This window comes from Dicentrarchus labrax, unplaced genomic scaffold, assembly GCF_905237075.1.
Source record: "Dicentrarchus labrax unplaced genomic scaffold, dlabrax2021, whole genome shotgun sequence".
In the NCBI taxonomy this organism is placed as follows: Eukaryota; Metazoa; Chordata; class Actinopteri; family Moronidae; genus Dicentrarchus; species Dicentrarchus labrax.
Genome location: NW_026136701.1, coordinates 7,062,582 through 7,342,996, shown reverse-complemented (window position 1 = coordinate 7,342,996; position 280,415 = coordinate 7,062,582). Strand labels below are relative to the sequence as shown.

Here is a 280,415-nt window from a genome sequence, read left to right as displayed (position 1 = left end):
CACTCAGACAAGCATGTCATCCTCACAAAATCACACCCCACCGAGAGCCACTATCTATTGTATGTGCCATTCAAACATATGTGTTTCATAATTAGCTGTATAGATAGTGTCCTCTCATTAGGTAAAGATTGATTAGCCTGTTTGTGATATATAAAAGGTTGGGTCACAATCACCAGAGCCTGAGCTGCTAGTTAGTGCTGTCAGTAATAATCAGGCCTTGGTTGCTGGAGTATTACAATGGTGTTGTTCTGACCTCTAGTGGCAGTGGGATAAAACTACAGTAGAACACAGAAGAACTGGATGTCTCCTCTGATTCAAAATAAATTCTCATGTCTAAAAGCGTAAGCAGCAAGGTTATTATAGTGCACTAAAACTAAACTAAAAACTAAACCTAGGTGTAAAAAAAAATTTTAGTTTTTATCTCAAAGGAAAATAAAAACTAGACTTGGAAAAGAAACGAAAGCTGAGATTTTAAAAATATATAGGAAATATCTTAGTTTGTCAGTTTAGTCACATTTGTCAATACAACAAGCATTAGGAGTGTTTATTGAGACTGGGATGTCTACACGCTGTGAGTCGATGTGTTTGTCTTGTAATACAAATACCCCCAATATTATAATAAAACACTGACAATACTAAAACTAATAAAAAACTAAACTGAAACTAAACATTTTAAACAATAAAAACTAAACTGAAACAATCACATCCAAAACTAACTGGGTCTTAACGGAATTGAAAACAAAATATAAATAAAAACTGATAAAAAACTCAAAACTATAATAACTCTTATCAGCAGTAAATTGGAGAACAGTCCACAGTCTTTGTTGTTGCTTTGGTGTCTTAACAGCAGGACGAATGTGATGAGTACTGTTGTATATGAACCTGCTGGTTAATGCTACAATTAGTCCGATATTTTCTGTTAATATCATGTATGTTTTGGAGGTCATGTTTTTTTAATTAGAAAAACTTGCTATTGCAATTTGATTAGACTCAGAGAGACAGTTATATAGAGATGCACAGCAAACTTGAGATGCAGTGAAGAACACAAGAACATTATGTTGAAAGATGTGGTAAAAAACAGGAAGGTTGTGTGCAATCACCCAGTAGTGACTTCACAATATACCCTCCTCATATGTGACACTTCACCCCACATCCACACATTAAACAAAAGGTATAGCACCATGTAAACATAAACATGTTGCACGTATTGATATTAATTCACATGAGCACACTGTGATATATTGGCAAAATTACACATTACATTACAATAGAATGAGGAGATACTGGCATTGACATGATGCCATGAGGCATGTTGTTAACATAATGAAGTATTGGCACTGAATGTTGCCTTTATGATATAATGACATACTGATTCATTGATAGAGTAAAGAGGCGTATTGACTGACTGATGAAATGGCTTGTTGACTAAACAATGAGTGTAGTGTCTGTTAGGGGAATAGTCCTTCAAGGAAATTGTTTTAAGAAGACCTGAAAGAAGGTCTGTAGTCTTTGTATTCATTATTTAGTGGCGACTGTGCAATGCTCCTCCAACACTGAGGTGATATGACGGGAAAGTTTAAGATGCTTGTCAACAGTTTTTCATTAGTGTCATGCTCAGACCTTTGGTAAAGTTTTTGGAGTAGAGTGGTAACTTGTACTTGTTAAACAGCTTCTTGGATCCTCAGTTCTTCAGTGACACTGATACGCAGCATTTTTTCAACCTTCATATAACCTCTGCCCCCTCCAGTAAGCCTTGGTTCTTCCTAAAGAAAGAGTCTGCATGCCTGACCTAAATTTCTCTGCCTATTCAGCACACAGGGTTGAATATCACAACCTGACGCTGACCAGGCAGACACACTCAGACACAGACTGTGCACCTCGCTGTTGTTGGGACATTGTAGCTCGTTTTCCACGTGGACCCCTGGCAGTCGTAGATAAAATGTTGACCTTCTTCTGCAGGAATGTGTTTTATTACAATCCAAGACAAATGGTGTTAAGGGTCAGTGGTCTCCACATCCGCCCTCACACTCCTGCTGCACTCATGCCTATTGTGGAGATGACTGAAGAAGAAGATGCTAGGACCGTGATACATGCGTGACACACTTACAGATGATCTATTTTTATTAGCTGTCATATGTAATGCAAGGTACATTCCTATTTCTGTGCTAATGCTATTTATATATGACCAAGGATTATTGGTGACACCTCCTGTAGGAACCTGTCAGTAATTATCTGTCATTTAATTTGATTTGTCTCCTTCCTTTATCGTTTTTTATTGTTTATTCTTCAACTTAATTAATTCTTTATTGCGTATTGTTGATCATAATAACACTTTTGTCAATAAACAATAGGAGTAGCTCAGTTAAGTGGAAACAGTGTGGAGCAACTTCTTGCATCCTAAATCACATTTTGACTGGATGTCCCAAAGCACTGGGACGAGGCCGATACAGGTGGAGGCACGACAAGGTCCTTACAGAAATTGCCAAATGGATGAATCTGAAGAGGGTCAAAGCCAACAAACACCACCCAAAGATGTCCATTTCCAAAGGGAAGAAGATAAAGAAAATCCTAGGGCAAGAAAAAATGCGAAGAACCCATCTTACATTTTGCATCAACCTTCTGAACAGGAGATGCAAGTGAACCTTAGGAAGAATCAGTCTATTTAATGTTACTTATGTTACCTTGTCACATATGTTTAATCAGAAACTGCACAAGGTCTATGTGACTTTAAACTGTACATTTTATTTTTAAACCTTTATATTCGTAATATATCGTATGTCTTTATATATTGTATGTCTATTACATCTGGAGTAAATGTGACAAAAGTAATTTCCCCCCGGGATTAATAAAGTATTTCTGATTCTGATTCTGATTCTGATTAATTCACTGAAGTACAGTATAAGTTAGAGCTCTTGTTTTTCCCACTCTGTGTGTTTGCCAGTTCTCTAGAATTCCACTAAAAGTTTGGAGAAACACATAAAGGTTAGTAAAGCCTTTAGCCGACAGTGGGAAATTTATATTATAAATTATCCAGATAATTAAAGTACAGGGGATAACTTATTGGTCCATAATAATAATCATTTATTTTGAATCCTTATGTCAAAGCAATTGACAGGCTTTATGCTCTATGAAAGCCAATGTATGTTTGTAAAGTGTTTTAAAGTACTTCACTAGAAAAAAATTAATGAACATTTGAACATTGAACTGTATGATCCATCTTTGCTCACTACATCTTAGCCTTCACCATCAGGTGTGTAAAAACTACAGGTTATGAACTTACTTTTAAAATACGGAAAATGTAAATTTATCTTATCGGTATCAGACATGAGAAGTAGGTAATTATTAGTTATCTTATCAGCTAATAAAATAAATCCCTATTGTGCATCCCTAATAAAGATGAGTCTACAAACATACTCTGTAGGCATACAGTATACTGTAAGTTGTATGAGTATGTCACTGCAAGTGATCTGGACTTTGTGCTCCTATAGGTCAATGTGACATCTGATTCCTGTGAGAAGACAGAAACTTTCTTTACCCACTCTCAACATCTGGAGCTCACATCCTCTTAGGCAGGAAAGTACAGGAAATGAATTTACAAATAGTTTCAGTTTTATACATAATAGTGTTAATACATATTTATTCATGTATTTGTTTAAGCGGTGGGACAACTTCACTGTGTTTATTTTCATGAGTTTCACTTTCGACCTTTTAATTACAGGTTACTGCTTTCAAATAATCCTTAGTAATGCGATCTGTCAAACCAGAGAAAGCTCTAAAATTGTGGGACAGATTTGGACTTTTTGCCTCACATTGTAATTAAATTGTTTTTGTTGTGGAGAATTGTAATTAAAGTGAGCAACAATGTCGCCTATTTTATGCTCTCCTAGCTCCTCTCTGCTGTCTGGCACGGTTGCTAAGCAACAGGCGGTGGGCGGGGAGAGTGGGGACCGGCCAGTGGAGGCAGCGGTGGGCGGAGCTTCGTGTAAAACCGGCGGCAGGAGGGGCACGCGGGGCTGGACTCTTCTGAAACGCCGGCAGGGATTGAAACGCAGCTGCTCGCTCAAAGTATTAGCTGCAGACTGTAATATCGGTCCCCCCCTCGCTTCTGCTGGGAGGTTTTCCACTGTGAGTCGCTACACGGCTGGAGAAAATGTCTAACGTCAACTGGAAGCCCTTTGTCTTCGGCGGGCTGGCGTCTGTGACAGCGGAATGCGGTGAGTGATGAGAGGAGCGGCGGGGAGGCCGAGCTCCGTGGATTACTGCTAAACCTCCGCTTACAGTCTTATAAAGGTAGTGTCTCATGGTTTGTGTTGTAGGAACCTTCCCAATCGACCTGGCCAAGACGCGTCTTCAAGTTCAAGGCCAAGTGGGCGACATCAAATACAGAGAGATCCGCTACAGAGGCATGCTCCATGCTATAGTGAGGATATGCAGAGAGGAGGGGCTCCGGGCACTATATTCAGGGTCAGTGCGTGTGCGTGTGTGTGTGTGTGTGTGTGTGTGTGTGTGTGTGTGTGTGTGTGTGTGTGTGTGTGTGTGTGTGTGTGCGTTTGTGTGACATAAGTATTTGCTTGTAACCAGACTTCTCTGCACAACTTCTATATGTTCACGTATCACTTCCTCTTTTTGGTACACTTCCTGTTTTTTGTAACAGCTTTACCTACCGTGTTGCACCCCCATCTATCCAGAGAAGGGGGTCTGTCTTTGATGGGCATGTCTCACAGTTTTATTGGGTCCACTGAGATACTGTGTTAATAGGTGATGAAAATAAACCTGACTTTTACAGGATAGCTCCTGCCATGCTGCGCCAGGCCTCCTATGGGACCATAAAAATTGGCACATACCAGAGCTTGAAGCGACTGCTGGTTGACAGACCAGAGGGTGAGTCCCAGTTTCTTTTTCTCTCTCTCACACGCACTTAACGCACACATTTCGGCAGGCAGTGACCCGCCCCCATCGACATGGGCACATTCCTCTTGAAGGGGAAGTGCAGATGTTCGTGTGACCTAAATATGTCTCCTCATTTTATCAAGCTAAGAGTTCATTGTAACTGTCTGTGCTTCTGTAAAGCATTGTAATGATATACTGTAACAGACGGCCTGACGCATGGTATCAAATGCTGCTTGTTCACAGTTACAGTCTGCTTCCCACTCTCCTCTTTCAGATGAGACCTTGCTGACTAATGTGATGTGTGGTGTTCTCTCTGGAGTCATCTCCTCCTCCATCGCCAATCCCACTGATGTACTGAAGGTAGCTGTTTGCACACATGAAGATTGTGTTGATTCTCCTTGTTGTTGTCCTAATGAAGTCACGGCTGGTTATTCTCTAAAGCAGCAGATCAGGTTTGACAGTTTCTTTGGAAGTGCCCCAAGGCGTGCAGAAATCCTCCACTGAAAAACAGAGCAGTTTTCTTTCACTTTTTACACGTGCAGCTGGAATTCCTCATGCAGACTTGAGTAGGATTGTTTTTACTGTAGGTAGTTGTTTTGAAAAAATTGAGGGATTAATGTGGCCTTTCTAGATCAGATCTCTAACTGCAGCTCCTTGGTTGTAGTTCTGGTCTTTTGATCACATGCCGAGTGGAGTGAAGGTGCTATTAAGACCCCACTGGATTATTTATAGACAGAAGCCTCTAAGGCTTAACATAGTGTTCTGTAACCGATATGGGTGTCTGAATATGATGTGTGTGTCCACGTGCTTATCTGCACTCGTAAGGTTTTGCCTGGCTCCTTCTCGCTTGCCCTGTTTGGCATAATGACCTCCTGTCCACAGTGTGTGTTTGTTAAGAGTTTAACAGACCAGTGGATGTGGCTGCAGGTTTGGAACATTGCGTTTTCATCACGGTGTGTTCTGGCTGTGCTCGCCAAGTCATCATGAAGCCAGACACCCAACTAAAGCTGATCTGTAAACAGCAGCCATTATAAATGAAAACAAGTCAAGCAAGGGTTGGAGAATTCCTGGAAATGTGGATTGACAAAATGCTTGAGGACATTGTGCTGGCCAAAGTTCCCTACTAACTTTTTTTGACTTTGCATTCCGATGGGAGGCTGATGAATACACCCCCGGACTTGGCTTGGTGGACCTAGAGCATTCCACGCTTGTTGTGCCTGCTTTCATTGTCTCAAGTTCAAGTTTATGAACATTACCTCTGTCTGCCCTTCCAGATCCGCATGCAGGCTCAGGGAAGTGTGATCCAGGGCAGTATGATGGGCAACTTCATCAACATCTACCAAGAGGAGGGAACAAGAGGACTGTGGAAGGTACAGAAAGCTTTAAAAATGCCTTTGTATTGATAAATGACCTCAGTATGCGAAGGTTTCGGGTAGCACAGACACTGCTCTGTAATAGTCAGTGTTGTAACATTCTGTCTCTTTCTGTATCAGGGCGTCTCTCTGACAGCTCAGCGGGCAGCCATCGTGGTCGGGGTTGAGCTACCGGTGTATGATATGACCAAGAAGCATCTGATCCTATCAGGGTACATGGGGGACACCGTGTACACGCACTTCTTGTAAGTTTGCCAAGTCACCTGGAGAATCTCCTGCTGTCTCCTGCTTGTCTGGGCAAGACAGATTTAAATGTCTTAAGGTGGAACTAAGAAATTATACATGGCACATTTGTGGCAGCAGCACGCACACACACACACACACACACACACCACGGCAATGACCGTTTAGTATCAGAGATTAAATCAAGATCTACAGATTATCATTTCAACGAGTGTCTTGTCTCCCAGGTCCAGCTTTGTGTGTGGCCTGGCGGGGGCTTTGGCCTCCAACCCTGTGGACGTAGTCCGGACACGCATGATGAACCAGAGAGGAGGAGCTCTCTACCAGGGAACACTGGACTGTATCCTGCAGGTCAGTCACAGTTCTGGGATGGAGACAGTTAGTGACACTTCCTGATTAAGTTTGTAGTGGACTAAATTCCACCGGTTTTGCAAATAAAGATCAGTTTACCCGTCACGGCTGCTACTATTCAGCCCATGAAAATAGTTATCTTCTGTGAGGGAGCTTTTAAAGTCTGAGACAATAACTCATGAGAACTAATGAGATGTGTGGAAGGCAGGGTGGGACTAACAAAAATATATTATTGTATTCTGGGAAATGTAGGATCCAGTGTTTTGAAGCTTGACCCACACTATGGACTAAGAGTCAGGATATCTCACCGTCTGCTGCTTCAAATTCAACTGTGTCTTTTTTTGTGTGGTCTCTCGTAACTCCCAAAACTTCATGGAAGAGTAGTAATATTTGCTGGAGTACCTTTATGTACATACTGTGTGTGTGTGTGTGTGTGTGATTTTTGCCTCCTGCGATGATGAATATTTAATATAATGTTGTAATGTTGAATATTTAGATCAAACCTTAATGTCAGTGATTTCCCAATCCCAGTTAGAATCGCCTAGAGAGGACTTTAGAACAATCATCAGAGGATAATAAGATAAAATGGGTTTTTAACATGTTTGTTTTCATTTCAGACGTGGCGCTCTGAGGGCTTCATGGCCCTCTACAAAGGTTTCTTTCCCAACTGGCTCCGCCTGGGACCATGGAACATCATTGTATCCTTTAACCATCTCATTAGTGCACTAGTCTGTTTACATATATCCTCTGTGATGCAATATCTTGTGAGCTGGAGAAATCAGCGGTGAAAAGTTATAAATTCTGTTATGCATTCAGTGACGCATTGAAATCCAAGCCATGCTCCAGTGGAGGACCGCTTAGTTTAATGCTAGCTAAGTCTCTTATGTAACTTTGTGCAACTACTGCCTTAGTACCCCGCTGCCCCTGGTTAGAGAGGATGTATGGGGGGGCCTCAATGGGGGGGTAAGGGCAAGAGTGGAAGGGTGGGGAATGAACTTTATGAAAACCTTTCTGCAAACAGTTACAGGGAGAACAGAAGTGCTGGCAGGTCGTCATCAACTCCAACCAGGCCTGAAAAATGTAATGAGATTATTGACTTGTTACAACAGAGTAGACTGAGGTAAAAAGGGAGGCTTTGAGCTGAAGTACAGAAAGAGCCAAAACTCCTCAGTCAGCCTCCCATTCTGCTCTACAAAAACATCCACTCCTCTTGTCTGTGTTCCTTTACTCTGTTATCCAGTTCTTCCTCACATATGAACAGCTGAAGAAGATCAATGTGTGACTGACTGAATGAGACGGTAAAGAAGAGACGAGTATGAGCGCACGCTCCGACGAGCTGAGAGGACCAAAATCAGGAATGGCTAGATGGGGATGGATCCTTGATGGGAACCACTGTACTGGCGAAGAGTGTTGATGTAGACCCGTGTAAGAGGCGCGGCATGAGAATTTGCCTGATTCCTGTTTGGGCTACATGTCACCTAAAGTCTGTGGCAAGTGTGGAAGACACTCATACCTGATGTTTTACCTCATCCAAATGCTTTGTTAAACTTCACCGCTCATTTACATTTGATAATGTCCCCTGAGATTCATGTCCCCTAATTTATTTAATGGGAAATGGGAAAGAAACTTAAAAACAGCCTCAGACTCGTGTTTATGAAGCTGCTTTAAAAATGCGTTTAATGTCACGAGGAAAAGACACAAGGCTTTTCAGTCTTCTACACTTAAAAGTGGTCTCCAAATCGAGTGCCTTACTTTGTGATACTGGCTGTCTGCTCCTGAGATGCAGGACTGAGAATGTCGGATAGCAGCTGACGATCGCAGTGATCATTCCCTTTTGAAAAAGTTTGTGTGCCTGAGTCAACAAACTTGGACTAAGATCTGGTGTTTCTTTTTTCTATATTTCTAAATTGGGAGTTGGGTGTGTGAAATTATTTATTCTAAGAGTCTCCTCGGAGTATTTACAGAGTCAAGAGCCAAGAATACATCACGGTGTACTGTAATAAATAACAGTCATATAAACAGAAGACCCAGAGACTTGTGGTCCCTCATGCCAGCAAGCAAGTGCAGACAGCTGGGGGTCGACTCTGCGCTCCCTGGGTTTTTGTGTTATCATATTTGTTACTGTAAAGCCTTATTCCAGACAGACGTTATGTAAGCCTACATATTATATCACACACCGTTTTAGGTTCAGACCTCTGGGGCAGATTAGGGTATTCAAGGTCCTGATTTGATGTTAATTGCTTGAAGGCATTAAAACCACTGCACACAATGCACAGTTAAGTCCAGCTATATTTCCATGTACTGTATTTGCATGCTGTATGCTTATCTGTGAGCTTTCATTACAAAGAATGAATAGGCTGGCTGTTTGTGTGTGTGCGTGTATGAAAACTGCCATCGTAAGTGTAATTTTTTTCATACTTATGAGGTTGAGGTAAATGCTGCTGTAGCTCTGTATATTTTAAATAAAAAAGACAAACTCACCATGTCAGTGAGTTGCTTCATTCTTGCCACAGGGTGGTGCTGTGGAGCTATGCACTTGCCCACCACCGCTCGACCCAGTTGAAACCAATAGCTGTTTGAGTCTTCTTAAATTCCCAACATTCAACTTTGAGGCCACTAATGTAGCACAGTTGTGTTGTTTCTGAGGGGATTGCCCGGTTTCTTTCAAACACACATGTTCATGCAGCATCCCACAAACAATGACTTATGAATTATTCAGAGGAATCTAAGATGTAATTGCTCTTTTATTTCTGTGGGTAAATTCCCAGTTTTCCCTCATCAGAGCTGTTTTGAGGAGATGATGGGAGCTCAAGGGAGTGCAAGGGGAAACTTTGCAGTCTCTCTGTGTACGTGTGTGTGCCTTGTTCTTTTATTTAGGGAGCATCACCATGGGACTTATTACTTGTGTGAGAACTGCTTCATCTAAGCCACCACGAGTTTCACAGTCACATTATTGTTGGTGTGACAGGCATGGCTGCGTTGAATAACTCAATTCTAAGCAAGGCCACAGAGTGAAGGAGGAGATGAGGGTCTGTATGCTGGTGTAAACACATCACAGTACACTGTACAGTATATACATTATAATGGTACTTTGCTTTACGAGACCAGCTGACATCTATGTCGAATCAAGGCACAAAAGCTACCCACGCTGTCCATGAGGCAAGCTGAATGAGAGAAAAAGAGTAATGTGTGGCTCATGCCAGGATTTGGCATCTATAAGTTGGCATTATAGGCTGCTGCCTGGCATCACGTCTCTGGCACAGTCCTCTACAAGCTGGACAAGTATGGCCACAGGGGATTCCGGCAGTCAAAGACATGCTGCATTATGGGTATTATTTGCTGCCTGGCCCATGGGTGCAAGGGGCTGGCTCTATTGTGTTCCAGGGATCAGAGTGAGCTTATGTGTCAGAGGGATAAGGCTCTGCTCCACTCCAAACACCCTGCCCCTGTTTCTCTCCTTCTTTTTTGTTCTTTCAGCCGTTTCTCAGATCAAAACGCTACTCGCTGCAACACACGGGTGAATAAATGGATGGATAAATGGACTAGCGGATGGAAATGTAGACAAGGAGACAAATGTATCGTAGTCCGTCGATCCATTTGGAACGAGGACTGTGCTGCTCCTGGGCTGCACAGTGCTGACAGAGAAAAAAAAAATCACAGGCCTATTGCCATTTCTTTCTGCTCAATATTGCAGTTGAGATATGGGCTGAAATACAACAGAACAGTTTTTCTTTCTCAGCTTTAGAAAGATGCTCAGAAAATGCCTGGGTGCTTAGTTTGAGTAAAATGAATGAATTTCCCTTCTGAAAATACATTGTTTACAGGCCACAGATTCTGCATAACGTCAAAATACCGTGCTTAGGAAACTGTCTGAAACATCTTTCTCACAGAGAAAAAAGTGCAGCCTTCTGCAATTTGAAATTGTGCCTGTAATGAATATTGTGATAAATTGTGCAGCTCTGGTCTGTGAACAACAAGCTGACAAAGTGAGGATTTCAAACAAGGGGAGACGATAGGTCCTGCAAAAATGTTAAATGATGCTTTAGGGGAACAAGACAGGGCTTGTTGAACCACTGGCCATGGCAGAGTACCGACTATAAAGGCATAAGAATAGGAATGCTGAATATCACATAGCTCTGTATGCTGATGATATTATTTTGCTTTGCTCCAATCTGAAGCGGACTCTACCCACTATATTTGACCTTACAGACTATTTCGGGATGTTTGCAGGTTACAAAATAAACTACTCCAAATTGACAGAATGGTACCAAGCATTATAACACACCTTGACAGATAAGGTTACACACCTTATTAATAGTTGGACAAATCTACCCATCTCCATGATTGGTCGCATACATGTTCTGAAGATGGCAATTTTACCAAAGTTTTTATATCTTTTTCAATCTATTCCTTTGGCTCCTCCACCTTCATTTTTTCACTTACTTAAAAAGCTTTTTACAAACTTTATATGGAACAACAAACGCCCCAGATTAAGGCTCTCATTATTATACTTACCATATGAAAGGGGAGGTTTACAGGTACCTAATCTTGAGTGGTATTACCAGGCTGCTCAAATTAGGGCAGGGATGTTTTATTTTCAGAAGAATCTTCCCCCTGCGTGGGTCTCCATAGAGTCACACTTAATTGACATACCTCTAAATCTGTACATAAATTCTGCAAACAAAACTAAACTAATTAAAAAGACCAAAACCCCCTTTCTAATAAACACTTAAAGGGTTTAGCATAACTCGCTGGCATACCTGGGAGAAAATACAACCTTATATCTGTTTACTCTGATTTATGGCAATGATGACTTCCAACCTGGTAGAGCAGACCCAGGGTTTAAAGCCTGGGCTTCCCAGGGAATAGCCAAATTAGCTGACCTTTACAATGAAAACTTGGTTTTTAATTAATTTGAGGAACTTAAAACTAGGTATGAGATTCCTGCAAAACATTTCTTTAAATATTTGCAACTTAGAAGCTTTATCTTGTCCAGACAAAGTAATAGTTTGAATAGCTTGAATAGCTTTAAAGGTGCGGGTAGATTTCATTAACCTTGGACAGAATCAGGCTAGCTGTTGTAGCTGTTTCCAGTCTTTATGCTACGCTAAGCTAAGCTAAGCTAACACGCTGCTGGCAGTGGCTTTATTTGGCACATGAGAGTGGTCAGTCAGTATTCTCATATAACTCAACATGCAATCAAAAAATTGTCAAACTATTTCTGTCCCTACTGAGAAACCGCAGAGACGCTATAGTCAAGTTTCAATCCAAATATTAAGAGAATTAGTGCACATTTCCTTCCACCACTGTTATGTGAATAATTAGGAGTTGCATCGAGATAAACAGCTGATCACTGCAGAGGAAGAGGGTACAGCAAATTGACATAATTAAAGTTAAACCTGAAACAAAGATGTGAAAAACATGATATAAATAGGCCTTTATGTATATTGAGTCACATGTTTCATTTACGCCATGATTAATTTATAATATAATAATTAATAATAGTATAAACAATTTAAATTTCATTTCCACTGAGGTTTTTGTTTTGTGCAAATTCAAAATGAAAACAGGTGGATGGAAACAGTGTTCTACAGTGTAGCATCTTTACACTGAATTGTGTCAGCTGCCTGTCTATCATCATTAATAAGAGACAATTTGCGAAAGGTGCCTCCAGTTCTTGTCTGTTACACCCGTAAACATGCTCAAGTGCCTGAGTCGATAATTCATCTAGACTAAAACCCGGGCCCGCTAAATCACAGTGCAGTCGACCTACATTTACACACCACTGGAAGGGGACTGGGACCCCAGGGAGACAGGATCACAAGGATGAGCCGCTGGTAATGCTGCTCCATTGTTCCATTAAGACGGGAACAGGCCAACAGAGTGAATGTTAAAAGAGATAAAGGGAGGGGAGATTTGTTCCACATGCTGGCTTCTTTGACTGTGACTCCAAGAGTCAGGGAAGGCTAAGTTGTGTCACTTATGAAGGTGCTTTAAAGTTCCTGTGACATCTGTATAAAGTTTGACCTGTTAGTGCCTTTTGGTTCTTTTAAAGGTCCAGTGTGAATTTAGGAGGATCTATTGGCAGAAACAGAATATAATATTCATAGGTATGTTTTCATTAGTGTTTAATCAGCTGAAAATAAGAATCGTTGAGTCTTATGCACCTTAGCATGAGCTGTTTTTGTCTACAGAGGCTACAAGTCGCCTTCTACAGTAGCCCCGAATGGACAAATCAAACACTGAATGTAAATAGGTCCTTTTGCCTTTTTCGTGTGTTTTGTGGCTACCGTAGTTTCTCCCTCATGGTTGAAAAAGGGGAATATTGTGATACACTGGTCCTTTATAGAAATAGTCTGAAATTTGGGGAATAACACTTATTCACTTATTTAAATAAAATAAGCTTATTAATTGCCCAGAGTTAGATGAGCAAATTAATACCACTTCCATTTGTCTGTTAAATGTAAGTGTAAAACCAATAAGCTAAGCTACGTTAAGCTAACTGTCTCCTTGCTGTAGCTTCATAAAAACATGAGAGTAGTATTGATTTTCTCATCTAATTCTCTGCAAGGAAGTGAAAAAGAAACACAATGTTGATATGTGTCTGCAGGGATTTATAGTGTGTATTTTATATTGTTTTTTTTATCTCTGTTACAATATTTTCTGTATTTTCAAAGCTCTCCCTAAAGATTGTTGTAGGATTCTATAGCAGATTCTCCCATCTTGTTCTCCGGTTACCTTCCTCATTTCTGGAGACTGCATCCAAAAACTGGTCCAGAAAAAAAATAAAGAATTGACTGCAGATGAGCAGGGAATACAGCCATCATAACATCACCTCATCCGTGTTAGATGTGTTCAGTCTTGTGTAATTCCAGAGGATAAACACTAGGCTGAGCTGATGCGCTTTCTTCCAGCTAAGACATGAAAACAGAGGAGTAAACACACCATCTGCCTGTCCCCCATCCGCCAGACTCTGTCTCTCTCTCCATAACCCGCTCAGTCACGGCTCCCTCATTAATATCCCAGCTTCTGATAAGGAATAAATATTCAAATATTCAGCGGTATCAGTTTCCTTGGACGCCTGATTTAAAATTCCCTGCCCTCAGGCACAGCAGGCACAGCATGCACAATCCATACAAACACACACAAACACACAACACACAAAAAAACACACACACACACACACAAATAGGGGCCTCTGATGTGTGTGTTGGTGGCGTTAGTGGGATTGTTCACCCCTCCCACATACACACTAAAGCTGCTGTTCTCCACTTTTGTTTATCCACCCATTTTTTTTTTGGGAGGGAGATGGATGGAGGATGAAGTGGGAGGAGGTGGGAAAAGAGAGGTGAAAGACTGAGGCTGGGAGCGGGGATAAAAATGAACTGATGGAATGAGATGTTAGGTAGAGTCAACGGGGAGATATGGAGAAAACTTTACTGGAACTCAGCAGACGCGGAAGCCGAGGATGAGTGCCCGAAGAAAGAGAATAGGAGATGACAAGAAGAGAGGGGATCGGTAGGAGAGAGGAGGGGATGCAACACATGTCCTGATTCTCTGCTGCACACCAATTAGCATCCATATGAAGCCTCTAAGACAGTGGTTGTCAACCGCTGTGCCAAGGACTCAAGACACAAATGGGCTGCAAAAGGGTTACTGGCCCTGACACTATTTGACTGGAGAACAGTCTGAGAACTAGGTAAAATGGAAAGAATGTTGTTTTTTTTGTGATGACAGCAAATATTAGCCAGTCTTGGTCGATATTATGCAAGATTTTACTCACGAAGGTCAGTTTAAGGGGAGGACAATTGCTCACCTTTTAAAATCCTTTGAAAAAGCTAGTAACTAGCCCTTGAGTCGGTTGCTGTTAAATGAATATATATGAATCTATTTTAGGCACTTTTATGTGAATTTTTCTTTTTTTCATTCATCATAACATGAAATGAGGGAATATCTTTTGCAAGAATGATGTTCATCCCTCTGAATCTAGGTGGCCTCACACCTCACGACACGTTATGTTGTCCTCTCACTGACAAATTACCAGTTGAACGTTTACTGATCCAAGTTTGCTGATTGCAAAGAGCCAAAGTCTTCATCTATGTGCTCCTATAGGTTCTGCACTGTACTTTTACTACATTTAAGAATTTCTCACTAAATCTCTAAGCTCATCTGTGAGTTTGACAAAAAAAAAGTCACAATACTGCGAGGACTCACCGCCTCTGTGTGTCGCAGCCACCTGCCTGCCGCCAGTCGAGTTAGTGAGCCTCTCTCTTAAATAATGTAGGAGTTGAGAACACATTCACTCAAGAAACATTTTATGCTAAAATTAGGAGTATGTTTGTGCCACTTTCACAATTTTCTTGCCGTCAAGGAGAAATTTTCACACTGAGTGGCTTCATAGGTTCGACCATGAGTTCAGCTCACCGTGGCAAATTAGCCAAGTAGGCCAGGCACTGTAGGGGCTCACAGATCAATAATAATACACACACACACACACACACACACACACACACACACACAGTGTACACACTGATGGGGAAAGAGAGATAGACACAGCAACTCTTCTCCTATCTCAACCAAATAAGAGTCACATGTCTTCTGAAGGCATGAGGCTTCATATCACACAATAATCTGCTGAGGGAACAATCGTACCACTGTTGCTGCAGACTGTCAGAGGTGAGAAGCCTATCACGTCCCTCTCTCCCCCTCCCCCCCTCTCTTTCTCTCTCTTAAAAGACACACACTCTGCTCCACAGGTGCAGTCTGACACAATCATTGGCAGTGTGGCAGGAAACTCACATTTCAAAGCACATGTCAAAGTGTGATCAACCTACTTATTCCACACGGACTTTGTGCGTTATGTAGACATCTCTGAGTAAGCTGAAAAACAAATAATGTGACAGTAGAAGAAGATCAGATTTGTGTTGATTAGTAGGAAGCATTAAGAATTGATCTTTTGTAAAATGGCGATCTACAAAGACAAAAGACCACAAGCATCCCCCCCTTAAGACAAAAAAAAGCTCCACTCATTCAGGCACACAGAAACACATGCACAGACTCTGACAGCAATTGGATTTATTGAAACTATTTTCCAGCAAGGTCGCAACACCAGTTAACATCAACCAATTATGCCCTTACCGAGCTTAGCCGTTTGACCTCTGCTCATACAGAGGGGCCAGTGTATCTTTTAAAGAGGTTGAGAGCTTGCTCTTTCACGGTGGGGATGCTCTCACAAAGACACGCTATGTGTGATATGCTAATATTTAGGTGGGCTGCTGAATCCAAATGAAAGCTTATCTCTGCCATTAAGTTAACAGTGAACTCCCCCACTCGTATGTTTGTGATTTTGTGTGTGTGTGTGTGTGTGTGTGTATGTTCGACAGCTTTCCTTCAAATACAACATTTCAAATAGTTTTACCCTCTTGCCCTAAATCTTAAATTGCTTGACTTGGTCTGTTGTTGGTGCCTTCTGTACAAAATAATTACTGTACGTTAGCCACTATCAGTCAGTCCGCTTGGGGGGCAGAAACAAGCTTCAACACAACATTGACATATCACATGTATCACATTCACCAAGCAAACTTTTGCCCATTTAACATCAGGCAGACGAGGAGCAACATCAGCATTAATCTGGAGACTGGACACCTGATGATTGCAAGTCCAATATTCTCTATTTCTTTTTAGCTCTGTTTTGGCAACGATTAACTCATGAGAAAAATATCTGTCTTTTTAGCTGCTAAATGTTAACGTTCACCAGTTAATCACTTACCGTGTCTGTCAGCTGTTTGATACTGGGTTGCGAGCATACACTGGGTTTAAATGAGCTTTTTTCCTGAAAACAACATTGATGAGAGCGGTGAGACTCAATCAAAACAGTTGCTGGCCAAGAAAAACAAAACAATAAGCTGAAAGATGCTAAAAAGGTCCAGAGCTGAGGGGAGCTGTGGTGATGATTCTCTGTGAGTTCGCCACTAAGAGTGACCCCTTTCACATTAAACATACCGGTTGTCATCTGACCCATTATTTATACAAACACAAACATGTGTAGATCGGTGAACCACTGTTAATGAATACTCTTTCCCTGCGCTGCTGTGTCCCTCTATTTTTCACTAGTCCTGCACATGTGTATATACTTACCTTTTTAGTTGTTGTTTTTTTACATCCTGGTGTTAATTTACAGTACAATACATTACAATACACTCTCACACACACCCAAGCACACACAGAGACACTCCCATGGTGGATTTTTGTCCTCATGGAGAGAAGCTGTAATGGGAGGCATGCATCACCATTCCAGTGTTAACCTACTTACAATCTTTCACTCTCTCATCCATCACTCTCTCCTTGCAGTCGGTTAAGATCAGAATGACACTGAACTTTGAGACTTATGTCTCTTGTGTAAAAAAAAAAAGCAGATAGTCAGGAACAGAAAAAGAACTGGCCAGCTAAGCATGAGCAACATTGACGGTAACAATCAATCAATAGATATAAATTGCTTGAGATGTGCTTACTGTATTAAAATAAGAGTCTACAGCCATGCCAGCAGCTCTGCAAGGCCCAGCAGTGCTTCAAGATACATGCTAACACTCTTACAGTGCAAGTATAATATTGAACATGTTCACCATCTTGTGTTTCGATTTTCTAATTAGCACTAAACACAAAGTAGTGCTTAGGTTGATGGGAATGTAATTGGTTTTAGCAGATATCTGATCACAAACCAAAGCGTCGAACAAGGGAAATTCTTTTCATGGTACGAGTACCTTGAAATTAGTATGTTAGATTAGACTCCAAAATGGTGGGTGTGATGCTGAATAAATGCTGCAAACCTGTTTGTCTTGGATTGACTGACCAGACTCTTGTCATAATGGTAAAAGGTCTAAATTCATTTACATCTCATCTGAAACGTATTACACTTGAAGTCATTTCACTGAAGAGTCAACCAGTCCAGTACACCAGATTCCCAACTGTATGCCTAATGGTTCCTCTGTTGGTAATTTACACTGAACATACAAAATAATAATAATAATAATAATAGTACACACAGGGACACACACAAACATGACTAGATCCACAATAGAAAAAAAGCAATTTTCTTGTACTAATATCTCCACTTAAAATGTATTACCCCAAGGGAGGAGATGCAGGAAAAGAGAACCACGCTGGTCAAAGAGGGATTTTTAAAACAACTGAAATGCAGCTGGTTTTGCACAAATCAATATCATAAGGATGTTCCTGATACTTTATGCATCCAGCTTATTAAACTCCCCCAAAAGGAATGCAGAAAGTGTACAAACATTTGGTTGGTATTTCTTCAGTCCCACAAGATTACCATCTGTGGGTTTGTCTCAGTCTCACTATCTCTGCCCTTCACCTAGAGCTTGAAGTAGAAATCAGGACAGTACCAACAGATATGTGTGCGCATGGGTCTAAATTTCCCTTTGTTCAGATTTGTGACCAAATACCTGCAAAACCAATGACATTCCCATCAGCCTCAGCTGTACTAATTAGCAAATGTTACCATGCCAATATGCTAGACTAAAATGGTGAACACATTATACCTGTTTAACATCAGCATGTTAGCACTGCGGACACTAGAATTTAATACCGCTTCTAGCATGACTGTAGACCCTTAGTCTTGTTTATTAGCTAAAGTTAAAAACACAAATATGGTTATCGACTGTATTTCTGGAACATCTCTGAGCATAAGCAAATTTTTTATTGAATTTATGCTTTGGGTGGGTTTCAGTTGTGGTTGAAAGTGAATAAAGGCAACAATTCTTTAGCCACATTACCAGCTTAGCTCTTGGATGGTAATGTCAGTTGGTCGATCCAGACTGTACAGAGGTTGATAGTTCCCTGAGGATGAGTCCTAATGACTTTGACAATCCCACAGTGAAGTTGACATTTGTGGTTTTGAGTGAAATGTCTCAACAATTGATGGACTGCCATAAAAATTAGTACAGACTGTTCCTGACTGTTCCCCTTATGAATTGTAATAACATTGATGATCCCCTCAACGTTTCCAGTAGCGCCATTACTGGGTCAAGCTTTTAATTTGATAATTTTCGTTTACAGACTTCTTTCTCATTGTCCAGATTGCCCGTGTTTCCTCCTTGATTGATCAACATCCGGTTGTAAATTCAGAAAGTTTACTTAGCAATGCAGTCTACCGATATCGCTGCAGGCCTCACCTAATTTTACCGTCCTGCTCTTGTCCACTAAAATGATATCTGGCTTGCCATCTTCTGACTGTAGACTGTGTGACAGAGAGAGACAGAGACAGAGACAGAGAGAGAGAGAGAGAGAGAGAGAGAACCTCCTTTGTGGCATATTACATGCACTAAGCTGCTCCATCACTGCTTACACCATGTGAAGACTATCATGCGTTAAGTTACACTGCTAGAGGGATGAATAGTGTAATAATTATTTTTTAACCGGTTTAATTACTGTGAGGGTTTTACTAAAGGACAACAGACAGCGAGGGAGATGGAGGGAGAAATTAAATTAGGAAAAGTCACATTCCCTCATAGTGGATCCTTTATAACTCTCTTCCTCACACAGTCTCAAGTCCACATAGACATATTGACACTGAGGCAAAATTGCTGTTCCGCTGCTTTCTCCCACCGGATGAGACTACATTATTGTCTTTTCCAAAGATAAGCACGGCTTCGGCGGTGATCCTGACCCCGTTCAAGGTGAAAGTGTGTCTTTAATCGATTCACACGCTGGTGGCGCTGGTGTGAGTGTGTGTGTGTGTGTGTGTGTGTGTGTGTGTGTGTGTGTGTGTGTGTGTGTGTGAGGCCACATGCCAAATAAACAGCAGCTTTCCAGGGAGGAGTACGGAGAACAACAGAGACGGTAAAGATTTATCCCTCCTTTGCAGAAGGGAGGGAGTGAAGAAGAAATAATATACGCATGAGGGAGGCAGGCGGTGTGATATCTTTATGGTGAGAGTCCAAAGGATTGTCTAAGCAATGCATTGAGTGCAGGAGTTCAAGTGTGGAGGAGATATCTAACAGGAAAGGAGAACCGTTGTGGAAAAAGGTTTTAATCACTGCAGACAGGTTCTGTTCAGACGGTCACATGGACATTTAACATCTGTTAAAGCACATACAGTCTAAGCATGCACAGCACACATCATGTGAGAGCTGATAACATGTTATCATAGCTTTCTATCGTAGTTCACATTTTGCCTTCATTCTGAGTCTGTGTGTTTGTGCCTGTGTTTTTCCTGCCTCTGTGCTACCTATGCATGTGTGTGAACTCACAGCAACTGTGGATGCCAACCAGCAGCATCCTTTCATGTGCAATGTGTGGAATATTTCAGCTTGGTGCCCTAACATCTGCTGGAAAGAATACACAAGTATCCAAGCAACAGCACAATAATTCAGACACAGCACGTCACGCTAGAGAAACTTCTGTCAGTCTTTTCTTTTCTCTGCGTGGTGTTTGTGGAAAATCATCAGGTTTTCTCCCAATTAGCTGTGTGTGTTCTGTTACTCATGCATATTTGCTCTTTTAAAAGATTGGGGATGACCCCTAGATAGTAGAGACACACATAAGAGGGTATTGTATTGATGTCAAGAAGGGCTTAGTGTTAATGGACCATTATCACTGGAGGACAAGCAGGAAAGAGAGAAAAGAAGATGGCCTGAGGTGGAATAAACACACACACACACACACACACACACACACACACACACACACACACACACACACACACACACACACACACACACACACACACACACACACACAAGCACATGCAGCACTGCATCCTGGGTGCAGGGGTAGCCCGAGGGCTGCGGTTTAGTCATCTCATCTGTGCCTAATGTTTAGGGGGCACAACCTCTCTTTTTTGTCTCTCAACAGGAGGGAAAATCAAACCCTGAAGATGGTTAGAGGGGGTAAACGACACAGAGCCAGTAGAAAAGACAGAGGAAGAAAGAATGGGGAGAGAGAGAGAGAGTGCAAAGATAAAAGGGGAATGAGAGAAGTAGAAAGAGAGACAGGACACATTTTACAACAGGCTCCTACCTGTGTCACAAGGCTACTCTGTAACAGCACTGAGCCTTGTAATGCTAGCCTTTCAAGTTAAATCACTAGTCATTCAGATTTTTTATAAGCCCTCAACATTTTTTAGATTTCCTCTCTTTTATTTTATTTTATCATATGCACAAATAAAGAATTAAACGGGCCCTGTAGACTTACCTGAAACACATTTTGAACAGTGAATTTCAGTTTCCCAGAACCACCACCCTCTGTAGCTGTATTGTTAAAGCTACAACAACATAAATTTAGATATATTATGATATGCACTAATCTTGGCTGAACTAGTTTCAAGTATTCCGCACCTTTCAAATGCAAACTGCCCTCATGTTAATTCGCCTTGGCAATGTTAAGGCTTCATTATCTGATGTTTTTATGACTCTTGTCATGTTTTTAATAATTATTTGTCAATTGTGGCTGACCTTAATTGTTTTTTTATACTGATTATCTGATTATAAATGTTTCTTGTTCTCAGGTCTCTCTTGGAAAAGAGCTCTCAATCTCTTTTTTAAATGATATTTCTCTTTAAATATAAAAAAAAAAATCTGTGGGAAAAAATCCTTACTGGTATGTTAATGTAAATGTTAATGTTAATGTACGCACTGTTGACTGTTGACACAAAATGAATGCAAATGATGGCTCAGTATTGAAGTAAGAACTCAGCTTAAAGAGTAAATTAATAGTAAATCACACAGAAAACTCTGTGGGTTCTAATTCAACATATAGTCAGTGTACACATGTGCTCTGACCTTGACGCAGATGGTAAATGGACTGTACTTGTACCACTCAAAGTGCTTTTACACTACATGTCACATTCATCCATCTAAACACATTCAAACAGTGATGGCAAAGGTCTTTGAAACTAACTCATTCATTCACATTCACACACCGATGCACAGCACTGGGAGCAATTTGGGGTTCAGTATCTTGCTCAAGGACACTTCGACATGCAGCCGGAGGAGCTGGGGATCAAACTGCCAATCCTCTGATTAGTGGACGACCCGATCTGCCTCCTGAGCCACAGCAGTAAACACCTTGAGGACATTTACTTACAAAATTGTCTTTTAAATGATCAAAAGACAGAGGGATAGGCCATTCCATGAAGACTTTCATGTACCTTTTTTTCTTTTTGCCAGATTGGCTGAACAGCCTTTTGTATTGAACAGATGAGGGCAACATCAGGTGAAGTCAATAAGTGATGCAATGAAAGAGTGAAACGTAAAACAAACTGCGATGCTCATAGAAAGTACAGAATTCTTAGTGACATTTAAGTCTTTCCTAAAATCATTTACATATTTTAGGTTAAGTTGCTGTATTTGTACCTATAGATTTGGTATTTTGTGAAAAAATCATGTTTTTGGTGAACAGAACATGAGCGTCTCATTATGATTAAGACAGGTAGCACAAGGAAGCTATGCCAGCCAGACTTAAGTTTCACTTTCATTTTCCAGTAGAGCTATCACATCAGCACACAGCTGAAGAGAGAGCAAAAGAAAACATTTGAAAGCCGACACATAAGTGAATTATGATCACAAGAAATAGAAATTAACAAAGTGTTAAACCACGAGCCAACAGAGTTCCTCCACTCAAGTCAAACTCACAGGATCTTGCAAAGCAGCTCATTAAAAAATATGGAAGAAATGAAGGTGAACTGTTCACTTTCTGGGACTGGGAACACAAAATTCATAATTATGAACTATGACCTAGTTCATTTTAATCAGTGGGAACAGAACTTTGAGCTAGCTCTGGAGAAGTGTGAACTTGTACAACCCTGTCAATATTTAAATACAATTTGTTAGAAGGATCCAGTGGAAATTAAAGGACAAAGGCACTTGAAGACCATACAGAGAGAACAAAGGATTAATGGAGTGAAGAAAGGACCCAACCAGGAGATGCTCCTTTTATAGATCTAATAAAGTGGCAGCTAATTACCCTCTATTAACTTACCACCCAGTTCACAAGGCCACGGGGCAAAGGCCAATAAGCCTGTTGGGACTCTTGGGAAGATGTATGTAGAACAACACAACGGTCGGCATAATTCAGCTGTAAAGTCAGTATGTCCTGCTTCTAACAGAGTGAGCTCTGAGGGTATATTGTGTGTTGGGTAAGGTGCCCTCTTGTTGACACTGAGGGCAATGAATCCCCGCTTGTTCAAAACAAGTCAGCCTTTTGTCCTTGTGGGATCCGGTATATCTGAAGGTGATTTTCTGCTTTTAAAAAAATTGCATTGAGAGATGGAGGAGATCTACACATTAACCAGCGCAGGTGAAATGCTCTCGTAAAAAAAACATAGACATGAGAGGAAAGAACGGGCCTTTCTTTGCTTTAAATATGAAACCTGTTTATGGGGACATCAGTCACTGTTAGACAAGAGCAGTAAAAGTCTGTTACTAATCAGGCAGATAGTAAAATATGACTGAGTGACAGCTATGTTGGTTTTTTTCATTGATGTCTGGGCTCCTTTCAAAGTAAAACTGAACTAGTGGAGTCACATAGACCAAATTAGCAGGTTCCTGAATGTAGCGTTACCTGCTAAAAAGACACAACCGGGGGCGGGGTGGCCCTAAAACAAACATCAAATGCTGTCAAACACATTCATTTAGATGAATTCAAAAAAAATGTTTTAAAACCAAAATTTCAATGATCTGTTTTGGCCACATTTTAGACTGAGTGTTAAGTTAGTGTGCTTAAGTTCAATAAAAAAAGACAAAACGTCTGAATAATTTAGAAATATATAATAATAAATAATATGGAGTTCATTGATTTCTAATGCCACGTTTAAATATTTCTATTTGATCCACAATAAACTAATATTTTTGAGTCAAAATACCTTGATTTGGTGGGTTTTCCAAGCAAATGTGGATATATGTATGTAAGTCTCCAGGCAACCGTCTTGCCACATTTCCCTAAATCTGTCCCTGGAACATAAATAAGACAAAAAAAAAAAGGGGGGGGGTCGCATATAAGTGTTTCTGGACTCAGTTTGAAGCGCTCTTTGGATGAGGAAATATATGGACACAAAAATCTGATCTCTTTTAAACAATTAAAATGTCGTTATTGTCACGGCAAGGCCAACTTTGGTGTTATCGGAAAACATATTTATGTTCTTTTGGTGGAGGCTAACACTACCAGTTAGTCTGCCAGAGACCAAACTAATATCAACCCTCCATCAAATTTCCGAAGTAACAGAGCTTTACTGGGATTAGTAGCTGTAATGTAATTACTGTATTTCAAATATTAATTGTTAGTGAAAAAAGTAACCCCGTCACTGTATTGTGTTACAAAGTAATGGATTACTGCCAAACACTGGTCCTGAGAATGTAAAATGCTCAAATTTATATATTAAATTTAAAAAAGTTCTTTCTCTCTGTGTAGGTTTCACTATTAGCATTAAAAATAGTGATTAATTGTTTTGGTTTTTTTTGCCATTTTACTCTCTTATCACTACAAGTCTTGTAAATACTACTTGTTTTTCTTTAATTTAGCATTTGTTGTGTTTTTTTCATCCATATTAGTGATTCCCAAGAGAGAACATTTCTTTCGTCATTACAATTTCTGAGTCATGTAGGGTCTCAGTGTTTGATGCTTGTTGCCTCGGGGGCTTGAACCTGAGCCAGAGTACTGTCTGCCTACTCACAAGGCTCGCCTACTGCTCCTCACATCTTAGGCATGATATTGTGATAGCTTCGCCATCACATGACACGTAGAACATTTCACAGTTTCAAACATGAACATAGCTGCAAGCAGCAGCTAATGGGAAAGTCAGCACACATGTTGAAATGGCATGGTGTTGCTGAAAGATGAACGGCCCACGAGGGATAGCTTCTGATAACTGTAGGATCTAGATATTCTATGAAGCTTAAAACCTCGAGGAATAACTGACAATGTGATTAATAAGTGATAGAGTGGAAATGATTTGCACTCTGTTCACAGTACTTCTAAATACACATCCAAAAGGCCAAGTTTAGAAAAATAACATAACTCACATATAGTGCTTACATGGAACAAGAAATTCTCAAATGAGCCTCAGATGTTTCCAGTTACAGATTATCACTCAGCTCTCCGAAACATATTACTATTTTAGTATCCAACCTAAACCCTTATCCAAACAAAGGTTGAATATTAACCTTGGATATTGTAGTTTTACAAAAGAAAATCTTAGCAAAAGCTCCACTTAGTAGAATTTTTCTGGAGCCTTCAGCCACTTGTCTTGGCCTTTATCAGTGTATGGAGTTTACCCAGCAGTCACAGGGGTGGTACAGTTGTTTTCAGTAGGTTGTGATGTTTGCGGTTTACAGGGTAACATCTACTGACAATACATTTAAAATAATTCAAAATCCACACCCACCCATCTTTATGGTTTACAATTCAGCTGTATGAGAGTAAAAACTTTGTACACGGAGATTAGTTAGTAGATTAGTATCTTTCCCTGTAATTGGACTATACCCCCCTTCAGCCCTCTAATTATTTTCTTACAGTCTCTAAGTTTATCACATTAGCTGAAGTAGCAATAAGGACAAGACACAAAACTGAGAAACAGAAACAAACTTGTAACATGAAAATATGTAGGACAAGGACAACACACTCTTGCATGCACTGGGTCCAGTAGTGTGACAACTCACATCATTTTTTAACATCTGGAAGTAAAGCAGACAAGCAGTTTTAGTGAGTAGAACACTACCTTAACAAAGAAAAGCATCTCTTTCTTTTGAACTCTCTGGCTGAAATGCACAGGCAACGGACAAACAGTAGAAAAACACACAGAGGCTACCTAATAGAATTTCCTAAGGCTCCACAGAGATGGTAATCTATCAAAAGAGAAACACATCTGGTGCTGATGGCTGTCTGGCCAGAATGTAACTCTTCTCAGAAAATCTAAACCTCACAGGGAGGATCAACTCCAGGTCAATACAGGTGTGGTCTACACAGTACAAGAGACATACATCACAGGCCATTAATGTACAGCAGTCTAAATATAAAGCAAAGCAGAGACTCACCAAGAGACTGTTAGGTCTTATTGCCTTTCACATTGTATCTATATGTGACTGGAAAAATTGCTTTATAGTACAGAGTGGAGAAAGTAAAAGGGTGGGACTGAGAAAAAAAATCCTTTCCAACTTGTGTATCCTTCTAAGTAAAGAGAGGAAACAAATGCACGTGGAGTGACAGCACGGTGAAAAGGGGGATAGAAAACAAGGAAAACACCCCCTCTGTGACAGGAATTAAACTTTTTTAAATTATGTATTGTACCAAGGTAATGAAAAACATTAAAATGGTAAAATACAAAACAAAATTCTAAATGTTTGGATTTTTATCCCTTAAGGAAATCTTAGATGGCATGTCATACATTTTTAATACATTTTTAATTTAACAATCTGTGATTCACCATAGAACTAGCGGCAGATGTAGGGTAGATATCTTTGTGTGTTTTTAGCCACTACCGCGGTTGTTGGTCAGTCTGTCCAGAAACTGAAATCTTAGAAAAAATTGGTTTGATTGTCAAGAAATTGGGTCAAACATTCATGTCCCTCTAACAATGAATAGTCATCACTTTGGTGATCCCTTAGAGGTCCAGTGTGTAACATTTAGAAGGATCTATTGACAGAAATAAAATATTCAGCTATGTTTTTTCTTTGAGTATAATCACCTGGAAATAAGTAATAATCGTTGTGTTTTCGTTACCTTGAAATGAGCCATTTTTATCTACAGATGGAGCACGTCCACTTCTACAGAGCCTGCCATGTTTCTACAGTAGCCCAAAAGGGACAAACCAAATACTGGCTCTAGATAGGGCATTCCATGTTTTGCAGTAGTTTCTCCTTCACCCGTGGAAGGCGAGTGGTATTCAGTTGGTTGCAATCTGAAATTTCACTGCTAGATGCCACTAAATCCTACACACTGTTCCCTTAACTCTTCATATAGGCTAGTGCCATCATCAGGTCAAACCAATACTTTAGATTTTAACTAAAATACCTGCAAAACTAATGACATCCAACCTCAGCAACCTCAGCTGTATTTTATGTTAGCAGCTAATATTCTAAACTAAGATAGTGAGGATGGTAAACATTAAACCTGCTAAACATCAGTATGTTAGCACTGTCATTGTGACTATATTAGCATGCTGATATTAGCATTTCGCTTTAGCACGGCTGCGCTGAAGTCAGGGCCGCTGGCTGTAACTCTTTTTAAATGATTCAAGATGCACTGATCTTTGCAGCTACAGCCTACATCTTGCTCAGCCTTTTTTCAAAACTAATTACTTCACTTTGATAACTAACTTGTTAAGTTATGTTGTGTTAAAATACCAGCAAATACTTGATGATGAATGTAACAGGGACTAATCTTTCTAAATGAGGTTTCTCATTTCAATGAGTAGGAGCTTCGTGAACATGGTGCTATTATCTACAATTTGACTGCATACTGGCAGCATGATAAGGTCCATGTGATAATGTGATAGCCTTGCTCTGGTTGCAGACTGAATAAAAAGGCTCAATATTAAATACTATTGTCTTACAAAAGAGAACAATAAGGTCAAACTAAAACACTTTAGTAGGTCAAATAAAATAGCAATGATCAATCCCTGTAAGAATATTTAGGGTTAATGCCACTAGGAGATAAAATATACAATAAAAACAAAGTAAGGCACTATAAACTGACCACTGAGTACCAAAAACTAAGTATAATTCCTTATGAACAGATTTTACCCGGTTTCCTGAAATGAGGGCACTTCGATGAACACTGAATAACTTGTGAACATCCTGCCTGCCTTCCTCCACCCCCTCCTCTGCATAAGAAGAGGAGGGATTGGAGGGCAGGGATCATCTCAGCAGACTCTTGAGACTGTATACTGAGACTCAGCAGCTAGTACTGGAGAGGAGTGGACTACCAGAGGAGCTGACTGGAGCCTCTGGATCACAGATCTGGAGCTTTTTCACTTTGACACCAGAGACAGATTGCTGCTGTTGGAGATGACTGGACTTTCACCTCAGGAACAGCAACCATCCGCTTTGGGAACTTTTCTCTGTCCTGAGAGCTTTAGAGTTACTGGGGAAGTTTGATCCAAGAGGAACAAATATTGGAGTCTTTCTACCTCATTTAGGAGTTAGGTAAGTAAGAGCTTCAACAGCAGTGACTGGGGAATATTAATTGATTGATTTAGGGACTGTATGAAAATTGTTGGGAAGGTGAGTGGGGCAGAAATTTTATGTTTTTCTTTGAAAAATAAAATAAAAATAAGCACACTGTCAAAATAATATACCAGCGTAAATAAACTTGTTTAATCTCGTACCTCAATTTACTTCAATTATTATCTTAATAGAACTTCTAATGTGCATCACAATGTATACAATGATAAAATCTGATTCAGAGACAGAACTGTAGGGTTTCAGTGCATATGGCTGTGCATAATGAACCATACATTTTTATTGTAACTATTTATGTAACTTTTAACTCTTGCAAGGGACAACTGAATTAATAAATAATCCTCTTCTGCTCTCCTAAAAAAAGTCAGAATACTCTATCTAATTACAATACCTTCCCCTGTTTCTGACCCCCTCCTCCCCTCCCTCTTCTCTTTTGTTCAGTACCTAAACTAAAAAATGACTAGAATGTTTCTGCAGGGTGTGTCTGCAATTTTTAGTAAGTTAATTTGGAGATGACAGCTAAAGTCAAATAATAAATCTTGGAGCCTAATATTCCTACAAGACAGTGAGGTTGTTGGTATAATAATATTCTTGTAGACGGATAACAGGACCTGAATACAGTACTTTCTTTGTGTTCTAGCCCCTCAAAGAGGATCAGTTGGATAAAGGCCATAATTACAACCAAACTTCAGGATGAAGACTCATCTCCTCTGCTTGGAGTTACTCCTGTTGGCGGGTCACATCCTTGTGGTCAGTGGGCAGCTGGAGCCAAAGGAACAAGGGCCCCAGGACCCTGTTACTGTTACCCAAAGACTTGGGCTTGTAGAGAGAGATGTGCAAGGTCCAGTGAGGCCCAACATCACCATGCCCCGCCGTCGGCTACCTCCCATGTGCACCGGACCCACGGAAATCAGAGACACCTTCAAGTACATCAATACAGTGGTGTCCTGCCTGGTGTTTGTTGTGGGTATTATTGGTAATTCCACTCTGCTGAGAATCATCTATAAGAATAAGTGCATGCGGAACGGGCCCAACATCCTGATCGGCAGCCTGGCGCTCGGAGACCTGCTACACATCATCATCGGCATTCCCATTAATGTTTACAAGGTGAGGCAAGTTGCACAATATGGCTGACTAACAAGTCTATACCATATAGGCCTATAACAGTTTTATAATGACACTCAATAGTATTTTTTATTTCTAGTCAATTCAAAACTCCCTTAGCTTTTCAATGAATTTTTGTTGCACTGTTGTTATATCCCCTTAAACCCTCTTTCAATAACTTTTTAGGATCATATGCAAATATTTTGCTGCATATTGGACTTTAAATCCTTCAAACACGCACCCTTTCCTAACACACACACACCACATAAGCGCACACATACACACTCTTAAAAGGGGGCTTCCAAGTAGTTTTTACATGTTATTACTTTACTGGATTCTGAGCCCCTCTATATCCCTTTCTGTCTCTGGCATGTTATTATCTGTTTGGCTCATTTTGTGTGTGTGTGTGTGTGTGAGAGAGAGAGAGAGAGACAGAGACAGAGAAAGAGACAGAGAAAGAGACAGAGAGAGAGAGAGAGAGAGAGAGAGAGACAGACAGACAGACAGACAGACAGACAGAGAGAGAGACAGAGAGAGAGAGAGAGAGAGAGAGAGAGAGAGAGGGCAAAAACATCTGTATATTTGGGTAAAGGGGCAAGTATGTTAAAACAACTGGACATGGTTGCATACCAGAGCAGAGACAGGAGAGACAGGGTGGTATGGGGAGATACAGGGCCACATATGATTCCAATTGATCTACACTCACATTCCAGTCGCTCTTCCAAAGCACACATGAAAAGTCCCATATTGTACAAGTTTAGCAAAGTTTTGTTGTTCTCCAAGAGCTACCGTAGGCTACCTCTCTGGGTTACGTGCCTTGAGGTCAGAAAGAAGCCTTGTCGGTTTCAAAAAAAGACCAAAAACATTGAAACTCACAAAGAGAAAAAAAAAGCTCTGAATGTTTACAGAAACCGATAAGTTCAGGTTCATGCATATCTGGTCAACACTGAATGCCTGAGGCTGGGGAAATCAATGTGGGGCCAGACAATTTGCTACACTCCCTCTCATGGTTTCCCTCAGTCACCAACTCTTTCTCTCTCCAGCTCCTGGCGGAGGACTGGCCTTTTGGGGTTGCTCTGTGCAAGTTGGTGCCGTTTGTCCAAAAGGCCTCAGTGGGGATCACAGTGCTGAGTCTGTGCGCTTTGAGTATTGACAGGTAAACCCAGCCACAACTAATGGATAACCCAAACTCACCTTTCCTCTCACAATAGTGCCTATCTTCATTTCCTGACACTACAGCCAGTCAAGGATTACAGAAACATTGTCAGAGCAATGACTTTTGACCTGACTTTTGACCTCCTTGCTTCTTGCTGCATTGGTAATCAATACATTGACACATATGCCTGTCAACCACACTGTAAACTTGGGATAAGAGTTTACAACTCATATTATTAAAATGTTGTTATTTTCTTATTCATAGTCTTCAGAAGTTTTTATAACTGTATGGTGTTTCTTTTTTTTTAAGCCTTTAAGTTTAAAAAGCTAGAATAAACATTTAATCAGTTGGGATGAGACCAATATAGATCCTGTTAAGGTTTTAGACAGTTTGTCAGACAGCACATCTGTTAAACTGGTGCTAAAAGATGAGATTATTAAAATAACAGTGAGCATTTTGGAAAATACAATCACTTTTTTTGCTGAAACTGGGATTGAAGAAGATTGATACCACTCTCACAACTGTACTGTAAATAAGAAGCAACAGCCAGGAGACGGGAAGCAGGGCTAAAATCTGCCTACCAACACTTCTAAAGATTATTAATTCACACACATTATATATTTTTGGTTTATTCAGTCCAATTGAAAAGCAAACAGCACATAGTTTTGGTGAGGTTAAGGGGGGCTGGTTAGCCAGCTAGTTGCTTTTTCACTGTACAAACATGACATAGGCTAACCCTCAGCAATAAAGTATAATTATGTATTTCCCAGAACCTCAAACTATTCCTTTAACTAATATTCATTTGCTGGTTAACTGCACATGTTGGGTCTTCCAGGTATCGTGCCGTGGCCTCGTGGAGCCGTATCAAAGGGATCGGAGTTCCAAAGTGGATGGCTATTGAGATAACGCTGATCTGGATATTATCCATCATCCTGGCTGTGCCAGAGGCAATAGCCTTTGACATGATCACCATGGACTACAAAGGAGAACACTTGAGGATCTGTTTGCTGCACCCCATGCAGAAAACCAGCTTTATGAGGGTAAGTTGTGACACGCGGCCCTTTAGAGGCACATAATTCAGGTTGTGTTGACACAGCTGTGGACGCTGCACATATAATACACACACACAAATAAATACACAGAGATGCAGATGCTGGCACACATGCTGACTTGTGTATGAATCTATGTGCATACTTATCATAAAAGCACTCAGAGTCTTACTGTGAGATCAGGGTGAGAGAGAGTTTACAGATAACGAAGCATTGACAAACAGAAACACAGTATATCACAGCAGTTATCCTTAAAATCCTGTGGCGTCTGCATGCTTGTATATATAGTGTGTTCAGGTGTCTTCCATCAACCTTAAAATAACAAAAATGAGCAGTTTTAATTCCACAGAGGTTGTTTGAGATCCAACAAGTATGAATTTGAGACACTCCCTTGAGTCCCTCACTCTGGTCCAGGCCAGACCGGGGATATGCTCCATTAAATTTACTTCTGACATGTTTCACCTTTAACTTGAAACTCTCTTGTGCAGATGTTGCATCATCCAGTGTTGTTCTCCTATTTTACCCTGTGTAGTTTTATAAATCAGCAAAGGACTGGTGGCTGTTCAGTGTATATTTCTGCCTGCCGTTGGCCTGCACTGCTATTTTCTACACCCTGATGACCTGTGAGATGCTGAGAAAGAAGAACGGCGTCCAGATCGCTCTCAGTGACCACCTCAAACAGGTCTGCTAATGGCTTTCATCAAAAACAAAACTGACCCTTCGCACACTCAAAGCTTGTCCTGTTAAAGCTATAAAAAAAAAAAAAAATACAGTTATGACTTCTTACCCACAAGCTTTAATCCAGCCTAACTTGACACTTCAACTTAATTTGTTTTGATTTACTAAAAACATACTTTCTAGAAAAACAAAAACCAGCTATATAAATTTCATCACAGTCCTTTCTGGGCCAAAACTGTCGGTGCGGACAGTGATTTATGTGTGTTTGTGTGTGTTCAGCGAAGGGAGGTTGCTAAGACAGTGTTCTGTCTGGTTCTGGTCTTCGCTCTGTGCTGGCTGCCTCTCCACCTCAGCCGTATCCTGAAGCTCACCATCTACGATGAGAAAGATCCAAACCGTTGTGAACTGCTCAGGTATGGACAAAAAAACACGTCCCACGGTGCACAAAATAAAATAGAGAGTAGACTAGATAATTTAGTAGAAAAATGAATCACCCTCCAGGTAGGGAGAGGTACAAGACTAATGTGTCTCTGTAACCCTTTTAGTTTCTTTTTGGTGTTGGACTACATTGGTATCAACATGGCATCCGTCAACTCCTGCATCAACCCAATCGCCCTCTACATGGTCAGCAAGCGCTTCAAGAACTGCTTCAGGGTAAGTTTGGAAAATATTCTTTCTTGTCAAGAGTTCAACGAGAGGACTCTCATTTCCATACGGTTAATATGAAGCTGGTTAGCTTAGCTTAGCATAAAGACAGAACATGGAGGGAAACAGCTAGCCTGGCTCTGTCTGAAGGTGACAAAATCTGCCTACCAGCACCAGTAAAGTTAATTAACACATTATATCACATTTATATGTATGTATAATCGAGATAAAAGACTAAAAACTAAAACTTCTTGTGCTAAGCTAAGCTAATAGGCTGCTGGCTCCAGCTTCATATTCACAGCACAGACATGAGAGTGGTATCAATCTTTATATCGGACTCTTGACATGCAAGTGAGCAAGCGTATATTTTGAAATACCTTCAACGCAATGAAAAAAAAGAAAGGAAACAGAAAAAAACAGGAACAACTCTCTTCTTTCTTTTACCAAGTTGTGAATGCTGTACGCACACTAACATAACCACCTCTCTTCATTCCCTAGTCCTGCCTGTGCTGCTGGTGCCTACCTGCAGAGATGCTGATGGATGAAAAGCAGTTGTGCATGAAGCTGAAAGTCACCGAACGAGCCTCAGACCAGAGCAACTCCCGCCTGACCAACAAGTCCACTACAGCCTGAGGAGGGGCCTAGAAGTCAGAAAGGAGGAGAAATTAGGACGAAAAAACTAAATATTGAAGTATTGATGACTGAATGAGGATGAGTGCTCATTCTTGCCTCATCTACAACATCACATAAAGTCTCTTAACAGACGTGCTTTTGGAATTCAGCCCTCACTGAGACGAAACACATGCCACCATGGACCACTGTACACTCCCCACCCCCCTCCCCATCCAAGAAGAAATAAGCATCAGTGCGCTTCAAAAGCTGTGTTCTTGGATAACAAGTGTGAGATGTGTGAAGCATACAAACTGGTGTGAATGACACCAAATATCGAGAACTGAGCAGGGGCGAAGTTCAGTGTTATGTAAAAAATTGGGGTCAAGGGTTGATTAGCAAAGACAGCTCATCAGGCTCGCAGCCTGGATAGTGAATGTTACTTTGACACTGAATCTTGCAATAAGTCCTGCATTATATGGACTACATTCGAGTGTGACGCTGTGTTACGTGTTGCTACCACATACTGCAGCAGCTTGGAAGAGTTTAAACAGTCAATCTAATGCTCTTGTTTGAGATTTGTTTATTTTGTTACATATTTCCTTTAATATGTATGTGTGTCTTGAGCATTTTGCATACTTTATCACTTGTTACATTAGCGCCTTTAAATGTATAGTCTGTGTGCAATTTTCCCATTAGTTACTAAACTACTGATGTTGTGTGATTTCAGCTGTTTGACCATTCAGCTACTGTATTATACTGTTCAATATTGGGCCTGTTCTTGAGGCTTTAGTTTCGTGACTGTACTTGCTCCACATTATCTTAATCCAACTCCTTACCTTAGCTGGTATGACAAGAGGTAGGCGTTTCTTTTTGCAATAAATAAAATTATAAATATAATAAATAAACTAGTTGTAGTTGTGTACTTTCTTTGAAGAAAAGCATCAGTTTCCTAGCCATTATCTGTTCAGACACACGGCCCTAATCATTTTTGACTGTGACTGTTAAAGCCTTGCCTGCTATTGCGGCCTGACTCTGTGTGCGTGTGCGTGAGTGTTTGTGTATGTGTGGGTTTGATTTAAGTGTGACGGCAGGCGGCATCATGTGATGATGAATGCTAACACAGAACATCACTGTGATCTCTTTATTTTTCTCCCCACTTCTTCACTCCAAACACACACAGAGAGCTCTGACCTGGGAATGTTCCTTCAGGCTAAACCAGTGTCACGCATGTCACATTAGTTGTCAAAGAAGCTCTCTGTCCTGTGATCTTTCACCACCCCTCCTCAACTCTTCACTTTATGCACTCTCCTTGCCTTCACTCTTTCTTCTTTTTTTTCCGCCTGTTTTTCCTTGTTTTGCACCTCATCCCTGTCCTCTACCCATGTTTCCCTTTCCTTTCTCTCTGCATTCCTGTTTCCACTCCTCTCCATAACCCCTCTCCCTCTCTTCTTCCAGTATGGTTTCAAGCAATTCAGTGTGGTTTGACATTAAATCAAACCCACCGGTGCTGAAAGTAGCCCTAAGTGAAAGAAATCACATTCAGTACATTCCTCCCTTGATAATCGCTTTTTCTACTCACAACAAAGGTTACACTGATGTACTTGCTTGTGGATACTGGCATTGGTCCACTACTGATGTGATTGATTGTCCTCTAAAGCCACTTTTACATTTAACAAAAAACCCACCAACATCCACCAGCATCTGGCTTTTGTCTTCAGGTGGTAAAGGGTACAATCGGCATTCATTCCCACTGACTATCAACAGAGATGGAAAAATGACACCCAGGTGGACGCACAGATTTTCGCCCCTTTCCTGGCACAATGCTATGAAGTGTGTTGAAGTTGTATATCATTTATTGTTTAAAGTCTATCGGAACAACGTGCAATGGCAATTTCGTTCTTTGTATTGAGCAAAATGCAACAGTGGCAAGACAGCAAGGTGATAGAATCGTGAGCGAGGTGATTCGAGGGGAAGAGGAAAAAAGAGACAGGTTTTTGGTTCTCCAACGCTGAGTAGATAGCTTTGGCTATGCAAGACTACCACTGAGAGACAACAACATATGGAAATTGCAGAGTGAAAGACGCATTGCTCGTAACCCAAGGCAAGTAACAAATGCTGCTTTTTAATGTTTACTGACCCTGTTTTCCAGCGCATTTGTGATGTTAAATTTTTACATATCAGGAAAAAAAGACAAAATCATCTACTGGAAAGGAGTCAATCAGCTATTTTTAGCAGGTATATCCATGTTTTAAAAAAAAAACTGCTACAAAAAAAAACTAGAATTACCGCCTTGTGGTTGTATGTCAAGTCAACCAGTCTAGTTGCAGATTACATGCAGTCTGTCCAGTGTCATATAATAGGTGAAGACTTTGAAGGAATTGAATACAAGGAATTAAGTGTATTTTTCTGGATAAATTGAGGTTTTCACTATATTGATATATGTATAATTCCAGTAAATAATTTTTCTGTGAAAAACATGCTGTCTTCTCTTAAAGACTATTTAGTATAGAGGACTTATAGAGCGCTTTGTCACATGGTACTACGACAACAATCACCTGAAGCTCAACAAAACCAATGAGCTTGTGGTGGACTACAAATTAATGTCTGTTCAGTGAGAGAAACAAAAGACAGAGTCCGATTCCTTGCATGGGTTCACATGCTTGATCAATTAAGTTGACAGTAGACAATTCTTCAATCATGGATGTTGCTGCGAAGAAGCTACAAGTTCTAAAATGTGGATGCTTCATAAACATCTTCAACCCGGCAGCACAGAAGATCTATACAGTCTCCAGACTTTCAAGGTGGGCACCCAAGAATAGTGTCACCAATTCAGTATCTGACCAACTGTGAAATATGGTCAAATATGGTTCAAATATGGAGTTTTTCCAGGACACTATGAAGTCACAGTGAAGTTGACCATTGAGCTTCTCGGATATAAAATGTTACCACTTCATCATTTTATCCTATTAGACATTTGTGTGAAATTTTGTCATAATTGGCATTCTTGAGTTAATCTGAACATCAATATTTTTAACTGTTTTTGCGATAAGCTAACCATCTCCTAGCTGTAGCTTCATGTTAGGGTACATACAAGAGTGGTATCAATCTTCTCATCCACCACTTGGCAAGAAAGAAATGAAGCATATTTCCCATTATGTCCAACTATTGCTATAAAAGGAATAGTTCTGCATTTTAAAAGTTTATCTCTATTTACTCTCACTGCTCAGCTGTAATGTTCTATCTAGACTTCAATACAGTTAATGGAGGACAACTTAGAGCAGGAAAGCTCTCTATAGCCACAACTGCAGTTTATTGCGGGAGTTAATGTCACTTTTATAGCTATTATGTGCCAGAAAACAGAGATGAAAATCTGCACCAGACTGATGCCAAAAGGTTAATGAGAGAAAATGCCTAATTCAGCAATAAAAACAACTGTAAACCTTTAATAGACTAATCACCTTAGCTTGGCTGAGAGCTTCTTTAAACTCAAACTTTTGGACTTTTCCTTTATTAAATGCATTGAATTCTGGGTGGAACACTGAGGCTGTACAGTCTTCTCAGTACATAGAGATATATACACTGTGTCTCCAAACACACACATAAAGTACAGTATGTACGTACAGTAATTTGGATATGCACAAACAGACCCACACATATACAGTTCGCACAGTTTGTCTTCTCCACCACAGCTTTAGAAGCCAGCATTAAGTGCTGGAGCGTAGCTGGATTGGAGGGTTGATAGTTTGGGGTTCTGGGTCTCAGGGGATGGGGTGTGGTGTGAACAGACCTGTTTTGGCCCCTCTTTCTCCAAACATTCTTTTGTGTTTTTTTACCCCTCAATCCACCATTTTGCATATTTCCTCAGCATGTTCTGCAGACATGTGCCAGTACGCTGCATTCAAAAACAATTAGCTGCAGTTGCATGAACATGATGTTTGACTTAACTTTCAAATATTTGAGAAGCAGTACTTGCTTCTTTTATTAACGTTTTGGTGCATATTGAACAGTGCTGCATAGCAAACAGCACTTTTTGAGACTTAAACACAAACCGTAGACACGTATACCTTTCTCTGTTATCCAGGGCCGTCTTCTACCTTCTTTGGTTCTCACTCCTGTCTTTTGATCTCCTGTGAATACACTGCATCTGACAGAAATGCAATCATTTAAAAGCAAATGCACAGCTTTTAGAATATTTATTCTGGATTGATAGCACAAGGAGGAGAGCTTTCAGTCTGGCATAGCTTCTACCAACATTTTGGAAGAACAAAGAAAACATGCTTTCATTATTAGTGTGAAAGTGTGTCTGTGTGTGTTTCTGTGTTTAGTCCAGCCATGGAACATACTTCAAGGGAAAAATGTTGAACCAAGCTCAAACTAAGACCCTCATGCTGCCTATGAGAACACAAAAGGTATGTGAGTCTCCGTATCAGTGGTCCATATGCATGTGAGTGTGCACATAGAACAAAATGCTGTCTAATGTCAAATTTGATCTAATTTGGAGTGCTGTTTTTGGTCGCACACCATTGATTTCACACTTCAAGAAAGGGTTGACAAATGACAGACTCAGCAACTCATCACTCACTTTCACAGATGTACAAATGTCACATACTTAAACACATGCATAGACAACACACACACACACACACACACACACACACACACACACACACACACACACACACACACACACACACACACACACACACACACACAGTGCCAGCAGTAGAAGCAGCATAAGGTGAGCAGACGTGGCTGGCAGAAGGAATTCATCAGACTGACGTACCGTGCACATGATCGGATTTCTTTCATCTATTTCCCCCATCAGTTCTACATCAGGGGACATTCAAACTTTGTGTCACAGTCCTACACTGTTAATGAATGTCCCCTTTATTGCTTGTCTGACAATGTGACGACAAATCTATGTGGCCAGAATACAAGATAAAGAATGATTTATCAGCTACAGATAAACATACAGTATGCTGTGCAGGGTGGTCGCAGCCAAATACTGAAAACGTAATAATTGTCAGCATGTACGTCAAGTAAATGTGCAGATGTTTGCAGGTTGTCATTGAGGTCAAATGTATGTGAATAAAGCCACACTCATACTGTATATCTGCAACTAACAATTGTGTTCAGTATCAGTTAATCTATAAATCATTTACACGGTTGTACTCCACATACTGTCAGGAAAAAGGTGATAAATGGCCATCACAGTTTCCCAAAACGTTTTTAAATAGCTTGTTTTATCTGACCAAAACCCAAAGATATTCTGTTTACAATCATTTAAGACTAAGACAAGAACCAAATATTTATATTTGATAAGCAGGAACCAAAGAATTTCTAATATTGTTCACAATTAATCACTAATCAGAATTGTTCCCAATACATTTTCTGTTAATCAACTAATGGATTAATGGACTACAGGACTGTACAGAAATGATGTGGGTGGTGAAAGGGGGCTTAAACTAAAGTTCCACTTTAAAATAAGAGCAAAACTGAAATACTGGGACTGAACCCTCCTCTCTATTAAAAACACTCTCCCCACCAAATGTTTAACTTAACTGTTTAAAAATGTAATCCGTAGACTCTAAAATTAAAAATTGACATAGTCTCTGTGACATCACCCATTGGTTTCTTAAGAGCTGTTGAGAAGATGTTGGTATAATTTAAACGGTTATATAAAAATTCACACCCCGTACAGTTGCAATTACTGAAGAATTTAGCTTTAGAGACTGAAACTGACTGAAACAGCCATTTTAATATGGGCCCCTCTTATATGGAGATTGACTCACTTCTTTAGCCAGCCTCAAGTGGCTGTTCATGGAATTGCAGTTTTTGTTACTTGGGTGTTGGTTTCATTTGCCAGCCATGGAGGTCACTGCAAGGTTTAATCCTTGAATCCATTTCAACTTTAATGTCTTAATGGAACTTCTAATGTGTGTCATCAACATACATATTGTTAAAATGTTTGGCATATGGCAACATCATGAATCATGTTGCAAGTGAAAGTCAGACTTCACCCTTTTCTGACCCTCTATCCCATCTAATAATTTTTGTACAGTCCCTAATCAGCTTTCAACAGTATGTATGTGAATTTCAAAAACTGAATAAAAACAAACTCATCAGAATTATGACTATTTTGTGATGAACTGAAAATAATGATTTGAATGAATGAACTTTATTTTGGGGTCCATTGGACTAAAGAATCGATAATATCTAACAATAACACTGCCCCTCTCTCGCACACATGTACACACATATTGTAACAATAAAACCCTACCCTCTGCTACTTTATCAAAACATTATGGGAGTTAACCTTATTTCTGAGCCAAACCAGCACATTCTTGAAGCTGCCTGCTGTTGCAGAAGTGAGAAAAAAATGACAAAAAGAAATGAAGGAATGAAGGGGAGGCTTGATTTATTCTGTCTTATCAGTCCAACTCCACCCACTGATATGGGATGAATACAGATCAGATGAAAGGTATAATAATAATAAAAATCCTCTTACGTGCTTCAGAGTGGCTAAATGAAGCTCTTCCGACAGCAAAGAACATATTCAATAATATGGTATTGTTTCATCGTTATGAGTTTCGTCAAAGAAATTATCATGATACATGTTCCATTTTTATTTATGTGAACATTTGACGGCTAAGCACAAGCTGGTTTCTCTTACATGAAGTTCACAGAAAGGGTAATTATGCAACCATTTCAACAGTCACAGTAGAGAGTGAGGCTGCAGAGTGCCTCGTTCTCATGAGAGAGCGGATGATTTCCAAGAAACAGTTGTGTCAGTGATCATAGAGCTTGTAGCAGACCCCCGAGTGTCTCTGAACCACACTCTGGGACGGATGGCCATATAAGCTCCATTTGTTGTTTATTAGAAGAAGAGAGAGGAAGGAAAGGAAATATAAAGATTGCTCACACTTGTTGCTAAGGGTGTTGGTGCAGAGTTTTGCCACCAGGGAGCATCAGGGACTGGATAAAGACAGACTTCTGTTTTACTTTATTGTCCTGTGTGTCTGTGCAACCTTTTTTTGGCTTTGTGTCAACATTTGTTGTTGCTATTTTTCGCCCTATATCTTCATTTGCCTATAGGTTAACATTAACTGTACAGGGAATCAAACAGAGCTTCATAATGTTGGAAATCCTTTTTCATGCAGGTGAAGCTGACATAATGATTTCATATGACATTTAGTAAGATCATCACACACTAGCTGTCTACCCTTATATGAAGCACCTGGCTGTTTGCAGATAGTTTGCTCGGTTCTCAGCTGCTTTACATTGCAAATACGCCCGTGTTTACATTTGCTCCACACTGACAATGGTCACTATGGGTTACCTTGACTCACAACACAGGTAACCAATCAGAACTCACAGGGGGGGCAGTTCTCTGGAAAAAAAAGAGGAAGCAATAAGTGACGGGCTCTGAAGGGAAGAAGAAAAAAATCAACACGATCTACACTGATCTAAAGTCTGTGTGGCACTTTCCTTGGTGAGTGGAAATACGCAAAAGGAAACTGATCCCAGGTCTGTAAGTAGATGAAGCTTCTTGGTTTGCCAAAAGGGATGAGAACAATTTCCGTTTCTCTTCTGGATCCTCCAGGCAGCTGCTGCTCTGCCACATACAGACACAAGCTATAAACACAAGGTAAGCCCACCACTTCTTATACCATATAACAGGCCTTCCACTCTGCTGACAAATACTTCATAAAACTCATGCAACAAAAGAAAACCAAGTACTAGTAGCTCTTTGGATGACTGTATGTGCTGCATGACATGTGCTGAGGAGAAAGTGAAAGTATTTTTCAGAGAGTGTGTGAGTTTCTGAGAATGGCTGTTTGACGCAGTTTAAACACACTGCCAAAAGTGTTTATCAAAAAAATACCAGTATATGATTGATTTACTTTAAATGTCAGCTAAATCACACACATATACACACACCAGGCGGGTTGTAAAAACAGAGCATATTGTGACCACCTCCACCATTCGATTCCACCGATTCCCAATCTCCTCCTCGACACACACACACACACACACACACACACACACACACACACACACACACACACACACACACACACACACACACACACACACACACACACACACACCATATTTCACTGTGTTCATTTAACAAGGCCCGGTTACCCCAAGCAACAAGAGGGGCTTATCAGCTGCTCCCTCACTTGCCATACTGTTATCAGCCTGGCCTAGTTCACACATACACACTCTCTGCCCCTTTCTGTCAAACACACCCGCACTCTCTATCTCGGTCTCTGACTCTTACACACGCACACGCAAACTGGGGAATGAATGTTATGGGGGCTTATCAGTGTCCTTAGGGGCCTGGCAGCCACTTCACAGACTCAGATCCCAGTGCCGAGGCCACAGAGACAAACCTATGTGACCAGAGTGCTGATGAAAACAGGCTCTGTGCTGTTAGAGACATTCTCTATAGAAGTGGCAGGCTGCAGGGCACGCTGACAATGAACATATACACATGGCACAATGGCAGGCAGCGGTGGCTACAATTCAAAGAAAGACAAAAATGGCACAAATACAGAAGTTTTGTCAGTGAATTCTCATTCTTTGTTCACCTCTATGACACAAAATACAAGCTGCATTTGTCATGTTTTAGTACTTAATTACATTCATTGACACTAAAACAAGCATGGTTGCTGGCCATGATGTACATCTAAGGCCGGATTTTCAGGTGAGGAAGTGGAAAGTGGCTGTTGGTTAATTACATTTAACCTGCAACTTCAAGACACTCCGAATAACTAAATGAAGAAATTAAGGTCATGTTATATCATTTAACAACATATGTTATTTTGATTAAAAATGCCCTCAAAACACATATTAAGACATTTAAACATGCTTGGAACAATAATGTGTGTCTAATATGTTTTTTTCCGTTAAAATATTTCAAAGTCCATTCTCAGTGTATGTGCACTGGTGGCTTCAGATTTTTACATCACACAATAGGTTGCATACTGGACCGAGGTTGACTTTCTAACTAATTGTGATGCTCCTAGTCCCCGCCCCTTAAAATCAGATGTTCAATGAGCACAGAGAAACTTTCCACTTTCAGCAGATGAATGTGGAAACATCCTTCAAGTGTCAAACTCTGCACAGACATATTTTTATTTTTAATATATCTCTACTCATAATTTTCACATAGGGCAAAAATAGTGAAAAAATACCCACCACATTTCCACAGATCAAGCTCATGTCTTGCTTTGTCTGACCAACAATCTAAAACACAAATATATTCAACTTAATATCATAGAAGACCATTAGATATTCACAAGAGGCTAGTACGAGATCATTTCTGATATTTTTCTTAATAATAATATTTAAACAATCAATCAGTAATTAAAACTGTTACAGATGCTGTTAATTTTCAGCTTTGTATTCAACATACAAATACCTCCTAATACACTCCTTCATTTCCTTTCATTTCACTCGTGTCCTATGTAAATCATTGAGCACCAAACAACCGCACACATCAGAGGAAGTTGAAAATGAGAAGGCCACTGCCGGCAGAGATGTTGGCAGTGGTCTGGCACAGGAACTCAGGAAGCGGTGCCTCCTAACTGAGCTGTGCTTCCTGTGTGATAACTGACCCAAACATGTTGTGCCTCTATCACACATACACATAAAGACAAAGAAGCGCACTCACATTCTCCCTCTCTGTGGCAGCTGGGGTATACAAACCGCCCGGACGGTTTCAACCAAATTGAGGATTAATGGGATTAAAACGTAAGAGTTTAATGATTATATTTCATTCCTTGGAAGCGATTTGTTTACAGTGGGAGCTCTATTGTATGCAAAACCTGAACGCTGGCATGATCTTAAACTGGGTGAGTGCAGGTGTTCCAACAATGTTTACAACTTTAACTTACATTTTAGACTGTTATGAGGGTGAGAACGCTGTACAGCAGCAACATAAGAAGCTAATTTCTTTTGACGGTTAACTATAACCTCAGAAATGCTTAGAAATGAAGGACAGAGGATCAGGGATGGTCAGGGTAAGAAGAGAAAGGACTGGGACTGAGCGATTAAGGGAAGAGGAGCTGCGTTTGTAGTTCTGTTCTGACTGTCCCCTTCACAGTCATGTTGTAAGGAATGTGCGTGTAACGCCCCTGAAACCTTGAACATTGTGCAAAGACATGATGTTTCAAGTTGCCTCCCCCCTACTCGTACCACACACATACACACACACACACACACACACACACACACACACACACACACACACACACACACACACACACACACAGCCCAGGCACACATTGCAGTGCAAACGCTTCCTTCCTGTTGCTGGTTTGGCCTCTTTTAGAAGCAAGATAAGAGCAACAGAATGAGATATATAAAAGAGGGAAGCAAACTGTGCTGTTTTTCTCTGCCTCTCAGATCACAGTGACCGCATTCCTCTATTTGGACATTTTTATTTAAAAAGTTTAACAGTTTCCACCTGATATTCACTGCAGGTGTGGTGCTCTCACTTTGTGTTTTGCCTCTAACGGCTCTCCAACCACCACCACCACCACCATCACGCACATTTTCTCATGTCACTCTCTCTCTGTTCTTCTTTGGCAGGTTCAGTCAAGACCACAGGGCAGTTTAGCAGCCCCCACTTCCTCATCGAGAGCTGAAGTAGAGCGAGGGAACATGAGTTTCCTGTGACGCCTCTGTGTCTCTGGTCAATTAGTTTACTCACATCACTCTTCCACTGTTGAATTGTGCTGCATGGAAAGAGACGGGCCTCATCGAATCCTGGGGGAGGCTGTCTTGTAGTCAGCTGCTGTTCGTCTAAAGATTCTTTCCAAAAAGTGGATCTGCCTGGACACAAAAACACGATTGGACCTGTGCAGTTATTCATAGCCTTCTGAGAAAAGCTGTGATGCTGTTTTCACACAGTTAAGGTCGCTTTTTAGATATTCAGTCATGCTTCAACAGTCAGAGCTCATCTTTGACTTTGCCAGTGACCATGTTAACATGTCACAGGTACGTAAATGTAAAGCAGTGATGAATCTCTCTGAATTTTGTGTCGTAACAGAGCTGGCATGTGATGCAGCAAGAAAAATCAGAGGAATCGGACAAATCGTAATCTAATCTAATTTTCTTTGTGCGTGTTGTAGCTGGGGGTTTACTCGGATTACCCCGCTGTGATTGTGGAGCAGGTTCCCCATCCACACCTGTTCTCATATACTGGTCTAGCGTGTGAACAGTCACATACAGAGGTGGATCACCAGCAGCTGCTCAAAGGTCAGTGCATGCAACAGACACAACACACACACACACACACACACACACACACACACACACACACACACACACGCATTCACATTTCATGACTGAAGCTCACCTGCCGCCCAGTGGTCTATTCTAAAGGTTATTCAACGGTTTAAAATGTTTTAGGTTTTATTCAACTCTTTCTAAATTAAAAGCAACACCAGGTATCACACAGAGCCTGGGACTACACATGCGCAGTCGCAACCCTCGCACATGGACCACCCTCCGCAAAAATTCAGGAAGTGAAACAAAACATTCCTGGCTCGTGGCTGGGAAAGACAGTTAATGAATCATATTAGGATGTAGACGTGGTCGATTCGGGCTACAGCACATATGCTATAGCTTGTTCCTCACCAGTGCTGGGAATTAAAAGTAAGTTACATGACTGTATCGGGTTGTTTTTCCGACATTGTTCTGGTTGGAGCGAGCAGCTGAAGTTGGGCATGGCGAGGCTCGTTTAAGTTAGCTAACGGTAACTGCTTAAAAAAAAACCCACTCACAGACGGTTATGCACTGTTTACTTCAAACTTACTACCGTTTTGGGGGCTGCAACCTACCTGCTGCGTTTCTTTAAACGTGGCTACGTGTTTTGACAGGTCGTTTGCTGGTTTTCTCGGCGGCAGAAAGTGTTTGAGCCCACGATAAACAGCTGTTAGCTAGCAGATGTTCTCTAGCTCACTGCTGCACAGCCTGTCCACGACACATAAATAAATGCGCGCTGAACAATAGACTCCCTTTTGGTGTTATTTTTCTCTCAATGGCACACATATGGAAAGATGTGGTACAATATAGAAGCCTATAGCTGCCCATATTGTTTGTGTTAAGGTAACAGCTATGTCAGCAGTGAAATATGAGGCAGATATTAGTATTCTTTATCTAATTGTGCACTGAACTGAAGTTTAGTGGGTGGAGGACAGAAAAGGGTAGGTTAATATTTGCTGGTTGTAACAAGGACAAATAACTAATAAAACTGCTGCTCCATCATCCATTTGTGTCATTAAAGGGTCAATTCCTCCAGACTATTAAACAAAAATGTAATCTCTTTTACCTCCAGGGTAATGATTCCCAACCAGGGAGCCCTGCAGTTACCTGGGGCTACAGATTGGGAAGTAGTTAATTTGAGCTATGTAGTGTATTTATTGCCACAATAATGAGTCACATTTCAGCTATGATAGGCCATCTGCACACAGACAGTTTTAACACCCCAACCCCAAATTTTGTGATCAAGAATGTGTGCAAACTAGACTGTAAGAGTAGATAGCTAAAAGTAATAAATAATGGTTGTGATGCCAGGTTGCTGCCACTCCCAACTGGTACTGGCATGAGATTAGGGATGGGAGTTGATAAGATTTTATTGGTCCGATTCTTTGTCAGTTCCCTTACTGATTCCTTATCAACTTTCTTTGTGGAAAATCAAATGTCAGTGCAACTGTTTTATTATCTTTGTGTCTAAGAACGGGGTACAGAAATCAGAGTTATAGTAGTTTTAGTTCTTTTGTGAAATGAGGCCACGTTTTGAACTGTTTCTTCCTCTCCGCCATGACTGAAATGGCTTTTTGGAAGTTTCCAGCAGTGTAGACACATGAGTTTGTTTTGTAATGAGAGAAAGACACGTAATAAAAAACATGCTGGCATTGATAAAAGAAACTGATTAGCTTGATGGCGTACCATTCTGATGGACCAGACAATTTGGAATCGGTTCTCAAGTGGAGCTGGTTCTTGATTCCCATGATCCCTACATGAGATGGAAACTTCAACAAACTGGGGGAAAAAAGCCACAGCCTAAATTAAACATTAACAATTATTGGATCACTATGACTTGTATGAATTTAAATGTGCAGCCCCAGATCCGTCTCAGGCACAGTTTTGTCTGTGGTGGATTACTTTTGAACAATTCCAGGAAAGCCCATCCCATCTATTGAGACGCTACAAGGAAAGGGTACTTGAACACATGTGATCGGGCTGTAGGGGCACGTCAGACAAAAAAGGCTGTGAACTCCTTCCCTTGTCTGTTAAATGTCTACCATTAGAGAGACGCTTTATTTGAGTTTCATTTGTGGCTCTCACAACTTAGGCTGAGCGATATAGACATCTGTAGTTTTATGTTGTATTTCATGATATAGTTGTCTGGAAAATCACTTGAGAAAATGTGGCTAAAGTAACTAGACAGGAATATCTGCTCTTGGCTCTCAGCTAATCCAGAAAATTAAGTACAAGTTGGGTCCACCTGCTAAAAACTGTTTTTGTATATTACTCCCTTCTCTGTGCTCTGTAGTGGAGCCATGTGAAAGCGGAGAAGAAGAGACCATGGAGACACTTGTTGCTGCTGACTCGCTTCTCAGCATGGACTGCCCTGATGCTCTCTCCCTGGAACAACACTACTGTAAGCACACACACACACACACACACACACACACACACACCTGAGTTAACACTACTCACATGCAGTCTGACAGAGTGAAGATGTCCTAGTAAAACCTCACTGTCTCTGCTTTTTGATCTAGGACATGTCTGACTGCAACATGTTATTTTTAGACATGGTGGTCACAGTGCTGTTCTCTTTCATTAAATCTGTTTATGCCCCCCTGCAGCCCAGACCTTCTTACCGTCACTGGGTGATGTCATCACTACTCCTGTTACCCAGGTGACTGTGTCGGCAGAGGGCATTGTGGGAGCTGTTGACAAGCCCCAGTGGCCCTTGTTGCACACAAAGAAGCCTGTGGCACAGCTGCAGTCCAAGAAGAGAGGTCAGTGACATTCTGTGTTATCAGCTGATTGGAAACTAAATTATGGCTTGTGTGATTGTATTAAATATTATGTCAGTGACCTGCTTTTATTCTCCAACTACTCAGGGAGAAAACCTCGACATAGAAGGGCAGAATCTCCAACACCAGACATTATAGTGAAGAAGGACAAATACAACAAAGGTATTGTCACGCGTAACAACATTAGCTGAGCCCCTTTCACCTCATTATGTCAATGTGATGGCAATTTTACATGTTTATGTCATGTCTGAATAAGCGCCAGAGTTACCTTCACATGAAAGTCATGACAGCAATCTTACTGGGTCAGAGGTAGTAACATTTCCATAACCCTTATTATGTTTGTGTTTTATTATTATGTTAGTAAGAGAGTAACAGAAAGGCAGCAGCAGTACATACACAGAGAGAAATGAAATGCATGTCTTCTTTGTCTTCTGAAGAGCAGCTGTAATGAACTACTCAATTATAATTTCCAATGCATAAAACACAGAATAGTACCTGACAAAAAGTATTCAAAAAACATTTGAATACAAACAATATTTGTATCATGCCAGATTAGTTTATAGAAATAGAAAGTAAAAATCCCCCAAACAGCATTCCCTCACTATATTTTTATGGATAACGAATGAATATCCAGCAAAAATGCCTTACATATGGCATGTGACAACAATTAAGTGTCCGTCTTAACGTTTTGTCATTCTGTGTTGTCAGAGATATGCCGCAGAATTTGCTATTTAAAATCGTTAAAATGAAACTGGTGAGAGAACTTGCATAAGCACATGGCTCATGTCCTGTCATGTCTGAATAAAACTGTAAGAAATGTTACTGGATGTGGATTACAAAAGTGAAAGTCTTTACTTTAACAAACAGATGAAGAGATAATGCCTTCGATTGATGGATCACAGCTTTTACAAAAGTCATTTCCCATGTTGTTTCTTTGTCTCTCCTTTTTCATCATGTTTCCTGTGTTTGTGTTTAAGGAGGAAACACTCTGTACCTGTGGCAGTTCCTGATGGAGTTGTTGCAGGACCGACAGGTCTGCCCCCGCTACATTAAATGGACTAATCCTGATGCAGGAATCTTCAAGTTGGTCAACTCAAAAGCTGTGGCCAGGCTCTGGGGCAAACACAAGAACAAGCCAGATATGAATTATGAGACAATGGGCAGAGCACTCAGGTAAACAATATACAAAGAAATACCATAACCTGGTTGTGTCTTTATTTTTAGGTGTAGATGCATGGTTTGCTTATGCTGAACCTTTGTGTTCATGTAGGTACTACTACCAGAGGGGCATACTGAATAAGGTAGAAGGCCAGCGTCTCGTCTACCAGTTCACCTCTCTGCCCAAAGACATGATTTATATCACAGATGGAGACAACGCCAAAGAGGAGGAAGACTATGACGACAATAGCGGCAATGATGAAGGTGTGAGCGATGACTCTGATGACAGTACAATACTTTCCAGTGACCAATCAGTGGATGACGAAGATTTACACCCACCACAGAAGAAAATGTTGTCCAGCTCTGTCCGAGCCCCAGCCACCCAGCGGACCAGGCCTGCTCCCAGGCCCTCAGCCCAGCGCGACACCGTCCTGCGGCCCACCAGCACCAGCTTGATCCAGGAGCAGCATTTGCCTATTGTGTCAGCTGAGATGCTGCGGACCCTCCAGAACCTGCCGAAGGTCCAGTCCCTGCAGCCCGCTGGTCACGCCTCGGTCTTCAGAACGGCTCAGCTGCTCGGTAGTCTGTGTGAGCGACAGGCTGCTGCTCAGGTGGCTGTGGACAGTAACTGTGCACGGGAGACCCCTAATGAGAAGTCACACCCAGGACAGAAAACTTCACAAGTGGAAACTCCACAGCTGGTTCCCTTAACTAGCTCTGACCAATAGAAAAGACCAGACACCCCCAAACACACACACACACACTCCACTGACTCAGGACCAGTAACAGAGCTGCACTTTGCTGTGGCAATCCACACCAGGGCCTATATTTCTCAAGCGTGTAAGAGTGGAAGTATTGATCTAGGACTATTTTTGTATTTTAGACTATATTATGAATTAGTAACAAAAGTAATTCTTGATCAGTGCTTCCTGCCTGACATCTTGAGTTGGCAGGAAATTGGCATGAACCAAAATCTCATAGCACTCTGCAGGTTACTTTCTAAGAAGAGGAAGACTTTGAAAGCTCTTGTCCTTTTATCTCATTCATTCTCTGTAGCCGTTAACTATACAAGACACCAAAGACAGACATGCACTGGAATCTATTGCCTTTCTGCATCTCCTGCAGACACCCCCTTTGCTTTTGCACTTCACCTCCAGCGTCATGGAGCAAATGATCTGATCAGCACACTGTGCCCTCCGCCTGCCTTTACTCTCGCTCTTTCCCACTCTTTTACTCTCACATGCTGAATCATTCCTCTGCCTTGAAATTGGCTTTGCACTAATGTGTACCTCTGCTGTATGTTTCTTCTCTAAGTGCCTGAAGATCTCAGTCCACCCTGTCCCTGCTGCTTCCTCTGTTCCTGGTAATCGTGAGGTTATTGAGGGAAAACATTCCATATTACTATTGTTGTTATTATTATTATTATTATTATTATTTTTATTTTTATTTTTATTTTTTAAGATGAATTGTGTTTGTATTGTGAAATGTTGAAAACAAGGGATCACTGTTATTTGTAGAATAGTAATTTAGCACTGCTGCTGTTTAGTTGATGTATGTACACAGTGGACCTTCCTTTTGTTGACAGTCACAAGTGAAATTGTCTTGTAGCCTTTTATATTGCTACGTTGCCTCCTGTTGAGTCGTACTTCTACTATATAGCCTTTCTGCTATGCACACATTCTGTTTAGTTGTTACACATATATAAATGCATATATGGACCTCTAAAGCCTTGATATCTTTATGTGTTGTGTATTATATACTGTATGTCTGTGAACATGCTTGACTTTTTGCCTTGTTGCCATTTTCTCCCTCAGGTTTGTAAAAATTTGTTTTACTGCACAGACTGTATCCTCTATGCAAGGAGTAAAATGGCTTGCCCTTTATAATGAAGTAATGCTAAGTTCAGTGTTTTCTCTTCAGTTGATCTTAGTTTAGCCTCACAAAACCAGTCCACAGAGTTCGCTTCACTCCAAATAAAAACTGAGCATGTAAGATTTAGGCTTGCTTCTGCGAGGCTGAACTTGGTTTAGGAGAGGCTTATAACCGTGCCTTTGCCCCCAGGGAGCCCTATGCAAAACGGTTTTCAGTTTATTACTGAGTAAACCATTTATTTTGAATCCCCTCTCTTTGCTGTATCTGGAGGTCTCTTGATACTGTAAGTTTTACTGATGTGGATTTGTAAGCTTGTAGCAGAGGGAGAGGTGGATTTTCTGTTATTTTATATCCATGCGTTTGCTTTTGTGCAGTCCAGAGGTGTTGAAAAGAGTATATGAAATAAATGTAATTTTATCATTGTCTGTGTGACGTTCATCCCCACTCATTTATTCACCCACAGTGGGCGACTGTGGCTCAGAGGCAGAGCCTTAATTGGAAGGTTGTTGGTTCGATCCCCGGCTCCTGGTGCCACAAGTCGAAGTATCCTTGAGCAAGATACTGAACCCCAATTGCTCCCGATGCCATGCATCAGGTATGTGAGTGTGTATGAATGTTAGTTTGAGTGAATGTGTGTGAAAGGGTGAATGTGGGTAGTGTAAAAGCGATTTGAGTGGTCGGGAGACTAGAAAGGCGCTATACAAGTACAGGTCCATTTACCATTTCAGAGTAATTAAGTACATTCATGCAAGTACTGTATTTTCTAATTTGAGGTACTTGTTTTTCCATATTCTGCTACTTTATTCTTCTTCACAATTCAGAGGGAGATATTGTACTTTTTACTGCGCTTTGCACATTCATAATATACAACTTTATTGATCCCTTTTTGGAAACCAAAATATAAATGAATTAAAATGAACCCCACCTTTACCAGCTGCAACAATAAAGTGATATACACATTTATGCACCAATAAAAAAAATCCAATTGTACATTATATATTCTCAAATGGGACATTCTGCGACCATAACGACTACTATAATTTTAGGTATTTAAAGTATATTTAGATTCTAATATTTTACCTGACTACAGCTACACCCCATTCAACATTGCATTTTCTACACCAATGTATTTTAGGTAGGTACAGAGTATGTCAAATTGGCTCCCTCTTGCTGAAACTACATTCAAATGATGCCTATCCAGTTGGTTAATAGTACAGTAGTTTAATATTATAATAGAATAATAGTGGGGCATTTTTGAGGTGAGATGTTGCTACTTATTATACTACTCTTTTATATTGAGGTTAATAGCGATATATTGGAATAAATACAGTATTTAATGATTGGCAGTCCTATTTTGCACAAGTGTATTTTCATCATGTCAGAGTTAATAAATGTGCTGTAGTATTAGGAAGCGGCCATGCCATGAGTCCTCCAGGCCGGTAGGTGGAGCAGTGGCAGTGTGAGCGGTCGGATGTTGACAGGCCTGCTGTCGGGCTTTGCTGTGGCTGTTGCCGCTATCACGTTTCCACAGTAGTCTCCACATCTTGCTGGAACTTTCCTGCTTCCCTAGAAACACATCCGCAGCGAACCCATGGCAACCGAACGGCAAGTGAAACCTCACATATTAATGAGATTGTATTATATTTAAAGACGTTTGTTTCTACGCTGCTGGTTAACGGTTGCTCTCTCCTTTCGCTTTAGCAACTTCCCCGATAGCTTCATTGACGAAGATCCACAGAAAGCTCTGGAGGTAAACATTAGCATTAGCTAGCCATAAACAAATGACATTAGCGTTTTTACCAAATATCTGCTGGCTCTTTCCGATTATCACGTTAACCTTAAGTTCCTCTGACAAGCGGTTGTGTAAAGGAAATTGCCTGTGGTGTCGGTGATGTGAATGTTTGTGATGTTAGCACTGTGTTTGTCCCTGTAACTACCTAGCCAAGTTAACTAACGTAGCTAACGTTTGCCTTTAGCACCACTTTGCGTGAAGAACAGGGCGTCATTATAACCTTAAGGAACAGTACCGTTTCTGAGTTAGCAGGGCGTGGATTTTATTAAAGTCTTCAGGAGATATTGAGGGTGACGGTAGTGGTAAACAAAAATATGTTAGGCTGTTAGCATGACTAGGGTAGTGTCTTCCTAAACAGTCTAGTCAATATCGAATCTTGTTTACTAGTTTTATTTGTTTGTCAACATTTTAAATACACTTTGCTTGTTCCTTTATGTGACTGTGACTGTCACTGCTACCATTGCAGTTCAGGTCAAACATACAGGACTCATTCATTCTGCTCAGAGCGACTCAGCACTTCTACACTTTATTTGCTAAAAAGATCCCACAATAAAAAAAAAAGCCTTTAAAAATAGTTGGTGGTAACACTGTAGCAAACAGAGGAGACAGACGTGTGCTCCATTATTGTTTGTTTAATGTTTCACATCATTTATCACCACTCTTTGAACCAGAACAGCATTGTAAGCTGGCCATTGAAATGCCATCTCTTTCCTTGTAGGCACTAAATGAGGCCTTGCAAGAAGACTCAGACAACGCTGAGTGGTTTTGCCAGCGTGCCTATGCCCACACACTTCTCAAAAACTACAGCTGTAAGTCTGCATACATGTGTTGAAAGACATGTTGGTAATAACACAATCTTTTTTTTATATATAATTATCTTCAAATTGTGTTGAAAATTATGTTAATGTTTTTTGGTAGCTGCCCACAGTATATGAATATAATTCTGCATTGTGTCTCAAACACGTGAGTAGCTGCTGTGGTCCAGAATGCAGAACAGAATGAGACCCTTGAATTAATAATCTGGTACCAGTTGGAAATCACTGCAGGAAATTTGGGTAGCATGAATATTCATTTTCTAAGTGATACAGGCTGGATGAATGTTTATGATAAACATATAGTTTATACATATTGTCTTCTGTCCTCAGGTGCCGTTGATGATGCCAAAAAAGCACAGCAGATACAACCCAGCCTTCCCCTTGCTTTCGTGCGAACAGGGTGTGTACTGTAATATGATGAAGACAACGGGAAATCACACACACATAGGTGTTTGGTGTATGCACTGTTGATGGAAGCATTGATTCTGTGTTGTTTGTCAAAAGCTGGAATATAAAGTTGACTGGTAAAACATGAGCTAAGAAAGTAGCACACATTATTAGTTACATATTGACTGATACATTTCAACCCACGTTGTGCGGAGCTTTGTATGGGAAGTGCTGCTTTTCTTTCCAGCCAGCCATAAAGTTTATGTACAAGAATTGCTTTAGTCGTTTAACTTCTCTAACAAGGTGTGTGATCCAGATATTGTGTGTCAGAGGAGGTCACTTTTAGTTTATTTAGATGATCAATTATAAGTGTATGTGTCATGTTTTTCTCTCCCAACTGCAGGCTAGCAGAATACCACCTTAAACACTATGAGTCAGCACATGCAGCTTTCACTCAGGGACACCAACTGGATGGTGAGTACATCTTACTTTGGCCTCCAGTACAAACTTTCCATCATCCCACTCTCTACCAACCACTGTTCGCAGCAGCAACCTGTCTGCTTCACTCTCCTCATGGAAGATAAAGTTCTGAACCTTAGCTTTAGGGATAAAATATGCAAGGCAACTTAATTTGTATCGCACATTTCATACAGGGTAGCAATTCAAAGTGCTTAACATAATGAAGTTTAAAAGACACAGAAAACCCCAAAAGGTTGAAACACAGAAGTAAAAAAAAAGTGCAGAGTGCAGTTTCAATTAAAGGCAGTAATGAACATTTGGTGCAAATCTAAAGTATGAATTCCTAATGTGTAAATATTATTTATAGTTTACCCCATGGCCTTGTGTATGATAGTTTACCCCATGGCCTTGTGTATGATAGGTCACCTCAAACATAGTTCTTGCCAGCAAGCGTTGCATTAATGTAATATTTAAATTAGCCTGCTGACTCTTTTCTTAAGTAATTGATTAATCATTTGAAAATACCAGAAATGGTAAAACATTTACCGTCTAAAAAGCCCAAGATGACATCTCTAAATATCTTGTTTTATCTGTGTAACAGTCCAAACCCAAACCAGGACCAGCATTTTCTTTGGAGTAATTATTATGGATGCGTGATATGGATTTTTTTCCCGCCGATACAATTATCAGTAACTACCTCCTCTTCATTTTAAGATAACCGATAATTTCACCTTTTTGTATTTTAAAAAAGTTCATAACCTGTAGTTTCAACACACTTAATGGCAAGAAATGCTGAGATTTAGTGAGCAAAGATACATGATTTAATATTCTATAACTTAGCTCTAAACCCATCTGACCTGATGACATCACTTTTGCTAACAGAGTAGCAACAAATAAGAGCTCTGACTCTTCAAATGTTTAGTTTTCTAGTAAAGTTCATTAAACATAGTTTAGCTCTCATAGAACATAAAGGCTGTCAATCGTTTTGCATAAGAATTCAAAATAAATTATTATTATGGCCTGATAATTTATCGGCTATAATGTAATTATCCCGGTAATTCAGAATAATTTTAATTTCCCATCAGAGGATAATTTATCTGCCCCAATACTTATTGTGCCTCCCGAGTAATTATTGTGGTTTGGTCTTGAAAAAACATAATTTATACATACAACATACAGTCTATAAAATGTATTAACAATAAATGGACAATGGAAACATTGTAAATATTTTTGAGGATACATTATTAAACTTGCTTTTTTCTGTTTTTTCATTGCATCAGATCCTGTAGCAAGGGTGAATAAGTGGCTTTGGATGTTTTTTTTGGTTTTCAGTTAAGTAATATCAGTCTACATGCTAATGATGTTGCAAAAGAGCAGTTGTTTATTTTGGGCTTTAGGACCAAAAATAGCCAGGATTGGGTTTGGCTCAAGGGAATCCTCCAAGATGTCTGATTAAGGATTAAAAGATTTTAACCCAGAAACTACAAGTGCTAGTCGAGCTCACACAAACGGGTGAAGCCAGTGTCTGTCCACATAATTCACAACTGTAACCATTGTCAACCAAGACTGACGCTATTACCACCACTTCAATATACATATCAGCTGTGACCAAAATCTCATTCATTGCTTTACTGCAGAGCTACAGTTTCTCCAGTGCTGTTGAAACAAACAGCTTGGGAGAAACTGAAGGTCACCCAGAACTTGTATAACAACACATGGATTCTCACTTCATCATATTTGTGTGTTTTTATTCTATGTCTATGTGTAAGTGACCTAGAAACTTGCACTACTTTTGTGATAATTAAAGCAACTTTGCTAGTGAAAAGATGACTGGTGCTGGCCAGCATCTCTATCATCAAAGCATGGATCCATTTTAATGGATTTATTTATATAGACATATGTTATTAAACAACAACCTGTTGAAAAATGTCTTTAAAAATACGGTTCTATTGACAACTGAATAAGAGCCCGAGGGGTCAGAACTAAATAAGTGCGATGGTGGAAAAAGATGAAAAAATGGGATCAGGGTCAAAAAACCATAAGGGCTATGTTTTTCAAAAGAGCTGTGAATGAGTTTTAAAAGTTAAAAGAATTTTGCTGCTGATATAATGCTGCACAGTATTGTATTTGACACTGATGAATGCCTATTTTCCTCCAAGTAACTTCTGCTTTGGAAACAAACCTATTAAAGTAATGCTTTTAACCTTGTCCTGCACTTAGTCAGACCACTTTAGACTTCATGAACACCTCACTGATGCCCTAAAATGTTTTCATTAAATTCTCTAATTGAGTCTTTTTTTATTAGAATGTATTACCTTGTAACAAACTAAGACTGCAAATATCTGTTCTTTGTTGTGGTTTCCACAGTTTCGGACAAATCATTTGAGATCTGGATAAAGCGGTGTGAGGAGATGATGGGAGGTAAGTAGCTGAAGTGAGACTTTGGTCATCTCAGTATTTTTTGTAAGGTTAGACCAGTATTAGAGCTGATATTGGTCCTAACCTGTCTTTTTTATTTAATTGCAAATAGTTTGTTTTAATGTATTTAAGATATTGAATGATATCAAATATTAGTGCACAATATTGCCTGTGCCGGTTCCTCTCCAACTTCTCTATACTGTATATTTCCAATACTCCCCGCTATAGGGAGTATTGGAAGCTATTGAAGCTAAATGGGACGGTCAGAGAGCTGATCAGCTCATCTGATCAAACAAATGAGCTTGCACACATCCATGAATCTACAGTATGTGTTCACAGTGTTCAGGCAGAGCTGCTCAGTCCAATAAAAGATGCATGCCATGTCTGGGTGGTGTGTTTCTGTTTTCTGGTGATGCCTGGGCCCTCTGGATCATCTCAAGTAAATAAGAGCATGAGTTTTGACAAACACGCTTCACACCCGCATGCACACGTACTCCCAGGAGCGGTATGATTCATCAGAGTTAACGTTACTGATGTTTGAAAGCCCCCGATGAGACCCAACCCCTTCATAGGCCCGCTCACAGACAGCAAGCACGCACACAAACACACAAACAAATGCACACCAGGGTGTACATCACCCCGCCCCCTCTCCCTCTCGCTCTCTTAAACTTGAAAGTACCCTACTTGTGCTCGCTCACGCTCACACCAGGAGCAGTTGTTGTGTCTTCTGGTGACAGTGTGTTTACCACCAACCAACACACACGGCACCTGGTTATTCCATCACATGTGGCACCCTGCTTGTTTAAAAATACACAGACACACACACAGTCTTTTTCCCCCCAAACATCCCCCCTCCTCACCATTTCAAACGCGACCTCATTAAGGCAACATTAACACGCCTCCTATCATGTCATCTCTCTTTTCCCTCTCTGTGCTCTCTCTGTGCTCTCTCTTTTCCCTCTCTGTGCTCTCTCTCTCTCTCTCTCTGTCTCTCTCTCTCTCTCTCTATCTCTATCTCTATCTCTCTCTCTCTCTCTCTCTCTCTCTCTCTCTCTCTCTCTCTCTCTCTCTCTGAATAATGTATGATAGCATGCTGGTAAACGGTGATCAGGCTTGCTTGGGCTCACAGGGCTTTTAATGGGCGTGGATCGACCAGTAAACAAACTGGTGGAAAGGATGGGAAAGTGTGTGTGTGTCCTGTCTTTGTGGGCGCATAACCATTTGCAATCTGCGGACACGTGTGTTTGTGACAGTTGAAAATTGTGTTCTTATAGCTTCATCATATTTTAGAGTTTGATTTAGCTTAAAGGGTGTATTAAATGTTTCCTGCCACACACCCAAAAATGTCTTCTCTCTTTCCAGAGCAGACACAGATCGGCAGCGGCAACACGGGTGAGTTTCTGTGCACGGCCACCTGGGGGCATTGTTGCTCTCAGCATCAGCAGAGAGCATCAGCCTCCTGTATGTTCCTGCCTCAAAGAAGTGTCTTTTGTTGTTATGTTTTCTTCTTATTTTGTCCTTTTTGTTTCATCCGTCTGCCTCATAACCACATCGTCCTCTCTAATTGTCGTTCCGTCTCGGGGACTGAATGACCCAGCAGACACCGGCGGTTCCGCCAGTGAAGTAAGTGCATAAATGTAAATAGGCTTTATCTAGACATCTGTTTTATGTTAGTAATGTTTATTTTATTTATTATACCAGCATAATGATTAACCAAGCCTTACTGCATTAAAGCAGCCCTATTCTGTATAACTGGGTGAATACAATGCACAAAGACGATACATGTTAATGATGAGCTGCTTTTTATAATTTCAAGTTCTTGGTTTCATGAAGTTTTATCACATTCTGGGTAGAAAGAGAAACAATATTTGGGCTTCTAAATCAGCTTTGCCTGTGTGTTTCTTGCAGATATGACTGGTACCAAACAGAATCTCAAGTCATTGTCACAGTCATGGCAAAAAATGTACCCAAGGATGGTGTATGTGTCAACTTCATGGAAAAAGAGGTATAAACACACACTTAAATGCAGTATTGAAGTGAAGAGAGTGTGTTTTCTCTGTATATGTGTATATATATATATGTGTGTGTGTGTGTGTGTGTGTGTGTGTGTAGCAGAGATGGGTTAGCTCTTGGGTGTTTCCTCAAGGGGGCCCATTAGATGGGTCTCATACACACATACACAGTCACACACACACAGACGCACACACAGTCTCCCCATGGACCCAACTATGCCTCCAGTGGTGCCTTGTTAACATTGCTCCCAAAGTACGGATCTAAGAACAATTTACCCTCCCCAGCTTCTCCAACCTCCTAATTGTCTGTAGATAGAAGGCATAACTGATCTAGGATCAGCTGCAGAGCCCTCAAGGGACAACCTCTTTCTTTCTCTTTTTCTCTTTTCCTTTGTCTCTTTCCACTTCTCTCTCCTTCTCTCAGAGGGGTAACTGCAGGGCACTCTAGGGAACGGCTTTGTCTTTCCTAATAGAATAACAAACTGAGTTTACCCCATTTCAAAAGAAATAGTTCACTCGCTCCGAATCACACAGTCACTTGTTAAGCTCCCTCTGTGGTGTGAAGTACAGATAAGTTCATATATTTTTTACTAGGTCAGTATATACAAAAGAAATTAAAGATGAAAGGCAGTGGTTCCAGTTATTTTCCCTGGTGAGTATGCAGCAGCTGTATACCTACAGACAGTGCAGGAATCCAACTGGAAATGAATATTAAGGCTTTGATAGTTTTTTGGAATTGCCCAAAAGCTACTTTAGCTAACTTTCTAAGCTTTTATCCCAGATGAACTACTTCTAACATACATTTGGTCCCAAATCAGAAAAGTCCACTTTTAGTAAAATGGTAGGTGGTGAATTGCAAACGATTGCTAGTTGAAGTGATGTACGGTACAGGCGAGTTATTCTTCAAGTGGGCAGTTTTTAGCACTTTACTCCGCGAGCGCAGCATTTGCCAAGTGATGAGTGTGTAAGGAGTGTGAGGATTTGGGCCACAGCCGAGGCCTTGCTCCTCTAAACCAACAAGCCACCCACCCAGTTCCACTGAGTGACAGGCTGTTAGGAGCTGTCCGACCCCCCCCAATCACTGGTCACTTGGTGGCTGAAGGGGACAGGGCGAGGATACTCCTGGCCGTCTGACCAGCCACATCGGATGATTATTCTCATGGACAAGCTGACACCTTCACCCCCCTCATTCCTTATCTTTCTTTTGTTTTGTGTGTTTGCTGCAGATTGCACTTACATTAAATGGAAAATATTGAGGCATTGTAATGGAATAAGAATAATAAAAATATTGCATACATTCCCTAGTTGTTTACTGTCAGACTTAATGGCCACCATTGACGAGTAATGCTTAATGTCTGCTGTCTGTGTTCTCTTCAGCTCTCTGCCACGATACAGCTGGCATCAGGGGAGAACTACAACCTCAACCTCCACCTCCTGCACCCCATCGTCCCCCAACAGAGCAACTTCAAGATCCTCACCACCAAGGTATCAAAGTCACTTTTAGTTTAACTGGTGCAGTTAGTGTAATGTTGAAACTTCTAAACCTACTGGAAGTCCTCTATCGCTATGCATATTTTACATTCTGGTTCACATTTGTGATGATTTGACATGTTTTTGACAGCTTTAACAGACATCTTACTGTGACAGGTGACATGCACATGAAGCAGAAACAAACTGTGTGTGTCAGACCTGCATGCTTTCAACACCAGTTGTGTTAAATGGTCCATTGTGAACTAAAAGGCACATCAAAGCATAGTGATGGGCATTCTCTAATGTTGAAAAAAAAAAAAAAACTGTTGGCTTTTGTCTTTCTGGTGTCTCAAAGTGACCACGACTGACCAATAACTCAATAACTTTAGATGATACAATGAGCTGGTCATTTCTGAGTTTCAGAGGTGTACTCTTGTCAAGGGAAAGTCAGGAAATATGACACTTCCTCCGTTTCCACATGAAATAACAAGGAATTTAACAAACAAATAATTTTACACATTATACAGTATTACTCTGTTCACACATACAGATACAGTAGTGTAAGCATTCAAGGTTATTAAATTGTTATTAGACGGTGGTCTTCAATGTTTTTCTCAACAGCAAGCCCAGCTGTAGTGAAAAATAAAACTGTTTACCACTTTACAACTTGAGCTGAAAAACATAAACAAGGAAGATTTTTTTAGGTCACAGAAACACTCCAAATAAGTTTTTGAAAGTCAATGAAAAGTCATTGAATTTTACACAGACTCAGTGAGAACATTATATGTAGCCTTGCCGTTCTAGTAGTTACTCTCAACAATAAAGAAGCAGACTATTAAACATGTCAGGGAACATTTTATATGTCACTGTAAAGAAAATATGATGTAGTAATGTCACACTGGAGAAATGCGGACTCTCCTCTGACTGTGCTTCATATCTTTGAATTGCAGTTTAGCCAGAGAGCATCAAGTGACATGATGGTTTCTCTGTGAAATAATTTTTCTTTGTCAAAAACGTTAATGAATTACAAATGATTTATATGATAACAAAAAGATAATGGGAAAAAAGCAAATCACACTGATGCGAGTTTTAAGCAGCTCAGTGAAATAGTGACTGATCATTATTACTTGGGTTACCAATCTGAGATTAACACTATAATCTCCTCAATAATTTAAAGCAGTGTAAAGTAGGCTGTCACTACCTATAATTCCTTAATGCTGGTAAAGCTCACTGTGGCTGGAGTAGAAATGAGAAAATCCACTCTCTCTGTATACAGTGCGGCTCCCGTGGAGACGATAGCGCAGTTCATCTGAGCAGCTAACAGGAGATTCATCACGCATATGCACAAATCCTCACTCCTACACACACACACACACACACATTTATTAGGACTCACTGAGAGTTCCTCAGCACTGTTTAAGGTGATTATGGGCCTAATGAGTAGGAAGGGCTCTTTTTACTATAGACTCTAATTAGTGTGTATTCTACAGCATGTGGGCTAATGAGTGTGCTGGCTGAGTGTGTGCTGATTCAGGCTTTAGACCACTGTCAGGTTTTAGCCTCAGGATCAGGAGGGAAGTTTTTGTGTGAGTTGTTTTGATTGGTTTTTTTTTAATCGTTAAGGAGGAGGAATTTGTTTTGTAGGACATTGATCAATACGGTCTTGTCGATACAGAACAACATGAAGCTCTGCTTTCTTCCTTGAGATCTTGTGTGTACTTGAAAACTTCTATTGTGATGTTGGTGGTGATCTTTCCACAGTGTTTGAACTCAGCATCTTCCCAAGCATCTTTAGTTGTATCCTGGTATAAATGGCAACTCAACATAAACTCATTATATTTTATAGGTTGTAAAAGGGTAGTTGTCATGTTGACTACTTATTGTCGTCTCACACAGTTGGTCGACACATTGCTAATACTTGCATACAGTATTAGGGGTGCATAATGAACACTTTTTTGGTACCAACCAAGTACTATTGAATGTCAGTGCAATATTCAGTTTTTTGTTGGATTCTTTCTGACTCAAATCTGATATTTTGATAATATTAGGCTGGATTTACTCAGTAAATTTATACACATATTTAACTCCTTATTTACTAAGGCAGCAGCTCATTATGCATTCAGTTCCAGGATTGATCCTGGAAGTGCCCCCTAGATGCAGTTCAGCCCTCGGACATCTATGAATAGGTCTAGAAAATAAATTAGCATGAAGTGATCTTGACTCCACTTACTCAAAGTTAGTTAAACTCCACATGAAAAAAGTTTATTACTCATAAAATAATAGTATAGCAATTATCTCCTAATGATCCAATAGGAGACAGACGACCTTTATGGAAATTAAAAAGAGTTGTAATAAGGCACACAAAATATACACAAGCTACCTACATCAAGTTGAAGGAAGATGATATTAATATATCTGACGCTTCACTAGAATATTGTGGTAAATATCTTACCAAAAGACAGAACAGTGCGGTCTGTAGTGATTTTAAACAGCTGCAAAAGCCTGAGTGAATCAGGCCGCTGCAAAAATATTGTAAAACAAAAATACAATATTATTGACATTGTTGAACAATGACTTTTAACCATATTTGACATTTAATCTGCAATAACTGATTTTTTTGGCCACTTTAGGGAAGCGGGAACCAATTGTAAATACATTAACATATCACCAAGTGGATGTGGCGAACTTGTTAGCAAACAGTTGCTCATCTACATATTCAGCAGTCTCTGAGCAACATTATCCTTAATTTGGTCTTGTGTTTCTGTCCATGTGATGAATGAAAGTCCAATATTCACTTTCTTTTAGCTGTTTCTCGTCTCTACCAACTCCTGAGGGAAACATCTGACTCTTTAGTTGCTAAGTGCTCCACTAAGTGAAGTCTGTTTTCTACTGAGCAGGTATTGTACAGTGGGTGTTTAGAGGTTTTTACTGATGGCTGCTTTTGTATTGTAGTATGGGTATTAAAGCTCACGAATCGTATTAGCACCAATATCAAAACATTTCAAACAACATCCAGTCCTAATTATGTTTATATTGTATCTTATTTGTGTAACACCGATGAACATTCAAACAAAAAACATGGGTTTACATTAAGTGCCTTAAAAGAGATGCTATGGTAGTAACATTGAAAATCCCCAAACAAGCCAAGCCACAAAGCTTCTTAAAGCAATGATGATATTTATTTAATATTATTTCACAGCAAGGCCACAGGGGAATTTAAAAGGGCAGTGCATGACTACAGGTGCTGGAATTACACCCTGTACGGAGCCACAGTAGCAAAACGATGGTGGGAAATTTAATTAGTAGCATTATATAACCTGACGTCTATATTGTGTGCAGTATATCTACTGGCTATACAGTGCCGTGTGGAGGCTGACCTGCACTGAAACTGCCCCCTCTCAAAAAAAAAGCACTCACTCACTTTCTCACTTTTCCATGGCAACAGCAGGCGCCGCATACCAGAGGTGCACGTGGGTTGCAGCTTAAACAAGGACTCAGTCTTAGAGAGACCACAGCTGAAGATGGTCTCTCTCTCATCTCTCTACAGTCTTTTTTTTTTTTTCCTCTTTCTTCTTCATTTACCTTATTTGTCTTTGCTTTGTCAATCTCTCCATAGCCCTTCACACACACATACACACACTCACACCTTCTGTCTTGCGCTCATAAAAAACCACACACCTACCTCTAAGATAACAAGAGAGAGTGTACAAGCCCGCCTCCTCTCCCACAAAGCCCTGACTGTTCCCTGGTCCACTGGGCTCCTCTGGCACACATGGCCACACACACACACACACACACACACACACACACACAGCCCATCAAGCTCATAAGTCCTCATTGGTAACTGCAGCATTCAAAGGTTCAAGAGTGCATAAAGCACCTAACTCCTCTAAAACTCTACAGGTGAAATGTGTGCGCACACGTGCACAACAATGTGAGAGCACCCAACAAACTGAGCAGTTTTTTTCAATGCGTCTCATTTAAATATTTTTGAGCTGTTTCATTTTTCTGAAGCCAAGGAGCCACTGGGGGGAAAAAAAATTCAAATGAACAACAGCATCAGCAAATCAAGTTTCTCCAGATTGGCATGCATCCCTAATGAGCGTTTAAAAAAAAAATGCATTGCCCTCGGAGCTGTTGATTCCCAACCAATGTCGGTCTGTCTGTCTCTGTAATAGGCTGCCCTGCACTCTTCGCTCCACAATGTTTACGCTTCATCTCCTCGCTGTCTTTAAAGACAACTTAGCAGGGGGAGGCTAAGCCAGGCGTGAGTGTGCAAGCGCACACACACACATACGCATACAAATACTGAGGCTGAACAGTAATCTTTCAACACACTTGTGCCATTTACACAAAGTATTTGCTGTGTGTGTGTGTGTGTGTCGTCTGTAGCACATTATCGTCAGTGCGACCTCTTCCTGTCCTCCACCACGACAGACATTCCAACCGCAGGGGTCACCGCGACAACGGGGAGCCAATTACACACCAGTGTGTTTGATCAGAACAGACGGCTGACACACACACACTCATATGCGGGCACGCAAACACACTCAGTGCAATTTCAAATCCGCACATGCTCGTTCATTCAGTTCCAAACTCATCTCTTTTTGGAAAATAGCTAAAGTGGCGTCTCCGCTCTTTAATTTGCATGCCTGTCAACGTCTAAGAATGTTTATATTTATTTCATTTATGCGTCTTTCTAGCCGAGTTTGTTTTGAAATCTGCTGGGATCTGGAGAAAGAGGGAGAAGATGTTTGGTGAGGAGTTGTGGCAGGGAGGGAGAGAAGGAAGAGGGGGAGCGATGGTTACAAACACATGTGACAAGCAACACAGGACCCCAGTGCCCCTCTGTAAATAGCATGTGTGTGTGTGTAATGCAGTATTGTATAGTCCAGCCCCTGGGGTCCTGTGGGTGGTGGCCCCTGTATGTGGCTCTGCTGTCACATCCCTTTACGAGCCATTGCTTCGCCTGTCACACACACAGAAACGCACATGGAGACACACACGCACACACACGGCGCCTGGCCTGCCATATCCCTTAAAAGCCAGGAAACACAGATGTGGCAGCAGATTAATGTTGTATGGCCCAGGAACACGCATAGAAGAACACACACTTTGACACACACAGCGCGGCAGCTCAAGCTCGGCTGCACTTCACATTACAGAAACATTAAAGACAATTAATGGCACCTGCAACTCTGGCTAATCATTTTAAGATGGTTTGGTCCTTTACTTTTCTTCTTAGACTTCCGCCTTACAATTTCTGTAATCAATAACAATTCAGTTTAAAACATAACAGTCAGACTGGCTGTTGAGTTGCTGCCTTGTTAGAACTGAGAACTTCAAATCTACTGGCTAGATAGCGGGACTAAGATTTATTTTTGAGTTAATATCAGAATATGCAACTATTCACCCACAGGGGTAAACAAAAAAGTTAAACACATAATAAAAAAGACGGAAGATCTAAAGAAATCTAACATAACTTAATCAGAATTACAAGCACTGCTACAAAGGCTGTATTAGTTTGAACGCCAATTAGCAGTATTTGTCAGCCATTAGAGCAGGTCTGGGAAATCAGCATTTTGATACGTACTGAAGTCTTCAAAGCCTCATGAGACCCCTGACAGAGCTCAAAGGAGAATCTGAGCCCAGATTGCAGGTGCATCTGTCTAAAAAAAAAAATAATAATAATAATAATTTAATATGCCAAAAGGAGCTGTCTCAAAAATCGATTGAAATCCCTTTATCAAACACAGTCACGACTGACGGAGTTGAATAAGTTAACATAGGAACACTGCATCTGATGTATCCTGGATAATTTAATAATACTATATGTTTGTTATGGGTTTTTATTATTTATACATTATTTTGTTTTCCGTCAGTTTGCGATGAATGTGTGAATCAGAGCTGTAGCAAATTTGCACAGGCCTCTGTGGTTGAATTTTCCCTACGGGGATCAATAAAGGAACGTCTTATCTTAAACCTTATATCTCTGTCAGCATCGTGGTCAGCTATGATCTGTCGTAATGCAAACTAACGTGGAGCATCTCATAAACACTGACCACCTGCATGCTATGATCCTCAGACATTTCATCATGAACCTGTATCAGTAACAAGGAGGGAAAAAATGGGGTTAACTGTGTCAATACTAGACCTACTGGTAAATTATATGTTTGTGAGCAAGTGCTGTCCTGAAAAGTCCTGGAAAATGTTGCGGAAAACTATTTCTCAAAAAGAGTGGGAACCATGTCTCTCCCCCTTTCCTGTCTTTATTGCGATGTCCTATCAATAAAGGCAAAAAATAAACTTTAAAAAAAGAGCTGTTCCAAACGGGCAGATATGAAGGCAGGTTGAAATGCCAGCCATCATAAAGAAGAGCAAGGTGCAATGAATTATTTAAATATGGGTCTAACAATGCAGATTCTCATTTTCTCCTGGATGGCATTCATAATGTTGAACTCAGGAAAAGGGACAAAAAAAACTTGAGAAAAGTTTAAAACCTAGCTAATCACGGTGCGCAGTGGCACTCGATGTCAGATTGTTATTTCCGGAAAAGTCACCAAAATTGTCGGGCAAGGCCCCCAATTCTGATGTCCCACAGAAAACCCACAGAATCAGATCGTGTGCTCCACAAACTTGTAAAAAGTTAGGCGACACATTCTCTTGAAGGATGAGTGTGAATTATTTGGGCAGTAACCTGTATTCTCAGTAGACATCTTCCTTTTTTAGCCTCCCAGCCCCTCGCTTGCGAGCCAAAAAGTTAATTTCGGACACTGCACAGATGCCTCAACGTACCACGAGGCCCTTTGTGGGGCAGAAAGCGCTGACACATACCAAAGCAATCTATCAGTGTACCGCCGCTCGCACCAGCTCATCACCTCTGCGAAGAAGGTAGCAGCGATCATACTGTCTTATTTCCCTCAATCTGCTCCCCTCACTCACACGTTGCTCAGTGCGAGTCAGCCTCTCTGCCTCCTCATCTCTAACCCTGTCTACTTCTTGGTTCCCTCTCCTCCTCTGGCACCCTCATAAATGAATCATCACATCGCCCAGCAGAGCAGAAATGTTCCTTAATTGCACCAACATAACCAGCGCTGTCTTTCACGTGCACACATATCAAACACATGCACAGTTAATGGGTGGTAGGGGGGTTTGTGGGGGGTGTTAACTGCAGCTTGCGTGTCTCGCTGGTATGTGCCCTGTCAATGCAGCTCAGTGTTAAAAGCGTGTGTCCATGTCCTCTCTCCCCTCATTGTTTTCCTCCTCTCCCATGTTCTCCTGGTGTAATGATTTGGATCAGATGCTGCTGTGTGGAATTAGGATCTCCCCCTCCTCTACCTCCTCCCCCTCTCCCTCCCTCCCGCCTGCTCCGTCTCTCACACTGGCCCTCTGGCTGACAGGCATCTCGTTAGTGCAGTATGTCTGTCAGTGAGGTTCGAGATTGAGCTGTGCCCCCGCATATCCCTGATGTCTCTCTCAAACGCACACACACACACACACACACACACACACACTCTCTCTCATTGGCTGAGTTGACGACGGCTCAGAACAGACAGTCTCTCTGGCCTCAGTAATGATCTGATGTCCTGTACTTTTAAGATGTCACTCTAATGGAAGCGTTATTTTTGTCCCGCGCACCAAAGAAAGCCATTTTGCTAAACATTGTTATCTGCCTTGTTCCCTCTTCTTCTCTTCCCCCCCACTGCCTCCTTATCGCCCTTCTCTTCTGTCAGGTGGAGTTCAAGATGAAGAAGACAGATGCCATCAGATGGGAGAAGCTGGAGGGAGAAGGACAGGAGTCCAACATCAAACACTTCGATCCTAGTCAGTCCACACAGCTTCTGCATTTACACTCCTTTCCCCCAACCATCCTTCTGTCTCTGCTCTCATCTCTCCGTCTCTCCCTCACCCTCGTCTCTCGCTCTCTCTCTCTCTCTGTGCAAAGATCAATATAAGCTCCTGTGTTTGTCTGTTCTGCACTAAAATGAGAGTGGGCAGTCAAGCCCTGCTAGAGTCTTTCATTAGTCTGACGGTGAAAGTAGGCAGGGAAAGGGAAAGGTATGACAGCAAAATATGAGTCAGTATTTTAGCCCACACATTCCTATTACTGACAGGATTAATTACTTATGTAAGTGTGTTTGTGTGTGATGGGGGGAGTAAAAGTTAAGTGGGCAGCCAAAACCGCCCTTTCCATGCAACCAGCTCAGCCTCCAGGACACCCTGTTTATAAGTGCGTGCTTATAACTTGGACTACTGTTACATTTAAACATGATATTTGACATCTGATTTTATGGGATCACATTCCCTTACGTCCACACTTGGCCTGAATATGTCTACTGTGCGTCTGGGTGCTGTATTTATGTAAATCTGCGTCTGGATTACATTTCCCGCTCTCTCCTCTCCCATCTCTTGTTGGGATTATAGTGGGCGTATTTCATCCAGGAAATATAGAAATCAAATCACAATGTGGTCCTTCAGCGTCTGAGTTGGATGATTCATTTGCAAAGTGAGCAACATGAATAAGTCAGGGTTTCACAAAAGCACTAAAAATGTGTTGTATTTACTCAAACTATATGAACCTTTTTAACACCGTCTCCCTCCTCCATCAGATCAGTACCCGTCTTCGTCCCACTACACCTGCAAATGGGACAAGATGGTGGTGGACATCAGCGAGGAGGAGAAAAACGAGAAGCTGGAGGGAGACGCAGCGCTCAATAAGCTCTTCCAGCAGATCTACTGCGATGGCTCAGACGAGGTCAAGCGAGCTATGAACAAGTCCTTTGTAAGTGTTATGCTTGAGCGACATGAGTCTTTTTTTTCTTCTTCTAGAAATCACTTTAACCACAGTTCAATAGTAGCCAACAATATTTTCAGCAAGATTGAATTGTCAGGTATTGTTAGGAACTTCAGCACAACTTCAGCTTCTCATGAAATTACATTTAGGAATTAAATGAGTTTCATAATATTGGACAATCTGACTACAGGGTCATGCTAACTTTACACTCCACCGCCATTACATATATTCAGGAATCTCCAGCAAAACGTTGTCTTTGAGTCCAAACAAAGCAACACAGACGTATGATTTTTGAAGGAAATAAAGAAATTAGGTATTTTTTCTAACTGCACAGGGATCCACTCGGGCATCCAGCCTGCTATCCAGACTTGCTCTTTGGTTGGCCAACTTGCAAACTACCTATTCATCTTCACAAACATTTAATACTTACAGCCCTTTTGCTGCCTTTTTGCCTCCATTCTTTGTCTTTTCGCCTTCATTATAATGAGCCCGTCATCTGTGCACTCTGGTTCAAATACATACGGCCAACAATCAAAGCGCAGTGACTCACAATCCTCCTCGTGATAGTCCACTAGATAACCAGCCATTGCTCTTCGATTCTTTAAGTTTCCTCAGAAAATAATATTATAAACCAGCGTATATACAAACATTAATTGGGGACATTGAAGGAAAAAGTGAATGGAATACAACACATGCAGTGTGGACTGATGCAGCAGTAACAGATTGTCTAATTAATGAGCTTCTCTAAGTGCATTTATGTGTATAGAAGGATGTTTGTAAGAGTTTATGATTGTAGCAAAAATGTTGAATGATGGTCGGGGTGAATCAGCATTCTGTGTTATTAACAATCTGATCTCTTGATGCTGGAGTCACCTCCAACATACTACCTAAAGCTGATGCTGTTAAACATTCATGTCTAGTAGTCATTGCTGCATTTGAAGCAGAAGACCTTTAGGAGAATAAAGGTCGGCTTATATGGAAATCAGCATTTTGAATTCTTTGACTTTTTAGCTTATTATGAAATAAAAATTAACATTAGTTACTGGTCAAAAAAATCCACCATGTTCATTAGAACTGAAGAAGGACTCAACGGTGCTGCAGTGGACTTATCTAAGCTCTGAGCATTTTTAAGCAGAGAGAAGGTGTTGCATAACTACAGCACTAATGAAATGAAGGGATCATTCCACTGAAGTGATTTCTGTCTCTGTCTCTCCTCCCTGTGCAGATGGAGTCAGGTGGTACAGTCCTGAGCACCAACTGGAAAGATGTGGGCAAGAGAAAAGTGGAGATGAGCCCACCAGAAGACGTAGAATTCAAAAAGTACTGAGCCCCTCCCTCTCCCTTCCTCTAACTCCCTCTCTCTCCCCTGCATCTTTCTTCACGTTTGTCCATCTGAACTCCAGCGGGAGCCCTCGTTGCTCTGCCGTCTCCGTGGCCATCCCCTTCCTCCTCTTCCCAACCCCCTCAGTTGTGCTGTTGCTCCTGTGTGTTTTCACTAAGTGCAGGGAGCCTTAGTGTTCCCACTTTGGCTCGACCAAACCACTCATGGCCTACTCTCTGCAATAACTTGCTACTGGATGGGGGTCAGTTCATTTGAATAATCTGTTGAACGGATTGAGTTACATTATCTGATGTTTTTTTTGTTTTTGTGTTTTTTAAAGGCCCATGGACTCAAACGGGAACTAAGGTCTACCTTGAAATGTGACTGACAGACCTAAAATTCAACTTTCAGATCTGGTTTTAGAGCATCATTCTTGTTTTTTTTTCTCCTCTGCCTCTCTTGGTTTTCTCAAAATGCCCGCAGCCTGTCTATTTGGGAGCCTTTAATGACTTCCTATTATCTGCACTTGTATAAAAATGTAAAGTGGTTTAAAAAAAAAGTAAGAACCAATTGAGACATTTAAATAACAACTTTGATTGCATTTCTTGGCCCTAAGCAGTTTTTCTGTACACTCAGTAAAAAGTCAACAGCAATACTTGACTTGTCTGGAATCTGTGTGACATGTCAACCAGTGGCTTAGCACCAGTCACTCCCTCAGTGTGATTCAAGCTTCAGTGTAAATAAAAGATTTGTTGTTTGGCTCACAAACTTTGTCTTGTGTTATATGGTTTGGGAGCGGTTTTGGACAGGTTTGAAACTCTTGGGTAGGGATCCTTCAGATGCGAAAACAGCAATATATTACGACAAGGAGCCATGCTCTGTGATTATGTGCTGGGAGGAATGAAATGTGGCATTACTGATACGAGTGCAGGCAGTTTAGATACGGCTGACAGCTTCAGGGTATGGTTTACGTATCATGGTTCGATTGGTATCAAGACGGAGGGCCCAGAGTCATTTGGCCGGCGGGCGAGGACACAGCCCTGAGATGGAGTGGTGATTTATAGTTGGAGATGCGGGAGAGCGGGCACCACCCTTGTTCTCCAACCACATGTATGCAGCAGCTGTAACTGTGAGGAGGCGTCCTGCAGCGGCAAGAGAGCATTAATATGGATCAGCCTCCTAACCGCATCATCAAGCCTCTCACACTGAGTTAAGTGTTAAATTCATCACACATCGTTTCATCTCTCGTGACGATCAAACGCCCCGTTTGTGTCTCTGGATGGAACTCTTAGCTTCATAACACTCTCACACAAACACACACTCCTACACTATCCCTGACACGCACACAAACACACCGCCCCCATCCTTACCCCCTACCCCTGCCTGAGGCGGCTCTGTGACATCAAAAGGAGCTAAGCGCTTTGCATCGTGGGTAAGATCTGGGAGCGTGACGGCTACAGAGTCTTTAGTCTCATTAAAGAGTTCTAGAGCTGCAACTCTCAACATTAAAGAACTCTGGAAACTTCTTTCTGCTCATCACTTTGGAGCAGCTACCAAATGTGACACATCTTAAGACTGAAGAGAGAGGGCGGGCTGTTCCCAGATCAACCTAATGATAAGTTAGAAGCAATATGTATGTACAAATAGCATATAAAGTCAATCGGTCAATAAGGGGGCTGACACTTGAAAGTTTACTTTAAAAGTTTATTCAGAGATATTGCACTTTGAGATAGGTTCTTCAATGCAGATGAAAATGCATTTAGATGAAAGTTTGTGAGAGAATGCGTACAGTACATTGTTTTAATGAGAGCTACTCATGAAGACAAAATAGAAAAGGGAAAGAGTTACAAACACAGGAGTCAAAAAGATTTCTCACTAGAACAACAGCTTGACTGCCTTGGAATACTGTGCACCCTATACATTTATTTACATCAAAAAGCAAAGAATGAAAGCAAAGGAATGATTACCAGCTCTATAAACACAAGCTTACCTGCTTTTCCTATATATAAATGGGTCCAGTTAAACATATTTGAAATAAACGCAGATATCAATGCATTTAATTGAGAACAGGTCTGTTGAATGTTTGATATCACCATCATCTCTTTTCTCTTGACAGCATGTTGGGCTGTAGACCAGAAGAACCTGATAGCAGGTATGTTTTTTTAATAGGACAAGCTGTGCAGGGTGCAGCCACTGTTTACCTTTACATGTCAGATCATGTCTGTCCTAGATTCTGTACCATGCATTTATAATGTGTGGACACGCTGACTGACACTGTTCATTTCCTACCAATCTGCTCAAACTAACCGGTAACTACAGTAGATGACGATAAGAAGCCACCATCTCCCTTTGCTAAACTTTTCCCTTCATCTCCCCTCCCTTGGAACCCCCATCCCTCCCTAGTTTCTTCCCTCTCGGACTCTACCATCTCCCAAGTGGGCAGAGGGGGGGCTGTCTACACCAGACCCAAAATGCGTGCCACCCACCAGTTGCACGGCATGATAACTCTGCAGACCACCCTGCAGCCTCTGTAGTGGTACGGCCACGGGTGGTACCCTCCCAGCGGCTCACAGATCCTCTGGCAGTGGGTGTGGCTGCGACGGCACTCTGTGCAGCACACTCCCTGGTGGTCCAGCATGGGGTCGTGGGTCATGGTTCCCTGCTCACCCTCAAGACCCCTCTGAGAGGAGACAGAGAGGACAGTGGTCAGTGTGTGCACATTCTGCCGTCTGATACTGTGCGTCTTTAGCCACGGAGAGGAGAGCTCGTTTCAAACCAATTAAAAATGGATTTCCGACAGGCGGGATGGGGAGGAGGGGATGTTGTCAGATGTGGGTTTTTGTTGTCAAATATTTTCTCCTTCAACGTAGTGCTTGCTGTTTGCCCCCTTCTGGGGTTGTCAGGAGTGTGTAGCGGGGGGTTGGGGATGCTTAGAGCAGGAAGGGAGGGGGATTAGGAAAAAGCGGGGCCCAACGTTAGGGGTGAGGATGGAGGGCACAGGGGTGTGTGTATGTATGGGGGTCTGTGTGTACTCAGCAGGGCAAGGGTGCGGGGGGGGTTGTGGAATTATTCATACAGCCTCAATGCTGAAAGGAAAGATTTGGACAGGCTCAGACAGCTTCACATAGAAAACACATGCACAGAAAACACACCCACGCATACACTCAGATTTGCAGCGACAATCCGGGCCCCTCCACCGTGACCCCGGCATCTGCTGCCGCTCGCGCAGCTGTGAGAAACCCTCCTTGGCAAAAGCCTTCTCAGGTAGCCCCTCAGATCTGAGCGGACAGTCGCGGACGCTGTGGCGTGATGTAAACACGACAGAAGGAGAAGAATGTGTGAGTTTTGTTTGTGTGACTCACCTGATAGGGGTTCTCCGGGTTGAACTCGGCCTCCACGTCCTCTTCTTCCTCCCCGGCCCCAGCTGCCTGGCGGCGCTGGCGGGGGGCGGCCCTCCTCTTCCTCTCTCCGCCTGCACACATCACACTCTCAGTATCTGACAGCAGACCAAATTTAGGAGCGGAGTGGCACTAATGTGGCTCAGCTCCTGATTGCACAGCCGCTTCTCTGGCAGCGTTTTGAAGTCCTCAGATGAAGTAGAATAAAATTGTGTTTTAGGAACTTTTGACCTCCCAGCATGCAAAAAATTGTACACTCGGGAGCTAGGCAACTTCAAAAGGACTTCTGCTTTTCTTTTTAGCCTGTTTTTCTTTCGGTGGCTTCAACAGCTGCGATGTTAAATGGAAATTATTGAGACCGTTTGACCCAGATCCTCTTTGTTCTGTGACAAAACTCACATAGACTTGAATATTGAGTGTTTTGCTGTCAGTTGTCTTTGGATATACATTTTCATATCTTTACCATGAGCTGTCTGATTGCTTACTGGGTGAGTAGGTTGGACGAAGCCAGAAGATTGGCAGGTCTCCACACAAGTCCTTTATCTTGTTGCTGAGGAAGGCAGAGTCCGAGATGGGAGCGCCAGCCGCCACCCAGATCAGATCATCCTCAAATTTGGCCGGCATCACCTCGTCCTCCTTCGGGGGGGTGATGAGGTGATGAGAAGCGAGACCAACAAACATCACAACAAAACATCTGAAAATGTCCTTGGCTGCTGAAGGCGTAACATAACACTTGTGTACGGATCTCTTTACTAGCTTTCCCCTTTAAATAGCCCACAGTCTTTGCATCCTGTCCGAGTCTAATCTGCATTAATGCTGTGCTGTTAATGCTCCTTATAACAACATAAAATCAAGCAGTAAAAAAAAAGCCCTTGAGGCTATAGTATACAGATTCCCTTTGCACTAACATTTAGCTGTATACACAATGTCAGGACTCATCAAGATCTGAAGGGAAGGAGAGATTGGATGGCCTAAATTTGCAGGTTTCTGCAGATAAACTAATGAGGTTTTCAGAGGAGAGACTTTGTAAACATGCATACTCTGTATCCATAGCCTGCAGGTAAAAGGGGAATTCTGTGGGGAGGGTTGTCGCCCAGAGGCATTTGTTCCTGAGGGCTGCACTGCACTAGCCACAGCCGTGTTTAGGGAATGTTATCCTCCAACCTTTCAGAAATGCTGTTTTCTCCCTCTGCTCAAATGATTTGCTGGAGGGACAAATAAAAGCGGGGGTCCTTCTCCACTGCTCGACTGATAAGAGTTTATCTGACCCACTCTCTCTGGATGGCGACGCATATGTGTGTCTATGTGTGTGTGTGTCTGTGTGTGTGTGTGTGTGTGTGTGCGCGCTTATCTAACCCATATTCGCCATCACTCTAAATTATAGCAAATGACCAGCCTGCAGCAACCATTAGAACAACATCTCCCAGTCCCACACACACGCACACACACACACACACACACACACACACACACACACACGCACACATACACGATGCACAAACACGAACCAAACGATCATTTATGAGGCAAATAGAGGCAATAACACAAACACACACAAAAGCACATTCGTGATATAAACGATCTTTTATGAGGCAGCGAGAGGCAATAAGAGCAGCCCTGCAGGATAATTAATTGTGTGCTCGTGTGTGTGCACACATGTGTGTTTATGTGCGTCCGCGTCTGTGTGCACAATCCTGGTGATGTGGATTTATGTGGATGTGAGGCTTATGCAGAGCTAAATGATTTTAATTATCAGACAGCCTCAATTGAACAATCACAGGCAGTGAAGTTGGTGTGATAGAAATCAACACGCACACACATATAGTATATTTCAGTGTAGCCCTCTCTTGTGTTTATTGATCTTAATAGAGTCCACTGAGCTGTTAAGTGATGGGAACCCAACACATAAAAATCACCCATGTGTTCCTGGTGGATCATTGGCTTGGGTGATTCACGCTAATAGCTTTATATCAGGAGTGAGAACTCTCTAAGGAATACTTTACAATGGGTTTATAAGTTGTAACCACTGGCTTTATGAATGGGCTAGTTTAAGATTTATTATTGCCTTATAAATCAGTAATAACAATGTGTCTTTTTAGCTGTCTTGTTATTAGAACGAGCCCGATATTAATAACTTACTAACATTTGTATCTTCAGATGTGATGGTTTATTAGGAAGCGAGGACGTTGTTAACATAGTGTGATGAGTTCTATAATGTAAGTTATGCAAATTAGTTAGTAAATCATTAATAAAGGTTTCTCCAGTTACAACAATCTGCAGTTGTAAATGTTATAGGTTGTAACATAGAACAGATTCTCTGCAGCTTTTCTTACGACGAAGCCCTATCTGCAGCCAGTGTTTGATTTGTCCCTTCTGGGCTACCGTAGAAACATGTTGGTTCAACATGGCGGACTCCAGGGAAGGCGACCCACGGCTCATTCTAAGGTAACCAAAACACAAACTATTCCTATATTCAGGTGATTATACACTAATGAAAATATACCTGTGAATATTATATTTATTTTCTGTGATCAGAGCCCCCTAAATGTTACACACTGGACCTTTAACTAAAATACTTTGGTCTAATTAAAATTTTGATTTATGATAATGGCACTGTGTGTGAGCCCTCAAGTTATTAAATTCATCCTGTGGTTAACATTAATGCATGTCCCAGGTTTTGTGCCATTCCATCTAGTAGATGCTGAGATGTTTCATTGGATAAGATTATTTTGAGATGCTGGTGGCGAGAAAAGTTGGGTGATTACCAACATCAATATGAGTCATCCTCTGGGGAGCATGAACGTCGAATATAATTTGTTAATTGTTGATACCAAAGTGGAGGACCAAAAAACCGACCGGACAGAGAGAAGCAGTGGTCACCCCCCCCGCCATTTCCAGTCTTTATGCTATGCTAAGCTAACTAGCTGCTGACAGTACCTTCACATTAGAGAGGTATTAATATGTCATCTGACTCTCAGCAAGAAAGCGTATTTCCCAAAATGTCAAATTATTACTTTAGAAGTTCAAATAATGGCCAGGCCCGGGTTACAGTTTGTTAAATTCATGCAGTGGAAAGGGGCTATTGATGGATTTCCTGAAAAGCACATTGCAGCACGGACAAAACACACCTTCTCAGGACACGTAAGACAGACAAGAGTAACCCACCAGGTCGAATGTCATCGAGTCCTTGTTGAGAGCGTCCACATCAGGCAGACGAGCCTTCACTTGGGTCTTGATGTAGCACTTCTCTCCTCCTGAAAACCGGATCCCAGTGATCCCCTGGAGAAGTCAGGAAGGAAAGGGGACAAACAAAAATTAGAGTTCACCACTTCTCCAGTTGTTGTTGCACTCTGCAGGTGTCTGCGACTATAGATCTGTGCATCAAATGTAAACGCTGCAGCTTGGCACCATGTTCAAGATTAAAAAATTACCCTCACAGGGACACTATGATTAAAGGTCAAAATTTTAATAGTTAAAAGGCCAAAACTGCTGCTTCACTACTTTGATTGGCCTGATTGGGATGCTTTAATTAAAGGTCAAAAACCACCAGTCCGAATTTAATGAAAATTGGAGAGACGAAGTATCTTGACACTGATTGGCCCAAAGGGAGATAACATGTCTACTTGCTCTTAATTTCTCCGCTGCTACAAGAGCCAATCTGCCCACAAGGGTCTTTAAAATTTCAACAAATCTGATCGACTTCTTCTCTGATGCTCAGAGAATGTTGATCAGTGTGTTGATGAGTCTGGTTTTCTGCTTTCTTATCTGAATCTCCTGATATTTTGGATTATTTTAGACCCAACTCACAATCTCAAAGTCATGGACCTCCACAGCTTCGTCCGCCCCGCTGCCGGTGCTGAATCTCTCTATGTTACTGGCTGTGTCGATCTCCATCGTCCCCTCCTCCACTTTTCCATTGATGCTCATGCTGTAGTGGACATTGTAGACCTGCACACACACACACACACACACACAGTTTTCAGACTGGCATGTAAGGTATGAGAGTCATGAGAGTCACCCCACCCCCAGTCCTCTCTCTTTCAACACTCCTTCTCACCCTGTTTCTCCAATCTTACCCTATGACTGTTGCTCACACATACAGCCTCTCTTTTGGGGATTTTTTCTTTCAGATAACACATTCATTCAGACTTGGTCAGAAGAACACAATCTGTACAGCTCTGGGTGATGATGACCCTTCTACAGAGCCTTTTCATCGTGTCTTAATAGCATTTTCCAGCTCCATAATGGGGGAAAAAACACTCAGAAAGCTACATTTTCCCCCTCATCTCTTCCACCTCTTGCCCCTGGAGCATCAGCCGGACCAAAGAGGCCCCCCCTACCTCTCTCCACCCTGCCAGGATACTCCAGCACACACCGCATACACACACAACGCCTCCATTCACCAAGCAGACTGCACCATGAAACTGGAGTGGTTAATTTACATTTTGCTGTTTGCCTACGCTGCAAGAAAAAAGGTCCATCTCGGAAAAATGACTTCACTTTAACAGCGAGTCTCCTTTTAATTCAAACAAGTTAAAAATTGTTCCACTGATCACTATATTTCACTTGTTTCCAATTCAAAACAGCTTGTTTCACGAATGACTTCAATCAAGTGACATTATTTTTATCGATTGTGAGTATGAGAGCTGAAAGTTTTAAAAGTAGAGTGAAACTACAGTGGAACAAAATGAACTATCTAGCATATCAGACTGCATTTGATTTAAGGTTTGATTGAAAGTATCCTAGAAGGGACTGTACAGAAATGTACAGATGGTGAGGGCAGCTGAATTTTATGTTTGTGTTTGTAAAAGAGAAAACCCACAGGATTATTCTTGTTTTCTTGACTGAAGACTGCAACATTTCCCCACAACATGTCAAAATGATACATATAACAGTCTTAAACTGGTACAACTTGTGTACTGTGTACCCTTACATGTAAACCTTAATATCCTAATGGAACTTCTAATGTGTGCCACCAATGAGCACATCAATAAAACCTGAGACACAGACAGAACTTCAGCTCTCTAAAGACATTCATAAAGAAGTAAAATGACAGTGCTATCCCCCTTCCTTACCCCCACCACCACATTATCATTTTCCTACAGTCCCTTACAAAAACAAATGTTTTGCAGTGCAAGTAAGAGAATCAATAAAATATTCATCTCACGTGTTTTTCATTGTTGTTCCAGAAGTAGAAAGCTCCGACTGCCCCCAGTAGCAGTAGGAGGGCCCCTGCGATGAGCACCGCGATCCCGGCCTTCAGGAGGCGGCCGGTGGCGGCGGGCTTCACGGCCACGGCAGAGTAGGCCTAAAAATCACACACACAACATCACCCTTGTAGATAACAAAATAACTGTATGTTTAGAACAAGCGAAGCTGAGTCCTACAAAAGATAAGTCACAGAGAAGGTTTATGGGCATCTATCCAGCATATGTAAGGTTAATAACTGAACACGTTAGACTCTTAATGGCCCCTACAGATGTACCTACAGTCTCCTATATTATAAACCTCATTATCCCCGACCACACTGAGCTGTACTGGCCTGTATGGAAACTCACCGGAGGCATGAACTGATGCAGGTCCTCTGGTCCCGCGGAGGCGATCGGTACTTTCTCTGAGTTCCCGGCCATGACTGGAGCCAAACACCTGAGGGAACCCCAGTCCACTAACTCTCTCTCTCTCTCTCTCTCTCTCTCTCTCTCTCTCTCTCTCTCAGGAGGAGGGTGGACACTCCTGCTCATTCAGACAAGTCGTGTTTTGTGCTGTAGCGCTGAAACTGCATGCTCACAACCTTTCCGGGTTTTTGTGATTTTAAATGTAAAAGTAAAACATGACCTCCAGTTGGTGATCGCCACAGTGTGAGCAGCCACTAATTTATGAGTTATGCTTTCTTTCAGAAAAAGCCTTAATCATTTTTTCCCTTTGAAGGCTGCTCATGTAACTTACATGAGTTTGATTCCTGCTATGATCCTCAGAATTTCATATCATTAAGCTTTATGACAACCTCTGTGGGGGAGACTAAGATCTATTCAGCAATTAAAAGGTGGGGATGGAGGGGTGAGGTTGTCTCCTCAAATCACCTTTGCGCACACCCCTTCTCTCCCTTCCTCTCCCTTCCTCTCCTCTGTCTCTCAATGCGTCCACAGGCGGTCGCAGGTCAAAGGTGACTGTGGCGGAATGTCGCACGTTTTCTCCAACTCTGAGACAGTGTGTTTGCATTGACAGTGTGCAAAACACGGCAGCCTGTTGGACAGAATTCGACCTTATTCTCTTACCTCTTCTACATCCGAGTCCGGAACTGCTTTGCTGTTATGAAAAAATGCCCTGAACCCATGAATGATAATGGAGGGATTACGTAAGGGGCCAGCGTGCGCATTTGGCAGGTAGACAAAAAACATCCTGACAGGATAGCAGGAGGATTTGCTCACAAGGACTTGATGTTCTTTGACAAAAATCACCTGTGTGTGGATGCCTATCAAACTTATCCGTAGTTAGATTTCCTCTCATGCGTGTAAGCCTTTTCTTTCTTTGGAGACAAACAGTAAATGCGCCTTTACGCAGAGTCAGTCTCATTATGTTTCTTCTATGTGCACATTTCAGGTGGTAATGATTTATGTAATGGAATCTGAGCATATCTCTGATTCTTGTGTTACCATGCAGGGCTGAGGCGGTAAAATGCAGTTAAAGTCCATGAAATGAGACAGAATAACTATGAAGGTTTCCGCTCTTGATATGCGTGAGGCGGCAGAGTGATTTGCTGGAAAACCTTGGCGTCTGTTCTGGCACCTCACCAGCAAAATCGTATTCACAAAAAAAAAAAAATACTAAACTGACCTTCCCCGGTGGGCTGCAAGGACAGAGGCTCACTGCTGCAATAACAGCGACGCCTGTTGGCTTTTACTAGTGACTGATATTCCTGCAAGGCATCCACAAACCTCCTGCTCACCTCACCCGGATCATAGTCTTTCTGAACAAACACATCACTCACTTTCTCAGAACAGTATTTCAAAGTTTATTTTCTCTCAGAATATTGTGATGATAGAAAAAAATCTGTACAATTACTTGTTGCATTCAAATAATTTCATACATCGTTATCAACTTGATACACTGTGGGTCACCTGGCCCTCAAACTGCACAGTTTCTGGGGCCATTTTAAATAGTCAGCGTGCTTAAAGATCAATAATTACAATTCATATTTACATATCTTTGCTTAATTATTACTTTTATAAAAAATAAATCCTCTGTATGTACAAAACTTGCATATGATACACTTCATGTCCAACAAAATTTCTCAAAGTGATTGAATGGACATCAAATGTGACTTTTACATTAAAACACAAATATTAGGATATAAACTTATATATGCACTCTCTCCACAGCAACAAATAACTTCAAAAGTTACATTATTCTCATTGTCAATGAATCATAAATTAAAACTTTTAATACACTATACATTTCTTTGAGAGTGAGCTTAGGTGTGTGTGTGTGTGTGTGTGTGTGTGTGTGTGTGTGTGTGTGTGTGTGTGTGTGTGTATGTGTGTCTGTGTAAATGTATGTTTTAGACTTCATTGTTGGGACAGTGTGTTGGGGTGGGGGTGTAAACAGGGAGGGTTATATCACTGATCTCCTGCACCCTCACAGGTCTGGGTGGGGTGACCAGAACGTAGTCGTACTCTCTGTGTAGCACCTTCTCGTACACGCTCTGCAGCCCCACTGTTTTGGGGATGTGGGCCTGGTAGAAGTTGTCTCTGCGGTGGGGGTCCCGGGGAAGGGAGGCCGTCTTCGAAAGGCTGCTGAAGGAGGAGAGGGTCGGGGCTGGGGAGGGCGCTGCATTGGCTCTTACTGCCGAGGGGCTCCAGCAGCGATCCGAGTGACCCAGGACCTTACATTCGCTGGTGCAAGCCCACAGAGCTGGAGGGGAGGCAGAAAGGAGAGTTAGACTTAGAGCCAAAGCACAAACACATCACTGACATCATTTTATACAGCCATTCAAACTTGCCATTGTTGTTGCCCTTACCATTTTGGCCACCCATGGGAGGAACCACTGCCCCATCTTTCTTCAGGCCAGTGTCTCCACTGACATCACTATCACTGTCGTTGAAATCACTGTCCCCCTTGCCACTGTCTTTGCCACTGAAGGCCGGGTCCCTGGCAGAGATGGTGGTGTAGGAGTTGCCCTTCCAGATAGTGATGGGCCTCACAGCCTCTTTGCCATTCCCATAGCCAGGCAGAGTGGAGTAGCCCTGCAGGAGGAGAGAAGAGAAAGAAAACAGAGGTTAGTGTCTGCTGGATGAAACACATTGCAGAATGCTCATTGTTGTGTGCCACCCTACCCATCCCCTCCCCTACCCACCCCTCCCCTCCTGAGCACAATGTCCCCAAAGGTGCATCTCACCTCGTGCTTATTCCCTCGGAGCTTGCTGTTGCTGTCTGAGTCATACACGCAAGGCACCTCGCTGCCGTCCTCTGAGGCCGAGCACATGTCGCTGCCCCCAGGGTGAGCCGGGGTGAACCCGCCGGGCTGGCTGCTGTAGGAGTGTCCCTCAAAGCCCGCTCCTGCCCCGGTCCCGTGGAGGGGCAGAAGCGGGTTGTCCGCCACGTGGTTCCTGCCCCTCTCCAGCGTGCCCTTCTCCCCGTACGAGTCGCTGTCTTCTCCACTCTTGTCCCGCTTGCGCCGGTTGCAGGTGGTGGCGATGAGGATGATGGCGAGCAGCAGGAGCGTGCAGCTCCCCGCGAGCACAACGATAATCACCACCGACAGGTCCCACTGCGCGTGCACCTCGTCCCCGCTGCCCGACTGGTACACTGTCCTGTCGCTCGGCGGGGAGCCCGCGATGATGACGAAGTGGAGCGTGGCGGTGGAGGTGAGCGCGGGCCTCCCGTTGTCACTCACCGTCACGGTCACGCTCAGGGTTTCGTCCACGTCGTGGCTGAGCACCTGGTTGAGGTAGATCTCTCCGGTGGCTTTGTTCACGGAGAACACGGAGGGCTCACCGGTGGCCAGCCCGTAGGACAACTCCGAGTTCACGCCCTCATCCGCATCCCGCGCCTCTACCCGGGTGATGACGTAGCCGCTCGGTGCGTCCCGGGGCAGGAGGACTTCAGCGGAACCGTTATTGAGCGCCGGCTGAATGATGACCGGTGCGTTATCGTTCTGGTCCACTATCCTCACATAGACGTTAGCGCTGCCGGACAGGGGAGGGGAGCCGCCGTCGCTGGCCGTGATACGGAGCTCCAGCTGTTTCATCACCTCGTAGTTGAAGCTCCGGAGCGCGTAAAGCGACCCGCTGGCGGGGTCCAGTGAGACGAAGGTGGAGATGGGGGAGCCCATAAAGTATGTGTCCGCCAGTTTGTAGCTGACCTTCCCGTTTGACCCCATGTCCATGTCCCGCGCCACCACCGTGGTGATGTACGCGCCCGGTGCGTTATTCTCCACCACGGCCACCTCATACACCGGTTTACTGAACACCGGAGCGTTGTCGTTCTCGTCCGTCAGTCTGATTGTGTACTGAGTGATGGTTCTGAAGGGAGGGGAGCCCAGATCCTCCGCCACCACTGTGAGGTTATATTCGGGGATTTTCTCCCGGTCTAACGGGCTGGTGCTCACTATCATGAAGCTGTCCTCGTACGCCTGCTGCAGTCTGAAGTGATCGTGTCCGTACAGCGTGCAGTGCACCTGTCCGTTAGCGCCGGAGTCTCTGTCCGAGGTGCTGACCAGAGCCACGAAACTCTCCCTGGCCGCCGCCTCGGTGATGTACGCTATTCCCGCCGTGATGGACGTCATGGGGGTGATGGAGATCTCCGGCGCGTTGTCGTTAACGTCCTGCACCTGCACTACAATCTTGCAGATGGCCGGGCTCGGGTTCGGTCCCAGGTCGGTGGCCTGGACGTCAAACTCGTACGTGTTCTTACTTTCAAAGTCAATCGGGCTCTCCAGGGTGAGCCGCCCGGTCTTCCTGTCCACTCTGAAGAGTTGTCGTATTTCTGTGGGCACCTGGTTACCGAACCCGTACACCACCTCGCCGTTCAGCCCCTCGTCCGGGTCCTCCGCGTTCAGGTCCAACAAGAGGGAGCCCACCGGTGCGTCCTCGGGCAGGTCCACGGAGAAGCTGTTCCTGTCGAACACCGGGCTGTTGTCGTTGTAGTCTTTCACCTTGACGTTGATGCGCGTTGTTCCGGTCCGGGACGGGTTGCCACCGTCCATAGCAACCAGCTCAAGCGCGTAGGTACCCTGCGTCTCCCGGTCCAGCTCCTTCATCAGCACCAGCTCCGCATATTTAACCCCGTCGGCCCTGCTAAGCACGTCGATTGAAAAGTGGCTGTTGACGGAGATCTGGTAGCTTTGGATGTAGTTCACCCCAACATCGTCATCCACGGCAAAGTCTAGCGGGATCCGCGTGCCCACCGCTGTGTTTTCGGAGATCTCCAGACTCGACTCTTTCCGGGGGAACTCGGGGGAGTTGTCATTGATGTCCTTGACCTCCACCTCGACGTGGATGAGTTTGAACTGCTCTTTGGAGAAGCTGACCACGTCGAAAGCGATGAGGCAGTGCAGGGTGTGTTTGCAGATCCGCTCCCTGTCTATCCTCTCTCCTATAGTCAGCTGCCCGTCGCTCTCCCTCAGACGGATGAAAGAGGAGTTGAACTGTTTCATCATCCTGAAATTGGTCCTGGAGCCCCCCGATGAAGAGCCAGTGGAGGAGATGTCCTTGGCCAAGTTTCCAATCACTGTCCCTGGTGCGTCTTCCTCAAATGTCTGATATTTTACCGTCTTTCCTTGTGTGACAGCGGCCAGGCTTGTCAAAAAGACGCACACTAGCACCAACAGCCCGTTCCACCCTATTCCTCCCATCTTGACACCTTCACTCCAAAATAATCTGAAATTCAACAAACTGTGCGCACTGAGTCCGATTTAAAGTTTGAACACAAAGCACCTGCAAAAAAGCTATTCCTTCCCCGCTCTGGTCGACTCTCCGGGGTTGTTTGTTTCTTTGTATAAAGCCAGTAATAAATATTCCATATGTCTTTCAATGCGCACTCTGGATGCGCTCCGCTCTCTCTCTCTCTCTCTCTCTCTACTGGAGGTGTGCTGCTCTCTCAGCGCAAGAGGGCTGCAGTGTCTGCAGGAGGGTTTATACGGCGAGGCATGCAAATGAGCCGCACTGTGACCAATCCGAGCTTTGAGAGGGGAAAAAAAGGGGGACTTCTGAAAGACCTCTAAACCCTGTTTAGAGATTCCTGGACTGTGCGGAGAAACTTGGCACCCAATATGTGGGCTAAACGCGGGGCTTGATTTAATACAGCTATAGTTTCCGTTGCTTGTTTATGTTCCTCGGGCTGTTAAATGAGTCTGCGCACCGACACATGGGGGGGAGCACAGAGATGCGCAGTGTCCCTGAGCTAGAGGACAAAGCATTTGAATAGGAGTATCTGTTCAGGATGCTTTACCCTATAGGCGCACTTTCGGTGTAAAGAGATTTATGCTTAAACACTGTTCGGTTGGATCCCCACGCACGTGTCCTGTGTAACCCACTGGAGTAAAAGCAGTCAGTGGCAGGCTGAGCTGTCCCACTGACCTCTCCACTTCTGACAGGGAAATAACTTCATGCAAGAATATGACGTGATTTGTCATTTTCTCCAACCTCAGAGTGCCCTGATCCACTCACCCAGACAGATAAGATTTCATATAATGGACTTATGATAGACCCATAATGCTGAGACAGCTTAACATGCTGAATAATGGCAGGACCAGAGATTCAACAGAATGTGGTGTAACTGGTGGTAATAGCATCATTTTAGTGCTCATTTTATTCTCATTAATAAATTCCATAAATGTGCCTGTCTTCTATTATTCATCCCCCCAGTGTGTTGTAATCCAGTAATTGTTTGCCTATCAGATCATATCTGAGGCTGGAAAAGGACTATATCCACTTAAACATTGATTTTATTCTAATTCGGTCTCAGCTCAGATCGGCTCACGAGATGTCTTGTGCGCGAGAGAGGGGATTTTTTAATTAAAGCCAGTGTAACGGCCCGGTTTAACATGCGACTCTCCTTGGCCTCGCCTGCCAGAACAGAGAGGCGCAGGTGAAGACGACACACACACACACACACACACACAGGCGGTCACGCACGCACTCACACAGCCTTCCACGAACCCGTTACAAATGGGATTTGGCTGTAAACGCAGGGGGGATTTATCAGGATTTCAATAGTGAGATTATATCAAAGGCGTATGAAGCCCTCGTTAGTAGCGGCGGGATAATGGCATGGCAGGGTCTCCCTTTGCAGCCGTCCATGCCGGTATTGTGGCCCCTGAGCCGGTCTGTGGGGACCCTAACCCCCGCTGCCTCCATGCAGCCCTCCGCCTAACTGCAGCATAATGAGGCAAAGCCACATGCAGCCTTTGTACCATCCTTCCATCCACACTCCCCCCTCCCCTCCTCCTTCCCCAGACCTGCCCCGGTCCGGCCACGACTCCTTTCATTACAGGGAGATGGGAGATGAATTGGCCTGGACATCAGGGTCCCTCCTATTAAAATACATTTAGAGAGAGACCGGGGCCCCGTCACGGCTCTTTAAGAGATTTTCCTCATTCTTCCCATTGGACTCCCCCCCCCCCCACACACACACACACACACAGGCACACACAGCTTCTTTTTCAGGGGCAACACTTGCCTTGCAGTAGAAGCTAATATCAGTTGGCATGTTCTATAAAGAACCCATCTGCCACAGAAAGTCAAATAGGAGACACCTGAATGGACAACATCTAGTCAAGCAGCTTGCATAGTTAGACACAGTCAGGCCTGTCCTAAACGATAAGGAGATATCATTCTGTGTTTAATTAACATTGCAGCTAAACTATCAGCTCTTATAGGGATGTTATATAAATACTAGCACCACTTTCCAATCAGACTCCTTTATAAAGAGAGAAACTAACTAATGGTGTTACAATAAATAATTGACTATAGCTCATCAGTTATGATCCTTTAATAAGAACAGCTGTTGCCTTCCCAGGTTATGATAAGTCCCTTTCTCTTGTCCTAAATTTGCATTTTATTTCAGCCGTCCTTGCAATAAATAGTTACCCTCAAAAAGACAACTTTCACTTGTGACATGGTTCATAATGTTACCACATGCTGGAGTTCTGTCTCTGCAGGTCTGATTAATATGTATTACACAGCGGTGTCGCACATTAGAAGTTCCATTAAGATATTACGGTTTAAATGGAGGTACACAATTAAACAAATGAAACAAACTAATTCAACACTGTTATATCATTCTGACACGTTGTGGGGAGAGTGTTACAGTTCTTAAATCAAGAAGAGAGTTCAAAGAAAACATTAATAACTATGGGGAGGGACTTTTACAAAGTTAAACACAAGGATCAGCCTCCAGCACCACCCCAATAATATGTGTACAACCCCTTGATAAGTTGTTAATACAGGAGTTTTTGTCCAGATTTGTCCTGTTTTAGAAAAAGGTTGCAGAACAGTTGGGTGAAAAAAGAATGTATTACCAACTTGTTAAACTTTTATTTATAGCCTACATTACCCACATTTCTAACTGCATTATTGGAAAGGATAAATAAGGATAAATACCAACCAAAGGAATTTGTTTCCACAGCCTGGCAGCCCTTTAAATGTGCAGTTATTGATGATCATAACTGATACATAAAGTAGTAATAAATGGTTTATAAAGGATGTAGAGTAGCAGCATTGGATCAAATGATAAAATGAAGATAACTGATGAATGTGTTGCAAGCAGCAGCAACATTCAGTCCGATCCACTAGCTCCTTCTTTCAGTGTGAAGCATTGTGAGAGCCCATTCTGTCCACACTGCAGGCGGAGAGGGTCCATTGAAGCGCAGTAATAATGTGCTCTCTGTGGGGCCGCGTGAGAAGCATCGTGTTTATTCTCATTTCTTTATGTGTTTAGAGTACACAGCACTCTGACGGTATTCTAATACCACTCAGCATTCTCTCACACACAGACAGACAGAGCAATCAAAAGCAAATTACACTATGTTGAGTCTCGCCTGGCGGATTAAACCCCCCTGCGCGTGCACGTGCACGTGCGTCGTGGAGACAGGGAGACTTTCTTACAGTGTTTGACGGGCGTTTGCTTCCCCCCGCCCCCCCAAGCAAAGCTGTCATCTGAAGGACACACACACCTTAAAAAAAAATAATCTCTCACGTGATCACCGTGTCAATCTTGCCCGTCTGCACGCGAGTTCAACAATAGCAGAATTAGAGAGAGTCTCCAAAATCCCCTCTATTCTTCACGGGGCATATTAGCATTTTCTTTAACATATATAAATATATCTTTAGAGGATCCCCCTCCTCACCCTCCCTCTCCTCCTTTCTTTCTTTTCTCCTGCATTGTGGTCCCATTTGCTCTAGTGATCGCCGGGTATTTGGGGTCTGTAGCCGGTCGCCCGATCTCTGCCTCTTGTTGGGGCTTAACGCATTGAGATGGAAATAGGCGATTTGGTCTCTTTTGTCCACCAGATAAGCGGTGGAAGGAGAAAGTGGGTAGAGGGAGCAGGAGGGTGAGAAAGGAGGGATGTAGGCTATACGTGTGTGTGTGTGTGTGTGTGTGTGTGTGTGGAGGGGGTGTCTAAGATAATCGATCAGAGCGCTGAACACCCCCCCCTCCGTCCCTCACATCCCCCCTCCCCTTCCCCTCTCAGCTAACCTTTGCTTAACTCGCGTGCCATCACAAGCACAGAGTCCTAATTGGTTCCCAGGAACTAATTATCCAATTATCGCCTCTCCACCGGAGAACCGCACTCCAGGGCTCGTCTGGGTAATGGCCTCATCCTCTACACTATTGATGAAAATGATTAGGAGTGAATGCGCCCATCAGCTCCAGAGTGCAACACTTGAGAAACTTGTGTCACGGCCCCTGTTTAGAGTTCTTTAAGAGAGGATCGCACTTCACTTACACAGGCTTGATGCGCCCATTCAACCTGCATTATTCCTTAACTATTACAGAAAACTGAATACATGATAAAGTGGTGTGCGGATTAATTAGGCCCTTTGTGTGGCCCTCAAGGTAAAAAAAATAGAGGTTGTTGGCTGAGACTCTGAGGCTGGCACTCCAGTTAAGGTCATAATCTTTTATGCAGAGTAGGGGGTTTGGTTCAGAAAATGTTGTTTATTTGAAGCTAAAAGTGTCAATTTATTTAAAAGTAGTTTCTATACTTTCTAGACGTTTCTTTAAGGGAAATGTTTCACTTTCCAAAAAAGCTGATTCCTCCCGGGGTTATTATTCTTATTTTCTATATGAGAAATTATTAATCGATTAGTTGATCTACTATTTTGACAATTCATTCCTATTTTGAGATAATCTTTAAACCAAACATTTGCTAGTTCCAGTTTAGAATGTGATGCCTTTCTTACTCTTATATGATAGTTAACTGTATATATAGGTTTATATTTTGGTTTTAGACTGTTGGGCAGACAAAATATAACATGTGAAGATGTCACCTTGCTCTGAGAGGTTGTGATGAGCACTGTTATGTTGCTATTTTCAGATACACACTGCGATTAAGCGATGAATTGATCAAATAGTTGACAGATTAATCGATAATAAAAACAACTGTTGCAGCCTGAATATGCCCGAAAGTTGTAGCAATATAACAGTTGTTAAGTTGGTACAACTTGTTTATTGCCTTTTGTACCCCAATATAATATCTCAGTTAATGTCTTGAAAGTGTTAATTGATTAGTAGCCTACGTCTCAATTAAAGATTGTGGATGGAACTGCACCAAACTGCGGTGTAAATCTACTTGCTTTAGGAAAAACAACATAGGCTAATTGATAATCTAGAATAGAGATGTCTGCAGACTATTGCGCATTCCGATTGCTCCATCAGGGGACCAATAGTCTGCATGTAATACTGCAACAAGCAGTGAACTGCAGCGAGCCAGATCTGAATGGAGCAGCAGGCATGGACTGGCACCAGAGTGCCACCAGATTGATAACGTCCAGTTACATTAAACATTTATTCTCTTTTCCCCATCTCTTTTTCTTTTAGTTAACTTCTGCTCCGATCCATCACCTTCCATCCCATCTGTCGCTGATAGCTGCAACACTTTGAATAAATTCCTCCCGACAAACAAAGCGGTTAACATCTCATGAATGCAGCTTTTTACACCCCATACACAGATTGTGGGGAAACTTTAGGGCCAGTGGAGTAACTAGTGCAAAGAAATCTGTCCTGGGACACTCCCTCTTAGCTTCCACTTCATTACCGGTATTGTGCTCGGGAGCGCGCAATCTGTGCGGCCGTCTCCGCCCGGCCCAGCCAGCTTTCTAATGACTTTCCAATGATGATTTAAAAGCTCGCAGACTCGTTTCCCTCCAAACTCCTCCTACCTCCCCTCTCATTCTCCCTTTCACTGCTTTTGAATCCCATCCGCTTTTGTCTAGAGTTGTTTCCATCACTGGCACTCTGGATTCAGGAGAGGTCAGGAGGAGCGCGCATAAAGATTCACACATCAGCCCTGAATAAAGGGACGATATATAGGGGAGTTATACGGGACCAACTTTGGCCCCTTCCTTAGTCTAGTAGTGGGAGAATCAGTTGGAATGAATTAGAGGCTTGTGTCTGCTCTGAATTTGTTTTGGAAATACAAGTTTTACCCAAACACCTTATTTTCCAATTTTTAAAGACAGACTAGTGCGTGAGGTAATAAAAGACTCGGGGGCGTTTGTGTGCGTGTGTGTGTGTGTGTGTGTGTTTGTGCGCGCACACCTGATGGTTGCAGTGCGCCAGATTGTGCCGTGCTTTGGATGAACAGATGGGGGTGGATGAGTTAAGAGAAGCATGGAGGGAGGGAATGGCAGACGTCTGCATATCACTCATGTGAAGTTATGTCTCCCCTTCTTCTCTCCCCTTGCAAGGTCCATGTGCATTCAAACAAACAGGCACCGGCATGCAAATGAGCTGCGTTTGATGTGTGAGGTTGATGTAGCCAAACGCAGGTTGGTTGTACTGTAAGTGCCTGTGATAATTCATCAATCAATGGGACTTTGTCAGAGACTTATGGGATCTATAGGGAATACTTTTACTGGCCAAATGGTTCACTTAACATCCTCCTGATGAGAAATTAGTAATATTGTGACACAGCAGTAACAAAGGCACAGCACACTGTATGAAATATGAATATACACATTAATTGTGAGCATTAGATCAATGTTTATGTAAGACTATCAAAGTAACACTTTTTTCAGTGTTTTAACAGCTGCTCCTAAGACAGATCAGCTCTATGGCACATAGTTATTTAGAGCTGACAAGTGTGAGACAGTCACTGAAAAATCAGCTCTGAAAAAGTTGTGGTCACAGCTTTTTAGCCACATTAACAGCAGCATGATTCTGTGATAGCACTGTCAGTCTCTCAGCTCACCCTTTTGGTCCAGGCTGAAATCTCAACAACTACTGGATGGATTGCCATGGAAGTTACAGATGCCTGTGGTGAGACTTGTTTCCACCCCTAGCACAGAAGCTTTGGACTACCGGGGAGTGGGAATGGAATGAGCACCATAGCCAGAGTGGGACACAAACAACCTCCATCAGAGGCCAGGTGATTTACAGCAGCTCCGACCAGGACTAGACACAGCGGGTTCAGACAGGGACAGGAGAGGTGTGAAGGGAGAGATGGAGAGGAGCAAGTTTGTAGTGAATTAAATGATTAAACTAATATCATAAACATTTGAAAACTAATTGACTATTGCGACTACTGTGTTAAACCGTGTAGCTCTTCTAGTAGTTCCTCAAAGCACGCTGATTGGTCCAAACAACTCTGATTTTGATACACATAGGCTATAGCTTGAAGCCTGACAAAATGGACAAGATGGATGGAATGTTTATTCTTGACCACTGGCAAGAGAACAAAATAATTTCAGCTCAAAGGTCCACTTACTCAACCATATCTCACTGTCTTCCTTCAGGGACTGGAGATGGTTCAGGTGTCACCACATGGACTAAGTGTCATCTGACTTAAAGGACCAGTGTGTAGGATTTCTGGGCATATAGAACTGAATACAGCCAGGCCAAGTGTGAAAAGAGAAACTACAGTGGCTGCGAAACGCAAACTTAAACATCATTCTGGGCTACTGTAGAAACATGGTGGTTCAACATGGCGGACTCCGTAGTAGAGGACCTGCTCCCCTGTAGATAAAAATGTCTCATTCTAAGGTAACAGAAACACAACAATTCTTATTTTCATGTGATTATACACTAATGACATTTTTTTTAATGAATATTTTATTCAGTTTCTGCCAATATTGTACATATAATGCCCTAAATCCTACACATGCATGTTTTACATTCACTCCCACTGAACAGCTTTACTGGTCTTGTGTCAGATCCTCCAGCTGTGAACTGATACATTTGTCAAAAGAGAGACCACTCTGCTGAAATGTCATCTTTATACTGATCAGAGACATAAAACACTCCAGATTTGATCAAAGGTTTTTATCTGCAGCCTAACAAACAAATACGTTTTTGTTTTTTGTTGCTGTGTGGGCTTATTAAACTTTTAATCTTTAATGATACATTACATTATCATAGATAAACCTTACGACAGACTTCCCTGCTGCCAAATCATTCCCATCATGAATAAAAACATTTTGAGACTTATTAGCTCTTTAACTTTAAGCAATAACCCACTAACCTACTTTATAGACTGTGTGAGTCACACAAGACAATCACTGAGTGCATTAGCAGCCAAGGTGGAAACGCTTCTTAAACTTGCCTATTTGATAGACAACAGAACTCCCACTCTCACTTACTTTGTAATTCCTCTCTCTCATCTCCTCTCCCACTCCTCTTCCACCTTACATTTTCCTGTTTCTCTCTCTGCTCTATACTTCTTCTCCTTTCTTGCTGTTTCAAGTCCCCGCAGCTCTACTTAGAGCATGGCACAGGGCTATATTAATGTGACTAAAGAGGATTGTACAGGTAACACAAGTCCAGCTGGCAGTAAACTCTGTGGTGCGGTTCCTCTCTCACAGAGCATTAAAGCTCCCCTGTTTATGGAGTCACCCTCCATAAACAATGCTATATAATTCTCTTTGAACGTTACAGCACATGCCTCATATAAAACAACGCAAAATATGAGGGGACACCATGCGCACCCACATAATACAGTACACAAGCTCCAAGTACACACACACACACACACACACACACACAGAAAGCAGGCTACAGTGCACATGCACACGACCACGGCATTATGCGATCAGTGTGTCCCCACTGCATGTGCCAGCAAGACTTTGAAGGGAAGGCATTGTTTTCCCTTGGGAGTAAACAGCCACTAAAGACAAATAACTATATTCAACAAATAGTCTATATACACCAAAACGCCCCACACCAAAAAAACTGAAATATATCTCGGCTCACTATGGAGCTAATCAATATTTCAGCAGCCTTGATTGTTCATGCAGGCCATGAGAGGGCTAATGAGGCGGAGCTGCAAAGACAATGTGCTCACCAAAGTAGGCTATCTACTAAAGGACAAAATTATCTTTCAGATCTCCGGGATCAGTCGTGCTCGGCCCAGGAGGAGATGCTACTGGAGTGAACCACTCGAGACCTTCCGCTGGATGACAGCTTATGAGTAGGCATGTCTGTCTGGGAGAGCACAGATGTGGTTCCCTCTGATCTGCTGTGTCAAAGTCCTCACGCCTCATATGCTGTTTGCTGTCAGCGTAGTTTGAATGGCACTTTATGTGGTGAAACGTGCTATGCAAATAAATAAAGATATTTGATTGACACCAAATTGAGAGCTTGGAGTTACGAGGTTTTAATTAAAGTTTAGTTAACCACAAACAGCTCTTCTAATGTTGCATTAAATATTTGGAAAGACAAAACGTTCATACCAGTGTTTCTAAGGGGCTGTTCAAAAATGATTAGGGGTTCAGAAAAGAGCTGAGAGTTTTCTGGGTTTTTTTTAGTTCTAAATGTATATTTTATTTCAGGCTTCCTTTGTGATATACTTTATAATTACAGAATGCAGTTACAGCTGTCACTGCAGCGGGGTTTCATTAATGTGTAGATTGATGGAGCATTCTTCTTTATTCTTATTCATATTGCTTGTCAGCTACATTACCCACAATGCAACTCAAACACAGACAGACAAAATTTCAGATTCTCAGTTTTGTCTGAGATTCGGGTGTGTTTTTCTGGTAGCAGCTAATCTACACTCGAGCAGAGATGAGGAGAGGGCTACAGAGGTCTGGTAAGTGCACTTCTTAACTCCACAAGCACAGATTTTTTTCATTTGAAAATGTCTTCAGCTCCAACTGACACTCACTCCATGTCACTTGACTACATTTATTTATCAGACTTCACTCCTCTCCCTCCGGAGCCAAAAAAGGCTTTATGTTACAATTTTCACATATGCATTAGCACTCCCCAGGACTTGTAAACAGACTTTGATGTTTGAAATGGAGTTCCCCTTTAAGATATGAAGGTTTAAATCGGGGTATAGGATTATAGTATAAATTTAACACTTATATCATTTTGACTCGTCATGGCAAAGAGTCAAGAGGAAGGGTTTTTTTTTTTTTCTTTACAAGGCTCAGACCCCCCACCACCACCAAAATAATTTTTGTACAGTCCCTAAATGTGATGTTAAATTTGTTATGTTATGGTTGCAGGACTAAAAATTCTTTAAAGTGATAAAGTTATGAAATGCTGTTAGCGTGCTACATTTAGGGTCTCCATTGCCATCAAAGAGGAAAAAACAAGCTATGTAAACAGAGATCCTTGCAGGCACACTAACACACACAGCAGGCAACACCCAATTATCTGTACTCACAATAAATGAGAGATAGTCAAATTAGTATTGGGTCTGGGAAGTATCTTCACAGATTAGAATTTAACAAGTGGAGGAAAACATCCCTACTCACAATTCCTCACAGACCCTCGACACAAAGCCAAATGTAGGCTATTTCATAAAACTACAACCCTGTGTCATCAAAGCGCTCCCTGCGGAGGCGTTATTCTTGATCACTCCTCCCGTCTAAGCGCCCTATTTCTCCACATAGTCATCTTTGTTTGCAACACTTGTCTCGCGTCACCGAGAGGAAAAAACCCGCGTTCGATTCATCTTAACAGTTTGTGTGTCACTGGGGAAAAAAATGGGTGAAACTTTAAAAAATTCAGGCTTTGTTGCCAGAGAACAGAAGGCTGACAAAGTTTTATAGAGGCAGCCATGAAGTTCTGCCTCATTAGATAGAATAGCTGTTCTATATTCAGGGTCTCTGTGGGGCTAACAAACGCAATGAGTGGGCCAAACTCGGTTCGTTCCGCCAGAGCAAGAGCCCTTTTGTTTGTGTTTGGTGGGTGGGGTTGGCTGGGGTACAGGGGCCAGGCGGGCCCTTCAAAACCTGGATTTCACCACAGCTGAGCAGACTATATTAGGAGGAGACTGTATGAAATGGACTACATAAGAAACCCAGTAGGATTTGAACTTCCACAGCTTGTCCTTAAATGATTTAATCCAGTTAGTTACATCACTGTGGAGACCCAGATTGATACCTAAGTGAAACGCACTAAAGGTGTATTATTTTCCCACACTGTAGCACAAAGGGACCATAATACTTCAGCTGGAGTTATTGATCACAAACAATTACTGAATGACATCTTTGTCAGATGCTGAGATTTCAGACAACTCACTACCAGCCCAGTATATTCCATCAAATTTCAAACTATCATTTCTGTTTATTTCAACTTGGCTCTTATTTCCATAGACATGGCTGTCATTTTTATTGGTCTAATTACTGAGATCTGGGAATATGGCAACATTGGTCCAAAGTCCAAAAGGCAACCCGAAACAGGAGCAATGTCACTGCATTCCCAAATCTCAGCAGTTAACTCAGTCAGCACAGTGTTACCATATCTGACAGAACTCATGGCCAAACGTATGAACTGTAATAAACCAAAATTTAAAGCTGCTATAATAAATATATTTATGTTTAACAATGGATCACACGACTGTGTCATAAGAAAGAAATCGCTCCTAGTGACGAACCAAGCTTTACAGAATATTGTAGCGTCTTTCAGCTCAACTGTTTTGGTTCACTTTCACAGCTTTCACACCAGTGCCATTTCCAGCAGCAGTAGGCAGCTGTTTCAGTGACAAAGCTCTGATAGACCCCACTGTTTATTACTTTTATAGTGAAGAAGTTACAGGGAGTAAAATGTGTTTGTCACCAAGTTAACGGAGTGTCATTAGCAGTGCTATTCTTCAATAAAAACAAGTCTAATGAACCAGATGTGGACATATTCTGTGCCATTTGGACAGCAGAGCAGTTTTAGATATTGCAATGGGGAATAGCACAAATAGTAACAGTGCTAAAAAGACAACATCTGACTGTAAGTGTTTATAGGCGTTTTTAGTCATTGTTGATTTATATATTTATAGTTGCACCTATTCAGCTACTTGTATGTACGTAATACTTTTTTACTCATCTCTGCTCAGATTTGTTGCCATTATTTTTAGCTATATTCTCTATTTCTACCTTAGTTGTATGTGTTCACATACATGGCCAATAAAGCTGATTGTGATTCTGAAAAAGGGCTGCAGTCGACAGGATCTTACTGTGATTTGTGACTAGCACACCTCTAACATGTCATCAAGGTAAAAAAACGTTACCTTCTTTTGCTCCTCGCCAGTGTGGCCAATCACAGCTAACAATATAACATCTGTTAATGCAGGTTTAACCTCTGCTTTAATGTTAACTGTTAGACCTCTGCTCTAATTCACTGGAACATTATCATTTTGACTATACAAATGTGATATATTGTTTTTGTCAAATTCAGGCCACTTTAGGCTGTTATTTGTGTTTTATCTCTAAAGGTCAGCGCCCTTTACAAGCTCAATGATGCAACAGGAAAAGCACATCACATGTAGCCCTACTGCAAGTTTCAGACCAAGTCACAAATAAAGGATTTGCTATCTTTATCTTGTTATTATGATAGCATACTTTTAATTTTAACATACAACTGTATGATGAGAATGAGAGCTCTTTTGTAATTTGCTTGTTTCTCCATTAATGGGACCAGTGTGTGCAATTTAATGGCATCTAGCAGTGTAATTCTAGATGTAAACTCCTTCCACATTTCCACATGCATTTATGTTTTTAAGAGTGGCACTGAATATTTAAAAAAGAAAATCCACTGACTGAGTTTAAGGACACATCTCAGAGTTGTCCTCCTAAAAAAGATTAGAGGATTAGGAAACCATCTCGAAGTTGCTGTTTCATGTCTGTGTCCTAGATTCAGCTTGATATCCTTTGATTGCACAAAGAAAACCACACAGGCTGCAGAGCTTTGGGCCAAGATAATGGAGAGAAATTTGCACTGTGTCATTATTTTCATTTCGCTCTGTAGCAATCAGTTATTATAGGCGGTATTTCATTGATAACTTAATGGGGCTTCTTCTCTATTCACGTTGGTTCGCTCATTAGGGGCTAATAATGCAAATGTAACACAGGCTATTAGAGGTGTTTAGCAGGCTTGTGTCTGAAGACGTGGGTATTTGTTGGGCAGATGGACGCAGCTCCGGGGCTGCCCTCACCCCTGACCCCCCACAGATGTCCCAAACTCAGGCAGAGCTCCGTCACGAAGCAGTGGAAAATCAGTAATACACCGGAACCGACTTGTCAATACGCAGAACAATTAGGCGCGTTTGAGCGCCAGCTCTGGCTGCGCAGCGGCGCTCGCTGCTGCGTGAAACACGCAGTGATTACAGCGGAGATGAAAGAGGGAAAGAGGCCATGCGGTGCCTTTCTGTGGAGGCCTGTTTGACCGATGGCTCTCGCCTGAATAGGGCTCTGGTGGTCATACATAAATTAAGAGGTTAAGTGAGCCATCAGGAACAAATGTTTGCATTTATTAACTAAGAATAATAGCTCCCAGCAGTGAACCCACAGCCTGCGTTTTCCCTTTGGGTTGAATTCTTAAGTGTAGCCCTGTTAGAAATTACCTTCTGTGTGGTATATTAGGCTAGTTTAAGCTATAGGCCAGTCTATATCTAGATCAATCAAGTCTAATTAAGCTCTGCAAAAGACCAGCTCTATTATCTCAATATACAAGAGGGATGCTGCAGGTCAATAATAGCAAAGAAGAGAGAAAATACTCCACGGTAATATTATACTATTTACATTATTAAGGCACACACTGTGTTCCAAATGGACAACCAGAAACCACATATATATGCAAAATGTTTAAACCCAATAAACTGCACTTCATTAAGACATCAGAGACTGAAATGTTCAGGAGGCTCGTTATACAGAACAAACATTCCCATTCACATGTGAGGAGGGATCCCGCAGGAATGCATGAGGCAGGTGTAAATTTAAACTGTTAATGAGGCGCATCAAAAGCATCAAAGACGCGTCGTGCTGAGACATTCTACCATTAGTCTAAACTACACAAAAGCCATCAGAGAGTTTTCCTCGCTAAACGGTGCAGAATGGGTCCGAGCAGCGGGAGTTATATTGTAGCCGCAAACCCCCGCGGACTGCACCGGGCTAACCAGCCAACTCTTACAAGTTTAGACTCTAACGAGACAGATGAAACGTCTACTATTGGCCGAAGTGCAATCTGCATCTTCTAGGCAAACAGGCAAAATCAGTATGGAGATCCAGTCAGGGAAATTAATAGGAATGACAGAAGTAAACACGACTTTCATAAGTCAGAAGTCATAATTAGGCCTGTGAGTTATACATTTGAGTGTGTCACACTCATTTATTTCACAATGTTGACAATGTCCCACGAGATAGTCATTAATAGGAGATATAAAATCATAGGAGGAATAACTAATAATAATTCCATGTTTTGTTATAGTTTCACAACACAACTACAACAAAAAAAAAAAAAAAAAAAAAATTAACTACCAAGTAAAAGTCCTGCTCTCAGATTTTTTACTGAAGTATGTAAGTGTCATAAAATCACCGTATCAAAAGTATTCAATGCAGAATAATAGTCCCTGCGAGTATACTCGGTCTATATATGATCAGATTACCATTACAGATGTATTAATGGACATCACTGCTGGAGACTGCGTTGGTCAAGTGCGGCATTTTGAGAAATATGCTTATTTGGTTCTGGCCGAGAGTTATCTGAGGACATTGATACCACTCTCATGGCACAGTAAATATGAAGCTGGTTAGCTTAGCATAAAGACATAGAAACAGCTATAGGCTCTGTCTAAAGGTAGGCTGACAAATCTACCCTCAGCTCTACTTATAACAAATTAACACATTACACTATAGGTTGTTTGTTTAAATCGACAATTTGCTCTTTTACAGGGTTTATGTGCCAGGGGTATCTCTATGGCTGGGACCAGTTACCAGGCAACCAACGGTGACCACGGGCAGTGACTGTACCGGACCAAGAAGTAGTCCAACAAATAACCCGTCTGCAAAGCAAGTGGTCGTTTTTACACTTTGGTTTTTGTACGGAAAAAACAAACTAGCTATAACCTGTTAATTAGTGAGCTTCAGAGCTGCTGGTAGGCAGATGTTGTTAACCTTGGACAAAGCTAAGCTTTTCCAACCTGTTTTCACTATGCTAAGCTAAGCTAACTGGCTACTGTCGTTTTCACTATGCTAAGCTAAGCTAACTGGCTACTGTCGGTCGCTTCATATTCAATGGACCATATGTAGGCCTACTCCAGAGCAATATCAAGCTTCTCATCTAACTCTCTGCTAGAAAGCAAATAAGTAAATACTGAACTATTCCTTTATCTATTTTATGTACTGCTGAGTAGTTTATGAATTATTATTTCAAAAGCTCACCACATGCTTTGTATGAAAGATCATAATTTCTGAAATATTAGCTATCAGATAAATGTAGTGGAGCAAAAAGTATCACATTTCCCTCTGAATGGTAGTGGATTAGAAGTATAAAGTGTCACGTAAGGACAATAAAGTACAATAACCTCAAATCTGTACTTTAGTGTAGTACTATACTGAGTTACTTTCCAACACAACTTCCAGCTATAAAATCCATCTCAAAGAGGAACATTTCAACCAAATCCCAGATTCACACTGGCCCTCAGCTCCAATCAATACTGTGTAAATATGAAAAGCTCTCTGCCAAATCCGGAAACTAAAGAAAGCAATAGTGCAAAATTACCCGTATACCTCCTGAAGCCACTTCCTTGATAAAGCACAGGAGATACTAACTTGGCGGAATAATGGAATATCTTTTCATCTGAATCAAATTTACATCATCTATCACTTCTGAACCAGAAAATACACTGCTATCTGCAGAAAAATCCTCCATCACAGAACCAGAGTGACCTTTTTAGCTTTATTTCCCATTTCAATGTGAATTCACAAATGCATGGGAGTGGAAAACTTTTCTATCTTGTTTCTGGCAATGGAAACGAGTGTTGAATGCTCACTAATACACGGCAAATTGTCCTAAGGCGTAGGAATAACATATTTGAATGATGAAATCCAGCACGATTCCCTTTGGCACGCAAATTCCCTTAAATCCTTGCATCTCAGTGGGCACGTAGGGGTGGGTTTTGGGAAATTAGGTGTATGTGTGTGTGTCTGTGTGTATACCTCCCTGAGGGCGGATGGGAGGCTTGCGTGTGGATATGTGCGCTTGCTGTAGGTGGTTACATGTGTGCGTGTCATTTAAATAAAAGGCAGCTTATGTAAATGAGCCCGTGTGACCAACCCAAGGGACGACAGCGGCGCCTCACGCAGTTTTAATGTGCAGCTCTACCAGTGTTTTACCCGAGACTAACAAGGCACAGTGCGCCATCAGGGCTGAGCAGTGCCGTTCATAGCTGTTAGACAAGTCAATGGACCTTATGCGAGGCGACACAGAGGGCCCTGCTGAGGTGTGGAGGATGAGGTGTGGTGGGAGAAATTAGCAACAGTCAAGTCCGTGGCCCACTTCTGGCCTTTGGAGACTTGATAGGTGACAAGCAGAGTGTGTGACACATTGGCATGGCAGTCTGCTGTTTGTGTGGATTGTCAGGGGGATAACAAACAAGAGGGGGGAGGGGGGGGGGGGGGGGCCTTCTCCTCTCCTGTCCTCTCCTCTATTCTCCCGGCTTGTCAGTCATTTCTCATCCGTAGGACAGCGAAGGTGGCGCGCCTCCAAAGCGTGGCCTACTTTTCGGCTCTCACACAGAATGGAAATGAGCTCAACTTATTTCTTTGCGAACGTCTGTCTGATTTTAATTAACATCACAGTCGTGATAAAACAGCGCTCTGTCTATATCTTACAGCAACGAGATCCCGCATCCGCCTTCTGTATGAGAGAGAGAGAGTGTGTGTGTGTGTGTAAGGGAGTGACAGAGACAGTGAGCTGAAATCCATAATTTAACCGAATGCCCACAAGCTGCACACAGCAACAGTGATTTCAACACGCGTCTCTCAGGTCTTACATGTACAAGTTCTGCTGTGGGTGTTTTCTGCACACACACACACACACACACACACACACACACACACATGCTACTACTGTATTTTTAATTGTTGTTCATGTTCTCCCTCCCCCAAACATATAGCATCATAGAGTTCAGTATTTTGCAGCGTGGCACTCTCCCTTTCTCTCAGTCTGTGTGTTTGTCATACGGCACACAGAGTGTATTTATAGCGTATTCTTTCAGACAATGTAGTGCATTTGTGTGTATTCATTTGGAAATAATAACATTGACAACTGCTTGAGAGATGGAGGGGTTGAGAAAGGGAGAGGGACTCATATTGAGCATGTATCCACTAACGAGCTGTATTGTGCTCCAGGCGATGTGTATGATAGCTTCAAGCCGGTCTGTGTGTGTGTGTGTGTGTGTGTGTTAAAGTGTGTATGTGCGTGCCTAGTTATTGGCAGCTGAGGGATCTTAACAGTCTCTCATTTTTTCTAATTTTTATGTGCTCCTCTTCTTCTTCTCTCCTCTGGCTTCCTCTCCTCACTTCCTATCTCCTCTCTTTTCCTCTCCTCGTTTCTTCTCTCCTTTCATCCTATCTCCGTTCTTCTCCCCTCTCTTCTTTCCACTCCTCCTGTTTCTTCTTGTCTCCTCTCCTCTCTTTCCGATCTCCACCATTTTTCACACTCAGAAGTAGGTTTTGTTCTATTACAGCCCAAACTCTCTCTTCCATGCCATTGTTTAGAGTGTAATGCATTATCCATCTCCATTCCACTTTGTTCACTCCACTTCACTTCAAATAGCTGCAACTTATGAGCAACACACGCTCACACTCACACACACTCACACACACACACACACACACACACACACACACACACACACACACACACACACACACACATATGCAGGCACGCAGCACCACGATCCCATTAGCTTTAATATTTCAGCAGCGTCATAGCATTCGCCAACGGCCTTGTCACCGCCTGCTCCCCAGGGACACAGATCCTAGATCAGCCCGGCTTGTCCTCACCCTCCAACATCACCACCAGGACGGGGAAAGCACTCAGCTGACCTCGAAGCTGAGCTTGCGCTGTGCCCAACATTCCCAGGAGTCCCCCCCTCCCCATCCCACACCCGCCCGTCACCCCCGCCATCACCACCACCACCGCCGCCGCTGCCATCTCGAGGGAGGAGCAGGAAGAGGGGAAGGGGAGAGAAAAAGAGGGCTGGAAGGAGGGGGAGAACGGAAGAATGTTCAAATGAAGTCCGTGGGAGGGGGAGAGGGATTGAAAATAAGATGAGCAGAAGAGAGAGAGATACAGAGAGAGGTTGTGTGGGTGGGCTATGGGGTGCTGATTAGGCCCTTGGTTTGAAGTGCTCAGCGCCTTACCCTTGTGGATGTGCACGCTCACACATTCACACACACATTGTTTCACTGTCTTTATAACTCATTCAGTGTTACAAAGGCTTCAGAAGTATACGGTGAGGACAGTGCGCCACGTTTAGGCATTCTGTTAGAAATGCTCTGCTCTTTGAGGTGGAATATTTCCCTTTTGTTCTGAAATTCATGCCTGTGATCAACTGGATAGAGAGGACTACTGCATAATAGAGCTCTGTGTGTGTATGTGTGTCTATATATGTGTGTATCTGTGTTTTATCTGCCGGCCTGTGTCTGTCCATCTGTGTATGAAGAATAGCGCTGAATGCGAAGAATCAGACAGAACTCTCTGATACGCCTGGCAGAAATGTGTCTTTGTGCTCACCTGAGGCATAAAAAACCTCATCACAGCACGCAGGGCTCGTTTGTACTCGGACTACACAATGCTCTAGCTGTGCTCCGTTCATTTCGACAGGGTCTGACCACTCGTTAGCTATAAGGAGGCTATGAAAGCATGAGGACACACAAATCCAGACACACACACCCAAACAGCGTAAGCTATGTCCTGTGAGTTATAACTCATGCATGATCACTAAATGGAAACATTTGTTATCTTCACAACAATACAGCCAGAGGAGCTGAATCTTTTATGGCTCCCTTGGAACACCCCCCCAACACACACACACACACACACACATCCACAGATGCCTGCCACACGTTAGAGCTCACAGGTCATCCTCCTGTGAATAAACCCAAAGAGGATGCATCGAGGCATAAACAACCACACAACACCTCCCTCCTCAAACCTCAAACCCTCATCAAACATTAAAACTGGGCCGGGTGTGCACACACCTGCATGCACGCGTACACACAAACACACATGGGGGCTTTCACGCCTTGATAAATGTGCAGTTATGAAACATTAACACAAATATATCCCCATTGTCTTGCTATGAAATATTCAGGTTCTTGTTCAGACTGATACACGCTCTCTGCGCTCATCTTCTATTCACATGGACTAAACATCAATTTTATGGCAGAAGCTTTGGGGGCTGGTCTGCCACCTCCGCTTCAACAAATGTCTTGCTGACTCCCTAAGTTGCCTGCTGTTAAAAAAATCCCTCAAAGTTCTGACCTACTTAACGGAACCACAGGTCTGCAAATGGCATAAACATTGCTGCTGACCATTTTCTGAATGTTTTCAGGTTGATTTTTCTACCTTTCAGGCAGCCGTCGACTCATTTTAGTCCCATATGAAAACTTTGAAGCACTTTCTTGAGATAGGTAACCCAATGTAATTAACATTTTGTCTCTTTCACTTTTTGTGAAAGTTAACAGTACTGTTACATTGGAAAGTACCTGCCACTAGGGACAAAGAGTCCACAGCCACACTAGCAGCTGTACTGAGGCACAGCAGTGCTTTCAGCTAAATGCTAACTTCAGCATGTTACCATGCTCACAACATTGTTGTGCTGATGTTTAGTAAGTATTATGTTTACCATGTTCAGCATGCATATTTTAAACATATAATTAAACTTCAACTGCATAAAAATGTCAGTAAACACTAGACCTATATATTTTGCTGAGTTGTATACTTACATTATCCCAAATGTTTCCAACAATGTTCAAACCCAGAGGAATCTGTCATTGTATTCCAATAACAGTGCTTTTCACTGGTCGCCTGTGGCATCATATCATCTTTGGGCATGCGTCGACATTGTGGTTGTCTGCCAGAAGCTGTCATAAATGGACTTTTATCTAGTTTCACACCACATTTTTACAATACACTTTTTAGATCTTGGTCGTTTATTCAGGAGTTAGGAGTTTAGTCATTGGACGTCTCTTAAGTTATCAGAGAAACAAGCTGAGCTAGAATTGGCAGCAGCTCGGCTGGCAGACCCTCCAGGACATCCTTTGTCTGCCAAACAGTGTCAGACAGACACAGACTTTTAAGGTGAAACTGCTATATTCTGTGTTTTTACTGGATTTCATCACCAGGTCCATTTGTTTTGGAGGAGACCTCTGCAGATAAATTGGCTCCCAGTAGAAACCTCCTGAACAATGAACACTGAAGGAATCTTAACTGGTAGAAGCTGACTGCAATGGTAGTGAACTGATCTTTTGTTATTGTTTTGTTGTGAAAGACCCCTAGTGGCAGAAATTACATATGTTTAACATTAGCATGATCATTTTATCACTGATAACAAAGAACAGCCTGATGTGAACCTCATTAGTTTGGCAGGTATTTGGTCGTAAACCAACGGCTAACAGGCTGACATTACCATAGACACACGCCGTTAGCATTAGCATGGATAAAAACCTTCACTCTTTTAATAAAAAAAAAACATTTTAATTCAATCAATCCGATTGATCATTTTTACAGAGTCCAAGGCTGCTTATTTTTTGCTGTTTGTCGATTGTCCCACAACATGATGGCAATCCCTTTTGTCAGCTGAATCTTGCATTTTGGAGCAACCTTGAGAGAGCCGTCAAAGAAAGTTTTCAATATGATCCGGAGAATAAGGGTGACAAAATGTTCTCTGTGATAACTTACCTATTTCAAGCTGGTAAGCCTCTGCAAGCTGAATTCCATTTGAAATGGAGGGAAAACAACAGCTGTTGGTAAGGTAGGAAATTAGTCTCAAATCTTACAGTAAACTCTGGGAAATGATCAGCAAGAACACAAAGTGCTGTGTACACAATTTGTAGTGAGTGGGCTTTAGCATTTAAGATCTAATCCTGATTGCCTTTACTTTATAAAAAAATGGAGAAACTAGATAGATAGATAGATAGATAGATAGATAGATAGATAGATAGATAGATAGATCACATGATACTCGTACTGGTTGTTGTAGACAGACACACACTCAAAAGGGAACCACAAAAGCAGCACAGTGAAGAAAAGCTAGGTGGAGAATGGAGAGGGGGGGGAATTGAGTGAGTCCTTGGAAGCACACTCACACACAAACACGCACACACAAACACGCACACACAAACACAACCTAAATCATCATTGGAAAATCATTAGAAATCTGGCAAAGTTAGAGGGGCACAGATTGAGGGACAAACCCCCCATTCAGGCACACACAAAGACAGGCCTGCACACACACACCAACACACTCACAGAGAAGCAGCCGGGTGGAAGGGAAGAGGGGCGGTTCCAACGATACACTGCTGCACACACACACACAGACAGACACACACACACACAGCTTGAACCTCGCAAACAACCCTCCATACTTCTCAGCCCGCCCGCCCACCTCTGTCGACATTTATTGCTTCTTCTGTGTGAATGTCTCCGAGTTTCATTCACATGTCTGCCATTGTGTGTGTGTATGTGCATGCATGAGTGTGTGTGTGTGTGTGTGTGTGTCTATGGGTTTTTTCCGCTGTGAATGAGCGCTCCATTAGTGATTCATTTGTGTGTAGTTAACCATTGTGGTGAGAAGGCAACATTTTATTTGTCTGAACCCAACCCTGACCATATGGCGACACCTTCCCCTGCCCGCTCCTCTCTCTCCCCTCCACCTTCCTCTCAACTCTCCTCCTTCTCTGCTTCTCCCTCACTTCTTCTCCTCCGCCTTTGTCTTCCCTCCTTCCCCTTCACCCAGGGTTCATCTGTTTAGCCTCTCTCGTCTGCACTTTCAACTAAGAAAGTTGCCTCCCTGACTCTTTCCTTTAGCTGACGTTTGGAAAGCTATGGTTCAGCCTGTGTGCACGTCTGCGTGTGTGTGTTGTAGGTCGATGGGGACAGGCCTCTTTGGCTGTCAGCTGCAATCAGCCCTCACGTGTGCCAGTAATGTTGTGTATTGTCCGAACACATCACTAGAGGAGCATCTGAGACGTCCATTAAAGTTCAAAGCAATTTATCACTATCGCCCTCCTCCTCCTCTCTACGTCTCCCATCATCCCTCACTCCCTCCTCCCCTTCTCCCCATGCTGTCACTGTCTCCTCCTTCTCTTCTCCTCCTTCCAGTCTCCTCGCTCCTCCTCTGTCTGCATCCATCACATCCATCCGCTCTCCCTCTTTTGCTCGAATTAAAATTCAAATAGGATTAATCGGTAGGACTTAATTTTTTTGGCTGAAGCAGGTTGTACAAGGTGCAAAACGTAAATATAATTCAAAATTCTGATAAAAATATTGTGTAGACTCTCTCGCCCTCTCTCTTATTCTGTCTTGTATGTGTCTGTCTCTCACTCTCTCTCTGCCTCTGTCTGTCACACTTGCTAATGCACGATGCCCTTGACATCTTGAGTGTGATTTGTGACAAGCTGAAGCTCCTGAAGGCTTTGAGCGTGTGTGCGTCCAAGTGTGTGCGCCAGCGTGTGCTTGTGTTTCCTATGTGACAGGAGCCACCCTGGGGTATGATAACTTTAGACGGCGAGTTTAAATATTAAACTGGCCTCAACAACTGACAGCTCTCTAACACCCGTTCAACAGCCGTTCAACATGCATTGCGCGAGCTAGGTTTCGCAAACACTCGCCCACATGTGTTCCATCCTTGACAGTAAGTAGCTTTCCTCAGCACACATATATGGCTGTGTGTGTGTGTGTGTGTGTGTGTGTGTGTGTGCGCGTGCATATGCGACACAAGGTTGGATTTGGACTTGTTTTTAATCAGTGGGATTTTGCAAATGGCCTCGGGCTTCTCCCAGGGACTAATTAGTGATGTGACTTCGGCATAATAAATAAACACACACGCACAGCAATGCAGCATCAAAACACAAAAAAGAACACAGAAGAGAGAGTTAGAGGAGAGTCAGGATTTACAGATCAGATGAAGAAAGCATACATTTACAAGGGAAGTAAACAAATGCGCTGATGCTGCCTGATCCATGCGGTTGCTGTTCTGTCTCGACCCTAATTTCTTCTTTTTCCCTCTTTTTCGCCTTTACAGTGTATTATTGCCGAGTTTTCACTTTCTATTTCTCTCCCTCTGTCACACACACACACACACACACACATACACATATTCCACTATTTAATGTGTTGACAGCCTGCGCCCAAGTGAGAGCAGAAGGTTGACGGCCTAAGAGAATTCCTCAGGCTTTTCCACACTGCACCTTAATGCTCACACACAAACACACACACACACACACACATTCTGGCTGTGTAAACCAGAGAGATTAGCAGCTCATTACCATACCACAGGGGGGCTACACACAGGGGACTGTTTCTGTGTGTGTGTGTGTGTGTGTGTGTGTGTGTGTGTGTGTGTGTGTGTGTGTGTGCCAGCGCACCTCAGAGCATTGTCTTCTGGTCATAACAACAACTGTTCCATTATTTGTGTGCGCGCCAGAATGAAAGTGTCTTTAATCAGGAGGACAGAAAAACAGAGGCCACAGAGAATTACTGAATATGTTTTCATCGCCGAGACAATTATCAGATTAAACAAATTCCCCTCGTTAAGCAGCTAATCCATCCGTCCAATCAGCAGGCAGGGCAGAGGCAGCAACACCTGCTCCCCAGCGGTGACCTCAGACAGATGTGGAGATGTGGAAGTGATCCACTTTCAGAGTCGCTGCTCGAATCGAGGGAGGATTGTTTCATCCTTTTGAAGTCTTGCATTTGGCATGAAAAGGGGAATGCAACCCAGTTTATAAATTCTACTTTTCACGTTTATTTGGAAAGTTGATTGAGCTCCATGCACTTTCCAAGCAAAGTTCTGCCTCATTTTCATACAGTAGATTCACTTTTTGGTGCTGTAATGAAACTACACATAGGGTCACTTGCTGTTCCCGAAAACATGGACAGTTTTCATTCAGGTTACCCAAGCCTCGTTTTCCTGGCCAGGGCAGGGAATTGAATCAGCAACCCCGCGGCTATATGGCCGCTTCTCTGACTTCTGAGCTGCAAGAGTCTAAACCGGGGTCTCCAACGAGGCCCGCAAACAGCCTATGAGGTGCCCACAGAGCATGTTCCTCTTGAAAGAAGGGTACGTATGGGTTCCATTGCGTCAAAACAGTTAAATACATTACTGATACGTTTTTATTCAATTCTAAAGTATATTAAGTCTAGCCATTAATGTATGATCTGAGTTGAAACCATGCTTCCCTATTCTGCCCATCTGCATTTGGCTTTCATTCTCTGTGTCCCAAATAGTGACCTAAGCCCTTGCTGAGTTGCACTTTTAGATTTTCATAATCTACCAGTTAATTGGTTTACCTTCAATAGGTGAGCTGGATAAACTGACTCATATTATTTCCTTTCTCATAAGATCCTTTAGTGTAAATACACATGCAGACTTCCACACCAGCAATTCAAATTCCACATCAAGTTGGTTCAACCCTGTATATGGGAATGAATAGAGGTAAAAATACACACTGCTATGTTATTCTATTGAAAGCATCAATCTAACATAGATGTTAATCAAGCCGTCCCAATAATTTTCTCCCTCACAGGTTGGAGACCCCTGATCTAAACAGTCCACAGCCACACTAGCAGCCCTGTGAGGCTAGGCACAGTGGTGATTTAAGCTAAATGCTGATGTCAGTAGCTGATGCTAAAATGCATAGATATACAGATATCAGAATCAGAATCAGACTCACTTTTATAGGCCAGATATGTGCACACATACAATAAATTTGACGGTTTTATGTTGCTCTCCATGTACAAACACAGAATAAGCATAAATAAACAAGCTCAACAAAAAAGACATAAGCTACTTTGTACAGTTGTACATATATCTATATATAAACAAACAATAACATTTGTAGACAGTATACAATAGTGCAATGGTGGAGCAGTGGTTCACTGTAGACCAAAGTGCCGGACTGACCGACTGACAGCACTATCCTTTGAACCACTGCTCGCATGGTTAAAAACTGTAGAATGAAACCCAACGTGGTTTCCCTATTAGACTCGATGGTTTTACGCTTACGCTGAAAACAGCAAATGATCCAAGGTGGTTCCCTATAAATTCTTTAACATTTAGAATTGGGTAAACAACTTTAAATATTATTCTGTAAATGAAAATGTGGGTTTATCTTGCCAGCTATTTCAACCATCACATTTAGCTGTAGCCACGAGTTAAACAGGTAGAGCCATATACAGTAAGCTGGCCCCTGTGCAGTACAGATAGCTGTAACCACAAGTATGGCAGATCACTGTAGCATGACAATACGCTACTTCACATTGTCAAATCCTACATTGTCTGAGAACAATTCTCCTCCAACACGCTCTGATGCAAAGCCTGCTATGGATGCTTCATTGGCACAAAATGGTACATTGACTTTGTGTGCGTGTAAGTTGCCTGTATGAAATCCTGTCAACCAACCACATTAATACAACAAAGCACAATCTGGTCAGCTAAAGATCATCCAGGGTCCTGTTTAGGACACTTTCTGCAGTCATTGACTGTTTTTATATTTTCCTGTGCCTTAGTAAGACATCACAAGCAGAGGACAAAACAGACTCTTGACTCATGTTTCTGGCTGCAGGAGACAGCAGGTAGTGTTCACAGCAACAACAGACACATCCTGGGGCAAATCTATTTTAAAGCTGACAGTCTGCGACTTCCTACTTTAATAAACAGGAAGTGCAACCTGAAGCCTCGATCGGGATAAAGGCCGAGATTTATTTAGACTGATAAAATGATCACAGTCATAGCAGTGAAAGTGAGTAAGTAAAATGTGTGTGTGTGTGTGTGTGTGTGTGTGTGTGTGTGTGTGTGTGTGTGTGTGTGTGTGTGTGTGTGTGAACGCTTCACTCACTCACTCACTCTTACGCACATATACTCACAACGCGCGCACACACACACCTCTTCACAATCAGAAATCAGCGCCTGGCTGCAGAGAGAAAAGAGAATTCATTAAACTCAGCCACCCACGCTGGGCCACAGAATAGAGGGGGTAGCGAGGGAAGGAAGGCGGGGAGGAGGAGGATGATGATGAGAGAAAGAGAGAGAGAGAGAGAGAGAGAGAGAGAGAGCGCAAAGACAGTGAGAAGAGAGAGAGGAAGACGAGGGAAAGGGAGAACGAGAGAGGGGATGGAGTCCTCTTAGCGGGGGCCCATCAAATGAAGTGGATAGGAGGTCAGCTGAACAGAAAAGCTCTTTAGGAGCAAAGGGATGAGGGAGAGAGGAGAGTAAAGAAATAACAGAACACTGGAGGAGAGAGGAGAGCATGACTATGTGTGAGAGAGGTGTTAGATAGGCTCTGTTGCTGTGGAGCTGGTGAGGTGACTAAGATTTTGTCTTGTATCACCCTGTATCCTCCTCCTCCAGCCACTAGCACTCAGTAGCCAATAGGTCGTACAGACACCTTTCACATAACCTGACTTACAGCCAATCAGATAATGGGTTCCTGGTCAGCACGGCTGTGACCTCAGGCTGAACATGTCAACCTTTCCCTCTCTAACCTCAGCTGCTGTGTCCTCCTCGTCCCGGGCCTAATCCACACTGCGCTAATCTGGTTAACTAGAGCTGTTTCTGAAATGAACTAAATCCTAATCTAATTCCCACTTAGCACTAATTAAGAGATTATTGACCTCACATCCTATTATCATAATCATTGAGCTTTGGCAAACAGTCCAGACGCCAGCACCGGTGTGCTGTTAGAGATTCTGTGTGTGACAACAGCGCTCACTCAGATAAGATGAGCTGAGATACACTGAAGGAAGAATTGTGAGGTTCCTCTGTCTGCCTTTGAGACACACACACACACACACACACATTCCACCTTAAGCCTTTTACTGTCCAGAATGTCAGCAGCCGTCTCCAGCACCGTGGCCTGTCACACAGAGTGAGAGAGAGAGGAAGTGCGAGTGTGTGTGCGTGTGTGTGTGTGTGTGTGTGTGTGTGTGTGTGTGTGTGTGTGTGTGTGAAGTGTGTATACGTGAAGTGTGTGTGTGTGTTAAAGAGAGAGAGTAGAGAGAGAGAGAGAGAGAGACAGAGACGGGGGCTGAGGGACGGAGACATGCAGGAGGGAGGGGTGTCCTTGAAAGAGGACAGAGGTGTTCAGCTGGATCTAATGTGATGGAGGAAACAACTGGAGCATATACACACTCACACACAGAAACACACACCACTGTTGCATCAATAACATTCCTTTCCAGGAAGAGAAAAAACATTTGTTGGGATAAATTCACACAAATCCACAATCCATCCGACTAAATCCGTTTGTCCCGTTCAACCCTCCACAGGCCAGCCTTTTATATCGGCAGTATAGGAATGGGAGCGAGAGCGGGGCCGAGCCCCAGCCTGGCTCTCTGCAATGGGCCTCAGCATCATTATCATCAGCAGCGGGCCCTCTCAGATGCGCCAACACAAGATCAAAGGAAAGCCTCTCAATCTTCTCCCCTCACTGAGGCAGCACAGAGCTGCTCTATAACTGGCATCTTGGTCCTGCGATAATCCTCCCATTGATCTACTTCACAGAGTTCAGTCTGCACCAAGGCTTCTGGGTTTGAGGGTTAAAGATGCCGAGGAATGTCTGTCAGAGTTTGCAGCACCGAGTGCCAGATCTTATTAAGCCATACACTGCCCGAGCTGTGCTTTACAGTGTCCTTTTTTTCTTGCAACTTGTTTTCAAGGTGCTTTGCTTATATGAGGTTTTATTAATGTTTTATGAGGGCTTCTGGCATTTGCATAGATTCTACCCAGATCATCATTTAGGCTTTTGTAAAGGATACAAAAATAGGTTATGTATTTAGCACAAGCAATTAAAAAGCACATCCGCTGCAACGTGTAGGCATTGCATAGGGGGGCAAATGAATTCACCTTATTTTCTAGTTCCTTCCTTTCCTTTGAAGTCCATGAGGGGGAAGTTAGACTGGAAGGCAGAAGGAGAGGGTGGAGGGTGAGGATGAATTCTGGGAACAATAGACCAGAGAGCCATTACCTCAGCTCTACCACTTGGCCTCCCTCTTCTCAACGTCTCCATCTATTGGTGGCTAGATGAACTGGTGGTTTGTCCTGGATGGTTCTGCTGACTGGCACTGCTGAGTTGACAACATGGAAGTCTGTTGATACAATGTCTGTTGTAAATCAGACACATACATTTAAAAGTGGTTGCATCTGATATTACTAACCACCAAAAACTTTAAGTTTGTCAAAGATTTTGCGAATGTAAGCGCATTTCTAGGGACAATCAGAGTCAGTTGCTGATGAATGCAAAGGTTGTTGTTTGGTCAGGTTGATAAGTTATAATACATGGGTCGCCAAATCCACACATCTTGGACAGTTCTGTAATTCTATTGCTTCAAAATTCACGTCTTCTGCTTAAAGAAAACGTTTTTCTTTAAGAAAACTGAAAGCTGTGGGAAGTCACTGCACTTAGGAAATAGTCCATTACATAAACCCCTGAATTTAAACAAAGATATAACATGTTAATTAGTGAGCTTTACCAGTCTTGGCTGATCAATATACTTTTGGATGGAGTTAGGCTATCTATTTTCCCCCTAGTGTTTAAATGCTAAGCTAAGTGCTTAAGTTGCTGGCAGTTCAGAGCAGCCAGACATTTTATCTTTTCCTCTAAGTCTATGAAAGATAGCAAATAGGCTTTTCCAAAATGTCAAAATATTTCTTTGATATGGAACCACAGCCAGGAAATTGTTAGCTTAGCTTAGCATAAACAGTGGAAGGCAGGGGAAAATCACTGAGCTTAGCTATGAAATAGTGCAGCACATAAACCGCTCTACACCACAACTACATACTGAACAAACAAGTTTTAGCAGTTCTGGCAATTTAATAACTTTAACTAGGACAGAACCAGGCTACCTGTTTCCTCCTGTTTTCAGTTTATAACAAGCTAAGATAAACTAGCTTCATATTTATCCTACAGACATGAGCGAAAGAGTGGTATCAATCTTCCCATCTTCAGTTGGCAAGAAAGTGAACAAGCAAATTTCCCTCGATGTCAAACCAGTCCTTTAATCTTTAGCTACTTTAATAGTGCTATACTGCAATATCAAAGTGAGGCAGGGTCTAGAAGTACAGAAACCAATTTGCGTGAGAGATAAAAACTGAGCAAGAATGTGGTTCAGGTTGTAGAGGTATGTGGTTTGGTCAGCGTGCATTAATGTGAATTTTCTTCTATTCACAGCTAACTGTGTTGGATGAGACTTATCGCATGTGTTTTTTGCCTCATAAACACCATAAACACTCATAGGCCAACTCACACCCCCACTCACACACCTCCGTCTTAACCGCACAATTTTTCCAAGCTTGGCGAAATGCATTGATAAGCAAGTGCATGCATACACACACACACACACATACTGCAGTGTGTGAAATTGGGTCAGCAGTGGAGAGTGGGCTTTAATGCTGAGCACATACGCTCTCTAAAACTGATCTGCATATTCATGTGGGTGGCTATCAAAATGACACACACACAAGTAGACACGCACAGATACACGCACTCACATAAATAAGTACATGCATGTACACATTGTCCTAAACTTATCCATCCCACACACGTGCCCACATGCACACATACATGCAAATGCACACACACACAGACAACAAAGCACAAAGAAAACCCTGAATCTCATGGATATTGCAACTGTCAAGGAGCCACAGGGGGCATTTATGTTCTACTCATTCTAATTCTCTGGCTAAAAATGAGCTTCTTCCTCTAGTAGTCAATCATTTTTCTCCTTTTCCTTTCACTTCTCCTCCTCTATTCCCCTCTTTCTCCCGCTGGCAAAAGCAGGGACCATCTTTCAGCGCAAAGTGAAGTCCGGCTGATGCTGGCTGCCCAGCAGAACAGCTCTCATTGCTCCAGAACTTGTGAGTGAGTCGTAACATTGTCAAAAGTCTAAGAAGTGCTCAAACTCCTCCAAAACGATACCCATGCACGAAAAACAGAAGAAGAAAAAAATCACCATAACCAGGAATCATTCTGCTGCTGAGCTAGAAGAGAGTTGGAGAAAGAGAGTGAACGAAAGGTGTGAAAGGGGGGTTGCAAGGGAAGGAGAGAAGAAAGATGGAGAGAGGGAGAGAGATGGAGGTCTCTCCCTAAGGATATACTTGTCAAAAACCCCTACTTTGCGTTTCTGACTTTTTCAGCGATGAACAACAGTTTTCTCTGACAAAGCATTTTCCTGCTTATTTGCAGACGGAGGGAGGAGACGGGGCTCAAGTTGGAACGTGAGAAACTGAAAGGATGTAACAAAGGATTCAGAGCAAGTAAGCAGATAGCTCTGAAGGCCGCTAGGGGCCGGGGAGAGGAGCGGGAAGGGTGGAGGGAGGTGGTGGTGGTGGTGGTGGTGGTGGTGGGGGCTAGTGGTGTCTTTTGAAGAGAGAGAGATGGTTGGGGAAAGAGAAAGGAGGAGACGCAGAGAATGAGACACAGAGAGGGAGTGTGTGTCTCCTGTGTATGTGTTTGGGGACCCACACAGTGAGGCCTGGGCATGTGATTTATTTCAGAATACTAATGTCTCTTTGATCTCCTCTGCTTAAAAAAACACCCTGCTGGGATTGTGGGCACTCTCACACACACATACACACACATACACACACACATACACACATGCACACAAATGCATATATGTATTTATACACACGCTTGCACCCTTACATACCTGCGAGCACACACCCACATTAATATTGTTGTGTCCCCTGAAATGACTGCTGAGCAGGACTCATTTATGCACACACACTCTCTCTCTCACACACACACACACACACACACACACACACACACACACACATACTCCAGGGTGCCTAATCTACTTTAACTATCGTCAAATCCATAGAGATCCAATTACAAAGATAGAGGGATATTTGTTTTTCTCTGTGCATCCTAAAAGACTAATTAAATTTTCATGTAAAGATGAAATTATTTGATACAACACAAACCTCTTTTCATTTTCATAATTGTAATGTAATATGTTTTAATTGGGGATCCTGTGACTATTCCTGCCTATTTCAGCTACACTTCCAGGCCTGTTATCCTGTACAGCAGTTAAATCGAACAAGAACAAGATGGTGACATACTCTACTTACCTTTCTTTCTTTCTTTCTTTCTTTTCGTATGTCTCGTATGATTCCATCATTATTCCTAGTCAGGGTCATGGGGGCTTGAGCATATCCCAGAATGCACTGCAGAAGGCAGTCAATCAAAGAGCTAACAAAGAACACAGGCAAACACATACTTCAACTCAAATGGAGTTTTTTTTTCAGTCCTGCTGAGTTGTTTGTCTTGTATGTCTCCCTTTAGCCTGAGAAAGAAGGAAGAAACTGCATTATATAAGTAATATAAAAACTAACAACACACTACACAGTACAACTCTCTACTGCAGGGCTCTTGAACACTTCTAAGACTACAGGACTAAGAGTCTACAGCCACGGCTCTGTGTAGCCTACACATTTAAATGTTGACCTATTGAAGTCAGTTTATTTACAATTCATCCTGAGGGAGGCATACACATGTGTGCCAGGTATCATGGTAATCCATTCAATAATTGCTATTAGAAAGGTCAGGTGATCCTCAAGTCATACATCATCTGGGGCAATTGATCCAGTAGCTGTTGAAATATTTCAGTCTGGACTAAAGTGCTGGACTGACATCTCCATCCCTAAGGGCGTGTCAATAGCATGGCTAAAAACATCACACTGTTGTATTCACCTCTTTTTGAACATGAAACAATCAGTTTTACTTTATCCTTTTTTGCAAGGTCCAAGGCGGCTTGTTTTTTGTCGTCCAAGTTTTATTTTCAACAGCATGAATGCAATGCCTTTTGTTGGCACAACCTTGAGAGAGCCGCCAAGAACGTCTACAGAATGATCCTACAAATAGGGGTGACAAAATATTATCGGGGATAACTTACCTATTTCAAAGTTTAAAGGCGATCGAGCAGTTTTGGACATATTTTAGTCTGGACCAAAGTAGTGGTCCAACTGATCAACAGACTGACATTACGACCCACACTGCTAATGTGGCTAACAAGTACTGGCTTGTAAGAAACTGCTCACCCAGTATGCCTGCTGTTACATAGCTTCCAGGACTGTGCATCTCCATCACTAAGGCTGATGCGATACTCTGTGTCAGTTCCAATACATTGCAGACGATCTGATACATTACAGACACGTTTGAAGCAACGACAAAATGCAATATAATGAATCCTGAAAGAATGTGTTGCCATGCTAAGCAGCTTGAGAAACAGTTTAGAGAAGATATCTTAATAGCAGCACTACAGCACTTTAAATTGTATTTGTATATTATATATGTGTTATGTATTGTTTCATGGCTTTGTTGTAAAGCACTTTGGGTACCTTTCGGCTATTGTAAAGGGCTATACAAATAAACTTGATTTGATTTGATTTGATTTGGTCACAAATTATTGGTCACATTTCTAAATAATAAAGCATAAGGCCTCTAGTAACAATTAATGAACTGATAAATAAATCAGATTTTACTGATGCAAAGGTTTTAGAAATAATGTATCCCGAGTTCATCCCAAGTTTACACACTTGGCTATCGTATCTCGACCATGCTGGTGCACCGATGCAAATCTGTGAATCTTACCATCCCAAATATCTTCACTTTATGATTTGTAGTCCTATTTTCAGCTAGTCTTGGTTTACTCCTATTTCGTTTATTGATTTCCCAAAGTGAGCTTGGATAAACCCCAGCTGTTACCTGCTAACTATGGATATACAGGGTGTGGATACGTACAATTGTTTGCGTGATAAACTGGTTTCTCAGTCTCTTCTATATTTAATTATTGTATAATTACAATTAAATATACATTGGCAGCTCTGGAAAGAAGCTGTTTTTCTCTTGATTCTGTGTAAGCGACACAGCTGGATATGGTTTTATTTTTCTTGTGAGCACCTCCTGTGCTTCCACTGATCACCTGCTCTCTCTCTCCCTGCTTCCTCCTGGGTCTGCCGGCGAGCCGCTTGAAGCAGACTCCACAGCTGTGGCAGACTGGAGTGATCAGAAGACAAGTCAGCGTCTCATACAAAAGACTGTGTTGATTTCCAGAGTGAACGAGGCTGAGGCTCCATGACATGCTCCTGTGTAGGGTTGTAGCCCTGGCACTGTGTGTCTGTCTGTCCGAGGGATCCCTTTTCTGTGGCTCATAGAGCTGCTGATAAATTTGACTTGACCCGACTTGAATTCATAGATTGTGACATCTGAGTTTGTTTTACTTGTGAAACAGTGTAAATTTCATTGTGTAAAAGCATTTTTTGTATAATAAATGTGTTTACTGACTAACTTCTTCTGCTGTGCAGCCTGTTCTGGCACTATTTTTGAAGAGCATTGCCCTGTTCCATCTGATACAAAGACCTGACATTTAATGTTGATGTAGAAGTTGTAAATAGCTGAGGCGTTATTGTGCTGTGAAACTGCAGCTAGGTTGAAAATAACTTGATGTTGTCTAAGTCTGGACAGTTATCTGCAGCAATAAGAAATATATACCACTGAACACATCAGACCCAGAAATGGATGGTGCAATGTCAATAGCTTTTTTTGAGTTGAAGTGTTTTAGCAGGTATTATCTTTCAACAATTTCTGCAAGTCTGTTCATACTGCTCAGGCTTGAAATAAGTGGAGGTTAGTCTATCCTCCCTCCTCCTGCAAGCCCCTGGTCTCAGTTGATACATGAATCTGTCAGAAACTCCAGCTCCTCCCTGATGAACACCTCCAGCAGCAGCCTCAGGGACGTCAGTGCATGCAGCTGCTGGCCCGGCTCTTCTGGGTTTTCCTGCCCTCATCTTCACAGCAGATGTAGCAGCTTGGTGATGCCACCTCTCATAAGGGGCTGCCTCAGGGAGGCACAATGCATCGACTCCAGCGGGTTATGGAATCAGATATGGTGAACAAAGGTGTAGACGATCTTACCTCCTAAGGGGCCTCTTAAAAAACTAAATATCAAGTATTATGTTATTTATAGCTATAATCAATATGTTTATTTTAACAACAGATCGAATCAATATGTGTAATGTAAAGGGGGGCACATTGTAGTTCTGCTCAGCTCTACTGAGCAATTTTTTCCAACCTTTACAGTTTTGGTTCACTCACACCTCTCTCACAAGCACTGTGTGAGCTGTTTTAGCTGCTCAGACAAAGACAGGCAGATATTTTTACCTCAGGAGTTGGTGGAGACCAAAACAGAGCTAAAAGGAGATTGAATATTTAACTTACATTTATCAGGTGGACAAAAACTGAGAATACAAGGCTCACTGATGTATGTGGGGAGTGAAGGCTGGCCCGTGTGGTCTGATCCAACAGTTGTCATGAACGGGAAAATTAGCTACAGACCGAAGACGTTTATTGCACCAGTCTATTACTGCTGTAAAGTTGAGAATTTTAACATGGGGTCTCACGGAGATCACTCACTTCTGCAGCCAGCCCCAAGTGGCTGTTTGAGGAGCTGTAGTTTTTGTCACCGTGTTGGCTTTATTTGCCAGTTGTTGTTTTTTTTATTCCACACATTCCTCTTTCTTGTCAAAACCTGGTGCCTACTTTACCCACAAGTCAGGTTTGGTTGTGTTATACGGTTACTGCCTGCATGTTTTACATTTTAAAACGTGTGGTCTTTAGTCCCAGTCGTCGTTGGAGAGCCACACTCCCCAACAACTGTAAACTGTATACTTTAATATGTAAAATCAGAGGCAAAAAAACATATATTAAATATAATGGGGGGAAAAAAGGAAACCATCTGCATGACGAGATTCCATTACGCATTAAAGCTGTTTTTTGTTTTGTTTGTTTTTTAATTTGAACTGACTCTGCAAACACAAACATCCATCCTCTTCCACCCCTTCACTATAATCAAGCTATAGTAGACTTATTTTCTTCAGTCATGAGGCATCCACTACATTGTTCATCACATAGTTTTTAATGTCAGCAACAGATGTTTATTGGCTGGATTTAAAAATGACCAGGTTTGGAATTCAGAGGGCCAATAGTTACCTTTGTGTAGCACCTCAAAATCATTAACTCTGCTCCTGTATGCAGTGAAGAGCTTCCCTCTGACACACCCACATTCTCAGCTCTACAGAATATATAGAAAACTCAGAAAAATGCATAATCAGCCTCTGCAGCTTCCTGGGAATAAAAGGTGGTAGGTCAACACTCTAGTCATCCTGAAAAAGTCGGTACCATACAGTAGTTGCTTTAGTGCTTGGAGCTACAGCCCTGCTGTCTGAGTCAGACATGCCCTGACCCCACACCTGGACAAGCAGGTGTAGGACAGCAGGCCTGACCCACATGTCCTGAAGCCCACAGGCTTCTTATGGACCTCTGCAGGAAAAGTACAGGCATGGAAACTGCAGCCAGCTGATGCTAGTCTGCTCTGTGTGACAGCTGAAAGCAGCAGCCCGAACACAGAGAGACGAGGCTGAAATTGTGGACTCATCCCACCGGACCCAGGTGTAACCAGAACAATTTACACTCATGTCTCATGGCTCTGCAGGCTGTACGAACTGTATTAGTTTATTTAAAGCTTTCTGCCACCATCAGCACACCTCCTCAAACTACCAGCAGCAGCAAAAAGCCCCATCCTGGCGATGCTAAAGTACACAGCGCCATCTTGTGGCCGCTCGGCCCTATTGCTGGCCCGGAGAGGGTGGAGCTAACATGAGGAGGACTTGTCTGAACTTGCTCCGTTTCTTTGTTATGTGTCCTATCAGGAAATTAGGCCGACATGGTTCTTGAGGAGCTGGCCGCCCGTCTCAACGACAGAGAGTATAAGAACTGGCTGAAAGCAGGCCGGTGTCTGCTCTTACTGAGGGATGGGCTGCACCCCTTCATCAGCCAACGTATGAGAGCTTTCCACGCAGACCTGATCAATCAGAACAGCCTGCTGCGGAAACCCTGTGAGAGCTCTTCATGCAGGCCCAGAGGGACTAAGGTTGGATTAGTCTGTACATTAACCTTATTCCTGATTTAATTCTTGTTTCTGTGGAACTTAAATGTGGTTGTGAGTCCCCTGTGGTATCCTATAGTAACATGATTAAGTAAGTGTGTGTGTGTGTGTGTGTGTAGTTTATGTCATGCAAGGCTTGTTCAGTGTGGCAAACAGTGATCCTAAGACACCACAGACAGCGAGAGACAGCCACAGTGAACTGGGAGAACTGTTTCCCTCCCAACTGGAGGACAGACTACTGGGAATTGGCCAAGGTAGTCCACTCACACTCACACTCACTCACTCACTCACACACACACACACACACACACACACACACACACACACACACACACACTTGACTTAAATCTGCTGTGAGTAGCATTTGACATTATCAGGCTATTACTACATTATGTATGACACAGTAGAATAGTTGTCATTAGTTGCCTCATCAACAAGTCCTGGGACCCCCACTGACACTGGCTCCCTTACCCACCCTGAATCCATGTGGTACATGAATGCCCATCGCTTGGATTTTATATTAAACAATGCAAATATAAATATGTGTCACACTGCTACCCTGCACATTCCCTGGACAACATTTTGGATATTCCTGTAAGGCTCTTTCTTTATTCATTTATTTAAGTAACGGTCATATCGTATATAATGTCTCTCTTTTGTATATATTGTCTCTTTTTATCGTCTCTATTTTATCTTTATATTTTTTTATCTTTAATTGTTCTGCACAAAACTTGCCAAGGCAAATTCCTTGTATGTGAAAACCTACTTGTCAATTAACTGGATTCTGGTTCGGATTCTGATTAACGAATGAGAGCACAACCACTGGTCTTTTACTCTCTATTTCTTTATTTCACAGGAAATAAGAATTATTGCTTTATAGTACAAACAATTAAAACACCGTGTGTCTGTCTGTCAGAGGGATCCCTTTCTGTGGCTCATAGAGCTGCTGATAAATTGAATTCATAGATTGTGGCATCTGAGTTTGTTTTACTTGTGGAACAGTGTAAATTTCAAGAGTTTTCAAAAGGATCTAAAGATTCACCTGAATGAAGCTCTCTCTCTCTTTCTGTAGGCCTTTATGCCACGGGGTCTGGGGAAAGTGAAGGCAGCAGATCAATGCGATGCCTCTGCTCTGCTTAACCTAATCAACTACTGCGATTATTTCCAGTCTGTGGATCTAAAATGTGTGAGAGAGGTAAATATTCATATTGTTTGAACTGGGCTTCTTAAATCAGAATGACAAAGCCTTATATACTGGGGGGAACATGAGATATACTAATATATAGGCTATATATATATTAAAAGATGTGTGTGTATATATAGATTGTTTTATAACAATAAAATATTCACGCTAAATATGAGCACCTCATTAAATGATGGGGAGTTAAAGAAATAATAATCTGATATACTATATAACACTCACATTTAAAGAGACTTCACAAACTAAAAAGGAGAATAAATAAAGGTGTGCGCATCAATCATTGCCTAACCACCACAAGAATAAGGTGCATTTTATATTTAGTTTTCTTTTCTTCTTTTGTGTGTGTGTGTGTGTGTTGTGTGTGTGTGTGTGTGTGTGTGTGTGATTTCAGGTGATCCGTTACAGGAACGAGTTGATGCATTCTTGTGAACTGCGTGTGAAGAATGACTGGATGTGGCATTATGAGACCAGTTTGAAAAACCTTGTAAGGCAGTTCAGCCCCATACCACAGATGGCAAGAGTCGGCCAACAGATAGAGGAGGTGAGTGAGTGAGTGTGTGAGTGTGTGTGTGTGTGTGTGTGTGTGTGTGTGTGTGTGTGTGTGTGTGTGTTTTGGAAGCTCTCCAGTCCCAGTTGCATTAGTGTTATTTGGTGTCTCAGTTTGTGTCTGTGTGCATTTTGTTTGTCCAGATGCTGGCCGTTGATTTGTCAATATGTGTCTCTGGTTTGGATCGAATGGATTCTGCTAACATGGATGGAATAGAGTGCGACTCTGTCAGCCAATGGGAGACAAGCGCAGACTTAATCAGCCAATGGGAGACTGAGTTACTACAAGAGAGACTGCAGGAGTTACTGCATGTTGCTACTGCTGCTGCTGCTGAAGATGAAGCAGATGACACAAAGGCAGAGGTGCAAAAGAACAAACACAGATGTCCACATGAACTTTCACATGAAATATGTTACATGACTTCAACCAACTATCTGTCTCTTCCTTAGGACACTGAGCAGTTGAAGAGACTGGGGGGTTTCCTGCAGGCCAATAGAGACCTGGCTGAGCGGTTTTCTACAGAGCTCAAAGACATCAACTCACTAGAGGCCAGAGAATAAGAGGAGGAAGACAGGACAAAGAGAATGAGGAGCATCTTGTGCACTACATTTATATATTCACTACTTAAAATGTGTTATGGTCAGAATTTAAGCAGATCAAGGGATTTGTGACAACTTGTATGTTCATGTACACTAGCCTATGTAGAATTTCATAAAAAATTTAAATTAAAGATCTAACGAAATCTATTTTGTTTCCCGATTCATAGATCTTTATTTTGGTCGTTAACTTAAAATAATAGTAACAATAATAAAATCAACCTTTACCAGGTGCTTATATGTCCATTATATGTTCATTAAATTGTGTAAATTAGCTGAATGTTTTCAGTAATGAACAGTGCTTTACACTCTGAGTAACCCTGGTGTTCACAGGATATATTGTGGGAATTTCTGATTTAGTGTTTGAGGGGTGTTTTGTAAATCTGCATCAATTAGTTGATCAGTAAAAAGAAATCAGTTATGTTATTACATATTGTAATTATGCCAAAATGGGAGAATATGCTGTTTTCAGCATCTCAAATGTGGATATTTTGCTTCTCATGTTTCATATCATATTAAACTGAATATCTTTGGGTTTTGGATTGATAAAATAAGAAAAATATTTTGTTTTGCCAGTATAAAACCCAAAGTCTGACTTTTGACATTTTGTTGACCAAACAATCAATCTGTAGATTAATTGATGATGAAAATAATTGCGTTAGTTGCAGCACTACGATTTCTATGAACTGCCTTCCCAAGTGTCATATTCAGTTCCACCTTTATCTAACTATGCTCTGATGATAAAGTATCCTTTTGATCAGGTTGAATGAAGATCCCTTTATGATCTGGTCAAAAAGCTGGTTCTATCAAAACGTCTACAAGCAGATTAACAGGATCACTAGGAACGAGGCAGAAATCAATATGTGATTGTAATGAAAAATTCTTATTGCACCATGTACACGTTTTTGTTGAGGGTTTTTCTTTCTAAACATGTATGACTGAGTTCACAGTCAGAGGTTGTATTTTTTGGAGGCCCTCGAGTTATAGTCAATCAAAAATAGTATTAAAATCCCCTCCAAGGGATAAATTGAATAAAGCTGACAGACTCTTGACTCTATGAACAATGATAAATTATTAAACCTATTGTTGGTGGCATATATATCAAAATGAATTGTGACTTCTATCAACAACTAAAACAGTCCATCTCCCAGACATTTCACTGTGCAATATCTGACCTCTAAATGACGACTCCTGCTGATCGATTACCGCTATTGCAGAGCCTCGCTAGCCCACTGATTGACACAGCAAGATTAATCGGTTGAACATGCATAAATTTCCTGAATAAATGAATAAAAGGTATTTAAAAAAGTACTTTTCTTAAAATTAGCTGGCATTTATAGAAAAAAAGAGACATTAGAACAGAGGTTTAAGGGTTTTTAGACTGAATTTAACCTTTTGGGTTAATGGGTGATTGGATTGTCGCATATATGCTGAAGATCAACCTCATAGCCATTACAGTCCCTGCTGTGTCTGTTGAGGTTTCCACAGAACAGCAGTATGAATCTAAGCTTCACCGTCAAACCTTGTTGACCTTATTAACCATGACGATGTTGCTTCACCCTATCACTCACCAGCCTCAGTGTAATATTGAGGTCTGCACTTCTTTACTATCAATAAAGTGATTAAGACTTTACAGTAAAACCTCAATCTTGCATCATAAACCATAACAAACATTTAACCTTCCTGATTGGCTGAAGCGGACCAATCACAGCGCATCTGCTTTTCATTCACTATTCCTCTTTTTTGTCTGTTAGTGTTTAATCAGCATGGAGACAGTTCGGAAGAAACCACTGGAGACTTTAATTTATACGCAAACGAGCACTGCGCAATACAATACGCAGCCGTCATCAGTGTGTCAAGAGATGCGAAACCAGACAAACTAGGTCAGTAGGCGATCGCCCCCGACCATGATATCTATTATTTACCATCACAATGTGGGTGTTTAAGCCCCCCTAAGTCTTATAATAATAATAATCGTAATGATATATTAAAAAAATGAATATATGTAGGCCCATATATATATATATATATATATATTTTTTTTATTAATATATTTACTGTGTTTTTATTCGAATTTTCAAACTGCTGATTGCAGATTCCTCCTTTAGATTGTGAGGTGTGCTTTGATTGGAGAGATGTGATGGGGACCAACAACATCAGTCTGCATGGAAGGTGATTTGGAAGAACAGTGAACCCCACCTGAGGTCTTGGGAAGAGGCTATTGTAAGTTTGCAGTCTTGTGGGTCTTATGTCACACTGTTGACACCTCCTTGTTCTGTTTTCAGGTGAACATGAAGGATGGTCATATGAACCATAAATCAATGGGTGACTTTGACATTGCTGTGCTTCTGTCTCTTATGACCTAGTGCAAGTACTTCCAGGAGACCCTCAAGCTTGATGATTTGTGCAAACAGGTAACTGCTTATTTGTACACACACATAAAATTATTCTCTTTCAGTCACTCATTTTAAAAGTCAGTATAGTATCATTAATCTGTATTTATGTTTATGTTGTCATATGCAGTGCTCAGTAGAGTACTAAATCTTTATTCAAGTAAAAGTACAATAACTCTCCTAAAAAACATATAAACATATAAAAGTACTTGGTTTAAATGTTGTTTAGTGTGTGCGAGCCAGAGATCTTCTGTCTGCTGTAGTACTTCCCACTGCAGGAAATAATCATCCTTGTACATAAAAAAAGTTTTGTTGTCAGTTGTCAGATTGGTTGATTCCATAATACAGTTAAAACTAGGGGAAAAAATTAATATATTAATGCCTCCGTTATGGGGTATGCTGGTAGAGTGATTCAACATCAAAGGTAACCAATAGCACATTTTCAGACGGTAATTTGAAGGTCCAGTGTGTAACATTTAGGAGGATCTATAGGTATGTTTTCATTAGTTTATAATCAGCTAAAAAGGAATCGTTATGTTTTAGCCTTTTATATATTCAGACGCTGCAGAACGCCTTCCATGGATTCATCCATGTTGAACCGCCATGTTTCTACAGTAGCCCAGAAGGGGAAAACGAAGCACTGGCACTAGACAGGGGTGTTTGCTTTTTTGTGGCCTCTGTAGTTTCTCATTGGCTCTTGGAAGGAGAAGGGGAAGCGATTGGGTGCAATCTGAAATACTTTGCGCCAAATTTAACCACATCCAGTGGTTTAATGTCTTTGTTTTTGTGAGTTTGTGTCTGCGTGAGTTGGCTGGTGGTTAGTCTGTAGGACATTGGTGTCTGCTGAAATCTGTATGCTCAGCATCCCCACATTCTCCCCCCCTCCCCCATGTGACTTTATCATAAACCACTTCAATACAGCTGCCCAAATGTATATGCATGGGTACTGAAGACTGTAGACATACAAGTTCTCTTGAAATATGCAAGTAGCAGTTAAATATTTGATTTAATTGTATAAAACTGTGTGATAACTCAAATGGGTTATCGAAAAGGAAAACTGGTGGAGTTGGTGGTAGAGCCAAGAGGATAGAGGACTGAGCAATTACTATTAATTATTTTGAGAGGATGTTTTTCTGTTTTATTACTTACCAAACAAAGAATATCATATCATCAAAGGCAAAAATGTACTTTCGCTTTTCAACAGATAAAAGCCATTGTTCAGGTTGGTGCACAACATGTGAGCTGCAGCCGCATGACAGAAAAGTGTGAAAACCAGAAAAGCTTTTCCTGCTTCAAACTTTCACACACTCATCTGCTGCTACAACCTGCTGCACCCGAACATCTTCAGCACATATGGGTGCCTGCCTCTGAGGCAACATGGAGAGAGAAGGAATGCTGGTCCAGTCTATTTACTACGGGAGAATTGGGAGCGAGGTCACAGAGAGGCTGCTGGAGAGGTTTGGACATGAGGGCAGCTTTCTGCTGAGAGACAGCGCGACTGTGCAGGGAGCCTACTGTCTGTGTGTGAGGTGAGCTGGGACTGGGTTGTACAAAGATGACTAAAAGTGACATTTTCCATCCAGTTTTGTTGAACCATTATATTCTTCATTTAAGCTGTCTCTCCATTGGTGAATACACCAAACATGTTTTATTTATCGTAACTTTATCTTCAAGATAAGCCGAGAACATCAGTTGAAAAGCTCTGACTTAGGGCTTTTTGCTGACATGCATTTATGTCTCTATATCATTAAAAAACTGAAATTAATTTTAAACATTTTCAGAGTTCATGGGATGTATAGACTTTAAATTTAAAAAGCCACAAGAACAAGTTGGGACAAAGTTACTTTACATGTAAATGGACAGTATTAGCTGTGTATAAATAGTAAACATTTTTTCCAACCTTGAACTGTTCAATAATAGTATTGTAAGGGAATATTACTAAACATTTATTTGTGTATATTTCTTTACTGCATTGTTGGTTCCTGTAAGGACAGTTTAAAAGGTGTTAAACAAACACAAAAATGAATACATAGAAAGTTGGCAAACATTTACAAAACTGTACCTGGAAAATAATGAATACGTCATGTGTAACTGTTAAATTAAGTGCTCTGCCATGTTATGATATTCATTTAAACAACATTAAATCATGTCTTTAGTTTTCTGCCTGCTGCTGTGTTTGATATTTGATGCAGGAAAATGTGTAATGTTGTGAGGTGACACTGGGGAAAATATAGAGAATAGATAGATAGCACTACACTGAAATACCGATGTAAAACAAAACAGTGGTTTTCTCATTTTTGTCTAAATGTATTTGCTTGCACCGCAGACATTTATTTTAAAGAGAACTTGTCAACAAATTCTACCGCAGTAAAACTCAAAAACAGACCGAACAAAACCACTTCTAACAGAAATGTCCACCTTGGTAAAGTAGAAAGTTGTGTACTGACTGCGGTGGAAGAGGTAGACAGGTCTTTTACTGGAACAGAAATAGCAATACTACAACGAAAAATAGTCTTACGTTTAAAAACGTACTTAAGTAAAGCAGTAAATTGTACTTAGTGTACTCACTACTCAAAATGAATTAAATTATAAGTATTTATACAGTATGAGATACTGTATATATTGGAAGCAGCATCTGCATTTTGTCAAGGTATAGAGCTACGCTAATTTTAACAACTGTACACTGTTAGGGAGTTGCATCTATAAAAATAAATATTTTATAAACTGAAATGTAATGTAGAAAAAATAACAATATTTCCCTTTAGTGTAGGGGAGAAAAAGTGTTAAGTAGCATTCAACAGAAATATTATACGTAAGATGCAAATACCTGAAGTAGTGAAATCTGAGTAGACCAAATTTTAAAAGACAGAATAAAAAAAAAGAATAAAGAAAGATGGAAAATTTTAATTTTTTTTTTTATTTAAATGGATTAAAATAAGTTTGATTGCTCTGTATAAAGATTGATAAAGAAATCACTGAGGTCTGGTTTTTACTTCCAGTGTGTCATCGTCTCTTTCAGATTTAATCATCACATCGGAACATGTACGTTCACTTATGAAGTTTCAGATTTGACACATTCACAGCAAATCATTCAAATTTCTCAACTTTGTGTTTTGCAGGAAAGCACCATTTGTTCACACCTACAGGCTTGTGCACGCCACTGACGGCTGGAGTCTGCAGGTCAGTGAACACACACAGACACACACACACACACACACACACACACACACACACACAGAGACACACAGAAGAATGTTTATGGTTTCCTGTGTGTGTGATTGGCAGGATTCAGGAGTCAGACTGCAGAATTTTAGGACTCTTGAAACACTGATAGAGGGCTACAGAAGGGCTGCAGCCTCTGATGTCAGTATAGCCCCCCTCACAGATCCACTGGTCAAAACACAGCTACAATACAGCAGCTTTGGAGGTATGACACACACACAAATTACAAAAGGGTTAGAAAAATAACCCTAAATGTGTGTTTTGATGTTTGTGGTGCATCAGTTAGTCCCATATTAGGTATGAAATGCTGTTCACTCAACTCAAACGCAGTTCCACTGTTGCCCTCCACAGAGTTTGTCTACATGGAAACGTGCAGCAGCAGCAGCTCTGTCTGTTGAGGCTGTGCCTGTAGCCTGGCAGACCAACACCGGTAATCAAAAACGATCACAGAAACAATTTCATATAGATATATTTCACCATGTACTCAAGAGACATTGTAAGCCACTGAAATGTTTTAACTTGGGTGTCTGAGTGAGTGTGGGAACGTGGGTTGTTCGTAAAAAAAATAGGTGCTGTGCAAATTTATCACACACTATGTCTGTTACTGCGGTTTCTTTTTGCCAGACCTATGTCCCACCGTGTGTTATTGTTTGTGAGGTACACACCACGATGTCTTCAATGAAGTCTCCAGTTGCTGTGTGTATTTTGATGTTTTGTGTCATAAAAGAAATATATTTTTACATAGTTGTGGCCCTGTATTGAAATGGTGTTGTTTTTTGTTTTTTTTTTCTACAAACACAAAGATACCGAGTAAATGTGTTTTTGTGTTTTATATCTGTTTGGGGAATCACACTTGAGTACAGTGATATGTGTGGTTAGTCTTTTATCTTATCTGAAGCCACAGTAGCAACACAGGAAACGTAGCAATGCGTATCATAAAATCGATTGTGGGCACACACTCATTTCATCATGTGACTTTATTTATTTTTTGAAACATGAAGTTCTTCTGACTGACGGTATCTAGTCTTCAAGATGAGTCCCAACAAACTTTGATCTGGTATCAAATGAAAAAAAAATTTAAACCGTGCTCCTCAAAATATATAGCCATGTGTCCGCTGGTCTGGCCAGTTTTCAGTTTTAGCTTCATTTTAGGCTTAGTCATTGTTACCGTCAATCTGTCAGACTGAAACACAGTGTTTCTTCTTTCCTGATAGTTCCTCTTAGCTGCTAAACTGTCAGCATAAATGACTTTGTAGTAAATGTCAGACTTATCGTATTTTGACAGAAGTTGCACTTACTGCTTCCCCTTAAATATGTCATTGTTTTTTTTGTCAGTCTAAAGTATCTGCAAAGTATACCAGTCAACATGTGCAAAGTGCACTGCGATAATAAACAACTTTGGTGTGTGGCTGTAGCCCTCATAGGAAGTGTCATTTTTACCATAGCACATTGTACCCCACAATGATATGGTTTCTGTCAGAGCACAGCAACAATAGAGCTTCATCTTTACTTCAGCTCACTGCTGCTGCGGTCCTGTTCATGTTGTCCTGTTGTGTTATAGATAATATCTGCTGCTCTGGCCATGAACATTGCATTGTGCTTTCTTAATGGCAATGTATTTCATTGTGAATTGATGTGATCTGTGTTTAATATCTCCAGTCTGTGTTTTCAGAGTCAGTTATTAAACTGGACTTGAATAGAGTTGGCTTAATGAAACAACTTCTTAATCACAATGTAACAGCCGAAATTGTGAAATGTGCATTTAAGAGACTGTGTTGCCTAGATACGAGAGAAGCGTCAACAGACAGCACCTAACCTGTCTTGAGTTTGTTGAGCGGTACACCTACTGTGAATGGATGCCTGGTGCTGAGCTCCTGTTTGGACTACGTGTGGCCTCAGTTTTGTTCATGTCTGATAAAATAGCTGTACAACAGGGCTTGATCAGGTTGATGTGTTAGAAATAAACAACGAGCATTGTGGAAACCCCAGTACCAGTGTGGCTGTGAGTTTATGTCTGTCGCCTTTCTCCACTCTCTTCAAGCTAACATTAGCTCAACCAAGAAACACGGACACAAACAGTTACAACGTGTTGAGGAATTTATAGAAAAAACAACAAAAGCTAAACTTTTTTATGACACAATTTTTTCTTTCTTGTGTAGTCAGGAAACAAGTGGTTCAGCCTTCTTATCCCTCTTGGACTATTGTGATATTGAATGCTTATGGCAGCATTTGCACTTCAGTCTTTTAATATTATAAGGTCCATGGGACTCATAATAGCAGATAGCTTTAAAACTCATCCCTGTGACCTATTTAAGAGTGTAGGTTGGCCCTGTATGACTGTCACAAGAGACTTGCATACTTCTAACTGCTTATATAGCTTGCATCTCTGTACAGACAAACTCTGATTTAGGAACTGCAGTTGGATCACTGGACCTTTTTGTCAGACATAGTCCCCCACTGACTCATCCCTTCATCTGCAGCAGTGTAGACCTGTACAGGAATATTTCAATACTAAGCTTAGTATAAAGACTGCAAAAAGGGGGGAACAGCTTTGGGTCTGTGCAAAGGTGACAAAATCCACCGACCAGCACCTCTAAAGCTCACATCATATCTTGTTTGTTTGATCTATACAGAGAAATGTAGCGTAAAAGTGACAATTTGCCTCTTTCGTTGTAGTTTTGTGCCACCTTTGTTTGGATGTAACCAACGTTAATTAATGGTTGAGCTTTAGAAGTGCTAGTAGGTGATTTTTGTTCCTGTTGGACAGAGCCAGGCTAGTCTTTGGGCTAATATAAGCTAACCAGCTGCTGGCTGTGACCTCACGAGAGTGGTGTCAGTGTTCTTATCTGACTCTCTGCTGGAAAACGAATAAGCATACCACCCAGACCTTGAACTTTTGCTTTTGAGGTTATCTATTGTTTACCTTTACTTTCATGCTGGTTGGATTTTATGCTTTAGTTTTGAATTTTTGTCATTTCTTGTGTCTAAATGTTGAAGTTTGGTTTTGCTGTTATTGTACTGTGTGCACAGGGCTCCCATAAAGAGCGTGACCTGCTGGCATTGGACCACTGTGTAAAAACAAGTGCTGAATAAATGAATTTGACTGATTCAATGAGCAGATAATAACATATTGTATCACTCAAACTTATTTGACACACAAAAAGGTATACATATTTAGTAGAGGCACTAGATAGATATACATTTTAGGACAAGCTAACCGGCTAGTTCAGGCAGAAAAAATATTTAATTAAAACTCATCTATGCATGTCCCTTTGGTTTACATAAAAAAAGAATACTAAAACTAACATTTCACATTTCATGTTACATAAACAAGCATTACATGATGTCCTAAAATATAAAACTACAATTTACACACAAACACACCTATATACACTTTGCATACATTCAACACATTTCTGCTAGTTTCTGAATGGAAATTTAGTATGAAAATGGGTGCAATTTTGCATTTAAGATGTCTTTCCAGGGTCTTGTTCTGTGTCCTCCACCTCTGTGATCTCCTCCACAGGTTCAGCTGCTGGGGCAGGATAAAAGAACTGGAGACGCAGAACAAAAACACACTAAAACTTTGCCACCATTTGTATACAAGTAATTATAACTACTAACCCAACTAACTTGGGTTATTTCTAACCTAGTAGTTTTAAGAGTGTAGGTCAATGTTAAAGTGTGTGTGTGTGTGTGTGTGTGTGTGTGTGTGTGTGTGTGTGTGTGTGTGTGTGTGAGAGAGAGAGAGAGAGAGAGAGACAGAGAGAGAGAGTGAGAGAGAAACACACAGACAGACAGACAGAGTACAGAATGGACATGTACTTACATTGGAAGCGTCATTTTTTTCCAGAAAATATATGTACTTTGGCGGGGGGCGAGGAATTGGAGGAAACAGAACCTTAGACACCCTGAAACAAGCACACGCACAATAATCCTTAAACAAGAATGTCAATAGTACTTTTATTTTGCTGCCATTTCCATAGAAAATGTTATAATTTTTATATGTATTATGTTTTAAAGCAAAAATGAGAAACTTCCAAAGAAAGAAGAACAAAAGTGCACCCATCCCTTATGTTCTTTTGCATTTCTTTCATTTTGTGTTTTTTTCCTGTTGGCTATTTTAGAGTTCAAACAGGGGGTTTCTGTCCGCACCTTAAGGAAGTTCAGGGTGGATGTTTTGCGGTGACATTTCAGAGAAAACACTCCAACCTCTCATAAACTCCTCTCACTTCTCTTTTCTGCACTCGGTCTTTTCATGCGGGGTCATCTTAAAACAGTTTTTGTTTTCAGTTTAGCAACAGTTCGCAGAGGCGGAAAAAAAAATAAAATAGATGTGAAGACAGGTAGCAAGACTGTGAAGGAGGTGTGTATGTGTGAATGGTTGTACGCAGTATTGGGTAGTTTGATGACTTTAACTGTACTGATCAACTAACTGCTCCTACTGTTTGATTATAGTTCATCATTGTTCACATTACTTGCTTACATTTTTAATTACGTCTTTAAATTATGGAAGCATTACAAATTGTGAACCTGGGTTCCCGGTTAGCTCAGTCAGTAGAGCTGGTAACCCATATATGGAGTTGCTGCAGTGGCTGGTGCTCAAATCCGACCTACAGCCCTTTGCTGCGTGTCATCCCCTCTCTCTCTCTCTACCAACCTTTCCTGTCTATCTTCAGCTGTCCTGTCTGATAAAGCCATGAAAAGGCCAAAAAAATAACTTAAAAAAAAATAATAATTGTGAACCTTTTTTTCGTTATATCTTCTATTAACTCTCTGGGCTCTATAGATCTCGATAGGGGAACGGGGTAAATCCCCACTTTGCCATATGCTAATGTGTTTATTTATTTGTGGCTCTGTCCGTTTCTTTAGTACAAAGCGTAATGTGTTAAAAAGGATTCAGTTTAAATAACAGTTTTTGTAATACAATGGATTATGTTACCAATTGCAAAAATTGTCATGTAATTTGTATTTGTGTGTCTGACCCAACACTGAGCACATGTGAGTGTGTGTGAGTCACACATCAGTTAACAGGTTAGTCATTCAGTTAGAGACAGAAACAGTACCTTTGATAGCGCACCAACAGAAGCACGGCCAGGAGGATCATGGGTATTCCAAGTGAAATTGAGAGGATCACCAGAGTGTTCAGATAGTAAAAGGGCTGTTCCAGCGCTACAAACAGACACACATGTAATTAAAAGATAATGATCAAATAGACCTAGTGTCCCGACATCAACCAATCAACCAGTGGATGGAGATGACAAACAATCAGCAGCCTTTGGTTAAACCACAATTTGAGGTGACTTTAACAAACAGCACTCACTGACAATGGGACTCCAGTTGCTCCATTGAGGGTTTGATTGGCATGTATTTGTCACTCTTGTCCTCATCCTTACTCTGTAGGTGTGGCTGGGATCTGCATTCGGCTCTGTATAATGCAGCTGGTCGACCAAGTTTTTCAGGTTTTCCTGTTTTTAAAACATAGAAATATAGGACTTATGGTTGCTTTTTTAATAATACTTAATGTTGTATGTCTGGAATAATCAACATCCATATACTGACATACTGTACCTGGTCACCCAATTCCAGCTGGTATTCAAAGCAGTCGCTGTTAGTGGTTACTTGACTGTGGGGCAGAGCCCATGTCACCAACAGGTTTCCATCTTTGATTGATACAGAGATGTTTTGAGGTGGCAGCAGGACCTCTGTGACACACACAACCACATAATTAGTCAAATAATTGATATTGATTCATTTATTTATTTTATTTCATTTATAAGGCCTGCCTCTACAGTGTCTGATTTAAACACTGTTGTGAGTTACCCATTAGTGCCGCTCCTACGGTTAAAAAAGGATACATCTGGATTCCATGCTTCAAAAAACATTTGACCTCTTACAGTTTAATAATCTGAATAGACTGCTTAGACCCCATTTCTACCATGTATACCATGTAACCTCCCCCAAGGGGCTCTGAAACAATCACATTTTGTACAGTTGACATAATCCATAGACAATCTGTTATACATTTGTTTAATAAATGATTGCTGAAATTACATATCTATTTATCCACTGTTAAGAGCTACATGGATAGAGTCAAAATAAAGTGCTACCTAGTCCATTATTTAAACATTGAAGACCATCTGTGGTATTATCATTTGCAAATACTCCACAATAGCTCAGTGACTGTTTGACCTGGAGTAGTACCTAGCATGTCCTCGCTGTATGTGTAGGTGTAGACTGTCCACTTGTCGTGCAGGGTTATGTTAAATTGGAGGATTACATGAAATATTTCATGCTCATGCACAATCAGAGATCTTGATCCAACTCTTTCCTCAGATGGATTGGTCATAAAGTGAACTGTGGATTCATTCACACAGATTCTGTGCATAGAGACAGAGAAAGAGATACACACTTACACACTGAAAACCATTCTGACATACCTGTATTGTTAATATCAGGGATGCATATATATATATATATATATATATATATATATATATATATATATTAGGGCCGATAACTTATCAGTCAATAATCATAAATGCTCATCAAAGCTAAGTGAGTAATGCATAATGTAAAAAATACCTGATATAGACAAAGAGCTGAGTATCTTTCTGTAAAGTATTAAATGACCAGGAGCAGTTGAGTTCATTTGTTGGGTAAAGGAGGCAGAGGAAGTTTTCTTTATTCATCGCTTCCCTTTCTACGTAATGATCCTTCTCTGGAAACAGTATCTGAAAGAGTTATTAAAAGATATATCTGTATTTAAGCATCAAGCTTTTACTGTGCCTATGTGGACAGTTAAAAACAAGGTTTTTCGTTCTTACCTCATCTGGGATCACCTCATCCATACAGACATCATAATTGTCTTCCAGCTCTGTTAAAAGAGAAAATATGCAGTTATAGTAAGAGGGAAAACCCAATTAAAATGGATATTAGCAGTGGATCATCAAGTTATAGCTTTAAGAGTGCACACATACAGTAGCAATGTGCAGACAGTCTATCAAAATTAAACAGGTCGCACTTCTGCAGTACACCATGCTTAATTCACAGACGTTTTGGGGTGTTTAGTCTATTTGTAGGATTTAGTGGCCTTTAGTTGTGTAGTTGCTGGTTGCAACACCATCGCCTCACCCTCCTGTTCCAAGCATGTAGGAGATACTACGTTGGAAACTCAGGAAAGACATGAAAGGACCAGTGTTTGGTTTGTCCTCTACCAGACTACTGTAGAAACACGGAGGTTTAATGTAGCAGACTCCATAGAAGATGACCAACTCCCTGAGTAGATAAACATGGCTTATTTTAGGTGATTATACACTAATGAAAACACACACAATATTATATTTTCTTCTAAATGTTACACACTGGACCTCTAATTGGGGTGGGAGAGGAAGCCGGTTTCCTGGAAGGGTGTATACAAGGAAACAAATTGTCACACCACCCTGATGAAGGCAAGATAGCTAAAAATGTTGTGTGAATTAACCATGGTGTGCTATAGAAGAGCTGTGTTTACTCTGACAGCCATCACTTATATTCACACTGTCTCTATGTGTGAATTGTCTGTAATGTCTAAACTTACTCACCGCTTTGTGAGGCATACAATACCAGCAAACTGGACCAAAGTATTGAATGGACAGGAAACAGCTTCATTGTATGCCTAGCGGTTTTACACACACACACACACACACACACACACACACACACACACACACACACATACATAAACACACACTAGTGCAGGTACGTACAGTTGTATCAGTCCACAGTGAGTAATTTCCTGGATGTTTGAACTTCCCCTTTTAAAATTCTTAGATTTAGAGACTAACAGTAAGATGTCTCAATGGGATACAATGAAACACAAACAGCTTTCTTCACATGAGCGTTAACTCTCTTCCCATTTACAGTTAATTGTGAGTTTTAATAGCATAAACATTTCCACTTCCTACAAAAGCTTTTACATTTTCAACAGAAGAAGAAAGAATAAGTTACCGGTGTTTTGTTTACACACTCAGCTATAGCTTTGTCTCTCAAAAGTGATAAATGGACATTCCCATGATTATTCTAGGGGTACGCTTTCTTATGAATATCATCTATCACATAATCCTCCTAGAGTATATATTATAATATCATTATTGTAAAATAGTATAACGAGAAGCCCTTACCGCCTGCCGTCCCTTCACTCTGGCTTTCTGAGACAATGACACATTTCTGGGGAAAGAAGAAGTATGACGTCACATACTGTACAGAGTCTCAGGAAACCACAAGTTTCTTTCTGTTTCTTTATTATTATTCTCTCATACAAACACTGCAAAATTTAAAGATTTTACACCCTGACTTTTCTGGTTAAGTAAGGGATAATGTCCGATGTGGTGTCCATTATCAGGAATTAATGGACTAGGTGGAGGCTCAAAAGGCTAAAAAATGTGCCTTTATTGATCCCCTGTAGGAGAAATTCAAATTAGACACAGCGGCATAGGGGAATGTAATGCAAGTTATAAAAATTTAAGAAGTGTAAAAGTACAATAAAGAATCACAAACTAAGAATATTATAACATATAATAGAAAATATAATTAAAAATATGCACACTATATGCAGTACAATGGTGTGCAAAATATTATGACTATTATTATGACTACAAAAACTAAACTGTACATGTGCAATTTAAATAAAATAGTTTGTGCAAATAGTTTGTGCGTCGTAGGCTGAAAGTCAAACCAGTCTTAATCAGTAGGGGTTGGAGGTCCTGGGTGCTGTGGCGTTGCGGAGTCTGATGGCTGATGGTACAAACTGGATCTGGGCCTGGATCAGTCTGCGGCTAAGGTGCTCCTGAGCTGCCTGAGCTCAGTGTAGGGAGGATGAGAGGGGTTGTCCATGATGGCTTCGGGCTTCCCCTTCATCCTCTTCTCAGTCACAGCCTCTACGCTGTCCATCCCCACCACCGAGCTGGCCTTCTTCACCAGCTTGCTCAGCTTGTTGGCACCATAAATCCCAATGCCTCCTCCCCAGCACACCACAGAAATGAAGATGACACTGGCCACTACAGACTGGTAGAACATCCGTAGTAGCCAAGTGCACACGTCGAGGGACCTGAGCATAATCAGAAAGAACAGCCTGCTCTGTCCTTTCCTGTAGAGGGGCCCATGTCCCATACCATAAGTTACAGAAACGTTTTTTAAAGTTACCAACAATAAATACATTAGTTTTTTCCTGTGACACTCATTTCAGCCAAGCGGTTGACAGATTGCACTCCTGAGGTATTAACTATATTCAGAGCTACTGAAAGAGTTTGCAGTGACTGGATGACAATATTCTTTGCAGTGACTCAGGTCATCCATTTGAGAAAATCTATCCAGAGGGGACTGATAAACCACAATGAGAAACACAATGGAAATAAATGATCCTTTATTGTGTTGTTCACTAATGAATATGAGTATGTATTTGTTATGGGTGGTATATTTGACATGAAATATATATATATATATTTCATGTCAAATAAATAAGATAAAATCAAACACGAGCATTGAAGGCTGTGTGGGCTAACAATGCAATAAAGTTCAGAAATAAACTCGCACCGCAAACTACAACCGTCGATGCATCATAAAGACTGCAGCTGATCTGGTATAAAAGCAAGTTCCCTGACCGGGAATCGAACCCGGGCCGCGGCGGTGAGAGCGCCGAATCCTAACCACTAGACCACCAGGGAAAGCTGTAAATTGCAGTAGAATATTCTAATTATTATATCATAAATACGATGTAAACATATCCCTGAGTCCATACGTGTAACTTTTATTTCTGTGTCTTCTATAAACCTCACCGTTGCTTAGCTTCTTTGCGTACGTCGCGCCAATAAGGACTAGACCAATCACTGCCCCCTGTGGCCGATGGTGGGACAACACCAACAGCAATGACAAACTCTTCCACTAGGTGGTGGCCACGCATCACGCTTATGCTTCTTCCGTCTCTTTTGTCTTTCACTTCATCCTACTCCAGCTTTCACTTGTTACTCTATGGACTTCTTGCACATCGCACGATAAAGCCGAAGCACATGAGTTCAGAATTAAATGGTCTACACACTCATCTCAGGTTGGGAGCAAAGTCATCTCTGACTACCGAGCTTTATAACGAAAGCAGCTACAGTTATTACGGCACAACAACGAGGAATTCAAGGTAACGTTACAGACCCCCTAAAGGACACTTGGAGCAGAGACTTGCTGGCACTAAGTTACCAAAGCTTTATGTAATCACCACTGTATTGTTTTATTGTGTATAAACCATAGTAGTTAACACAGTTAACTTACGGTACCCTCAGTTTACCATAGAAAATTATAAAGTTAGCCAGGTTAAGTTCTGACTGCAATTGAATGACCGGAGTTAGCTTGAATTCCAAATAGCTAGTTAATAACACTTTAATTCCTTCTGAAGACTAACAAAGTAACGCTTGTTACTGTATTTAGCATTAAACTTATGTTGCTTTATTGTCTCTCATGAGTGAAGTACAACGTAAGTACTTACACTGTACAAGAGGATAATGGCTCTTCAGTGCTAAAGCAATGCTACTACAGTATGCACAGTTAGACTCTATAAACCAAAAACCCCAGTGTGGTGACTGGTGTACCTCACTATGAGCAGAAGAGCAACATGTCCAGTCCTCCTCATCTTCTAATCCTCTTCTACTTGTCTCTATATCTCTGTCAGATTCAGTATGGCAGCCAGAGACACAGTGAGACGTAATAAAACTGCCATACAGATGACTTTGTCTGCAGACCGCATACTAATCCTCAACAAAGTTCATGAGAAGGACCTGATAACAAGACGCGAGTACATCAACCTTAAAAGCATCAACAAAGAAGACGTAGAGGGTCACGTCATTGAGCTTGTGGATAAGATCATGAATAAAGGAGAGGACACCTGCCAAGCCTTCCTCGACCTCCTGCAAACTGATGATGAGATTAAAACCACTTACCCTGAACTGCAGAGCCTACAGTTGAACAACATTAACTTCTTACCTAAACCTGTCCAAGCTTCTTCAGTTGACAACAGCGGTATGTTAACAGATGTAATTTTGGTGAAAAAGATTTCCGTCTCTAGTATTCCTCATATACCAGCTTACAGTCTATTTTCCCACGATGTTGAGTTTTGTGTTTGGAGGTGTAAATCTGTTTCACTCTGATTTCCTCAGATGTCCCGTCACAAGAGAGCAAGAGGCGAAAGAAGGTGAGTCTTTACTTCATATTGAAACAGCACACTATATGATTTTAGTTAGGCTTTGTTAAAGAGACACAACAAGAGGGTTTTAAACCTTTTACCTCAAAGCCTGCAGACACATGCTTATTAGCCTGTATTTATATATAGAACATTAGCTTTGTAATACTGTCATATGTAAGGAAATTTAAACTAGTAAAGACAAGTAAAGCTGTTCTGTGTTAGTAAAAGTGTTGGAGCATAAAATATTGAAATGCATGTTTTCATTGTTTCCAGGATGAGGAGTACCAATTGAACAGCCAGCCTACCGGACTCTGTGTAATCATAAACAACCAAAATTTCACAGATATGAAACAGAGAAGTGGAACCTACAGAGATGCTCGTATGTTACAGAACAGGCAGATTCACAGGTTTACCTGATTGTCTTGTTTGTTGGTCGTTGAAACGTAACTAAGTTTTGTTACATTTCCTGCAGAAAGTTTGGCAGAGGTTTTCAGCGAGCTGGGGTTCAGAGTGCTGATGTGTGAAGATCAAACCAAACACCAGATGGATCAGGCGCTGCGTTACTTTGCTTCTCTGAGCGACCTCTCTGAGCTGCAGGAGTTCAGGGTTGAGGAGTGGTCCGGCAACGGGTTCACTGATCTTCAGGAGGCTCCTAAACATGGGGACGCCTTCATCTGCTGTATTCTCAGTCATGGAAAAAAGGGTGTAGTCTTAGGGGTTGATGGGAATCCCCTCTCCATTAAACAAATAACGAGAACCTTCACGGCAACCGACCAGTCGGCCCTCACCGGCAAGCCCAAGGTGTTCCTGATACAGGCCTGCCAGGGAGGGCAGATTCAGAAGGGAGTGTTATTAGAAGATCTGCAGGCTGATGATTCTCATTCACAATTCATCCCTGAGGAAGCCGATGTTCTGGTAGCCATTGCCACTGTTGAAGACTATGCGGCATTTAGACACTCAATAAATGGGAGCTGGTTTGTCCAATCTGTGTGTCAGCAGCTGAAGGAGGGCTGTCCGAGGTAAATATCACACTCACCATGCAGTGTGTACTGTACTCTGTTTTGAATCATAATATAGGCGCAGTAATCTGTTTTTCAACACTGTATTTTATTTTAGGGGTGACGACATGACCACCATCCTCCACCGCGTGAACAATGATGTAGCCCAGAAAGAAGGGTCCAGTCAGCCGGGTGCATTAAAGCAGATGCCTGAAGTGAGGTTCACTCTGAGGAAGAGACTTGTGTTACCACATCGTAACTGAAGCTCAGTCAACAGAAATCATGTAAATACAGTATGCTTTATGTCTTAATTAAGAATGTATAATTAGGTCAGGGGAAGGGTTTTTTCTTAAAAATGTACTCTATCTTTTTTATCACTTGAAATCTTTTATTTTTAAAATCATCACCTCGAATCATTGTCTTTTATATTGTCACAGATTTTTGTATCAGAATAAACCCCCTTTATGATCACTGATGGGTCCATGTGTATGGAGTTACACTACTTCATCAGAACCTTTTACACACAGAAGCCCTGAATGCAGAATACTGCTGATATTTGTATTGCCTCCTTATCAATGCATATTTTGTATCTAAAACTGTTCCTAAAACACTTTTTAACACGTTATTTTTATGGGAACCAATAACTGCGTGTTAAAAAGTAATTGTATCGGGTTATTGCTGTTTTGAACTCTGAACTAAATATACATTAACGATTTTAAAACGGGTTCAAACAATGAACAGGATTTATTTGTGTGCACTATGCGTTGGTGGGAGCTTGCTTCCAGATTCGTCTGCGCACACACAACCACTGTTACGGTACTGCAGCGTCGTTGCTATGACAACGTCTTTTTTCCGTGTCGGAAAAGGGGCTGCAGAACAGCAAAAGGACTGCTAGCCTGGAAAATGACATAAACAACCTGTCGGCCACAACTGAAGTCTGTCTCATAACGCTGTTACAGCAACGGAAGCGCGTATTTTCACTACCGGGAGTATCTGCCGTTAAATAAAGGCAGCGTTAACGATGGAAGCCCCGCTGGAAAACAAGACTCCTGCCGGTGCCTTAGAGGATATTGAAGGAGCCGGACACGGAGAAGAGCTGAAAACCTCTGAAGAAGCGATCACATTCATGTCCAGCATCGGTGAGTTGTCAGTGTGTTTTCTGGAGAGTTGGCACCACCTGGTTGTGGCACATCTTGAGTTGCCACACACACACACACACACACACACATACAAACTATATATATATACATAGAATTGACAAAGGAAGCAGAGTGTTTACTTCATGTCAGCATTTTAAATAGAAAACGAGCTTTATGAAACTGTCCATTGTGGCTCATGTCCAAACGTAAGTCTCCCCCACTTGTCTCAGAGCCTGCAGAGCTGCAGAGGTGTGTGTTTCCAGACTCTCTGGTGACTGTGTCAGAGGGAGGCCGAGACCTGGGGAAGTTCAGTGTGACGGTGGAGTTTGCCCGGAGAGGCCAGCAGCCCTGTGTGCTGCTCCATGCTCAGAGCCAGGGAGCCATTGATGACTCCCCCTGTGGAACAACAGTGACAGGTGAGGCCAGGGGGGCTACAAATACAGATTGAGGTTTTATCCATTTACAGATGTTTCAGTATTTTTATGTCCTTTGTCCATTTAAGCCTACCTAACCACGGAGCTGGAGGTGCTGGAGGAAGATTACCATGAGTATGTCAAGGTGAGTCATTGCAAGCTTCCTATACTGTCCAATTTTAACGCACAAGGATCAGCTGTTGCGCTCAGTGAGTGTTTTGCATTCCCTGTCTTATAACACATTTGAATCCCTTTTCAGCTCGAGGGCCACAGTTTGGACAAGAGGTGTCACATGGTGCAGCGTGACGGGCAGATGGTGATCGATAGAGTTACCATTGCAGGAGAGGTGAGAGAAGAAACAATAGTTTTTCATTATATCATTTTATATAATTTTTATATAAATGTGATACACCACCATTCATTCAATTCTTGCTTGGAGATGATCAACAAACCACCTCTTGTCTTGTGAAATTACTGTAAGGTGTGATCCTCTTTTGTTTGTGCACAGGACGTGACGAAGGAGAGCGTTTCCCATCCCATGTCTGTCCTAAGAGGGCTGGTAACTGAGGGTTCCAACCTGCTGCTGATGCGCCTGATCGCTCTTAAGAAGGAGGTGCCAGAACACATGACTTTCATCTCCCTCGACCAGGGATTAAACATTATCCACACCACTTTTGTAAGTATGTATGCCAGAATGACCGCTGACGCTGATTCTGTGTGGTGTTGTTGAACTCTGATTGTGTGTTTCTGTGTGGTCAGAGTGAGCTGGGTCTAAAGCAGCTGGAGATTGGGGCTGAGACAGTGGAGGTGTTTGGAGTGGAGAGGACTGTTCACTCTGTGGAGGACAGTCCCACTTCCTGGCAGTGCTACTTCCTGGCTGATGGGTAAGCTCAATGACTACACCTCTTCAGGTTGTTGCACGTATTGGACAGTCTCACTGTCTCACACTGTCACAGGGTGTGACCGTTGATTTTACACTTTTACAGCTCCTTAAAGGTCCAGTGTGTAACATTTAGCAGGCTCTATTAGCAAAAATGGAACATAATATTCATAGGTATGTTTTCATTAGCCTGAAAATAAGAATTGCTTTTTTTTTTGCCACAACATTCTTAAGTAAGGTCCAAAAACTGTTCCTAAATCTGTTTAAGTAAATTATTAACATGGCCTAGAGAAATAATAACTTTAGACTACATTAAAACCCATAACTATAATATAACTACATAAGTCTTGTGAATAAAATGTTAATATTGTGTGATAGATTTTTTTGATCAGTTTATGTTCTCTGATCAGGCACTTGGCCACCAGAATGCAGGTAGGATCACCGGTCACCATGAGACTTCTGCAGCTGCCATCACACCTGGAAAAAGGTAACACTATACCCACACACATAAAACTGTTCGTCTAAAAAAAAGTCAGTTATGTTGTTTTCACAGTGTGTGTGTGTTGTGTGTGTCTGTGTGTGTGTGTGTGTGTGTGTGTGTGTGTGTGTGTGTGTGTGTGTGTGTGTGTGTGTATGTTAGGTTTTGAGAAGATCCCCCTGGTCTGGGAAGAAGACATGCAGATGCGCTCCCAGTTCTTGGACAGAAAGGTAACCAACAATGTTCTCATGTGATAAAGACAGTGGCCTAAGATTTGAATAATTTACCTGAATTACCTGAATAATACTGTTTCCTTATACAGATATCACATTCCCCATAAATCCTTTGAACAGGTAAAAATATGAATGTGTGTTTATGTCTCTGTGGGACAGGAGGAGCTGAAGGGGGATCATGCCTCCTACCTGAGACAGCATCCAGAGATCCGTGCCCTTATATCTGACTTCTTGCAGTTCTTGCTGCTAAGGAAACCAGATGACATCTTCCCGTTTGCCAGAGAGTACTTTCTCCCTTTTGCCTCCCACCGTCCTCCAGAGCCAAGCCTGAAAGCCCCCTCACTCTGAAAGCACACCAGAGGGAGGAACCATGCTTAAATCAGCCTTTTTTTTAAATAACTTTCTGTTGTTGTTTATCAGTTTAACTGGAGATTAAATTTTTAATTTGTATTTGGCTTGTTCTGTTTGTGTGAGTGACAGGTAATTAGTATATGAATAAAGTTGTTTGTTTCAAACTGTGCTTGTAGCTTCGTTTTGTTACCCTATCAGTCTTGTCTGGGCGAGGCAGATGTCTGAGCAGTGAGGTTTGTTGACCTAAACTAGGAAGAAGCGAGTCTGTCTTCAAAATAAATAAAAATATAAATAATAAAAAGGTTATATAATAGATAGACATGTTACAGCCTTCTCTAAATGATACATTTGGAGATGTAAGAACATAGGCTGCTATGAATATCTCGGCAGTAATATTCCAAATCCCTCTGTGTCTTCATTGTTTACTCTCATGGCTTTTATTTTGAAGGTTGTAAGCGGAAGCAACAACCCTAAAAAGTGTCTCTCTTCCTCTGAAAGTGAAAGCAGCGGGAGCTATGTGAAGGAGTGTCGGCAAAATAACAACCGCAACCACTAAAACCTAATTGTTAGCTCTCAGAAAGGAGGTTTTACTGAAGTTTATTAGATATTTTCGCTTGTTGGACGTAAGTTGAACTCGGTAAGTTTCAACATCGTAAGATGACGCACTTTCTACAGTCTGTGCCTGCTGTGACCTAACGTTACTTATGTAAAGTCTATGGAGAAACCCAAACTGTAACCTGTTGGCAGTAATGTATAACTAACTTATAAAAACTGACTTGATATTACTTTAGTGGTGCCGCTCGGTCTTGAGTCCAAAACTTTTTCGTTGTCTATCTGATGGACTTTTCTGTGAGGCCACCGCAGCGTGTTATTGAATATTAACACCGTCCTGTAGGACTACTATAATGTAATAATATTTATTTGTATGTCTTATATAATAAATCTTATGTATATGGCACAAAATGGCAAAAAACTTTAGTGCAAAAGTTAAAATCAAGAAGAAAAACAAGGAAAGAGGCAGTAATACAATACAACTGTACCGCACAAGTACACATGCACATGTTTGATATTAACTATCAATGGTCAACAAAATACTACGTCACAGTTGAGGTGCCCTCAACACCCTCTATACAGGTTCCTGTATAAACTGTATATCATTATAATCTGGGGCCAGGTCATAAGGCACTTTAAGAGTATACAGTGATCTTACTGTACTGTCTCATATGTTTATCATCTGTGTGGTAAATTAATATTTATTTGATATTCAGCCACATCAAGTATAGAAGTGGTATAGTGTGATTGTGTACTGTTTTTGTACTGTATGCTTTTGCATAGTTTCTTTTGTCAAAGCTAGTTTATCACGATTATTATACAAATTATATTCTTTCTCTGGCTTCATTTTAGTGTCCCTAACAAGTGCAAACCTTTTCTTTTGACCCTCTCTTTGTTTCTATTGTTTCTGCCTCTGATATCACCTGATAGCCGAGCGCAGTGAGCAGAGCACCAGGCCTGTGCTGGTGGGATTGGTACTGTGATGGACAGACTGACGTTGGCCCACATTGATGAGGAGCTGGAGTCCTCTGAGGTGGACGCTCTCCGCTTCTTGTGTCAGGGTCTTGTCAAAAGGAAACGCCTGGAGGGGGTGAGTACTACATAGCTCATCTGCTTTTGTTTGGCCTTAACTCACACAATGAGAATAAGTATTCTTTACCAAAGCCACGGCTGCCACGGGCCTGGAAAGTACTTAAAAGTTCTTGGATTAAGGGAAAATATAAAAAAGGAAGAACTTGAGCTTTCTGAGTTTGAGCCTTGTGTGCTCTGTTATCTTAAAATTCACCCCCTGATAACATTAGTATCCATCTGGAGCGCTGGGCCGAGCTTGATACACTTTCTCCTTATCACTCTCCACGTAGCTACAAGCATACAACATTCAGCTGCTGTTCTGTGTCAGAAAAGGGTGGCTTAGCTGCTGGGTTAGACTGGTCTATGTGAACATCTACATCAATTCAATTCACAAAGTGCTCCAAAAACTATAAGAACTGAGGCAGTATCTAAAGGAAACAAGGGGGAATTGGCAAAAGGCAAAAGTAGAAAAAAAACACTTACTTATCAAACTTACACATATCAAAGTGCTGCCGTTGAAATAGGCCTTAAGGGTCATTATTTCATATTTGTGACTTATTTCTTTACTATCAAACAGCACTTCCTTTCTTTTAACTCAAAATACTTTTTTGGATGGCAAAACGTAGTCAGAGTCTATGATGGAGATGTGTTTTATAGACAGTATTTCTCTCCCATTGTTAACATTCTCGGCATCTTGCTTCCTTTCAAGGTTTGTCTTGTCACAGGTTTGATTGTGTATTTCTTGGTTGTTCTCATACAGGTCAAGGATGCAAAAGAGCTCTTTGTGAAACTTGAAGAAAGAGGTCTGTTGGAGAACCCTTACTTCCTTTATCAGCTGCTCCAAACTATCAGTAGAGCTGATCTCCTCAGCCTCCTGGAGACAGACAGCAGGCGGCCGGAAGAAACCGACGCAAATCTCATCCTGTCAGATTACAGGTGAAAGCAGAGAGAAATGTACTGTAACTGCAAGAGAAAACAGTGTGGCAAGAGTGTAATCCAATCAGTTTTATTCTCAAACTTTTAGTCATTTGCCTGTTGTTGTTGTCTGTCTTTCTCCTTTTCACTCTCCTGCTCTTTCTGTCAGGGTGATGCTGTACCAAATACATGAGGACATGACCAAAGAAAACTTAGACAAGATGAAGTTTCTGTTGAGCAGCAAGCTGGGCAAAAGACAAATTGAGACATGTAATGTAAGAATACTCACTTACCTTGCCACACCCATAGTTATATAAGAAATGATGACATGTAGACTTCACTCTTTTACTTTAGTAAAAGTATAATATACAACATTAGTTAAAAGTTGATAATTAAACTCTCTTCACTGTGATTAGCATACCAGTAGGATTTCACCATTTACTACTACTACTTTATTTTTTCCCAACTGCTACATTAACCTGCAGCTTAGGTATGTATATCTTTCATATTTTGAAAATTGACAAGGGTGTATCAAACAAACTAAACCATGTTTAGTTTGGTAAATAATTTAATGCTTTTATAATGAAATGTAAGTTTCATTATCCAAATAGGAACTGGGTTGTAGTTTGGTTATGATCACATAACGTATAAACCACTCACATGATGTAGGCACTCCCATGTCTTAACATACTGTACATACAACTTTAATGTTTCAAATTAAAATAGAATAGTGTACATTAATTTAACATGCATACTGGGTTTCAATAGGAATGTGCACCCAACGTTTGGCACATTGTATTGATAACTCTTCCAGACCTTTATTACTGCAACGGAAGTGTTGTCTACACCTACAATGCGGCTGTAAAGCCTCCACACACGGAGACAAACAAGTCTTCTCTGTTGATTGCAGACAGCCCTGGATGTGTTTGTTGAGATGGAAAAGGCGGGTTTACTGTCAGAGACAAAGCTTGATGAGCTGCATAAAATACTGCTGCAGCTGGATCAACAGCAGGCACTGACTGTACAGCGCTACATACAGAGTATGAGACACACACACACACACACACAAACACACACATACAGACATACATACCAGCTCATACAAACATATGTATATGGTGTATTATTATGAAATTCATCGTTGATATCAATGTACTCTTTCAGGGGGAACCCAGCAACCTCAAACTACATTACCATCTCATGTCAGCATGGATTACCAGGTGTGTGTGTGTGTGTGTGTACGTGTGTTAGATGTGTGTTTGTGTACAGTTCCTATAATGAGCCACTTTACTGAGGACTAAGACTCTGTTTTCTTCCCCCTCAGCCAACACAACCTGTTCTGTCCATATCTGAGACTCAGCACAACAGTAAGTCACTCTATTTCCCAGTATTACTCACTGACTCCATATTTATTTGAGCACACAGCTATTGAATAGTTACCCGTAAAGCCTAGGTAACAGTTTCAGAACCTCCCACCCCCTCCTCAATGTCAGATATCCACTCTCATGCTATTATTCTTTATTCTTTATCACACACATCCAAGGGATGTAAGTTTCTGCTGTCTTTGTCTTTGTTCTTCAGATGTCAGACTTAATGTTTGCTCCGATGCAGAACCAAACCCTGGGCCCTCACCTGTTTTTGATCAGGTAACCATTCACACAAACACACATGCTTCTCATCCATTCGTCTATTCATCAATTTATCAGAACGTTATCATTAACATAATCATGTTTATGATTTGTCTATGTGGATGTGCATGTACCTTTTAGAATGACTACTACATCCTGTCTCATAACCCTCGTGGTATGTGTGTGATTTTCAACAATGAGGACTTCCCGGGAACATCCCTGAACTATAGAGGAGGGTCTCAGCGGGATGAGAGTATGTACCCTTGTATTTCTTTAACCATGTGATCTGATTTGTTTATGTAACTGCATATTTATTAGTTAGCGAGCACCAATCAGGGTTCGGGATGCTCAGAGTTGATACTAATCACATATGATATGATGAAAAATTTAATCTACCAGTGTGCTTCAGTTTGTCTCTCTTGTATGTGACACAGAGACTTTGCACCAAGTGTTCGAAAAGCTTGGCTTCACTGTGGTGGTGCACAACAACTTGACTGCTGAAAGCATGCGAAGGGAGCTGGAAAAGCTGGGCAAAAAAAATTTTTTGGATGATGATGCCTTGGTGAGCAGTACCACACACCTTCAGAGCTCTAACAAAAGTTACTACTGTATATACTTTTTTTTTACTCCTTAAAAGAAAGAGTTGACATCTTAATTGTTAAATGAAAATGTCTATACCGCTCTCCATAAAAGAATGAGATGTCTTTCTATCTAACTGAACTTGTAGATCCAAATCTACAAGTTTTTGTGATTAACTGTAATTGCTTGCATATAAGTTCATCTCATGTTTAACTGCTTCTGATGTCTGATCTCAGGTGGTGTGCATGCTTTCCCATGGAAACAAGGGAAGTGTCTATGGGACTGATGCGCAGCAGGTGTTCTTGCAAGATGTGACAAAGCCCTTCACAAGCGGGCAAGCTCCCACCTTGGCAGGGAAGCCCAAACTGTTCTTCATCCAAGCATGTCAGGGAAGCCTCTACCAGAGAGGATATGTGCCATGTCCCCCAAGGCCAAGACAGGAGGAGGAGGACAGAGAGAGCCGTCTGGAGGAAGACGCAGGTCCTGTACATGGCGAGACGGTGCCTCATGATGCTGACTTCCTGCTGGGGATGGCCACTGTGCCAGAGTGCAAGTCGTTTCGAAACACTTCCACAGGCTCCATCTACATCCAGCAGCTGTGCCAGGAGCTTCTGAGGTCAGCTGAAAGGTGAGAGACACAGAGTTTAAGAAGATGCTTGTTGAGCTGTTTGTCCACCAGTCACAGTTTAGACAAAGCTTTGGCCAACCACAGTCTCTGTTGTGAAGATGAGCACTAAAATAGAAAATAAAATAGTTGTTTTTTTTTTTCAATAAAATCTGTCTTAAATAATGTACAATTATTAGAATAGAGCTTAGACTGCTGTTTGTTGATTTAAAAATGTTGAAATACACTTTGCTCGACCACACAGATATATAGTATTAATGCTTATAATATGCTTAAAATTATAGTATTCCCAAAGCATTACAAACAAGTCTATATTCAAAGGTAAAAGTAGGAACTACAGTGAGTTTACTTTCTGACATGATGGACCCATAACCTCAATAGAACACCATTATAATATGCAATTTGTGATAGCGATAATCTGACGTCTTTTCCAAATTAGGCAACATGATTAAAAAGAATACAGTAGGGGGCGCCCTGGTACCTGGTAGAGCTAGCGCCCCATGTACCAGGGCTGACCTTGTGGCCCTTTGCTGTGAGTCATCCCCCCTCTCTCTCCCCCTTTCCTGTCTATCTTCTGCTGTCCTGTCCAAGAAATGCAAAAACAATTAATACTGTAGATGTGGTTTTGCCATTTTCAAATGCTGTTGATGTGATATGTCAGAGGCCACGATGTTGTTGTTTTACAATTTGAGCAAGATTTATAATTTGTAATATGTTTCCAATGTTTTCTGTGCAGCTCGGAGCGGGATGATGATATACTCACTGTCCTGACACGTGTGAACAGGGAGGTCAGCAAAGGAGAATATTTAAATTACAAACAAATGCCTGAGCCTAAATACACCCTCACCAAGAAGCTCGTCCTCAAATTTGTGTGAGCTGACGGAGACCAAGTGCAACGCTGGCAATGTGCACAAATTTCCGGGTTCTAATAGACCATACTAATTTACTGAGTGTATGAGTGTGTGTGTCTTTTTTATCTTTGTAAGGTATAGCTGACTTTATGAATTTAAATGTAAGCGTCTTTGAAGTTGCCTTAAGAAGCTGATGTCTCCTAATCTTAAGAACAGAGAAGCATCATGTCTGTTTTGAATTGATGACCACTGGTGATACATGTGATATAGGAAAAATGAACAATAAGACATCATTTGGAACTTTTCTTTTTGTTACAATATTACAGATCACAGAGAAGCAGTTGCATGTACGCGAGTGATGAATGTCACCACTTATGTGACAAACCCTTCATCCACCTTTTTAAACTTATATAACACAATGAAATCAATGTGTAGGGCATATTATAATGATCAGTGTCAGGGTTTTTGTGGATAAAACACGTTTCTTTCTTTTTGTTTGTATAGGTGGTTGCATGGAGTCACAAGTATCCAAATCCTTTATCAAAGTAAAAGTAGCAACAATACTAAAATGTAAGACTACTCTGTCCTTCATTCGCATTCATCCATTATCTACATCCTCTAATCGTTTTAAAACCATGGATACAAGAGTAAAATGTAGTAAGTAGACCGGCCTTTCAGACTGTTAAATGATTGATGATTTGTATGTTATGTTTACATTTACAGTAAACTATTGTAATATTGATTGTGTCCAGATAACCAACCACTTTATCATAGAGTTGGACTTATCTAGTTTTGAATCTTTATATAATATACATTTGGGCTGTCAGATGAATGTATGAGAATAAACAAATTCATTTTAACTCCAAAATTGAGTGGAAATGTATGATTGCACTAACTGGAAAATCTAATGTACTTTAAAATGCTTTAAAAATACAGTAGGTAGTATGTGGTTGTAATGCACCCTTTAGTTAGTAACACGAGAAGTGCCTGTTGAAAATGAGTCAGCTAAACCCGTCAGGCCACACACACATACACACACACACACAAACATACACACACACACAAACATATACACACCGTGGGTGTGTGTGTGTGTGTGTCAGATTCCTCTGGACTCCACCCTGCTCTTCACTGTTCCAGGAAATGTTCTTCACTGCTGCCTCACATCTGTCCACTGGTGCTCAACATAGTAGAGGACAGACCTGAGAGCAGACAGACAGACAGGCTGCTGAACAACTGCCCATAACCCGTTTATCGAAGCTGTCAGTGCTGTGGAGGTCTTTTATAAGCAGGGAGGGCGTGGCTGACAGCAGGAAGCCTCCACTTCTCTCGTTTTATCGCTGGAAAATTAACACGCCCAGACTGTGTCTTACGTTGTCATCTCTTACTTGGTAAGTAAAGCTAATTTTAAGATGTTGTTATCTTTTCAAAGCGTTTTATAAGCCCAGATATGTATTAAACATACTTTCTGGACTGAATTTCATGTGTTGCTATGGTGTGTTGGTAACCTGCCATCAAGTGTAAGCTTGTGTTTTCTGGTGGCTGGGCGCTATTCATAGCCGGGTAGCTGTGTTTGTGTTGCAGGCTAAGGTCAAACACCTGAAAAGGCTTTTTGTGAGCTGGGGTCTGGTCCTCAGCGGACAGGGTGGGCGCAGAATGTGAGCTCTGTACATGTTATAGCCCCCTGCTTGAAACTGCTCTGACATCCCAGTTTAAAGTCGAGTAAACAGCAAAGATTAAAGTTTAATTTAGCTGCGGTTAAACTGAATATTTATGCTTCATATGGCTGTCTTAAAACTTTGGGCGAAACCGTAAAGATGCACATTTCATGTTGCACAACCTCTCGTCCAGCCTGTATGAGTGTTTACTTTTATATTTTGGGTTATTACTCATTGTTTCGATTTGTTTGTTTACTTCAACTGCTGTCCGCTGAGGACCCGGGAATAGACTCATGTAGGACAGACATTTTTACTATTATACAGGGAGAAGCACCTAGGTGTAACCAGTAACACTAATGATGGCTTTATCCATTTAAGTGTCTCAGTAAGCCATCACAGTGAGTATACTATACCTGAGACACATAAAGGGAATGCAGCCATTACTAACTAACTAATTACTACAGTCAATTAAACAAAAATAAAGTTATCCAATTTTCTATCATGTAAGGACAAGAAGAAGGATCAATTCTCACATTTTAGAACCTGGTACCATTTAATTTTACCATTAAATTGCTGAATCAAAATAATTGTTGCCTATTCTGTCAGTTGAGTTTTATTACACAAGTAATCTTTGCAGCTCTAAACTAATAACTATATTGCAGAAGAAGGTTAAAATAAAATATAAATTTAGGGCAAGAAAATAATAAAATACCCTCTTCTGCTATTCCAAAAAGGTCAGACTACACTAGTTACAGCTAAATGAAAAATTACAATACCCTCTTCCTTTTCTGAGACCCTATCCCCCAATCATTTCTTTACAGTCCCTAATCATCACCTGTTAACCTAACTATGGATGACAAAATAACAGAAAACAAACAAAGTTATTGAAGTCATAAATGTGAATGTGTTGTTGTTGTTCAGTGAACCTACCCTGAATAAGTAAAGTCAGAAACATGTTTTCACACTGGTTTTAATTTGATAACCAAACCGGTTCTTACTATTTTTGTCTTGTGTTTCTGTTGTTTTGTGATGCCACACTTCTTCACATATGTGGTATTTCCTGGGCACAGGGCCTTGCTGCCAGTAATGTGTAAATTTTGAGTCAACTTCACAACACTGACTAGAACATAGTGTTGGTGGCGATGATGATGTGGGAAATCGACTCAAGCCACCACCTTGTACATCTGCTACAACTTATCTGAAACCCACTTTGACAGATTCTAAATGTTAACTTTCCAACAGAGGAGCTACACCCTCCTATTCAAACACACACAGACCTCTCGTCTGCTGTGTGTCAATGCCCAAAGCAGTGATCAGCTCTGTGGCTCATTCTGTGACTGTTTGACTGAAGCACTTTTTCCATTCAGTGTTTTCTGTCCTGTTGCTTGGTGCTTGGGATGTGATGTAATGGCAGCACGAGGTGGAGCCAGCTCTTAAATTCCTTCACTGTGCGTATTCCCCTAAAAGCCCCAGTGTAAATGAAGCTCAGAGAACATTTTCTATTTTCTAAATAACTGAGCAAACAGGAACCTACTCACAGGTCAGTCTTTTTAATAAGGTGGCTTAGTTTCTATTGTAATATTGTAAGGAGTGAAATGTGTTTAAAATATAAATGATTGATGTTGTAAAAGAGGGTTAAATTAGTTGGTAAAGCATCTTGTAAAAGTACCACAACTCTTTTAATACTCATCGCAGGAACATGGAATACATCGGCCATATGTGACAACACTTCGTTCATGTGTGTGTGGTTTATTATTAGATATTTCCCTCAGAGATGCATGTGGTGGTTCCTGAGCCCCTGGTGGTTTTTGGGAACCACATTGCTAAGCAGAACCATATGCTCACTTTAACCTCATACAACCCTAAATGTATCTTGAAAGTCAAGTATGATTATTACCCAGCCAAATGTAAGTGTTGGATAAATATGTGCACATAATTCACAGACTCCAACAGCAGCCAGTGCTGACTGCAGCCACTTTCTTGTGTGTACATGTTTGTGATGGTTTATGTGATTTGTTTATTTATTTTTTATTAACCCTCAGAGATGTTTTTATCTCTATGGGGCAGCCACTGTATCCTTTTAAAGGTGTATAACATTTAGGATTAACGACAAAGAAATGGAATATAATATTCATAGGTATGTTTTCATTAGTAGAATCACCTGAATATAGGAATTCTTTTGTCACCATAGAACAGTACAGTTGGTAATACTTCTCCATGGGTTGATAACTACAGCTCCTTTCACATTCACAGTCATTTAATTTATTTATAATGAGCAGCATTAATGGCACACATGTACACTGACAGCTAGATCTGTGAAAAGCTAAAATCAGTGGGTATTGGCCATGGAGATGTATTTGTCCTTGTGGTTTGTTCCCTACTGTTCACCCTCTCTGTTGTCTGCTTTTGTACATAGAAATGTTAAACACATGTGAACTGTATTTTTTCCCACTTCCCTCTTCACAGAGAAAATGTCCAGGTCAGACTACCCACCGGGGTACGACGACTCCCGGGGCCCGCTATATCCACCTCAGGGAGGGAATTACCCACCACCCCCTGCGTATGGCTTCCCTGCCTTCGGTGGTCCCCAGCCCTCTGCTCCCTACCCCACTGGTTCAAATGCCCCTCTGTACCCAGGCCAGCCGGGGGGCTATCCTCCTGGCCCGTACCCAGGACAGTCTCACCCCGCTGGGCCTCCAGGAACTGGCTACCCCAATCCTCCTCCCATGCCCCCTGTCATGCCACCTACCATTCCATCAGATATCCTGAGCTCTGGTAAGACGGGGACTGCTGAGGATATCAGTGTGTGTGTGTGTCTTCTAATGGAGTTTTCGCTTTTTTAAAACTAATGTAAAGAGAAGACAGTACTGTGCCACTTGTGACAAAATTTGGGAGGGTGATTTTTGGTACCTTGTCCTGACGTTTTAAAAAATGACACCGGTTTGTTGAACCAGTTGAAAAAAACACAAGCTACATCCAACCAGCATTAACAGGAGCAAAGGCCCTGGTCCCTCAGTATTAGCCCTTATCCTCACAGCTTGCATGAGCAGTGTATGATAGCTGCCTCACTCAACTGCCCCAGCTCGCACCACTGAGTTCACACAGACAGCTGCTGCGCTGCTGTTGCCAGTCCTGTCTTTGAGTTTGCCATTGATAAATACAATACAGTAAAAGCCTTGTTAATAAATGAATGGATTCTGTCCACAGAAATGTCAGAGAGTTATTTTGTTGGCTTTATTGATAGAGTATAGATAGACAGGAAAGGTGGGTGGAGAGAGGGGGGATGACACGCGGCAAAGGGCCGCAGGTCGGTTTCAAACCTGGGCCGCTGCAGCAACTCCGTATATTGTTCGCCAGCTCTACCGACTGAGCTAACCAGGCGTCCCTAAATATCAGAGAGCTTAATGTGAAACAGATATGAAAGGTGTTGAATAAAAATATATATTTATATTTTTTCATGTCTGTGACATATTGTACAGATAGACATTGAAACTGAAGTCAAAAGATGTATACGTTGCTGGTATAATGTCAATATGACTATGAACAGACCCTTTTCACTGTCTGTTTTTACTGGGAACTGTGTTACTGTGTGCGGAAACAATAGGTGAGACCTTGACTCTCTAGTGAAGCATCGCTGCAGCTGTGGCTGAGTGTGATCTACATGGCTCACACTGCCCATGTGGCTCTAACCTGTCAACATGGGCACCAAAATCAAAATCCAAATGTTGACCACGCACACACGCTGCTCATTCATCATGTGTGGACCGGGCCTTAAAGCTCAATTTGTTTAAATAAAGAGTGAAACATTTTGCTAAACTTTGCTCATTCACTTTCCTGCCTACAGTTAGATGAGAAGATTAATAACGCTCACATCTGTACAGTAAATATGAAGCTACAGGCAGAAGACGGGGGGAAATAGACAGCCTGGCTCTGTCCGAAGGTAGCACAATCAGCCTACTAACACCTCTAAAGCTTACAAGTTATATTTCATTTGTTTAATCTTATGTTAATCAGTGAGCTTTAAAGGTGCTGCTATGCAGATTTTGAACATTTGCACTAATCATCTCTTTAATGGGATATTCGGTATGCGGTATTAATCTTCTGATCTAACATTCTGCAAGGAAGCTAATATAGCATATTTTGAAAAGGACTGCTTTGAATGTTGAATTTACTCTGTCTTACTCTTTGGTGAGGGATGACTGCTCATATTTCTGTTCTGATGACAGGTGATGAGTTTGCGGCGAGTGACAGCGGTTGGGACAGCATGAGTATTCGGCATGCCTTCATCAGAAAGGTAAAACCCACAAACCATACTAGATTTCTGTCCTTTATCATTACATTTGAACCACAGAACAAAACTAATGTTTTTCTGAAAATTAAATCACCTGCAATCTTTGAAAGGTTTCATTATTTTTTGTGCGTGAGAAGGAAGATATATGAGACACTAACTGGGGCCAGTGCTGACAAAGGATGGACTAAATTGTTTAAAACTACGGGGTGTAATGTTCCTTTTGTCTGCATGTGTTTTTCAGGTCTATTTGATTTTGGCGTCTCAGCTCCTTGTCACCACAGCCATTGTGGCCGTTTTCACATTTGTGTGAGTATACATAGTGTGTTGTATTAGCAACAGTTAAAGAAATACCTAACAAGTTTGAGCCATTAAGGCCTTCATCAGGGCAAATACAAATGTAGTAAGTAGTAACATGATTAGTGTAAACAGGTAAAGTCACATGACAGACCATGTTCAGCAGAGGAAACCACACATCAGAAATCCCCACAATGACAGGGCAAAACAGCAATAAGGAAATACAAAACTTAAAACCTCTCAATATTTAAGTTTTCAGCACACACAGACAAGATGGCTGATGACTTGTTCAAAGGAGATGTCCAATTGTGTGGCTTTCAGTGTATAGATCCAAAACGATTCTCTTTGTAAGAACCTTTTAAAGCTGTTTTCACAGTGGTAGGTAGAGAACTGAAAATATATATATATTTATACAGTACTCCCATAAAATTGACTCAAGTAAAAGTGAAAACTAAGTGTTTGGTTAATGAATTTTTCAAAGTACAACTTACTTGCCATTTGAATATTGTTATGGTGTTCACTTCCAATTATAAAGAGGAAATTAAGATTGTGGATACCTTAACTGATTTCTAAAGCAAACATATTAAATGCCCATCAGACCTCTGGCTACAAGATAAGTCAGTGTAACTCTCATAACATCAGAGATTACCGTTACACATGCAAGATGAACATAGCTAACATTAACATCTTCAATGGGCTGAAGGAGGTTAGAAGAGGAGTTTTAAAAGTGGAGGTCTCAGTGTACAGCAGGCACTTCATGTAACTGTTATTGGTATAAAAAGTGGCCAGGGATTGTCTCTTGTTCTTCATCACATTGTAGTCAAAAGACAAGTGGTGCTTATTTTTCTTCTGGGCAGCTGGCAACTTGGCATCTGCAGTTGAGGTGATCCTCGCGCACTCTCCCTCCTACAATCCCTGCATTTAGAGCACACCAGTTGTAACAAAGTAGATTACTGGCTCAAAAATATGCTGGACTAAAGAGTAAACATACATTTTTTTTAAAAGGAAGTAGATGCATTAATCATTCCTTTCAGAAACTGCCTGGTTCTCTACATGGTGTATGCCTGATATCTTTAACAGTCTGCAGCTGCCCTGGTCAGCTTTGTAATGCAGATCCATGCCATATTGGGAGTTGCCAGTTCTCATACAGAGTGTGTGTTTTCTGTGCATGTTTGTTGTTCTGTTTGTATTTGTGTCTGTGTATCATTCTGTTAACTGTGTCTCTGTTTCTCACAGCCAACCAGTCAGAACCTTTGTACAGAGAAACCAAGCTATCTACTGGGCATCATAGTAAGTCTCACTCTGGGCCGACATCACCGCCTTTAAAGTTATTAAAGTTCTATGTTTTACAGGAGTCAAATGAAAGTTTGCTAATATAAATATTATTGTTTTAGTGCTGTGTATTTCATCACCCACATTGTGCTGGTCTGCTGTAAGGGCCCCCGGTGAGTGCGATTCCTCAGTCCTACAAAGAATATTCATACAAACAATATTTATAAAACTGCATTTAATCTTCCACTCTCTTTGTAGGAGGAAGTTCCCATGGAACATCATCTTGCTGTCCATCTTTGTAAGCCAGATTACTTGTGGTTGACTTGTGAGTCAGGAACTAGAGACAGTTTCCTGGACTGAAATGCTTAAACTTTATCTAGGTGTGACTTTATATTAGAACTAAGCAGTGAGTCACCACACTTGACTCACACTGTGTTTGCATAATACCTTTGATATGTTGTTTCTGTGTCTGTGTTTTATCAGCTCTGTGTGCAAAAAGGCTCCATGTTTTACTTCATGGATCAGTTTTGTCTGTCAGTAAAAGCGGACTGTTATTATTCAGCTTTGTGGGGGTCATTTCTACATGTTAAATCTTCCCCTGAAAGCTGCAGTCCAGCTCTATTACAATTGTTTCCCCCCCTTTTAAACCTACTACAAGGAGTTTTTACCAGGTTATGAAACAGTCTCAGTTTAATACTGATACCCTTATAGGACATATACATAAACAAACAAGACCATCAGTGAGAAGATTGGCTATTTGTATGTTGTTATTCTCTTAATGCCTGCCATCGGTTAAGTACAAGCCAGGCAATGACGTCACGTTCTCGCGGCAGAACAACTCGGGTTCCGAGTTCATGAGACAAATGGAAAGCAGCATAAGATTTGGTCAGATTCCCATGAATCAGAGAAAAGGAGGTAGTGGAAACACTACCGCTTTTGTCCACAGGGGCCGCCATAATCGCCACAAAATCAAAGTTCCTTGTAGCTGCTTTAAGGCTTTACATCATACATCTTGAACCATCCAATTTTTCTGCATATTTCGCGGTCCAGTCCTCTATAGCTTATGTTTAGGTCAGTTATGAGATTATTTTTTCTTCTTCTAATGTTGTGGTGTAACTGCAGTTTTTTGATGGACAAACAAAACTTTCTTTAACTTTTTACAGACCCTGGCTTTGTCCTACATGACTGGATCTATTTCCAGGTAAAATAAACTTGAAGCTATAGCCCATATATATTCTCTTAACATGCAGTCCGTTTGCCACAAAATAAACTGTGTGTTGCTCTTTGTTTTTAGTTACTATGACACAAAGGCAGTGTTTCTGGCCCTGGGTATCACTGCCGTCGTCTGCATCGCCGTCACAGTCTTCTGCTTCCAGACAAAGGTGTGTGTGTGTGTGTGTGTGTGTGTGTGTGTGTGTGTGTGTGTGTGTGTGTGTGTGTGTGTGTGTGTGTGTGTGTGTGTGTGTGTGTGTGTGTGTGTGTGTGTGTGTGTGTGTGTGTGTGTGTGTGAGTGTGAGTGTGAGTGCTTATCAGCTTTTAGTGGCCAAAGTGTATTTGTGCAGCCACACATTTGTTAACAAGCCTGTCGGTGGTTTCTCTTTCCAGGTGGACTTCACCAAGTGCCAGGGCCTTTTCTGTGTCCTTGGGATTGTAGTATTTGTGACTGGCATCATTACAACCATTGTGCTGTCCTTCAAATATGTGAGTTAAGGCTGATGTGAACAAAACAATGTTTCCTGAGAACACGCCTTTTCAAGTTTCCACCATTGTAATGATCGTTTGTTGTTGCAGATTCTGTGGCTTCACATGCTGTATGCAGCTTTGGGAGCCATAGCTTTCACTATGGTGAGTATTAAATGCTATGCAATTTCACTTTTTTCAGTTTTTTACAGTTGCCCTTGTGGTATTACTTTGTGTATTACTTTCTTACTGAACACTTTTTACAGCGTCATTCTGGATGTTTCTTCTATGTTTCTTGTAGTTCCTAGCGTACCACACTCAGCTGCTGATAGGAAACAGGAAGCATTCAATCAGCCCAGAGGAGTATGTGTTCGCTGCACTCTCCATCTACGTCGACATCATCCAGATCTTCCTTTTCCTGCTGCAAATTATCGGTGCTTCAACTAAATAAATGCACCAAAGGGTACACGACCAACTTGGGTCAACAGGGTGCAAAACTGTACCGTGCTTTTTAAAACCTTTTGCTTTGTTTTCAGTCAGAATCAGAATAAATTTTATGAGATCATAATGCACTAAAGGGAAGGGCTGAATTTTAGATTTTGTCATAGTATAGGTTAATCCTATGTACAAAAAACACTTTCTGATATCAATATTTGATAAGTTCCTTAAAGCAGATATAGTGTTTAAAGGAGAATATTAATACTTGTAATATTACATACAATATAAATACCGCAAATATCTATAGACACTGGACTGCCAGCTGCAGCATTTATTCACTTCTGCTGGACTTAAGTTAAGGCAGACAGTGTCTGAACCTTTTTCTCTGGATGTTAATGTATTGCTATACATAAACTGGGTCACATCAGTATAAACGTTGAGGAAATAGGCAAACGTGTGTTCAAACTCTCACTTGCCAACACAGACACCCACCTCTCTGGCTTTTACAGTGGGGGTGGGCAGTGCGTCTTATGATTTATGAATAATTGATACATTACATCTAAATACATTTAAATGACCACTCAAGTTTTTCAAACATTAGGCATTTCTTATATTTGCTGTTACGTACTTAAAGGAATGGTTCCAGATTTGTGTAAACAAACGCTTATTTGCCTTCTTGTTGAGTTAGATGAAAGGATTGATACCACTCTCATGTCTGTCCGATAAATGTAATACAACCAGCAGCCAGTTAGCTTAGCTTAGCTTAGCATAAAGACTGGAAACAGGGGAACAGCTAGCCTAGCTCTGTCTGAAGATAAAAAAATCTGCCTATCAGTACCTCTAAAAATTACTATTTAACATGGTATATGTCACAGATTTCCTGAAGTCTCCACTGGAGGGTTTATACTTTTATACTTGGTGTAGAGCTTTATAAGTTGCTGGTAGGGTACCTGTTTCCTCCTGTTCCCAGCCTTTATGCTAAGCTAAGCTGCCAGCTGGCTGTAACTTCATATTCTCTGTACAGGCACGAGAGTGAATCAGCACATTTCTACTGCTTTAAATATATTTATAACATACATAAAAAAGCAAAAAGGGTTCATGGTAAATAACAAATATTTATTGTGTAAACTCTGAACCAATGACTCTGCACTATGAAGAGTGTTTGTGTCTAAAAAGTGATGTTACACAATGTAACATTTGGTACTGATCTTAAGGACACAAGTACAGATACTCAAAATCACACTTATGTCAGCATTGGTGATTGATCTGCCCACCCCTGACACCCAGCTCAGTACACCTAGTGACAGCCTCAGACCTGCAGTCATGGGGTTATTTTATCAAGCCTTTGCTGGTGGTTTTTAATACACGTGTTGCTTTATTCTAACTTTATACATTCTACATCACTATAGTGCCTTCACAATGACGTTTCTGAGATTAGATTTTTTTTACTTTAAGAAGTATGTGTACAGTACTCGATAAGCTTTTATAGTATTGTTACAGTATGTGCCTGTTTATATAGTCTTGTGTTACAGTCTGAGTTGGGTCAGAAACTGAGTGCCAGCAGGGTGGGTTTGTCCATACAGGGCCACAATGTCATTCCTGAGAGTCAGTGAGCTCCAGTTAATGTGGAACTGTCCAAAAACATGATCAACCCCATCCAGCTGGTCCTCCACACATGTTCATATTCATCAGAAATATAGACCCAAGCCACATAATCTTTGACTCTAAACAACTATGGCAAAAATGTTGAATGTTTAGAACAGATAGTCAGCGTGGGCTTTGTAAATATACATATCAATGATGAGGGAAGTCTGTTTGCCTTTTCATATCAAATAAAGATTTGTATTTGTGAGTTTTGATGTGGTTTATATGCAGTTATGCAGTTATACCAGTGATGAGTCATTTTATTAATTCAGAAAATAATAAACATTTATTTCCTCTTCCATCATATTTCAGAACATCAGCATCAGGGCTAATAAATATGTGATCATTCTCCAGATTCAATGATGCAGTCAACAGTATGATCCATCCTCTGTTCATTAGCAAGACTAATCAAATCTGCAAAAAAAAAAAAAAAAAAGCAAAACATCCGTTCGATTAAAGGCTGTCACAAGAGCGTTCCTTCTCAGATTTTCTTGCATCAGCCTGTAGAAGAAATACTGACCCACTTCTGAATGCCTCAGAGGTTTTGGATGTTTTAAACTCAAGCTCATGAAGTTGATCTCTTCTGTAATCAGTCTTTGGGGCTGTAGTGAAAGTCACCGTGTCAGTAGTGATTTTCAGGTTATGATACAGTAGCCACACACGTATATTAGTGGTCCAGTTTAACATCCTCTGCAGGATGGTGGTAGCGACTCCCTTCATAGTCTCCCTCGTTTGACTTTCTCATCCTCTGTCGGACCTTCAGCTGCTTCAGTCGGTTCTTGTCCACTTGTCTCTTGGCCAGGAGGAAGCTGATGATTCCTGCGGGGAGGCCTATTATCCTGGAGGGCAGAGATCAATAATTGTTTTACTCAGTGGACCACACATACAGAATCTATTATTGATGCTGAGTGTAGAAAATCTATTGACATACTGTAATGTGGAAGGATTCAAAGGAATTCAAGAAGTGTTTGACTCATGGTGCTGTTGAATTGGATTGTGTTTTTAAAATATATTGTCCATCCTGTTTATATGAATAAGTGTAGAGATTATAATGTAGATATTATGAAGGTAGGATTCTTTGCAGAATTGCTGTATTAGACCGTTTTAGTTTTACCTTGGTGTACAGAATAAATCTACAGTATAGTGTATAATCTAGCTAGAACTTCCCTTTCAAACACTGGTTTGGTTCTGGTGCATGAATATAAACACCTGCATTGTTTTTCTGTCAGATTGTTACAATAGTAACTTCCAGTTCCTGCAAAACAGCTGTTAGTGCCGACAACAGCACTCTAAATAACCAGAATAGTAAGAAGAATGAATAATTTACTAGATCTGACACACACACTGCCAGGGTTGTTTTTGAGGCAATACACCAGCAGCAGGGACGGTAAGGACTCAGCCTTAATGGTATGCAATCTACCAAGTGAGCTACCTCGGTGCCCCAGACCACAAGACCTTTTTACAAAAACTGAAGTGATCCCACATATTCAGAATATATATATATATAAAAAGTTTTTCCATTCAACTACTCTAACTAAAGCTGACCCAGCAGCAGAGGGCTCCTTACCTACAGGGACAAACAGTCTTTCAATGTTTAGTATAAACATATTGTTAGTTGAGACTCAAATGAAGTACAGTTTCACATTTTGAGATTATATGATGATGTAAGGGCTACTTTATTTAGTTGAACGTCTATCATTTCTGAGTTGTATTTAAAATAGGGCTGCACAATTCATCAAAATAGTATCGAAATCGCAATATAAGAAGTGCAATATACACATTCATTCACTGATGACCTAGCACCTGGTTGCTTAAGGACACTGACATGCTGCGGGAGGAGCTGGGGATTGAACCACCAACCTTCTGTTCAGTGGATGACCCACTTTACCTCCTGAGCCTGTGGCTTAGACTTTTATATGGCAAATTTTATGAAGAGCTCGAAAAAGGAGACAAAGATCTTTGTCTGCAATGTAATAATGTATAAATGATGTTGTGCGTTTACCACTACAACTGTATATTTGGTGTCTTATAAGTCCATGTTGGATTGGCACTTATGTAAATGACACAAACTAACATTGACTACTGCTGTAGGTACTACATCCGCTGATACTTTATATTTTAAAACATGACATACTCACAGGTACATTCCCACTGGTGTGGTTTAGAGAGTATTTGCTGATTGACAATCTACACATCCTTTCTAAACATTTAGTTAGACACTAATGTGTAAAGGAGACTAACCAGGCATAGCCAATCAGCATCATGGGGTTCTTTGCCTTTTCCTTAGGAATGTATTCAGGACCCTCGGGTTCCTCCTCCTCCTCCTCCTCCTCCTCCTCCCTCCTCCCTCTCCTGTCGTCTGTGTGGGAGGCGGCTGTCCTCTGTGTCTCTGTCCTGGAGCTGCACTGGGAGGCAGTAGAGGAGACATGTAGCGGCCGACACCGGGCAGCGTGCAGCCGAAAACACTGACACACTGCCGGGGTTCCGCTCCTGTGCGTGAGGAGCCACCGGGCGGGAACAAAGTGGACACCTAAGGGGGGAAAAATACCTTTATTCTTCAAAGACTTCTGTCCCCTCTGTGGAGAGGTGCTAACGTGAACCATGTAGCTAAAAACAAGGAAGCGCCTGTGTTGCCCAAACAAAATAACACTACTATATGTTATTTACACTAATGACACTTTCGCTGCCGAAAGGTAGCTTACTTGTTAGTTTGAATTATCTCTGGCTGCTAGACTTGCTTACAGTAGGTGTAAGGTTAACACATCATTTTACCTTTCAGTGCTGTCCTAACCGTTGTCACGTAGGGTGCCGCCATGTTTGTTGAATAATCTCCGTTGGCCATGCGCAGTGGCATTTGAATCACGTGTGTGCTGCCACCTAGCGGACAGCGTCGATGCAGCGCTTCAATTACATACTGTGGCACATGAACAGTGCAAACATACAAAGCCAAGCAGTTGTGCGTTTATGTCAACATTTTATTTATTTAACCAACACTTTCTTTCACATCATTTTACAAAAAGACATACAATTGAACATTGAACCCATGGAGGCAAGTAAGCCTCAATGTATGCCTCTAATATACATTTATGGATAAACAGCAATTACACAATTCAGGGCAGTTCCCTTGACTGAGAGCCAAACAGACAGAAACCAGCAAGCAACTGGAGGAAAGAGAGCAGCATATTTACATGAGTCAGTTTGACCTTTTTTGTTTTTTTCCAAAGGAGAATCGTCTGTACAGTCGAGATAATAAACTCACAAAACAAGTCTAAAAACATCTCCAGTGCTACTTTTATGTATGTGTTACATATGAGCATTCAAAAACACCCTGAACATCCACTTTATTGTTGACTGTTTAATACCAACAATCGTGGAAGCTGGAAGGGGAGTGAAGAAAAACAAAACAGGAGGGATGAATGGAGGAGTTTAATCTTCCAGGGTGTAGTTGGGGTTGACGACCAGAACAACTTCTTCGTCTGTGCTCGCTGACTCTGAGCCCTTCAGCCCCGCCTGGGACAGCTCGATGAGGATGTGATCCTGGGGGAAACAGAAACACGTCAGTTGTTTCCGAACTTGCGTTAAAATGACTCTTTGTCTGCTGGTTTACAATCAGTGCTAGTATTGTTGCAGAGGGTGGACTCACATAATGCACCAGCCTGTGGAGGACCTTCTCTATCAGACCCTTCCTGTTGACCAGCTCCTCCTCGGGAGTCGATCTCTGACTCGATCTCCTTCAGATACCAGTTCACCACTGCACTTTTCTTCAGCTCCTCCTCTTCCTCAGCTGCAACACAGGTATCAGTCAAAGGTTAGATTGGATGATACAAGAATAAGACATTCTTTTGAGTAGTCTGAAGGGGGGCATCTCTTACCCTCCTCTGCCCTACGCAAATGCAGGACCAGCAAGTTGGAGATGCGTCTGTACTCGGGGAAGGAGAGGCGGAGAGACGGTTTGGGATGGCTACCAGACTCAGTGTGGCCGTTCACACCGTTGCCGTGGCCGTTAATTCCATTGACGTGCCCGTTAATGCCATTAACAGGGCCGTTTACGCCGTTCACTCCGTTAGGGACGGCGTTTCCTGCAAAGGCGAGTTTGCATTAGATGAAACCTCACGATGCATTTACATGGATAAACATGCAACATTAAGTTAATGTGTACATCTGTCACCAAGACAGTGTGTTTGTATGCGTCAGTACCATCCTCCTCCTGCGGCTCCTCCTCTTCCAATTCGTCCTCCTGTTCTAGGTTGATGTCGGGCGTCTCCACTCTGATGATGGATTTGTTCAGGAGACGGAAGGCTTCCTTCACATGCTTGGGCTGCACCTGAAGACATACAGAGAAAGGCAAAGGTCAACACTCTGTATCACGTAATGTTGCTTGGGAGTAGTTAAGGATTTTCATGTTTTTGACACTCACCTCATCACAGCAGTGCATGCGCGCCATGCCCTCTGAAAGGCGGATCATGCTCTCCAGCTGTCGCACCGTTATTCTCCAGGCAGACTTAGACACGCCTCCGGAGCCGTCACGCTGACGCAGACGCTTGTACTGCTCCACAATGAACTCTTCAGATTCGCTCGAGATCTACAGGTACAACAAAATGTGCGACGATTAATACAAATCACAAGAGCCAAAACTGTAGTATACGACACAATCAGTGCAGGCAGACACGCACCTTAGGTTTGAACTGCCTGGCAAAGAGCAGGTATCTGCGGATCTCATCCAGAGAGTACAGTCTGTCCACTGATTCCTCTATGCGGGTGTGCAGGTCCACAATGCGTCTGGCGATGGCGTAGTCCGTCACCTGCAATACACACAGATGCACATACAGCATTAGAGACAAGCCAGATACAAGTTTCAGAATCCCTGTAGGGCAATCAGGATTATTATAGCATCAGATAAGAGGATGCAAGACAACAAATGAGTCAACGTAATGGACACATGCTTAACTTAAAAATGATAATAATCTAAAGTTTATTTAATAATCAGTGCAGGAGTATGCTGCGTACCTCATTACAGTCGTCCACCAGGATGAAGAAGAGGTCGAAGCGGCTCATGATGGGGGCAGTCAGGTTGACGTTCTGCTTCAGGCTCTTGCTGCGGTCGTAGCGCCCACCGACAGGGTTGGCGGCCGCCAGAATGGATGTGCGAGCGTTCAGGGTGGCCTGGAGGTGACAGAGGTAAAGTCTGGTTAATCTACTGCAGAGAGGACTGAAAGGCCTCTTGGGTAAAATCTTGGCTTATGACATCTTAAAAGCAAGTTGTAAACTGTTGTATTGGATTTGTACATCATGCTGAAGAAATGTGTCCTTCATGGACAATAAAAGTGTCTCTCTAGACTAAAATTTACTGGAAAACAAGATTTTTTCGCATCTTTCATTTTTAGTTTTTACCACACAAGAGTAAATTAATTTCTAACATCATGATAACACTGAGTCCTGATTTTCAGAATGTGTAATATTCCAGTGTTGAGTTTATGCTGATCTGGCTGATCGATTCATTACCTTGACTCCAGCCTTGGTGATGCTGATGGTCTGCTGCTCCATGGCTTCATGGATGGCCACCTGGTCCTTGAGGTCCATCTTATCAAACTCGTCAATGCAGCACACGCCCTGTAGGGGAAACACTGCCATCAATACGTCTGAATACACTTCATAATGTCCCTCGCTGCCCTTTGTGACTCCCAACACTCACGTTGTCAGCCAACATCAGAGCTCCGGCCTCGATGACAAACTCATGGGACTCTTCGTCTCTGACCACGGCTGCCGTCAGACCTGCAGCGCTGCTGGCCTTTCCGCTGGTGTACACAGCTCTGGGGCTGAACTCCTCCACGTGCCTGTACAGACACACACACAAAAAATGACAGATGCTGTCAGTCAATACATTCGATGGATAAAAATGTAGCTCCTGTAGTTAAGTAGTTGCTGGAAATGTGTCTGCTGTGTTGTGTTACATACTTGAGGAACTGGCTCTTGGCGGTACTGGGGTCTCCGACGATGCAGACGTTGACGTCTCCTCTCAGCGAGGTTCTCTCCATGGTCGTCTTGGGAACGCCTCCGAACAGCATCAGCAGGATGCCGCGCTTCACTTCATCATTGCCTGCACAACAACAGTCACCATTTAACTGAAAATCCTCAGCTCTAACACCCTCGGACTAAGCTGTCTGACAGAAAACGTTCAGCGATGGTTCAGGCACTGACCGTGGATGGTGGGGAAGAGGCTGGTGCACAGGTTGTGGTACAGATTTTTGTCTTGGCTCATCTCAAACACTTTCTCCCACTCTTTCTCTGTCATCTGGCTCTTGATGCTTTCTGCAGTCTGCTCCTCCTCCCGCAGCTCCTTACCGCCAAACTACAACAAGAGGAAACACACATTTCTAACTAAACACCAGCAGCTTTTTTTTGTTTCTTCTGTTCGAGTGGGTATTAGCTTCTGTGAGTGTCTCTTACTCGTGGGTTGGTTGGGGCCACGTTGCAGGCCAGGAAGGCCAGTCTGTATGAAAGCTCTCTGACTCCCAGAGCCTTCAGCCCTCTCAAACCCTCAGACTCAAAGCCCTGGGGTCCTCCGGCTACACGGGTACTGGTCTCTGCTCGCACACCTGTACAGGAAAACCAACACAGATAGTCGTGAGGTGCCAAAAAAAACTAAAACAATTTATTGAAGTACTTTCTTTTCTCAATTGGTGACAATTGGGATCAGAACCATACCAGGAGTGCGGAGCTGGGACACATCCGGCACGACAATGAGGGTCCCGGTGAAGTCACAGCGGTCTCCGGCCTGAGCCGTCTCCACAGCCTCGGCCCTCAGGACGACCTCCAGGGAGCGTGGGATTGAACCACGAGGCAGTTCCGCCTGCGTCTCCTGGATACGGACCTGAGCACACACAGTTAAGACTCAATCAGACACCTCAGGACTTAAAGCTGTCATCAGTACCCCTGTGTCCTATGTTCGCAGGGATACACACACCCTCTTGCATTTACCTTCTGGAAGTCGATGAACTTGGATTTGTGTGTGTCCAGGTGGAAGCGGGCACGATTGCTGCAGACGGGGTTCCTGCAGATGGTTGGTGGGGAGTATTTGAACTGCTGAGGGACGTCTTTGATCACTGCCTGGCAGTCCATGCACAGGAAGGTGCCACTCACCTGTTACCATAAAGGAGTATTTGTAATGAGCAGGCTATAACAGACAAGCTCAACATTACTACGTTTATGCATCACAGCTTTGATTTTGCACAGTTCACACCACTGACTATCTTTGTGCATGTGTTGACTGCAGGACATCTTACCAGTTCAGGGTGTACTGGGTGTGTCCTCACCACCTGACCACTGATCCTCACCAGGGTGCCAATACGCATGGATGACAGCTCACGGATCCTAGATTACACACACACACACACACACACACACACACACACACACACACACACACACACGAAAAGGGTTTTATATATTGCTCTAGATTCACTCATGTAACAGATAGATCAAGTTTTAGATTTGAAAGTAAAATTATAGCAACAATTTCTACTAGAACAGCTACAGTATGTCAAATCACACTATATTATATCGTATCCCAACAAAGCAATATGGAATTAACTGAAAACAAAGTGCGTGCACAGTTATTCACACCATACCCAGCACTTAAAATGTAGGTCTGTCATGCGTCTTACTTGTGTCTGGTGGGCAGATCCTCAAGGGCAACGTAGAACTCTTTGTTTAGAGGAACATTCCCATGATCCCGAGCAAAGTTGCGCACTGCCCGGCAAAGGAAGGGGTAAACTCTGAAAACACAATCCTTCATGTTAGTCAAGAGCTGCCTCTGCATGGCTGTTAATGCAGTTAGTATAATATGTATATGTGTGTGTGTGTGTGTGTGTGTGTGTGTGTGTGTACTCATATCAGAACACCAGGTTTACAGGTGAGACCAAACTACAGCATTACAACATTGTGATGAAGGATCAAAGTGAGGCTACAAGGCGACAGACAGGTTAGCTCACCTGTAGTACTCCTCCTGGATGGTGGTGGCCAGCTCCTGGTTGAAGCCCTCCAGGTCTGTGAAGCTCACCAGCAGGGTGTTCCTCTCAGGCCTGATCAGCTCCTCGGCCTCCCGGACATACTTCACCTCCCCATCGCTGGTCTGAAACCTGCACACGGAGACAGACAAATAATGAAATATATGTATATATACATAAACCCCGGCTGCTCACAGTTACTGGTAAATATATTTTTAATGTATCGTGAGATCGACTCGTGCACAGCCCGTTTCGGCCGACAACAATACATTAGAGCATGTTGCTGAATGACTTACTCCTCCAAGAAAGCCTGAAATAACTTCTGGCATTTTTCCGCCAACTCGTCCTTCACCATCTCCCCGGCATTCTCCGCGGTTGCTGTGGCAACATCCATCCTGATACACCGTCAAACTGCAATCAAACACTCAGAAACTCGTACAATCCGTACCGCAGCTCTCCGGACACACACCGACAGCACGCTCACAGTCCCGACAACAGAGCAACAGTTTCGCGCGAAAAGAGAGACATGTGATCTTTGGCGCGCCGCTTTCGACCAATCGATGATGGCAGGCTAGGGTTCTCTGTCTTGTAGCCAATCAGGAGCCACTGACGCAGAGTCCCTCTGACTTTTCCCGCGGCACGTTTCCTGTTCAAACCAATAAAGTTCAAGGAGAAAAAATGGTGAAGACAAGAAAAAAAAAAAAGTTCTCATTTGTCCTTTGTTTGTGTGTGCGCGTGTCTGTCGAACATTTGGGCATTATATTAATTTGACATAAGGTCGATGTAACAGTTTAGCAAAAAGCCCGTGTACATCCAGTCAATTACTTTAACAGTGTATTATACATTATTATCACGGTACATTGTTTTATTACATTTATACATTATTACTATGACACTTGCTGGTGGGGTGAATATTAACCCTGTATTATGGCTGACGCAGGGTTAACACCAGTATCATGAGTCTTATAATCAACATGTACAAATAGTTAGTTTGATTATGACATATAACAGTAACATCAGTATTATTCATGTGTGTTTGTGCCACAATTGAAACGTAGTGTTGCAGTTCCTCACTGTGAACACTGGAGGGCAGTGAACACATGAATCTAAATACACATCAACAGTTAACTCAGAGACACAACGCTTCCCTCATCTTTCATGTAAACAATCAGTTTACAGAATTAATATTTACAGAGAATTTGTTATTATTCTCACCAAGGAATGTGGATTGTTATTTTTTCACTGTGACTGCAAGAGAGCAATAAATAGCATGTTGTCATATCTGCCTTTAGGATGTTAAGTCCAGAGCAGAAAAACCTTTAATTAAAACACTCTGTGATAATATGTTAATTACCAATACTGATGTGTCAGTGGTTACTTGTAATAATTACACCAATAATGAGTTGTAGATCTTGATATTAAGCGATTTTATCAATACCAAAGCCTTGTCAGCACAAATGTAATGTGTTGTTGTGGTTCTGCACTCAGACCACTGCAGGGCAGCACACACTAGTGTTACTAATGTCAACAGACACAACATACAAACACTAATAGTCCACTACTGTGTTGATTAATGCAGCATTCAACTGTGTTGAATCTGTGTGTGTGTGTGTGTGTGTGTGTGTGTGTGTGTGTGTGTGTGTGTGTGTGTGTGTGTGTGTGTGTTTGTTTTGATTTTTCCCATTGCCCTATATTTATACCCATCAGCCAGAATTAAAGTTAGTTAAAATACTATTACAGACATCTGGATGGTAAAGAATAAGTCATTCATGTCTGTTACAATGAATTATAATGATCAAAAGTACCGACTTTGAGAACAAAAGAATTAAAAAACACAGTCATTTTCTCTGCTATCAGTGTGTTCATATGTTTCAACATTATATATACAGTCAGTGGTTGCAACATACTAGGGCCTATTTGCTGTTAGGAAACTTATATTTAGCATATTTTGAAAAAATATAACACACTGAAGATACATTATGTGCAGCTGAGAGATAATGTGCTGTAGAAGAGGCCTGAGACATTTCTACAATGTTAGCTTGTATTAACTTGTCATTGTTGCATTCCTGAGTCCAAGCTGACCACAGCAGCTGTCCTGTATGAACACACAGCAGTTCCCATGCCTTTAGGGACAGAACGTTTCATACTCAAAAGATAGCATTTGGTAGTAGTATCACTTCAAGAGTTACTATTAACTGTATTCTTGTGTGGTCTGTCAGTCTGTCTGTCTCTTACAGTAGGAGTAAGCCGAGCTGTTGTTTGTCTGAAAATAATTTCTTGGTATTCTTCATAATTTTCCATGTAACTTACTGCATGACAACTAGACCCACGAACCACTGAGCACATAGTGTAGTGGCTTTGAATGACCACTGGAGGAGGCTGCTTGTCAATCAGGCCACAGAAATGCACTGTGGTAATACACTGGTGGTTATAACCAAACTACCTGCTATAATCAGGGCCATTTGTACATCACAACACTCATTTATGTGCTCAATGAAGAAGGTCTAAATATATATAACATTTCTTCTGGATTTTATTGTGAAATATAAAGTCTGTCTTTGTTGTATACATTTATTGTTTATTATATTTATGTAGAACATATTTATTTATGTACAAATGATGTGTACACACTGTAATTATTTGTTCATGCATGTTTGTTCATCATTAAATATGATTATATTACATTATCTGTATATACACCAGCTGTGGATGCTACATAAGACGAGTTATAATTGTTGACAAACACATCAATAAACATCATTGTGTATTATTATTATTATATAAGTGTCTATATACTGTTGAGGGGAGTTCTAGTAAAGTGAAAGACGCAGTTGGCAGCCATAGTTTTTAGGGCAGATGTCAGTGCCTTGCTCAAGGGCAATGGCAGGAGGATTTCTAACACGTATGTGGGGGAACATCCAAACACAAAACATCTGCAGTCCATCTCTGCAAGGCTCTGTCCCAGGACCATCTGTGACCAACCAACACTGATTTCTACACTATTATTCTATTAATTCCTATTTCTGTTCCCACATCATTCTCACGTCTCCACCTGCTGAGGTCAATACAAACACTCCTGGCAGGCTATTGGATTCACCTGTCACATTGTATTAATCCACCAGGAACAAAGCAGGAAGTTATTGCAGGCCATTTGGATGCTGCCCAGTCTTTCTCTCCCTCTTTATTTCTCCTATTGTCTTGACCTCTGGTTTTCCCACGATTGTTCAGCAGCAGGAAACTCACCCTGTCTGAATATGAGGGAACCTGACCATCTGTAGGCACACACACACACACACACACACACACACACACACACACACACACACACACACACGTACACACCAAACCCCTAACATGCTCGCATATGCACCACAGGGACATCAACTTTTTTATATAACCTCTGTAGTAAGCATAAAAGTACCTCAAAAATGTATTTATGTACATTTATGTAGTGCCATCACTGCTGTTACTATTAGTAATAACACAAGCAGACACACAGATCAGGTACACAGCAAACACAGACTGTAGTAACACTCTCACATGTATTGTTGCGTAATTGTGCAGTAGGCAAGAAACCAGCTTATTCACAGAGAGGAAAGCTTTGATGGTGTCAGATTTGTGGTAAAACAGGTGAAAAGCCCGACGCTGGAAAAAAACAGCTGCACGAGCAGCAGGATATGAAAGACAAGAGGGCAGAGATGGTTTTAAAAGAGTTGTTTCCTGGTGTATTTGTGTTCACATGGTGACACATTTTCATTGTTTGGTGGTGTACTCCTTCACACTGGACTTGACACGAAACAGTGACTCTAAGGTTTAAAGATCCGGTGTGTAGGATTTAATTGCTTCTTGTGGGCCTCAACCCCGGTTTCGTGTGTGCAGGAGATACTGAAGTGACCGTGAAAACGAACACAAAAAGCCCGTTGTAGAGCCACTGGCTGGTTTGTCCATCCCGGGCTACTGTACAAACATGGCTTTTCGACATGGTGGACTCCGTAGAAGAGGACCCGTTCCCCTGTAGATAAAAACAGCTCATTCTTCTCAAAAACACAAGAATTCTTATTTTCAGGTGATTATACACTGATAACTGAATATTATATTCCATTTCTGTCAATGGATCCTCCTAAATGTTACACACTGGACCTTTAGCTGCTCACTTTCAAGTTTATGGGTGTTCACATTCATACAGAGATACAGCCATGTTAGCAGCTCTGTGTTTCGTTTTTAGTATTACCTTGAGATCAATGCTTATGCTTACATGCTCACAATATCGATGGTAAAATGTGTGATGCTAAGCCGGTATAATGTTTAACATGTTCACCAACGTGTTATCATGCTAATATTTGCTAATTAGCACTAAACACGAAGTGCAGTTGAGGTTGATGGGAATGTTATTAGTTTTGCATTAACAGAACAAAACATGAATGTGCGTCACAAATTTCAGTGCAATTCATCCAACAGTTTGTTCACATTTGTTCATTTCAGTATCCGAATCAGAAATACTTTATTTATCCCCAGGGGGGGAATTTGTTTGTTACAGTTGTTCTACTCACACAATGTTAAATAATAGAAATAATACTTATATTGCAATATCACCATATATAAAATAGGAATGTATGCATAGGTGTATATATATAGAAATATACAGTGGGTACGGAAAGTATTCAGACCCCTTTAAATTTTTCACTCTTTGTTTCATTGCAGCCATTTGCTAAAATCAAAAAAGTTCATTTTATTTCTCATTAATGTACACTCAGCACCCCATCTTGACAGAAAAAAACAAATGTAGACATTTTTACAAATTTATTAAAAAAGAAAAACTGAAACATCCCCATAGCCGGATGCTGCCACCACCATGTTTCACTGTTGGGATTGTATTGGGCAGGTGATGAGCAGTGCCTGGTTTTCTCCACACATACCGCTTAGAATTAACGCCAAAAAGTTCAATCTTGGTCTCATCAGACCAGAGAATCTTATTTCTCATAGTCTGGGAGTCCTTCATGTGTTTTCTGGTAAACTCTATGCGGGCTTTCATATGTCTTGCACTGAGGAGAGGCTTCTGTCGGGCCACTCTGCCATAAAGCCCAGACTGGTGCAGGGCTGCAGTGATAGTTGACTTTGTGGAACTTTCTCCCATCTCCCTACTGCATCTCTGGAGCTCAGCCACAGTGATCTTTGGGTTCTTCTTTACCTCTCTCACCAAGGCTCTTCTCCCACGATTGCTCAGTTTGGCTGGACGGCCAGGTGTAGGAAGAGTTCTGGTCGTCCCAAACTTCTTCCATTTAAGGATTATGGAGGCCACTGTGCTCTTAGGAACCTTGAGTGCTGCAGAAATTCTTTTGTAACCTTGGCCAGATCTGTGCCTTGCCACAATTCTGTCTCTGAACTCCTTGGGCAGTTCCTTCGACCTCATGATTCTCATTTGCTCTGACATGCACTGTGAGCTGTAAGGTCTTATATAGACAGGTGTGTGCCTTTCCTAATCAAGTCCAATCAGTTTAATTAAACACATCTGGACTCCAATGAAGGAGCAGAACCATCTCAAGGAGGATCAGAAGAAATGGACAGCATGTGAGTTAAATATGAGTGTCACAGCAAAGGGTCTGAATACTTATGACCATGTGATATTTCAGTTTTTCTTTTTTAATAAATTTGCAAAAATTTCTACATTTCTGTTTTTTTCTGTCAAGATGGGGTGCTGAGTGTACATTAATGAGAAATAAAATGAACTTTTTTGACTTTAGCAAATGGCTGCAATGAAACAAAGAGTGAAAATTTTAAAGGGGTCTGAATACTTTCCGTACCCACTGTAATAAGAGAATATGTACCTTAAAACAATTAATTAATCTTGAATAGTCTAGTCTTTTCCCAATAATTATTTAAAAATGACTTTTTGGTGCTGGGAAGGACAAGGCTGAGGGTTATATAATTGAGACTAAAAACTCATCATGATCAGGGTCATGATATTATTATATTTGTATCATTCATAGGAGCGAACAGCATCCTGTCTTTTTACAGATCTACTGTCTGTTTGCACTTCACCCTTGTACCTGGTCATTCATGGTGTCCTTCACTGTGTTTCCTTCATGTTGTTAAACTGATTTATTTTGTAGCAGCACTCTGTGTTGGTGAGTGCAGAACTGCTTCAGTGTTTGATTGTTTTAGCTGCTTGTTTTTCCTAAAATGAGCTGCAGGAAGTCTTTCCTGTTTTGAATGCACTATGAATAGACACGAAGTGTGTGTTTGTGTGTATGTGTGTGAAGGGGAGAGAGAGCGAGAGAGAGAGACAGGGAGAGACAGATCTCTTCACTCAAGGGAGAGGCGTCATTCAGGGCAATAGCTTCTCTCCATTAATGACCTTGCAGTATGGGACCTCCTGGAGCAGTACTGTCAGAACTGGGCCCTGGTAGTCTTTAATAAATCTAGAATCATGACCTTCCAAAAGAAGCCCAGATCTCAGGTAACCCCCATCTAGACCACAGCCTATATTATCATTAGCTGGGGCTCAAAATCAGTGTGTCAGGTAACTTTGGTCTGGCAGTGAATGAACACTTACATTTTGGTTACATCTTAAAATGAGCCCCCAAGACACACTGAGAGTTCAGGCACTACAAACCCAAGAGCTGGACCCCCAAAAGAGTCCCTTCTGTCAGATGGTCTTGAGGCTTACTGATCAAATAACACCCAATAATGTTCAACCTCAGACCAGCACTGAGTTCCAACCGCTAATCAGGGTAAACCAAATTAACAAAAGATACTTATGTGGAATACACACACACACACACACACACACACACACACACACACACACACACACACACACACACACACACACACACACACACACACACACATCAGAGACAGATCCTGACCAAACACAGACCACAGTCTAGACACAGAGAAAGGGTGACAGAAAGTCCTGGCTACCAAGAAAAGAAAGAGTCTGTGGTCACTGCACGACAGGTGAGGTTGAGAAAGAGATGCACCTTCTCTTAAAAAATCAGATTGGAGTACTTTAATAAATGTAATACAACAATTCCTGACTTTAGAGAGTCAAGTGACAATGATAACCAATAGATTCTATTAGGAGAGGGGACATGCAGCAAATATAGCTGCACAATATGTGACTGCAGGGACAGACATTAGAATAATATTACTGAATGTGACACTTCAATACCTTGTTGTACATATAGAACACACACACACACACACACACACACACACACACACACACACACACACATTTCTGTTTATTGGTATTTTTTTCTTTTTCTTTATCTACTTATTGTATTGTATTTAATTAATATTATTTGTATTACATGTATTCTTTATGGCCTGTTTTCTTTGTATTTATCTATTAATTTGTGTTTGTTGTTTTCAAATTATTAATGCCTTGACATATGAGAGAGAGAAATTGAGAGAGAGAGAGCTAGAGAAAGAAGGAGAGAGAGAGACAGATAGTGAGAGATGGAGAGACAGATAGTGAGAGATGGAGAGACAGATAGTGAGAGATAAAGAGACAGACAGAGAATCAGATAAAAAGAGAGGGAGCGGACCAAATCTCAGTATAAGTAATACGAACAATGTCTTTCTACACTGTGAATGTACTGATTCTACACACATTCTGTATATAAAGTCACACAAGCAGAGGACAGGATGCAGTTACAGTGATGAACACAGTTACTCACACAGAGTCAACCCTTCATTGTAGTGTTGACTTACTATATTCTTCCTTCACGTCTCTCTCACAACTCTCCTCTTCATTCTCCTCCTCTTCGCTCCAGGAAACAGGACACAGTAAACTTCCAGCTTCTGTTTCTCTCACTTCCAAGTGGCAGTAGGCATGTGGGAAGCACTTTGTGTTTGTGTGTGTGCATGCATTAAAGTACTGGAAAAATGGACTTCTTGACCCCTTCATGCTCCCTTCTCTCTCACGTAGAAGAAGCAAACTGTTTATATCATCAACATAAATCTAACCTCCACCTGACAAGCACTGACACAAACACATCCACAAACACACTCATGCGTGTGACTCAGATACACCTGGCTATCACACGTCACATTTTTAAAAGCACAGTTTCATTTCTCAACAGAACCGTGAAATGCTCCGGATCAGTGGATACAGAAGGCAGATGGCTGAGTGATCATGAATCAATACAGAGGGACACAAGCTGATGATAATAAAGATTAGGAGAGCGCACCCCGCAATGCCGACCGATTTCAACACTTTTTCCAAACAATCTTTATCTGTAACCCACCATCCCACACCCAACGAGAAGTAAAATGCAACTATGTCCAAAAACAGTCATTATTTACAGCCTTGCACAATAGCTGGCAGCTTGTCAGCTGACAATTAAAGCATGTATGAGACCACATAGATTTGATTCAGGCTTGTTCCTATTCCACCTTTCCTGTCCATTTCTAATGTGTTTTCTGTGATAAAGCTGTAATGCCTTGATCTTCATCTGCCATCTCATTAGCCTGTCTGGAGGACTCTGAATTATTTGGGTCTTAATGATATCTGTGTCGCCCATTAGCTGTGGTTGACTGATTAAACTACAAGGCAGGAATTCACACTGTTTCACACAGGAAGAAAGAAACAAGAAGAGAAGGCATTGGCACAAATGTGGGTATATTTTATATTTTATTACATTAAATTTACAACAAGCACAGCAGCACTGAAAACAAATCTAATAACAGTATTTACAAGAGAAACCCAACGGTGAGGGAGAAGACAAGTCATGGGCCAGCAGACTGTGTCCTTATTTTCTCAGATACTTTATGTAAGTGTCCTTACACACACACACACAGAAATACACAGTATATACACATTTTTACAACACAAGCGAACACTAGCTGGAATGTAAACTGGAGGACTCGGACTCTGTGGTCGTAGAGGCCCCGGGGCGTCTTCGTGGTAGAATCTTTAAACTTGAGGCCCGGCTCAGCGTGAGGGCTCTGCGGGCCGAACTCTTGAACCCAGCCCCCAGGAAGGCGTACAGCAGCGGGTTCAGGCAGCAGTGAGCAAATGCCATGGGCTCAGCCACCGCCAGCCACACGCGCAGGACGTTCTCTAGGCTGCAGCTGCGGGGCAGGACCTCCAGGCGCAGCAGAGCATCCACAGAGATGCCCGCTCCGTAGGGCAGCCAGCACACGAAGAAGCAGAGAACCAACGCAATGGTGGTCCTTACCGCACGCCGCTTCTGCCTCTGGCCTCCCAGAGGGCCTCGGGTCAGCCTGGTGACAATGACGCAATAGCACACCAGGAGGACCAGGCCTGGGATCACCAGACCCACCAGGACCAGCTGGAGGTGGAAGACTGCAACCCAGAGAGGAGCATTGGCTACTGGGTAGAATCGCTGGCACAGAGTGGCCCCTTCTCCTCCTTCCTGAGTCCGAGCAAATATCAAGTCAGGCACTGCCAGGAGGCCAGCAGGCAGCCAGGCACCTGCAGGGAGAGAAGAAGATAAAAAGAAGTAAGGGACTGTGGGAGTGAGAGGTAAGAAAGAAGAAGAGTGAATGGTTGCATCAGCAGAAATCAGTCTATTCGACACTCACCCACATAAACCAGTCTGTGTGCCAGCAGCTGCCTCAGCCCACCGGTGTTAGTGTCCGTGGCTCGGACCACTGCCAGGTAGCGGTCCAGGCTGATGAATGCCAGGATGAGCACGCTGCCGTACAGGTTGACGGTGTAGATAACGTGCACACCGATGCAGGTGGCTGCTCCGAAGCGCCAGTCAGATAGGGCTGCCTCCGCTGCCCAGAACGGTAGCGCCAGGACAAAGAGGAGATCAGCAGCTGACAGGTGGAGGCGGTATCGGTCGGTGAGGCTGCACTTTGACCTGTGGACAAACACAAGAGAGGAAATTCAATCATTAAGACACACAGAGATTCACTGGAAGCTAATAAACCACCAATAACTTCACACATGCTCTCACCTGCGTTGGCAGCCCAGCACTATGACGACAAGGCCGTTTCCGGTGATGCCCAGAGTGAAGATGAGCGTGAAGACCACAGGCAAGAACACCTGCTGCAGGTCAGCAGTCATTATGTGCGCCACATCACAAGGCTCCTCAAGATCGACCCCCAGGTCACCAGAACCAGAACCTGATCCTGTGTCATTGTAGTCGTTGTCAAAGACGATATGCTGCAGACAGATGGTAGATGATGATGATGATGATTAAGGGCACAGAGCGAGGAAGGATAGGAAAAAGCAACATCCTAAACACAGATTAAGAATTGCGACTACACATCACAAACAACCTTACCTCATAGTATGACATGATGGAGGCAGTCCCCTCTCCTTTCTCAGCAGAGTGAAGTTGAGGTTTCGGTCTACAGGGGTTATATAGTTGTGTTCATGCTCCTCCTCCAAACACTCCAACACATCTGTGTTCCTGCTGAAACGTTTTTCCTGTTTTCGAGGTGTCAGGTGCTGATAGTGGTTCTATCACAGGATACCGTGTTGTGTGTGTGTGTGCACTGCTTGAATTGTTTTGGCCTGAGACCTCTGGTTTGTGATTATCAGATCTTTAGGCAATAGGAAAGGCTGCCGATGAGAAACAGACAATGTAAAGTGTGTGTGTGAAAATATCTCTTCAGACTCCAGGCTCCATTAGCAGGAGTTTCAGCTCTCACTGGGGTGTGAACATACTTGTTGTATTTGCGTCAGTCTTATATGATCCATGCAAGCCGATGTATGCATGAACCCGCATGAGGGGGGGGACACAGAGACACAGGCGGAGGACAAGGAACGTGGTATTCTGTAGGTGAATGGGAGATGATTATCTGCTCTGAACTGGCAACGCTGTAAGACTCTCTCTGATCTTTCACTGTCAGTGAACCATGAGTGTGTGTTTGATATTAGTGTGTCGCCATCCTGAGAGCAGAATAACAGCAATGCCTTAACATCAGTGCGAGCAGGAGCACATCCCTCTGGAGACTCCCATTATGGAGTGTGAACCTGGAGTTTGGTAGTGTTTAACAGAATACATTAATCAATTGACAAATTTAAAAGAATTATTTAAAAATGAAAGAGGATTCAATATGCGAGTTCATAATAATTTCCTCATTTTGTCTTTAAATTAACACATTATTGAATTTTTTACTTTTAAATTCCATTTTAATTTACAGATGTGTCTACCAAATTCCATTTACAGTTTCCTTTTCATGGCCGTTTTAATTTAATAATGTGTTAAGCAGCACAGAGCAACAGCTAGAGCTCTAATTGGCCAGTTGCTATGTGTCGGCAGGAGTCTGGCCAATCAGAGCTCTAGCTGTAGTTAATGTTCAGGTACTACACTGCTTACTTCCAAATGAAGTGTGAAAAGGTTAAATTAGATTTTATTTTCATATTCTACTTCCACATGTGCGATGCCGAGTGTCAGCAGACACATTTCCTGGCTTGGCAAAGGCAGTTCTGACAGTAAATCCCCATCCTCTCCCAATACCTTAATCCCATAAGTAAACAGCAGCACCCCCCACCCCCCCCCAAAAATAACACAGTCAAACCATCGAGACTGGACCCTCGGCCCCTTATCTCTCTCTCATTTTCCCCACCCTTCCTCCACATTCACTGGTATCAGCAGAAACATCTCAAAGATAACACTGCTGTGAAAGACCCATTCCCGTTAATCTTCAGCAAAATGGTCCAGATGACTTGGTAAACATGCTACTCGGAACAGACGCCAGAACTGACAGTATTAACTGGGGTTGTGCTGCTGAGCTTCTCTTTTTAAAAAGGTGTAAATAACTCCATTCACTAAAGACTGCTTTAGTCATTGTGCATACTGCCTCAGTTAATGATTGTTTATGTTATTAATTACACAGGTGGTGGAATAAGTCACACTGTCTTCTATAAAATTGCATTGGGCTGATATACTGTAGCTGGAGTGCTGAATCCTTCAGGAGGTGGCGCCACCATGTGGGAGTTTAGAGAAATGGTCTAACACAGCACATACTACAGACTAGAAGAGGAGTCTAAATAAACCAAATCTCTTCACTGTGTTTACAGAACTCCTCTCATCAGGAATTATTCATTCATGTAATATTCTTGGTAAAGGCCCACTTATTGCGTCAAGGACCCCCAAATTGATGCACATCAGGTCGTGGACATGTATTTGATAAGATGTAGTCTCAGGGGTTCTGTAACTGTCTATGCTGTGAAACCGATGAACAGAATGGTAATTCTTATACATTCTCTCATTGAGCTAACTTTTAGTCAGTGACATAATAATGAAATTAAAATATTCCCCATTTTTCTGTAGACCCCCAAGGTTCCTTGAGCAGGTGCCCAGAACCTGCTGGAGCCCAGGCTGAGAACCACTGCTATATTACAAATCCTTAGTGTTTCTAGTTTTTTCTTCTTTCAACATACCTTATTATTTATACTAAGAGGAAGTGACGCGATCGTACGCTGTTGGACTTCAGACTGTTACTGCTACACTTAAAATATTCATTCTTCACTTTTTTGTGTGTACAGGAAATGGGAATTTTAAATCTGTCATAGGGGTCATGGCATACAGTAAAAAAAAAAAAAAAAAGCATTAACGTAAAAACACATTTATTCAGTTATCCTGTTGTATGAAACTTTAAATAAATGCCATTTTGAAATTTATGAAAAAATAAATAACGTGCAAGTATTTGGAACTGCAGGAGAACTTTCCCACTAAACTCAGATAGAGATTTGACTTCAATAAATAGGTATACGACTCCATATAAATGACAACAATTAATTACAGACTGGTATTCAGAACAGAACAACAGCCCGGCTTAAACAACACTGAAGATCAACAAAAAAACGAACAAAATAAAAGCTGCATCAGTACTTTTAACCGCTGTAGCGGTTAAACTGTAGCTTTAAAAAAAGTCAGGAGTCGCCTCGCTAACGGGTTTCTCTCACGATCATGCTGCTGTTGCCACGCAACTGGGAGAGCAAGTCTCTGAATCCACAAGTCTTCTTTTGTTCTTTCTGCTTGGTTGGGACGTTTCTTGGCTTGGTGGTTTCCATGGTGACAATAGAGGGAATCAACTCAATGGTCAGATCTGTTTCTTCTGGACTGTCCATTTCTTGGTCGCTCCACCCCTCAAGACCAGCACTGCTACTGTGACCGATGGTCGGGTCATTATCGGTACAGCCAATACTGCTGTGTTGGCGGCGATTGTTGCTGTGGAGACGCTGCTGCTTGGCGACGCGAGGACCCTGAGAATCATCTTGTGTCCTCTTCCTCCTGTTCTTCCTCCTCCCCCTTTTCAGTGGAACTCTGACACGTCGCCTAAGGTTCCTGAGACAGAAAACGCAGCATGTTGAGGTCATTTTTGATGACAGTGGAGTCGATATGAGATTTTAGAGATTGATTTTAGAGGGGAAAATTTACTGATTACCAATTTGGCAGCCGCAATAGTACATTTTTGAAAGTAACCTCTTCTGTATGGATTGTGCACCAATATGCAACGGTATTCAAATAACAATAACAGATAACTTTATTGAAGAATGTTAAAATTAAATATTCTTTAACATGTTAAATCATTTAAAATATACATTGTCAATCAATTCCAGTTGACTTTGCTGAGAGCTGCTTCTTCTCTCTTACTCTGTGCTGCTTGTCACAATATTGTAAATCACAACGCAAACTGCTGGATAAACTTTGCATTGGCACCAATATATTACCACAAGCATTTTTTCCTGAATTATATACTGGAAAAAACTGTTTTCATACCAGCGCATATCGGATAACAAATATGCCAATATCAGCCGTTATATATATATATTCCATGCCACTGCAGGGAATGTGTGTTATGTGTACAGATACATTACCTCTGAAGGAAAGTGTGTGGCCTCGAGCAGGCTGATGATTCTCGCTCTCCCACACATTGCTCAGTGCGCTTTGCGCCGTTCTTGAGTCTTTTCTTCACCAGTTGTACATGGGTCAAAAGCTTCCTGACAAAACAGAGTCAGAGGTGCGGTTATAATCACCTGACAGCACATGGATCTGCTTGGCTACTGCTTTTCCACCTTAGAGCCAGTAAACACTCTACACACACAAGCACCTCTTCTTACCCTCTTGCATTAGGCAGCCTCCTCGGTCTCCAGTCCTTGATCAGGACCCACTGGTCACATGTGAGGGACTTGGGGTCTACAGAACAAACAAGAAAGAAGGGTTCAAACATGTTGGGATGCTTGTGTGCACTGAATCACAGCTAGCAGTCGCTTCCTCTGACTGATGAGAGTAGACTGTGGGAACGTGGAAGTTATTCAACCTCAAAACACTGAGGTGTGAAATTGGTACAAAATTTAAATAAACTGAATTTGCTGTAGCAGCAACCCAATTTCCCCACACAGACATTAGACTGTGCGCACTCACCATTGTCTAAGAGTTTATTTTTAATTGGTGTTTTTATCTTCTTTGTCTTCTGGTAAAGCTTCCGGCAGGCTGAGCACACGCCCTGCGAGGGTCTCAGTGTCTTGGGCGTGTCGTTGTGTCGGAGGGAAGGACCAGAAGCAATGCTGCTGGTGACAGATTCTTCATCTGACTCATCCACTCCTTCATCAGCCACCTCTACAAACTGCCCTTCATCTTCCTTAACATGTTTAGCATCATCTGTACTGTTAATGATGTCAATGATGTCACGGTCGCTCCCTGCACTGTCACTGGCTTTGGTCTTCCTCAACCCTATCCTCTGCCTCTTACTCCCCAGCCTGCCCTGGGTAACTTCTTCATTTGGGCTGGGGCTTCTCTGGGGGCTCTTCTTGGAGGCCTTTGTTAGTCTGGAGGAGCGTCGGGGAGACATGGATCTTTCCCACTTCACACAATATTCAAATGATCTGTGAGAGAGAGCAATAGCGACTATCTGTGATAAAGCACCTATAAAATGTAATACACTGGCATGTGATCTCTAAGGTGCCTGGCTTTTATCTTATTTCACAATTTAACTGAAGTCACAGGCTGAAGACGTTAATATAATCACCTATAATATTCCACTCTTATGGACGATGTTGCATGAATGAACATCTCCAAGCCATCTGCTTCACACCCACTGTCAGTCACAGGCCTGCAATTTGAGGACAAATGATAGACAATCAAACAGTGGATAGGAAGAAGCCAAGCAGTACTAAGATGAAACACTACTTTTCCCACAAGCGTACTGTGTGTCAGGTAGTCTGTATACTTTAAATAGGAATATGCATCATATAAGTAACGTTACAATATCAAATGATTACGCAGGGCCTCTCCTGGCGACAGGAGCTCAAGAACAGGTAAGTAACTTGTGTAACGTTACGTTAGATCACTTTAGGTGCTTATTGATTAGCTGCTGTTCCGGTGTTGAACTAAATCAATCGAAAACTGACCGATACACCATCGATCCGTGTTGGTCTGAGGCCCTGATACTTATGAACTAACGTACAGCTCGAGTTGTACACACTGGAATAAATATCACTGTCGTTTAGCTGACTAGTTTTAGCACATTGGCTGAGTTAGCCAGACCAAAATAAACAACAGACTGAAGGCTGGATCCACACCGGCACTGACGTTAGGCTGCGACTTACTTCCACTCAGATCGGTCACAGTTAACGGGATTTGACCGGTTCATACCTGCTTTAACTAAAACTAACGTAGCGAGGAGCTTACGTGTTAACATACTGGCTCGTGCCCCGGTGAGCTCGCGGACCCCGGGTATTGTTGTGAGCTCGAGGAGAAACTACTCAACTTGAACATGCGCGCGGCGGAAGAGGACTCTCCCTCGAGCAACTTGTAGATTCTTCTTCTACTGTTTTTATCCTACATAGTGGCGCCACCAACTGGACCTCCACACGGCCCATTCAGACAGGTTCAGTGAGTACAGCAGCTGCTCTGACTGCAGGCTCTCTGCTGTATGCCTCCCAGCTCTGTTGGTCTGTGCTACTATATGTGAGTGTTGTCTCTCTTTGTTAGCTCTGTGCTCCCGTTTAGCCCACATCTCTCTCTGTGTCAAGAAGACACTTGCTGGTTAAATAAAATGCTAATTTTGCAAATAAAAAAAACATTCAAGAAGCAGATCATTTTAACTCAAGTGTCATATTGTGTCATATTTTTGTGGCTGCTATTAAAATCCAAACATACATATATTATAAACAATCTTCATGTTAAAAACTGTCATAGACAGACAGACAGACAGAGACACTACCTGGTCCCGGCTTCTCTACACGTCAGTTGTGGTAATTTAATGAAACACAGCTTATTGGGATATATGAGTGCAATAAACCAGCAAACATTTGGTCACAGTAGCATAGCCATAAATATTCATTTAGGTGGGCCTGTGGCCCGGGATATAATATGTGCAAGAACCAATGCAACAACAACATTACTCTTATTTTAAGACATGTTTTATGATTATGGCTACACGGGTGATTTGAAAAATAATAAAAATATGGCTCAATTCCATTTAGCTGCTTCATTTTAAGGTTCCTGGTAGCGTGCATGGTGGCTCACTGTCATGACTCACACTCAAAGTGTTAAAGAGTCACTTAAATAGCCACACATGGGATTTTCCTAACACGACAAGTCAAAATGTCTGCTGTGAAAAGGCAAATGCAGGATAAGAAGCAGGAAAACAACTGCTTCTGTATCTCATGGTCATTGCACCATCGTTGCATTTTCTGACATACTGGATCTCAGATCTAAAGAAACAGGTTTGATTGGCATTGGAGATTTCTTTCTGTGAAAGGGATTAACGTCTCTCCATTGTGTATGAACTGGATTGTACAACAATGCAGAGCAGGTAAACAGGTTTAAATTGTACAGTACTTTATATACCAAACTTCTCTGTGACATGAGAAAGTACATCAGATATCTTGTGCAAGTACATATGGAGTCTGAGACCATGTCTGGAATTAATGTCTAAATTGAATATTAGTAATTAATTGGGTGTGTGTTAACTGAGATTAGACCATGGAACTATTATTAATTTTATTTATTTTTTTCCTTCACATCAAACATGACTCTGAACTTGAAAAAGGTTCCTGCCTACTGTCAAAAGTAGAGAATACAATACAATACAATGCATATAAAAACAAACACTAACGTTTGAATAAGTCAAAACTCTAGCAACACTTGTAGAATAAAGAACAACTTTACTGTCAGACCAACTCAACAAGTGGTCTTCATCTGGGTCACCACTGGCCTCAAACCACATGACCACTGCAAAGTTTTGACAGAAATCCTTACTCTCTGCTGTTTCCCCCACTGACCTTTCTCCCAGTCCCTCAGGTGCAGTCTCAGCTGTGATTATGTGCTGTCTTTGATATCAGTAAATCTAATTACACTGTAACTGAATCGCTGAATGTCCCATATCTGCTAGTACTGCAATTGTCGCTCTTGTTTAAGTGAGGACTTTGAACACACACAACCCTGCAGCTAATTCACAGAGGAATTTCAACAACCCACATAGAGGAGCCTGAAGGTAGGTGGGGAAGGGGGGAGTGGTTTCCGGGAACATTCATAAGGGAACAAGAGGGATTCAGTTTTTTCCTCACTTTGTCCCTGGTTGTAGCCTGTGTTGGATTCAGTGAGCTGTAGATGTGGAGGACAGACAACAATGTGGAAAGCTGCTCTTTTTGTGCTCCTGCTGCTAAACATGGACAAGCAGGTGAATGGGGCTGTAGATAAGAGTAGGGGGACTGTGGCAGAAAACCCCAGGCCAGAGGAGAAGGTGAAGGCAGAAGAGGCTGAAGGCACCATCACAGTTCCTGCAAGCAACACTGCTTCCTCAGGTTTTGTGGGGAAATTGCTGGTGGTCCCCATGGATGGGAGTCACTGGGTGGGTGTAAAGGCCCTTGCCCAAGAAATGGGTCGGCGTGGACACCAGGTCACTGTAGTGATACCAGAGATCAACGTACGGATGGGTCCAGGGAAACACTACGACACTGTGACCTATCCTGTTCCTTATGAAAAGGTTTTTATTGATTCCGTCATGTCCTCACACAAGGACATAATGAAGAAATCTGCACAGCCTTTCGTGGAGAAGATAAGGAAACGATTCTCACAAATCCAGAAAATTACAAACTTTATCCACACCACGGCGGAAAGCCTGCTGTTCAATGCCAGTCTCATCTCACATCTGGCACAGCAGGTGAGTACAAAGACAGAGGTTGGACACAACATCGGTATCAGGTGTAAAATCCAATATAATTCAATACAATAGCATTAAATTTGAACTTTAAATACTGAATTTGTGAGGCATTAGTTTAGACTGCATCTACTACTCTTGACCTACCTTTTGGGGCTGTTACTGTATTGGATTGCATCCTACCATTGGTACATGTGTCACTATTTTTATTAGTCCTTATTTTGGCAGAGGCAGTTTCTTTGTATGATTCTGCAATGACCACTGTCCACACTCTGTCAATCACCTCCCAGGCTTGAGGTAAAATAAGCTAAAATTTAATCAAAAAGGACAAAGGGTGCGGTTACTTACAGTGGGTGCTTCACCAGCTTATTGATTATTTAATTTAATTTTGAGTAAATGACTAAGGCTCAATGTGTTTCTCATATAAGAGACACTATTCTAAAACCTGCAGACAAAGGTCACCAAGATAAACAGGAATGACAATGACAGGTCCCATTGTGTCAACAGAATATTTCCCTGCACAATGCCTGTTAGGTTTTTTCCACACCCAGTATAACAAACCATTTTCACATATATTTTATTGTACAAATATCTCACAGTGTATTTTTGACTTTGCTGCAGGCGGGAGCAGGCGATCAAAAAGTAAACTGGAGGATCTGAGACAACAAATTAAGTTCAAAAGAATATTAAAGCAATTTTTTATAAAATAAAAGCGAAGCAAGTCACTGACACAGTGAAATGACGTCTAAATGTCTATTGTGGCTGACTATGAAGACTTTTTATCCTCAAACCTAAAAATAAAAAAATGACTCAAGAGGATTCCTTGAGACAAAATTGAGGGTCCAAGGTCTAATGTGCATCCATTGTGTGGGTCCTTGACATGAAAACCTTTGGAAGCCTGTGGTGTAGAGTAAGAGAGAGCCATATAATGTATAACATATATGGGTAGTTTAGTCCAGCAGTACCTACCCTTGGGGCCCAGATAAATCTGAGGGGTTGTGGAATAAGTAATGAGGTACAGTAAAAAAAAACGCCTGCTACACAAATCTGTATTCATTTTCTGGATATATTTCAAATCTAAGTTACTTGAGAGGCCTCAGTCAGTTATTTGAAATGAACCCATATGTGAATTGTAAAGGGAAATGTCTCTGTGGTGGAACAAGTCAACAAATCACATCATGACAAGAGGCCCCAACTAGACACAGATTTTTTGGTAAGAGGTTTTTTGTTATGGAACATTCTGTAACAAAGTGAAATCAACAATAGCAGTTCTTTCAGAGTTTTACTACAATATTCATTTGAACATTTGCAAATGAATTCCCCGCTTGCAGACAAGAGAACACCTAGAATGAAGTTCAGTATCCATATTTCTACATACAGTCTCATTTGTCACAGAGCATTTCATCATCTTCAGAGAGTAACATTCGGCCCTCGTTTGATACACAGGTGCTCATTTGCACAGTTGTTCATTGTATCTGCCTCTGTCTGCTGGGACTAAAAGCTGAAGGCTGAGTCTCATACAACTTCTCGCTGGGTAGCATTCAGCAACTGCTGCGAAGCTGACAATCAGCTGTTTCACACAGAAACAGAAAAGACAAAGTATCACCCTATGTTCAAAGCAGTTTAACATAAGAAAGATTAAAGGTTAGAAAACAGCAGTTTAATCTTTGACAATGCATTGTATATAGAAGTTTATCAGACTGTATGTTTTGATGTCAAATCTTAATCTGCAAAGTAACTATAGCGATCATATAATTGTGGTGGAATCAAAGGTACAACAATTTCAAGACGAATCTGCAAACTGTTCTGGTTCATTTTTGAACCGCATTTTTTATCCTAACCTGGCATTGCCAGACTAATATAGAAATAAGAGAGAAACAAATTGAGCAAATCCAACATTAGCTCAGCAGATTTGTCTGTTTTCCAGGCTAGTAGAGCGTAGCATCAAGTAATGCCCACTGAGTTGGGCTGAAAAAATGAGCTGTCACATGCTTCTTCTCTTCTGTATATTAAGTGCATGAGTGTATGAAGTAGGAGGTGCGTTATTAGTGCCTACTGTTTAAGATTCACTTTTTCCTTTGTACATTTTCACTATGCAGGGCTTTGATGCCGTCTTAACAGATCCCATGGTGCCCACAGGCTCCTTAATAGCGCGGAAATTTGGTGAGTTCTGCCACACTTATTCTATCTGTGTCCTTACACGTCTGTACAGTCTCTCACCGGTCATCATTAAATCACTGTCAGGTGTCCCCACTGTTAATCTGCTGAGAGGAATTCCATGTTCCCTGGATGTGACGTCTGCAGGCTGCCCCTCCCCGCCCTCATATGTGCCTCGCTTCTTCACCGGATACACAGATAAAATGAACTTCAAGCAGAGGACTATCAACACTTTGGTGAGCATGCATGTACATGTGCGTGTGCATGTGCATGTGCATGTGCATGTGCACGCAATGAAGGAGGGCTATGTTTTATTCTGTAAAATGAACTCTGCTGTAAACCTCAGATTCTAGATTCACTAATCCCTCTACCTTATATTTCCAATTTATTTAGCTATTTGTTACAGAAGCGTATTGCATTCATTTGAAAATTTATTTTTTGGTTTGTTTTTCAGAGTAATTCATTTTTATGGTTGGTTTTTCGGAGTATATTTTCTGTCAGATTGACTCCGTAAAACAGGAAAAGAATTACTCAGAAAAACAGGGGAAAAATCTGTCAGAAAAAGAGGAAAGAAAAATTATTCAAAAAAACCAAACCAAAAAATAAATTACTGGGGTTTTTTTCAAGTGAATGCAATACTTGAAATACTATGCTAATAATTTGTCACATCATTCTACAGAAATAGGTATTTGTGTGATTCCAGGTCATAAGTGTGACAATGTAAGACACTATGACCCAGTTAAGCTTGGACTTCAGTTCCAGCTCAGTTAATATGTAACTGAAATTCAACTCTTTTGCCAAGCAGGCACTAATGCCTTCCTTTGTGAAACTGTTCATTGTTCTGTGATGCCTCTGACCTACAGGTGGCTCTACTGGAGCCGCTGATGTGCCGACTGCTGTATTGGCACTTTGACCACATAGCTAATCAGTTCCTGGGAGAGGAGGTGGGAATAGCTGAAGTGCTGTCAGAATCTGCCATCTGGTTGCTGAGGTACAAAGGCTGCATATTGATTTTTGGCAGAAGAATACACATTAACCTAGCTTGCAGAAGTACTTAAACACACATATTACACTAACAAACTGGGGAGGGTCATTTTCCGGTTATTGTTGTTTCATGCCACAAAATCACAGAGAAAAAATACACTAGATTGTTTGTCTCATATTCAGATATGTTGTGATACTGTGTTTAAACAGGACTGACACCATATTTGAGGTCCCACGCCCTCTCATGCCTAATATGGTACAGGTTGGCGGAATCAACTGCAACATGAGAAATCCTCTGCCTGAAGTAAGACCATGTGTTTTGGTTTTGATGAAAAAACATTCAGTTAATTCGGATTATCTCTGACTTCCTCCTCACCCTGCTTTTCAATGCAGGGAGATGGAGAGATAGAGAAAGAGAGGTGAATGCCAGGTCCTCTGTGTGTGTGTGTTTTTGCAGGATTTGAAGTCCTGGGTGTCAGGAGAGCATGGGTTTATAGTGTTCACTCTGGGCACCATGGTGTCAGATATGCCAGAAGAGACAACCGCCGTCTTCCTAGAAGCCTTCAGACAGATTCAACAGAAGGTACAGGAATATGTATCAAATGCATTTCATACATCAATGCAATATTCAAAAAGCAATATTAACACTTCTTTTTATAGGTGATATGGCGGTACACTGGGCAGGTTCCTGGCAGTGTCCCGGAAAATGTGAAGATGATGGAATGGGTGCCTCAGAATGACCTACTAGGTCTGTAAACACAAACTACTCAGAACTGACAGGTCATGTGTCACATACCATAACATCGGACATCTTCCTCTGTCTGTCTGTCTGTCTGTGTGTCTGTGTGTGTGTGTGTGTGTGTGTGTATTTTGTTTTAGCACATCCTGGAGCTCGGGCTTTCATCACTCACGCTGGCTCGCATGGTCTCTTTGAGGGACTGTGTCACGCTGTTCCAATGGTGATGGTACCAATTTCCGGGGATCAGCCGGACAACGCGCAGAAGCTGGCGAGCAAAGGAGTGGGAGTGGTGTTGGATATTTTTTCGATCACTACAGAGAGCCTTCTTCAGGGGCTGAAAGATGTCATCAATGACACCAGGTGAGGGGTCAGAAGGTCATTTAACAGAAGCTCCTTATATCTTGGAGCCAATTATCAAAGTATAAACAAAGTTTTGACATCCGCTTTACATACTAAATACTTATGTTGTATTGTTAAACTCTTCTCCATGTCCAGGTATAAAGAAAATGTGCAGAAGCTGTCAACTCTCCATAAAGACCGTGCAGTTGACCCACTCGATCTTTCAGTGTTCTGGACAGAATTTGTGATGCGGCACAAAGGAGCAAAACATCTCAGACCTGCTGTCCATGACCTCAACTGGCTCCAGTACTTCTGCCTGGATGTAATAACGCTACTGGCTACTGTAGTGTTGATTTTTGTAATACTGATGGTAAAATGCTTGAAACTATGCCTCAGGAAATTGGGCAGGAAGAGGAAGCAGGACTAATATGGGGTTACATTTTAACCTCCATCTCAGCAACGACACAGTTAAAGCCCCCCTCCACTTTCTTGTTTCTACAGTTGAATGTTTGTTCTTCACTGTGCAGAGTGATGTATGTACAGAGTTTGACACTAGAAGGATGTTTTCACAAGTGGAAGGTTTCTCTGTGCTCACTGAAAATCGATCGCCTATGAGCATGATTTGTGACATCACAAATAGTTTGGAAGTCAGTCCCGGTCCAGTATTCAACTTATACACTGTGACATAGAAACTTGAACCAGTGCACATACACTGAGGGAGGAGACATCTTGTGTCCAGCAGGAAATAATTAGAAATTAACCAAATTTGCATATTCAGAGACTTTGGAGGTAGAAGGAGTAGATGACTTTTTAAGAAATGTGGAAATTATTTTTTTTTCCCGACAAAAAAACACATCTGACACACATTATTGTTCCAAAGAGACAATTTGTATGTCTTAATGCGTGTCTGGAGGTGATCTTTAAGGGAGATATAAACCATTATATCAATACACATTAGTGAAAAGCCAAGTTGGTTAGGGTTTAAATGTGTAAGACCAATAAGGAAGCCATGGGGTGATCAAAAAAAACATTTAATAAACAGAAAATACATTATAGTATTAGACTCAATTATGTTCTGAGCTTGAGGAAGAGTGATGATCATTTGTGGTCACCCTTCTTTGGTGGGAACAGGACGTACTCTACAGCCAGAGCAACTGTAAAGGCAGCAAAGCCCCACTTGAATCCACACAGCACAACATCAGCCAAAGTCACACCACGAGCGAAACCACCTGTATATCTCCAAACCTCATTACTGCAGAGGGAGAGTGACAGAAGACGGAGAGCAGGGTCAGAAAAATCTGAATTATTAAAACGATCAGATATATTTCATGTAGGTTTAAAAACTGACCGTGCCCATGGATCCTTGAGGCCCCTCCTTGCCAGCCTCTGTTGTGTGACCTCCAGTGGTGTTCCTTGTACCTTCCACAGCCGCCAGTCTGGCAGCTTTGGGTGGCCCCCGTGGTCACCTCCCATGCTGTAAACAGACACAGATATATGCAAGTTGGCAGTGGCTGTTAATGGTAATTGCCCCCTTAGCCCTCATGTTGTGCCTGCCTGAAATAAGCAATGTTCCTCAGAGTTAGAGCAAAGTGAAAATATGAGACACTTAATAATACAAGTCTCATCCAGAAGGACTCAGGCCCAAACAAATTGCCCCCAAACAACAGAAGGAAAGTTCTACTTTAAAAAGTTGCATGTCCACACCTGAACCACAGCATAGATCACAACCTACAGGTGATAAGTGCTGACTCTTGCAAATATAACTTGGATCAAATTGTTTGTTTTTTTTCAGCAAGTGTGTTTATTACTTTTCAGAGAAAACAAATCACACTACAACAAATAATACAGGTGCAAATCAGAACTGTCACAGTAAGGCTCATCTTCAATAAAATAAACAAACAGGACGGGGTTGTAGCATGTGATATTTGGCACAGTAAGTCAACATAAGTCATCCTTAAGAGTCACCAGTGGTCCAAAAGTGAACTTATCCCGAAGTTATCCTGAAGAGAAAAGCACTTCAAATAAAACTAAGCAAAGACAAACAGACGTATACTAAATACATAGCAATACTCACTTGTTGATGGTTGACATACACAGAGCATGCCTCCAATGCTTTCCTCCCCTCTAAGAACACCATAAAAGATCTCCACATATTGTCAAAGACGAGATATTTACCCTTTAACGTAAAAGTGAGTTTTTCCAGTGCAAGACAGTCTGACAGTCCTGCAAGCCAGACACTAACAACTTGGATCAAATTGTTATTAATATTAAAGCAAACAAAGTTTTTGTGATCAACGTGTATTTCCAATTCTACCTCGATTTCATTTTGACCAAAGCTGTGGTTTATTTCTGCAAACGGCTTGTACATTCAAAATAATGATGAGTGTCATCTTAGTACACATTAAATAATAATGCTGTAAAGATACACAACTTCATTTTCCTTTCCAAAGCATATAATTAGCAAAGACATTTGGAAAAATTCTCCGTCAGTTGGAGGTATTTAGGACCTGACCTTATGGAAGTCAATGCACGCCTGCTGTCTCTCCACATTACACTGACTCAACACATATTTTTGATTTCTCAGGACACAACTCTTGTCGTCATTTATCTTATTTTTATTAAAATGGAAAGAAAGAAATTTTAAAAAATGGAATTATTATTATTATTATTATTATTATTATTATTATTATAAGTATCTCAGGACGGCACTATTTAGGTCTAAAGTCAGACATTTAAGTCAAAAGTTTTAAAATAATACATTTCTCTGAGCAAGGCTTTCATTAGATTCTACAAACTGTATATTATTCTGGCTATTTAACTTTAATACTGTTGGCCCTGAAACTGAGTTTCTTAACTAAAGTGAGATCAAGCACTTTTGTAAACAAAGTAATCTATATTGAACCTAATTACAACCACTAATGTTACATCACAGATAGGGATGTATGATAATGACTGGGGACGATAAATTATCGGCTGATAATGGGAAATAGATATTATTATAAACAATCCCCATTATTAAATTATAGCTGATAAATAATTGATCCATAATTGATTTCAAATCAAATCATCAAGCAAACTGATTGATACACTTTATTTCACTTCACTAGACAAAACAAATGACCATTTGAAGAGTCAGAACTGTTGTTTGTTTTTGTTGTGTTAACAATAATGAGGTCAGCTAGATTTGGTTAGAACAGCTTAGACCTTCCTACCAGCAGGTGTGTAAAAACTACAGCTTATGAATTTCTTGTTAAATTACAAAAAGGTAATCGGTTATCTTATCACCTGAAAAACATCCCTGTTGAGCACCTCTAATCATGGAGATACATTATTTCTATCAAACGTTGTTTTTGTTTTTGTCTTGTATAGCAAAGAAAAAAATGTAATCCAAAATGCTGTAAATAAAATTTGACATTTCAATGAACGCCACATTATAATGTGTAGTTTTATTTGTCTTAGTTTTGGGTCCACACAAACCCTGACCTTAATAAATGGATGTTTTAATAATGTCAGTGGTGTTAACTGTGTACTCTTAATAATAAATACACAAACAAACTAATAACTGCTCATCTTACACCTGCTGAAGTTCACTGCTGTTATTTAACAATTGACATGTCTTATCGATGACTGGCTACCTTCATCCAATCGGTCACTTAGCTAACATGCCTGCCTACTCAAATGAAACCCATTATATAAATAAAGAGTCCAAAAGTTGATAAAATCAGAGTGTAACAAACAGCTGCTTATCAAAGGTAAACTAGCTACGTTAGCGTGCTAGCTAGCAGAGGAAACGCTAGCTTGTTCTGAGACGCATTATCTACACCTTTATAAAGTGTTCAACACAGTGTTGTTGCCCACTGTGTAAGAGCAATAAAACATGGGTCAGACTTGTAAGATTTTATCTACAAAAACACTGTACCTGTATAGTTTGTTGTGACCTCTGCTGCTGGCCTAAACCCTTCTTCCGCTTCTTCTTCTTCTTTGTGTCTTTTTTTTTGTGGCGGATTGCAATCTTATTTTACAGCTGCCTACCGCCACCTACTGTACCAGAGGATGTATAACCGGATGTAGTTGAGTTTACATTAGTCTATGAACAAAACAAATAAATACAATAAACAAAAGATCAATCTATAAGCCCTCTCTGTGCCTCCCACACCTTCTACATCCCACCCCCGTCTCTCACCCTTTGTTGTAAACTCCCCCTCTCTTCATTGTATTTGGTGCAGGGCAGTATTTCATGTTCAACTTCTTCACTTATATTACAATACACTAGTGAATTTACCTTACCCAATAAAAACAATGTCTTATTTAAACCAGTGTGATCAAATCTGAATCTCGCTATAACTTCCTCCTCTTCTGTTTCTTCCTTTATCACTTTGTGTTGTTTTTATATTCTATATTATGTTCCACTCTTGCTGTCTCTCTCACCTTTTGTGTGCCACATTTCAGATATTTTCTGTTTGATTAGTGTTTTACCTAAAACTTTCATTATATTCTTCATATTTAGTGCTCTTTTAGCCACCCTGTCTGCAAATTCATTCCCACATGTGCAGGTACCCGACAAAAACTAAAACATTTTTTCTGTTGTACTATCAGTTTGCCGATGTAAGACAGTAGCTGATGAGCATTACAAAATAAAATACAATATTACAAATGCACAATTCTTATTATTCTGTATATATATATTCTAAATATGAATTACTATTCAGGATGAGCAGATTCTATCCTTACGTTAATACTTATTTACTCTCAACATGCCTCTAGAATATTTTAAAAGTTTGTTTTACATCCACAGATTTATTAGTCTTTTATTATCCAAAGCCTTTTCATTTCTGTGTATTTCCCCATAAACATTAAAAAAGAAAGATATTCCATGATATAATACATAGAAACATACATTAAGATGTAATGTAAAGAATCTGTTCACCACACATTATTGAATCTTTATACATTCTTGATGATCATCTGTGAGCCACAGTAAAGAAAAACCATTTGCTATCCCATCTCACTGCAGGAGTCCAAGGTGCCGGCTAAAGGTGACACTGACATTGTAGCTCCTGACTTTGAAACTCTCTGACACTCTTTTCTCTCCATTTGTAAAGGCATTTGTATGAAAACACTGTATGTTTATTTAACTACTTACAAAAGTATTAGAAAAAAAAATATTCTACATACATTTCAACAGTTTATATCACCACTCGTTATCCAGGATTCTAATCAGACACTTGTGTTGCTATTAATTTGACACAATTATGTACACGTTATGAACAATAAATCACATCATCTTATAAGTAGGCCACCATGGTGTCTTTGACAGTGCTTCAGGTGCCTGTGCACCTCAATGTCCATGACGCTTGTTGGCCAAGCGTGTGTATGTGTTTATGCATTGGGCTAAGACCGTGCCACTAAAGTGAATTAGAGTTTGCTTTTGGGTTTGAGGAGGTCCTTCAGAGCGTCCAGGTTCTCCCCCTCTGGGGCATCAGGCCAAGCACTGTGGTCTGGAGACAAACACATAAAGCACACAGGAATTTAGTATGATGTATTGTATCTGGTTTGTCCTGTAAATAATGATGTGTGTATGTGTTAGAAAGCTGTACGTACCGGGTATCTCCCACATTGAGTGGTACAGACTTTGTCCTGCATCAACCCTCAGGGTGGCTCCAGAGATGTAGGAGGCAGCGGGAGAGAGCAGGAAACACACTGCTGATGAGATCTGAACAGAGACACACAGAGTCATCCCTACTGACTGTCACACTGCAACAAAGCCACAAACACACATACTCTGTATCCAGTGCTCTTTAAGTATTTTCAATTTAAGTGTGTGCTGTGTGTTTACTTTAGCAAAGTGTAGTTCGGACGTTGGATGTATGAATAGGTACTTTGTTAAGCACTTTAAAGTCCCATTAACAACTGATATTTTCAAATGGTTCTGCATATGTATTACTTAAAAGAGGACAGAATGGTTAAAATACAACATTTTAAGTTTAAATATAAACTTAAAATTATATTACACACCTCTTCGGGTACTCCCAGCCTCTTTGCAGGGCTAAATGGAACAGACATCTTGAATAGACTTGGTCCAAACTCTTTGTAATTCTCCATTGCAGTTTTGGAAAAGATTGTGCCCTGTAACCAGACAAATACCCTTGAAATGACGACATACTTTAAGACCTACAACACTGACTCTACATGAACGTATGACCCGTACTTACAGGTGCAACAGAGTTGACTCTGACTCCAGAGGCTGCCCACTCGATGGCCAGACTCTTTGTCAAGTTGTCCACTGCTGCCCTCGCTGCTCCTGTGTGGCTGTCAGGGAGACGAGATACAGTGTTTCAACGAAAAAAGGGAAAAGGCGTGAGCAAGTTGTAAACTCATGAGGTGGGTGGTGCCGCTTACGCCATGCCCGGGAAGCCTTTCCACATGTCAGCAATGATGTTGACAATCACGCCTCCATGCTGTTTCATCCACGCAGTGTAGACTATGAGGACAAAACAGCAACACAGTCAGTCTGAGACCTTTAACAAACACACACTGAACCAGTGTTAGGGGCCTACATCTTTACCCTGCTGGCAGCAGTGGAAGGTTCCAGTCAGGTTGGTGTCTATCACAGCTTTCCAGCCTTTAGAGGACATGTGTTCAGCTGGGCTGCTGAACTGACCTCCCCCATTGTTCACCAGGAAGTCTATCCTGCCGTACTTCTCCAGCACCGACGATACAAGAGCCTTCACCTGTCGCACAAGGAGTAAAAACACTGAAATCAGGCTATCATCAAACACGAAGCAGTTCCAGAGGCTGACACGGCGTGTAGGCCCACCTCATCCTCATTTCGGATGTTACACAATAGAGGAGTGACACGTGCAGGACTGGATGGAGGGATTTTCTGTCTCATCTCCTGGGCTGCTGCCTCCAACCTCTCTGCCTTTCTACTGGAGATCACCACACTGCAGCCTGAGGACACAATGGTCACTATCATCACACACTAACTAACTATCGAACTATCACACAGTACTGATAGTTCACTCTGACACACAATTGTTGTGGGCCAATGAGAAATGACTGCTGAATAAATCATTAGTATTCAGTCTGCTTATTGGGAACCAAAATAAAGATAGAATAGAAATCTATTAGGACTTGAATTTTATTGAGAGACAACATTTATTACCATGAACACATTTTTCAAACAGGTCAGGCCGAGATATTGAACTTATTCTTCGGTATTTACTCAGACATTACAAACTCAGTGGGTTAAATAGTTAGTCATAAAGTGAGAGGGGACAACTTCGTCCAGGTGTTGCAGCAAATAATGTGACCCCTCAGATTCTGTGCCCGGATAAGGGTTTCTCTGTAAGTTGTCCCGCACTGTAAACGTTTTTTAATCATACTTTATCACATCATCATGTTGATAGCTGTAACCAAACATTGTGCCTCCACAGTATTTTAACAGTGTCACAATTGTCAAGGTCTTTGCGGCTCTGACTTCTTTCTGTGTCGAAGTTCACTTGTTGTCAGTCAGCTGCTCTTCGCTTCCAACCGTCTGCACCGATGTAAATACATATCTCTTGACCTCAAACACGGTTTCACTCACCCAGCTCCAGCAGCTCGGCGGAGATAGCTTTACCGATACCGGTACCTCCACCGGTTACTATTGCAACTCTATGGTTGAACAAGCCCGGTCTGAAGACACTGGACGCCGCCATACTTGTTTCTTCACTGTGCTGAGGACGAGCACAGGACTACGCCGCCTGCTGGACATTTTACGGTAGTTGGTGCATTTGCTGTTACAGTGCTGCCATCTTCAGGGACTACACTGTTAATACATACACACAATATATAGGTTCATTCCCATCTTTACACTCTGTATGTAGACTGTACTTGTGATACAATACATACATTTATATGATACTACAGGCAATGAGATGTTTCAGTGGTCGGGATGCAACCCGCTGTTTGGTTAAAGAGAAAGGCTTATATATTAGAGCTGTTAAATGTCACTAAAGCTTAACAAAAGCACTAAAAAAACAATTATAATCTTTTTTTAAAAAATGTTTTGCCTCTTAGTTATTTTATTCTATTAATCTTACTGTAATTTTGTATTGCTTGTAATCCATTACATTATCCATTCATTATTCTATTGGGACACTTGACTTGTACAGACAATTCATGTTACGGTCATTGTTGCTTTTTCTATACCCTTATATAAAACACCTACATGTACGTACACAATACCTTTTGCCTTATTTGTTCAGTTTTGTTGTCCGTGTTTCTGGCTGCACATAAGTTTCTATCTTCCTGAAACTGTTCTTGAACTGTAAGTGCACAGAGCAATTTAAGATCACAATAAGTAACTTTACACGTACATACTATTTACACCTGTGCTGAAGCTCAATCAAGAACTGCGAGAACCTCTGCACTTATTTGCATTAAAACACTAAGTGCTATCAGTGTACGTAGTACTATAAACATTGACCTCTTACAGTACAATAAATAAACCTTTCACAGCACACTCTGGTGAAATGGCTCAATATTTCGGCGTGCCTGTGTCATGACAGCGAGCCAGCATGTGTGATATCCATAGAGCCAAGAACAGCAGATACATACCATTATTGACAAGATTACACCTTTGGTAAGTCAATGTATCTATTGCCTTGTTGATCCTTTGGTGAAATATTTTAACCTTCTGCCCCAGAGTCAGTATTCATTTTGCTCAGGATTCAAAACAGGAAAGGGGCACTGTGGCTGAGTAAGGGATTTGAAACTCTTAAAAAAAAAAGGCATGAGGGGCATAGATAACTCATCACTCTACCATTATCAGAGTGAAAATGCCCATCAATCTGTGAGTTATTGATCTAACTCACTAAGAAAGTATTGCAGCTGCAGGCCAGGATAACCTCATGTTGTGGCATCACGACATACACACGTACAAGGACAGTTGTACGGCTTTAGGTGGTGCAACCTTCTCACTCATGCAGGTCTGGTGAGCCATCTTCCTGTAGTTGTTGCCCACAACTTTAGATTTTACTGCTACACTATAAGACAGATGTAAAAAGACACAAACAAAGAATTCCGCTCCAGACCGCTTTATTTTTGGATGTTGAGGCCATGTCCAGTTCGGTTAAATTATAGAAAAAGTCCCAAATCCACCAGTGATCATCGCACTTGGTTTACTGGTCCTTCAACTCCTTCAGTCTCCTGATAGCGGACTTGACTGTGACAGCCGAAGTTGTGCTGCAAGAAAAAAAACAAAAAAAGAAACCTTAGTTAAACTTTGTGTATACATTTTAGCGATTACTCTGACATTTCCATGGGCACAGAAAGTTTGCTTTTCAATAGGAGCTTGTCTTTCCTTAAATTGGAAAACTAAAAATGTGTGTCAAAAATACTGTTGCTCCACTTAGTCCAAATAGATGATTCACTCATGACATCGCTCAATGATTTTAACCATCCAATCATTTCATATTTTGGTCTGGCAAGGACATGACTATTGTATTTCAATTAGTCTTTTCACAGGATGTTTTACAGTTCTGTACATTGACAGAAACCCTTCCATCATCAAAACAGACCAATGTGCTGTTCCCTGACTGTTTTTAGTAAAATATGGCAGCTATTCTGGAAAAGTCAGATGTAACCAACATAGCCAACATTTTAGAAACAAAATAAATGAAGTACATTTACATGATGCTGGATCATGCTTCATTATGACCCAGCATGTTAATAGTTAGAAAATAAGGTTCTAGTGTGGAGGCCTGGGAAGTTACTATGTGGTTCACTGAATGTCTGAAAATCTGACTGGGCTGATTTAATTCTTCAACTGGTTTGAGGTATTTGGTAAATCTCTGCATTACTGTGATATAAAATGGGGCACTTTATTGGTGAAAATGATATCAGTAATCACCCACACAAACTGAACAGCTGTATCACTGACTGACATCACATTTAGATACAACAGCTGTCTGCTCCATGGGAACATTTACTTCTGTGTTCTGACCATTTACTGTCAAAGAGCGCAACACACCCTTCATCATCGCCATCACTGTTTACATTTATGATGTCTTATTTATTCTCCTGTACAGCACTTTGGTCATTTTTAAAGTGCTTAACAAATAAAGTTGGATTGGATGGCCTTAGCAGCCAGAAGAACTACATCATGCTGGTAGCAGAAATATAATTGTTAGCAGTGGAGTCCTTGGGTTTAGCAACAGCAGAAGATGCAGCCTTCAAACAACAACAATGACTTAATAATGGATATAAACATGTTTCCAGATGAAGCTGGGTGGTAAAATGACAGCAAATCCAAAAGGAAACCTACTTGTACGTCCAGGCTCCTCCAGCCACGGTCTTCTTGCAGGACCCACAGTGCCAGATACCAACAGCCCTCCTCTTCATCTTGGTCTGTAAATATCAATGTAGCACATTAACAATGGCTGAAAACCAGTATCTTGTCAACTTTTCCTGACACAACCTCTAAACACCATACTTGTACACTAAATGCTGCAGGCATTCCCAGAATTCCTCCACATCAGTACACAGAGTAAACAGGCACATCACATCATTGATTAGTTATAGCACAGACCTATGGTGTTTCCAAAGATTGTCCTTACCTTGCCACAGAAAGAGCAGGTGTATTTAGCATGCTGGGAGATTTCAATTTTCTTCACCATCTTCCTCAGCGACGCACCATAACGCGTGCCATATTTACCAACGATCCCCACCTTCTTGGTACGTTTGGCCTGCGGACAACATGAACACACACAGTAAGATACACGAAACCTGCAGCATTAATACACCAGTACAAGAAGTTACCACTCCTGATTAAAGGGTTTAATACCACTGACAGTCAGTCCTGTTGCTGTCCTGTCACCAGCGATGTAACCAGGTTAACAACGTTAGCCTACACTAGCTTCCTCTTACCTAGCGAGCTAGCTTACTTTCACCAATTCAACAATCCGGGTCCAAGTTTAGAGACGACAACCGATGTTAACGCATTTAGTGTGCCACTTCGGTTTACTTTAAAACTGCGGGTCTCTGAACTAGCACGGACTTTAGGATTTAACGACAGACACAAGCTACGGACTAGCCCGCCCGCCCGGCTCTTGGAGTGCACTAGTAATGGTGGCAGCCATTGCTGTCTCGATAGGACATGAAAACATCGTTTTTGCTGTTGATACAATCACAAAACCAACACAAATACCACGGAGGTCTAACATAAAAGGACATTGTTAAGAATCTGAATGTGTGATTATATAATTTATAGCACAGAAAACGTCAGATTGACTCGGATTAGGACGGGGACATTGTGGGCTCACCATCGTTTCAGTGGAGACGTAGGTCCAAAGAGGGATTGCTAACCGCGCAGGCGCGATTTACCCAGTCGTTTGCGCTGCATTGTGGGACTTTGAGTTTTTTTCACAATACAGATACAACTATACAAAAATAAAACTAGTCTTCCAAATCGTATAAAATAGAAATTACGTTTTCCAATAAGTAGCGTTACAGTTGCATTCCTCTAACCTAAAAACTAAAATTCCTCACGTACGCAATAATTATACCGGAAATGACTGTAACTAAGGACGCTCCAGTAGATACGCGCATGCGTGTTCATGTGGCGGACAACAACATCCCTACTGCTGGATTGAAATGTTTGTCCATTTAGCCTGTCATAATGCGGTCTTTGTTGTTTGTGAACATATAGTGGGTTAAAATTGTTTTTCCTCGACAGCTAAGTAAGTTGATATGCTATGAAGCTAACACGGAAACAGGTTCTTGCTAAGGCTAAGGCCTCCGACTTGGAAAGCGTAAAGAAATTGAACTGCTGGTAAGTGTTTAAATTAGCATACCTGTAAATCTGTTGGTTTTCGATGTACATCCTGATGGTCGAGGTTGACAGGTACAACTTATTTTGTATTTTTCGTAACGTTACGTTTCCTTTTTGCAGGGGATGCAACCTGACTGATGTGAGTAGCCAGTTAAAAAATATCATATTTAGCCTGACACTGACACTGAATTCACTATTTATGCTCAAATTGACTTTGTTACACTTCTTAACTGAAGTTGTGTTAGTATACGTGTGTGTGCAATAACTTGAGTGTTCCCTTATATTCCAGATTTCTATCTTCTCTCAAATGGCCAACATTGAGGTGCTGACACTCAGGTTGGTCTATTTAACTCTTTGCTGTCTTCCTCTCACTCTGACACACTCACATACAGAGCCATGATCCTGTTACACTTGCTCTAAATCATTTGAGATGATCAGTGAATCCTGTTCTTTCTCTGCAGTGTCAACAGCATCTCATCTCTCTCTCCTCTGGCTGGCTGTCTGTCTCTGTGTGAGCTCTACCTGAGGAGGAACATGATTCCCTCTCTCTCTGAGCTTTCTCATCTGCGCCCATTGACGCGCCTCCGAGTGCTCTGGTTGGCTGAGAACCCCTGTTGTGGAACTGACTCCCGCCTGTATCGCCTCACTGTACTTCGCTGCCTGCCCCGCCTGCAGAAGCTTGACAACCAAGGTGAGTATGCAGTGTTTTTGTGACTTTATTTGAAGTGATTTACACTTTTGAAACCGAGGCTTTCAAGTGATCACATTGAGCTGGAGCAAAAACTAGCTTTGGTATAACCTGAGACAAGATGGGGAGGGTTGGATGAGACATTTCTGCAATGGGATTGTAAATTATTGTAATGAAGCATATGTGTATTGCATTTTATGTGTGTGTGTGTTTTGCAGTAGTGACAGAGGATGAGATTGCACAAGCGCTCATGGAGGGTGAAGAGGTCACCACCCCCCCTGGTAGTCTCCAGAACCAGCTTTCCACCAATGGACTTCCAGATGCAGAGACAGAGAATGACCCACTTAACTACAACATGGAGGAGACCAAGTAAGCCTTGTGGACTGACACCAACACTAACAAAAATCTTTCAAACTAGTGTTTTAAAATCAACGCATTTCTCTCTTGATTTTTGTTTTCAGTAAAATTAGGGAAGAGTTAGGGGATGAAGCTCCTCTCCAGAGACAAGTTCCCATCTCTTTCTTCTCCGTCAACCAGAGAAAACAAACTATCAATGAAAAAGGTACCCTCTTATCTCTGAACAGTGCTCCCCTGAAACTCACTGTTGGAATATACTTAAAAACGTTTCCATTTTGCCAATAAATGATGAATTGTGTTTTCAGACACACACTCTTGATGCAGTCCTGCTGCTGCTGAGGGATTTGGATGAAGAGGAGCTTCGCGTAGTACACACAGCTATCCAGAACAGACTCCACAATAACACACTGGACTCAGACACGCTAAGCGATTCACTGCAGACACAGAAAACAGTTGACATCCAACACTGAAATGTTTGATAGCATGCGCTCAGGGCTGAATCTCTCCTTCCTCTTTCCACGTTTAATCTTTTCATCCAAACACAGGGTCCTAACACACCCCCTTACCTTCTTATTGCAATATGCATGGCATGTGATGTAATGTCACTGACCTCACACAGTTTTCACATGTGGAGCAGTATTTAATAATTTCCATGGCTTTTTCCTTTTTCTAAAGCAGCATGCCTGCCTGCCTGCCTGCCTTGTAAGAACAAAAGAATGTATGTTTTGCTAAACTTAAATCTATTTCTGTAATTAAAGAAGAAGTTGCAATACATTCACTCAGTGTTGATTTTAATTACACAGATCTTAGCTGAAAACATGTATGCATCGAAACAGAAGACAGTGCTACAATGAGACATTTCATCAATAATTAGATTTGAACCATTAATTTAAACTGTGCAGAGCCTGTAAGCTGTCTTATGTAACTAAGCTGTTACTGTATATCAGTAAATGTCAGTCAGTGAACTAGAAGAGAGAGTTCTCTTCTCAGTCACCCTCCTCGTTCTCCAAGAAGTCCATCAGCGTGCTCGCGTCCACGGCAACCATCAAGTACTCCACTCCATCTGCACCCTGGAGAATCATGGGAATACATGTAAGTGAGAGACTGGGGGCTGCAGAGAGTCATGGCACTGAGTGAGAGCTCTAAAGTGAAACAGTGACTCCACCTTGCGTGTCCGTATCAGTTTGTGGTCTCTGAACTCAGTCAGCTGAGTCCTCAGTGTGAGGTCAGAGTTTACCAAGAATGCCTCTCGACAACGCTGGTAGAAATCTTGGAATGACAATCCTGCACAAAGTCACAGGAAAACATCACAATCATAAAACTAAACAGTCATATTCTAAGGAAGCATTCGGAAATTTTCAGAATGTGTGTACCTGTGTATGAAGGATTATCTTTGTTTTCCAGCTGAAATTTCACCAGCAGTTGGAAAATTCCTCTGCAAAAAGAAAAGACACAGAGCCATGAAGAACTCAAGCACATTATTAGCCACTTTACAGCACTGACCGTTGATAATATGAAGGTTTGTGTGGTACCTTGCATTGGGTGTCAAGCTGCGTAACACGTGTGTAAGGGAGGACAGAGCGAGAGCGCCGGTCTGCTGCACCAGGAGAGAGTTTTCATACGACGTCTCCTCCGCGTAGTGCTGGAACGTCACACACTCCCACCACAGCCAGTTAAACTGGCTCTGCTGGAACTGGTCCCACACTGGGAAATACATGGGAAATATTCAGCGACAAGGATACCTTTCAGTAGAATTAACACAACAGTACACACACATACAAACACTCACCCAATGGAGCATTTATGTGGTCTAAAGAAGCCACCAAGTGCAGGTTGGGCAGAGATGCAAGCTGCCCCAGTGCACTCTGGGTCTTCTCTCCTCGCAGCATTAGGCCATCAATATTGTGGATTAGCAGGTACACATGTAGATCTGGGCCTGAAAGGACATGCTTCAATTGTAAAACACAGAATTCAAACACAAGCTTAAGACAGAGACAGCTGACAGATACACTCACTGTCTTTAAGGGTCTGACTGATGTACTGGATCTGGTCCGAGGGTGTCCGGAAACTTCCCTGGTGCTCTAGAGCCTCACATGTCAGAGCATTTAAGATCTGCAATGATAGATGCATAGTATGATAATGCTAGCATTATCAATACTACTCAAGCATTTCTCTTTTGAACCAAAAAGCTGGCAATGAAAAGATCAAAGCCAACATGTGTTTGTCTGACTTTCCAACTTCCTGACCCTGTCTGTCCCATTGGTTCCTAGAAGACATAAATCTTTAAACTGGGTCATAAACATGTTTATTTTTTAAATGAGATCAGCTGATTTCCTGAAACTGCTGGACACCAGTTACATGAAGATCAAACAAGATGAGATGGCACATTGGTTGGGGACTATTTTCAAAAACTAAAACACATTTAATGCTGTAGTGAGTATTTGTTCTTCAGCAGGACTAATTACTTGGGAATGTTTCAAAAGAAACCACAGAGCCTGTGGGCCATCACAATGAAAGAAACATGTCACCCAGTGCAAAAGTCTGTTTTTCATAATACTTTTTAGTAGGGTGCATAGTTTTTGGTCTTTCATGAAATTGTAGATAATAAGAAAAATACAGAATATCAACATCCTTATTCCATGCCCAAGTTTAATTTGAGGTGTAAAAGATAACTTTATGTATACTGACTGATTTTAGAGTGATGGAAGGGAAGAATCCGTTGACCACAAGGTGGATTTCTTGACCCAGTTGAGACACTCGAAAGTCCTCCAGCAGAGCCTTTTTACTGCCCAAGCCGTAGACCAACACACTGAATCCCAACCTACGCAAACGCACACAGACACACTTTTTGTCTTGTACCACAATTCAAATATGATATTAAAAAAAAGCATGGAATAAAGAGGAGTGCAATCCACACTCACTGTAACTGTAACATCCATTTGCTAAAGTGCTTTCGGTGTTTGTTGTGGAGCTGCTGGATCTCTTCAGAGTAGCAGGACGGCTTTCCTTCTAAAAGCTGGACCAACGTTTCCTGCAAACACAAGATGAGGATCTTCAGTAACATGTGAATACAGCCCATTGAATACATTTAGAACAGTGGTTGTTATATACTGACCCTGTCAAGTTTAGGGGTGTGTAAGCGCTCAAGGGTGCGGTCCGATGTCAAGACCTTTGAGCTGCCATGAGCTTCAAAATACTCCTCCACCATACTGGGCTGATCAGGAGTGCTCTTGCTCTTCTTGGCGGGAGTCTTGTAGAGAGCTGCAGATAAACCTTTACTAGGCGTTCTCGGAGTCTTTGAGTTTTCCTTGTCTTCTTTCTTAAACGTCTGCTGCTCCTCCACCCCATCTTCATCCTCTTCCTCCCCAGAGTCGGAGGGCGAGAGCTCACTGTCGCTGTCTGACCGGATGCTCGGAGCTGAAAGTATTAAACAGCATCAGTTCAAGTCTAACTTTGTATATATAAATATAAGAGAATCAGCTTCCCATTTAACAAGTTAAACTTACTTGTTAATCTCTTCCTGAGCCTGTGGGGTGTTGTGGAGACAAACTGAACCTTCTTCTTCTGTCAAACACAAAGCAGAGGTTGCACTGAAAGAAGAACATCCCTGACACTACAGCAAAGCTAAACTTAAAGAAAAAACAACAACACCATAAGTCAAGCAAACAAATGCTTTCTAGCCTCACCCTCTGTGGTGTCCGGCTTTCTCCTCTGTGGTCTGGTCAGAGAGAGACGGGGAGAAAGGGCAGATTTAGTTGTGTGTAAATCAACACAAAAATATAAGAAAAGTGTGTTGAACTCACTGTTGCCGGTTCGGGTGGGAGTGGAGGGTTCAACGTTGGGAGTCGTGCTGAAGGTCACGTTTTTCCCAGGAGTCCGAGCCAACTCACTTGCTATTTATTAAATAGAAAATGTGTAATATCCTAAAAACCGTAATCATCTGATATATGTAGCTGAATGTCATACAAGACAGTGGAGTCTCTCACCAGTCTGAGCCATGCTGTGTCCACGTTTGACTTTCTGAAAGGTGAAAATGGAGGATCCAGCCACCCTGGACATACCCTCCTCATCCTCTGTAAACACAGGAACAATTAGGTGACTGAGGAGTAACCCCATCAAATCATCCTTTTTATATGTTTAGCGGCACTGAACACATGGGAAGCCATGACGGATGGAACTGGAGCTGGTGTTTTGAGTCCAGCATTGATCCATCGGGTAAATATGAGATATGTTAATAAACTGTACATACGCTACTCTCATTGATATAAATGGGGCAAACATAATACCCAGTATAAGCACTTCTTTATATACCGTAATACAAATCCCCCGCAACACAGCCTACATCCTCCAAAAAGGATCATAAAGCTGAATCTACAGTTTTCTAAAACAAACATTGTAACCTTTATGCAGGATCTATTGTAGGATCTATATCAGAGGGTTTTATCTGGGTGTACAGTTGTTTAGCAGCGAGCTGAATAAAAGGTTAAATTAAAGCAGCCTAATGAACACAAAGGGAGCTGGGGGAAATAAACCAGCAGGTAGACTATGTGTAAGGTTACAGTTGCCTCGCTCACCTTCTGTTCCCAGAGCCTGGATATAGTTCTGCTCATCCAGGAGTCCATTTTCATCCCCATCATGTTCTGCATCCGCTCTGGCTCGTCGTCCAGCTGGGCTCTTAAATGTGACCATCTTCTGAACAGACCCACTGTTGCTCTGCACACCTTGTAGTTATACAGACAGAGTAGTTAGCCAACATCCAGCCTATATCCAGAAGTATCTGAACAGGAGAGGTGAAGTGACTCTGTTGTCCCTACCCTCCTGTTTGTCCACGATGTGCTCCAGAGCGTCTCCATCACCAATGAACTTCACCTCCAACACACTCATGACTGAAGAGAAATACAGCATAGAGTGAGTCGGTGGCTGGCCACTCAGCAGGGTCTCACACAACGCATACAGACCTTTAGCTAACTTAGCTCGGCTCATCCAGTGATGGTAACGCCATTAAGTAACGTTAGCTGACAGTGAGGTGTACAGGGGAGGAGGAGCACATTGAATGTCCAGAAGAAAAGTGGAGCAGTAACTTAACCAAATGTATCTTTAACGTCGGTAACTTACCGGATAATGTCGGTGTCAAAATGTAAACAAAACCTCCACCGACTGAAAACTACACTGTGCGGTGTGTGACAACTTTCCGCGCCATCCTCCTGAAGTTTTTAAACCACGTGACAAGCGAAAGGTCATATGGTGGCCAATCACAACGTTAGTTCCGTCAAAACCACATTTCCCATCATGCACTTCGCACCGCCGGTCGCAACCACATTGTCGGGATTTCAATGACAGTTTTATGATTATTATCAGCTATAATAATAAAAGTTAATACTTTTAACAGAGGCATTATATATTTACTGTAGAGTACTTATGTTAATATATGTTATTCTCATTATGAGATATAGTTTACAAATGTGCAAGACAATTATGGAAATGGGTATTATAAAGACAAAATAAGAAATGGAAATTGAGAAAAATAGTAATTTTATTGAAGAAAAACAGAAAAAAAAAAAAAAATAAACCACCACCAGCTTTCAGGATAAGCTGCGGTAGTCCCCATACACATCCACAAAAGTATATCATGAAGGATCATTTATTAACGTCAGCATGAGAAATGCCTCTCTCACATCACCAGGCTCCTGATCATTACACTCTATTACATTACACTATACATGAGTTCATCTTGCAGGTACGGGCACCTGGTGCTCTGCTGTGCACACTGTGAGCAGCTTCTTTACATGTTTCAATTACTACAATTAGAGACAGTCCAAAACTAAAGATTGAACAATGAATATTAAAAACTAATGAACAATCCTGAAAGGTTAAAACTAAGATTTGTAGGCAACATAGAGCAAAAAGGTCAGTTACACTGTATGGACAAGAGCATAACTAACACTCTTAAAAGTAGAAATGCAGAACCCACACATCTGCAGCGCCATTCATTTGTGTTTAACCATCAAACTGACACATATAGATAACTGGGTAACTATATCATAGTCAGTGAGTGCCCACATACTGACAGCTGTCTACGGGCATTTGTTGCTACTGTAGTGGCACAAGGACTCCTCTACTTACTCATCTCAAAAACATTTCAAGATGATATTAATTAAAGGATGAGACAACATAGTCCTAAAGCTGTAATCTATTTAATTATTTAGAAGCATACAGGTATAAACATCATTTCAGTTCAAATATTTGGGGAATAGGTCCACAAAAAATACTGTTATTTAATCAGTAATTCTACGCCTATACTTAGGTAGACGTGAATATTCAATTATAGTCTCCAACTACTTATAAAATCATCCAAAAACATTAGTTGCTCCAAGTAGGAAGAAGTAGTTCTTCTTCCCAAGTTCATTTACGTGTCCTAACAAGGTCATGTATGCAGTGAGTGCACAGTTGGACAGCAGTTCACCACCCGCGAGTCGGTGTCCACTTCCCCAGCAGACGGCCCCCAGAGTGCACATGGTACACGGGATGCATCATGGCAGTTGCACACGACTGTAAAAAATCAACAGATAGAGGGTCAAACAAGAGTGCCACACTAAAACTGACACAGTATGAAGCTTCACTCCACATTGAACAGTACTAACATGGTAGGGGATCAGTGTAAGCAGCGAGCCCAGGGGGTATTTGCTGTAGTCCAGCGGTCCTGAGATGGGCTCCACTCTACCGTGCTCTTGGGTCATAGACAACAACCTGGAGGGGAATATCCTTCATCAGAACCTCAGTCACAATTACGTTTAGTATTGAGACTACGGACAAAGCTATATAACATTACTTGAGGTTTGGGTGTCCTTCAATCATGGCATATCCAGTGGGAAGTTTTCCAGCTCCGTCTAGACTGAGAGAACAATGGGATTAAAGCATATGTAAAAACAACAGAAAGCTGCCATGGCTATATAAAAAAAATCTTTGGTTGGTGAGCATCATAACTCAACTGAGAGGAAATCAATTGGTAAGCAGGTTAAGTCCATTCTGCAAATATACAACGGGGGTAAACAATGATGTTGAAGGTACCTGAGTCCAGTCCATCCACAGTCAATCAGGAGCTGGTTCCTATGAGGACAGTGTCCGATGACTCTTGTCAAAACCCTCACAGCAACATCCTCCAGACTGCACGAGCCAATCACAGACTGCTGCACGTCTGTAATACATCAAATACATCATCGTCACTGCTGATTTTTTGTGTGTGCTAATTTTAATTGGAAAAAAGCATAAACAAACTGGTACAATGACACAAATACATCTATCAACCATACACACCATAGAAGGTGTAGTTTCCTGGATGCACCTCGCTGAGCTGCGCCATGTCTTTGACTGGATGACTACAGGAAGGGGTGGAGCCAATGCTGGACTTACAGGTGATGCCAGCAGCTTTCAGTCTGCCGGAAAAGAAACCCAGAGAGGTTTACAGAATTCTATCAAGACAGCAATTCATAAGAAATAACAGTTTATTTACTTGTTAGTGTGATGAGGTGATAAAATGTGAAAACTGTCAATAAGGTAACTTCAATCTAACTTAATCAAATTGTAGGCCACTTAATACATTATTATAGTATGGAAGCAAACAGTTGCCTATTTACACATCCAGCAGACATTTAGCAAATAAGTATTTAGCTGAAGTTGTGTTTGTGTTCCCCACATTAAATCCAATATTCCTCCTTTTAGCCCTAGTTTGGTCTAGTTCAGCTCATTAGCTGCTAAATGCTCTACTATGTTCACCAGCTAGTTGCTAACTGTGTCTGCCTGGTGTTTGGAGCTGGGCAGTAAAGTGTGTTTATCTGATTTCTCTAATGCCCGCTGCTTCTGGAAATGATGCTGTTGAGTGTGGTGAGACTAAACCAAAACTGAGCATCTTTTAGCTCATTGTTTTGGTTTCCTATCTGCATCTTTACTGTTTTGGTTCAGTAGAGCTGGAGGGATCTGCTGAATCAGATCAATCTCAATGAGTTTGTTACTGTGAGTAACACAACATTATATGTGGTCATATAAATCATCACATCAAAAAAAGATTGATTAGAGCAGCTTTGATATGTTAAAGCTGAAAATAGAAGTGGCTGACACTGTAATTAAGCAAGATTTAAGTAGCGTTGTGTCTAGCATTGGATTAAAAGCCTAGACACACCAAGTCTGTATTTTTCATCCGCATTTCTTTAAATCTGTCATCCAATTAAAATTGTTAAACCTGTCCTTTCTAACTTTACTCTCCTTTCTTCTACAATCATGGCGATAAAACAACAAGAGGCAAATTAACTTGTACTTGTCAGGAGGAAAAAACAATCGAACTTCCTTTAAAAATTTATAAATGTTCACCTTCACATTATATGAAATGATTTTGGCCTCGACTTGCATTTTTTTTGTTGCTTTTTTCATACTTTTCCATGAACTGCAAAGTAAAGCTGGTGGTTTCCTGGGCGACAGCCTGTATCTGCTCCACTCCTCTGCAGTTATAGGTGTTCCCACAGTGAGCGTATATTCCGGTTAGCTCCACGCCCTCCGTCTCCGTGATGGCCTGAGCCAATGTGAGCGCCTCAGGTTCTGAGTGCAGGACACCAGCTACGACAAAGAGCAAACAGAGGATTAGCAGGTGCTTGACCTCCACAGCATAATAGCTGATGATGAGCTGTGTCCTGGTCTCCCTGCGTGTTTTTACCTCTCCCGTTGCCGCAGTCGAGTTTCAGCCAGACGTGCCACCGCCGACCGTCCCTTAGTGGTCTCTTTTTGAGCTGCTCCAGGGCCTGAGGATGATCCAGTAATACTTGGAAGAGATCCAGTCTCTCTGATAGGGCTGCACAGCGCTCCACCTGTGAACACACACACAGACACACACACAGACACACACACACACACACACACACACACACACACACACACACACACACACACACACACACACACACAAAAAGGTATTTGGTGTATGGTTGGAAAATAAGACCTAACAAATATAAAAGTTATGAGAAATTATGTGAAATGAATGTTAATTCCATTGACCTGAATGTTGATATTTATTAATTATACTTAGTTTATTAGCAGAAAATGTATAAATCACTGTCACTAACTAACAATCACTTGATTTAGTCACTTAGTAAAATACCAAACATTTCGTAATAGACCTTTTCTAGCTTTAGTAGTCCTTCCATTTTTCATGGCAGACATTTGACATGTCACCGCAGGAAAGGCACAGGTGTAATCAATAATATTAACAATGCAGGGCCATGCTTGTGCTTGCTGGCTCTCCAGTATACTTATAAACAACAGAGCTGTCATTAATTTGTTAAATTAATTAGTTCCACCTGAGCTTTTCCTGCTGTGACGAGTAATATTTTTGTAATATTTTGGCTCGTCATACCAGGAAAAGCAGTAGGACAAGGTGTAACTATTAACAGTGGCTTTGGATCCTGAAACTGAAGCAGCTAAATTGAATTCAGCCATCATTCATTTGTATTATTTACACTATATTTATCCTAAAAGGAGATTTTTTTCACTTTTCTGTTATGAGTGCCCAACAAAATCAAAAACTTCATATATACGGAGCGCCTTGGTAGCTGAATGGTAACAGTACATACTGTATTATGCAGCTGTCACACCCCTCTTTCTCCCTGTTTCATGTTTCAAGACAAAAAATACCACAAAAAAATTATCAAAAAAAGAGCATATATAGAATAATAATAATAAGAGTCTTTTTAGCTTGTGAGTTTAGAGAACCTTATCAAAGGGAAGAGAGTATGCATAGAGGATGTCATCAAATCCGTGGTCGGCATAGAAACAAGCCTCCGCCAGTGTGGAAACCACAATGCATCTCCGCGATCCACCCGTCATTATGTCAGCGCACTCACTAGACATGAACACAAATACACAGGCATGGACCTTATCAGCATCCCTTAGATATGACTGACTTGTATTAATGGACTGTGTGTGTGTGTGTGTGTGTGTGTGTGTGTGTGTGTGTGTGTGTGTGTGTTTTCATACAGGGTTTTGTGGGTCTTCATGTGTGGCCGAAGCTGGACTCCCAGCTTCTGACAGCGTTCAATCATCATCTGGGCATTTCTCTTCACTTTGTCCACATCCACCACCAGAGCAGGAGTACACAGGGCTGAAAGGGCCTCTCCCTCCATAATGGCAGCACTGGAACACACACACACACACACACACACACACACACACACACACACACAAACCAGATACTTCTCGTGCAATTAAATTCTTGTGCGTGACTGGCTTCAACTCACATACTAGTCCAACAGTGACACTACTGTTGTCATAACAAACAAACATAATATGTATATATAAATTATATCAGCACATCCGGAAATATAACAAGACTTTTTTTTCCAAATATGTAGTTTTGCGAGGCCCAGTGGTGGCACACAACTGTAATTAACTAACTTAGTACTTAAGTACAATTTTACTTTTTTTATACCTCAAGAACCTTGATTATACTTTTATACTTTTACTTTCAATGCAGGACTTTAACTTGTAATGGAGTATTTTTACAGTGTGGCATTAGCACTGTTAAGTAAAGTATGTGAATACTTCCACCACTGGCAATGCCTCAGGTTATGTAATGTAGAGACCTTTGAACTTTGACAGATCTTCTTACTTTAAACAACCATTATTTTCAACTAAATACTTTTCGACCTCACCAAACTAAAATACCAAAAGTAACTACTGCTACAGGGCACAATATGACTCTACAATATGACCATTTAACCAAGGGGTTTTTTTTGTATTATATTTTCAGCCATACTGCAGTCCCCTCAGTAAGAAGGCTACGAGACCTGAACCACACAGCTCCAAAACCCTTGATTCATTCCTCACTATATCAATGCATATTAATAACAGACAATGCAGAGCTAGCATTTATCATTTTAGATGACTTACCCTGTGGCAGTGACTCTAATTTCTCGCCGACTTGCCGGCTGTTGTGGTCACGTCTTACCAAAAACACACAAAACAACAAAACAACTCCAAGAGGTAAACGCTGCAAATTCACTCGACAAAAAGGAAGTGCGCCAGGCCACTAGAGGGACCCGACCGGAGGGATGGACACATACACATAATGGATGGACCAGTCTGTGGGACCAGACCCGAAAGACAGGAAGAAGAAGAAGAAAGTTGGCTTTTGTGTTTTTTTAAATACATCTTTATTAAATCTTTACGATACAAACAGTAAGAACAAGCAAACAGAGTTATAAATACAGAAAATACATGAGTCAAGAGCAGAGGCAGGCGGAGTTTCAAATACATTCAATATAGAGAATAAACTAATGGGTTTAGCAGCTTTCTTATTTTTTGAATCATAGATGGTTTTGATGTACTGTTCCGTTTCCTTATCAAAAGCAATAAAAGAAGGTTTAGAGTTACTAAATACTAAAGAGCCACCACTTGTTGCTAGGAAATGGTGAAAAACATTGATCATGTGACCAAATATTTAGGAGGAAGGCATCACTTCATGGAGTCTGTGAAGGTAAGAACCACATGGGTAAAGTGGTTTGATATTTATTTCTAAAAAAATCATTTTTCACTCTTGAAAGTGAATTTAGTCTATCATAACTTTCATGAGAATTGTGTTTCGACCAAAATAGATCATGTTAAATTTGTTTCAAACATCAATTGTGGTATCTATGAGCTACAACATGAGGTCATAAACTAAGCATAAAAGTGCACCATTTTAGCTGTGTGGACTAATAAAGTCAAAATGGTAGCTCTGGGGTAAGTTGAGCCATTTGGCCAGGGGTAAATTGAGCCGGTGGCTACAGCCAAAATACACTCAATAAGTGTATCCAAAAACATATTCTGTGTATATTCCAAAAACACAGCTGTTAATGTTTTCTTCCTAAGTGCACTTTAAGGCATTCTCATGTTAAAATGTTTTTTAAGTAATATGCAATAATAATAAAAAAAGTTATTGTACCTGTTACAATTAAATAAAATACACATGAATGTGAAGAAGTGAGTGTTATTTAAGGAGATATTGCTTAGTAGGATAATACCTATGTATGATTTTGAAAGAGACTTCTCTTACTTTATTCGTAAGGAGGTATTTGTAAGGAAGGTTCCATATATTTCCCCAATTCAGGTTGTCAACAAAATTAGACCAATAGGGAACAACATTAGGGGTACTGGTGACATCTCTCTGGAATAAAGAGCGAATGTTACAATTATTATTCCTCGTTGTGGTAGCAAAACATATATTACCAACTGAGGTCAACTTAGGGTCCGAAGCTGGTAAACAGTCCGGTTTTCCAGTCCCTTTTAAGAGCGTTAAAATACCAGATGGGATGGCATAGTTGGCTACGTTTTGGAGAGGAGAGTAAAAAGATAAGTTTTCCTTTATGTCTTTTTTAAACACTTTGCCGTAATCTTTTATATTATATAATATTAAATAATATAATAATATTTAATATTATAATAATATTAAATCATATTATTATTAGAATATTATTATAGAAGAACATTCTTCTATAATATCATATTATAATAATTCTTCTATTATAGAGGAATATTCTTATTATATATATTATATATTCTTAGAATATTATAAAAGAATATTATAATAATTCTTCTATTATAGAAGAATATTCTTCTATTATATAATACTATTATAATATTATATTATATAAAACATTACGGCAAAGTGTTTAAAAAAGACATAAAGGCATAAACACATCTTTTTACTCTCCTCTCCAAAACATAGCCAACGTTCTTCTTCTTCTTTGTGTCTTTCGGGTCTGGTCCCAGAGACTGGTCCATTCCTCAGGTTGGGTAAATAAATCCAAATCTGCAAATGAACAAGTAACTAAAGCTGTCAATAAATGCAGTGCAGTAAATATTATATTTGCCTCCATCAGAAGCTTCATAGCATAATTGCCTAAGTCATATTTCAATGTTTTTGGAAAACAAGAAAAAACACAATTTTTAGAAAACATATTGATATTTTCTATTGATATTGTAACAGTACATTCAACCAGATGTGTGAACAAGTATGCAAAAAGAAAAAGACCCATCATCAATTACAAACAAATAAAAGTGACTTAGGCAGAATATGCCATGACATAGGCATTTTTTCTCTTACATATAAACGCAAACATCACATAACCAAACTGCTTTTATTCTCCTAAATATAACCAATATGTGTAACTTGTCAACCTTAACCAAGTTGTTTCTTAATGTCTAACCTTAACCACTGTTTTCCTTTCCCACCCTTAATGGAAGTTCCACTCAGGTGCTGTTCAACTCATTTTCACACTGTCTATTGATGAGGGAGGTTGTCATAGTACTGGTGGGCCACTCTTGGTAGTAATGGTTTCATTGCCTGCAAGTCATTGAATTTCCTGAGAGTAATTGGCAATTGGGCAGGAAAGAGTGGGACCCAGTGGAATGGTTCTTTGGGGATGCTGCTTCGCAGAGGCAGGTCCTCCCAGTCAGACTCAAAATCCAACTTGTACCGGATTCGACCATCAGCCAAGTACTGGAGAGCCCAGAGGTCATGGACTGTGGGGTCACCAACTTTTTTACCTGGTCGAATCTTGGTGACATAGGCCCCAGATAACTTCATGAAGTCATTGTGGTATAGCTGAGTCACCTTGTATGGGGATGGATGGATTTGTGCAGTCTCAAAGATGACAATGTAATCATGTGGAGTGTGAATATCTTTCTATATCTATATGCGCCATTCAATGAGGCTATGCATGGAGTCACACTCCATTTGTGTGTGCCCTGCAACCAGAAACTTTTGTTCAATGGTGACACCATGCTTCATGGCCAGATGAAGGTAGGTGTTGCTGATGGTACCACACCGATTTTGATATCCACAGCCATCACTCCAGACAATGACTTTCTCGATGTTTCTGTTGGCCTCTAGGATTGATTCAAAGTGTTTTGACTGCAGATGGGCAAAACCCTCACTGCTGAGGGAGCCTTCATGCTCCTCCCAAGCGTAACAATACCCATCTTTGTTACTCAGGTTGAAGCAAGTAAAGTTGTGCATCTGTAATTTAGTTTTATAATACATTGTACTTGCTTTTGTCTGGGGGCACAGAAGAACGCATTGAAGGTCCATTGTCCACACTGAAAGTTTGTCACTGGATTCCTTTTTATCCTTAGCTTTTTCAGCTTGAGCCTGAGCCTTTAATTTCAAGTGAGTAGTAAGGGTATCCTGATCTGTATTTCCTACCTTGGCGCTGACACATACATCACACTGGTCCTTTTTTGGTATGAACACAGAGTATTTCTGCTTACTGAACACTTTTTGAAAATATATCTCACTCACAGCACGCGTTCCATTTTCACCAGCAGCTTTCTGATATTCCTTGTGAAGATCACTTAGAACTGTTCCCGGCTCCAGGAACTTCTTATCCTGATAGGAGGGAACCTGACGGCAGTAATGGGATGGGACAGTAGGCAGTCCAGAGAGCCATTCTTTCAGGAAGGTCTGGTCAACATCTGATATGGGCACATGTGGCCCAGTCTTGTTGATCTTGGGTTGACCTGGATCAGTTTTGGTTTTCATGTCCACAGTTAACCATGATTCGATGGTTCTGGGGTCGATGCCAAGTGTTGAACAGTAAAGATTCTTACACACAGGTAGTTTACATCTATCTGCCAGTTGCAGGTGGTATGATAGGGACGTTGTTCTCCTTGATGCAACACCACCTTTCTTCTGTTTTATAGGCACATTTTCGACTAAAGTCTGGATATACAGCTTGTGTGTCTCCCAGGAGGGCATGGACCAGAAATTGTTGAAGATATCTGTTCTCTCCTCTTCAGTCAGTAGTTCACAACTTCGTTTCTTCGACCTTAAGCAGTGCTGTGCTGTGCAGGGTGGGCCCATGGTCTTTGGTGGTCTCTCCTGTCCCATTTTATTCTTGTAACTCTCCCCCTTAAGATGCTTCTCTTTTATCACCTCTCGCTTCCACATATGTGGTGTAGGGCGCCTATGAACAGCAGAAGTTTCAAGTGCAGCTCCTGTTTCTCCTTCACTGTGTTGAGCTGTGTCTGTATCACTACCATTATCTGGGCAGTCATCTTCCTCAGGTCTATAGTCCTTATCCAAGACAGTGTCATCTGGTTCACTTGCTGATGATGAATCAGGATCTGATTCAGCTCTGGAGGCTTTACTGGCTGTTTCCTCTTCAATCCGTTGCCCCATGTCTACGTCATTTCCTTCTTTCTCAGGTCTACTCTCATCTAAATCCTCTAAATTAATGGGTTCATTTCCTGACAGTAAAGCAAAAAACAAAAATTAAGTGCTGTTGAGTATTTTAACACAGTAAACCATGTTAAATTCATAGGTTCACTGCAAAAAATCTAAAACTGACCAAATACTTCTTATGCCTAGTCAAAATGTCTCATTTCTAAAACAAATCTATTTGCACTTAAAATAAAAAGCGCAAATGCTTGAAAAATGACTTCACTCGAATATTTGCTTAAAAATGTCTAAAATTGCCTAAATGTCTTTTTATGGTGATGTTTCTTAAGTGTAAAGATTTGTTCTGACCAGAAATTAGGTAATATTTTGCTAGTGTTAGCTAGCTACTTCATCATACCTTGTAGCAAAAAATGTGGTTTAAAGTTTAAATACACAGTTCATAATCCCTTTGATTGACCCAAATTACATTTAGTGTCTAGAAAATTGAAGAAATATGAACTCTTACCAGATGAAAACGTATCAAAGAGAAGAGCTAATGCTTCACTTGTGGACAGCCGAGCCCTCTTTCTCGTGCTTTCTGCCATTTTTGTTGTATCATCAAAACTGCCTAAGTCAAAGAGATGACTAACGCAGATAGTGTTTTTGGATTCTAATAAGTGTTGTGATTGGCAAAGGACATGGGCAGAAAGGCAGGATGATGCAGCAGTGGTAGGAGAGTAAAGTTAGGCAGATATCACAATTTGGCCAAAAAATGACTTAGGCAATTATGCTATGAGGCTAACAGAATACACTGTTGAATTTGCTGCTTTGTGTTTGTACAGCAGAGGGAGTCAGATGCATAAACACCATTTTGTGCACTGTTTTGTATGTTTGTTCTTTTGTTATTTACTACAATCATTTGAGAGCCACTTCATTGCTGCTAAGGTTACAGTGATTTAATGACCAATGGCACATGGGTCAAAACATATGAACACACCACACATTTATATATCTTGGACACACAAAAGACAGTGTTGGGGTCACCACATTAGGCTTTATTTGGACTTCATGTTTACAGATTTGTTTCTTTTATGTTTGTGTAATTAACTACAGCATGTGTGTGTGTGTGTGTGTGTGTGTGTGTGTGTGTGTGTGTGTGTGTGTGTGTGTGTGTGTGTGTGTGTGTGTGTGTGTGTGTGAGTGTGTGTGAGTGAGTGAGTGTGTGTGACTCTTGTGTGGCTGAGTGTGGGGTGTAATATCTTGTCCCTGGAGAAGATATTTTTATGTTTTAATCCCCTGAACAAACTACAGTAATTACAGCATAACATGATGTAAAAAAAAGTTTTTTTTAGAATCAGTCAGATGGCTTTGTCCTTTATTTCTAGTTTAGCACCTTTAATGTAAATACTGACTTTGTGACTGAGAGAGAGAGAGAGAGAGAGAGAGAGAGAGAGAGGGAGGGAGAGAGAGAGAGAACTTTTCTGCACATCAGTACAAAATAAAACAAAAAATAAAGCCTACAATTTGTTTCATACACATTCAATAAACATACACCTCTCCTCTGGGATATTTATGAGTGTCTTTGGTTGGAAGTTCTGACCATAGATTCAGAATGAATAGAACAACCAAGTTACATATAATACTGCATGCTTAAGTGTGTGTGTGTGTGTGTGTGTGTGTGTGTCTCAGCTGGTCCTACGTGGATTGTTCTGGCTTCTGTAAATTAATCTTCACCCATATAAACTGGATATGTAGCGTCTCAGTGCCTTATGTCCAGTAATGATAATGTTGGCAGAGGTTCGTTGGTGCCTCTGTATGTGTGTTTACGTGTACGCTGAAGGAGCTGGCCCTTCTTTCATTCTGTGGTTTCTAATTCTATGGTGTAGAGCGTTACAGTTCCTCACTAGCAAATCCAGCGGACAAAGCGCTCAAAGAATGAGGGTTTGTTCAGCATGGTGTAATCATCTCCTCTAAAGATGGCCGACATGTCCCCTAGCGACACCTTCTGCAGCACCTCCTCATCTGTGTCTGTTCCCATGGCGATCACCGTGGGAACACCTTCTGCTCGCCTCATGGAAGTCACACCCTCATCCAGCTGCTCGGTGGCTGTGATGCCATCAGTGATGAACACAAAGGCCAGCTCGGCGTGGCGACGACCGGCACGTTTTCCCTTGTAAAAACACAACATGCAGTGTTAATATAATGACATTATTTTGTGTGTTAAGTCTAATCTAAGTGTTAGATGAGAGGATTGATACCACGCTCACATCTGTGTGTTGATTTGGAGCTTGACCAAGATGGTAATCAGCTTAGCTTTGCATAAAGGCCGTAAGTTAGACAATACTGCTAGTAAACCACACATTGCTGCTGTTACTTCTGTTTGTCTACAGATGAGATATAATGTGTTAATTGTCATTAGGTGTATTTTTGAGAACCAGGCTTGCTGTTTTCCCCTGCTTCCAAGCTTTATGCTACAACGAGCTAATGGCTCCACCTCTGTAAATAAAGAAATAGTTTGACATTCTAGGAATAACGAGAGTTAGATAAGAAGATTGACACCACTCTCATATCTGTACGAGAAATATGAAGCTTCAGCCTGCAGGCATTTCAATTAGTGCAGCATGAAGACTGCAAATGGGGAAAACAATAACTTTTACACACATATTAAACAAACAAGATTCTAGTCCAGTCTTTAGTCTTTATGCAGAAAAAGCAATGCTAATCGCCTGCTGGCTGTAGTTTCACATTCACATGAGATAAGAGTGGTATTGGCATTCTCATCTTGCTCAAGAAAGCAAATTTTCTAAAAATTTTCTAAAATGTTCTTCACAGGTCACCTGCCTACAAATCCAACACGTGTTTGTGTTTGTTTGTACCTGTGCGATCAACACATTGTTGACAGCATGGATGATAGCGCTGCCCAGAGCAGAGGAGGAGTCCATGTAGGTCACTCCTGCCAGTGAATCAGAGATCACTGTGAGATTATGTGTAAGCGGGAACTCCACTCTCTGTTCTGTAGGGCTGCCATACTGCAGCAGAGCCACACGGGCATTCCTCTCATCTGTCTCGCCGTTGGCCAGGGTGAGACGGCGGGCCACATTCTCGATGAACTCTTTGGCCCTGCGGTGGTTCTCCAGTCCCATCCTCTCAGAACCATCCAATAGGAACACCACATCCACTGGCCGCTGAACGCAGCTAGCCACTGCAGGCTCTGGAACAGACACACACACACATGAAGTTTTAAATCAAACATGTTGTTCAGCGAGCTACAGCTGGAACACAGATGCTCAGAGGTCAAAGCCAGCAAAAGATATACAGTAACATGGTATGCTTCCATACATGCTAATTGCAACGTTCTCAGATCAGTAGGGGCCTCGTCAAGAAAGCACTTTTTTTAGTTTGCTCTACAATTTTATTCTCTTGAGACGACATTATATAAAACATGAATACATTTTATACAAAACAACAAAGTTCACATCAGCAAGTTGCAGTCACAGAGCTAACATGATAACATCTGGTTAAAGCCGCTCTGTAGTCATTTTCCTCTAGTCATCCTACTTTACAAGCCAAGCCACATGCAAAAAAACATGCACCAACCAAGGGCATAACATACAATAGTTCCTTCATCGTCAGTGCCAAGTCAATAAACCAAACATCCACATACACCAACATCTGACTCATATACAGTATACTGTGGCATGTTTAAAACCAGATATTTTCCACATGTCATGGCCTTTTCACCAACTTGAGTAATTCACAGAGCACAATAAAGACCGTAACCGTGGATATGTGCAAAACAGCAAAAGAAATGTCATCAGAGTGATTCAGCGAGCTTGTGATTCACAGTGGAAATGAGGATTCATCCAAGAGCCACTGTACACTACACAAGAGCAACATGAATGGCTCTACAGACCAATCTGCCTCCAACAAACGGATGACATCAGCTTTCCATATGAATGGAAAACGTTCCTCCACTAAGGTGGATGAAATGATATGTATCGTATTTCTAACAGACATACTTTATACATTAATTGAGGAATATTCTATGAGGAGAGGGAGCATCATGAATCCACATTTTGAATTTTGGCCCATCATTTACAATAACTGTACATAAGGTTGCTCTGAAATGTTAGCACAGGACCAGCTTCATATCATGCGATTCTTTTGCATCAGCCCAGGTGTATATTGCACCCAAAAAAATGCCCACAGTTTTAATAAAATCTATTCCAGCAGTAAGCTTATTAGTTATTGGCGTCCATAATGGCGAGGTAGCATGGGAAGCATATTAGCATTAGCAGAGTCCTAAAGCTTTCTCTGGGTCTCCCATAATGTCTCCATAGACATATTTGAAGGAGTCGATGAACAGCTGGGTCCACTGCTGCCTGTCTTCTCCATGGGCGAGTTTGGCTCTCTGGGCTGTGTACGCCATGGTTGCAACGCCAACCCCGTACTGCTGCTCGCTCAGGCCATTCAGCAGGCTGGCCACACCCTCCAAAGAGGTGGGGACCAATGAGGGGCTGCCTTCCTCGGCCAGTGGCTTCCAGGGGGGAGGGGCTTGGCCCGCAGTGATGCCCCCTCCTGAAACAAGTGGGCGGAATAACATTGTGGGCGGGGTCCCACAGACACGACGCATCAATACAGCCAACAGAGATGCCGTAGATATACCGAGTTGCACTAAATTGCACTAAAGTTTGTGTTGGCTTTACAGAATCATAAATTAATTGTGTCATAGGAAAGGAGGTTAAATGATATGTGATATCCAATTTAAATGAACTGTGTAAAAAAAAGAAAAGACATTGATCTCAATTCAAGCCACAATGAGCCGAGTTCGTAAAGTGGAAACAGACAACTTTGCAGCGTTTCCAACTAGTATTATTGTTTGTACCACTGTCACACAGACAACCGATTGCTTTCCATTTTCGAGAGAGCCTAGCTCTCTGTGAAGAATTGATGAACGCCTCTTTGGAAATAAGAGAGACGAAAGAAGCATGTTCTCCTTTTCCTGGTACTCGTTCTATTATAGGGAACCAGTCTAAATGCGGATGGTGTCATTATTCTATAACCAAAAAGCTATCTATTTCCACTTTAACGTAGCTTAAAGGCGTCAGTATGCTTCAAACAAAAAAATTGGTACTCGCATCTAAAGGCCAAAGTGTTTATACCTGTCCGGAAAGGCCACACTTGTGGAGGGGAAAAAAGCCTGCCGTCACAGAAAGGTGCAGGGTGTGTTCAATCATACAAATGGGGATAATGGTGGACGCTGTCGGACAGTCTCTCCTCAAAGGCATTCATATCGCACTCGGGTGTACACATGAAAAATGAGTATAAAACGAAAAAAGGATTGTTCGGAAAGATAAAAATTGACACATCTCCGTTGGAGCATATTGACGCCTTAATAATGTTGGTTAGTCAGGCCTGAATGCTGAAAAGCATGTAAAAAAAGAGAACACTAAGTGAAACAGTGTTTTAAAATCTTACCTGATTTACAAGGGAGATCAGGGCATATGATGACAGGATCTAAAGCAAAGATAAAGACAGAATGTCAGAGAAAAAAGACCAACACAGCTTCTCATAGTCCACTAGATGAATGTAGTACATAACGTGTGTTTCTGTGATGAGTGTACCTGGGCAGAGCACAGTTTCAATCTTGTCGATGAACTCCTCAGCCACTAGGTCTGCAAAGCGCCTCATGCCCAGCACCCTGCCATCCTTCTGGCAAGCGATGCTTTTCAGACTCTCATTCTCCTCAATCTGGTCGAACATGTCTCCGATACCGATGGCACTCACATCAACACTGGGATCACTGCTCACATGCACCAGTACACACATTTACAAATGAGATAAGACAAAACCTCTTTCTTCTCTACAAATGCAAATTCTAAATCTGAAAATACAGCCCCACCTGCAGAGGTAGGTGAGCAGCGAGTCGTCATCTCTGGGGTCGAATCGTCCGTCAGTGATGACAACCACGGTGACGTTGGCTTTGGCTCTACGGCTGTCCCTGATCAGATTGTCGTAGGCATACTTCAGAGCGGATGGAGTCCATGTTCCTCCAGCAATCCACTCCAATCGCTTGACTGCATCCTGAATAGTGGAGAAGTCAGCAAGTGAGGGAAGTGTATGCACAGTGCAGTGGTACGTGAAGTAAGATCAGTACTGTGGACACACAGAAAGGCACTTCCATCATTTTTACAAAGGTCTCACTACGGCCATTTTATAGATTTTGGCTGGTTTAGTGGAAAAATATTGCATTCATGGCTGTTGACTGCGCTGAAGTAAATATAGATTTGAAATACCCTAAAAGGCTTTAAACACAAATCTATGTAAAAAGTCTTTTGTTATTCTGTACTTCTCTTATTGTCAGCAATTCCAATGAAAATACCAAAATCAACAATGTATTAAATCATCTCTCAATACTTTGTAACTTCCCTGCCTTGTTACAAGTACATGGTTTTAATTAAAAAGCATATGTGGGGGTGACTCAAAAGAAACTATGACACAGAAGAATAAGCTGCATCGTTGTTTAAAAAATATATATATATTGCCAGCCTTATTATTTAAGCTTGTCTACCATGTATTGCATCCCAGATGATATGTATTGCTGCATGTCAGAAATATAGTCAGAGGGACATGTGCACATATGTAACTGGGGTGACTCCCATCTGCCTTATGCATGCAACACATTTGATCTGACTGCACATCATTGATTAATTAAGAAACATCTGTACAACACAGACAAACAGTCTAAAAATACCCTTCAAAGCTGTATGCGTACATGTTTGTGCTTGTTTGTGAGTGTCAGACCTTGAAAGCAGACAGTGAATCAATCTTGGGGTCGTCGAGCAGGATGGCCTGGAAGGTTCCACTGTGACTGTACTGAACAACTCCCACTCTTGTTCCTGGAACACAAGCATCCAAGTTGGCAGCCATCTTGTGGGATTTTTTGACGTTGCATGGTCTAATTCCTAAGTCTTTTATAGGACCAGTGTGTGAGAGTTGGTGTCTAGTCTAGTGGTGAATTTGCAAATTGCAACCAAGTGAATATCGCCTTCGAAGCATGTAGGTGAAACTAAAGTGGCTAAGGAAAGTCGTGAAAAACACAAAAGGCACCTTCTAAAGCCAATGTTTGGTTTGTCTGTTCTGGGCTACTGTAGAAACATGGCGGTTCAACATGGCAGCCTCCTTAGAAGAGGACCCGCTTCCTCTGTAGGTAAAAATGGCTCATTCTAATCTAACAAAAACACAATATTATGTTACACACTGGACTTGTCTACCTGTTTCTGACTTAGGGTCTTTGGCAAGGGATCCAAGTCTGTTGATGGTGTTGATGACAAAATTCTTCTCCAGGGTGAAGTTAGTCAGACCCACTGACTCTGAGCTGTCGATCACAAACACAATGTCCAGGGGTCCACAGCGTTTCTCACAGTCTGCAGACAAAAACACACACTGTGAGAATCTGACAGCCTATCAGAGCGTGTTAAGATCATGAATATGCAACACAGTGGTAACTAAACCACTAAACTCACCACAGCAGCCACACGTTTCCCTGATGTAGTTCATGACATCACATTCCTGCAGGAAGAAACATTATCTCATATTATCCATCATATCCTCTGTGTTCTTGGTGTGCCAGAGATAAAAGACGGGTTAGATATTCTTACAGTGAGGCCGGGGTCCCCCTCAGGTCCAGAATCTCCCTGTAGAGGACGAGAACACATAATATCACATCATCCCTCTCAGCTTTTGTCCAGTTTGGAACTGCTAGCAAATAATGCTAATTGGTAAACAAGTAAACATGTGAAAACATCTTTGATTCCACTGGGTGTTTGCTTAATCTGCACTATGTCAGTGACAAGAAAAGCACCTTTTTGTGTGATTTAATAATTTACAGTGCATGTCTTATGTACTTACGTCACGTCCGGGATCTCCTCTTGATCCTCTTAGGCCAGGTTCTCCCTGATGTCCTGACTCACCCTGTTGCAAGCAGAAACATTAGCATTTTGTACCTGCACTGTATTTTGCTCCAGTGACAGCAAACATACAACTTTGAGGAGTTACTCACTTCCTCTCCCACAGTTCCTTTATCTCCAGGCTCACCCTTTTGACCACAGTCTCCTCTGCTACCACGAGGTCCACGATTGCCATTCTCTCCTCTGTCACCCTGTACAACAGCGGAGGGAAGTTTTGTCAAACTAGTGTGTCACTCTGGCTTACAAATGTAAGAAGACAGTGCGCATGTGTACGTTACCGATGGTCCTCTTGGCCCGGGATAGCTAAAGCCAGGTCTTCCAGGATCCCCCTGAACAGAGATGAAAGAAACAGTCAAGACAACAAACTGCAGCAAGATAACTGAAAGCAAACACACTAACACCTACACAGTGACACATACCTTTGGTCCAACCTGTCCAGGTTCTCCTCTTGGCCCAGCATCACCAGGATCTCCTCTGGTACCCTATAATACAAACAGTATCAGGGTAAGCTGCATGAGGTAATGTATCTCTGAGGCATTTTTCCATGTGACCTTTAACCTACATTTCTCCCAGGGTCTCCTGCTAACCCCGGTGGTCCCCTGGGGCCTGGCAGGCCATTGTCTCCCTGTTCAGAGGAGAGAAAGTTGACGACAGGTGCAACAAAGGGGTTTAAAAAGAAAGAGTTCAAAAGTCTGTGGTGTTAATATGGACATATGCAGATTATTAAGATAATATGGTTCTTCTCACCTTTGTTCCTTTGTTTCCTGATTCACCTGGAAGTCCTCTCGAGCCCTCTGGCCCCATTTCACCCTAAAAACATAAAATCAGTGCTGAGACCCCTAGTAGTGGAATTAGTGGTTTCTCAATGATTTTAACCAAGGCAAAAAGTTTGGAATTTTGTTTAACACGTGTGATTGTGCACATGAAGTCATACCTTATCTCCCTTAACTCCATCCGGCCCTTGAGCACCCTTTTGCCCATAGTCTCCTCTTCTCCCCTGAAACACAAGAACAATAAGAAAACCTACAAAAAGCAAATCCAGGTGAAGCATGAAGGGAAACGTTAGATTGCTGATTAATCTTACCGGCTCCCCTTTGTCTCCCGGATTTCCTGGAATTCCCTAAACAAAACAACACACCGGTGAGCTGCATGGCACATAAAATGAGTGTGTGTTTGAATGTATTTCTGTGTGTAGCGATGGGTCTTACTGGATTTCCTTTCTGTCCAGGAATACCAGGTGATCCAGGACTTCCTCTCTCTCCCTGTGGAAGAAGCACCAGAGTTAAGCCTTTCACCTTCAACGTTCCTCAAAGCATTTAACCTTTGCATTTGACCTCCGATCCAATATCTGCCCCAGAAAAAAAGCAGCTATCCGTTTTACTGTTTACCTTTGGTCCAGGCTCTCCAGGCCGACCAGAGGGACCAGATCTTCCAGGGCGACCGGGATCACCCTGAAGACAGGACACAAGCACACACACACACAGGCAAAAGTTAACCACAGGATGGATGGCTGATGGCGTTTGTCTTAAGTGAAGGCGAGACTGTATACCTTTTCTCCGCCAGTTCCAGCGAGACCACGTTCACCAACATCTCCGGGGTAACCATCAGGACCCTACAAAGCATCAAACACATATCATAAATAGGCCATAACACAACAAAATACGGATGTACTCATAATTTTAAATCATGTTGAATGTCATACTTTGTCGCCTGGGTCTCCTTTGCAGCCAGGAGCACCGATCCGTCCAATTTTACCCTAGAAAGAAGAAGAAGAATGGAAAAAAATGCATTGCAAAAGAATCTTGTGACCAAAATCACATTTGATTTTACATTGCCTTTTTATTGAAGTTGTACAGCAAAACTTGGTCCTCAATGTTCAGGCTTATGCATCACCTACCTTCTGTCCATCTGTCCCATTGCGTCCTGGGATGCCAGACACACCCTGATGACAAAGAGAAGAGACAATTAGATGAGAAAGGCAGATAATTTTATTAAATGAATGAAAATTAACAGATTTAGTTAAAAAAAAAAGTCCTACCTTTTTCCCCTGAGTACCTATCTCTCCCTGTTGGCAGACAGAAGATCAGCAGTTATTTTATGTACAATCATTATTATCATTCATCTACAAACCCAGTCATTTATTTAAAATTTGACAATTTAATTCATGAATTGATGAAGTTGATCCACAGAAAAGAAGGGATGCCTCACCTTCTCGCCTTTAAAACCTGGTTCTCCCTATAGAGAGGAAAAAGGGAAATGACAAACAATTTATAACAATATAAACACAAAAACAGTTCATATTTGTCCAACTGTAGTGAAGAGTGAACGATGGAGAGGCGGATGTTGGTGTCTTACTTTGGTACCGGGCTGACCGATGGGACCCTCGATACCGGGGTCTCCTGGGCGACCTCTTCCTCCTTTGAGACCTGGATCGCCGTTGTCTCCTTTAGCTCCCTGCAGTCAGCAAGTTATAAGGAGAAAATATTTGTGAGGATGACTAGTGTACAAATAGTGTACACTGTAAGTGTGTGTGTGTGCATGTTTGTGTGAAGCTCACTTTTTGTCCTCTGTGGCCTTTTGGACCGGGAGGCCCTGGTGTCTCCAGACAGGACACACTGTAACACTGTGTTATACAGGAAAGGAAGACAAACAGTCGGTGATGATACAGCCTGAAACATTAATCTTCATGATGTCTCTGATTGCTGTTCTGTGTTTATTCTCACCTCTACAAACGCCAAATGTTTCTGTGAAGACAAGAGAAACAAGGTGTGAGCAGAAGAGGCATTGGTCGTGTTTCCTGTTTATCTGTGTGTCTCTGTGGGTGTATTTGTGTTTTACCATCGTCTTGATGATGCGGTCAATGGTGTCTGTGTGTATGATGGCTCTGCCCTGGCTCAGATCCACAGCCATGAAGTCCCGCCTGTAGACCGTTGCTGGAGAGTTGGCAATCTCCCTCAAACCTGTCTCTTCAAGGTTCTTCGATGCCGCCACGACAAACATCCGGATGCCCTCATCACGAGCCCTCTCTGCTGCCACTTTGATGCCCCCGCATGGGTTTCCAGTCACATGGCCGTCGGTGATGACCACAGCAAATCGGAGAGCCTTGGGGTCTGAGGGTGAGCGCAGCATTTCCTGGGTCATGTTGGTGAGGGCGCAGTCAATGTAGGTGCCCTTACCCAGGTAACGGATTCCATCGACACCCTGGAAACAGAGACAAGTGTGAAAAGAGGAAAAGAAGGCAACTGCACAGGGACCGAGACCCTCACAGACCCCCGAAGGTACCAGGTTTACTGGTGGTGGTGGTGATAATCAGTTAGTGATAATTTGATTATTGATTGATATAAACTAAAATGGTATAGGGTTTACCTAATAATATTCAGCTACTGTGTCTAAATCTAGTTTTAAAGGTCCAGTGTGTGACACTCAGGAGGATCTCCTGGCAGAAATGGAATATAATCTGTATAACCTGAATATAGGAATTGTTTCGTTTTTTAAACTTAGAATGATATCTACAAACGCTGTGGGTCGCCTTCCATGGAGTCCACCATGTTGGACTGCCATGTTTCTATAGTAGCCCAGAACAGACTCTAGACGGCCACCATAGTTTCTCCTTACTACTGTGAAGGCAAGGGTGAAGTGACAGAGTTGCAATCCCCCTACACCACTAGATCCCACTAAATCCCACACACTGGACCTTTAAAGACCTTTATTTGACAATGCTGAAAGATAGGCTCATATCAGGAACCTTGATATTGCGTAGTACACATCTTAAACCCTGAGGCCAAAGGAACTGTACGTCCATCCAACTGCAGTTATCAGCAGTTTTTGCTCTGTACTACACACAACATGAAAAGCTTCTTTATTTTTCTAGGTTGTGAGGGCTCACAGCAGATTTTTGCCCCAGCACCTCAAGCAATTGTACATAGCCCTGGTTGTCATTGGTGTTAATAAAATGTGTGGTAAGTTAAAAAATATCAATGTTATCAGTAATCAGTGGAGCAGCAATGTTCACCAAGAGTGGCAAGTTTCTCTCCATCAACTCTCCATAGTTTTCTACATTTTGGGTGTGGTCACAGGTCAGAAATCTCCATCCATAGGAAGGAAGGACATAAATGTAACAAGATACTATAGTTCCAACAACTACTTCCATTTAGAGCTTTAGCCAGTATTTTACACATAATGTCTAGGATCAATATCAAAGTTATTAACTAGTTCTAATCTATCACTTGGTTATAATAAACTTTAATATAGCTACAATAAACACCCAAATGCAATCTGAACAAACTATTCAATCTTTAACTTGATTGTGTGTGATCATAAATGTGTGTGTGTGTGTGTGTGTGTGTGTGTGTGTGTGTGTGTGTGTGTGTGTGTGTGTGTGTGTGTGTGTGTGCGCCACTCACTGTCAGAAAATCACTCTTGGATCCGATACGGCTGAACACCCGCTGTTCTTGGGAGAAGTGCAGTCCACCGATGTTCCAGGTGACCCGCACAGCACCTCTCAATTCAGCATCTTCTAAACGCTGTACAAACTGCTTTGCAAATAACTACAACAACAAGAAACAACACATTATACATACATACATACATACATTTGGAAATGATGGGGGACTATTTTGTGTTGAGGTTTTTATAAAATTGCAGATAAACAAGGAACCTTGATGCTCTCCACCAGTGATCCAGGGGGTGGCTCCTGCAGAGCAATGGTCTCAGATGTGTCTATGGTGAAGTATACGTCTATGGGACATTCATTCTTCTCTGGAAGGATCACACACACAAAATACACATATAAAACCTCCATGGAAAATTGCAATGCATTAAAATCAGCAAGATGAAGTCTTCCATATTATATCCCTAAAACTGTTTTAACAGATTAACATGACATGATAGTGTGGCTGTGAAGCAACAGGGGTTCAGTTCGTGGCACTCACTGCTGCACTCTGTTAGCTGGCCGTGAGTCAGGGCTCCAAAAAGAAGACAGAGAACGATGACCTCTAACCCCAGCATCTTCCTCTTCTCCTGTCTGACACACAAAGGCACAAGACACACAACTAAGCAAACAATCTATTTCTCGCTGTATCTTTCAAAGTCAATAAAGTGAAAATAGAGGTCATGGAAAATGTAAAATACAGAAAAACACTGAAACAACGAGATGATGTGCTTATTTTAAAATAACCAGCACTGTAGACTAATATTACAGTGACTATTACTGTGTTGTAGTCTAATAATATAGAATTTTCTTATCATCCATAATGTACAATGTTTCTCAAGAAGAGTTGATGTACTGCCAAAGTAATTTGCTAAATATTTTTCTTCATCTGGTATGCACCTGGTATTAATTTAAGTGAACTGTATTAAGAACAGTCTACAGCCTGTTGCTCTGGGGACAAAATGGCTGCCATGGGGTTATGTAATAGGTTTGAAAACATGACATGAGTTGAAAATGGCTATTCTTTATCGTGTTTAATGGTGGATATGGAAACAACAGAAGCTAGCAGAAGGGACTGATTGGCCGGCATTTGCCTGCCAATGGATTATTCATGTAGAAACCTGGACACAGGCCTTAACATACAGCCATGACCAATGGAAGTTCAATCAGATCCACTCAATCTATACAGGCCTGAGTTTTCAAAGGACTCACAGTTTGACGAAATGAAATTTATGAGTCTAAGATTAAAAAATTTAACTAATTATCTAAACTATCTTATCTAAATAGAACACCACAACCTTTCAAGTCAAAGAGAAATTATACAAACATTACTCTGGGTGATGACAAAAATGAACAAAAACGATGAACAGATTCTGGTTGTATTTGGAAGGAGAGAGCAGGCTGCTGATTGAATATAGCAAGGCTCACATTTTGGTTTAAAACCACAAGATTTCACAAGGCCTCAGTCTGCCGCCCTCCAGAGGTTTTCCCTTCCCTTGCAGTCAACCTGGGTTTGGTGGCTGTCATGGGCGAATTAACCCATTTGGGGGCGCTGGCACATTGACCTTTGTTTGGTTAAATGCACATTTACATAACAATAGGCACAATGTAACAGAGCTGCCTTTCAGGTGTGCATATTCCTAAACAAATCCACAATTAATCCAATTACCACAAACCAACCAACTGACACACACTTGATATGAGGCCTTCAGGGCCCCTGAAGGTTGGGGCCCGGGACTGTGTCCACCTAAATTAATATTCCGGCCCTGCTGTCTGTGTGGATGGCGATTACCCTCACATCCAGTAAACACTCTGTCACTGGTAGCAACATGTCAACAAAGCTCACAGTCAGTCTGTCTATCCGTCACTTTACATCAAGAGCTCAACCCAGCAACCGTGCTAACTTGTGTCCACTGCAGCATACTGTTTTTAACTCTGTAAACATCGGCACCATAACAAAACAAGATTTTCCATAATTATATGTCACCGTAGCAGTCAAACAATGTGCCTTGAAATTATCCTTACTATTAAAAAATAGTTTTAAACTAATAATAAACTAATTTTAAGTGAATGTATCTGTCATCTGAAAAGCAGCTACACTAAAAAAAAAATCCAGTTACATTAAAGGAAACTATATTTTCAGACACATCATGTGAGACCTTCTTTAAAACATTTTATGCACACCATACAACAGACTGTTTGCTGTGGCTCCCTCTGGCGGACTGACAGCTGTGAGCAGCGGAGGAGTCGCTCCTGCAGATGTTCCCACTCTTTTCCCACTGTCCAGGCCAGTAGAGTGAGTGGGAGTCCTTGTAGCTTTTCATCACTGCACAGGTGAATATCACGCAAAAATATACAGAGATAACAGCACGACTGATAGAGCTCGTGCTCTCTCTGGGTTTTTTCTTGGGCACTCAAAGTTTGTTCGCGCAGTAGTTTGGTTTTGCTGAGAAAAAGCCCTTATTTCTGTAGATGAGAGTACGTTTAAAGACATGCAAACAGACAGATAGACAGAGAGAGAGAGAGAGAGAGAGAGAGAGACACACACACACACACACACACACACACACACACACACACACAGAGAGAGAGAGAAAGAGAGAGAGAGCGATAAAGGCAGATACATACAAGAAGGAAAGAGAGATTGGCGCAATGTAGTGCGTAAAAGTGCTGCTTACCCGAACTCTTTCCAACAACTTCAAAACTTTGTAAACAGCTGATCCTCTGTTGATTATCGCCTCATCTCAGCAGGAGGGAAAGCCGAGAAAGAAAAGGGGGATGCGGGAGGAAGAAAATGGGAAATAAAGCCCTGGATGCGCGTTTACTTCCAGCAGAAGAGCCGTCCGTTCGCTCTCCTGTCCCGGTCCAGCCCCAACAACGAGCTCTGATCCCTCCTCCTGTGCGCGCACGGCGCACCCCAGCAGTGGGCACTGCTGTCCGCTTGGAGGCGCCATGGCTCCGCTGCAACCTGTGTGTGTGTGTGTGTGTGTGTGTGTGCGCGCGCGCGCTTGTACCCGTGGCCTATTGTGCCAGTGTTATTGCCATGCACCAGTAAAAGACGATGCCGAAGCGCAGCTGGAGTTTAGTAGACCCCCACTCGAATACGCCTTGAACTTCACAAACAGTTCTAATGCACGTTTAGTATCAGGGGATGTGACAATTTTACAGATACGGCCCTCAGCAGAACACATGGCACAACCCTAGGGACACACTGAGCTTTCATGTCCCTGAGATAGAGCATTTAGGAGGTTTTCACAGTTAATCTCATACATGTGGTAAGTAAGAATGAAATAGAACAGGATAAAGAGCAGACTTACAATAAGCCCCCCATACTCATAAACACACACAAAAAAACACACACACACACACACACACACACACACACACACACACACAAACGGCCCCTCACTTGTGTCTGGTGGTCTGGTTGCAATTAGTAGGCCGAGTGAGAGGAGTTTATACTGGGTGTAAACACTGACTATCCACGACTCTACTCACCTTGTTTATACCCATGTAGGTGCAGCTGCCCTTTGCCTATTTGTCTGGGTTTAAGTGTTTGTGGTCATGGTGGGAGGTCTCCCTTTCAGATGATTATGTTTGTACACATCTGCACAAAATCTTGCATTTACACTCTGTAAAGCATATTTCTTTTTTATTTCATTGTGGCTGATCATGGGTTGGCTGCAGCAACACTTGTGCATGTCAGTGTCCAGTTTGCCTGAATTTTCTGATGTGGGCTGCAGAGCTGCCAGTGCATTAACACTACCACTGATGTGTTATCCAGACCAGGAGGTGATGTCAGGAACAGGCTTTTACATCCAAGGCTACATCTGTTACATGATAGGCTATCAGCTTGGTGTGGGTGATAAAGAAGTTGTTTGGGTCAGTATAGAAGGTGTCTATGTGAAATGACAAGAGACTGGAATCTCTTCCTTTAAGAAAATCACATCAAAGGAGCCTTTTGTAAAAGTCTCCCACTGAAGCAGGGAACCAGAATCTGACCTGGTCAGTCTTTAAACATTGCTGCTCTTGCACATATAGGAACGTAACATATTTATTATTAATATTATAATACACATTCTTCAATTTAAGTCCCTCCTGCTCTTTTAATTTGACTTTATCTGACTGTATAGTGGGCTATGATCAGTAGAAGTGGGTGGAGGTGAGACAGCTGTCAGCATTTTGCCATGGCGACCATGTGCAGATGAGAAAGAAAAGGAGAGGAGGAGGAGTAGGGCAGCTGCTGACCAGAGTTATTACTCTCTGAAGCTCTTCTCTCAGTCTTGGCCAGGGATGGGTTTTTCCTTAAAAAGAGAGGAAGAGAGGAGTGGAGCAGTGTCTGTGTGTGTGTGTGTGTGTGTGTGTGTGTGTGTCTGTGTGTGTGTGTGTGTGTGTGCACATGCGTTTGATGGAGAGATGTGGAGGGGGGTTCTGGTCTTTCTTAAACGTGTGACTCATAGAATAGGAATGACCTCCCTCCCGAATAAGACTAAACCAGTCTCTGCCTCTCTTTCTCTCTCTCTCTGTCTCCCTCTTTCTCTCACACACACACACACACACACACACACACACACACACACACACACACACACACACACACACACACACACACACACACTGTCTCACTGTTTAATTTTTTTTTATTTCTTCCACATGGACCAAAAGAGTGTTTCAGTCCGGGGGGATTTCTGCATAATCAGTTCCAGAATCATAAACAGCTCCACTTTCCCAACATTGCTGCAACTTTTCTTTCACTATTCCACAGAAAACCCACAAAAATCGACTTAATCAACTTCAGATGCAAACATGCACAAAGACAAGGCCACAAGAGAAACAAACAAAAGCACATGCATATAAATGCAAACGCACAGATCCACACAGTCAAAGAGCAGATGTACATGTTCATGCTATCTGCAGCATGCACAGATACACCAAATGACTACTCTGAAGGTTATTTACAGGAAAGTCGTAATCTCTCTCTCTCTCTCTCTCTCTCTCTCTCTCTCTCCTCTCTCGTGTGTGTGTGTGTGTGTGTGTGTGTGTGTGTGTGTGTGTATGGGAGTGACACAGTTCTTCCAGATGTTTTCCAGTGCAGCTCCTGAATCTGAAATTCTATATTTAAGAACAAATGAACAGGATATTACATTAAACTTATGATAAGCTGACATTTACTCCCCTTTTCCTTCTTTTTGGAATCTTTTCTCCTCCTTCTCTCCAGATGTGCTTTCTGTACAGACCATGCAGCTGTGAGTCGTTACCTCAGTGTATCATGAACGCGCACAAGGTTGCGCGCACCTCATGCACACATACGATTTGGTCCATGTGCAAAACCTATGTCACTACCAGTGAATTTCGGTGGAAAAAGGTTGTGCTGAGGGCAAGATGGTAGTGAGAGGTCTAATCGCTATGGTCTCAGAAAACAGGAGGGAGGAGGAAATTGGGTTTCAGAAAAACTACAGAGGAGCCAAGACAAATTTCTGAGGAACAGTCCCCCCCCCAAAACATACACACAAATCACAAATCACACAGATATACATGCACACATGCTGCAAATCATACACAGAAATAACATCTCTGCACCATGCAAGTGGGCACACCCATGCACATGCACACAAATAAAAACACATGCAGACAGGGACTCTGTGCAATAATCTGATAAGTTCAGTTTTGGCTCCGGATCTTCAAAAATGACTTTGACACAGGAAGAGATGTATCAAACAGTCCAAACACAAACAGTGTACGTACGTGCGCACAGGCACATATAGACACAAGAATGCACACAGCAAAGATCAAAACAGTGGCTCAAAATCAGGACCACAGGAAAAAAATCTGGAAACTGAAATTCTGTTGCAGTCTGAGTGTGAAGATTTAATATAAAACATGTGTCTCTCATTGAGCCATAGAGAGAAGACCATTTAACATTTGTGTGTCAATGTACTGTGGCTTTTCTGTACATCCAGTGATGAAGAGCAGGATAGAACAAGAAACTTGATTGTAGTGATACAAATCTGACCCCTGAGGGAGGATTTTTCAGACAGGTATTCACTAACACAGCAGGTTCTATTAACTACTTGTATTGAAGTCACTTTAGGTCACACTGTCATTCTGCTGCACCAAAATATGACACAGAATTACTGCTTAGTTAAAGAAAGAAAGCATTTTTTACTTACTGTCGTATTTTTGTGCAGTGTTTGTTATAGTGTATGTCTAACAGTGTACACAATATATATATATACCTGTTGTAGGTTATTAAAGATGTTTATTAAATGATAAATTACATTAGATCTCGATATCAATACAGACAACTCCTAGTATAATTACATAATGATATATCATTTTCTGGTGTACCCTGTTGTAGCCGACTGCACCATATTACTCCTACATATACCATACTATGTTGACTTTGCTGCTACCAACCTCACCATATTACCGTTTGCTTAAGACGGTAATACACTATTAGTTCAAATACAATAGTTGTAGACATGCATGTGTAACTGCTGCTATTGACTGTAATTTAGCATTTTGAGTCCAATTGCTTTGAATGATTTATTTTCTTTATTTATCTGTACTTATTCTGTCCTTGTACTGCTGCAACACCCTAATTTCCCCTCTGGAGGATCAATAAAGGATCTTATCTTAACATTTTACTCACACATTTCTGAGATCAGGAGTCATGACGACATCATTGAAGTTCAACAGGGTAGAAAAATAGGATGTCAGACAATTAGCAGTGTAAATTTCACATTGTAAAATTCAATACATCCAGTAATTCTGGAGATATTTTACACTGGAGAAAAGTGGTGGCCCAATCGACAACACCTGAGAGTCACACCACTAGCATGGCTAAAAGAAAATACAGTGTGTCAAATGGCTGGCAAATGGAGCCAACACAGAAGTAACAAAAACTGCAGTTCCTCAAACAGCCACTTGAGGCTGGCTACAGAACTCTCCATAAGGCCCCATATTAAAAAGTCCAACATTACAGCAGAAATGTTTACAGACTGGTATAAAAAACGGGTTCAGTCTGTATACCTTACAGTATATTTAAGACACAGACAGCTGTTTTCAGTAACCAGCCTCCATTCAGTCGTTGTTGTCATCATCGTCATCAATATTAGCAATTTCTACTAGTATAGTTGCTGCTATTGTTGTTGCTGTCCACCTTTGTCTCTGTTTCTTTCCTTCTCTTTTTACCACCCATCCCATCCCCCTCTACCCCCACTTTCTCCCTCTCTCACCCCAACTGGTCGAGGTAGACATCTGCCCACCTAGAGCCGGAGTCTGTCCGAGGTTACTACCTCTTAAAACAAAGTTTTTCCTTGCTGACGTCGCCAAGTGCTTGCTCATGGTGGGAACTGTTGGGTCTCTGTAAATAATTTTACAAGGAGTCTGGTCTAGACTGAGTTAACGTTTGTAATGAATTGGCCTTATACAAATAAAATAAAATTCAATTCAATTCAGCCTCAGCTCCACCTACACTCCCTGTCTTTGCCTATTTCTTAATTAGCCTGGTGACAGCAAGAGCTGACCACACTAACCCTCACAGCAGTTCTTCAGAAACCTGCAAAATCTAGTGAACGTTTACAGCAGAAAAACTGAACCGTAGTCTGTGTGTTTTTCTTCTTGACATCCCGAAGCTGGTGAAAAAAATGTAAACAAGGGTAATTAACAAGACCTAAAAGTCTACAGACATGCTAGCGGCTCTGTGAGGATGTACTTATGTGCAGTGGTGCCTTGACCTAAATGCTAATGTGAGAATGATGGCGCTATATGAAGAGTCGGGGCATCATTAACATTGAGAGGGTTGCCACCCTTGCACATATGAAAATGCATCTTTGTACATTGGCTTTGGAAGCTACAGATTGCAAGTCTGTGTGTGTGTGTGTGTGTGTGTGTGTGTGTGTGTGTGTGTGTGTGTGTGTATGTATGGACAAAGGTGAGCTGAGACACGCTGGTGTAGCAACCTTTATTGTAGGAGCTCTTACAACACTGCTGAGGTTTTGTATCCTCAGGTAAAAATATCTTCTGTAACAACATGGGTAGAGGCTGATACACTGAGACTAATAGCACCACAGATAATAACAACAGTACAGTGACTCTGGGCCACTCATGACAACAAAACTGAAGGAGTGTGACTTACAGTTGAGGGGATCTAGAGGGGGTGTGTGTCTTTTCTATGTGTGGGTGTGAGGGGCTCACGCATTGAGTCCCATTAGGTTTCTTTTCCAACCTTCAACCGTGACAGATGTTTTCCAACCTTACTAATGAAATATGAAGGTGTGTGTGTATCTGTATGTGCGTGTTTGACAGAGGCCTCTCTCCTGCACAGACAATAAAGAACAGGTTTCTGTCATTCTGTCATTTGAACCAGTGACCTCAGCACAACTGTTTATGGAACCATCGCCCAAGGCTACACATAAAACATCACCTCCACATACATATACATGTAACTGATGTACACACAGGGGTGCTCACACATACGCACACATACAGATACACACACTCGGACAGAATCACACATGTTGAGCCCAGCTGTCGTGTCCTTATTAGTACCAGGTGAAGTGTTGATGGGTTTGTTTGAGAGTCTGCCTGATGTCATGTCCTGCTGTAGGCTTCATGATATAATAGAGCTTTCAAGAGATGTCGGGTGTGAGTTTCCACCAAGTTGGGAACTTGCAACTGGCCTTTTCAATTTGCTTTATAGGGTCAAAACCTAAAATAAAGTGGATCGGCCAATCATGAGCCTGTCTTTGAGGTTAACAGTCATTTAGGTACAGCGATGTATGTTTTAAAATCACAGCTGCGGTTGGTTCACTTACGCTGTTTTTATGTAAAACTTTGACTCCACAAGTCCGACATCACTTGAAAGAGTGGTAAGAGCTACAAAAATGAGTCCGCATTAAACCCTAAAGACAAATCCTTCAAATTGCAGGAGCTCCGGTCCTGGAGAGACAGGAGAGTTTAACCTCAATGAGCCAGTTTCCACCCATGCTAGTTAGCTGAAGTAAGTCAGAGCTCAGGGCCAGGCTAGCTGAAAGTGATGCAGGGATGCAGAATACCTGAGTAGAAATCAGCCAGATCCATTTAAAGGCTAGAAATTTAGTTTTAGTTGTTGTACTGATGGCTCTCCAGGACCGAAGCGTCTCCTTTTCAATGGGAATTTTTACCCTGAACTTTGCCTGCCAGGCAGCAATTTCTCCCAGTTGTGTACTGTCAGAACCAACCCTAAAATGGTTTAGGTTAAAACCATTACTTGGGTTACAGTCTAATGATCCCAGAGTAGGAGATGAAAATTGTACACAACCTGAGATGGTCTGCCTTGAAGGCCTAACTCATGGTAAAAAAGCTCTCCTGTAAACTTAGAATTTAGAATTTGAAGACATTTCCATTTGTCTGCCACACAATCATTTGTCGTTTTGTGACAAAAAGTATTCCAACACAGTGTATGGTAAATGAGTGAGACTGAATATTTGTAATGGAACTAAAAATCTAAAGCGTGTTGGTCCTGTTGTTTGGGGCCCTGCACTCAGGTCATGGCCACCCTGCGGGAGACGGTTTGGGCGAAGACCCCACGGAGCAGAGAGGGGTAGTCTGGTATGCGGAACAGGTGGCGCTGGGCATAGCTGATGTCGTCCTGGCGCCCCCTGCTCACCAGTGTGCGCAGGTTGGCCTCATTGACTTGGCTGCCAACAGCAATGACAAAGAGCTCCACCCCGGCGTCTGCCACCTCACGGACACGCTTCTCCAGCACAGCTTCGGTGATGGCCTGAGACCTGCCATCGGAGAACAGCACCAGCTTCTTCTTGCCTCCCGATGCGTCCCCACGGCCAGGTAAATTAGTGATGGCAAAATTCATGGCCTCTAATACGTTGGTGCCATCATTTTGGAAGACCGCCTCTTCAGCGTGATAAGACAGCAGGGTCAAATTGGTAGTTAACCCCTGCTCCATGCGGGTGCTTCGGCTGTACTGGCCCAGACCCACTCTGACATTGATACCCCTCTTCTTCTCTGCAGTCAGGAAACGCTCGGCCAAGCGACGGACAAAGATCTTGCTTGTCTCAAAGTTCTTCTGGCCCACACTGGCCGAGCTGTCCATCATCATCAAAATATCAGCACTTCCAGAGAAAGAGACTGCAACACACACAGGCACAATACATCTGATCAATAGCTGTTTGCAGTAGGTCAATAAATGATGAATGAATAGATAACAATGTGCTAGCCAAATAGCATTTATCAATTGTGCATTTTACAGGTTGTTTTATTTACATCTCATTTACTCTGCATGATATGTCTTTGTTGTATCTAATTATTTGAATCTACTTTAAACTACCATAGACATAATGTGAGACAGGGAGAAAAGTGTTACCAAAGATATAAATGGCGAACTGGGTAAAGAGCAGTACGATGAGTTAAACGTTAAAAAGAGCGAACCACAGTCCAAACAAAGGTAAAGCTAATATTATTCAAAAAGAAAAACAGACTTACTGGGACATTTGTAGTCTGGGCGCTGCTTATCTGGATGAGAGAACAACAGAAGTTAAGTTTATTTGGAGTTGGTACAAAATATTCAATTGATGGATATGTGTGTGTGTGTGTGTGTGTGTGTGTGTGTGTGTGTGTGTGTGTGTGTTTACCTTGACAGATTTTGGTTGTGAGGTTCTGCAGGAAAGTGTCATCCAGCAGCTCGGCAAAGTTTTCCAGGACAAAGGAAAATCCTGGTTTGGGATCACTCTTACAGACCACGTCCTCAAGCTGCTCCTGGTTGGGCGCACGGCCTGAGTAGTCCTTTACTCCTAAACCACCCACCTGGAGATGAGGAAGGAGGTTTTCAGTTAGCGTATTTGGTCAAAGGGTCTACGAGTGTGGCTGACCGTGTCTTTCTATGTATATTGTACTCACCAGGAGGTCTTTACCACAGAGGACGTTGAGAGGAACCGTGTCCCTGGAAATATCAGAACGTCCGTCGGTAAGAACGATAACGATTCGCTTATCATGCCTCATCAGCTGGATTATGTTGTTCAGAGCAAAATCAAGGGCCTCGCCTGTGTACGTGGCCTCAGCCAGCCAGTTCAAGTCTCTCACTCGCCTGTAGACACACACACATTTTTTAATGAAATGAATGACATTCAAAACATATATAAATACTATATATTCAAATTCAAATACACTTAGCCTATTAGCTGCTTTGCCGGGAATTAAATGAGGGGATTGATATTTCACCGTCTATTCGAGATACATAGGTCTGGATTGTGTTTTAGCCTAGCTCAGCATAAAGAGCAGGGGGAAATGGTACAGCCTCACTAAGCCGGCTGAATGAAAATACATTTTTCAGCCAATCACAGAAGAGTTTTATTTGATTTGTTAAATCTGTACATACGCATAAATATTTAAACTATGTAGTACCTCCCCCAAACCGCACAACATTCTTGTTTTAACATTTCTCTTCTGTGTACATATTGAACAAACGAGATACAATGTGTCAGTTATGTAAAGCGTAGCCTTTAAAGAGAGCCAGGCTAGCTGTTTCACCATGTTTTCAGTCATTATGCTAAGCAAGTTAATCGCCTCCTGGCTCCAGTCCAGATTTTCAGTCTTCTTACGTCACTCTTGGAGAGAAGTGAATATTCACAAAAGTGAACCTACAGTGTAATTTTCTATTTATCATAAAGATGGTAAATACCACAAATGTGTAAATAAACTCTGGAGAAGTTGGAAATAACTTTTTTCGAACTCACTGTTTAAAGTCGGTGAGACTATTAGTGGTGACTCCCAATTGGACAACTTCTTGGGCTTTCGATCCACTGTACTGGACAACACCTACCCTGGACTCATTGCCTGCAAACTGGAAAGAAAAGCATTGCATGGTGACAGTGTGTTTTGGTCTGTGTGTGTTATGTATACAAGCATGTGTTTTCTTCTGTAAACATTTCTGCGTCCCACCCATCCTGACTAATTACATCCAAAATGGAAGAGGAGAGTCATTGGAGAGACATAAAAGCATGTTCCAAAACCAGACAATATCTTTCATTCACACTTTCTATTTTGAGAACTGTTCTCAGAGCAGCATTTCCTTACAGCTCTGAAAACAGTTTTCACAACATTTTTGGTGTAATTCTGAATAAACAACACAATCCACAGAGGTCAAATGTGGGTTATCCTACAGAGGCTGGGAAAAGAGGGATGATTGCAAAATACAGCGTAGTCAGTGTCAAAACCAAAGATAAAGTCAGAGAAGGACATTACCTTGACTTGCTGGTCTTTGATCAGTCTGTCTATGAGTGTGATGATAAAGTCTTTGGCAAGAGCAAAGTTTGTGGAACCAATACTCTCCGAGCTGTCCACAATGAAAGCCAGGTCCATAGGTGCACACTTAGACTCTAGGCACACACACAAAACACACACATAAACAAAATCACAAGAATCACAATAGCAATGGAGCATAAGAAACAATTATGATGATGGCTGTGTATTAGATTTAATACAAACTTACCACAACAAGCTGTGAAGCAATTAGGAGAGGATGGAAAAAAAACACAAATCAAAGTTAATTAACTGTGCAAACCCCCCTCCCCCAACAACATAACCTTCATAACCCTCACATTCTTCAGGTTTTGATTGCATGTTTGGCCAATCAGGCATGGAGTTGAAAAAGGCAAAGTGTTTAACGCAGAATACATGTGGCTTCGTTTCTGTGAGTGCGCGTTTAAGTGTGCAAGAAGTTGAGTGTTTAACTTACAGCAGAGCTTCATGATGATATCCAGAATTTCACATTCCTGAAGAGAGAGGTGGAGTACATGTTACAGTACGGCAATGCACTGTTAAATCACATTACATAACTTTCAAACACACACAACCAGGTTCTTGACTGTTTGAAGCTGATCCAAATAAAAAATATGGTGATATTTTACTTAAAAGAGTGGTCGGTGAAAGGCTACGGGTTTTTGTATCAGGAAATTGGTTGTGTGGCTTTTGACTGAACAAACAGTATCAATTTCAGAATCAAAACTAGCGCAGCCTCAAGGGGGAATTAAGTCTAGGGTACTTAGAGGTCTGGCCCTGTGGCGAAAAAGAGGGTGAGGGTTCAGATAAATGGACTGATTACAATTTTTTATACTCACATCAGTTCCTGCTGGTCCAGGAGGCCCAGGAGGTCCCTAAAGAGAAAAGGAGAATGAGTGAGTAAAGAAGATATAGGCGATTCATCCCCTCTGATAGATGTGTTTATCTGTTTTAAAGAAACTGGCCAGACAAAAGTTTATCTGGTCTGACTTCAGGATGACAAAGCTAGTACTGGCAGTTTTTATTTTAACTGGAATAAAAAAAAGCAGTGATTCTGTGGAAAACCATTATTCCTTTGACTGCAAACCAGAATCGCTCAGTCACTGAAGCCACATCCTGCTATCTATCTGCAACAACATGTGAATCTTCCAAAAGTTCATTTGCCACAGCATTTTTTTCTTCGCTCGACTGCAAGAAAACCATCTGTTTTGTTTTAACAGACATTAAAATGTAAGTTTAAGAGCATTCTTTTCTGCAACAAAGGCGCCAGAGTAGCTTGGATGTGTGCACACAAGCAAACACACACACACAACAGAGAGAGAGACAGAGAGCGACAGAGAGGGACAGCCGTTAATTGTAGACGAGAGAAACTGTCTCAGGAACGCATGACGCAAACTGCTCATACACAAATATGCAGCAGAGACACAAGCCAGAGAAAAGAAGGAAGAAAGGAAGGAGTGGGAGGAAGAGGAGGAGAGGATGAGAGACAGAAAGAGGGCAAGTGAGAAAGGGTAGAGTTTGAGGCCTTGGAGAACATGTCTTTTCACACCATGTTATATTTAGATCTTTTCACATGATCCAATACCACAAGCGTTCACATGCCAGTTGGTGAAAGGGAAAGGGAATCACTCTATCTCTCCAACATACTGTGAGTCAGACTAAGAGATGCCATTTAGGTAAGTAACTAAGGTCCTTCATTATCATGAACACAAGCGCTGTAGTTTATTTTATGTACTGTCCCGGTGCTGTAAATAGTCACTAGAGAACCAAATTTGTATTAATCTACAGCTGAAAATAGTTCCTAACAAATACACTGTTTTCTCATGTTTGAAAGTATATCTTTGTGAAGTCTTTAGTAAGAACAAGACACAGACAGGCTGGTGATGTCTGAAATGACTGCGACACAGACCGACAAACATAGTTAGTTTTGTTGTTTTATTGCCAGACTGGTTCTTTAAATTAATGCAAATTCTAAACATGTACGTAATTGTTTGGAAATGCTGATTCTGCCACTGGGGCAGTGTGTGATCTGACATTTGATATAATTTCACTGACTTTGTTAAGAGTAAAATAAGTGGCTTTATAAATATGTCAATTAAGTAATGTAACTTTCAATTAAGGCAAGCTAGGATAATCTTGGGTTCAGCTAACTTCAAACTAAGTCCACTTTCCACAGCAGATATTTACAAAAGAAAGTAAAATCACCCCAAAAGTATGTTTTAATGTGAGAGAAGTCTGCTTTCCATATGTGGACAACAGTCCCTCCAATGTCTCAACTTGCATACGCATGCACACAAGCCTACAACACACATACACACACAATTAGCTCATGCTGTGGCTTGATGGTTTTCTTACCGGGTTGCCCTCGGGTCCTCTGTGACCTTTGGCTCCTTTAGGCCCTGGAGGCCCTGGTTGGTTGTTCTGTGTAAAAGGAAAAATAATGGAGATTAAGTGAGAGACCTAAGAGTTTCTTTTTCTTAAATAGATATGTATTTGCAAACTACAGGATGGAAACAAATGTTATAGTTATACATACAATTATGTATCAATTTTGAAAATGTACTGCTGTAAACATCAATCACTGACAGCTTTGCGTCCTGTAGGAGCTTTGAAAATTAGAAAGCCTTCATATGACTATAGTCAACTAAATCTCTTCCCTAGCATTACATACAGTGTCAGCCACTATCAGTCTGTAATACAACTTCATTACGGTTTGTTCAACCCTTTGCTTTAAATGTGACATGGTGCTTGATAGTGAAAATGTTTCAATACTGGATTGACTACTGCAAAAAATAATTAAAAACACCAGAAAGCAATGAACACAAACATATTGAATAAAGTCTATAATTGAGCACTGTTGTTTATTTCAAAGAAGTGCAGCACAGCAGTAAAAACTTTGCTACTTACAAATTGCTTGCTTATTAATCTTTGGTTGAACCAGATCTGTGATCTGAACATAAATTAATATAAAGACTGAATAGTTCTACCAAATGGAGCAATGCTAATCAACAAAGAGTTTTGTATGTAGTAAGAGGATTTCTTTCTTTTTGTCTGAGCCAGAAGGCAGAGGGAGCCACTGTGTAAACTGAAACACTGTGTTTATTATAGAACCCTTGCTGCTGTATTTTAGGCTGGTTTTAAATTTTGTTATGCTGCAATTTGGAAGGCCTGAGAACGAAACATCACAGTAATCTAGTCTGAATGACAGATTTGTGACAACAGTGGTTAAACAAATCAAATCAATCAAAATCAAAATAACTTTATTTATCTGTTAGGAACTTCATTTGTGTGAAGGCATCAGTGCAAACACAACACATAACCAGATGATCATCTTGGAGAAATAATCTGGACAACCTGATGGGATAGCAATGTAAATCTGGGTGTCATCAGCATAAAAACATGTATTCATGGAGAATTTTTGAAACAGTAAAGATGGAAATATCTGGTAAAAAATGTGTAACGTAACATTTTTTTCAACAAACTGGACATTTATTGGAAGCATGCATAACTACTAAATCTCAAAATAGCAGCTCCTCGGTGGCTTTTTAATGGAAGCAAATGACTATTTCCAACTACCAACACAGGGGTACTGTGCTAAGTACAAATTTGAAGTACACGGTACTTCAGTACTCCCAGTTTACATTTTCATTTTGGGAGAATTTATATACACTACGTTTCAGAGGAAAATTAAAAATTGTATTTATCTTGTGGCTGTACTTACCAAGTTACTTGGTTTGGACAAAGTTCATAAATTCATATTGTCACTATAATTAATGTATTATTATTTTTTTCTTTCTGCCTTCTTTACTTTTTTCACCATCCCCTTCTACTTCCATTTCTTTTTTCCTTGCTCCTTTTGTTATTTATTCAATTTCTTCTTTATTTCTTCTTTCATTTTCCCATTACCTTATCTGCTCTAGCATCATGAAAATCCCCCAAAGACTATAATTACTGCATTTTCAACTTCAAACACTCTGATGTATAGAACTTGGCCATATCATCAAAGGAAGAGATACAATAACTAAATATTCAATTAATATTTTGATAAAGGCCTATATGAAACGTCTAAAAGACTACAGTATATGTCATATCGACCCTTTATATGTACAGCCAGTCTGAGTAAAGTCTAATAAGTAATCTCAAATCTTGGTTGAGGCCAGGTCTGGCTTAGAGAGAAGCCAAAGCCCCTGCAGCTGCTGTAGTCTGAACCACTGCTGATCGATATGTGATTATGAGCCAGACTGTAAGTGTGGAGAACAACACTGTAAATCAATTTAGGAATATTATTCCGTCTTTAAGTTCCATGTTCCCAGAGATACTGTTACATACACACTACAAAGAAATGTGCGCAATTTGGTTTGAGGAAGACTGTGGACAGCTGCAGGGAATCACAAATTAATGCAAAATTTCAAATTGAGAGCGGATACCACGCATAATAGAGGTATGTTCCAGAGACGGCTTTAAAAACATGCTGATTCAAGGGTAGCGGCTGTTTTAAAGAACGTATTATTTACTCATGTACAATATTAAACCCTTTAAACAAGATTATCTGTTCAAAAGGGTTGCATGTATTCTCTTCACCAAGAACTGATACTGTAACAGAAATGTGACTCTGTCCTCAAATCCTAGGGAGGATTCATAGATAAACTTTAGCCAGTTTAGTCCACACACAGTTCATCTCCTCTCTGCTCTAAACACATTGTAATTGGTAGTCACATAGATACTTATTTGCAGCTCAACATGCCATACAGAAATGAGACACAGTGAGGTCAAGAGGGCAGGCTGGCACTGTAAAGTCACAAATCATCACAATAAACATTTTTTGCTCTTTGATCTGAGATGGAAGCCAACTGATCTGCACTGCTGCATATACAACCATCTACATACAGTGGACAGATATGAAAGAAGGGAGAAGGTAATGCCTACCACCTGGCTTTTAACACACACACACACACACACACACACACACACACACACACACACACACACACACACACACGCACATAGTTGCTGTCAGCCTTGAACACACACACACACACACACACACACACGCACACATACACAGACTGTTCCAATTACTGCATTCTTAACTTCAAACACTCTGATGTATAGAACTGGGCCATATCATCCACACAGTTACACACACAGACACACACGTCCTGACCTTGATTTTATAGCATCATATATGACGACATATAGCCAGATGTGACTGTGTGTCATACCTTGTTGGTTCTGTATCAATTATCATTCCAAAGTATGTTAAGCTAAAAAGTCAAAAAGGTTGAGAAGTCAAAAGGTCTATCTCCACCTTTATCTTCTCTATCACGTCCTCGTCTATAACCTCCTGTCCCCTCTGGCCAGAGATAATGCAGGCAACAAGGTACATGCCTGTGCGGTGTGAAAATATTTAAACAATTTATATTAGCTGCTCGAAAATCACAATGAAGCCAGTGGCATTAGACTCTGTGAAAATGTTGTTGGCTAGTTTGATGTCTCATGATTTTAAGTCAAACTGGTGACTGTTTCTTCAGCTGTACGGTCCTAAACGGTGAGCGGACGATTGTAAAATTTGTAGGAACAAACAAGTGATTGTTTGAAACAGATATAACGGCTTATTAAAAAGAGAAAAAAAGAGATGAATGAATGCCTCTGAGGGTAAGAGGATTGTAATGGATTCATTTTTTCCATTGAGACAGACAAAAATGGCATCTTATTATGTACTTTTATAAAGGACTTAGTCATGGACTAACCAATGGTCCAGCAGCAGAGGGGAGATTAGTCTGATTTCGTTTAAGGCAATACTTCTACATTTTGGGATATGCACTCATTCACTTTCTTGCTGAGAGTTAAATGAAAAGATTAATACCACTCTCATATCTGTCTGTTAGATGTGAAGCTTAGCTTAGCATAAAGACTGGAAGTATCAAAGACTGAAGTGTAATAGTGATAAGCTGCGGTTTTATGGGGGTTATGCGGCAGATTTTTAGAGGTACTGCTCTGTACTGTACCTCTGTAAACTCACAACTCTTCATCTGAACACTTTAGAGGTGCAGGTGGGCGGGTTTCAGACAGAGTCAACCTAGCTGGTGTTAATCCAAGCTAACCAGCTGCTGGCTGCAGCTTCATATTTAAGGTATGAGAGTGGTATCAATCTTCTCAACTACCTTTCGCCAGAAAAGTGAATAAGCATATTTCCCAAACTGTCAATCTATTCCTTTTAGCAAATGTACTGCCAACAAAGAGGCATATATTTCAATAAAAATACATATCAAGAGAATGTAAAAGTGGAGCTCATTAGAGAACCATATGGGCGATTACTGACAACCACTTTCCAAAACTTAAGTGCTAGTTCGTAGACTGACTGAGGCAAAGTGCTAATTATTTATATTTCGGTAAAAGAACCAGCCTAGAAAAAGGAGCAACAAGTAGGATCTACAGGTTATTGTGAAGTTTCCAAAACATTTTCCTCTAAACTGACTCATACATGTTTTGAGTTGGTGATTTGGCACTCTATAATCAAGCTGAGGATTATGGTCCTTTATCACAGCTGTAGAATCAGTTACAGAGGTTATGGGTTGTTTCCTCCATGCTGCTGTCACTCCTCAGGGACAAGCAAAAGATGGAAAAGCTAAACAGTGTGGTCACTGGGTGTATCATATTTCTGCATCTAATCCCTCCCCGTACTCCAGTAACACAAAAGTCTTGATGAGTGGTAAACTGATCTGACACCGTAAATCCAAAGTGTGGCTCCTCTTGAAGAGGTCAGGGTGCACTGATTCAAAGGACAGAAAAGTCCAAACATGTGCAGAAATGTTTATGCCATAAAATGCGGACCTTGGAAATGCAATAATTTGAATGTAAACATGATGAAGTTGAACCAGGGGTTAAAGTGTTAAAACTGGTACGCTACATGGACACGGGTGATCACACACGTACCATTTCCACACACATGCACATTCACACACAACGAAAGAGTAATGCAGTCCCTTCATCGTTTCTGCTCATTTCCTGGTATCCTTGACAACGACATATACACAGCTGCATCAGCTCAAAGCCCTCTTCCCCAAAGACACACACACATACACATACACACACATAAAATGTGTTCAGATCTATTTGAGAAAGCATTTCCAGCTGCACAACAGAAGGCGAGCTTGAGAATGGATGGATGAACGGAAAAAAATAAGACTAGTTAAATTAGAGCCTAATGCAGAAAAACCAAATGAAAGATTTGAATTTAAAACAAAAACACATGATTATGGATTATTATTATGTGTTAAAACAGAGCAATAAAAATGAAATATGTAAATGTGCCCATAAATTAGGACATGTGACTCACATCCTGTCAGTGCTCTCTGCCAGGAAGGGATTGAGGAGAGATAAAATGAGATCAAGAGCGAAAAATAACGAGACAAGTCAGAGGGAGACTCACATCGGGGCCTGGATCTCCGGGTTCTCCATCATCTCCTTTGGGTCCAGGGGTTCCATTGCCACCCTGAAGGTTACATAGCAAATGTCAGAAGTTGACATGGGCATGACAATTGATTTTACACAGTTGGCAGTGAACTTCAAACATAGATGCTCATATTTAGTGTTGATGTGTAAATGTAAACTAACTTGTGTCCGCCCAACATCTGGTTTCTAATAAAAGTCCAACTTAAAATAGAAATTTAAAGGATAACTTACAGGCTCACCGGGTTCTCCGCGGGACCCAGGATAACCCTGAAAAAGATATAAATGTTCAGAATATACATATTTACACAGAGCAAGGTGTGTCGTACGGGACATAAATCAACATATACCTGGAAACCAGGACAACCTGCAGTGCCATTTCCTTGGACACCATCTTCTCCCTGAAATTCAGAAAGAGAAACAGTTACAGTTCAATCAGCACACATGCACAAACCTCATGGCAGGGAATATGATGGATGGCACACATCTGTCATTCCCCCTCCCTGTCTCCCACACTCACCCTCTCTCCCATCTGGCCTCTGTCTCCCGGAGCTCCTTTGATTCCTCTCGGCCCTTTGGGTCCCTGGGAGAAGAAAGGAATGTTGAGATTATAAACTTGAATGTATTTATTGAAACTCCATGTATATGTTGTCTTTTTCTGTCTTATATCTACGTTGAACTGGCTGTGAAAACAAATCTCCCTCTGGGACGACAAAGTCTAAATCTAATATGAAATGTGACATGACATATGTTTGTTGAAAACATTTGGATCTTGTCAAGACACTGTATGTGTGTGTGTGTGTGTGTGTGTGTGTGTGTGTGTGTGTGTGTGTGTGTGTCTGTGTGTGTGCGTGTGTGTGTGTGTGTGTGTGTGTGTGTGTGTGTGTGTGGTGAGAACAAGAACAGTCCACATGGCTGAATGACTTAACTATTTACGTAACAATCACAATCTGTTACAGGTTACTGCTCACTGATTGCCGAGATACTTTAAAGATCTTATAATGGTTGGTAATAGTTCTAATATACATGACTGATGAATGTAACAGCTTTTTCATTGCAGTTGCTACAGTAAGCTGCACATTTTAATGGATTTTAGAGGTATATCAGGGGCACTTAAGTTGGAAATCTTATGTTTAAATAATCTTAAATCCCCTGAAACGCAGTTTAAAATCTTTACTATTTCTCTTCAACATTACGTATTCATGACTAAATAAAAAAAAATTGAACACTCTTTGGTTTCAAAGCTTAGTTATCTGTAATATTATACATTCATGACTAAATAAGATAATAACAAGTTTATAAAAACTCTTTAGGTATTGATTATATAATAATGTATGTATAACACATGAACTAATCTGTTCATCGGGACTGTGTGGTTGTGGTTTGATCAGACTTGATTAACAGTGACCAAACAACAAACTGACTGTCGTCAAATTCTGATTCAAATGTTGCTAAATCCTGATTGGTGCAAGTTCATGACCCCTTTTTCCAACTGAGCCCCTCCCACTTGAAACACATGAGAGGAGGTCAGACAGAAACACAAATACCAAAATCTGTCATGTAAAATAACCAGAACTGGCAGATAATGTGTTCAAGTATGACGATGTCACTAATATTAAGAAGCTGAGTTAATAGGTTTTCATGGCCTTTAAGAATATGCACGCTCTGTGAGTTTGTGTGTGTCCTGTTCCACTCACTTCTGGTCCAGGTGCGCCTTCATCTCCTCTGTAGCCAGGAGGCCCGGGTTTGCCGCTCTCGCCCTGGAAAACAACAACTCTGTTAATTAGACACTGTTAAAAACACTTGTCTAGCAAAAACAACCACATAAAGTGCACTCAGCTGACAAAGAGCTTTGACACCAACCAATCTGAACACAAGCTACAACACAGAGACCAAGTCCTGCCCAACATTTGTTCACTGATGGCATTCTGTTCACACTCTTTGGCAAACAAACAAATCTGATGACCAGTGGCTAGTGAAACAAGTTAACCTGAAAAGGAATTGACCCTAACCTTAATTGACTTAAGAGTTACTTTTTTAGTTACAGTTTTAAGGACTGTTCTGTCTCGCCAGGGGTCAGGGGTCCAACAGACCTGAAACCCCACGCAACAGTGATGTCACGGTGTCCTGGACTACATTTCTACATCACTGCATCAAAGTGAGAAGTTTGACCACTGGAGGTCAGCAGTCATTTCTTTTAATAGTAACATCCTCACTACAGTAAAGTAGTTGCTGATCGCTGCTTTAATAACTGCTAGTAGATCAATCTGAAGTTCCGCATAATGCATCATTATTCTTTTAATGTATGTTTTTTCAGTAAAAGTGACATGCTGAGTAAATTCAAAACTGCTCCCATCAGAATAAGATCAGAGTTTGTCAATATGTGGTCAATTTAATGTATTTAAATGTCCTGAGCAATGTCCACAGATCAGCCGCTAGCATCATGCAGTATAGCTTCCCACTAGCCTGTTGAAGTTTCACACAGTTTTTAATATGTTAACACAACACTCCAACATTGGAGAAGAAATGTTTATTTGGAATCAGATATTTATTACTGAGGAAACTGTTAAATGTGGAAGTTAGCTCTCTCAAAATCCTTCCAAACCTGTCTGATTTACACATTGCATCTTGTGCATAGAAAGCAAGGCGTTGTAGTTTACAGAAGGAGTTAGCTTTTGGATCGGCACTATTTCCTAGCCAACAACAGCTGGGTCCAGCTGCTGCATGCATCCTGTCACCGACTTTGCAAATGGAACAAAGCACTAGAATGTAAGCCCGTGTTTCCACTGCAAAGCTAGGCAACAACGGACCTATCTATGTGCTGATGCACAGAGGTGAAATTAATATTGTTCTTGTCATTGTTTGACTCTAGGGAATACCAATATTTGCTAAAATGTCACAGTTTTACTATAATTTCAAGTTAATGTTGACAAAAAAACATAGCTAATGTGTTTTAATTAAGTGTAATATAGTATAGTGTAACTGACAGTGTTTAATGAGTGCAAATTATGTCTGGCACATTACTGTAACCTGAGGATACAGTTTTTTCCTGAATGTATGAGGTAGGCCCAAAATGTCAGTTATTCCATGTTTTTTTGTATTATTCAGTTTGGTCACTATTCATTCAGCTCTGATGAGGGAAGGAGGCAGCACAAAAGAGCCATTGAAAGTTCTGACATCACGGAGGTTACCACAACTAACGCTTGTAACGTATTATTATTATTACACTGCCTGGTGCCTTATTAAGAAAACCATACTGAGGCTTTGGCTGGGGCAGACGGAGAGAAGAACTGAGTCAGAGGGGAAAGAGTGAGTGTTGATGTTCCCAGGAAGAGTAAAAACTGAGAACGAGAGAGGGGAGATGGAGCATGCAAGGAGTGGTCAGCACTCTGGGGCAGCAGCCAGGTTCTCCACTGTTCAAGCTTCTGCACAATGTACTCCCCCCTAAACTAGAAACACTGATGCTCACATGTGCACGCACACTAGAAAGCATGCACACACTCGGGCACAAGTTCCCCTCTCCAACTGGAAAAAAAACGATGAGAGAAAAGTGGGTGGTTCGTACTTACATCCAACAGTCTAACCAATGGTGGTACTGTATACTAGAGCTCCTGTGGGTGTCTATGTACGTGTGTGTGTGTGAGTATATTGTGAGTATATTTGAGTGTGTCTTACGGGGTCTCCGTTGGGGCCAGCTGAGCCCTCCCTCCCCTGTTCTCCACGGGGTCCAGGCTCCCCCTGGCAAGGAAAAGAACAAATGTATCAAAGCCACCTAAAGTTGACAGTAACAATAGACAAGTAAAGCAGGCAGAGCCAAGATTTAAAAAAAGTCAGTAGGAGAACATGGGGATAATATAAAAACAGTATGAGTTTCATTAAGGTCACTGTGGTTGCACTCAATAAGCCAAACAGAATTTCCCATGAATATTTAAGAAAGAGGTGCTAAAATCAGACTGAGGGGCAACTTATCATCCCTCCTCATACTTATCACTTACCGGCTCTCCTCTTGGACCTCTGTTTCCACGGGAACCTTGCTCCCCCTTCTCTCCATTGGCTCCCTACAAGGAATTTTAAAGATGTCAACACATATTTTGGCCGTTGTTACACACAAACACTTAAAGTCAGTTTTAATCATATTTACTCTCTCGCCACGTGGTCCATCATTTCCCGGTGGGCCCTGAAACACACACACATAGCAGGGTATTAGACAAAGCATTACAGATCACAAAGTAGATTTTACTGCTGTTGTTAGGAGCTTTATCACTTACATCATCACCGCGCTCTCCTTTGTCCCCATCGTTTCCGGGAGGGCCCGCTTCACCCTGTCACAACACAGACATTTACAGATGTATCATATTTCCTGCTTCTTGTGATATGCTCTGCATATATCCGTCTTATGTCATCATTCTTTCTTTCTCTTTGCACTGACTTACCTGAGGTCCCGGTGGGCCGTAGTTTCCTGGCCTTCCTACGTCGCCGTCTCTTCCATCATCTCCCTGAAATAAGCACACAGTGTCTCATTACAAACCACTAAAAGGCAATTTGGAATCTTAAACAGCACAAGTATTTTTGTTTCATATCGTACTTTATCTCCTTTAAGTCCATAAGGACCAGGGTCTCCCTTTGGTCCAGGATCTCCCTGGTGGCCCTGGAAGCAGAAAACACAGACACAGTTTAAACACATGACCATTAGCAGCTGAAGCCACAACACTTCATCTTAGAGGCCATTGCGTATGTACGTGTAGGTATGCGTGTGTGTTTGTTTACAGTATGACTATATGGCTTCATTTAAACAATCTGACAGCAGAGAATGTAAACCGAGCAGTGATTAAGAGCCAAGGGCCTCAGTCTGCCTTCCCACAGGGGATCCAGACGCAAGATGTGATGCTGATCAGGTCCACACCACCAATGACATTCCTAAACATGCAATTTTGCCTAATGGGTAATCTGTAAACAGTGTGGCTGAGCCTTAGGCAGATACGGAAGTGGCCTGTCTGAGTGTGTGTGTCCAATCAAGAGGGAATATAAGAAATCAGAATAGAAAGATAGAGAGTGTGTGTGTTTGTGCTAACACCTATACATCTGATTGTATTGGTTGGTTGGTGTGTAACATTAGTGTGAGTGGAGCTAAGTTGGATTATTCCAAGATTGAGTAAACAACTCACGTCTGAACCGGGAGATCCTTTACAGCCAGGAAGACCAGAGAAACCAGCTTCACCCTATTTTGAGGAAAACCAGAGATACATATCTTAAACAACCTGATGGAATCAGCAAAAGACAGTCCGATAGCCAGAGCTGTATGATTTGGATGTTCATGTCTGTAACTCACCTTGCGTCCATCAGTTCCATCCCTTCCTCTTTGACCTTTGTCTCCCTGAGAAAGAGAGATAGATATAAAGACGATAGAGAGTGAAAGAGGATAAAAGTGATAGAAGATCCATTAGCTTTCAGAGCAATCACAGACAGGAAAAAATCATTCTGAAGGCAACTGTAAGGAAGAGCTCACCTTGTAGCCTTTGTGTCCTCTTTCACCCTGTGGAGAACACACAAAGCATTAGTTAGCCATGTCCATCAAATCTACAGCACAGTAATCCTGGAACATATACTGAATTCTGTAAGTATACTTTTTGTATTCTGATAGTACCTTTTCTCCTCTGCCACCACGGTCTCCCTGGAAACATAAATACACACATCATCAGCAAAGTGATCAATGACCAACATGAAATACTATGCTCAGACTGTTTCCTTGCTTACGTAAACTTGTTTCTAGGTCCTAAAAATTTATTTGAAGCTAAAAAGGTGGATAAGGGCTCATCCTTTCATATATTTTTACATTTGCAATAGCTTGCTAAAGAGATAACAAGAATAAACTGAATTGAGAAACTGACCCTTATCTTAAGACTATAACATGAACAATATGTAAAACTGTAAAAATTACAATATATATGTTTTTATAAGATGTAACCCATTACATATGTAAATATAAACTATGATAGTGTTGTATTATCCATTACACACAGCTTTCTCATGCATCAGTGCTGCTACTGAATCTCTTTAGCATCCATTCACATTTAAAAAGTCTCTCTTGTCACTTCAGTATAAAGAATATCACTTGTGTTAACTTAAGTGCACTCTACCTTCATTCCACTGTAACCAACAGGACCAGGATCTCCAATGCTGCCCTGTAATATAGAGAGAAACATTAGATCATCAGAATGACACCTCTTTCAAGCCTGAACGACAAACCCAAAGTGATGATTGTGTTGTCCTTTTGTATGCGTGTTTGTATGTTGTGGATAGTGTTGCTGGTGGTTGTGTAGGAGGACGAGGGTGGACATCACGTACCATGTCACCAACATCTCCTTTCTCTCCTGGCATCCCTGGTCTACCTGTTTCTCCCTGTAGAGAGGAAAAAAGATGAAACAATGTATGATGATGAAACCTGTACATTTGTGCATTAAGGTACATTGGGTTTCTGACATCATTTGTTTTTGCTATCACACCTTTGCACCGATGTCTCCGTCTGGTCCTTTAGGACCTCCTTTAGCCTGCAGACAAAACAATAAGATAATAATGGTGAAACAATTGCTCCAAAAAAAAAAAAAATTGAGATGATGAATTTATGTTGGCAGTAGAATATAATAAGGGGTTTACTTACATTGCAGTCGAACGAGCAACACTGGGAAAAAAGGAAAGAAAGATTATGAACAAAGCAGGAAAAGTGTCTCTATGTCTCTATATATGTGCGAGCATTATTGGCTACTTTGATTAAATTGAAATAGGAGACATAACCCTATTTTTTCTGGTCTGAAATTAAATACCTAAATATCATGTTCAACTGAATTTAACGTCACCATGTTTGACTGTCAGACGACAGTAGGGCTGGGCAATATTTCCACTATTTAAGACATATCTGCAGGGAATTTGTTGGAGACACAACAGTCAGCAAGATTGTGAATATCACTGCAATCTCAGTTGGCTTTTCATGTGTTCATTTCAGCTTCCTGTAGCTGCCCTGCCTGACCCCTCCTTGTTTCCTGAGTGTAAGAGAGTTTAGCAGAGTTTACATGGCAGCAAAGACCAGCAGCAACAAAACTTAGCCAGCAACTCAGACCGAACAAGAGGAATGTAATGACCTAAAATCTAAAAAGACAACAAAATCCCAGACTCTATAAACATCCTCACTATATTAGAAGATTTACTACACTAAGGTTTATAAACTTTTAGGAGATGACATTTAGCCAGTATACAACTATTTGTCTTAATCTAAGCTGCATCAGCAAAACTCAACAGAAGCGATTCTGATGTTGGGATGATTCGGTAAAAAAAACAGATCGATTAATAATCCCTCAGTTTAAACAATTCAGTAAGTAAGTAATAACAAACTACAAACTGCCAAAAAGTTGGGCAATATCTCAGCCATATTGCCCAACCCTGAATGAGAGCAAATCCAATCCTTGGGAGCTGAAATACAGTTATGTATGCACAATTACTGTGTAACTGCTCATTTAAATACCTTTAATTACATACAAAAACATGAAATTAATTTCCTTTAAAAAATGTCTTAAAGAGACATACCGTATCCTTTGTCTCGTTTGTCTGAAAAGATGGAAAGAAAAAATAGATGTTAGTTCAAACTCTAAATATTTCATTTTGTTTGTGGAGAAGAGGAAAGGAGAGGAGAGGAGAGGATACATACGATCATATCAATGATGGTTCGAATGGTTTCCATCTTGGTGGATCTGGAGTCGTCTGCAGCAGTAAAGTTCTGTCTGTAGTTCTGGTCTGTGGCAATGAGTAACAGCCTGGTGTCCTGAAGAGACACAAAATACAAACATCATCACAAGCCTGAAAGCAGCACCTAGAGTACAACACACTTTCTGGTGAACTGTAAGTGACTGATGAGACCAATCTCTAAAAGCCATGAAATATTGTGACATTATGATTTGCTATGCTGTCGTTACTGTTGTCGTTTTCCTTGTTGTCCCTCAACTTTACTTCACTGTATTTTACATAATTCATACCTTCATTTTAATACAAATGTGTGTGTGTGTGTGTGTTTTGTACCTCCTGGTCAGGTGTGATGGCGACAGCGAACACTTTGACTCCGTGTTGCTTGGCTTCATTAGCAGCCTCCTGCACGCCTCCGCATGGCTCTTTGTAACCAGTAATAGGATGGCCATCAGTCACTACCACGATGTACTTGTTCTCATGATAGTGGGAGCCACTGCATGCAGGCAGACACACAAACACACATGAGGAAATGATATCACACTTCTTATTACTTAATCTGTGTATAACTGTATATGTGCGTTATTGTTACCCAACGAGCAGCTCAGCAAGGCCCCTCTTGATGGCACAGTCAGTATATGTGCCTTTGCCGATGTAGTCGATGGCACTGATGCTATCCTTCAGGGCCTGGCGTTCAGTCGCCAAGTCACTCAGCTCTCGTACAAGGATGACTTCGTCACTGTAGTGCAGTGCTCCTGAGTTCCATGTCAGGGTGCGATCACATCGGTGGCGCCTGCATAAATAGAGGTGGTAAAGGACCAGAGTGTAGGATTTGGTGGAAACTATGGTGTTTACAAAACACGCAAAAGGCCCTATCTACAGACAGTGTTTGGTTTGTCCATCCTGGGCTACTGTAGAAACATGGCGGATTAACATGGTGGACTCCACAGAAGAGGACCCACTAACTCTGTAGATAAAAACAGCTCATTCTAAGGTAATGAAAACACTACGATTCCTTTTCTTTCAGGTGATTATACACTAGATCCTCCTCAATGTTACACACTGGACCTTTAAGTTGCAGTATCCAAATAGGACAGACAGGCAGTGGTGGAAGGTAACTAAGTACATTTACTGTACAGTTTTGAGGCCACTGTTCATTTTTTACTACTGTCAATTTATCATACAGTTTCAGTTACTAATTACTTTTGCAGATTCCAATTTTACATACAAAACCTGTGATGATGACCAAATACAATATTATGCATTAAAAATTACAATCAGTGATGGGTGTGGTCAGAAGCTGTACATGTAACCACACCCAGCTGTGATGTCACAGTGTCTTAGAGTACACCTGTACATCACTGCTGCAAGGTGAGAAGTTAAACCACTGGGGGTGTTAAGTTACTGTTTGACGAACATTTTGAACAAAGGACTCTTACTTGTAATGGAGTATCTTTCCACTGTGCTATTGCTGTTTTAAGAGTAAAGGATCTGAATGCATCTTCCATCATTGAATGTATGTATGTATGTGTGTGTGTGTGTGTGTGTGTGTGTGTGTGTGTGTGTCTTACATGTTCCTGAGTTCATCTATGAAGCGATTGGTGAATGATTTGATCTGGTCAATATAAAAATTGGGAGGGTTCTGTCTGAGGGCGACACTCTCAGATGTATCCAGCACAAAGAACAGGTCAACCGGACAATCTGCTCACAGAACAAACAAACAAACAAACAAACAAACAAACAAACAAACAAAAGATGGCTGTAAGACAAATATTATCCACTGAAGAACCATAAAACTGCTAAAATAGCACACTCAAAGTGAAATCTATGTGTTAATGAACCAGTATGCATTTATAATAAGTCATCCATCCATTAATTCAAGTGGGCACAGGTATCACTACTGCAGCACTGGAGGCCTACATGATGCTGCTTGGAGCATCCCTGCATCACACTGGGTGTCATGGAGCTCACCTGACCCAATCTATCCATCTTCATACAGGTAGATCTGTACAGGTGTGGGCCTGTACTCATAGCATGGCTGTCTGCATATACACCTGTAGTGTAACTGTTGCACAGCACCTTGGCAGGGAAGCAGGTCTGAGGTCCCAGTACCTGCTTTGGTTCTTGTCTACATTTATCACTGTGGCATCCAAAGCACTGCTATAGATCTTAGTCAGCATCACACCCAACGGGTACTATTCAGGCCCATTGAGACTGCCGAACCAAACAAGGGCCTGCTCAAGGAGGGCTCAGCTTCTGTCATCCTCTGATCTTAGTTTCAGTTGTTATTGCATCTGTGCTGCTGATTGGTAAGGCTTCGCAGACTTCGGAAAGTACGTAACCCAAAGACAATGAACATCTGGACTGTAGCTCTTGCAGCAAACATCATCAGTACATGGCATGTTACATTCAAACAGCTTTACATGTAAAATAATGCCATAAACACCGGATACTCGAGCATTTTCTTGGAAAGTAGAACATATTTTTTAGCAAACTTACCCGCAAACTTGTCTCTTTGGTTTTGCGCTTGCGCTCCAGCCAGGAGAACGCAGAGCAGCGCGAGGAGACCACGGAGAGTCTCCATGGTTAAACCGCAAAAACACTAAAAATCGAGAGAAAGACAGCTCCCCAAACAAAGACCGAACCACTACGGCCCCGAGTCCGGTACCTCTAAACCGATTCGGCGAACTTTTGGCGATCCAGCGCACTTTCTCCGAGGCGAGAACCAGAGCGCGCAGAGGAGGACCAGAGCGCACTGCGAGGGAGGAGGAGACGTAGGAGGAGGAGTTCACGCGCTTTCTTCAGGGACGATTATTAGGAATAGACGAGAGCGCGCACGGGCCGAAAGTTTACACAAAATCCCTGATATGCCTGCTTCCTTAAAAGGGGTCCACAGGGACATGATTCTCTGAAATAAACCGGCTGACTGTGAGGGAGGCGCTGATATGCACAGATTGCGCTTTTTTTTTCTTTGCATGCAGGAGCTGATATGTTTTAATGTTTTAGAACATGTATAAGTAGAAGCTTTTGTAGTTTTCCTTTTCACTCACACAGTTAGGACCCCAACCAGCATGTGCCATGTAGAAATGAAAATCGAGAAATAGATGCACACTGGAGTATTTCATCAAAGTTAATGAAAAGCAGCTGACGCACATCTTGGAAGCATTTTTTATTCTCTTTCTGTGGAAGTCTCGTCTTTTTGGGGAAGGCTGGGGGAGTCGGGGGAGTTGGACTACATCTGGTTGACTTTGGCGTCCAGACCTGACCTGAACATAAAATCAAGACAAGAGGAGGAGGAGGGGGAGCTCTTTACTGCCCTTTTCCTCGGAAGCAGGAGACACAGTGCCATCTAGCGCTGTTTGTGGGCCGATCCTGGAGAGGGCTTTGGAAAGAGTTTCGGGGTGCAGTGAGACACTTCCATGGAAGGAGGCAGAGAAGTGTAGGCGTGGAGTCATTTGGCAAGGTGTTGATGGGGGTGGATGTTGCACGGTTGCCGTGGACATACATCTGTGTGTGTGCTCAAACTGTGGGACTGCAGGGAAGGTCTGGCCTGGACTCAGATTTTCCACTGAGATCACTGTTTTAGAGAGAAAAAATTGTGTTGAGAACCGGGGGGAGAGAGAGAGAGAGAGACGGGAAAGAAAGGAGAAAAGGAGGGGCGAGGAGGGGGGGGCATCTGGTAATGATCTGTGTTTATTAGCAAGCTCTCATAGTAAATCTATTGGCTTTCTGGCAGCTGTGGGAAGTGTATAAATTGTGATGCATGCATATAGAGATGTCTCAATACCAGCCGTCAGGAATACATTACTCGTTAGTCAAGCACTTGGTGACTGTTTTCAGTTTTCACAAATATGTGAGCAATTTTGATCAAAAGAAGTCCTAAAACTGGCAGGTTGGATTCAGATTACTGAATTATCTCACTTAGAAGTCATTATCTCCTCCCCTCGCCCCAGGACATAAACATAGGATGCTTCCTCAAAGGTTCAAGATTGAAGTCCACATGTAGAAAGAAATGCAAAATCACACATGCTTCCTAAAGCTGAGAGGTTCTGCATAATGTCTTGGGCACAGCCTGTTGGCAGACAGGATGTAGCACGAGTTTCCACAGGATCCTGATGTTCAGTGGAGAAGATTAGTAACATTTCTGAGTCAGTGAGAAAGAAGGAATAGTGCTGAGTACACCCAGTGTCTCCAGATGACATTTTTTTATTTTTCAGTTTGTGGTTTTTAACATCTTGCAGCATTTAACACACCACAGCATTCATCTCTGAGGTTGGTCTCCCTGTCAATGGCAAAGATTTTGGCTTGTTTGAGAGAGTATTATTCTAAAACTACTATGCATAAGTGACTCTGGGTGAGATGAAACATTGCATTGGAATAAGGGAGAAAACGAGGGTAAGAAAACCAGGTTCTCCTCTCCAGCGAAAAACATGAGAGTCAGGCCGGCACATATGGAAGAGATTAATCACCATGTGCCTGTAATGATATGACTCAAGACTTCATTTGCCCGAGGTCCAAGTTAACTTACAAGGTACTGGGAACCATGGTGGTCCAGATCAAACTTTACTGTCAGCTAAATGGGGTTAAAGTGGCATCATACAAACAGATGGAAAAGTGAGGGATTCTCTTTGTCATGGTTTAAACCACTTCAGATAATGCTGGGCAGCAGTCAAAACATCATGGAATTGCAGGCTAATGATTCTGAACCACACAAATAGTTAATGACAGGAAATGGTTCCGACTAGCTTCCACTGAATATGTCCCTCATCAATCTAGTCTCCTCAGATAGCTTCTATATAGTTTCCAGTTGTTCCAGTCTGCAGCAAAGCACAGAGCATTTGTTTGAGCCTATGTTTAATTTCAGTATGTAGGGTCATCTTCAGCCAGCACTGCCTGGGAATAAAATGGTTAATGGTCCACTACTGCCATCTAGTGAAGCTCGAATTCATTCTGAGCAAATCTAACTTTCAGTACTGTCCACCCTTTCCACAGAACTCTTACATTTCCCTCTATTAAATAAATTCAGTCAATATGCGCAAGCTATAACCAAGGTACTTTAATTTGAAATTCACAAAATTTGCAAACCATAGTGGGGGCTATAAAAGGCCTACAGGAATAAAGTTATGTCATGTTGAAATAAATGGTCACGATTTTAACTTTGCACTCACAATAATTTGTCTTCCAGTATATTTACAGAACCAACATTTTAATTTCTATTACTTTTGAGGCCTTTCCAAAAATATATTTTCACCAATATTACAGCTTCTGAGCATACAGTATCTCACCTAAATAATATCCAGAACAACATCCAAACATATTCATGCATAAGAAACTGATGTAAAAGCTCAAGTAGGGAACGAGGGGAAAGAATGGACCATTTGCTTGTGCTGATGATAAAGGAATGGTTCGACATTTTATGGAATACACTTATTCACTTTCTTCCTGAGTTTGATAAATATACCGAATCCATTCTCGTATCTGTCCTTTCAATATGAAGCTACAGCCAAAAACCAAGTAGCTTAGCATAAAAACTGGAAGCAGCTAGCCTAACAGGTTATATGTTGTTTCTTTAATCCACACAAAAACTGAAGTGCAAAAATGTTTCTGTATGTGCCAAATCATTTCTTCCCCCAGCGGATTTTTAATTGTAATTGGACAGAACCAGGTTAGCAGTTTCCCTCTGCTTTCAGTCTCTGTGCTAAGCTAAACATCTGCTGGCTCCAGTTTATTAACAAACAAAATGAGAGTGATATGAACCTTCTGATATAATTATCAGCAACAAAGTGAATAAGTGTAATTCCCAAAATGTTGAACTATTCCTTTAAATGTTCACATCATCCTTTACAGTTGGCTAATGTGACTACATTTACTTTACAGTTAAGAGGAAACTGAACTTTTGACCTCAATGTTTCAACTGTAGAACATTGTTTTATATTCCTCCATGTATTGCTTGGTTGGGTCATTGCAACTTTAGTAGCCCAAATGCCAAATGCAGTGTCGCAGTGTATGTGTAACATGTTATCCATGATTCTGCTCAAGTTCAAGCCTGACTCAGTTCATGTTAGAGTGGCTTTTCAGGTGCCTCCTCAGGTGGTTCAGACAGGTGTAGGTCTTGGGACAGATTTGGCAGTGGTATGGTCTCACCCCTGAGTGGTTCAGCATGTGCTGCTTCAGCACACTTCCATCTGAGAAGGCTTTCCCGCACTGGGAGCACACGTATGGCCGCTCTCCTGTATGCACGCGCATGTGAACTGTTACCTTGTGTGCCATTGTAAAACCTTTGCCACACACTGTGCACTTGAATGGCCTTTCTCCTGTGTGGGTGAGCCTGTGGGTGCGCATTGCACCCATCTGGGAGAAAGCCTTGCCACAATCTGGGCAAACATGTGGCTTCTCGCCGGTGTGAACCCTGGTGTGACTCCTCAGTCCTCCTGCTGTGGAGAAACACTGTGAACAGTGAGTGCACTGGTAAGGCCGCTCTCCTGTGTGAGTGCGCATGTGCTGCTTCAAGTCGTAGCGGTTTCTGAAGCCGCGGCCACACACGAGACAGCTCTCTGGTCGGTCATCGTTGTGGCGCAGCTCGTGGTTGGCCAGGCATTTTTCAGACAGGAAACACTTGCCACATTCCTGACACTGATAGGGTTTCTCATGGTCAACTCTCTGATGGTATTTCAGCTCGCTGATGCCAGGGAAAGTCTCATCACAGTATCTGCACCTGAAGCGATGGTTGGGGCTGTAGGGGAGCTGGTGTTCACTCATCTGATGGTTCCTCAGCATGTGGGCCATCTTGAAGGTCTTTCCACAATGAGAACACTCGTACTTTGTCAGCAGCTGGACGCACTGATGTCTGGCCCGCTCGTGTAGAGACCTGAAATGACACCCACACTTGGTGCAAATGTGGGCAGCATTTTTACACTTCCTCTTCCTGTGCCCGGACAGGTGAGCTTCTGTGCGGAAAGCTTTACCACACTGAGAGCATTTGTAAGGCTTCACCGCAGTGTGGAACCTCTGGTGCTCAAGAAATTCAAAACGATACTTGAAACTCCTTCCACACAGTGGACAGTTATGTGTGACTCGTCCTCGTGGGTAGACAGTTTTGACTGACGTTTTTCTGGAGGACATAGATGTCGAGGAAGTCCGGTGAGCGGAGCCACTCTTCTTATGCTTACCTCCGCTCATTAATTTGGCAGTTTCCATTTCTCCAACCTCTTCATGCCGTTGCTGATGTTTGACCAAACACTTGGAGGAGATAAAGCTCTTTCCACATTGCTTACACTGATAAGGCTTATCATGATCTACCTGCTGATGATACTTCAGGTCGCCAATTCCTGAAAAACCTACCCCACAATGACTGCACTTGAAAAGGCGGCTTTGGGCGTGAGTTAGCAGGTGTTCCTTCAAGCTGCTAGACTTTTGAAAACTCTTTCCGCAGTGCCCGCAATCATAGTTACGGCCCCTTTTTGGGCAGTGGTGTCTGAATTTGTCCAGTGAGGTTGGAAAACTGTTCCCACATTTAATGCACAGATATGCAGCATTTTTGCACTTCCGTAGCCTGTGACCAGCCAGCAGAGTGGCTGTTCTGAAAGCCCTCCCGCACTCGGAGCAGTTGTAAGGCTGCAGCCCACTGTGGACTCTCTGGTGTTCGATGAGGACAGAGTGATGCTTGAAGCATTTGTCACACTCGGGGCATTTATGCATCCCTGAATGCTGTCTCCTGCGAGGAGATGATGAGATGTCAGTCCTTTTTGGCGATTCAGGAAAGTCAGTTGATGTGGAAGGGTTTGTTGACAGTTCTTCATCGAACATAACAATCTGAGGAACGTCATTATTTTCATCATCACAAGCACTCGGGTGGGATGCGATGGCCACTTCCAGCGATGGAGGGAGACACAGGGAGGGAATGAGAAGATCATCTGACTGAAATGGAGCTGCAGGGAAAATAAGAGGAGAAAGTAACAAAAAAAGTGTTAATACAATAGTCTCCCTCTTCCTCAACTAATGTGCTATATATTGACTAGTTTACAGAAGATGCACATTGTGTACATACCAACACTACTCTTAGCCAATTTCCCGTGGCACTGTTTGCTTTGGAGAAGAAATTTAAGGTCATCTCCGTTTGAGACACACTGCATGTACTCCTCTAGGACAGAGGGGGCAGCACTGATCCAGGATGCAGTCTATACAAGTGAGGCACAAAAAACAGGGACATTTCGAATTGCAGAGAATTGTGATATTTATTTACATTGTATTCAAATTTTTAAGAAATCCTCTTGGCACCTGTTTGAAATCTGGTATTGGCAGAAGCTCCTCCAGTCTGGTGAAGAACTCACAAACCAGAGTCTCCAGTGCTGTGTCGAAGTCTGGGCCGTACTCCACTGGAAACACATTCTTTCAGATGGAAAGAATAAACAGACACCTTCAGAACATGGCATCATCCTTGTCCTATAATTAGGCATATCATTTCTCACATTCTGTTAGGTAAAATCTTGATAAAGAAATGGATTTATAATATTTTAATTTTGGCAGATCATATTATTTACTGCACCATATAAACAACATAAATTTTACCTTGAGGAAGTGTTCTCTGCCATCAGTGTCTTCAATGAGTCCTTGCACCAGCTTCATGAAGTTTGCCTCTGGTGCTTCAATCACAGGATCATTTGTCTGGGTTAAGAAACAATACACTACAGTCAGATGATATAAGGCAAACCAAATATTATACATATATAATTAATAACTTATCTATCTGATGATTTTTTTCTATTATTATTATTATTAGTAGTAGTATTATTTCCATTATTATTTTCTTGTTTAATCAAAAGTATTTTTTCAATCCAATGTCCAAATAGTGAAAATCCACAGAACAATTTCCCAGAGCCTGAGGCGATGGTCTTTTGTCTCACTAACAATCAATAACTCAATGATATCCAATTTACTATCATATATGACAGAAAAAAGCAGAAAGTCCTGACATACCAGGAGCCAGAAACAGTCAATGTATTTGCATTCATTATTTAGAGTTTATTCAAACAATCAAAATAATTGATAGATTAGTTGACTAATCATTTCAGTTCTGCAACTAATAAAAACAAAAACACTCACCTCCTCAATGCAAGAAGATCTGATTCGGTTGAGGTGGGTCTCAACAGCCTTGAGATCTTCAGGATGTTCAGAACGCAACAGTTCAAGAGTTGTCTAGAGGAAATTAAATTCATTATTTTCCATGAGACCCTCGTCTTGGGTCTCTGATTTGAATAGTCGTTGTTGTATACATGGTGGACCTACACGTATAAAACACTTACCCTTGCTCTCAGGCCCAGTGAGAGCAGCCTTCCTTCTCTTTTACTCATCAGTTCGGGGACTGCATCCGTTACCATGGACACAAACTCCTCCAGTTTCCCATAGTGCTTTATGTTGCGCTGGCGTACCACTTCCCACATCACCGCTGACATCAGCCGAAGTGGTGGGACCAAGAGTGCCAGCGAGGACAGGGGGACGCTGAATTCTTCAAAGAGAAATTAGATTCAAACAAACTTAAAAAGCAAAACCATGTACACTGTAAGCACTGTTACATATGCCCACTGTTAACTTATATTGAGAATCATGTTAACGACAATGAAGATGTTTACATATCTAAAAGATTGGACTTTATGTAATAGTATAATCCTAGGTCTTAAACAAGGATTGATTCTTTTTAGGAGGAAGGGGATAAGACTACATTGTTAATATGAGACTGGAAATGTCTGTCCCTTTCAGAACAGCATCTCACTTAATAGTCCGTCCAGCTGAAGTCCGCACACTGTTCACTTCCCTCCAGTATCCACCCCTGTGAGGCTCTAGTGTGAAATACAGCCCTGTAGGCTGCCGTTCATTATCTGGAGCACCAGTTGTGTACATACATGTTTAGAGCTGTAAACATTGGGACAGTCCTTAAATGCTCAAACAAACACACAGCACGAATTGGCAGGGGATGTATCACAGTGAGTCCTCAAGTTACTGATGGGACGAGAACTGTGTAGCTTACAGCAAACAGCTAGCTACCTGTTAGCATATCACTTCATTTCAAATGAACCTGGGTGCTTGCTAACTGTCAGTCCGAAGACATAAATGCTAGGTTGTGTCTGATACATTTCAAAAGCCTCTCCGACCGTAATGCCGACTTTAAACATGAAGTATAATTACTGTTTGTGCGCAAGGTACAGCGTTAGCTAACGTTAGCAGACTAGCCACAGGGCCGCTGTTGTTTCCTGATAAAACCGGCTTATTATTGGGAAAAACAATTCTTGTTCCAGGGATTAGTCGAGGCCTGTTGAGCTTCGGCAAATCCTTCACTGTAGCTAATCGACTAGCCGCATAAGACGCGAAAAATACACCGTTTTTCTGAGCTTCGCAAGCTAATACATACCCATGTCGTTCATTGTGGAATTCTTTAATAGCGACGGAGAGAGAAATCATTACAATGGAGTAGCTTTCATACTTTCAGTTAGCGTGCTAGCTAACCGCATACGGGGCCTGAGGCGCCAACTTCTTCCTGAAACACGTTGTTCATTCTGGGAAGCGTTGGCCCAGTCCGTGTCAGTTTGTAACGGCGATGTTCGTTTTGCGTTACGGGGCAGCCCGCATAAGACGACTCCTATTCACTTGACTGTCAAAATGAGAAGCACCGCCTCTCCGGACAATCAAATAACTACATTTTAAAACCAATGTTTAAACTTCATAACTTGTTTCTTCTTTTATCCCTCATGTTTATAGCCCCACTCTCTGCTCTGGTACTAAAGTTGTCTTTCACATTGGACATACTCTTTAAAATACTTCATACTTTGAACTTTAGCACACTCCTTTCATTTAAAACAACGGTCCAATTGTACATATTCATTGTCTTTTATGGTCTTTATAATATTGCTCGTGTTATTGTAAATTTTCCATTTACTTCTTGACTTTCATCTTAATTTATATTTTTCTTGTACTACGATTGTTATGAACCAATATACTAAGGCAAATTCCTTGTATGTGAAAACCTACCTGGCAAAAAATCGAATTCGGAAATGTTTTGAATAAATATTTGTAAAAAAAAAAAAAAAACAAAATCCCCAAAACTACATTTAAAAATAACTGTAATTAAAATAATTATAATTCTTTATCTAGAAAAAAAAAAACTTATCAGGATTACAGGAACTTAATCTCTACATTTTGGTTGTCTTATTTGTTATTATTATGTTCCCAAATCATATCCCAATATATATAAAGAGAGAAAGACCACTGCAGGATGTTTCATGAAGGATTCAAGTACAAATGCAGCTGTTCTCAGGAACAAAATAGTATTTCCATAGCCTGGTTGGAATTTATTGTTGTTTGTTGTGTGTTTTCTTATAGATCCTATTAACATATATTTTATGACTTCAGAGAACAAAATTAATGCACTTAATGACAAGCACAAAAGCTGCACTTAAAGAATTGTAGAGGATACAATCAGAACGGATCTCACAATACATGGTAAGGAATCAGTAAAAACGAGAACTTGTCCCATACAAGAGAGAGTGATTCTAAAACCTCTTGCACAGCATGAAGTCAATACTGCAATGCTCAATGCAATACTCATCTGACAAAAATGCCACATGGTAATCACTGGATTTAGACTGACTGGTTTTGCACGACACTGTGAGTTTTCAAGTGTCTCTTCAGGTGATTGAGGCATGTGTAAGTCTTTGCACACAGCTGACAAGCGTAGGGTCGAACCCCTGTATGGTTCATGGTATGTTTTTTCAATTCGCTGCCACGTGAAAAACCCTTCCCACATTCGGGGCAGACATACGGCCGCTCCCCGGTGTGAACGCGCATATGAAGTGTCACTTTGCTCGCCATGGTGAATCCTCTCCCACATACAGTGCACTTGTACGGCTTGTCCCCTGTGTGGGTGCGTCGGTGTATCTGCAGCTCGCCGGCTGAGACAAAAGCCTTGCCGCAGTCAGAGCACAGATATGGTTTCTCTCCAGTGTGGATCCTTATGTGTATGTTCAGGTTTCCCGACACAGAGAAACGTTTCCCACAATACGTGCACTGAAACGGCCTCTCGCCTGTGTGACTACGCATGTGAAGGCTCAGGTCGTGTTTGCTCTTGAAAGCTTTGCCACAGCATGCACAAATCTGCGTTCTCTGTTGCCTGTGACGCACCTCATGGGCTGTCAAGCAGGCTACAGAGCTGAAAAACTTCCCACACTGCTTGCACTGATTGGATAGCTCAGGAGGATGGATCTTCTGGTGGGATCTTAGCTCACTCATACTGGGGTACACTTCCCCACACTGTCTGCACGTGAAGATACGATTCTGGGTGTGAGTCAGCTCATGCTTACCCAGCAAATGCATTTTCTTAAAGCTTTTTCCGCACTGAGAACAGTCAAACTTCTGGACGCTGTGAACACACTTGTGTCTAAATCTGTCCTGTAGAGATTGAAAGCCATTTCCACATTTGATGCAAATATATGCTGCTTTTATGCACTGTGTCCGCCTGTGCGTTGACAGGTCAGAGGTCCTCCTGAAGGCCTTTCCACACTGAGTGCACTTGTAGGGGTTTTCTCCAGTGTGCAGCCTCTGATGCTCCAGGAGTTCATAGCGGTAAATGAAGCACTTTCCACACTGAGTGCATTTGTGTGCAACTCTCCGCCTCGGAGGGCAAATCCTAGAGCTGGACAATACAGGGCTCTCAGTAGATGTAGAGGGAGCTCGGCCCTCGTACTCCTCCACAACGTGAACGTCAGGAATGCTGTGACAGCATTTTCCTCCTGCTGTTTGTTCTGTGTTGCTGCTGTCCAGAATGTTAGTGTCTTCCTCAGGCAGCCATGTTGCATCCTGTATCATCACATCTCTGGCCTCCAGAGGAGAAATCCCCTCAGATTCTTCTTGGCTTTCAAATGTCTGTGTGTTAGAGTCCATGTCTGTGGCACTGGTTTCTCGCGGTGAAGGAGGGAGGGATAATGATGAGAAGAGCCGCTGCTCTGGGAGAGAGGGCACTGAGTGAAAAGAGAAATTAAAAATGTGTGAGATTTATTAGTTTACATTTCATCCATTTAGTGAGTGTGGTTGTAATATATCTGCATTGGGGCTACAGCTAATGATTATTGTCATTTCCAGTTAATCTGTCAATATTTTTTTTTTTCAATTCACTGATTTTAATTTTGTCTCTATAAATGTCAGAATAAAGTCAACAGTGAACACTGGCAATCATAAGATTAAGTCCCAAATATATCAATTTAAAATTATATAGAAAAGAGAAAAACTAAAAATCTTCACATTTGACATCCAAACGTTCGGTCTTTTTACTTCATAAATCACTCTACGATGAAGTTAATTGGCTGATGATTTGGCTGATGCGCTAATATGCAGGTAAAGAAACTGACCAGACTTACCACTGGTATCCATCTTGGCTGTTTTATCACAGTGGGCCCTGCTTCTGAGCAGCACTTTGAGGTCATCTGCTTTGGATACACACTGCATGTACTCTTCTAGCACAGACGGTGTATCACTGATCCACACTGCGGTCTTTATCAAACAAACAAAACTCATTTTTATATTTATTTCGATGGACTGGAACCAATCTCGGGAAATGCACAGTAAACTGTAGTTTTTAAGGCATGAGTTGTTGTCTTTACCTCTTTAAAGTCTGGTATAAGCAGCAACTGTTCCAGTCTGGTGAAGAACTCACCAACCACTGTCTCCAGAGCTGTATCAAAGTCAGGGCCATACTCCACAGGAAACACATTCTGTGAAGTGGAAAATGCAACTCAAAGCATGGCTGTAAAACCTCATGTTAATGCGTCACTTGACAATCAAACAAACTGCTAATGATGGGGCCAACACAGAGACACACCTTGAGGAAGTGCTCTCTCCCTTTTGGGTCCTCCAGGAGCCTTTGAACAAGCCTTGCAAAGTTGGTTTCAAGAGCTTCATTTCCTGAATGAACCTGTCAAGTAAAATATACACAACTTAAATAATCAGAATGCTTCCTAAACAGACAACATTTAATGCCCATGATTGAAAAGGTTACACACCTGTTTTGTGCTCGATGGCAGAAGACTGTTCAAGTGTGTTTGAACACCTTTGAGATCCTCTGCCTCTTCAGAACTTAACATCTGTAATGTCATCTGGAAAAGCCATTAAGCAAGAGAGTCACATACTCATTCATATTACTTTCTGCCTACATATTGACATACTGAAATGCAGGGATGGAAAAATTACAGGAATGACTTTACAATATATTTAAACATCAGTGCTTTCTCTCCATCTGAAGCACTATCTATAGATGTGACACTAGATACTCCATCATCATTGCTTTAAGTTTGAATGTGCAGGAAAAGTTGATGATTTCAGGTTTTAGTTACTTTGAGTTATAGTACATGAGAAAGGAAAAAAAGGCAATTTATTGATTTTCAAGTATATTATGGATATCTTCATGACAAAGCAAATACGTTTTGTTGGGAAGAAGCAGTATAGACGTCACTACGTTATATATATATACACGTTATATATATATATATATATATATAACGTGTATATATATATATGATTATAATAGTGTAGACTAGACAGGAAAATAATCTGATGTTTTCTCACACATACTGTAAAATGTAGGTGCAAAACAACACACAATAAAGTTGAAGCTAATGTAAGTTATATTAACTAAATAATCCTAGTAAAAGTATTATAAAGACAGCAATTCCACAATCAGATATCAGAAATAAAAAATAGGTTTGAAATGCCACAAATATTTCTTTTTAAAGCTAATGAAACAACAGCATGTTGATTTAGCGTGGCTCTGGATCTGTTACCTTTGCTCTTAAGGCCAGAGTGAGCAGTCTCATCTGTCTGTCTGTCAAGATGCCAGGGATGGCTTCAGTTACCAAAGACACAAACTCCTCCACTTTCCCATAATGCTTGATGTTCCTCAGACGAACCACCTTCCACATCACAGCCGACATCATCCTCAGAGGTGGAACCAGGAGCGTCAGCGAGGACGAAGGCAGGGAACCCTCTGCGAGGAGGAGGAGGTGACTGACTGTAGCATTATTATTCTTACTAATACTGCACATCAGAAACACAAAGCATCTCCACATTGTAGCCAGAAAGTTGTACTGAGAGAACAAGTGATGAAGATACGGGGTCCTTTCAGCAGACAGCTCATACAATCACCAACAAAGTGGCCTGATAATGTTACTGGCACACATATGTACCCTGTATGACCTGGCAGACGTCACATAAACCATATCAGGTGTGGAAGCATGAGTTTTTATTGTTAATGGATAATGAGTACAGTATGTTCTCTTATCCTGTTCATGTATTTTAATGTCTTGGCTTGGTCTGTTTTGAACAAGAGATTTAAACCTCAGTGGGACTTTTACTTGGTTCATAAAATATAAAGTAGAAAATAAGTAAGTAACTGACTCCCTTTAGGTGCCCAAGAGTATTGGTTAGGTTAATAAATGTTGTTTGTCCACTATTAACATTTAAAGAGGCACTGGCCCGATTGTTTTAACGTTAGCCGATTTATGTATTATTATTAGTTTTAATATGCAGAGCAAGATATAATCTCTAAGTAAAATATAAACTGCAGTGGCTTCTCCTCTTGCGTTATATCTAGGTTACATAAAACTCCTCCGGGAATGATTATGGTTGTTATCAGTTTAATAAGTAAAAGCAGAGTTGTTGCTGTTAGCAGGCAAGCTAACAACATCATAACAAAGTGACACGACCCCAACAAAACACAAAACGTTACCCATTTTATTCCCCCGAAGAGCAATGACAGTGGAAGTGACACAGAGGAACGTTTCCTAATATAAAAACAGCTCTTCCTCCTGCAGTGACAAGCTAACTGTGAAAATGAGTTTCTAACCAATCCAACACTTCACTGCTGGTCTCTCGCAGCTGAACACCACTTCCTGCTTCTGCTTCTTCTTCTTCTTCTTCTTCGTGTTGTGTATTTCTGTTGACATGCAGCCGCCGCCTTCTTCTTCTTCTTCTTCTTCTTCTATTACCGCCACCCGGTGGACTGGAGTGTGGAGCTGTCAACAAACTAAGTTCTCTCTATTATTCCTGTTATTTTTAAATGATTAATGAAACGATTATGTCCTTTCCATGATTTCCAAGTAGATCCTCTAATGCAATATTATGTCCCTCATCAAATACTGATATTAATTCCCTCCTTTCTTGATTATATTTGCTGCAGACTATTAATACATGTTTGACAGTTTCCAGTTTATTACAATGAGTGCATAGTCCACTAGGGTGCTTGCCTATGATATGGAGTGTGTGATTTAATCCTGTGTGTCCGATCCTCGGATGGGTGACGACTGTCTCTTCGTTTGAGCTCCTGCTCTGTAATCCACCTATGCCTACATCTTTTTTGTAAATTGTAAAGATGTCGTCCTGTGTCACATAAGTCTCAGTATTCCTGCCAAGGTTTGCGTAGATGATCCTTTATGATCGTTTTAACTTCTGCTTTACTTAGTTCTACTTGTATGTCAATTTGCTTTCATCTGATTATAGTTTTGCCAACATATCCACGTTCTCATTTCATTCCACTCCTTTTGGGACCCAAAAGAAGGAGACATCCAATCCCCTATGATGTAGCCCATATAGTGTGTGATGAATTCCATAAAGTATATCCTGCCTGCATGAGGACTTTCCTGATTTGATGCTTGAAAGTGCTGATAAGCTATCAGAAGCAATACCTATATTGATTGTTTTCTTCCACCCGTTTTAATGCTAACAGTATTCCTATTACTTCGGCTGTGTATACTGACGGATGTTTTTCACAGCTATGTCACAATGCGGGAAGAAGAACGCAGCTGCTGCAACTTTACAGCAACCCACCTGCTACAAACAGTACTAATATTTCAAAATGTACAATTTCCATATTATTTCAGAATTTTCATCACCTTTTTCAGCAAATCTGACTAAAAGTAATTACTTTTGACTTAAAAGTGATGGTATCAAACAGCATGAGATAAAAATATCCCAGCATTACATGAAGGCAAAAACTAGGCTTGTTGTGATGCATCTGTAATGTGCACATGTGCAATATAAAACCAAACGTCTCTGGCAACCACTAAACTACATTTGTACTTTAAACATAGAAAATCTTGCCTTCATTTTACCAGTTATCTGTGAGAATGATAAAAAACCTGTGATCAAACTGAAACTACAGAGAATAGAGCAGGGAAAATCCGACAAACATGGTAAATGTTTGTATGATACATCATCCTCAGCATTGTTCAGTTTGTCTGCGTCTTTACTTTAGTTATTTTCTATTAACTATGCAGAGGATCAATATTTCTGCACTAAAAGTAAACTTTACTCTTAATATCAACCACATGATCTCCAGTATGTTATGCTGTTGGCCTCTCTGCTGTTCCTTAAATCCTTAAAGTCAGGGTATCACATGGAACTATTGTAAGTGCTAAAAAAATAAATCTAGTCATCCTCCACTGATCTGTAGATGCATGAATCCCCTGGTGGTGGCAGTCAAGGCTTTCCTACAGGCAATGTCCAGTAAGATAAGCAGGAACCATGGGAAAAGTAATTAGATAGTGCCTCATCAGACCATCTGGGCAGCGTTAGCCACCATGACACCAAGTAAATCCCTGCAGTGTGTGGTGACTGACAGAAGGGCCCTCTTGTACCTAAAAAGACTATTTCTTTTTTTTGGGGGGGATTCTCAGCACTTTTATTCAGGCCAACCTCAATTTTTACTTTGTCACCACCAAATAAACTACTGTCCTAATTATTGGTTTGCCAGTTTGAATTTATTGCACTTCCATTATGAGACACTTATCACAGGGCTGTACCAGTCCTCTGAACTTCTATTTACCTTCTTTACAGTTTTTTAAAGCCCTTAAGGTTCTTAAGACAAGCTCTGTTTTCGGCCCAGAAGAGATGCAATTACATATATACATATTAATAAAACTTTAGTGTAATATCAAAATCATTTTTACTGGGTTGGCCTTGTGACCTCAGTATTTCTGAAATCCAGACTGCAGTCTAGTAGGTGCTAAAAGAAACATTGTGAAAAGCAGTAGTTTACCGTAGGCTACAGCTTTATAACATTATATATGATTACAGCAGAGTCTATGGAAGCCCATTTTCAACAGGAAAAGTAAAAAGAAAAGAAAAGTAATTATGCATGATTAAGATAAAAATTCAACTCAAGTTAAGTCACATTTATGATACTAACTAAAACTAACAAAGCAAAAATTTGTATAAAATATTTTTATATGGCTCTTCTTACAATTCCATAGTGCAGCATTTGTTTTAATTAGTTTTTCTTATAACTAAGAAAACAAACTAAAAGATTTATTTACAAAAAGCTCTTATCAGTTCCACTTAGTGCAGCATTGTGATAACCCTCCAAATAAGTAATATAATCACAACAAAACAAAGAAACCCATGAAGGCATTAATAGATCAGGAACTGTGTGCTGCAAGGTGAAATAGTTGGGCTGTTTTCAATGAAATCTCGTGGCTTTGAACAAAACATCTATCTCTGTAGAGACCTTGGCAAAAACTAGCACGTTTAGTTGCTTTCTGCTGGCTGAGGTGCTGGAACAAAACTGGAACAAAACATTTTGTACCAATTAAAACAAAGTTCTGGCTCAGCTAAATATAGTCGATACACATCAGTTAAAGCAAGCCTTGATAGGCCATGAAACAATCCTTGAGATCAGATCGGGAGATCCTGAAAATGCTGCTGCACCAAACTGCGGAGAGACAAATTTAACAACCAGCTGGTGAACATACTGCAGCATTTAATAGCTGAGGAGCCAGTTATCTTCCTCAGGATGTAGAGGGGACCAAAAACAGAGCCTAAAGGAGAGTGAAAATTGAACTGAACATCTGTCAGGTGGCTGAAGACTGGACTTCAAATGAATGCTAATGTTTGCCTTTTTCCTTTAAAATGTGATAAAAGGTTTAATTTAAAATGATGACAAAATAAGTCAAAAGTTTGACTTCTGACAAACTTAAGAGCTTCCATAAAAACCACCATAAATGCCAGAAAGAACATAATGGATCCTGCTTCCCCTTAAAAAACAGTTTAGTGTTTACTGCTAATAATAATAATAATAATAATAATAATAATAATAATAATAATAATAATAATACATTGATTTGTAAAAAGCTTTCAGGTCAAAATGCTGTATAGAGCATAGAAAATACAATTTAAAAACATTCCAAATAACTAAAACAAAATTAAACACACACTCGCCTCTCAGGAAAACATACAGAGAAATTAGGACTTATACACAACAGTAAACAGATGGGTCTTTAGCTTTGCTTTAAAAGCCTCAACAGAACAAGCCTGCCTGATGTCCAGAGGTAAACTGTTACACAATGTCGGTGCACGGAAAGAAAAAGCCCGTTCACCAATTGTCTTCTTTTTGACCTTTGGGACACTCAGAAGACCCGTCCCCTGAGAACGCAGGGCTCGAGCAGGCACATAGGGGTTCACTAGGTCTTTAAGATACAACGGTGTGCTGCCATTTAATATTTTATAGGTTAGCAGCAACACCTTAAAGTCTGCTCTGGCATGAACAGGGAGCCAATGGAGAGAGGATAACACTGGTGTAATATGTTCATATCTGGAGTCTCCGGTCAGAACACGAGCTGCAGCATTCTGAACCATCTGCAGACTCCGAAGACTTTTCTTTGGCAGACCCGACAGAAGGACATTACAATAATCTAGCCTATATGATACAAAGGCATGAATGAGGACCTCAGAGTCCTTAAATGACAGTATTGATCTGATCTTGGAGATGTTTCTAAGATGGAAATAAGCAACTCTGGTCACCTCCTTTATATGTAAATCAAACGAAAGTGTCAAAAAGCACACCAAGATTCTTAACTTGGTCTCTGTGATTGATTGCACAATCATCGAGAGACAAGGTAATGTGATCAAAAAGATGACCTAGTTTTGCTGGTCCGATAACCATCATTTCTGTCTTAGCAGAATTAAGCAACAAGAAATTTGTTGATGCTCTTAACAGCTGCAAGACAGGCCTCAAGTTTAGCTATATTAGACTCGCTTCCTACACCTAATGGCATATACAGCTGCATATCGTCAGCATAACAATGAAAAGCAATCCCAAAAGAACGGAAAATCTGACCCAATGGGGATAGGTAAAGTGAAAAAAGCAATGGACCCAGTACAGACCCCTGGGGAACCCCATGCTTGACGGCACAGGACTCAGAGAGTATGCTGTCATATAAAACACATTGAAATCTTTCTGACAGGTATGATCTTAACCACTCTAGAACTTGTCCTGAGATGCCAAAGAAATTCTCAAGTCTATCCAATAGTATACAGTGGTCCACCGTATTGAAAGCAGCGCTAAGATCCAACAGCAATAAAACACTTGTTGACCCTGAATCTATAGACAGTAGCAAGTCATTCACCACTTTTGTAAGTGCTGTTTCTGTGGAATGATTTACCCAAAAAGCAGACTGAAATGGCTCAAATAGCTTATTTAGTGACAGATAATTTAAAAGCTGATTTGAGACCACTTTCTCAAACATTTTTGACAGGAAAAAGCAAGGTTTGAAACAGGTCTATAGTTGGTCAGGCAGTCTGCATCCAAGCTAGGCTTCTTTAGTAGGAGTTTAACCACAGCAGTTTTGAAACAAGCTGGAAAGACTCCAGTGAGGAGGGATGAGTTTAAGATTGATAAAACATAAGGTCCTATAGCCATAGCTCTTTGACAACCCAAGAAGGCAGAGGATCCAGTGAGCAGGTTGTACATCGTGCCACCATTACAACCTTACTCAAAGAAGCCAAGGAAATTAGTTCAAATTTAGAAAAGCCTTGTCCTGTGCAGATAGACAAAGCAACAGCACACTCTGCTTAGTCACTGTAAGACTGGGGTATTTTGGCTCTAATGTCCTCAACCCTTTCATTAAAAAACAATAAAAAATCATGTGCAGATAGGTCAGTACCTCTAACTGCCTGAACACACTGTGAGAGTCGAAAAACAGTGTCAAATAACAGTCTAGGATTATGCCTATTATTTGAAATCAAGTTAGAATAGTAGGCTGCTTTTGCAGCTGACATCATAGATTCTCACATGTTTAGTTCACTCCAGTAATGGACAGATTGAAAGACACACAGACTATCATGTTGACATTCC

At 41.5% G+C, this 280,415-nt stretch overlaps 26 protein-coding genes, 1 non-coding gene and 1 pseudogene across 41 annotated transcripts; 11 read left to right on the top strand and 17 right to left on the bottom strand.

Moving 5' to 3' along the window:
* Positions 1-3,989: 3,989 nt before the first annotated feature.
* LOC127366507 (kidney mitochondrial carrier protein 1) lies at positions 3,990-9,337 on the top strand. Its single transcript, XM_051405480.1, has 9 exons — positions 3,990-4,214; positions 4,317-4,464; positions 4,787-4,881; positions 5,165-5,250; positions 6,165-6,260; positions 6,384-6,508; positions 6,734-6,857; positions 7,475-7,555; positions 8,098-9,337. Exons 1-9 carry the CDS (start codon positions 4,151-4,153, stop codon positions 8,137-8,139), a joined length of 861 nt encoding a protein of 286 aa, XP_051261440.1. The 5' UTR covers positions 3,990-4,150; the 3' UTR covers positions 8,140-9,337.
* An 18,399-nt stretch (positions 9,338-27,736) lies between these two features.
* ednrba (endothelin receptor Ba) lies at positions 27,737-34,197 on the top strand. Its single transcript, XM_051407185.1, has 8 exons — positions 27,737-28,012; positions 28,689-29,155; positions 30,196-30,308; positions 31,144-31,348; positions 31,890-32,039; positions 32,315-32,448; positions 32,581-32,689; positions 33,179-34,197. The coding sequence occupies exons 2-8, from the start codon at positions 28,742-28,744 to the stop codon at positions 33,311-33,313; spliced, it is 1,260 nt and encodes a 419-aa protein (XP_051263145.1). The 5' UTR covers positions 27,737-28,012; positions 28,689-28,741; the 3' UTR covers positions 33,314-34,197.
* A 6,498-nt stretch (positions 34,198-40,695) lies between these two features.
* Positions 40,696-50,810, top strand: LOC127362166 (ETS-related transcription factor Elf-1). 5 transcript variants are annotated; one of them, XM_051397576.1, is made up of 8 exons: positions 40,696-40,940; positions 43,895-44,302; positions 44,437-44,563; positions 46,866-46,973; positions 47,182-47,337; positions 47,443-47,517; positions 48,333-48,528; positions 48,626-50,810. In XM_051397576.1, the coding sequence occupies exons 2-8, from the start codon at positions 44,243-44,245 to the stop codon at positions 49,239-49,241; spliced, it is 1,338 nt and encodes a 445-aa protein (XP_051253536.1). In that variant the 5' UTR covers positions 40,696-40,940; positions 43,895-44,242; the 3' UTR covers positions 49,242-50,810. The 5 variants fall into 5 exon arrangements, with proteins under 5 accessions (XP_051253536.1, XP_051253564.1, XP_051253546.1 ...); XM_051397604.1 differs by lacking the exon at positions 40,696-40,940 and adding an exon at positions 42,924-43,054; XM_051397586.1 differs by lacking the exon at positions 40,696-40,940 and adding an exon at positions 43,019-43,155.
* Positions 50,811-51,834: 1,024 nt separating this feature from the next.
* On the top strand, positions 51,835-70,621 carry sugt1 (SGT1 homolog, MIS12 kinetochore complex assembly cochaperone). 3 transcript variants are annotated; one of them, XM_051397628.1, is made up of 14 exons: positions 51,835-51,990; positions 52,087-52,135; positions 52,896-52,986; positions 53,323-53,392; positions 53,783-53,853; positions 56,206-56,259; positions 57,619-57,647; positions 57,857-57,879; positions 58,165-58,261; positions 59,646-59,753; positions 67,472-67,562; positions 68,348-68,520; positions 69,758-69,852; positions 70,194-70,621. In XM_051397628.1, exons 1-14 carry the CDS (start codon positions 51,977-51,979, stop codon positions 70,216-70,218), a joined length of 990 nt encoding a protein of 329 aa, XP_051253588.1. In that variant the 5' UTR covers positions 51,835-51,976; the 3' UTR covers positions 70,219-70,621. The 3 variants fall into 3 exon arrangements, with proteins under 3 accessions (XP_051253588.1, XP_051253581.1, XP_051253597.1); XM_051397621.1 differs by having other exon boundaries at positions 57,854-57,879; XM_051397637.1 differs by having other exon boundaries at positions 57,854-57,879; positions 69,758-70,621.
* Positions 70,622-71,543: 922 nt separating this feature from the next.
* LOC127368185 (leukocyte cell-derived chemotaxin 1-like) lies at positions 71,544-78,926 on the bottom strand. The gene is made up of 7 exons (XM_051408720.1): positions 78,810-78,926; positions 78,419-78,559; positions 77,059-77,199; positions 76,417-76,530; positions 73,737-73,887; positions 73,216-73,325; positions 71,544-72,533 (listed from the first exon to the last, which is right to left on the bottom strand). Exons 1-7 carry the CDS (start codon positions 78,879-78,881, stop codon positions 72,309-72,311), a joined length of 954 nt encoding a protein of 317 aa, XP_051264680.1. The 5' UTR covers positions 78,882-78,926; the 3' UTR covers positions 71,544-72,308.
* Positions 78,927-80,239: 1,313 nt separating this feature from the next.
* On the bottom strand, positions 80,240-84,500 carry LOC127367801 (protocadherin-8-like). Its single transcript, XM_051407924.1, has 3 exons — positions 81,647-84,500; positions 81,269-81,494; positions 80,240-81,162 (listed from the first exon to the last, which is right to left on the bottom strand). The coding sequence occupies exons 1-3, from the start codon at positions 84,101-84,103 to the stop codon at positions 80,810-80,812; spliced, it is 3,036 nt and encodes a 1,011-aa protein (XP_051263884.1). The 5' UTR covers positions 84,104-84,500; the 3' UTR covers positions 80,240-80,809.
* A 35,079-nt stretch (positions 84,501-119,579) lies between these two features.
* Positions 119,580-122,359, top strand: LOC127370492 (uncharacterized protein CXorf38 homolog). Of its 2 annotated transcripts, XM_051412598.1 has the most exons (6): positions 119,580-119,850; positions 119,985-120,119; positions 120,938-121,060; positions 121,458-121,607; positions 121,757-121,975; positions 122,063-122,359. In XM_051412598.1, exons 1-6 carry the CDS (start codon positions 119,644-119,646, stop codon positions 122,171-122,173), a joined length of 945 nt encoding a protein of 314 aa, XP_051268558.1. In that variant the 5' UTR covers positions 119,580-119,643; the 3' UTR covers positions 122,174-122,359. The 2 variants fall into 2 exon arrangements, with proteins under 2 accessions (XP_051268558.1, XP_051268566.1); XM_051412606.1 differs by lacking the exon at positions 119,985-120,119 and having other exon boundaries at positions 119,591-119,850.
* A 1,613-nt stretch (positions 122,360-123,972) lies between these two features.
* Positions 123,973-129,812, top strand: LOC127370505 (SH2 domain-containing protein 1A-like; annotated as a pseudogene).
* Positions 129,813-131,049: 1,237 nt separating this feature from the next.
* Positions 131,050-136,112, bottom strand: LOC127370488 (granulocyte-macrophage colony-stimulating factor receptor subunit alpha). Its single transcript, XM_051412582.1, has 10 exons — positions 135,987-136,112; positions 135,408-135,481; positions 134,652-134,701; positions 134,410-134,558; positions 134,029-134,204; positions 133,396-133,529; positions 133,148-133,292; positions 132,891-132,996; positions 131,654-131,735; positions 131,050-131,378 (listed from the first exon to the last, which is right to left on the bottom strand). Exons 2-10 carry the CDS (start codon positions 135,472-135,474, stop codon positions 131,292-131,294), a joined length of 996 nt encoding a protein of 331 aa, XP_051268542.1. The 5' UTR covers positions 135,475-135,481; positions 135,987-136,112; the 3' UTR covers positions 131,050-131,291.
* A 1,344-nt stretch (positions 136,113-137,456) lies between these two features.
* On the bottom strand, positions 137,457-137,528 carry trnae-cuc (transfer RNA glutamic acid (anticodon CUC)). Its single transcript has one exon. It is a non-coding gene; the product is annotated as a tRNA-Glu (tRNA).
* Positions 137,529-137,591: 63 nt separating this feature from the next.
* On the top strand, positions 137,592-150,611 carry LOC127368514 (uncharacterized). The gene is made up of 24 exons (XM_051409398.1): positions 137,592-137,992; positions 138,521-138,867; positions 139,005-139,039; positions 139,304-139,409; positions 139,503-140,049; positions 140,147-140,288; positions 141,038-141,167; positions 141,398-141,583; positions 141,670-141,725; positions 141,840-141,926; positions 142,089-142,256; positions 142,340-142,464; positions 142,871-142,947; positions 145,019-145,164; positions 145,906-146,081; positions 146,230-146,335; positions 146,971-147,100; positions 147,225-147,280; positions 147,385-147,427; positions 147,642-147,706; positions 147,830-147,941; positions 148,123-148,250; positions 148,504-148,895; positions 149,629-150,611. The coding sequence occupies exons 1-24, from the start codon at positions 137,730-137,732 to the stop codon at positions 149,765-149,767; spliced, it is 3,762 nt and encodes a 1,253-aa protein (XP_051265358.1). The 5' UTR covers positions 137,592-137,729; the 3' UTR covers positions 149,768-150,611.
* catip (ciliogenesis associated TTC17 interacting protein) lies at positions 140,164-143,686 on the top strand. The gene is made up of 10 exons (XM_051412559.1): positions 140,164-140,312; positions 140,988-141,167; positions 141,398-141,583; positions 141,670-141,725; positions 141,840-141,926; positions 142,089-142,256; positions 142,340-142,464; positions 142,871-142,947; positions 143,101-143,168; positions 143,331-143,686. Exons 2-10 carry the CDS (start codon positions 141,050-141,052, stop codon positions 143,517-143,519), a joined length of 1,074 nt encoding a protein of 357 aa, XP_051268519.1. The 5' UTR covers positions 140,164-140,312; positions 140,988-141,049; the 3' UTR covers positions 143,520-143,686.
* A 307-nt stretch (positions 150,612-150,918) lies between the features above and the next one.
* tmbim1a (transmembrane BAX inhibitor motif containing 1a) lies at positions 150,919-161,228 on the top strand. The gene is made up of 12 exons (XM_051412569.1): positions 150,919-151,134; positions 153,868-154,176; positions 155,628-155,695; positions 155,934-155,998; positions 157,223-157,276; positions 157,381-157,431; positions 157,517-157,556; positions 158,422-158,459; positions 158,553-158,640; positions 158,864-158,959; positions 159,050-159,103; positions 159,240-161,228. Exons 2-12 carry the CDS (start codon positions 153,873-153,875, stop codon positions 159,387-159,389), a joined length of 1,008 nt encoding a protein of 335 aa, XP_051268529.1. The 5' UTR covers positions 150,919-151,134; positions 153,868-153,872; the 3' UTR covers positions 159,390-161,228.
* si:ch73-71c20.5 (DUF4748 domain-containing protein) lies at positions 160,472-163,884 on the bottom strand. Its single transcript, XM_051412620.1, has 3 exons — positions 163,793-163,884; positions 163,262-163,550; positions 160,472-161,859 (listed from the first exon to the last, which is right to left on the bottom strand). The coding sequence occupies exons 1-3, from the start codon at positions 163,872-163,874 to the stop codon at positions 161,688-161,690; spliced, it is 543 nt and encodes a 180-aa protein (XP_051268580.1). The 5' UTR covers positions 163,875-163,884; the 3' UTR covers positions 160,472-161,687.
* Positions 163,885-163,974: 90 nt separating this feature from the next.
* Positions 163,975-169,537, bottom strand: LOC127370463 (zygotic DNA replication licensing factor mcm6-B-like). Its single transcript, XM_051412546.1, is given in 19 exon segments — positions 163,975-164,557; positions 164,664-164,726; positions 164,728-164,804; positions 164,893-165,099; positions 165,218-165,344; positions 165,438-165,602; positions 165,694-165,822; positions 166,028-166,183; positions 166,523-166,630; positions 166,713-166,854; positions 166,976-167,117; positions 167,219-167,369; positions 167,468-167,616; positions 167,726-167,891; positions 167,999-168,160; positions 168,304-168,391; positions 168,685-168,795; positions 169,012-169,158; positions 169,323-169,537. Coding segments are annotated over 19 exon segments (2,499 nt in total). The 5' UTR covers positions 169,421-169,537; the 3' UTR covers positions 163,975-164,446.
* An 8,111-nt stretch (positions 169,538-177,648) lies between these two features.
* On the bottom strand, positions 177,649-179,691 carry LOC127368670 (C-X-C chemokine receptor type 4-like). Its single transcript, XM_051409730.1, has 4 exons — positions 179,292-179,691; positions 178,962-179,170; positions 178,582-178,865; positions 177,649-178,471 (listed from the first exon to the last, which is right to left on the bottom strand). Exons 1-4 carry the CDS (start codon positions 179,304-179,306, stop codon positions 177,876-177,878), a joined length of 1,104 nt encoding a protein of 367 aa, XP_051265690.1. The 5' UTR covers positions 179,307-179,691; the 3' UTR covers positions 177,649-177,875.
* Positions 179,692-181,568: 1,877 nt separating this feature from the next.
* On the bottom strand, positions 181,569-186,389 carry si:ch211-227n13.3 (uncharacterized). 5 transcript variants are annotated; one of them, XM_051400963.1, is made up of 6 exons: positions 186,251-186,389; positions 183,991-184,074; positions 183,387-183,847; positions 183,083-183,158; positions 182,840-182,962; positions 181,569-182,306 (listed from the first exon to the last, which is right to left on the bottom strand). In XM_051400963.1, the coding sequence occupies exons 2-6, from the start codon at positions 184,032-184,034 to the stop codon at positions 181,907-181,909; spliced, it is 1,104 nt and encodes a 367-aa protein (XP_051256923.1). In that variant the 5' UTR covers positions 184,035-184,074; positions 186,251-186,389; the 3' UTR covers positions 181,569-181,906. The 5 variants fall into 5 exon arrangements, with proteins under 5 accessions (XP_051256923.1, XP_051256894.1, XP_051256905.1 ...); XM_051400934.1 differs by lacking the exon at positions 186,251-186,389 and adding an exon at positions 184,732-184,914; XM_051400945.1 differs by lacking the exon at positions 186,251-186,389 and adding an exon at positions 184,653-184,908.
* Positions 186,390-186,409: 20 nt separating this feature from the next.
* LOC127363941 (UDP-glucuronosyltransferase 1A1-like) lies at positions 186,410-194,771 on the top strand. Its single transcript, XM_051400913.1, has 9 exons — positions 186,410-187,131; positions 189,228-189,291; positions 189,373-189,521; positions 190,149-190,276; positions 190,480-190,573; positions 190,727-190,852; positions 190,930-191,017; positions 191,149-191,368; positions 191,504-194,771. The coding sequence occupies exons 1-9, from the start codon at positions 186,598-186,600 to the stop codon at positions 191,772-191,774; spliced, it is 1,674 nt and encodes a 557-aa protein (XP_051256873.1). The 5' UTR covers positions 186,410-186,597; the 3' UTR covers positions 191,775-194,771.
* On the bottom strand, positions 192,363-195,408 carry ndufb3 (NADH:ubiquinone oxidoreductase subunit B3). Its single transcript, XM_051400978.1, has 3 exons — positions 195,267-195,408; positions 192,696-192,821; positions 192,363-192,599 (listed from the first exon to the last, which is right to left on the bottom strand). Exons 2-3 carry the CDS (start codon positions 192,818-192,820, stop codon positions 192,446-192,448), a joined length of 279 nt encoding a protein of 92 aa, XP_051256938.1. The 5' UTR covers position 192,821; positions 195,267-195,408; the 3' UTR covers positions 192,363-192,445.
* A 716-nt stretch (positions 195,409-196,124) lies between these two features.
* Positions 196,125-200,262, bottom strand: pecr (peroxisomal trans-2-enoyl-CoA reductase). Its single transcript, XM_051402538.1, has 8 exons — positions 198,936-200,262; positions 198,165-198,298; positions 197,913-198,078; positions 197,747-197,828; positions 197,560-197,656; positions 197,363-197,473; positions 196,949-197,060; positions 196,125-196,845 (listed from the first exon to the last, which is right to left on the bottom strand). Exons 1-8 carry the CDS (start codon positions 199,045-199,047, stop codon positions 196,763-196,765), a joined length of 897 nt encoding a protein of 298 aa, XP_051258498.1. The 5' UTR covers positions 199,048-200,262; the 3' UTR covers positions 196,125-196,762.
* A 149-nt stretch (positions 200,263-200,411) lies between these two features.
* rpl37a (ribosomal protein L37a) lies at positions 200,412-202,805 on the bottom strand. The gene is made up of 4 exons (XM_051402567.1): positions 202,654-202,805; positions 201,949-202,077; positions 201,657-201,739; positions 200,412-200,575 (listed from the first exon to the last, which is right to left on the bottom strand). Exons 1-4 carry the CDS (start codon positions 202,654-202,656, stop codon positions 200,512-200,514), a joined length of 279 nt encoding a protein of 92 aa, XP_051258527.1. The 5' UTR covers positions 202,657-202,805; the 3' UTR covers positions 200,412-200,511.
* Positions 202,806-202,923: 118 nt separating this feature from the next.
* cfap410 (cilia and flagella associated protein 410) lies at positions 202,924-204,985 on the top strand. The gene is given in 8 exon segments (XM_051402552.1): positions 202,924-203,162; positions 203,283-203,301; positions 203,452-203,498; positions 203,624-203,853; positions 204,069-204,219; positions 204,312-204,330; positions 204,332-204,412; positions 204,513-204,985. Coding segments are annotated over 8 exon segments (789 nt in total). The 5' UTR covers positions 202,924-203,085; the 3' UTR covers positions 204,678-204,985.
* orc2 (origin recognition complex, subunit 2) lies at positions 204,982-209,430 on the bottom strand. The gene is made up of 16 exons (XM_051402524.1): positions 209,323-209,430; positions 209,022-209,093; positions 208,782-208,928; positions 208,194-208,280; positions 208,011-208,100; positions 207,894-207,925; positions 207,714-207,771; positions 207,323-207,624; positions 207,129-207,238; positions 206,896-207,028; positions 206,223-206,319; positions 205,997-206,143; positions 205,740-205,911; positions 205,581-205,642; positions 205,373-205,491; positions 204,982-205,277 (listed from the first exon to the last, which is right to left on the bottom strand). Exons 2-16 carry the CDS (start codon positions 209,089-209,091, stop codon positions 205,194-205,196), a joined length of 1,710 nt encoding a protein of 569 aa, XP_051258484.1. The 5' UTR covers positions 209,092-209,093; positions 209,323-209,430; the 3' UTR covers positions 204,982-205,193.
* A 292-nt stretch (positions 209,431-209,722) lies between these two features.
* Positions 209,723-215,282, bottom strand: zgc:162816 (uncharacterized protein LOC571260 homolog). 2 transcript variants are annotated; one of them, XM_051405722.1, is made up of 10 exons: positions 215,140-215,282; positions 214,228-214,383; positions 213,964-214,093; positions 212,912-213,062; positions 212,634-212,814; positions 211,522-211,640; positions 211,276-211,402; positions 211,037-211,099; positions 210,849-210,954; positions 209,723-210,756 (listed from the first exon to the last, which is right to left on the bottom strand). In XM_051405722.1, exons 2-10 carry the CDS (start codon positions 214,371-214,373, stop codon positions 210,667-210,669), a joined length of 1,113 nt encoding a protein of 370 aa, XP_051261682.1. In that variant the 5' UTR covers positions 214,374-214,383; positions 215,140-215,282; the 3' UTR covers positions 209,723-210,666. The 2 variants fall into 2 exon arrangements, with proteins under 2 accessions (XP_051261682.1, XP_051261691.1); XM_051405731.1 differs by having other exon boundaries at positions 214,228-214,442; positions 215,140-215,275.
* Positions 215,283-220,422: 5,140 nt separating this feature from the next.
* col6a2 (collagen, type VI, alpha 2) lies at positions 220,423-234,669 on the bottom strand. 2 transcript variants are annotated; one of them, XM_051399785.1, is made up of 32 exons: positions 234,466-234,668; positions 232,290-232,381; positions 232,016-232,116; positions 231,762-231,905; positions 230,197-230,559; positions 230,082-230,102; positions 229,916-229,981; positions 229,714-229,812; positions 229,567-229,593; positions 229,397-229,423; positions 229,256-229,300; positions 229,061-229,114; positions 228,908-228,970; positions 228,747-228,809; positions 228,567-228,620; positions 228,443-228,478; positions 228,293-228,355; positions 228,106-228,168; positions 227,921-227,983; positions 227,778-227,840; positions 227,637-227,687; positions 227,451-227,549; positions 227,300-227,362; positions 227,050-227,085; positions 226,915-226,960; positions 226,663-226,815; positions 226,193-226,287; positions 225,291-225,472; positions 225,013-225,191; positions 224,867-224,905; positions 222,265-222,599; positions 220,423-221,558 (listed from the first exon to the last, which is right to left on the bottom strand). In XM_051399785.1, the coding sequence occupies exons 2-32, from the start codon at positions 232,363-232,365 to the stop codon at positions 221,292-221,294; spliced, it is 3,036 nt and encodes a 1,011-aa protein (XP_051255745.1). In that variant the 5' UTR covers positions 232,366-232,381; positions 234,466-234,668; the 3' UTR covers positions 220,423-221,291. The 2 variants fall into 2 exon arrangements, with proteins under 2 accessions (XP_051255745.1, XP_051255753.1); XM_051399793.1 differs by lacking the exons at positions 220,423-221,558; positions 222,265-222,599 and adding an exon at positions 222,778-223,966 and having other exon boundaries at positions 234,466-234,669.
* Positions 234,670-239,739: 5,070 nt separating this feature from the next.
* col6a1 (collagen, type VI, alpha 1) lies at positions 239,740-262,014 on the bottom strand. Its single transcript, XM_051406980.1, has 35 exons — positions 261,749-262,014; positions 260,821-260,950; positions 259,842-260,042; positions 259,586-259,745; positions 259,218-259,331; positions 259,097-259,117; positions 258,177-258,197; positions 258,022-258,066; positions 257,864-257,917; positions 257,656-257,700; positions 257,163-257,189; positions 257,025-257,051; positions 256,848-256,892; positions 256,684-256,737; positions 256,104-256,166; positions 255,952-256,014; positions 255,787-255,840; positions 255,660-255,695; positions 255,514-255,576; positions 255,194-255,256; positions 253,216-253,278; positions 252,039-252,101; positions 251,869-251,919; positions 251,753-251,788; positions 251,499-251,561; positions 246,422-246,487; positions 244,906-244,941; positions 244,524-244,560; positions 244,278-244,286; positions 244,031-244,164; positions 243,523-243,629; positions 242,687-242,873; positions 242,422-242,593; positions 242,273-242,302; positions 239,740-241,918 (listed from the first exon to the last, which is right to left on the bottom strand). The coding sequence occupies exons 1-35, from the start codon at positions 261,831-261,833 to the stop codon at positions 241,314-241,316; spliced, it is 3,030 nt and encodes a 1,009-aa protein (XP_051262940.1). The 5' UTR covers positions 261,834-262,014; the 3' UTR covers positions 239,740-241,313.
* Positions 262,015-264,290: 2,276 nt separating this feature from the next.
* LOC127367068 (zinc finger protein 665) lies at positions 264,291-270,322 on the bottom strand. Its single transcript, XM_051406637.1, has 7 exons — positions 269,655-270,322; positions 268,552-268,754; positions 268,352-268,444; positions 267,818-267,913; positions 267,527-267,637; positions 267,297-267,426; positions 264,291-267,177 (listed from the first exon to the last, which is right to left on the bottom strand). Exons 1-7 carry the CDS (start codon positions 269,665-269,667, stop codon positions 265,301-265,303), a joined length of 2,523 nt encoding a protein of 840 aa, XP_051262597.1. The 5' UTR covers positions 269,668-270,322; the 3' UTR covers positions 264,291-265,300.
* Positions 270,323-270,565: 243 nt separating this feature from the next.
* On the bottom strand, positions 270,566-275,206 carry zgc:171422 (uncharacterized protein LOC100001353 homolog). Of its 2 annotated transcripts, none has more exons than XM_051406855.1 (7): positions 275,133-275,206; positions 274,072-274,274; positions 273,295-273,387; positions 273,114-273,206; positions 272,896-273,006; positions 272,653-272,785; positions 270,566-272,256 (listed from the first exon to the last, which is right to left on the bottom strand). In XM_051406855.1, the coding sequence occupies exons 2-7, from the start codon at positions 274,222-274,224 to the stop codon at positions 270,881-270,883; spliced, it is 1,959 nt and encodes a 652-aa protein (XP_051262815.1). In that variant the 5' UTR covers positions 274,225-274,274; positions 275,133-275,206; the 3' UTR covers positions 270,566-270,880. The 2 variants fall into 2 exon arrangements, with proteins under 2 accessions (XP_051262815.1, XP_051262727.1); XM_051406767.1 differs by having other exon boundaries at positions 275,016-275,200.
* Between the last annotated feature and the right edge of the window lie 5,209 nt (positions 275,207-280,415).

Bases quoted from the DNA above. Each gene is read 5' to 3' on its own strand.
- LOC127366507 (XM_051405480.1), top strand. From the start codon at position 4,151: ATGTCTAACGTCAACTGGAAGCCCTTTGTCTTCGGCGGGCTGGCGTCT. The intron at 4,465-4,786 runs GTCAGTGCGTGT...TGACTTTTACAG, and splicing joins CTCCGGGCACTATATTCAGG to GATAGCTCCTGCCATGCTGC. The intron at 4,882-5,164 runs GTGAGTCCCAGT...CTCCTCTTTCAG, and splicing joins GCTGGTTGACAGACCAGAGG to ATGAGACCTTGCTGACTAAT.
- ednrba (XM_051407185.1), top strand. From the start codon at position 28,742: ATGAAGACTCATCTCCTCTGCTTGGAGTTACTCCTGTTGGCGGGTCAC. The intron at 32,040-32,314 runs GTCTGCTAATGG...GTGTGTGTTCAG, and splicing joins TCAGTGACCACCTCAAACAG to CGAAGGGAGGTTGCTAAGAC. The intron at 32,690-33,178 runs GTAAGTTTGGAA...TTCATTCCCTAG, and splicing joins GCTTCAAGAACTGCTTCAGG to TCCTGCCTGTGCTGCTGGTG.
- LOC127362166 (XM_051397576.1), top strand. From the start codon at position 44,243: ATGCTTCAACAGTCAGAGCTCATCTTTGACTTTGCCAGTGACCATGTT. The intron at 44,303-44,436 runs GTACGTAAATGT...TGCGTGTTGTAG, and splicing joins ACCATGTTAACATGTCACAG to CTGGGGGTTTACTCGGATTA. The intron at 44,564-46,865 runs GTCAGTGCATGC...TGTGCTCTGTAG, and splicing joins TCACCAGCAGCTGCTCAAAG to TGGAGCCATGTGAAAGCGGA.
- sugt1 (XM_051397621.1), top strand. The intron at 52,136-52,895 runs GTAAACATTAGC...CTTTCCTTGTAG, and splicing joins ATCCACAGAAAGCTCTGGAG to GCACTAAATGAGGCCTTGCA. The intron at 53,393-53,782 runs GTGTGTACTGTA...TCCCAACTGCAG, and splicing joins CTTGCTTTCGTGCGAACAGG to GCTAGCAGAATACCACCTTA.
- LOC127368185 (XM_051408720.1), bottom strand. From the start codon at position 78,881: ATGGCCGGGAACTCAGAGAAAGTACCGATCGCCTCCGCGGGACCAGAG. The intron at 73,888-76,416 runs GTGGGTTACTCT...ACCCCCCCGAAG, and splicing joins ACTCGATGACATTCGACCTG to GAGGACGAGGTGATGCCGGC. The intron at 72,534-73,215 runs GTGAGTCACACA...GTCTCCTCTCAG, and splicing joins ACCCGGAGAACCCCTATCAG to AGGGGTCTTGAGGGTGAGCA.
- LOC127367801 (XM_051407924.1), bottom strand. From the start codon at position 84,103: ATGGGAGGAATAGGGTGGAACGGGCTGTTGGTGCTAGTGTGCGTCTTT. The intron at 81,495-81,646 runs GTGAGATGCACC...CTCCTCCTGCAG, and splicing joins TCCGAGGGAATAAGCACGAG to GGCTACTCCACTCTGCCTGG. The intron at 81,163-81,268 runs GTAAGGGCAACA...CCTCCCCTCCAG, and splicing joins TCCCATGGGTGGCCAAAATG to CTCTGTGGGCTTGCACCAGC.
- LOC127370492 (XM_051412598.1), top strand. From the start codon at position 119,644: ATGGTTCTTGAGGAGCTGGCCGCCCGTCTCAACGACAGAGAGTATAAG. The intron at 119,851-119,984 runs GTTGGATTAGTC...GTGTGTGTGTAG, and splicing joins GCAGGCCCAGAGGGACTAAG to TTTATGTCATGCAAGGCTTG. The intron at 121,608-121,756 runs GTGAGTGAGTGA...TTGTTTGTCCAG, and splicing joins TCGGCCAACAGATAGAGGAG to ATGCTGGCCGTTGATTTGTC.
- LOC127370488 (XM_051412582.1), bottom strand. From the start codon at position 135,474: ATGAAGCTGTTTCCTGTCCATTCAATACTTTGGTCCAGTTTGCTGGTA. The intron at 133,530-134,028 runs GTACTACTCCAG...TGTGTGTCACAG, and splicing joins ATACAGCGAGGACATGCTAG to AGGTCCTGCTGCCACCTCAA. The intron at 133,293-133,395 runs GTACAGTATGTC...TTTTAAAAACAG, and splicing joins AGCTGGAATTGGGTGACCAG to GAAAACCTGAAAAACTTGGT.
- LOC127368514 (XM_051409398.1), top strand. From the start codon at position 137,730: ATGACAAACTCTTCCACTAGGTGGTGGCCACGCATCACGCTTATGCTT. The intron at 139,410-139,502 runs GTATGTTACAGA...CATTTCCTGCAG, and splicing joins TGGAACCTACAGAGATGCTC to AAAGTTTGGCAGAGGTTTTC. The intron at 148,896-149,628 runs GTGAGAGACACA...TTTTCTGTGCAG, and splicing joins CTTCTGAGGTCAGCTGAAAG to CTCGGAGCGGGATGATGATA.
- catip (XM_051412559.1), top strand. From the start codon at position 141,050: ATGGAAGCCCCGCTGGAAAACAAGACTCCTGCCGGTGCCTTAGAGGAT. The intron at 142,465-142,870 runs GTAAGCTCAATG...TTCTCTGATCAG, and splicing joins TGCTACTTCCTGGCTGATGG to GCACTTGGCCACCAGAATGC. The intron at 142,948-143,100 runs GTAACACTATAC...TGTGTATGTTAG, and splicing joins GCCATCACACCTGGAAAAAG to GTTTTGAGAAGATCCCCCTG.
- tmbim1a (XM_051412569.1), top strand. From the start codon at position 153,873: ATGTCCAGGTCAGACTACCCACCGGGGTACGACGACTCCCGGGGCCCG. The intron at 155,999-157,222 runs GTGAGTATACAT...TGTTTCTCACAG, and splicing joins GTGGCCGTTTTCACATTTGT to CCAACCAGTCAGAACCTTTG. The intron at 158,960-159,049 runs GTGAGTTAAGGC...TTGTTGTTGCAG, and splicing joins TTGTGCTGTCCTTCAAATAT to ATTCTGTGGCTTCACATGCT.
- si:ch73-71c20.5 (XM_051412620.1), bottom strand. From the start codon at position 163,874: ATGCCACTGCGCATGGCCAACGGAGATTATTCAACAAACATGGCGGCA. The intron at 163,551-163,792 runs GTAAAATGATGT...TTCCCCCCTTAG, and splicing joins GGTTAGGACAGCACTGAAAG to GTGTCCACTTTGTTCCCGCC. The intron at 161,860-163,261 runs GTTAGTCTCCTT...TCTGCCCTCCAG, and splicing joins ATGCTGATTGGCTATGCCTG to GATAATAGGCCTCCCCGCAG.
- LOC127368670 (XM_051409730.1), bottom strand. The intron at 178,866-178,961 runs GTGAGAGCATGT...GTTTGTCCACAG, and splicing joins GTGCTGGGCTGCCAACGCAG to GTCAAAGTGCAGCCTCACCG. The intron at 178,472-178,581 runs GTGAGTGTCGAA...CTCTCCCTGCAG, and splicing joins ACACAGACTGGTTTATGTGG to GTGCCTGGCTGCCTGCTGGC.
- si:ch211-227n13.3 (XM_051400926.1), bottom strand. From the start codon at position 184,614: ATGAACCGGTCAAATCCCGTTAACTGTGACCGATCTGAGTGGAA. The intron at 182,963-183,082 runs GTAAGAAGAGGT...CTGTTTTGTCAG, and splicing joins AGGCTGCCTAATGCAAGAGG to GAAGCTTTTGACCCATGTAC. The intron at 182,307-182,839 runs GTAATGTATCTG...TTTCTGTCTCAG, and splicing joins CCACACACTTTCCTTCAGAG to GAACCTTAGGCGACGTGTCA.
- LOC127363941 (XM_051400913.1), top strand. From the start codon at position 186,598: ATGTGGAAAGCTGCTCTTTTTGTGCTCCTGCTGCTAAACATGGACAAG. The intron at 187,132-189,227 runs GTGAGTACAAAG...TTCACTATGCAG, and splicing joins TCTCACATCTGGCACAGCAG to GGCTTTGATGCCGTCTTAAC. The intron at 190,574-190,726 runs GTAAGACCATGT...GTGTTTTTGCAG, and splicing joins TGAGAAATCCTCTGCCTGAA to GATTTGAAGTCCTGGGTGTC.
- ndufb3 (XM_051400978.1), bottom strand. From the start codon at position 192,820: ATGGGAGGTGACCACGGGGGCCACCCAAAGCTGCCAGACTGGCGGCTG. The intron at 192,600-192,695 runs GTCAGTTTTTAA...CTCCCTCTGCAG, and splicing joins CTCAAGGATCCATGGGCACG to TAATGAGGTTTGGAGATATA.
- pecr (XM_051402538.1), bottom strand. From the start codon at position 199,047: ATGGCGGCGTCCAGTGTCTTCAGACCGGGCTTGTTCAACCATAGAGTT. The intron at 198,299-198,935 runs GTGAGTGAAACC...TTGTGTCCTCAG, and splicing joins CGCCGAGCTGCTGGAGCTGG to GCTGCAGTGTGGTGATCTCC. The intron at 197,657-197,746 runs GTAAGCGGCACC...TCTCCCTGACAG, and splicing joins AAAGGCTTCCCGGGCATGGC to CCACACAGGAGCAGCGAGGG.
- rpl37a (XM_051402567.1), bottom strand. The intron at 201,740-201,948 runs GTAAGGACAATC...TGATATTTACAG, and splicing joins CCTGCTCTTTCTGTGGCAAG to ACCAAGATGAAGAGGAGGGC. The intron at 200,576-201,656 runs GTAGGTTTCCTT...TTTTTCTTGCAG, and splicing joins GGAGGAGCCTGGACGTACAA to CACAACTTCGGCTGTCACAG.
- orc2 (XM_051402524.1), bottom strand. From the start codon at position 209,091: ATGAGTGTGTTGGAGGTGAAGTTCATTGGTGATGGAGACGCTCTGGAG. The intron at 207,625-207,713 runs GTAAGTTTAACT...TAATACTTTCAG, and splicing joins GCTCAGGAAGAGATTAACAA to CTCCGAGCATCCGGTCAGAC. The intron at 205,492-205,580 runs GTACACACATTC...GACTTTGTGCAG, and splicing joins AGATAATCCTTCATACACAG to GATTGTCATTCCAAGATTTC.
- zgc:162816 (XM_051405722.1), bottom strand. From the start codon at position 214,373: ATGGAGGGAGAGGCCCTTTCAGCCCTGTGTACTCCTGCTCTGGTGGTG. The intron at 210,955-211,036 runs GTAATGTTATAT...ATTCCCCTCCAG, and splicing joins GAAGGACACCCAAACCTCAA to GTTGTTGTCTATGACCCAAG. The intron at 210,757-210,848 runs GTTAGTACTGTT...GATTTTTTACAG, and splicing joins TTACACTGATCCCCTACCAT to TCGTGTGCAACTGCCATGAT.
- col6a2 (XM_051399785.1), bottom strand. From the start codon at position 232,365: ATGCTGGGGTTAGAGGTCATCGTTCTCTGTCTTCTTTTTGGAGCCCTG. The intron at 227,363-227,450 runs GTGAGTAACTCC...TGCTTGCAACAG, and splicing joins AAGGAACTGTGGGAGAGGAA to GGTGAGTCAGGACATCAGGG. The intron at 221,559-222,264 runs GTACAAACAAAC...TGTTTTTACAAG, and splicing joins ACAATGTGTTGATCGCACAG to GGAAAACGTGCCGGTCGTCG.
- col6a1 (XM_051406980.1), bottom strand. From the start codon at position 261,833: ATGGAGACTCTCCGTGGTCTCCTCGCGCTGCTCTGCGTTCTCCTGGCT. The intron at 259,332-259,585 runs GTACAAAACACA...GTGTCTCTTCAG, and splicing joins CCATCACACCTGACCAGGAG to GACACCAGGCTGTTACTCAT. The intron at 242,594-242,686 runs GTGAGTACAATA...CCTCATCTCCAG, and splicing joins TCTGTGGTAAAGACCTCCTG to GTGGGTGGTTTAGGAGTAAA.
- LOC127367068 (XM_051406637.1), bottom strand. The intron at 267,638-267,817 runs GTAAAATTTATG...TCCATCTGAAAG, and splicing joins GCAGAGAACACTTCCTCAAG to AATGTGTTTCCAGTGGAGTA. The intron at 267,427-267,526 runs GTGCCAAGAGGA...TCACTTGTATAG, and splicing joins CAATACCAGATTTCAAACAG to ACTGCATCCTGGATCAGTGC.
- zgc:171422 (XM_051406767.1), bottom strand. The intron at 273,207-273,294 runs GTGTGTAACCTT...TTTACTTGACAG, and splicing joins TGCCATCGAGCACAAAACAG to GTTCATTCAGGAAATGAAGC. The intron at 273,007-273,113 runs GTGTGTCTCTGT...TCCACTTCACAG, and splicing joins GGAGAGAGCACTTCCTCAAG to AATGTGTTTCCTGTGGAGTA.